This window comes from Aquarana catesbeiana, linkage group LG02 (genome assembly GCF_042186555.1).
Source record: "Aquarana catesbeiana isolate 2022-GZ linkage group LG02, ASM4218655v1, whole genome shotgun sequence".
NCBI lineage: Eukaryota > Metazoa > Chordata > Amphibia > Anura > Ranidae > Aquarana > Aquarana catesbeiana.
The window spans coordinates 117,211,750-117,444,249 of NC_133325.1; the positions used below are offsets into that span (position 1 = coordinate 117,211,750).

The window sequence follows — 232,500 nt, forward strand, 5'->3', positions numbered from 1 at the left end:
AGCTAGTTTTTAGGACATATCCCTAATGCCCAGCTCCCCCGCCACTCCATTAGCTACTACTACTGCTGCTGATCAACTATCAAAACAACTGGTAATTGCTTTTTACTAAACAATCGCAGCTACTGTCAAAAAGCAGCCATTCCTGTGTAATACAACACTTGCAGATAATTCTGCAAGTGTCCCCAATCACAACACAACTAGGGGAATGTACTAAAACTGGAGCAGAGCAACCAGTCAACTTTTACCTTCACCATGTTAAAGGGTCATTAAACCCAAGTTATAAAAAACAGTCAATGCATGCTTAAGTACATTGTGTGTATACTCCCTTTGCCACTAGCGCATTTGTTTTCTGTAGACTGCAAAGAAACCTGGTTGATCCTGCTGTTCTGTCCCTCCCTAGTTGTCCGTGTCCCCACTGCAGCCTTGAATTGTGTAGACCAGCCATTGCCACATACAGTGGGGACGGAAAGTATTCAGACCCCCTTAAAATTTTTCACTGTTATATTGCAGCCATTTGCCAAAATCATTTAAGTTCATTTTTCCCTCATAAATGTACACACAGCACCCCATATTGACAGAAAAACACAGAACTGACATTTTTTGCAGATTAAAAAAGAAAAACTGAAATATCACATGGTCCTAAGTATTCAGACCCTTTGCTGTGACACTCATATTTTAACTCAGGTGCTGTCCATTTCTTCTGATCATCCTTGAGATGGTTCTACACCTTCATTTGATTCCAGCTGTGTGATTATACTGATTAGACTTGATTAGGAAAGCCACACACCTGTCTATATAAGACCTTACAGCTCACAGTGCATGTCAGAGCAAATGAGAATCATGAGGTCAAAGGGACTGCCTGAAGAGCTCAGAGACAGAATTGTGGCAAGGCACAAATCTGGCCAAGGTTACAAAAACATTTCTGCTGCACTTAAGGTTCCTAAGAGCACATCCATAATCCTTAAAATGGAAGACGTCTGGAACGACCAAAAACCTTCCTAGAGCTGGGCGTCCGGCCAAACTGAGCTATCGGGGGAGAAGCGCCTTGGTGAGAGAGGTAAAGAAGAACCCAAAGATCACTGTGGCTGAGCTCCAGAGATTCAGTTGGGAGATGAGAAAGTTGTAGAAAGTCAACCATCACCGCAGCCCTCCACCAGTTGGGGCTTTATGGCAGAGTGGCCCGATGGAAGCCTCTCAGTGCAAGACACACGAAAGCCCGCATGGAGTTTGCTAAAAAAAAAAAAAAAAAAACACCTGAAGGACTCCAAGATGGTGAGAAATAAGATTCTTTGGTCTGATGAGTCCAAGATAGAACTTTTTGGCCTTAATTCTAAGCGGTATGTGTGGAGAAAACCAGGCACTGCTCATCACCTGTCCAATACAGTCCCAACAGTGAAGCATGGTGGTGTCAGCATCATGCTGTGGGGTGTTTTTCAGCTGCAAGGACAGGACGACTGGTTGCAATCGAGGGAAGGATGAATGCAGCCAAGTACAGGGATATCCTGGACAAAAACCTTCTCCAGAGTGCTCAGGACCTCAGACTGGGCCGAAGGTTTACCTTCCAACAAGACAATGACCCTAAGCACACAGCTAAAACAAAGGAGTGGCTTCACAACAACTCCGTGACTGAATGGCCCAGCCAGAGCCCTGACTTAAACCCAATTGAGCATCTCTGGAGAGACCTAAAAATGGCTGTCCACCAATGTTTACCATCCAACCTGACAGAACTGGAGAGGATCTGCAAGGAGGAATGGCAGAGGATCCCCAAATCCAGGTGTGAAAAACTTGTTGCATCTTACCTAAAAAGACTCATGGCTGTATTACATCAAAAGGGTGCTTCTACTAAATACTGAGCAAAGGGTCTGAATACGTAGGACCATGTGATATTTTAGTTTTTCTTTAATAAATCTGTAAGAATGTCAACAATTCTGTGTTTTTCTGTTAATATGGGGGTGCGGTGTGTACATTGAGGAAAAAAAAAAAAAAAAAAAAATTACCTCAAGACCCCTTTCACACTGGGGCGTTTTTCAGGCACTTTAGCGTTAAAAAAAAAAAAAAAAAAAAAAAAAAAAAGCACCTGTAAAGCGCCTGAAAGAAGCCTCATCTGCAATCCCCATGTGAAAGCCCGAGTGCTCTCCCACTGAGACCCCTTTCACACTGGGGCGTTTTTCAGGCGCTTTAGCGTTAAAAAAAGTGCCTGAAAGAAGCCTCACTTGCAATCCCAATGTGAAAGCCCGAGTGCTTTCGCGCTGGCAGGGCGTTAAAAAAAAGTCCTGCAAGCAACTTCTTTGCAGCGCTTTTCTGTTTTTGCCACCGGGCTGGGTGTGCTGATGGCCCGAGCCCTTTCACACTGCCAGCGCCCGAAATACGCCTGAAAAACGCCCCAGTGTGAAAAGGGTCTCAAGCAGCACTTTACTAGCATTTTTCAGGTCCTAGCAGTGTGAAAGGGGCTCAGGCTTTCACATTGGGATTGCAGATGAGGCTTCTTTCAGGCGCTTTTTTTAACGCTAAAGCACCTGAAAAACGCCTGAAAAACGCCCTAGCGTGAAAGGGGGTCTAAATGATTTTAGCAAATGGCTGCAATATAACAAAGAGTGAAAAATTTAAGGGGGTCTGAATACTTTCCATCCCCACTGTACTGAACATGCTCCATTTTCAGTACCCTTCAAAGCAGTCAATTTCCTGTTTTTATCTGTGCAGCCCTGTGACTATAGAAACACATGTGGGTGTACACAGTGGTAATGGGCAATCCCCTCCCTCATGTTCTCTTGTTGCTAAAAAAAAATAAAATAGGGGGTGGGATATGAGATGATTGATGGAGACATCACCTCCCCATTAGTCCCAGCACATACACACCATAGACACAAGCTGGAGGGGCAAGTGTAAACAAAAGTGAAAGTTATTGTCAGTCAACACACTTTGCCTACACCATATTATTGCAAAAAAAAAAAAAAAAAAAAAATAGGATTTGCATTAACCACTTGCCGACTGCCTGAGAATGCATGTCATGATTTTGACGTTAAATTCCATTATGGCAGCAGCTAGCTGCCATAACCCCAGTAGTTTTTTCCCCTTAGGCGGCCGTCTTTCAGATAGAAGTGGTCCCAGTGGCGGATTCACCGCAAGATCACTTTCATGGGTGGCAGGAAGTGCCGACTCAATGCCGCCGATGGCTAGGCAGGAAGTCGAGTGAGGGCAAGATAGCCCCCCACTCTGCTCTATGGCCTTGGAAGACCGGAGTGACCTCTGATGTCACTTCCTCTTTTAAAAAAGGTAGGAGATCTGGAGATCTTTTTGAACCCACATCATAGAGGAAAGTAAAGCTTCACCTATGAAGATTTTTAAAGTACCGTAGTTTGTCGCAATTTTAAAGCACGACATGTTAAGCATCTCTTTACTCGGAGTAACATCTTTCACATACAAAAAAAAAAAAAAAAAAATTGGCATAATTTCAGTGTTTTTTTTTTTTTTATTTCATTAAAAGTGTTTTCTTTCCAAAAAAATTGTGTTTGAAAGACCGCTGCGCAAATACAGTGTGACAATCTATTGCAGCGATAGATTTTTAGCAGAGACCCTAGAGCCGTGGTTCTCAACCTTACTAGCACCGTGACCTCTTGATAAAAATTTCTCAAGTTGTGGTGACCCCTAACGGTAAAATAATTTTGTAGCGTGGGTTGTCAGCACCCAAGGCAAGTAATTTGCATCCCTAACCCACAGATATTTAGCACTCCCTGACTCCTTTCTTTCCCTTTCATCTCTCTATCCTAACTTCTTCCCTCTCCCCCTATTTTCCTCTCCCTTCCATGTATTCTCTATTTTTATTTCCTTCTCTTACTCCTTGGTGGGGGGGTGGGGGGAATGGGATGAGTGGCAGTGCTGGTGGGGGGGTGGGATCAGTGGCAGTGCTGGTGGGGGGGTTGAAGTTCTGATCAGCCAACTTAGGTGCTCTTGATCAAAGTCATCTGCTGATCTGAGAACTGTAGTGGGGACTTTTAATGGCAACAATAATCACAGGTAGTGTTACTCACTGTGTCTCCGAGTTTGTGGTGTCTCACAGCAGTGACACCTATGCTGAAATCAGGAGATAGGGTCTCCTTCAGCCCCTCCCACTTCACATTCCTCACCAGTCAGCTGACCTCTAGTCACTTCCCCCCAGTCATGCTCTGAACTGAATGGGCGGCTGTGAAGAGGCTGAGTGGGAAGCCACAGGCTACAGGGACAGCCGTTCTGGGCGGCGGCAAAAAGGCTGGGAGAGCAGTGCAGGCTTCAGGAACAGCCCAGGATTCGGTGACCCCTGGCAAATCATCGTTCGACCCCCGAGGGGGTCCCGACCCCCAGGTTGAGAACCACTGCCCTAGAGAATAAAATGGCTATCTATAATGTTTGGGGGTTCCAATTAGTTTTCTAGCTTAAAAAAAATAGATTTTTACTGATTTTACAACAAATGTCAGAAACAGGCCTGGTCTTAAAGTGGTTAAGCTTTCAAAAACTATTACTAAAATTAATTTTGAGTCTATTCTGAAAGCCTTTTATGTCATGTGACTGGCACAGCACCAATCAGCACTGTGCAGACAGACCCCATAGTCCAGATGCTGCCATACATCAGCAGAGTACTAGAAAATCCATTAGAAGTCTCTGCTGCAATTAATAGCCTGCAAAAAAAATAAAAAAAAAAAAAAAAAAAAAAGAACAGGCCCACAGTGTAAGTGTGGAAATTGCTCTGGTCCATAAAGGAGTATACAGGTATGAAAGCTGATGTGGATAAATAAGGCAAAACAACGCAAAGCCCATTTTCTAACTACAATGCCTATCAAAGCTTTCCAGTGTATATGGGCAGGGCAATGCTCACAGGCCTCAAACATTCTATCCATATGTATGAAGCACTGCATTACCCCAGAGGGAACCACTGCAGGGAAAAAGGTAGGTTCATACAAGGCAAGACAGGCATGGGCAACCCAAAGGGCCCCTTCCCCTCCAGCATGAATGAGAATCCCACGGTCACCACAACAAAGATTATAATGTGCATTGCACAGCTGCTGCCGCTGAGCAGGTGTACCAAGCCTCTCATATTGTCCTTGAATATGTGAGATTTGTCTCTAACATACAGAGGATAGTTTATGGTATGGTGCAGCTGGTCAAATCTGAAAAAAAAAAATCTGGGAGAAGTTGCTTTAAAATGTATGTCAAAGTAAGCATTACACAGAAGAACCCGGACAAACTAGGATAGGGAACATTTTGTTAAATCAGAACCCCCCCCCCGCCCACGACCCAGTGCCACATTAGCACTAAATTGTTGCTCGTTTTACCAGTGCTGTTTAAGCAGCGCTTTACACCCTAAAGAAGGGGTTACAAAGCGCTGCCCATTCTTTCCAATAGGCAGGGAGTTTTGGGAGTGCTAAATACCGCACTCCCAAACCGCCCCAAAGAAGCAGCTTGCAGGACTTTTTGGAACATCCCACAAGCGCACCGCTCCAGTGCGAAAAGTCAGCTGAATGAATGGGAGGTGGTTTTCAGGTGCTTAGCAGCAGCTATTTCCATCGCTAAAGTGCCTGAAAAACCGCCCCAGTGTGAAAGGGGTCTTACAGCCAAAGAAGCTGCCATCTTTGCTTGTTTTATCTGCAGTCGCCATGGTGCTGCAAATGTATTCATTTAGGCCCCTTTCACACTGGGGTGGGAGGTGCGTCGGCGGTAAAGCGCCGCTATTTGCCCGCTAGTGGGGCAGTTTTACCCCCCCGCTAGCAGCCAAGAAAGGGTTAAAAACCACTGCAAAGTGCCTCTGCAGAGGCTCTTTGCCAGCGGTATAGCCGCGGTGCCCCGTTGATTTCAATGGGCAGGAGCGGTGTATACACCGCTCCAAAGATGCTGCTAGCAGGACTTTTTCCCCGTCCTGATAGCGCACCGCTCCATTATGAAAGCCCTCGGGGCTTTCACATTGGAGACAAAGCAGTGGCACTTTCAGGGCACTTTGCAGGCGCTATTTTTAGCACCGTAGCGTCTGCAAAGCACCCCAGTGTGAAAGGGGGTCTTAGGACATCAGCCATTTGACGACTTGACTAAGCAGATGAGAACACGAGCAACCATGGCAGTTATTCATGGCATCCCTTAAAGCAGGACTAAAGGTAACCAAAACAGAGTAGGCTGCTCTTTATTGTAGAGGAGACCTGCAATGTCTCCTGCAACAAGCACCTACCTGCTCAGTCATCTACTGAAGGCACATGAGCAGCTAAACATGTAATGTCCAGCACTCTGGCTGTGCATAAATAACAGACTTCCAAGCAAGTGTGCGATGATGACATAACACCATTGGCCAATCAACAGATCAGAAAAAAAACTGACCCCAGAAATAGCCAGGGAGAAGAGGACAATGGCTGACAAGGGATTTAAAGTGACTGTAAACCTCCGACTTTAAATTAGCATATCCCTCTATAGTGTGTACTTGTCTCAATTAGGAGCACAAAGTGCAATTTCTGTCTGCTGCCTCCTTCCGCTTCTATCAGCATGTTTACTGTCTGTACATAGAAGGTGAGCACACGGTCAGTTTGGGGCGCCACAGTGTATCGTGACAGTGTGAACTACAGGTCCCAGCCCTCATTGTCAGATGCTTGAGGACTACGCATCCCAGGACAGCGCGTGGAGTTGAGCTACAGGTCCCAGCATGGTCAGGTGTAGATTGGGTAGTCTGGGGTTTGCATACATGTACATTCCCTCAGTACAGCAGGTTTTACAGTATTTTGTCTGTGTATGAGTCCTATGTGGTCACATCTGACAAGTTTTCCTGACACCAAGAAAAAAAGGGTGACAGGGGAGGGATCACCAGCTGATTACAGCCTCAGTTCTGTTCCTGTGTGCTGTCTGAAAGGGGTGCGTCCCTTCCCTCCAATCAGCTGTCAGAGCTCTCCTTACTGAGCTCTGCAGTGTGTAATTTTATCTCTCTCCCCTGTTTTCCAACAGCTCAGATGAGCTTTATAAATTCTGGACTTTGGACAGAGAAAAGACTGCAGATGTAGTTTAATTTCTCCCAGAGGATTGGTTTCATCTGTGTATCACCGGAGGGCTGGTAACTTCACTGGGTATATGGAAGGGTTTACAACCACTTTAAAAGAGGAGGTCCACCCACCAAAAATTAAAATCCAGCAGCTACACATGCTGCAGCTGCTGACTTACCTGTCCTGGTGTCCAGCGATGTCGGAAACGCACCTGATGTTTCCATCAGGTGTACGGTGCTGCTACCGCCATTGCAGGTAAGGAAACCTGGCTGTGCAGTATCCCCCCCCAGAAAAGGTGTTAAACGTGGCACTGGAGGTGGCACTGGAGGGGGGAGGAGACAAATGAGTGGAAGTTTCACTTTTGTGTGGAACTACGCTTTAACTGCCGCATCACAGGAATGAGGAGATTTTTCTTTCAGTTTAGTTCCACTTTTAGGCCTCGTTCACACCATGGTGCAGAGACGTCGGTTTTACTGCACTCACTCTGCAATGTGCCCTGTTCACACCACTGGTATTAAGTGCAGATTTTTTTTCTGCACGAGAAAAAAAACTGACATGACATCAACATTGGTGTGAATAGGACACATAACTGACGTGCATGGAAACTGATGTTGGTTTTCCTCATCAGTTTTCATGCACGTACGTTGTGATTGAGCCCTAAATGTAACTGTTTTGCAGAACAGTTAAAGCGGTGGGTCGGTCACAGCTGCATTTGCTCCCAACTGAACTGTGAAGCCATCATATGGTGTCCCGATCATATACACAGCACCATGGCAACTACAGATCAAACAGAGGCCAAGATGGCAGCTTCCTGGGCTGTAAAGTATAGGAGGGTTTAGTTCTGCTTTAAAAAGGCAAACCAGCTGGGATCCAAACACACACGATAGACTGTCATTTACTGCAAACAGCTCTTCGTGGCCTGGGAACACCTACAGGCAGCAGGAACAATTGTTGCAGCGCTACAGATTATGGTGGAATTATTAGTCCTCCATGAGCCAAAGATGGCAAGCAAAACTGCAATACACCATTAAATGGAAACAGTGGACGTGCAACCTTCTTCCCATGAGAGGGCAGTCTGGGGGAGCTGGGCCATCTCTTCTCACTACAGATAAAGAATCCAACCCACCACGATTTCCACATAGGACTCATACACAGACCAAATACTGTAAAACCTGCTGTACATGTATGTAAACCCCAGACTACCCAATCTACACCTGACCATGCTGAGACCTGTAGCGCAACTCCACTCGCTGTCCTGGGATGCGTAGTCCTCAAGCATCTGACAATGAGGGCTGGGACCTGTAGTTCACACTGTCACGATACACTGTGGCGCCCCAAACTGACCGTGTGCTCACCTTCTATGGTACAGACAGTAAACACCACATTCCATACTGAGCTATACAATGGGGAATTGTGGTAAATGGAAGTAGAACATTCTCATGGAATTTTCCAGTGGAGAACTCCAATTTCCCCCCCATCTGAACCATAGTAGCATAGCCGGCTGGACCTTGCAGTGCCTCACCCTCTGACCAGTAGGCAGGCTGGGACCTGCAGTCCCCAGACCACAAGCAGGCAGGGACCTACAGTCGTCGTCGTCGCCCCCCCCCCCCAGACCACCAGCAGGCAGGCTGGGACCTGCAGTCGTCGTCGCCCCCCCCCCAGACCACCAGCAGGCAGGCTGGGACCTGCAGTCGTCGTCGCCCCCCCCCCCCAGACCACCAGCAGGCAGGCTGGGACCTGCAGTCGTCGTCGCCCCCCCCCCCCAGACCACCAGCAGGCAGGCTGGGACCTGCAGTCGTCGTCGCCCCCCCCCCCAGACCACCAGCAGGCAGGCTGGGACCTGCAGTCGTCGTCGCCCCCCCCCCAGACCACCAGCAGGCAGGCTGGGACCTGCAGTCGTCGTCGCCCCCCCCCCCCAGACCACCAGCAGGCAGGCTGGGACCTGCAGTCGTCGTCGCCCCCCCCCCCAGACCACCAGCAGGCAGGCTGGGACCTGCAGTCGTCGCCCCCCCCCCAGACCACCAGCAGGCAGGCTGGGACCTGCAGTCGTCGCCCCCCCCCCCCAGACCACCAGCAGGCAGGCTGGGACCTGCAGTCGTCGCCCCCCCCCCCCAGACCACCAGCAGGCAGGCTGGGACCTGCAGTCGTCGCCCCCCCCCCCAGACCACCAGCAGGCAGGCTGGGACCTGCAGTCGTCGCCCCCCCCCCCCAGACCACCAGCAGGCAGGCTGGGACCTGCAGTCGTCGCCCCCCCCCCCCAGACCACCAGCAGGCAGGCTGGGACCTGCAGTCGTCGCCCCCCCCCCCAGACCACCAGCAGGCAGGCTGGGACCTGCAGTCGTCGCCCCCCCCCCCAGACCACCAGCAGGCAGGCTGGGACCTGCAGTCGTCGCCCCCCCCCCCAGACCACCAGCAGGCAGGCTGGGACCTGCAGTCGTCGCCCCCCCCCCAGACCACCAGCAGGCAGGCTGGGACCTGCAGTCGTCGTCGCCCCCCCCCCAGACCACCAGCAGGCAGGCTGGGACCTGCAGTCGTCGTCGCCCCCCCCCAGACCACCAGCAGGCAGGCTGGGACCTGCAGTCGTCGTCGCCCCCCCCCCCAGACCACCAGCAGGCAGACTGGGACCTGCAGTCCCCCCCCCCCAGACCACCAGCAGGCAGGCTGGGACCTGCAGTCGTCGTCGCCCCCCCCCCCAGACCACCAGCAGGCAGGGACCTGCAGTCCCCCCGACCCCTCACCACAAGCAGGCAGTGAATTAAAAGGTGCTCTTGGACCCAATAGGCCTTGTAGTTACCCCCCTCCCACCCCGACCAGCAGGCTGGGACCCCCTCACCCGCTGACCAGCAGGCTGGGACTTGCATGTGCTCTCTGGGACCCAATAGGCCTTGCAGTCCTCCCACTATCAGGCAGGCTGGGACCCCCTCACCCTCTGACCAGCAGGCAGACTGGGACTTTCAGTCACTCACTGTGGGGCCTGTTGGCCTTGCAGCCCCCCCATTCCTAGGTGTAGGTGTCCCCCTCACACACACACACGGTAGGTCTGACTCACCGTAGTCAGCGGCCATTCTCGGTCCGTCCAGGGCCCCCAGCTCCAACTTCTTGGCCCCCGGGAGGAGGACAGGCGGAGGGGGGTAGGCGGACAGGCTGTTGCCATGGAGTCCCAGGGGCTCCTCATGCAGGAACTGGCACTCGTCCCCGTAGAAGCACGTCTTATCCTTGGCGTAGTAACGGCAGAACTTCAGCTTCAACCCGGGAACCCCCAACGCCGAGGGGGCCGGGCTCAGTCCGCTGTTCATGGCCCGGGCCAGTACACCATGGAGGGGAAGAACGGGGGGCCCCGTGTGGAGTGAAGGAGGGCCCGGGGCCTCAGGCCGGACTATGGGGGTGATGAGGAATCCTCCCCGCCCCCTCCTCTCCTCCTCCGTCTTCTTAATTTTCGCTCTCGACTGTTTTCCTATTTTCCTCTTCCTGAGCCCGCTGCCGTCTGCGCATGCGCGGCCCGGTGCAGGCTGGGAAATGACGGAAAGAGGCCTGTCAGTGCCCGCCCGCCTGACGGAGCCTCATTTATCATGGCCGGTGTGTGCGGGGCCTTCCCCTCACCTGGGCACGGAGAGGAGGAGGAGCTCTGAGGGGCCCACCGAGCCGCCAACCTGCCTTTCCTCTCTGAGCTGACAGCCATTATTCTAATTCGGAATGGAGAGGGTTAACCCCCCCCCCCATGGTTCTCATAGGTCTGCTCAGCGATAGGCCTCATTCACACGCCTGATAGAACATCCACAACACCTGAGCGCGGCGTCTCGGAGCGCTTTTCTGGCGTTTTGAAACTTTGCCGTTTTTTTTTTTTTAGCCAATAGAGAAAACTATCATCCGTTGCATCATTTGATGCTAGGTTTTTCAGCTTTTAGTTATTTTTTATTATTATAATTCACTTATTATTATTATTATTAATTTTTTGTTAGGATTAGGGTTAATATTTTATTTATTGTCTTATTATTATTTATTTTTTTGTTTTGTTACAGTTAGGCTTAATGTACAAGGGATGTTTTTACAACCTCTGCTGAACGATTTAACTTGACAGATAGTAACCCACGCTTAAAACGTCCGTTTTGCCACGTAAGGGTTTGGAAAAAAAAAACAAATATATATATATAGCCAAAAATGAAAAACGCCTGTAAACGAAAGGCGGCTAAACGTGAGTTACCATGTTTATCCAGGTTAGGCGTCTGAACTCATTTTTTTTACTTCAAAAAAAGGCCTAAAAACGCAACTGCCTAAAAACGACATTAAACGAACCTGTGTACATGTACACTTAAGATAACATTGGTTGAGTTTAAGGATGTGCTCCGGCGTGTTCGCACACTCCATGTGCAGAGCCCGCCAGGAAGTCGGCACGGCGCTGCGCTAATCATAGGCAGTAAGACATTTCCTGATCTCTGCAGCCACGGATCGGGACAGCGTCTCCCTGCCTATGATTAGCAATCCACAATGCCGACTTCCTGGCGGGCTCTGCACGTGCTGTTTGCGAACACACCAGAGCACATCCTTAGCTGAGTTCAGGGGCAGCTGAAAAAAACATCCCACTGCCTCTGAACGTCTGTTTACCAGCAGCAGTGTACATGAGGCCTAATGGGGGAATCGGATGATTACGGACCGCCTGTCCATTTTCATCCCATCTGATCCACCAGACGGATGGAAAATAGGACATCCAGCCGTCTGGATTTTGCGGATCGGATGTCAGTGGACATGTCACCGCTGACATCCAACGCTCCGTAGAGCTGTATGGAGCGACCATTCAGATCCGCCTGACAAAACTGACAGGCGGATCTGAATGGTCCGCTTGTGTGAAAGGGGCCTAAGGGTGTTAACCACTTGCTGACCAGGCCCTTTTCTGACATTTGTTGTTTATAGGTTTAACAGGACCATTTGGCTGTCTAAAGACCAGAGGACTTTTTACAATTTGGGCACTGCGTTGCTTTAACTGGTAATTGCACGGTCATGCAATGTTCTACCCAAACAAAATTTGCGTCCTTTTTTTCCCACAAATAGAGCTTTCATTTTATGGTATTTGATTGCCTCTGCGATTTTTATTTTTTGCGATATAAACGGAAAAAGTCAGAAAATTTTGAAAAAAAAATGATATTTTCTACTTTTAGTTATAAGAAAAATCTCAATTTTCCTCATACATTTAGGCCAAAATGTATTCAGCCACATGTCTTTGGTAAAAAAAAATGTCAATAAGCGTATATTTATTGGTTTGCGCAAAAGTTATAGCGTCTACAAACTAGGGTACATTTTCTGGAATTTACGCAGCTTTTAGTTTATGACTGCCTATCTAATTTCTTGAGGTGCTAAAATGGCAGGGCAGCACAACCCCCCCCCCCCCCCAAATGACCCAATTTTGGAAAGTAGACACCCCAAGGAAATTGCTGAGAGGCATGTTGAGCCCATTGAATATTTAATTTTTTTGTCCCAAGTGATTAAAAAATGACAAAAAATTTTTACAAAAAGTTGTCACTAAATGATATATTGCTCACACATGGCATTGGTAGATGTGGAATTAAACCCCAAAATACATTCCGCTGCTTCTTCCGAGTACGGGGATACCACATGTGTGGGACTTTTTGGGAGCCTATCCGTGTACGGGACCCTGAAAACCAATCACCGCCTTCAGGATTTTTTAAGGGCGTAAATTTTTGATTTCACTCCTCACTACTTATCACAGTTTCGAAGGCCATAAAATGCCTAGATGGCACAAAGCACCCCCAAATTACCCTATTTTGGAAAGAAGACACCCCAAGCTATTTGCTGAGGGGTATGGTGAGTATTTTGCAGCTCTCATTTGTTTTTGAAAATGAAGAAAGAAAAGAAAAAATTTTTTTTTTCTTTCTTCAAATTTCAAAACTCTGTGATAAAAATCGAGATCTGCAAAATACTCACCATATTGCTCAGCACATAGCTTGGGGTGTCTGCTTTCCAAAATGGGGTCATTTGGGGGGGGGTTTGTACCACCTGGGCATTCCATGGCCTCCGAAACTGTGATAGGCAGTGAGGAGTGAAATAAAAAATTTACAACCTTAGAAAGCCTGAAGACGGTGCTTGGTTTTCGGGGTCCTGTACGTGGCTAGGCTCCCAAAAAGTCTCACACATGTGGAATCCCCGTACTCGGGAGAAGCAACAGAACGTATTTTGGGGTGTAATTTTACATATGCCCATGGCATGTTTGAACAATATATCATTTAGTGACAACTTTGTGCAAAAAAAAAAAAAAAAATTGTCTTTTTCCCGCAACTTGTGTCAAAATATAAAATATTCCATGGACTCAACTTGACTCGCTGTTTATATCCAGCGAAATCTAAGTCCTGAAATGCTGGTAGCTTCCAGTTTCTTAGGCTATAGAGATGATTGGAGCCGTTCTGGTCTCTGATCAGCTCTATGGTTAGCTGTCGGAACCACCGGCTGCATTCTCAGGTTCCCTGTTGGGACAGGAGAGCCAGAGAAAAACATGGATGGGGGGGGGGGGGGGACGTTCCCTTCCACTGCTTGTAAAAGCAGTCTAGAGGCTAATTAGCCGCTAGGATTGCTTTTACATGAAAGCCGACCGCTGGCTGAAAAGAATGATACCAAGATGATACCTAAACCTGCAGGCATCATTCTGGTATAACCACTCAAATTCCAGCAACATACAGTCAGGTCCATAAATATTGGGACATCGACGATTCTAATCTTTTTTGGCTCTCTACACCCAACACAATAGATTTGAAATGAAACAAACAAGACGTGCTTTAACTGCAGACTTTCAGCTTTAATTTGAGGGTATTTACATCCAAATCAGGTGAACGGTGTAGGAATTACAACAGTTTGTATATGTGCCTCCCACTTTTTAAGGGACCAAAAGTAATGGGACAATTGGCTGCTCAGCTGTTCCATGGCCAGGTGTGTGTTATTCCCTCATTATCCCATTTACAAGAGGCAGATAAAAGGTCCAGAGTTCATATCAAGTGTGCTGTTTGCATTTGGAATCTGTTGCTGTCAACTCTCAATGTGAGATACAAAGAGCTGTCACTATCAGTGAAGCAAGCCATCATTAGGCTGAAAAAACAAAACAAACCCATCAGAGAGATAGCAAAAACATTAGGTGTGGCCAAATCAACTGTTTGGAACTTAAAAAGAAAGAACGCACCGGTGAGCTCGGCAACATCAAAAGACCCGGAAGACCACGGAAAACAACTGTGGTGGATGACCGAAGAATTCTTTCCCTGGTGAAGAAAACACTCTTCACAACAGTTGGCCAGATCAAGAACACTCTCCAGGAGGTAGGTGTATGTGTGTCAAAGCCAACAATCAAGAGAAGACTTCACCAGAGTGAATACAGAGGGTTCACCACAAGATGTAAACCATTGGTGAGCCTCAAAAACAGGAAGGCCAGATTAGAGTTTGCCTAACAACATCTAAAAAAGCCTTCACAGTTCTGGAACAACATCCTATGGACAGATGAGACCAAGATCAAGCTGTACCAGAGTGATGGGAAGAGAAGAGTATGGAGAAGGAAAGGAACTGCTCATGATCCAAAGCATACCACCTCATCAGTGAAGCATGGTGGTGGTAGTGTCATGGCATGGGCATGTATGGCTGCCAATAGAACTGGTTCTCTTGTATTTATTGATGATGTGACTGCTGACAAAAGCAGCAGGATGAATTCTGAAGTGTTTTGGGCAATATTATCTGCTCATATTCAGCAAAATGCTTCAGAACTCATTGGACGATGTTTCAGAGTGCAGATGGACAATGACCCGAAGCATACTGCGAAAGCAACCAACGAGTTTTTTAAGGGAAAGAAGTGGAATGTTATGCAATGGCCAAGTCAGTCACCTGACCTGAATCCGATTGAGCATGCATTTCACTTGCTGAAGACAAAACTGAAGGGAAAATGCCATAAGAACAAGCAGGAACTGAAGAAAGTTGCAGTAGAGGCCTGGCAGAGCATCACCAGGGATGAAACCCAGCATCTGGTGATGTCTATGCGTTCCAGACTTCAGGCTGTAACTGACTGCAAAGGATTTGCAACCAAGTATTAAAAAGTGAAAGTTTGATGGACGATTGTTAATTTGTCCCATTACTTTTGGTCCCTTAAAAAGTGGGAGGCACATTTACAAACTGTTATAATTCCTACACCGTTCACCTGATTTGGATGTAAATGCCCTCAAATTAAAGCTGAAAGTCTGCAGTTAAAGCACATCTTGTTTGTTTCATTTCAAATCCATTGTGGTGGTGTATAGAGCCAAAAAGTTTAGAATTGTGTCGATGTCCTAAAATTTATGGACCTGGCTGTACCAGTACGTTGCTAGTCCTTGTTAGGCATATATTGTAATCTTTTTTTTTTGTTTTCATGCAGCCTGTGGGCTGAACGAAGAAAAGAGATTGATCGGTGGATATGCCCACCATTAGAATACCTCCCTTCATCCACCCACTTCTAATGATGGGCATACATGCACCATTTTGTTTTTAACTGTGGTGGTGAAATCACCTCCGACAGCGCTAGAGTCACGGCTTTATGTATCGTGGAAGCAAACGCTGTTGCTGTCAAGATAAATAAATCCACGCTGCAAACATTTTTTAACACAATCTGTGCCTAAAATATATATATGCCAAAGCATGGGGGCATCCGCCCCAAAAGTTAGAAGCAAATCGCTCCTCCACCCATGCTGCCCCCATGCTTTGGCATGTATGCTCTTTTTTTAACTGTGGTGGTGAAATCACCTCCTACAGCGCTGGAGTCACGGCTTTATGTATTGTGGGAGCAAACACTGTTGCTGTCAAGATAAATAAATCCGCACTGCAGCTGAATGGCATACCTGAAAACAAAAAAATGGTAAAAAAACACAGTAAACAGTAAAGTATAAAAAAATGACATACCTGAAAAGAAATCATGGTAAAACATAATAACAATAAAACATTGCAGAATAGAATACAGCAAAAAAGAGCAGAACAAGAGAGAGAACAATAAAACAACAATTATTTTTGTTTTTTTTATTTTATATTTTTTTGTGTTTTATTTTTTATTTTTTTGCTTTTTTTTTACACTTTTATTTGTAACTGTAACGGTTCGGTTCCAGTTTCGGGTCTCCCAAAATGCGATGGCATCTTGGGAGACCCTGTGAAAGTGTGTCCTATTCTGTGCAGTGCTGTACCCTACGCTAATACTCAACTAGTGTATGGTAGCGTTCAAAACATTCACCAATGCAAAGACCAGGATTGTCAGGACAGGAGGGACAATAATAGCGGGTATCACGCCTATATCCGCGCTTGCTACAGACACAGCATCTTCTTTGGGGGGCTCGTTGGGTAGGGGTACTAAGGAGGACATATGGAAAATGCCTCTCATGCAGCTGGCTTACTGCATTTGGATTCGGATGGTCAGGTGAAGCACCGTCTGGAAACAGAAGGGCTCTGACGATCTCTTCCTGGAATTTAAGGAAGGATCCAGTCTGTCCTGAAGCTCTGTATAGCACATGAGCATTCAGCAAAGAATAGACACTTTTTTTTTACCAGCATCTAGCCTTACGGGCAACTAGGTACGGTGCCAACAACTGGTTGCTGAGGTCCACCTCTCCCATATTTTGGTTATATGGTGGTGGACACAGAGGGGTTTCTCCACAACACCAGTCGCTGTAGAAATTTGGACTGTCGAGTCTGCATGAAGGGAGGTAAGAACGAAAACATTCTTATTATCCCTCCACTTCATAGCGAGCAAATTATTACACTTCAAGCAGGCTCTCTCCCTCAGCCTAAGACGGGAATCTACAAGCCTCTGGGGTAAGCCCCGGCGATTAGATTGCATGGTGCCACATGGGCCAATCTGGTGATCAAACAAGTGACTAAAAAGTGGCACGCTCGTGTAATAATTGTCCACATACAAATGGTACCCCTTTCTGAATAAGGGTGACACCAAGTCCCACACTATCTTGCCAGCGCTCCCTCTGTAATCTGGGCAGTTCGGCGGCTCTGCGTGACTATCTCTTCCCTCGTAAACCATGAAAATATATGCATAGCCTGTGGCCCTGTCACAGAGCTTATACATCTTGACCCTGTATCTGGCACGCTTGCTGGGAAGATACTGTTTGAAAGACAAGCGGCCAGAAAGTTTAAGTTTATGAGGGGTTGAATTTTGTAGAGCTGATCGTATCCAGGGTCACCACGAGGATGACAAGAGTTAATTGTCGCTGAAGTGCATGAACCGCAAGATCTGCTCGTATCGTGCCCTGGTCATGGAAGCAGAGAACACAGGCGTATGGTGAATTGGGTCAGTGGACCAATATGAACGCAACTCACTCTTTTTAGTTACGCCCATGAGGAGGGATAGGCCCAGAAAGGTCTTAAATCCGGAAACCGTAATTGGTTTCCAATCTCTGGCAATGGAGGACAACTGGGGATTAGCGGCGATGAATTGGCCAGCATACAAATTACTTTGGTCCACAATAGATCTATAGTGATCTTCGGTAAAAATCAAGTGACGTAAAATCAACTGTTTCCATCTGAATTCCAGGTTGGCTAGTGAATAGGGGAAGTACGGGTGCTGCAGAAGTGGTGGGCTCCCAATTAGGATTGGCAAATTCTGCAGGAAGGACACTATGGGCCTGTCTTTGTCTTCTTGGTGGCAGTGGGACACTACTTGTGCTTGCCACCTCGCCAGTTTGAACTGCACTTATGAGACTCATCACATCACCACGTGATACTGCAGTGCTGGATGTACGACCACGGTGTGGAGAGAGGCCATGAATCAGTGGCCTCCCCCTCAGGACGGATCACTCCTGGAATGATGCTGACCGCCTCGGGCACTGGGGGGGGTGGGGCGCGATCACACCCCCCGCCCACGGGAGGGGAGTAATGTACGGGTATGCTACTCTGCCTGCCCGTGCCATTCTGCCGACGTATATCGGCGTGAGGCGGTCAGCAAGTGGTTAAGGCTTCATGTACATGAGACCTTTAAAATCTCTCCCGAATGATGGAACTTGATAGCTAGTAACCGACGTTTAAAAATGTCCATTGTGCCGCGTTTGCATTTAGAATTGTTTTTGCCTTTACAAATAGTCAGAAATGTATCTTCATTAAACACGCCTATAAACAAAACGCGGCTAAATGTGAGTTACCGCATTTACAAGCTGTTGCAGGCATTTGGCGTTTCAAATGCCTCTGAACATCCGTCCTGAACGCATATTTTTGCTTTCCAAAAATCAGTGGCTGTCCTGAAAGACGAACGGGAAATTTTTTTTTTTTTAAAACATCTGTAAACGAATCGCTGCTAAACGTGAGTTACCACGTTTACAGGCCACTGGCATTTCAAGTGCCTCTGAACATACGTTCTGAACGCATTTTTTTGCTTTCCAAAAATTGCTTATAAACTCAACTGCCTAGAAACCACTAAAAACAACCCTGTGTACTGATAATATAGCATAGAAGAGAGTTCAGGAGCAGCTGAAAAAAAACACCCAACTGCTCCTAATAGTCCGTTTACCACCAGCAGAGTGCAGTATTTTTTGCTAGACAATTACTTAGAAACCCCAAACATTATAGGGCGGCACAGTGGTGTAGTGGATAGCACTCTCACCTAGCAGTAAGAAGGGTCACTGGTTCAAATCCCAACCACGACACTACCTGCCTAGAGTTTGCATGTTCTCCCTGTGCCTGCATGGGTTTCCTCCAGCTACTCTGGTTTCCTCCCACACTCCAAAGACATGCTGGTAGGTTAATTAGATCCTGTCTAAATTGTCCCTAGTATGTATGAATGTGAGTTAGGGACCTTAGATTGTAAGCTCCTTGAGGGTAAGGACTGATGTGAATGTACAATGTATATGTAAAAGTGCTGTGTAAATTGACAGTGCTATATAAGTACCTGAAATAAATAAATTATATATATATATATATTTTTTTTTTTTTTTTTGCAGAGACCCTAGAGAATAAAATAGCAGTCGTTGAAATCTTTTATGTCACACAGTTTTTACGCAGCGATATTTCAAACTAAATTTTTTGGGAAAAAATATACTTTAACCGCTTCAGCCCTGGAAGGTTTTACCCCCCTTCGTGACCAGGCCATTTTTGTGATACAGCACTGCGTTACTTTAACTGACAATTGCGAGGTGGTGCAACATTGTACCCAAACAATATTGATGTCCTTTTTTCCCCACAAATAGAGCTTTCTTTTGGTGGTATTTGAGCATCTCTGTGGGTTCTATTTTTTTGCGCTATAAACAAAAAAAACTGACATACTAGTTATACTAGTAATGGCTGCGATCAACGACTTATAGTAGGACTGCGACATGAACAAATCGGACACTAAGTGACACTTTTGGGGACCAGTGACACCAGTACAGTGATCAGTGGTAAAAAAAACTTTTAACTGTGGGAAGACAGAGATCCTTGTTCCTGCTTAGCAGAAACACAAGATCTGCCTTATTTACATTGGTCCAATCACAGCGGGAGCGGGTTGCTGGCAGGGTGCATGCACCGCACAGACCTGGAAGTGCAGAATCATGTACCCGTTTGTGATTCTGTATACAGGAGCCACCGCCCGCAGTAAAGGTACATGGGGAGATCGGCATCCGGTTAATATAAAAAATCATATATGCCACAATTTTTTGTATAATATGAAAGATGATGTTACGCCAAGTAGATACCTACCATGTCATGCTTTAAAATTGCACGCGCTCGTAATAAACTACTGTACTTAAAGCGGACCTTTAGTCATTTTTTCATTCCATTTATTAAATCTCCTGCCCTTTTTGTTTTATCTTTGGATAGTAAAACATTTTTTTTCTGCCAGTAAATACCTTATACAGCCCACTTCATGTTTATGCTTATGACATCATGCACAGCTCTTACTCTCCTGAGAGTTTGCCAGGAAGGGAGGGGGGATGAATCATAAGAGGGCCAATGAGAGCTGCAGAGCTGGAGGTGTGCCCCTGTGTAAATCCAGGAAGTGAACGGGCAGCAGCTTTAGCTTCCCATAGTTAAAATGGCTGCAGCCAGACTTAGTAGAGGGAGATTTCTGCAGAATATTTGGCAAGTACAGAATCACAGTATATATAAAATAATATGCAAAGTAGTTGGAGGGAAGCTTCAGAATGGCAAAGATGTTTTTATTACAAATTATGTGAGCAGACTGCAGTTCCTCTTTAAAAATCTCCATAGGTGATGGTTTAAACACTTCTACAGATTACCAGTTTAGCGTTACAGCGGCGGTCTGGCACTAGAATAATTACTCTCACTCAGACGTTCGCAGTGATACCCCACATGTGTGGTGCAAACTGATTTTTTTTTTTTTTTTTTTTTTTTTACACTGTCCCTTTAAAAATAGTTTGATCACTTTTATTGCTATCACAAGGAATGTAAACATCACTTGCAATAACAATACAGCATGAGAGGTCCTCTTTATGGAGAGATCTGGGGTTTAAAAGACCCCAAATCTCTCCTCTACCCTTAAAAGCAAAAGATCAAAAAACCTTTTGCTTTAAGAAAAAAAAAATCATGTTTGTATGCCCAAGAACCGGTAGTGATGTCGACGTGTCTCCGGTCCTCCAAGGGCATAGAGATTAGAGGTGTCCATCTAGCCATCGCTTATCTCTATGAAAAAACCCTGCAGACGCTGGATGGTTCCCAATGCTACAGATCCGTAACGTTAGCCTGGGAAGCGGTGGGCGGGAGGTGGCATCTCTCCCGCCACTTCTAAAAGTGATCTTTCAGCGAATCCACTGCTGGGATCACTTTTATCTGAAAGCCAGCCGCCTGAATAAAAAAAAAAATACCGGGGTTATGGCATCTAGCTGCAGCCATAACCCCGGTATTTAATGTCAAAATGATGTTTATTTACAGTTGGGTGGTCAGCAAGTGGTTAATAATACTACTAATAATATTAAATGAATAAATAAATGTAAAATAAATAAACAAAAACAATCATAAATTAATACTATGTAATAATAAATAATCAGGGGCAGAACACCCCCATAGCTTCCTATGGGGGCACTCGAACAGTTTCGCTCCTCAGCCGGGCTGTCTGCGTTTATTCAGACACTCAGCCCTGCCTCTCACAGTTATTGACTGACAGCAGCAGGAGCCAATGGGTCCCAATGCTCTCAGCCAAGCCTGTGTGAGAGGGGAGAATAGCCGTTGCAGACGTGCACAGCGATGGATCAAGATCAGGCTCAGGTGAGTATTGGGGGGGGGGGGGGGGAGCTACCTTTACAACCACTTAAAACCACATGTCGAGTTTGGGTGGAGTTGAAGCTTGTCATCTCCTTGCATTCAAGTCTATGCTAATGTGCCTGTAGCATTGTCAGTGAGTTTGACAAGCATTAATGAAATATTAGTGAGGTGGAAGGTGGAGCAAAAAAAAATCAGTTAGGGGGCTTCTGGGGTGCGTTTACTTAACGTTAAATGTGCTTGGACACAGTGAGGGCCAATCAGCGGATCGTACACAAGAGACGGATCAGCCGTCTGCCTGTGTAAACAAGACAAACGGCGGATCTGTCAGGAAGGGAAAAAGAGATCTTGTGATTCAGCTAAGCTGAATCACGGATCTCTCTTTTCTTTCAGTGTGACACTGTCCCACACAGTTAGTAAGAACCTACCTAGGGAACGTTTAACCCTTTGATCGCCCCCTAGTGTTAACCCCTTCCCTGCCAGTGTCATTTATACAGTAATCAGTGCATTTTTATAGCACTGGTTACTGTATTGGTGTTACTGGTCCCCAAAAAGTGTCACTAGTGTCAGATTTGTCCGCCACATTGTTGCGTTCCCACTAAAAATCACAGATCGCCGCCATTACTAGTAAAAACAATAAAAAAATAGAAAGTCCCTAAATCTATCCCCTATTTTGTAGACGCTATAACTTTTGCGCAAACCAATCAATATACGCTTATTGGGATTTTTTTCACAAAAAATACTGCATGTAGTAGAATACATATCGGCCTAAAATTATGAAGAAATTTGATTTTTACATTTTTTTTTATTAGGAATGTTTTAGAGCAGAAAGTAAAAAAATATTGTTTTTTATTTAAAATTGTCTGACTTTTTTTTTTTTTTTATAACGCACAAAAAATAAAAAGCTCAAGCTCTATATGTGGGAAAAAAAAAGACATCAGCTTTATTTTGGTATAGCATGGCACGACCGCACAATTGTCAGTTAAAGCAACGCAGTGCTGTATCGCAAAAAATGGCCTGGTCAGGAAGTGGGTAAAACCTTCCGGAGCTGAAGTGGTTAATAAACTAACTTCATCTGCAGATAGAAGTTTGTCCCTTTGATCTGTAGATGATAATAACAGAAAGATACAAAAAGAAACAATGTTTCTTTTTATGGTTCTGTCTCAGGCTAAGCAATGTTGTTGATAAACATTGCCAGGCTGCTTTTTTTTTTTCTTTTGACAGCTCCAGTTGCCAGAATCTCATCTACACTTCAGCTGTCAACATGGAACCCCACTGACAGCTGAATGAGTAATTTATTGTTAAGGATGTGACGGCCCTGCTCCTTAACAACCAATTATTGCTGGCTTTTTTTTTTATAGATTTCAGCTGGGGGAATCCCACTGACAGCTGAAATAACCGAGCCTGAAAATATCGGTTTCTGGTATCGGAGCATTTTACTGATACTCTTGCAAATGCTTAGTATCGGAACCAATATCGATGTCAGTGCAACCCTAGTACCAACGATCAGGACCTGGGGATCCAAATCCGATCACATAATCACTGTGATAGCCCCTGATTGGCTATCACGGTAATCATTAACCTTGTAGCCCACCTTTAAGTTGTTCCTACTCTGGAAAGACAGACTAGACCTCAGAGCCCTGTGCAATTCATATGTGATTCAGTGCAGTGTGATTTGAACCCATTCATTATTTGGAAAAAAAATTAGTACAGTGCTTGATCCAGATATATAGTTCCGGGCAAGTAGTATTTTTTAACATTTATCCTTGCTGCTGCCCGAATGCTTCCACACACCCCAGTAAAGTACCCCCCGCGTGCAATCTCCCCCCCCCCATGCTATGTATCCTGTGCTCCGCTTGCCCATTTGTGGGCCCAGGACCAACATAGCAGGTGCTGCTGGGAAGAGTGAAGGGAGGAGAGCGGATACACATCTGCTCTCCTCCCCTTTTTGTTCCTGACCCAGAAGTGACGTCATACATCAAAGCTGGGAAAGAATGTATGCAGTGCGATCTGCACTGCATTACTTTCAGTGATGCACAGGGGGAACATGCAGGGTCTTTTATACCCTGCATGTCTCAATAAAGAGAACCTGTCACCAAAAAATCATCACATTGGGGACTTTATTTCCCCCGATGCGATGAAAAAACATTTAGTTTTTTTCATTGTAAAAAATTAAAGTTACACCCAAGCACATAAAGTCCCCCTCCAAAAAAAACTGAGGCCCCCGACCTTTACATATACGCACGTACAAACATAAACGCACAGGTCAGGGCGCCTTTGCCTGAAATGTAACTTGCGATACACATTACATATCACCGTGCACGCCGGAATTAGAGAAATAGTTCTGGAACCAGACCTCCTCAATAGTGTTAAATTGATGACCTGTAGGGTACTTTTTAAGCATCGCCTATAGAAAATATAGGGTGCTGAAGTTTGTTGCCATTTCATGCAAATTTAAGGTTTGACATGTTGGGTACAACCTCCACATTTATAATATTATATAATATTGTGTATTTGTTCCACCTAAAATTAACTTTAGTGTGTTTTTTACTGAAATATTGCGTTTCCTAGGCCTTTGCGATAATATCGTGTGGCATAAAAAATTGGAACTACCACTATTTTATTCTCTAGGGTTTCTGATTTCAGAAAATATGTAATGTTTTGAGGGGTTTATGTAATCTTCAGGCCTAAAAGGATTTTTAAACGTGTGCAAAAAACACAAAAACAGCTCTGGAAGCGAAAGGGTTAAAGGATAAGTTCATCTTCAGGAACATATTACATTTTCCACCGTCTCAGCACCAGACATTTATCTTTGACTGCGGGCTAAATAAAAGTAAGAAAAAATAAAAAGCCAGGAGAATGAAAACTCCTCCTACAAGCTTTAAGCAGAGACTTATACAAGTCACACGATTGCTACAGTATCTCACAAAAGTGAGTACACTCCTCACTTTTTTGTAACTATTTTATTTTATATTTTCATGTGACAACACTGAAGAAATGACACTTTGCTACAATGTAAAGTAGTGAGTGTACAGCTTGTATAACAGTGTAAATTTGCTGTCCACTCAAAATGACTCAACACACAGCCATTAATGTCTAAACCGCTGGCAACAAAAGTGATTACTCACTTAGTAGGGGTGTACTCACTTTTGTTGCCAACAGTTTAGACATTAATGGTTGTGTGTTGAGTTATTTTGATGGGACAGCTAATTTACACTGTTATACAAGCTGTACACTCACTACTTTACATTGTAGCAAAGTGTCATTTCTTCCGAGTTGTCACATGAAAAGAAAAGATATGATAAAATATTTACAAAAATGTGAGGGGTGTACTCACTTTTGTGAGATACTGCATATACTGCTGATCAGAAAAGGTATTTAGCAGTTTATATTTACTAAAATAATTGCATTTCCGTGTTTTGTGTACTGTGGGAGACCAGATATAGTAAATGCAGGTTATGGGTTTAGTAACACTTGAAACTGTATTTCTCCTACCATGATGTAAGTGTGGATTGTTTTTTTTAAAAAAAGGTGATGTAGCAAGGAGCTGGCTACCTTACCTGCAGTATCACAAGACACTCTGCAACATTGCGGCAGTAAGATTGTTTCAATCTAGTGCCAGCTAAGACTCTGTGTCATTACATCTTGCCAGCAGAGTGATCACCCCCACGAAGCAAAGCATACATGGAATTGTAGTCCCAGGACTCAAGTTTCACATTCTAGTTGAGCTGCTTGGAACTACAACTACCAAGCCGGCTGGCAGAGAAGAACAGACTTCTGGTAGAGCTTATAAAAAGGCTGGGCTGGGCCTGGATCACTCTCTTGGGACGCACTGCTTTACTGTCTAGCGGCAGCCTGGAGGTCGTTTCTGCTCCATCTGAATCACACAGTAGCTGATCCAGATAGGCCACAGCGGAGGTCAGATGCCATCCCCTGAGCCAGGAACCAGAGGAAGAGCCTGTAAAGTCACTTTCATCACCACCAGATTCATCTGTTGCAGTATTTGGTGAGTGGGCATCTGCCCATCCATTAATATAGACACTGTATACATACACCATTGTCTCCATCCATTTGCTATTGCCTATAGGGTTAAAGGATAAGGCCATCCATTCACATAGACACTGTGTACAAATGACACAGCACAAACACTGTTCTGTCTATCATGTTTTAAAGGATCATGAAATATATATATATATATATATTTTTTTTTTTACAACCACTTTAAGATCGTCGTTGTACATACCTTAAATAAATAAGACATCCCCTGAAAATAAGCCCTAGTGTGTTTTTTGTAGGCAAAATGAATATAAGACTTGGTCTTATTTTTGGGGAAACACGGCTGCAGCAACCAGAGATGGGGCATACTTCAGTAGTGGTAATTTATTTTTACTGTGCAAATGGCAAAAAATCATCTTTGGTCATAATTTAGGTTTAACAGCCATTGACTAAGTCCTGGTTCACACCTGTGGAACTTGTCATGCGACTGGACAGTTCAAAGTCGCATCCCATTTACGCCAATGGAACTGTTCAAATCACTAAAGTCACAGCAACTTTAAAAAAGGTTTCTGTACCATTTCTGTGTAATTTCAGTGTGACTTGACATCTGTTAAATGAAGTCGCACAGATGTCAGCAAGCCCCACATGCAAATCACACTGATAGCTTTGAAGTGACGCTGAAGTAGCGTGACTTCAAAGCCGCACTGCTGTGAACTAGGGCTAAGGCTTCTTGTTAATGCCTGTTGCCAATGCATCAAAACATGTTATATGAGGTGTGACAGTTTAATTCCCTTCTATGGTCCTCTTATTGCATGAAAATAGATAAAAATAGTCATTTTTCAAGGTGCGCTGTAGCACTGAGAGGGGAACTTTATAGACTTTATAATAAAGGAGAAAATACAGCCAAAGCTCGTTCTGCACTCCTGTGACCTGTTTTCAGCAGACAGTGGGATGAAGCCTGCCGTCAGCTGATGTCACAGAGCCGGTCCAGGCTCGGAAAAGAATCATGACCATATGGTCGGAATTCACTAAGGAGCCTGGCCTGGCATCCAACTCAGCCTCTCAGCGAGCCCCTGAAAGCCTGAGCCAACCGCTCCCACCACCTCCACAGCCCAGCTCTCCAGTGAGCACAGAGGGCAGAGCAGAGAGCTCTGAGAACCGAGCGATCAATGGTGTTTGATTGCTCAGTGTTAGAGCCGGTGGGAGACCGATGCAGCATTGGAGCGATGCTGCATCCAGCTATGTAATTATTAAAAAAACAAATCCCCATACTTCTCTTTTAACCACTTCAGCCCTGGAAGAATTTATCCCATTCCTGACCAGAACACTTTTGGCGAATCGGCACTGCGTCGCTTTAACTGACAATTGCGTGGTCATGCGACGTGGCTCTCAAACAAAATTGATGTCCATTTTTTCCCCACAAATAGAGCTTTCTTTTGGTGGTATTTGATCACCTCTGCGATTTTTATTTTTTGTGCCATAAACAAAAAAAAGCGACAATTTTGAAAAAAACGCATTATTTTTTACTTTTTGCTATAATAAATATCCCCAAAAAATATTTAAAAAAACATTTTTTTTCCTCAGTTTAGGCCGATACGTATTCTTCTACATATTTTTGGTAAAAAAAATTGCAATAAGCATTTATTCATTGGTTTGCGCAAAAGTTATAGCGTCTACAAAATAGGGGATAGTTTTATGGCATTATTATTGATAATTTTTTTTTCTAGTAATGGCAGCAATCAGCGATTTTTATCGTGACTGTGACATTATAGCGGACACATCGGACAATTTTGACACGTTTTTGGGACCATTGGCATTAATACAGCGATCAATGCTAAAAAATTGCATTGATTACTGTAAAAATGTCACTGGCAGTGAAAGGGTTAACCACTTGGTGGCGCTGTAGGGGTTAAGTGTGTCCTAGGGAGTGTTTCTAACTGGGGGGGGGCTGTGTGTTACACTACACTGATCGCCTCTCCCGATCACAGGGAGCAGAGATCAGTGACAGTGTCACTAGGCAGAACGGGGAGATGCTTGTTTACATTAGCATCTCCCCATTCTTCCTCACCGTGAGCCGCCTCTTAAAGGGCAACGTGCAGGTACGTTAATTCTGCCTGTACGTGCCCTTCTGCTGCAGTATATCTGCATGAGGTGGTCGGGAAGCGGTTAAGGGAACCACAATACATGCACTTTAGTGCACTGGGACATGCTTATTAAAATGCACCAGTTTAAATGGCCCTTACATCTAATAATTTTTTTTTGGGGGGGGGGGCTGACAGCTACCCACAGTGTGATCGCTAGCTGCTCTTGTCACTAACAGGCATACTACTCAGTTCAAAGCAATACATGCTTTCAGTGGAAAATAAAGTGGATGTAAAGTCAAAACAGTTTTTTCCTAGCATGTGTGCAAGTTCAAGTCATGGTATAGCTAATAGCAGTTGGTCACAATCGACTAGACTTGTTCTGTATAGTTGAAGACATTTTGATTCTTCTCTAACTTCTTCAGTTCCAATGAATGTCAGGAAGATACCCTAGCATTTATTGTCAGGTAGGTACCACCAACACTGACAATCCAATCACCATGGAAAGTTTAGGCCCCGTTCACAATAGAAATACTGCGATTTCTGATGCAGCTGCTGTCTCACTGTACAGCACAACAATGGAAAACACATTATTCTCTTTGGTGCCCATTCACATTAATGTAGCACAGCTGAAACTCATTTTTGGAAAAGGTACATACTACATATGCTACTATGGTACTGGTGCAGCGTGATTTTTGCCCTAAAGTCTTCTAGGGAGACTTACTGAAACTGGTGCATACAGAATCTGGTGCAACTGTGCATAGTAACCAATCAGCTTCTAGGTTTTAGCCTTCGCTTACACTGAACACCACTTGGAAATCATGCAAGTTCATCTAAACTCACTCAATTTCAAAGCCACATTTCAGTCCGACTTCAGGAGCGACTTGAAAGACATCTGTGCGGGTTCATGCACAGATTTCTATTGAAATTGACCCCTGAAGTCGCTAAAAGTAGTGCAGGAAATACTTTTGGAAATTGGTGCAGCGCAGCAAAGTCGACGTTGCACCATTTGGGACACTCCTATTGCCGGCAATAAGCTCCAATTTGAGATGCGATTTGACCTGTCAAATTGCGCCAATGTGAACAGGGGACTTATTGTCACAGCTTAATTAAACAAGCTGAAGTTAGAAGCTGAGTGATCCAGTTTTAGTAAATGTCCCCCATTAAGTCTTAAAGTCCACTCATGATCTAACTAATGCAGCGTACACACGATCAGAATTTCCGTCCGAAAAAACTTGGATGGTTTTTCCGCTGGAATTCCGCTCAAGCTTGCCTTGCATACACATGACCACACCAAATTCCGACCGTCAAGAATGAGGTGACGTACAACAAGTATGACGGGACTAGAAAACGGAAGTTCAATACCCAGTGCGCCACCCTTTGGGCTCCTTCTGCTAATCTCGTGTTAGTAGAAGTTTGGTGAGAGACAGTCGCACTTTTCACTTTTCGTGCTTTGTTGGATGTGTTTTGGGGGTGCAACCACTTCCTCTCACCTACTTGAGTTACGAGGAAGGAGTTGCACCCACAAAACGCATACATTGGTATCCCCTGATGGCAGATAGCACATGTTGACACACTGTGGATCTTCAAAATTTGGCTTTTAAAATGCGTAAAAAAATTAGTCCCCAAAAATTGAAAATGGTATAATTTTGTTGTTCTTTAGATTCTTCCTAGTACATCAATCATGTTCTTCAGTTTTTGTTCGATGTAATTTGTTTTGCTTGATGAGGTCTAAATCCTGACTACAAAACATTATGTCTTGGATTAGCCTTTGTGCATTGTCAGTTGTGAAATGAGTAGATTGTTCTTCCACAACATGCACATCCCCTAAAAGAAAAAATAAACACCATGTATTATAAATATGCAGGCATACATCTATTACCTGAATCTGTGGTGTCAGACACTCACCTGTTGTGGTCACAATCTCAACCACCTCTCCTTCCTCCACATCCTCAGGTTGTGGTGTCCTCTGTTCTCCTTCTTCAGGAGGTGGGGGCTTCCTGGTGTCCTCAGACGTCCGGAGTCTTTTCTCCCCTATGAGAATGAAACAAAAGGTATACTTAGCACACCGATATTTGAGGGCAGAAATAGGAATATGAAACATTGTTTGGAAGTGGGGTACAATTGTCTGTTTTGGCAGTGTTCCAAGCTGAAGACATGATTTTTTCACTTACCAAAGCTGTAATACTTACCTTTTTTGGACAAGACACATGGAGACACCCCAAGTATCCACTGGAGTACCTGTGTGGGACACCCTAAAAAGTTTTTTCTTGTGTCCCACACTAGTGCTCCTGAGTCCAGATGTGTACTCTCCTTGCATTACACTGAATCAAGTTTGCAATTCTTTCTAGTTTCAAACATATCTAGACAACAATGTCGTAAACTTCTTTTAATACAAATTAGCATGACCAAATGTAGTTAACCCTGTATCTGCCCAAAACATTGTATTTAGTTGGCAAACGAACATGTTTCCTACTTCTGATTACTGTGCCCATGAACATGAAAGTAGCCATTTTAAACTGTACAACAGTAAAGAAAAGCACATGGAGCAGCATGCAAATAATAATAATAATTGGAACACATAACAACTACTTACTTTTTAGAAGCACTTTCTTGATCCTTCTGTACTGATCCTGCTCCCTCAATTTCAGGTCTGACCAGCGTTTCCTCAATTGCTCCCTGGATCGTCCTACCCCAAAATTCCTGTGCAGACTCTTCACAACTTTAGTCATGATCTTGGCCTTTCTCACATTTGGGTTTAGGTACAGTCCATACTTCCCGTCATAGTCAGCCCTCTTGAAGATGTCCACCATCTCTACAAAGGCCATATTTGAGGCATTAAATCTCCTGCGTGATCGGGACATTTCGGGCTCCGGGCTTTCCTCCTCGTTACTGCTATTATCACGCACCTGCTGTGTCTCCGCCATGTTCTTCTCCCACTGCGACGAAAGAGAAGGGGCGGGGAATATTCGAGAAAGAACGTCAGGGGCGGGCGACGCGGGAGGAGTTTCACGCATAGACAGTGCATATGAAGCTAACACGCGTGTATCGTACGTATGATCTGTGAGTGGAGGAAGCACAAAACTTTCTAACGAAGGTAATTTGGACATCAGTGGCCTATACTGATTCGAGATTGAGGCTTATATTGGGATAAGATTGAGAGAGTTTAGCCTGATATTAGTGTTTTTGTCTTGTGTTTTTGTCTTGCAGCAAATATGAAACAATTCAAAGACCCTGAATTCATGGGCCAGTTCATAGACAGATACAAGGATATGAGAAATTTGTGGGAGGCAGCAGCAAAGGATGTGTATGTACCCAGTCTGTTGTACTACAACAGGATGCGGTTTCTGGAAGACCAGATTGAAGCCAGGGAATCACTTTCTACACTTCCATCCACCATTCCCTCAACCCCAGCTGAGACTTCCAAGGTCCAACCTGGCCCTTCCATCCTGGAAGAAGTTGAGGAGCCCAGCTGGAGCCAGGTATAGTATTTTTGAACATATTTATTGTCCGAAAATTATTGTTGTTAACTAGATGTTATTATTGCTAATAAATGAACGATTGAACAAAAAGTGTTTGACATATCAATAGACAGTAGGGGCCAAAAATGATTGGGACACAAATGAAAAATGCTGGGCTCAGAATGATAGTCTTTTCTATTTATTAACATTCAATTTGCAACAGTCATGAGCTGAAAATTGTGTGTGATTGATGAACCAAAAACTACAACTATGTCCCTTTTTCATACACAGGAAGACCTCAGCCAGGACGAGGCTCTGGAATGTGGCAGCCAGGAGGAGGCGGGGGTAAGTGTCAGCCAGGAGGTGGCCGGGCCCAGTAGCCTCACCCAATCCCAGGTGCCTCCCCTCCACCTTACAACAAAAAGGGCCAGGAAGGGGAGTAATGTGGAGGAGGCAGCACTTGGCCTCATTAAGGAGGCTAATGTGGCCCTGAAAACACCCCCCAACGATGAAGAGGCCTATGGCTGCTATGTAGCTGCAAAATTGCAGCAAATGGAGGAGGGCCAACGCTTCATGTGTGAGAATCTTATTTTTCAGTCCCTTCGGAAGGGGTTGAGGGGCCAAATTAGTGAGAACATGCACGTATGTAGGCTCGCCCATCCTCATCCTCCTCCTCCTGCCACAAGTCCACCTCCAGAGCCACAGCCTCCAAGGAAGGCTACAGGGAAGGCTGCAGAGAAGCGTGGAGGGAAGGCTGCAGGGAAGACAAGAAAGCGATGGCCTGGGTTCAGTCTGGTCTGACAAAAGACGCAGCCTGGGGACATATATGTCATCTGCTGCTGTTCATGATCTCTGGGAGTCCTGGACCAGATTGTGCTCCCTATTATGTTTACTTCTCAGGCTACCAATTTTTAGTTACAAGTTGATGTGTGCCCTGGGGTACAAAGGTTTCTCAAATTCAATTAGTTTCTCCAGCGTTGCCTTCCTCTTTATTTTGTTATGAGTCAGAATAAATGTAGATTTTTTTTATATGAAAATACTTGCCTATGTTTTTTTTCTTCAAAAAGGACAGTTTGTTTGTTAGTAGGCAGGTAGATTTCAAAAATACAATGTCAAATTAACAAGGGACAATAACCAACCTCCTTGAGCTTTAAAAATACAAGATAATAATGTTGTTGTGGAAACTTGACACACAAAAAAAAAAAAAAAAACATATGGAGATCACTAGAAAATAATTTAAAAATAATCAAAAAACAGGAGATCTTGATTTAAAAAAATGCTTATAAAAAATAATTCTAAACATTATTATGGAGATCTGGCTTTAAAAACAAAAAAGATTATTCATGAGATCACGAGAAATAATAAAGAAATAAGTTTGTGAGAACTGTGTGATTATCAGCAGCAAAACAAATTCATTCTTCTAGCATTATAAAAAACAAAAGAATGTGATGCATTAAAAGTAGGGCTGTTAGTGATTCAAATTTTTGTGTTCAATTAATCGATTTTTTTTAATCGACTAATTTCGATTTATTATAACGCACATACAGATCCAACTACTTTTAGCTGATCTCCTTGCATTGCAACTCTGCATTAGTCAGTGGTAAATGTGGTATACACTATATACAATCACCTGACACTAGTTAGTTTCCACAATCCATGACTTAACTTCACAGTTCACACAAATACGTTTTAAATTCAAACTGTAGCACTGACGTAATTTTTTTTATTAAACTTTAAGAAAAACATAGAAAGCAAAAAATATCACAGCTTATCAGCCTCTAAGGACACAGAATGATCCCAGTTAACCACTTCCATATTTACCATCACTGTCCAGGCTGTCCGGTGACCTCACGGACATCGACGTCACCAAACTCCTCCCCCCCCTTCCCTTCGTTAGCAGACGTAGGCACTTGGAGAAGGGGGGAGGAATCTCCGACGGAACTCCCTGAAGACCCGGAAGCCAGCGGAGAGGAGAGTACTGATTAAAAGAATTTTGATCGATCAAAAAAAATTAACGATTAGGCGAGGAATTAATCGTTAATTTCCACAGCCCTAATTAAAAGATCTAAAAATTGACAGCGTGACGAATGTGCTATCTCCATTATGAACGCTCATTTTACCAGAACGAGCATTTCTGTCTCGTACTTGATTCTGAGCATGCATGATTTTTTGCGCGTCCGAATTGCATACAGACGATCGCATTTTCAGATAGGAACTTTCCCTGACCGAAAAATAGAGAACATGCTCCCAATCTTTTGCTGGCTGGAATTCCGCCAGCAAAAGACTGATGGAGCATATACACGGTCGCATTTTCCGACAAAAAGCTCTCATCGGAGTTTTGCTGGCGGCATTTCCGATCGTGTGTACGCGGCATAAGCCTAAAACGGCATATATACTTACCTATTCTTAGGGCTCTCAGGTCCAGTCACATAATCAGCTCCCAGCGGTCAGCTTCAGTGTAGAAAAAGGACAGCTGACAACAGATACCCCATAGTAAGCCTATGGGTGATGTCACCGCTCAGACATTCCATCCGTTGTCAGCACACTCTCCTCTTCCCTGAAGCTGGATGCTGGGGAGATCATGGGACCAGACCCGAGTGCCCTGAGAATAGGTAAGTATAAGCATCTTCCTTCTACAGGGTAGTGAGAATAGGAGTTAGGTGGGGGGGGGACAGATTTAAGTTTAGTTAGAGCTAGACTGGACTTCCACCCTAATAGCTGCTAGATTTGTCATCCTCAGACAATGCAAATGTACTCCACCATCCATATGTGAATGGGTAGATGAAATATAGTTTCTGAAAAGGATGGAGGAATTGACCACCAATTTATACAACAGGTATGCTAAATTCTCTGAAATATGGGGTCTCTGCAAACATTTCTGTACTAATTTAAAAGGTAACTCCACTCTCAAGGTTAAAATATAGAAAATTTAAAAAATAATACAGAATACAATACAATTGTGACACAAGCTATATTGTAATGAAATTTTATTAAAAATGACCTTTCCTTTTCAATCTGCAGGACTGTAATATTCTGGAAAATGTAATCTAAAATGACAACATGGGGGCCTTCTGCACACAGTTGGTGTACGGAACTTCCCCAGAAATGTCATTTCCTGCTTGTGTGATTGGCTCACTGATTTTCCCCAGAAGTTCCCCACTAAGATACAAGTCACATTTTAACCGCTAGCCGACCAGCCGCCGCAGGTAAGATGACCGCCGGGCACCCACGATCGCTTGTGACAGAGCGTGAACCGGGATCTGTGTGCGTAAACTCAGGGGGGAGGAGAGAGATCGTGTGTTCCTATCGTGTGATCTCTCTCCTCCCCTAGTCAGTCCGATCCTCCCTACAGTTAGAACACACCTAGAGAACACAGTTAACCCCTAGATCGCCCCCTAGTGTTAACCCCTTCCCTGACAGTGACATTTATACAGTAAACAGCGGCTATTTTTAGCTCTGATCGCTGTATAGACGTCACTGGTCCCAAAATAGTGTCAAAAGTGTCCGATGCGTCCGCCGTAAGATCACAGTCCTGATAAAAATCGCAGATCACCTCCATTACTAATAAAAAAATAATAATAATACAAATGACCTAAATCTATCCCCTATTTTATTGCTTTTTTGATTTTTTTTTACCAAAAATATGATACTCCTGTTTGAGCATCTACTTTTTTGGACGTTTTTTTTTTGTATGTACTGTATGTGTGCGCATTTTCGCGCATTTTTCACGCACGTGCGCGAAAATCTATTCTCGCGTTTTTGTTCTGCACAATAAAGTAAGTAAATGGGCATTTGCACACATTTTGCATGCAATTGTGCATATTTGAGGCGTAAATTACTGACCAAAAATGCAGATTTTTCTATTTTTTTTTACTGAAGAATGCACGGCTCTTGTTTATGGGCCTGCGTGCATAGGCACATTACAATTAATGGGCTGTATTTTAGCTGAGTAAAAAAAAAAGCTGTACTAAGCTTTTTCAAGCTGCAGTGTGCAAGAGGCCTAAAGAGTCACAGACCTTGTAGCTTTCCTCATTAGAACAGTGCATCAGATGATCATTAATGAAAAAGTCACTCTCAATTCAGAATCAGTATCCAAAAGATAAAGAAGAACAAACAGTATTTTCTTCAGAGCAGAAACAGGTAGGAATCTGCAACAAAGTTTGTTAAAATCCTTACAATAAACCAATATTGAGTGAACATAATGCCCCTCTTTCCCTCTTCTCTTCCTGCACTTGTCTTTCTATTCCTGTCTTTTTTTGTCCAGTTAGTGCAGTGGTTCTCAACCTGGGGGTCGGGACCCCCTCAGGGGTCGAATGATGATTTGCCAGGGGTCACCAAATTCTGGGCTGTTCCAGAAGCCCTCACTGCTCTCCCAGCCTTTTTGCGGCTACCCAGCTGGGCTGTCCCTGGAGCCCGCGGCCGCCCACTTAGCCTATTCTCAGCCGCCCATTCAGTTCACGGCATGGCTGGGGGGCAGAGACTAGAGGTCAGCTGACTGGTGAGGAATGTGAAGTGGGAGGGGCTGGAGCAGACCCTATCTCCTGATTTTGGCATAGGTGCCACTGTTACGAGACACCACAAAGTCAGAGACACAGTGAGTAACCTGTGATTATGGTTGCCATTAAAAGTGCCCACTACAGTTCTCAGATCAGCAGATGACCTTGATCAAGAGCACCTAAGTTGGCTGATCATAACTCCCCACCAGCACTACCACTTATCCCAACTACCCACCAGCACTGCCACTCATCCCATTCCCCCCACTCCCCACCAAGGAGTAAGAGAAGGAATAAAAATAGAGAATACATGGAAGGGAGAGGAAAAGAGTGGGAGGAACAAAGAAAAAGGGAGAGAAAGAATACGAGAAAAGACGGCTAGAGAGAGGAATGGGGAAAAAAATTAAGAAATTAGGATGGAGAAAGAAAGGGAAACAAAGAGAAAGAGTGGCACGTCCTAAAATGTACCATAAGGGGTTTCAATACTGTACGAGTGGAAGGAACTCAGGGAGCGCTGAATGTCCATTAGGGGCGCAAATTACTTGTCTTGCCTTGGGTGCTGACCACCCACGCTACGAAAATAATTTTACTGTTGGGGTCCCCACAACTTGGGAAATTTTATCAAGGGGTCACAGCACTAGCAAGGTTGAGAACCACTGAGTTAGTGGAACACGAGGATATCTTGTCACCACAATATAATTTAACTGTGTACTTAAAGTGTTACCAAACCCACAACAGTAAAATCAGTCTGTATATGCAGTAAAGCATGCTTGTTATACTCACTGTGGAGCCTAAGAGGTTAACCCTCTATATTGTGTAAAAAGGCTGTTTTCTCCTGTCTTCTCTGATCCTACTCTTCTTCCACTGTCCCCAATCCATCAACTGATAGAACAAAGTCTTGGAGTCACTCTGCACATGCTTAGTTTGGTGTGTGTTGTTAGAGAGTTTTTTTTCTTGGGAGGGTACATGTGATCAGCACCGGGCCAATCAGCACTGTCCAGACAGGGGGTCAGGGGCCCTGCAGCCTCATAGGACAGTCAGAGTAGAATGAAAACTCCTCCTACAAGCTTTAACCAGACACTGATAGAAGTCACAAGACTGCTATATACTGCTGATGAGAGAAGGCATTTAGCAGTTTATATTTACTAAAATTATTGCATTTCCATGTTCTGTGTATTGTGGGAGACCAGATATAGTGAATGCAGGGTCCTGGGTTTAGTAATACTTTAAAAGAGTACATGAGAATATGCTTAAAGTGGAACTTTAGTCAGAAAATTCAGTCCTGATAGATCACTTCAGGATAGCCTCTTTTGCAGATATAGGTACAGTATGTAAAACACGTGCCTATCCTGTTTAAAATACATTAATGCAGGGTCCCGCTCTGCTCGGCACTTGCTCTCTATGACCGACACTGTGCCTACAATCAGAGGCTGATCAGTTGACATCTTTAAGATTTACAGTTGCTAAAGGCAGAAGAAAGCAACAGGAATGACAGACTGTGCTGAGGGAACATGGATTGGGGAGGGAAAAAAGAAAAGCAGGACAGATGACAGGGCAAACTTTACTGCCAGTGCCAGGAAGACACAAAAGACTTAAACTGACAAGGACATTGTCTTATCTTATCTCCCTGATATTCTCTCCTTTCTCCTTCATGGGTAGCCTGTAAACTTTAGCACTGTAAAGCTTCTGTCAGCCTTCCTCTCTGTCCGAGCCAAGAAATACAATCAAGGCTGGAAATGTACATATTTTAATTGAAGAAGGTGACATGGTTTTTGAGACCAAGGAGAGGGGGAGAGTTTCCAATAAGGAAGTGACTGCTCTGGACTTCAACAAAATGGCGGCTTCTAGCAAAAAGAAACAGGAGCAATGCTGGAGGCAATTTACAGCACACACTAATTTTGGTAGCATAACAATTAATGTGGAATGTACAGTATGTTCTTTTGTCAAAAAACATTAAAGTGGAACTTTAGTCAGAAAATTAAGTCCTGATAGATCATGTCAGACTGGCCGTTTTGCAAGTATAGCTATGTAAAACATTAAAAATAAGTGTCTATACTGTTTAAAACTCAGTAGGAGACTGTCTCACCCTGCTCTGCACATGCTCAAATGCTCTCCATTTTTAAGCACTTCCGAATTTTTAGAGGCCAATCTGCTGATAGCCTTAAAGCGTAATTAAACCCTTCTATCCTTTACAGCCAAGGAAGCTGCTTCTGTTTGATCTGCAACTGCCATGGTGCTGCACATGTGATAATTTTTAACACCAGCCATTTATTAGTTTGATAGTTTGGTTGAGGACACAAGCAAACGTAACAGTTAGCAATCTTGGTGTTCTACAAATGTAACTGTTTTTTTAAATCGTTAAATCGATGGGTTTAGTTTCACTTTATGATTTGCTGCTGTTCAGGGGCTCTGGGCTTCAGCAAAATGTCAGCCTCCGGCAAGAAGAAACAGGAGCAATGCTGGAGGCAATTTACAGCATACAATAATTTTGGTAGTATAATTATCATTGTGGAGTATATATTCTTTGCTAAAGAACATTATTTTTTTATCAAACTGTTATGGGTAAAGTTCCTCTTTAATCACCATACTCTAAAGCCCCATACACACTATTAGATTTTCTGCAGATTTTTGTCTTCAGATTTACTAAAACCATGTAGTGTGAGGGCCTGCCTGATTGCATACAAATTGAAACTCTTAAGGTTTGACCTCATATTATATGGTTTTGGTAAATCTGAAGACAAAAAATCTGCAGAAAATCTAATAGTGTGTATGGGGTCTAAGTGAATCTACAATTGGTATGAAGTTACCATGTTTGTCCTTGGTTTATGCGTAACCCAAGCTATTATCTCTTCGGAAATATAGAAGATTAACTAATAATTTCCTGTATGTTCCTACTAATGGACTCTGCACTAATCTGATTTTTTTTCAATAAAATATAATAAAAAAAATCAATATGTAGTTTGTCAAAATAAAAATCGAGGCCATTTTCTGTCAACAAATTTAAAGGATCACATCTACAAAATGCAATACTATCCCTTGGAAATGAGTGGGAACAGACATAGTAACTAGAGCATTGGCTTCACACCAGCACACATCCTTACATAATTATAGTAAAATGTTTAAAATGATTACTCAATATTACTACAGTTTTCCCCTTTCACAAATGGTGTGGCTCACCACCACTTGGTATATTTAAATGTGGCTCTCAAGCTAATAAAAGCTGGTGACCCTTGAGGTTAGTGATATATGTAAATGTATTTCTGAACAAAAATGAAGCACACATATGATATGAGGCGGGTATCTTTCAAAACTCATGCAGGTTTTGAAAATGGAGAAGTTTTGTGGTTTCTAAAGGGGGTGGCTCTAGGTGTGCAGCTGCTATATTTACTAATAGAGAACAAAGTGACAAAGGCTGCAACTTTAGCATTGCCTATGAAGGAGAGAGCATTATGCAAGAACTCAGGGGCTCATACGCTTCTACGCCAAGCCCCTGGCTGCAAGGTAAGAAAGGTCTATTTATTTTGCATAGTTTTCATAGAAGTGTTGGGCTCACCAGTGGTTGGTATGCTATATACTGTACAATGTGAAACCGATGTCATACGGTGAAGTGCGTTGTACAGTGAGGGAAAAAAGTATTTGATCCCCTGCTGATTTTGTATGTTTGCCCACTGACAAAGAAACGATCAGTCTATAATTTTAATGGTAGGTTTATGTTAACAGTGAGAGACAGAACAACAACAAAAATATCCAGAAAAATGCGTTTCAGAAAAGTTATAAATTGATTTGACTTTATACTTGGTGGCAAAACCCTTGTTGGCAAGCCCAGAGGGGTCAGACGTTTCTTGTAGTTAGCCACCAGGTTGGCACACATCTCAGGAGGGATTTTGTCCCAATCCTCTTTGTAGATCCTCTCCAAGTCATTAAGGTTTTGAGGCTGACGTTTGGTAGCTTGAACCTTCAGCTCCCTCCACATATTTTCTATGGGATTAAGGTATGGAGACTGCCTGGACAACTCCAGGACCTTAATGTGCTTCTTCTTCAGCCACTACTTTGTTGCCTTGGCTGTGTTTTTTGGGTCATTGTCATGCTGGAATACCCATCCACGACCCATTTTCAATGCCTTGGCTGAGGGAAGGAGGCTCTCACCCAAGATTTGACGGTGCACGGCCCCGTCCATCGTCCCTTTGATGCGGTGAAGTTGTCCTATCCCCTTAGCAGAAAAACACCCCCAAAGCATAATGTTTTACCCTCCATGTTTGACAGTGGTGATGGTGTTCTTGGGGTCAAAGGCAGCATACCTCCTCCTCTAAACATAGCAAGTTGAGTTGATGACAAAGAGCTTGATTTCAGTCTCATCTGACCACATTCGTTTCACCCAGTTCTCCTTTGAATCATTACCAAACTTCAGACGGGCCTGTACATGTGCTTTCTTGAACAAGGGGACCTTGCGGACACTGTAGAATTTCAGTCCTTCACGGCGTAGTGTGTTACCAATTGTTTTCTTGGTGACTATGGTCCCAGCTGCCTTGAGATCATTGACAAGATTCTCCCGTGTAGTTCTGGGCTGATTCCTCACCATTCTCATGATCATTGAAACGCCACAAGGTGAGCTCTAGCATGGAGCCCCAGTTCAAGGGCAATTGACAGTTATTTTCTGTTTCTTCCATTTGTGAATAATCGCACCAACTGTTGTTACCCTCTAACCAAGCTGCTTGAAGATGGTCTTGTAGCCCATTCCAGCCTTGTGTAGGTCTACAATTTTGTCACTGACACTGTTGGACAGCTCTTTGTTCTTGGCCATGGTGGAGAGATTAAAATCTGATTGATTGCTTCTGTGGTCAGGTGTATTTTATACAGGTAACAAGCTGAGATTAGGAGCACTCCCTTTAAGGGAGTGCTCCTAATCTCAGCTCATTACCTGTATACAGGGCTGTCTTTAATACTGATTGGACCCTGGGCAAACATTTTATTGGGGCCCCCCCTGGCCCCCGCCAGCCCCCATCATACAATTTCACTCTCCACCTACTCTGAGAGCAGCTAGACTCAAAATCAGTTTACTACAAAAGATCAGGCAGCGATTGAGAGTAATTGCCAGAGGATGCAGTATATGATTACCGCTAACTGACTGGTTGCTAGAGGTTACAGCACATCATTTCTGTTGCTGAGTGGTTGCTAGAAGTTACTGCACATCCTTACCGCTCACTGATTGGTTGCTAGATGGTACTGCACATCATTGCTGCTAACTGATTGGTTGGTAGAGGTTACAGCACATCATTACAGCTCATTGATTGGTTGCTAGAGGTCACAGCACATCATTACAGCTCACTGATTGGTTGCTAGAGGTTACAGCACATCACTGTAACTCAACTGGACACAATTAACCCTTTCATTGCTGGCAGATGAGATCCCAGTTGGAAGTGCATGATTAACCCTTTCAGATCTGTGTTGGAAGTGTATGATTAACCATTTCTTTGCTAGCAGAACCCTAGTGGAAATGCATGATATTTCCAGCAGGGATCTTCTAGCACTGAAAGGGCTAGCATGTGCTTCCCAAGAGATCTACTATCTCCACTCAGTAGCCGCCATGGCACATACCTCTGTCCAGTCCGCTCTGCGGCCTGACTAAAGCTGGCCATAGACGGTTCGAATCTCAGCAGGTTCAACAGGCACCGGCCAAGATTCGAACCATGTATGGGCAGGCTGAAAGTGCCCAAGTTGATTTATCAACTTAGGGATTTCCAGCCTGCAGGATTTTACATGTGATTGTTGCTAGTGCTCTCCCCCCCCCCCCACCCGGAAGAAAAGAATGGCTCTGCAGGAGGTATTCCCCCATCAACATTGACTGTGTTGATGGGGAAATCAAGCAAATTTTTTTCCTGCAACCCTCCCTGAATCCCGCCCAATCACTATGAGCCTTGCAGCAGGCTCTGCCTCCGAGATGATCAGTACTCCAGTGGGAGCCACCTGATCACTGCTAGGATGGGGGGGGGAGCTGTCCCTGGCATATTTGTCAGCGGGCCCCTTCCCTGCCATCTGGACGAAATGCCAGGGCCCGGTCGCAAGTGCTACCTTTGCGATCCTGGGAGCTCTGCTACTGGTACCACAGCTATAAGGTAGATGGTTAGGTAGCTACTAATGGCTCAGTCTCTAGTGGTGGTAGCAAGTAGCCTGCAAAGCACTCTTACCATATCCAGCGACACAGCAGCAGTGATCCCTTCAATCAGGATTCTGGGGTTGCCCGTGATGACTACAGTAGGCAGCGAAGCAAGGTTTATAGCCTGGCAGTGGCTCAGCAACACGGTCCTCTCGCTCTTGCAGTCTCCCCCAGATGGTACTTGCTTGCTTGTTTTTCAGCAGATCAGTCTCTCTCTGGGAGGGATCTGATCCTCTCGCTCTCACTAACTCCCCGGAACACACTGCACTGTCCTGGTAAATTTTTGCCCGGGCAAATCTTGCTCCCTCCTTTAAAAGCAAGGTATATTCGGGCACTATAGACTTCAGTAAATAGTTCATTCTTTGGTACTACATGTCCCATCATGCCTCTCGAGTCTCTTCTGATTGGCTGCTTGTTCTGCTTAGACAGAGGGAGGGGGAAGAACAAGCAGCAATTAGACAGAGTCGGCTACTGACAGAAGGAGGCGGGGGGTGGCAAGCGGATTGTGAGTACACAGAGATCCCTCAACTGCACTTCTCCGTTGTCATAGCACAGCCATTTAGAGACTGCAGTGGCCCGTGCAGCGGTGGGAGGGGAGATCGCTCAGCTACACTGATAGGACAGGAGGGCCACACGGGCCCCTGTAGTAGGAGCAACCCAGGGAGAGGGAAAAACAAGCAGTGATAAGACAGAGACTGCTGCTGATGGGAGGGTGACAGAGCTCTGAGTGTGACTGTAAACAATACAGGCATATGATGGGTGGTGGCGGATGCAGGCTGGGTGTACACAGAGTGTGATGGGGGTTGGGTGACACTCACCAGCTCCTCCGGGGTGCGGCTTTCCCTCTCTGAACAGCAACAACAGCACACGTCTCACCTGCAGGCCGCCATCTTCCCGCACCCATCAGACAGCCACCTGTAATGCGAGTCCAGCAGCCTTCTCCCTGCTAGTCCTGTCCATGTGTACCATCTGAAGACTCTGGCCCACCGTTGGTCACAAGACTGCCATACGCACGCAGGCAGGGACCGCGGGAGCAAGTCTAGGCTGGTAGTGGTGGTGAGGTAGGTGGGAAGGAACGGCTGGCTCGCTATTCCACCGGATGGCATGGCAACCCAATAAAGAAACCAAGAGCCTCTTATGGGGCCCCCTGCTGGCCGCAAACAGTGTTCAAATGGTCAGTCCACCCCTGGAATCGGCTGCTCAGCTACACCGGGAAAACAATTTGCGGGCTCAGGGAGCAGCTGTATGACAGGGCCCAGGGCAGGTGCCCCATTTGCGGTAAAAATGGCCCTGCTTGTATATAAGACACCTGGGAGCCAGAAATATTGCTGATTGATAGGGGATCAAATACTTATTTCACTCATTAAAATGAAAATCAATTTATAACTTTTTTGAAATGTGTTTTTCTGGATAATTTTGTTGTTATTCTGTCTCTCCCAGTTAAACTAAACCTACCATTAAAATTATAGACTGATCATTTCTTTGTCAGTGGGCAAACGTACAAAATCAGCAGGGGATCAAAAACTTTTATCCCTCACTGTATGTATTCTGGGAAGGAGATCATTTGATAACTCCTCGAGTATCACAACAGACCATAGTTTGGAAAGTGTTGCTCTTAAACTAGAGATAATACAATATAGTGTAACAATGAGGCTGGGTTGCATCCAATTTGCATGTCAGGAGATTGTGACCGGATCTCTATGGAGCCGGTTCACACATCTCCTGAGCGGCTCCGGTGCGAATTGCACAGGAGTCCTGTGTGTCTTCTGGTCCGTTTCAAGCCGAATTTAGCCAAGTATTCGGGCTGAATTCGCTCCCAAAACAGTGAACAGGGACGCACCGGACCCCTGCTGTAAGCCGCTCCATAGGGCAGTGTGAACCCAGCGTTAAATTTCAGCTAGTCCTATCTATTTTTTAAGTAAAATTTCCTCTTGTTGATATCAATAGAATACGTTTCTTTCTCTAACAGGTAATCCTCACATGTAGCAGCCTTTGCTGCCCCTTTGAAAAGCAATCCGCAGTAGATTGCTTTTCAAGAAGTTGTTTGACAGGCAGTGAGGAGGCGACATGTCACCTCTTTGCCGCATGTTTTAACTTTGAAAATGCTGACTTACCTTGCCATAACTGCATGTAGAGCAGGGCGATTGTAGCAATGCCTCAATCTTCTAGCACTGAAAGGGCTATCATGTGCTTCCCAAGAGATCTACTATCTCCACTCAGTAGCCGCCATGGCACATGGCACTGATCCTAAAGCGGCTGCATGCCCTCATTTAGATGGGTGGTTGGGGGTGGTAAAACCTCAACTCAACCACCTGCTTTTACTGCCCCCCCCCCAGCTGCATGTTTGAACAAGCCCTAAATGAGTTTATTGTTGATATTGTGTTTTATATGCTCAGATATTAGGTAGTGAATCAATACAGAATTATCTTTTAAGCATGCTTGTCTATATCCCAAGCATAGACGTGCACACAGGGTGTGCCAGGGCACACCCTAATCACCCTGTGTGGCTCATATTCCCCCTGTTTAGACCCATGATATTTCATCAAATAAAAAATGTTTTGTTTTTTTTTCTCCTAAAAAAATGTAAAAAAATAAATGAATAAAAAAATAAAATTGTAAAAAATAATAAAAAATAAAATAATAGAAATTAAAACTACTGACACCATCCACTGCTCTACTGACAACATCAGTATATATACACATGCACATGGGGCTCCTAATAAATTGTAAATAAATTGTTTAAAAAATATATATTATAAAAAAATAATTAAAGATAAAACAAAAAAACTTCTGACACCAATCTCATCCCTACTGACACCATGCACTGCTCTACTGACACCATCCAGTGCTCTACTGTGCATGTATTTTTGAGCTTTGGGGTGCACACCCTAATGCAATAGGCTGTGCACACCTATGATCCCAAGCAGACACCTTTACCAGAATAGTAAGCTTAAAATGTAATTACCATTGGATATATTTTCTTAATTTTATGTGCATGTATGCTAAGTATTGTTGCTGTCTTATCACTGGGGGAAAGCAGACTTATGCCTCGTACACACGATTGGACTTTCCGCCAACAAAACCATGGCATTTTGTCCGAAGGGTGTTGGCTCAAACTTGTCTTGCATACACATGGTCACACAAATGTTGGGCAACAATTCTGAATATAGTGATATACTAGACATACTATGTGGTTTTTCAGCTCTTTAGCGCCACCCTTTGGGCTCCTTCTGCTAATTTTGTGTTAGTAGAGGTTTGGTGAGTGTTGATTCGCGCTTTTCTTTTCGCATTTTTCATTTAGCTCTTTTGATTTCGTGCTCTTCAGTTCGTCAACCAGACATCTTGTGGAATCGGAGGAGATAACGTGTTATTTATTATTGGCCTTGGAGTTATTGCTTTGACATTATTTTTTGGGTGGAATAATGATTTGATTTGGTATATTTTTGGAAGCACAGAATGCACTTTTTGGTTAAGTTTTATTGGCAGATAGCATGTCTAATTTTTTTTTTTTTTTTAATGCACAATAAAAAAATTGTGGAGAATAATACTTGGCTATGTGTTTTACTTCCAAGTTTGGGAGTAGGCAGTTACATTTTAAAAAATACAATGTAAAATTGACAAGGGACACCAACATAGTTGTATCTTTGATCTTAAAAACTAGGAGATAATGGTGTTGTGGTAACTTGCACAAATAAAAAAAACAAAAAAAAAAATAATATTATTCTTGATATCACTAGAAAAAAAAACCCTTTGAAAATTCGTTTGCGATAACAACTCCATCAGTATCACCAGCAAAGCAGCTTCATTATTATCCCATTAAAGAAGAAGAGAATGTGCGCTGCATTTCGAGATTTCATAATTTGCCACATCACGAATGTTAATTCTCCATTACAAACGCTAGTTTACAAGACCGACCGCTTCTGCTTCCGAGTATGCGTGTTTGTACTTTGGACTTTTGTCCAAACGGAGTTGTATACACACGATCGAAAAATCCGATAACACACATTTGTTGGCAGAAAATTTGAAAACATGCTAGCCAACATTTGTTGGCGGAAAGTCCGACAACAATTGTCCGATGGAGCATACACACGGTCGGATTTTCCGACAACAGCCTGTCATTGAACATTTTCTGTCGGAAAGTCCGTTCATGTGTACGGGGCTTAAGGCTTGCCACTGACAAATAGTTGTTTTTTTTTTAACCTCCCTGGTGGTTTTCCCGAGTGTGGCTCGGGGTTAAATTTCAGCATCATTAGCGGTAACCCCGAGCTACACTCGGGATTGCATTGCAGGATCTTGGTGCAGTGTTCTTACCTTGTCCCCAGGATCCTGCGATGTCCCCCCACTGTGTCCGTGGGCTCCGTCCTCTGCCCGAAGCCTCTCTGTGCCGGGCTCCGTTCCCTGTGAGCGTCGCAACGCACGGGGATGGAACTTGGCGGCAAATTCAAAAAAGTGAAAAATCATAACACATACAGTACATTGTAATCTTACAGATTACATTACTGTATGAAATTATTTCACATCCCTTTTGTCCCCAGTGCTTTGTCCAATACCCTGCATGCAGTTTTATATTATACTGTTCTTTCTGCCTGGAAACTGGAGATTGTCCATAGCAACCAAAAAATGTCCCTTTACGTCAAAAGTGGTTTTAGACCAGCTAGAAAACAGCGATAGTAAATTAAAACACTTGCAGAATTGAGCAATAGTGAATCATGGGGAAATTCATTTTTTTATTATTATATTATTATTTTTTATAATTATTTATATTTATTATATTATAATTTATGATTTTGTGTTTCAAACTTCATCATACCCGGGATATCTACTAGACTCTTGGTGGACAGATTTAAGTGTGTTATTGCTAAGAATTACAGGCCTACAATATAAAATGCCAAATTTCTATGCAAAATAATTGTACTGCTTTGAGACGCAAAAATCTGACATAATCATACCGCCAGGGAGGCTACCCAGCCAGCGGGGTGATTAAAAAAAAAAAATGAAGAAATTACTCCATCCTCACAAGCAAGGTGGATGGAGGAATTCTCTCTGATGTATCATATTCTGACAACAGATTTCCTCTGCTCAGGAGCTGCAGCCAATTGGCTTCAGTTGGCTAATTGAGATTTTTTTTTTGCAACATTCCCATTCAACAGAAGTCATCATTAGACCGGCTGAATGGCGATTTATCTATGGGTAGCTTAAGGAAGTGCTTGCAACTGCCTACAGCAGACTAACAGCACCATCTCAGCCTAAAAAAAAAAAAGATCGACCTTTCTTGAGAAAATATTTTTCCTGGTGCCTCCATGGCAGCATACCTGTAACAAGCTCTGCCTTGGCTCCTCCCTCAGGACCAGTGAATATTATAAAAGAAAAGGATTAGTGCACTACCAGCATTCTCCATGCTCATTCTTTTTTTCCTCATACCTCATGGTCAGTGAATGGTGGTTGAACGTCCCTTACCTCTGCAGTCGGCAGCTTACAGCTGTGTTCAAGCCTCTCCCAGGTGCAGTCCCTATTCTTGGGCAGCTAAATGCGCTGATAAGATAGGGAGTCCCTTCTGTGGGTCTTTTGGGACAGCAGTTGTCTCTTAACTAAGAGCTCCTATCTGCATTTGTATACTGGCATTTGCTCAAGCCTGCAGCAGAGAAAGCAGCTATATTTATTTTTACTTAGCCTTAAGCCTCGTACACACGATCAGACTTTCGGCAGACAAAGTGTCAGACTTTTGTCCGAAGGGCATGTGCCGTGAACTTGTCTTGCATACAAACACTACACAACTGTCGGCCTATAAACATGAAAGTAGTGACGTACTACGTGGAATTTCAGCTCTTGAGTGCCACCCTTTGGGCACCTTCTGCTAATATTGTGTTTGGTGAGCATTGATTCTGAGCATGCATGTTTGTACTTTGGACTTTTGTGTGACGGACTTGTGTACAAATAATACGAAAATCTGACAACAGACTATTGTCCGTCGAAAATTTATAAGCCTGCTAACCAACATTTGTTGGACGAAAGTTGGACAACAATTGTCTGATGGAGCGTACTAACAGTCGGATTTTAGGCAAACAGTCTGTCATCAAACAATTCCCTGCCGAAAATCCGATCGTGTGTACGAGGCTGTAGCCTTCCATTTCTCCCTTCTGTCATCCATTCTCTCCCGATTTCCTTTCTTTGCATTCCTCTCTCTCTTTTTTACTTTCTTCCTCCCCCACCACCTTCCCCTTCTTGTGATATTGTACCTTCATTCCTGATTACTATAGTGGGCGGCATGCACCTCGCACCGGCTTCTCCAAGTCCCTCAGCGTCTTCCTGCCTGCTCTGCGCAGGCGTGGATGTCAGGAGCTAGCTCAGTAGGCCGGGCTGAGTCAAACGGGCCGCATAGGTCCTAGTGCCGCCGGCCGCACATGCGCAGCCTGGCCTGAGGTTGTGGTGGCCATCTTGAATAGGGGGGAATTTTACATTTTTTGTCCTTGTTTGTCAAAATCATTTATAGAGGGTTGTATCTTCCACAGATGTCCCTCTCCCTCTCTATTATTTATTACTGGGGGCTTTCAGCATTGCAGCCTGTTGTCATCTGCGGAGGTTGCCTATGCGGGGAGCTCCTGGAGGGGACCCTGTTTTTTGCCAATGGTAAATGTAATTTCTTTCTTTTCCTTTACTCAGGAATACTGTTTCCTTGCTCCAGCTGAAATACCAGTCGCTAAGTCCTTTATCTTTCTCTAGCTGCTTTTTCTTTCTGTTGCCTAAAATAAGCAGTATGCCACCCGAACAAGACCCTCTCCAACATTTAAGGTAGGGACCGTCGTCCAGGCGAGTTAAATAAAAAAAAAAAAAAATGAGAGCACTTATGGTACGTTTATGTATTTCAGCCTTGTACGCCAGGAGAAGTCCAAGCGGACATCAAGGTGACATAAACAAGCCTATGAAGGCCCCAGCTAGGGCACTCCATCCAGATCAGAATACCATGCAAGCGGCAAGGGTTCATCCGTGAAAATACATAGTTCTTCACATTCACCAACTCTCAAATCCCTAAATGCTGAGCATGCGGGGTCATCCCATTACCAGCCAGTAGGTCTCCAAAAGCTGTTTTAGAGTATGCAGCAGACAGAGAGTCAGAGGATTAACGGGTAAGCTGTCCTACTCAAAAGATGGGCAGGGGATACATAGCGGAATGAGCAACAGCAGTTCCATTGCAGCAATTGGCTCAATCTCTTCCAGAGAAGTTAACTCTTTCTGGCTCATCCTTGAGAGAATCCTCTCACCACGTAGCAAGTGTCCCTTCTAGACATCTGGATGATGGGGGGCCATCTGAGGATACCTCAGAAGAGCTCGGCCCTCAGACTTCAACCTTTTCTTAGTTCAGCCCTATATCCAGGCTGTAAAGCCAGCTATTGGCTGGGAGAAATCTGACACTACATCTAAGTAGTCAATAGATGTACTTCCCATTTCTGAAGAAGCAGTTTTCAGTCTTTCGGCTCGGTTTTCACTAGTGCGACTTGTCATGCCACTTGGGACTGCAAAGTCGCATGACAAGTCGTACCCCATGATTCCAATGAGTATTGTTTATCTGTGCAATTTCAAGTCACAGCAACTTCAGAGTAGTCCCTGCACTACTTTGGTCCCACTTTGATGCGACTTGAGGTCCATAGACCTCAAGAATACACAGACATTGTTTCAAGTCACGTCAAAATCATGGCAAAAATTGTGCGACTTTCAGGTCACAAGAGTGGAAACATAGGCTTACTCTAATGGATGATATCAGAGACATTGTTGAAGAGGAAAGGAAAAAATAAATAATGTTTTTTTCCTCTCAATTGCCTAGGAAAACTTCATTCATGGTCGGAACAAGATTCTGCAATGCCAGATGGTCTGCCAGAGGTAGACGCGGCAGTGGTTCGTATAACAAAGAATTTCACCTCACCAATCGATAATTCAGCCTCATTTGAGGGTCCTTTAGACAGATGAATAGACCCCAACTTAAAGGAGCTTACCATATGGCGAGTAAATGCCTAGAAGTCAGCAATTGCTTTATTATCTGATATTTTCGGTTGACCAGGCCCATCTACAATTCCAGAGTCTCCCCTTCGGAACCTGCTCTTCCCTAAGAGCCCTCGCGAGTGCTGAGATCACTATCCAAGCTTCTTTATGAGATCCCTTCTTTATGGGTCTCCAGTTCTTATCACTAACCGGACGATATCCTCTTATCAAAAGATCCAGCCCAGCTAGTGTAAAAGGTGGATGCCGTGGCCTACACTTTCAAGATACAGTTGCATGGTAAATCATCAAACGAGTTATCTTTTCTCCAGTTTAGGCGCCTTATTCAACACCTCAAAAGGGACGGTGTCCCTGCCATCTCAGAGAAGTGTGGGCGATCATTCAGAAAGTAAGGAGAGTGAGGACATGGTCCTACATAACAGCCTCAAACTAACTCAACTTAATAGGGATTTTTGTCTTTTTGTACCCAGATGGTCCCATGAACACATGGATACCTCAGGCACCTTTTAGCTAGAATTCCTGAAGCAATGGAGCAAACCATCTATCCCAGTCGATATACTAAACAAGTTTGATGCACAGGGGGTCTGCACTAGTGGACAAAGAGGGGGATGCCTGTAAAGCCACATCCATTAAGGCATGTCTTCTGGAACACAGTTACTACAGACGCCAATGCAATAGGCTAGGAGGCACATTGCAACCAGATGTTGGTTCAAGAGAGATGGGCGTTTAATGCGGCAGACATCATTGCAAATATCCTGGAAATACAGGAGGCTTATCTCGCATTGACAGCATTTGCTCTCTCAGATCAAGCACAAATCAGTTCTGATTCAAATAGACAATAGAGCTGCAATATCATACATACATCACCAAGGCAGAACCAACAACAGTTCCTTACTAAGGGAAGTGGAACCCATCTTCATTTGGGTTCCAGAGGGGAATCTGAAGGACCTAAGCGTAGTCTATCTTCCAGCCCACTTAAACACAGATGCCGATCACCTATCCCAAGGATTCCTGGATCCCAACAAATGGTCCCTACAACCGAAGTTATTCAGTTGGATTGTGGGCCAGTGGACCTTTCCTGAACTGCATCCTTTTGTTACAGCAAGCAATACCAAGCTGCAGAGGTTTATTACACATCTACCTCACCCTTGGGCTGAAGCAATAGATGCCCAATCAAATCCTTGGGCATGCAATCTAATTTAGGCCTCCTCCGGCCTCCTACCTCAAATTCTCTCGAGACTTGCAATATCAACAATAAATGGTAATAACAGTCCTGCCATATTTGCAGGGAGACCCATGATCCCCTAGGGCAATATTTCTTAGTGTCCAGCCTCCAGTAAATATTCCTCTGATACCCTTCCTTCTGGCTCGAGGCATCACACCCATCAGAATCCTCACAGAGTGAACCTTCACATTAGAATGTTAAAACAGAGGCTTTAATCATTAGGATGTTCCTCCAGAGTTGTTTCAACTCTGCTCAAAGTACAGGAGCCTTCAATGAACAATACGTGTGACAAGGTTTGGAATAAGTTTAGATCTCTCGTGAATGGCAAAATTTCAATCCTGATGTACCCTCTTCCTCCCAACTCCTTGACTTCTTGCAAGCAGACATTGATTTAAGATTAAGCAACTTAAAAGGTACAGCTGGTGCCAATCTCTGCTGTGACAAGTGATGGGCCGAAGATCCTTTAATAGTCAAATTCTTCATGACAGTCAAGAAGATAAGCCCACCCATTAAAACAAATCTTTCCCACTTGGGATCCCTCTATCACTCTGGAGCCCTTGTCCCTTTTGCCCCATCTGATTCAGCATCCTTGGGGAATGTCACTTGGAAACTATTTTTCTTTGTGGCGATGGCATCGGGCTGGGGAGTATCAGAACTTCAGGCTCTGGGATCAGAAGACAATAATATTATTTTTTGTACTTGGATAGAGTGGAACTTAGAACGGTACATGGATTCATCCCTGAATCACCTCTTCCTCTACTCTCCGAGCCTTGGGCCCTGCCAATCTTTTCAGATCCAATCTTGACCTTCTTCGCGAAGACAATATTACTTCGGTACTAAGACACTATCTTCAAGCCACAACTCCCTTCAGACTTTCATATAACCTATTTGTAATACTCCAAAAACAAAAAAAAAAGGTCAGGGGCAAAAAAGCATCATCTGGGGCCCTCCAGCCATTCCAGAACTGCAGTATCCATCATGCCTAGTCGTGTCTGTGAATATCAGAGCTTTACAATACCTCATAGGACATGAGGTTCTGTGGCAGCTAGGGAGCCATAGTTTGCAGATCCCTGCTCTTGTACAATGGTTTCATGGATAATCAAGTTGGTTAAGAAGGTGTACAGGGATAGGGGACTGGAACCCCTCTTCAGTTGGGCTGTATGCTGTTTTCTGCTTCTTGGACAGCCAGAGCAGACATATCTATCAAAAAGATCTAAAAGGTAGCATCATGGTCATCCCAACATGCGTTTACGAGATATTACAGAGTAGACCCGGCATCTTTCTCATCTGTAGAAACTGGCAGACAGGCTATCAGGCCGGCATTTGCCTATTTTAAATTATTTTTCAAATAAATCTTTTACTATGCATCATCCCACCCATTTCAGCTAGTTATTTGGCACAGGTATGCTGCCATGGAGGCACCATGAAAACAGAAAATTGTTTCATACTTACTGTTATTTTCTTTTCCTGGTGCCTATTCATGGCAGCATACAATCCCACCCTCGGTATGCTATATTACGTAGAATTCTGGGAGTGCATTAATCCATTTCTTTTATAATATTCACTGGTCCTGATGGAGGAGCCAAGGCGGAGCTTGTCACAGGTATGCTGCCTTGGATAGGCACCAGGAAAATAAAATTACAGTAAGTATGAAACAATTTTCTGTTTTCCTTCGGCTGTGACATGTCGGGAAAATGATGCATGCAGATTTGTAACATTTTATGAAAACAGAAAGCTAATGCATCAAAAAACAAATTTAGCCTAAAAAAGAAATCTGTTGAAGTCATCTTGATTACTGTCAAAATGAATTGTATGCAGACTTAGTTGAGGATCCAGCGTTTTAGGAAACAATTTAACCTATTGTATGTAACCACTTGCCTAAACATTTTCAAAAATCTATATCAGTTGTAGGCAACCCCCGACACTGGTGCCGCAAGCGGCACAAGAAGCCTTTTTTGCTGGCACTCAACTCCCTCCCCATCAGCAGAGCAGTGCAAGGAAGTGTCAGTGAGACACTAATGCATTCCAATTTCAGAGTTTCCCCCACGCCGCATCTGCACTGAGGGGGAGGCACTGTGCCTCCACACATTGTAAAAGATGGGAAACATTGTTTGGTTATGTAACTTTTCTGTGGCTGCGATTGTCAGCTTTTGCGATGGGGAAGAGATCTGTTCTGCTGGGGGTGGGCGGTCCCTGTTTCCAGGAGGAGGAGAACTGTCATTGGCCACTGCTGAAGCCAATCACAGTCCTGCTAGCCCCGCCCACCATCTGGAGGAAGATGACTCGCTTGGTTGCCCCTACCAATCTCAGAAAGAAGGGATTTCACTGTGATTGAGAAAACCACAATCAGGTGACAGTTTGTGGAATTACTGTTGCGCTTCTGGGAACTTTGTTGAAATGATTCCTGAACCTTTGCGTAACTTACTACTAAACCCCTGCACTCTGTGTCCCTTTAAGCCACAGCCATATTCAGCGCAATGAAAATCACACCCAACTTTTGTTGCCACGCAGAGCACAGCACTTTTGCAGCTGTGGGGGCCCAACTTATGATCCTGCACACAGGCCCACTGCTTTCAGAAAATGCCCCTGACCTGAGCTCATCATTGCACATCCATTCCAGATGCTTGTATGTGACATCACATACAAGCACATGGGCTGGATGCGAGAGGTGGATCAGCAGGATGAGTGTGCCAGGACAGGTAGATGTGTCTCATCTCTGCTTTCTTTCACCACTCTGCATATCACAAATATCATAGATGAGAAGAGGGTACAGTGGTGGGGCAGATGTGCAGGGAGGTACAGTGGTGGAATAGATGAGAAGGGATTTCAGCAGTGGGACAGAAGAGCAGGGGGGTTCAGTGTTGGAACAGATGAGCAGCGGGGTTCATTGTTGGGCCAGGTGAGCAGGGGGGTTCAGTGTTGGGCCAGGTGAGCAGGGGTGTTTAGTGTTGGGGCAGATGAGAGGGGTTCAGTGGTGGGACAGAAAAGCAGGGGGTAGAACAGTGGGGCAGATGTGAAAGGAGTTGTATTGGTGGGACAGATGAGCAGGGGGTTACAGTGGTGGGACAGGGGAGCAGGGGGAATAGAGATGGGGCAGAAGAGCAGGGGGTACAGAGGTGAGGCAGATGTGCAGGAGGTACATTGGTGGAGCAGATGAGAAAGCTGGTTACAGTGGTGGGGCAGATGAGCAGATGGGTTCAGTGTTAGGACAGATGAGAAGGTGATTCAGTAGTGAGACAGAAGAGCATGGAGATAGGGCGGTGGAGCAGATGTGCAGGGAGGTACAGTGGTGGGGTAGATGAGAAAAGGGGGTACATTGATGGGGCAGATAAGCAGGGGAGTTACAGTGGTGGGGCAGATGAGCAGGAGGTTACAGTGGTGGGGCAGATGTGCAGGGAATTACAGTGCTGGGGCAGATGTGCAGGGGGTACATTGGTGGGGCAGATGTGCAGGAGGTACATTGGTGGGGCAGATGAGAAAGGGGGTACATTGGTGGGGCAAATGAGCAGGGTGGTCCAGTGGTGGGGCAGATGAGCAGGGGGTTACAGTGATGGGGCAGATGAACAGGGGGGTACAGTGGTGAAACAGATTTGCAGGGGGAACAGTGATATGAGGTGTGAAGGTGCATGTATTGGGGCTCATCTGAGGTGTGGAGTTGCAGGAATTGGGGCTGATCTGAGGTGTGAGAGTGCAGGATGTTAATTTCTCACTATTAAAATAGTTTACAGCATTTACTTTATAAAAAATCCTTTTCGTGATTGAGAGTGTGAAGTTGACATTTTTTTGTTATAAAATCGGCACACTCAATTTCTTTGAAACCATTTTTTGGCACGCTGTGCTCAAAAGGTTGCCTATCCCTGGTCTATATGCTTGCAAAATTGTTCATTTCCCATTCACTGATTTTTCAATCTACTTTTTCTCGAAGGGGACTGTTGGAAAATTCAATCTACTTTTTCTCGAAGGGGACTGTTGGAAAATTGTTGGCCAAATAGATGCCTGCTTTCAGTCAAATTCAGGCACTGTTCAGGTATTCTGACAGCGGGCAGAATGGATTTGTCCATTCGTGCTGTTAGCATGGATGGGGGAATCAGATTCAGCCTATGTATGTATAAATATGTATATATACCCCCATGTAATGCACCCTGCCCCACCTAATAACTGATCTAACAATTTTCTCCATCAGCTCATCCCCCACAGTTATTACCTTGTATCACTTGACCCTCCCTTTTAGATTGTAAGCTCTAATTAGCAAGGCCCTCTGATTCCTCCTGTATAATATTAATAATGTATGACCAAATTTAGGCTAACCGTACACGTCTATATTCCGCTTCTTCAGCCTGTGGGCTGAACAAGAGGAGTCTAATGTGTACCTCCCTACGGCTATACTGTCAGAATACCTGAAAAGTCAGTGACTACAGCTTTTGGATGCAGTCACTGTTCAGCAATTCATTTTCCACCTGGCTCCTTCCACAAAGGTTGATTGAAAAAATAGTGGGAATCGGCTGAAATTTGAACCATGTAAGCTAGGCTTTAATTATCTGTACCATACATGAAAAATGATAAGTGTGGTGCCATCAAAATCCTTATTTCGCAATAAATTGACAAATAAACATATAAATAAATGATAAAAGTGCAGCTTCCCCTTTAAGTGGTAAACCCACTTTTAACACAATATAATAACAAAAGTAAGGTGCTACTGTATAATTATTGGGTGGCATAATCATTAATCCATGAACCTAAAAATACAAAATCTTATAAAAGTCCCATCAGTGCAAACCAGATCTTCTTGAAAGACTCCAATCACAGTGATGAAAGATGTCCACTGCTCATAATTTCCTTCTTCTTATAGTGCTCCACCAACTGTGTGTATAAAATGTACACTCACCAACTATCAATACAAAGCCAGCCTTCAGATATTTCCAACTTCTAATTCTCAAACCAAAAATTGGATCCAGATGATCTTGTAGTACCATAAAGGGTTCAACAACCCAGGCCCTTCAGGTATCTCTCTCATATAATATTAAGAAAATGACCCAAAGAGAGTAGTAAGGAATATCATGGTGTAGTATATAAAGTCAGTTAGACCCAAATTATTAAAGTTGTTACCAGAGCAAGTGGTGAGGGTTAATCAATGATTGGTGATAAAAGTTCTAATGACAACTGTATAGGATGGAAATTCCCTTCACCTTGGGGAGATTTCCTCTCTTTTTGTCTCTCCAGGATAAGAGGTGAAGTAAAATCCCCCCAACAGGAAACAGACAGCAAAAAAATTATGATGAGTTCAAACCCTTTCCTACTCTTTTTCCAAAGGTACATACACTTTAAAGCAGAACTCCACCCAAAAGCGGAAGTTTGGCTTTAAGTCCACATTTGGTATGTCATTTTTTTTAAGGGGGGGGGGGGGGTAGTTTTGACACGTATCTGTTCCCACTACTGCTCGAATCACCAAGGCCAATGTTTCTCAACTCCTGTCCTCGAGTACCCCCAACAGGTGATGTTTTCAGGATTTCCCTCAGATAAAACGACTGTGGTAATTGCTAAGGCAGAGAAACTGATCAAATCACCTGTGCAAAATAATGGAGAGCTTGAAAACATGACCTGTTGGGGGTACTTGAGGACTGGAGTTGAAAAACATTGGCCTAGCCAATCCGAGTGGAAATTCTCCCCCTCCCTCCCCGCACTCTCCAGGGACACGTCTCAGATCCCAAAAGACAGCGGGGCCATTCATAAAGCACAGCACGGCTCACGTATGAGCAGTAGGCAACCGCCTGTGAAGCCGCAAGCAGCACAGCCCGCTGCCCACAATTATGATGCCGGTGCCGGGGACCCCAAGGCTAGTCAAGTACAAGCCCGGGTGAGGACAGCACTTGATCCCTGGACAGGTAAATGTCCATTTATTAAAAGTCATCAGCTACAGGATTTGTAGCTACTGACATTAATTTTTTTTCCCACAGCGAACAACCTCTTTAACACATGTTGAAATGGTCAGTAGCGGAAGATTAGATGTAGATAAGGAGGTCATAGAGGGTAAGAGAAGGTGAAGAAGGAAATAAATGAATTTGTAGAATAGTAAGGGAAAATGACAAGAAGAATAAAGAAAGTCATAGGGGTGAGAACAAATAATATTGAGATTTCGATTTAGCAAATTAATACATTTTACAGTATATTATTAATTACATTCCTACCATTTCTTATTCTACAGATGCTTTAACTCCATTTGTGTCTCTGGATGCCGGTGTTTTAATGAAACGCCAAAGGCATTTCCTTGGCTTCTTGGTCACATTACCACTGTGATAGTGATCATGTGATCATACTGTAAGCCCATTCTACTGGCTCCTGATTGTAAACAGTGATTGGGGCTGTTGGTAACAAAGCAGTCACAGTGCAGGGAGCCAGCTGAGCACATTCCCAGCACAAAGCACTGGCCCCCTCTATGGTCCTCTATGGCCGGGAGTAGGTTAAGTTAGTTAACCTCTTGCCGACTATGTAACGCGTATATGCAGTGGCACGGAAGTTGGGCTCTAACATCCAGTCTTCACACATATACGTCCACGGCAGCAGGTGGTTGTGTGCTGAGAGAGCATGTTAAAGTGGTTTTAAAGTCTCAAAGTTTTTCTCCATTTGTGCTGCAGCCCGATCTGATCCAGCAATTTGCACAAGCGCAGTGGCTCCAGCCACTGTCGCTCTCCTCATTGGACAGATTCATAGCAGCCTGAGCCATTGGCTCCCGCTGCTGTCAATCAAAAGCTTTGACACAGAAAGAGGGGCGGGGCCCAGTTCCGCTGTCTGTGTCAATGGACGCAGCAGCGGGACTCGGGAGTGTGCCCACACAAGGGGCACCCAATGAAGAGGAGGGGCCTGGAGCACCGACGAGGGACCCCAGAAGAGGAGGATTGGGGATACTCTGTGCAAAACCCTTGCACAGAGCAGGTAAGTATAACATGTTTGTCATTTTTATTTAAAAAAAAAAATCAAAGCTTTACAACCACTTTAATTGTGCACTACCAGCACACTGACCGAGGTGTCACCAACAGCTCTTTGTCAAGTCTTCTAATTGGGAGCCTGTGGGATAGGCTCCTAATTAGGTGAGCACTGTGAGAGCCAATGACAGTGGTCACATGATACAAAAGCTGCACTGCCTTCCTGACAATAAAGCCCACTTAAAGAGGTTGAAGAGACATTCTGCAAACATGCCATGATGGGTAATGAGTCTACATAGCTAACTGAGAATTGTACATAACAGGGATCACTATACAGGATACTGTAGCCTCTCTAGTCCCTGAAACCGGGTTTAGCTGCTATAAATGTGGTGGAGCTAACCTGGATAAATAGCAGAGTTTCTGAATGATAAGGACATCCAGTAAATATTCATGTGTACTTCCCCAAATTTGTTATTTGATCAGTTTACAGGCTCTGGCACTGAATTACGTCTGCACTTGCAGCAGAGGAAGAAGGAAGCAATGCTTTTTAAACAGACCAAACTGTTTTCACCCGATGCTTTGTCTGTTTCTTAGTTTCTGGCATTTTAATAATATGGCCAGGGATACTTTGCTGCTTAGCTGTTGTTTATATGCTCATTATACACTCTGTTGTTTCCAAGGGCCTCAGAATGCTAACAATCCAATTATTAACAGTTAGAAATTTGGAATATAAGCATTTTTGTGCTTATACAAATGGAGGATTTCCTTACCCCCCCAAGTCCCAAGAAGGTGGTGGCAGGATTCGGGACAAGGTGACCTGATTTTCACATTAAAAATCCAGGGACACCCTACTAACCATGCCCGCTTTTATTGGGGGTGGGACAGGGGCAGAGCAGGGGGCGGGAATAATAGTGGCACATGAAGCATACTATGCCAAATGGGCGGGGCAATATTGGGCTAACAATGAGGGGGGCTTAAAGAGATATGACTTAATAACACTGAAGCCTACTTTGCTCTGGGTCAAGAGACCATAACACACAGAATGTAGAGGCCAAAAGTAAGTAGAGCACGGTGTGCCTCCCAAACAAAAATTCCTCCCACCTCCCAAAACAATCCCCCAGTCCCTAAGACAAAATCAACTTTTGCAAAAATTCACAACCCTTGAAATGTACTCACTGGAGCTTGGCATGGCATTGCTGGTAAGTCCCCACTGTCCACCATCTCAAGGTGAGTTCCCTCTCTCTCATCTCCAGTGGTAGCACCTGTACAGCTGCAGAAGGTACCATATACAGTGGGTATAGAAAAAATCCCCCCCTCTTTAAAATATTCTCATTTTGTTGCTTTGCAGCCTGAAATGAAGACAGGCACAGTTTTTGCTTTATCCGGCTGTATTTACTGGTGCAACTTATGACATCCAAGTCAAAGATATAACACCAACATGTAAAAAAAAAAAAATAATCAAAAACAGAATCACTAAGTTGCAGCAGGTTTTCCTAAAGAATTTGATGGTATTTTGCCCCATGAGTTTTTCCTTCTATCCTGACAAGTGCTCCAATCCCTGCTACAGAGAAACAGCCCCATAATAGGATATTACCACCTCCATGCTTTACTGTAGCAATGGCGTTATTTGGATGGTGAGCTGTATTGGATATCCGTCAGACATATTGTTTGGTGTTGAGGCCAAATAATTCATTTGACTCTGAGGCCATAACACCTTTTTCAATGTGGCCTCGGAGTCTTCAAGGTGCATTTCATGTCCCAGGCTGCATTTAGAGGTGTCACTGGTGTCTACTACTATTGACATACACCCCCTCCTTCCCCCACATTAAAACCTGGTGTGGAGTGAGCGTGGCTTAATTTGTATTTGTGGCCACTCGTGTTGCCAATTGGGCTCCCCCCTTGTCAGGTTGGCAGTGGTGTTCACTATAACACCATGGAAATGTTATTTAGTCAAAACTTGGATGCAAAGATTTGGTCACCCCATAAGTCTGTGGTGAAAAGCTTACTTTTTGTCACTTAAATAAAGATTCTGGTGTGTAGTGAGGTCTGCTAGTGCTGTATGGACTTGAAACTGCAGGATAAGGCAGGTCCTTCTTAATTTCCATCTCTTTTTGCAGAGAGGAAGCATTGACCTTAACACACAGCCGGCATGCCCTGGAATGGGGAGGTGTGAGCAGACACTAGTGGGCTCCTGGATAAGGCAGTTTCCTCCTGTTGCAGCTGCAAGACTGACACGTTGATGGGAGTCTTTGGAGATTGAATCAAGCTGCAGATTGACTTCTTTCCAGTGGTGGATACAGTATGTGAGACAAGGGCTTGTCATGTAAATGTACTCTGCAGAGAGCCGCCAACCCAACAAGAGGTGGAGCCCAGGCAGCAATGCAAGCAGCACCAGTCTGTGGCCTGGGGTTTGGGGACCTCTGCTCCAGACCAGTGTTTCTCCACCTTTTTATTAGTCAAGACAAAATTTAAAATTCTGCACAATGTCAGAGCACCCCATTCTAAAATGTGAAAAACAAAACTAATAGTTTTACATATCACGGCAACATCCACACATATAGGACACCCAACGCTGGAGGTGATTTATTCTTCCAAAGCAAAACACACCTTTGCACACTGGTACTGACTAGTATTCCAATGTTTCTCTTCCTCACTCAGCTAATGTTACCCCAGTACTGACAGAGAGGGGCAGAGGAAGGGCAAACAAGAATGCTGTGCAGATGCCTGACGTCCTCCATATCAACTGACTGTAACTGGTTGTTAGGAGACCAGCCAATAGAAGGTTTAATGGTGAACAATGAAAACCTGTGGCTTTCTGTAACTAAAAGGCAGGCTTGATAAACCCTCTGGTTTGTATACAATTTTTTGACAATTTGTAGGAATTTGCCCAGGCACCCCTTAAGAAACCTGAAGGCACCCTGTTTGAAAAAGGCTGCTCTAGACTACTCTGTACCTAGACTAGTAATTATTTTTAAGTGTCTGTACCCAAAGTTACATTACATCATGACATAATTTATAGAGGGATAGACACAAGGAGACCACGCTACTTTATCCCATTTAAGAAGTGCCGTATAAGCAAATACAGTTTTAGCTGGTGACAGACTGCCTTTTATTGAAGAACCTAAAGTGCATGTCAAGTCAACATTTTCTTTTAATGTGTTGAATAGAGTGGTGAAAGATTACAACTAATTTCAAGTTTTTACTGCTATTCAGGGCTCTGTTAGAGAGATTTACACTCACTTTCGGTCCCTTTGACAACAGTTTCACATGACAGGAGGTGAAGGAAAATCTGCAACAGGGACTGAGACAGAAATAAAAAGCTAACAGTGGTCTTAGTCTTCTGTTGCTAAAAAGAAAAGCATTTTTTATTTTAATAAATGTTTGCTGTTGGAAAGTTCCCCTCAATTCCTGTGTGATAAAACATCATCAGCAAGACAGGAAAGGGGGGCTAAATGTTAAACTGAATCTTGTAGAAAAGTAAAAAGCTGATGGGGATTCTAAACCCTTCCCAATTCCAGAAAAAAAAAAAAAAAAAGAGGTCCACTTTAACTGAGCAAAAAGCTGTAAATAATCTCAGGGTCTAAAAATACACATTTTTAGAAATAAAATGTGTTTCGGTCTTATTGTTTCTGTACAGGTTATGTATTGGTAGTTACATCCACAAACTCAGGTTTTTAACTTCCCTCTTTGTACTTCTGATTTTAATTGGTAATCTTTTCGATCTGAAAATACCATGTATTTGATCATGTCTGATATACAGTATGAGGAAGTTGAAATCTACTTATTTTGCAGGCTTGTTCCTCTCCAGCTCTTATCTTATACTTCGTTATTTAGGAAAGCTTAACATGAATAGGATATTTTCTTATATTGTTTAAATGTAATATAAAACGTTTTATCCAAAGCCGGCCATAGATGGACCGATTTTCTTTCCTGCAACCATGGATGGGGGAGTTGGGGGTGCGCTGAGCCTCCCCCTTCGGGAGAACACAGTGATTACTGCTAGCGGCTATAATAGAAGTAAAAGTGAAATGCAGCGCTGCATTTCACTTTTACTTCTGTTTACAATATTGGTCATATTTTATGTAGCTGCTTTTCACATTGGGTTAGCGCAGTGTTATTTATATTTTCTTTGAGATAGCGGCTATAATAGCCACTATCAATATTCACATGTAAAATCAACAGAGTGGTTGTACCCAAGTTGACTGATGGATTAGAATAGAATAGAAAAGAATAGAGTAAAAAATAAAAGAATAGAGTAGAAAATAAAAGAATAGAATAGAATAGAATAGATTTTTGTGAGCTGGGCTATGGTGGCGTGAATAGTGATCAACAAAGACACTGTGAAATATTTGCAAAAAAAAAAAAAAGCTTACAATATGGTCGCGCAACTCTTCAAATAGCCCATATACCATCAAAAACACATATGGATTGTAACGTACATACCTCTGAAAATCTTGCTGAGAGTGCTGAGAGGGCACATTAATATGTGAGTGTACACCTGGCGGGGAACATTGTTGTTTTTTTATGTGAACCCAATAATAAACTACCTGCTCGATGACGAGTTCCTCTCTGTGATCTCTTGATATATGTTTTTATTTAGGCACCATAATGGCATGTATGTGCATTGTACAAAGGCTACCTGACCTGACCGAAATAACAATCCATTATTTGAATCATTATGAATTCAAATCAATTCAAATTTGAAAACAAAATCGAAATGTCTACATCATATTCCTGCTGATGAAAACAATGATGGTCATTTTTTCTTTCTAAAAAATGTTGTCTTTAGATCAGGTCATGTGTACTACTAGTGCCCCATCAACATCTGTCACAGTGTACCCGTGCCCCAAAACATGTGTAATAGTAGTAGTAGTGTGTGTCCATTCAACATCTGTCAGAGTTTACCAGTGCAACCAAACAGCTGTCACAGGCATGTACCAGTGTACAAAAACATCTGTATGACTAGTGTCCCATCAACATCTCTCACAGTGTACCAGTGCACACCAAAACATCTGTCACAGTGTACCAGTGCACACCAAAACATCTGTCACAATGTACCAGTGCACACCAAAACATTTGTCACAGCGTACCAGTGCACACCAAAACATTTGTCACAGTGTACCAGTGCACACCAAAACATCTGTCACAGTGTACCTGTGCCCAAAAATATCTAAGGTATTAGTAGTAGTGTGTGTCCATTCAACATCTGTCAGAGTCTGCCAGTGCAACCAAACAGCTGTCACAGGCATATACCAGTGTACAAAAACATCTTTATGACTAGTGTCCCATCAACATCTGTCTCAGTGTACCAGTGCACACCAAAACATCTGTCACAGTGTACCAGTGCACACCAAAACATCTGTCACAGTGTACCAGTGCACTCCAAAACATTGGTCTCAGTGTACCAGTGCACTCCAAAACATCTGTCACAGTGTACCAGTGCACAAAAACATCTGTAATACTAGTATCCCATCAACATCTGTCACAGTGTACACCAAAACATCCATAATACTAGTGTCCCATCAACATCTGTCACAGTGTACCAGTGCACATCAAAACATCTGTCACAATGTACCAGTGCACACCAGAACATCTGTCACAGTGTACCTGTGCCCAAAAATATCTAAAGTATTAGTAGTAGTGTGTGTCCATTCAACATCTGTCAGAGTCTGCCAGTGCAACCAAACAGCTGTCACAGGCATATACCAGTGTACAAAAACATCTTTATGACTAGTGTCCCATCAACATCTGTCTCAGTGTACCAGTGCACTCCAAAACATCGGTCTCAGTGTACCAGTGCACAAAAACATCTGTAATACTAGTGTCCCATCAACATCTGTCACAGTGTACCAGTGCACACCAAAACATCTGTCACAGTGTACCAGTGCACAAAAACATCCATAATACTAGTCTTCCATCAACATCTGTCACAGTGTACCAGTGCACACCAAAACATCCATAATACTAGTGTCCCATCAACATCTGTCACAGTGTACCAGTGCACACCAAAACATCTGTAATACTAGTGTCCCATCAACATCTGATGTGTAGGCTGAAAACGTTCTTATATGTGAAAATCGAAAAAAACTGTGAATTTGATCAAATTTTTTTCGAATTCGGTCAAAATCAGAAAATCTAATTTGAATACAAATAAATGAAAGGAAACAATTTCCGAAAACGAATGAAACGAATTTAACAGATCAAATGAAATTAGGTAAATAAGAAATCAAAACTAAACAAACTTTTTTGTTTTGCACATGTCTATGCCACTTGGCAGAGCCAACGGCACAACACTAATTATCCGTTTACCTATCCATAAGGGTGGCATTTTGCTCATGGTTGTAAGGGGGACATTCTCCCCAAGGACCACCAATATAAGGGGCATTCTTCCCACTAACCTTGGAAATTATTTTAGGGGTTCCTCTGTTGTAAAAAGGTTGAGATAAGCTGACCTACAGAAAGCTTTCTGCGTAACCATTATTTAGCTAGACTTAAGTCTTAGGGCATCCCGTCTCGTAGGTTAAAGCTGGCTATATACAGTATGGTCAGTTTTATTAAACTAATAGATTCCTCCATCCACACAAATGAGGTGGATGGAGGAGTCCGTCCCCCCCCCCCCCCCCCGCCAGGACATTGTATTCTGACAGCTGCATCCATCATAGAATACACTGATCAATTTTCCAGCATGCCCTTTGGTAGAAGTTGATCAAACAATCGCCTTTGTCAAGCTGAGATGGCCACACACTCATTGAAATACGGTTGGTCCCCACTGAACCATCCAAATTTCAATCTGTGCACGGCCAGTTTAAGACACTGCTTCATATCAGGAGAGGTCAAAACATTGCATAATTTTTTTTTCTCAAGCTCTGTCTGTAATATATCTGTTACAGTCTTTGTCTCAGTTATATCATGTATCTTTCTTTGTGAACATGGGAGTTTGACCTTGGCAAATCTTGGACCCTCTCACAGATTTCATTGGTTGCCATAGGTGAGCGGTGTGCAGATCAGCTCCAATGTTTGCAGAAAACATACACCCTTAAGACCATCCTAATGTGACGATAGCTGCCACTCACGTGCAGGGTAGCTCACAGCAATCACTGTGCATAGGGAAGTCTAAATTCTGAAAACTGTAGATATAGCATCATGGGAGGTATATAAGTAATAAAAACCTAAGGTAAATTTTCAGACACCACCAAATCTGGGCTTCAGTCCTTTACCAAATACGTAAAACCACCATTTATGCTTTTTACATTTGAAAAAAAGATACCTTTCCTCTCCACATTTTTTAAAATTCTTTATTTATACAAAAGAACTGCACATTCATCAAAACAATGTACCACAAAATAAGTACAAAATCTCACTTAATACAGAAACATTTCAAAACAGCATATTATTTTAATGCAGATTGCAGAAATGCAAAATATTCTGACACCACTAAAACCCGCTTCATTTTTACACTTCCATAACTAAGGAGATGACTAAAGATACTATACCATTGTTTGCTCGGGCGAACAATTCAGCTCCTTCTTTTCCTTTTTCTTTTTAAAAGAAGAGAAACAAAAAGAAAAAAAAAATGTGGGGCGAAGGAAGGAATAGGGAAAGAACCAGGGTTATGGATTGCATGCGTGTATTGACAAAAAGAACAGGAGGACCTCAATCTCCAGAACAGCTCTTCAGGAGTAACTTCCCCTCGTCTGAATTTATGAACATGTTCCAATATGACCATGTTTTGGTATATTGTTCCCTTCTGTCCTGAGCCTTAAACACTAGATCTTGCTCTCCGCATTTACCAGATATCATTTCTCCTCTATATTCCTAAAACTCTTCCCTTCCATACATGACATAAGTATTCACAGAAATGGACTTTCATTTACCTAATTAATGGACTTTAAAAACAAGAGTGCCAACAAATTTGTTGATTAGGTTTCCCAAACTGCGAATGGAAGATTACTTCTAGGGCAACTTTTCTATAGAAGATGGAGTAGGATTTTTTCAGATAATGGTAACAGATCATCGTGATACAGTCAGATGGTTTAAAGGAAACCTGTACAGGCAGTCCCTGAGTTACAAACATCCAGCTTACAAACGACTCCTACTTAGAAACAGAGGGAGACAACAGGAAGTGAGAGGAAATCTACCCCTAGGAAGGGAAATTCTCTCCTGTAAGAGTTATGGGAAAAAGTTGTCTCCACTAAAGCTTTATCACCAAGGCTTGTTTCCACATCAACCCCAAATTTTCAAAATCCAATTGTCTAACCCTAATGCCCTGTACACACGATCGGAAATTCCTCAAGCAAAAGTCCGATGTAAACTTTTATTCGGAAATTCCGACCGCGTGTATGCTCCATTTGACTTTTGTTGGCGAAATTTCCGCCAGCAAAAGATTGAGAGCAGGTTCTCTATTTTCCCGTCTGAAAAAGTTCCTCGTCGGAAATTCTGTTCGTCTGTATGCATTTCTGACGTGCAAAAAAACACGCATGCTCAGAATCATGTACAAGACGGAAGCGCTCGGTCTGGATTAGCAGAAGGAGCCCAAAGGGTGGCGCGCTTCGTATGGAACTTCCCATTTCTAGTGCCATCGTACGTGTTGTACGTCACTGCGTTCTTGACGGTCGAAAGTTCAGAGAACTTTTGTGTGACCGTGTGTATGCAAGGCGAGCTTGAGCAGAATTCCGTCTGAAAAACCATCCAAGGTTTTTCTGACGAAAATTCCGATCGTGTGTAAGCGGCATAATGGATAGAAAGTGAGGTGAAATTTTCTGAAGAGGCGCACAGAAAGCAAAATAAACATTACAGGGGTATTAACCCTTCCCTGCTATCCACAAAACGTAAAAGTTATTTTTTGGCTGAAGCTACACCTAAAATATGTATCTGTTCCGCCAACTTAAGAACAAACCTACAGACCCTATCTTGTTTGTAAAATAAAGTAATAGATGCAAAGCACTTCTTTGTAAGGGCTGTAGTGTCTTCCACAGTCTTCTTCTTAATTCACAATGCCTAAACTTATACTAAATACTACATTTTTTTTCTTTTTAAACAACAAACATGTTATACACTATATTACCAAAAGTATTGGGACACCTGCATTTACACTTTAATGGCATTCCAGTCTTAGTCCGTAGTGTTCACCCTTTGGTCCACCCTTTGCAGCTATAACAGCTTCAACTCTTCTGGGAAGGCTGTCCACAAGGTTTAGGAGTGTGTCTATGGGAATGTTTGACCATTCTTCCAGAAACGCATTTGTGAGGTCAGGCACTGATTTGGATGAGAAAGCCTGGCTCGCAGGCTCCACTCTAATTCATCCCAAAGGTGTTCTATCAGGATGAGGTCAGGACTCTGTGCAAGCCAGTCAAGTTCCTCCACCTAAAACTTGCTCATCCATGTCTTTATGGACCTTGCTTTTTGCACTGGTCCAAATCATTTGGTGGAGGGGGAATTATGGTGTGGGGTTTGTTTTCAGGGGTTGGGCTTGGCCCCCTAGTTCCAGTAAGGTTCTTAGTTCCAATGAAAGGGAACTCTTAAGGCGTCAGCATACCAAGACATTTTGGACATGTCATGACATTTGTCATGCTCCCAGCTTTGTGAGAACAGTTTGGGGATGGCCCCTTCCTGTTCCAACATGACTGCGCACCAGTGCACAAAACAAGGTCCATAAAGACATGGATGAGCAAGTTTGGGGTGGAAGAACTTGGCTGGCCTGCACTGAGTCCTGACCTCAATCCGATATAATACCTTTGGGATGGATTAGAGCAGAGACTACAAGCCAGGCCTTCGCGTCCAACATCAGTGCTTGACCTAACAAATGCGCTGCTGGAAGAATGGTCAAACATTCCCATAGACACACTTCTAAACCTTGTGAACAGCTTTCCAGAAGAGTTGAAGCTGTTATAGCTGCAAAGTGTGGGCTACCTCAATATTGAACCCTACGGATTAAGACAGGGATGCCATTAAAGTTCATGTGCATATAAAGGCAGGCGTTCCAATACTTTTGATAATATAGTGTACTTAACTGCACTGTGCAATGGTATTGCACAGAACAGCCCTGATCCTACTCTTCTTGGGTCCCCCACCACCGCTCCTGGCTACTCCCCCCGCCAAGTGTCCCCATAGCAAGCAGCTTGCTATGGGAGCCCTCCATAAGACACATAAAAAGAATCCTATCGCATTCCTGTACCATCAACTGTGCAACAACATACCCTAAACTATACAGTATGATAAACAAAGCGTGCAATAGGAAAAAATGCTTTTCCCCAAGGGTTCACACACACATACACAGAACAGAAAGAAATTAGTAACAGGGATTTCCCCTTCATTTTCATAGTACCAAAATGAATACAATAACTGCATAGAGTAGTAATTTCGCAACCAAAATAGCGAAACAGAGAATATTGGTTGCATCATATAAATGACAACATATTTAATTTACCTTGTGTAACAAAGCACTTAAAACAATGCAATAGTAAATACTAATTTAATAGGCTGGCATGTTCTAGCATCCGTCAACACTATGGGGTTGATTTACTAATGGCAAATAGACTATGCACTTTGCAAGTGCTGTTGCACATTTGAAAGAGCAGTTGCTCCAGAGCTTAGCAAATGAGGTAAAGCTTCACTCTGCAAAGAATACCCAATCACATGCAAGGAAAATAAAAAAACAGCATTATTGCTTGCACATGATTGGATGATGGAAGTCAGTAGAGCTTTCACTCATTTACTAAGCTCTGGACCATCTGCACTTGAAAAGTGCACAGTCTATTTGCCTTTAGTAAATCAACCGCTATATTTACAATTATTCATCCACCAAATAAAGCTTCTTACAGTAAAAAAAAAAAAAAACACACAACAGTAATAATCCAGGACAGCATATTATACCAAAAGAATAGGCTGCCAACATAGAAGACAGCAATTTGTCAAGATAAACTGGTCTGTTGTCTTTTTGACATTGGCATATGGATTAGACATAGAGAGTTCCTGTTGTATCTTTGTTTTCTGCACAGGGAACCTCCCAGTTTCACTGGCTTGTGGCCTGCATGCTGCATCGCCTTAGAGTTAGTGCTTTTTTTCTCAAAGAATAGGTGCAGGAACTCCTCCCTTCCGAGACACCCCTTGACTTCGCCTTCTACCCACCTCTGAGCACCATTCCTTAGATCCACCCCTTACCCACCACCCAGTACCACCCCTTTTAGAGAATACAGAACCAAGTATCATTTTGTGGTGCTAATTATTTTGTATGGAATTTGTTAATGATAACAAGAAAGGCAGTAAAATAGATCTAACAGCAATACATCCCAGTGACTATAGATCCACCCCAGCAACAATGGGTTCCCAACAGCCAGCAGCAATAGACCCTTCAGCAGCCAGATAGATTAGATCCTTCACTCCACAGTAGATCCCTCCTAGAAATGATTGACCCCCTGTAACATAAGACCCACCTCAGCAACAACAGACCTCCCAGCAACAATATACCCCCCTGCAAAAATAGATCTTATCCAGCAACAATAGATTCCCTAGCAGCCAGCATCAATAGACCCTCCAGCAGCCAGCAACAAAGTCCCCCTCCCTCAACAGTAGATCCCTGCCAGCAGCAATTGACCCTCCAGCAACATAAGACCCAATCCCAGCAACAATAGATCCCCTACGAGCAACAGAAGACCCCCTCAGCAACAATAGTCCCCCCAGCAACAATAGACCCCCTTCCTCCGCAAAAATAGATCCCCTCCAGCAACAATAGATTGCTGGAAGGCAGCACCCCTTGCCATTCAGTTCTGGAGGTGCCGGAACTGTGTTCCCCCACGTTCCTGCTGAAAAAAAGCCCTGCCTAGAGTCTTCTGTTTTTTGGTGGTTAGGGTTTATCTATTGATTTTATTTTACTGCTGATTGCATCCAGTGTTGTTATGCTTGTGCCTCTAATGCCGCGTACACACGGTCGGACTTTCCGGCATACTTGGTCCGGCGGACCAGAGTGTGCCGGACAATCCGCCCGTGTGTGGGCGGCGGCGGACTTTTCCGGCGGACTTCTTCCCAAAAGCCCGCCGGACCTAGATTTTAAACATGTTTGAAATCTTTCCGTCGGACTCAGTTTCGGGCGGAAAGTCCGCTCGTGTGTGTGCTGGTCCGACGGAAAGCCCGCTCGTGTGTAGGCTGGTCCGACAGACCAAATACGACACGAGGGGATGGTATTGCATCTCGCGCTCGCTGCAATAGGAAAAACAAATCTTCCTATTGCGGCGAGCGCGGGGCATACCAGGCCCTTAGGTCTGGTATGGATTATAAAGGGGAACCCCGCTACGCCGAAAAAACGGCGTGGGGTCCCCCTAAAATCCATACCAGACCCCGATCCGAGCACGCAGCCTGGCCGGTCAGGAAAGGGGGTGGGGACGAGCGAGCGCCCCCCCCCCCTCCTGAACCGTACCAGGCCGCATGCCCTCAACATGGGGGGTGGGTGCTTTGGGGGAGGGGGGCGCCCTGCGCCCCCCCCCCCCAAAGCACCTTGTCCCCATGTTGATGAGGACAAGGGCCTCTTCCCGACAACCCTGGCCGTTGGTTGTCGGGGTCTGCGGGCGGGGGCTTATCGGAATCTGGGAGCCCCCTTTAATAAGGGGGCCCCCAGATCCCGGCCCCCCACCCTATGTAAATGAGTATGGGGTACATGGTACCCCTACCCATTTACCTAGGAAAAAAGTGTAAGTAATAAAACACACTACACAGGTTTTTAAAATATTTTATTAAACAGCTCCGGGGGGGGGATCTTCCTCCGGCTTCGGGGGTCTTCTTCCGGCTTCGGGGGTCCCTCCGCTTCATCTTCTCCCGGCGTCCGGTTGGTTCTTCTCCGCTCTCCGGCCTCTTCTCCCGGTGTCGCAGGTCTTCGGCCGGCCCCTCCGCTCTCTTCATGTAGCTCTATTGCGAGCGGAGGTCCGGACTTCTGGGCTTCTTGGCTTCTTGGCTTCTCTTCTCTTCTCTTCCCCCAGATGTTGACACGACGCTCTCTCCGGCTGGACTGGTCTCTGAGGGCTGCGTTGTGACTTATATAGGCGGAGACCCCGCCCCCATATGATGTCACAGTCCCTGGGCATGCTGGGACTGTGACGTTTTAGGGGGCGTGGTCGACCACGCCCCCTAAAACGTCACAGTCCCAGCATGCCCAAGGACTGTGACATCATATGGGGGCGGGGTCTCCGCCTATATAAGTCACAACGCAGCCCTCAGAGACCAGTCCAGCCGGAGAGAGCGTCGTGTCAACATCTGGGGGAAGAGAAGAGAAGCCAAGAAGCCCAGAAGCCCAGAAGCCCAGAAGTCCGGACCTCCGCTCGCAATAGAGCTACATGAAGAGAGCGGAGGGGCCGGCCGAAGACCTGCGACACCGGGAGAAGAGGCCGGAGAGCGGAGAAGAACCAACCGGACGCCGGGAGAAGATGAAGCGGAGGGACCCCCGAAGCCGGAAGAAGACCCCCGAAGCCGGAGGAAGATCCCCCCCCCGGAGCTGTTTAATAAAATATTTTAAAAACCTGTGTAGTGTGTTTTATTACTTACACTTTTTTCCTAGGTAAATGGGTAGGGGTACCATGTACCCCATACTCATTTACATAGGGTGGGGGGCCGGGATCTGGGGGCCCCCTTATTAAAGGGGGCTCCCAGATTCCGATAAGCCCCCGCCCGCAGACCCCGACAACCAACGGCCAGGGTTGTCGGGAAGAGGCCCTTGTCCTCATCAACATGGGGACAAGGTGCTTTGGGGGGGGGGCGCAGGGCGCCCCCCTCCCCCAAAGCACCCACCCCCCATGTTGAGGGCATGCGGCCTGGTACGGTTCAGGAGGGGGGGGGCGCTCGCTCGTCCCCACCCCCTTTCCTGACCGGCCAGGCTGCGTGCTCGGATCGGGGTCTGGTATGGATTTTAGGGGGACCCCACGCCGTTTTTTCGGCGTAGCGGGGTTCACCTTTATAATCCATACCAGACCTAAGGGCCTGGTATGCCCCGCGACGGGGCTAGCAAGGTGTCAATCTCGCCGATAAAAGCGGCAAGATTGACATCCTTTTCTAGTCCCGTCGCACCTGAGTCACGTTCAAAATGAACGGACTTGTCCGTGTGTGGGCAAGTCCGTTCATTCTGAAAGTCCGCCGGAACTCCGGCGAAAGTCCGTCGGAAAGACGGGCGGACTTAGCCCGCCGGAAAGTCCCGGCGTGTGTGGGCAAGTCCGTCCGTTTTAAAGTCCGGCGCACCTGGCGGACAAAGTCCGTCGGAAAGTGTGCCGGACCAAGTAGGATAGAAAGTCCGCTCGTGTGTACGCGGCATTAGGCTAAGCTATCTAGCTTTTTTGTGTCTGTACTTTCTAGCAGACAGTATTTTGTATGTCCATACACCGGATAGTTGTTTCATTTCTTTTTCTTTTATAGTATCGTGCTTGTGTCTAGAAGATTTTCCAATAGAGACAAAAAAGAGAGAGGGGGGGGAGGGGGAAGCCATAAGGTCCCTCTCAGACTTCTCTTTCCTTGGTGACTGAAACACAAAAGATTAGGGAAAGGATTAAGAGGTCTGCATTGGATCATCTTGGGTTGCCCAGAATCAAGAAGTCTGAGTGCATTCACTGGGTGTTTCTCCTGTCCTGGCCCCTCAGGACCTCAAGAAATATAACAGGTGGTCAGGAATATAGACACACAATTTTAGCCCCTTGAGAGCTCAGAGGTGTTCCTTGGATTTTGGGCCCCTCTATGCATCTAACTTGTTGAAATGACACATAACTTGTTGAAATGACAACTTTGTAAAATAAAAGCACATTTTATTTATTTTCTTCATTTTCCAAACAATTGAGACAAAAAACTACAACTTCAAAAAATTCACCATGCCTCTTATTAACTACTTGCCGACCAGCTTCCATCGTTATATGGTGGCAGGTTGGCTCCCCTACATGATTCGTCATAAGCTGTACAGCAACTGCTTTAAAGGCTACAGGGGGCATGCCCACGTGCCCGCAGCGAGACCCTGAAGCCAATGCATGTGGCTGGCGGCCGCGATGTCCGCTAGCCACCCACGATCACTCTTCAGAGAGCCAGAACAGGGGTCTGTCAATGTAAACAGACAGATCCCCATTCTGACAGGGAAGTAGAGAGAGATCTGCTGTTCCTAGCGATCAGGAATGGCGATCTCTCTCTCTACTCCCACTCAGTCCACTCCCCCCACAGTTAGAAACACCTCCCTAGGGAGCACACTTAACCCCTTGATCGCCCCCTAGTATAAACCCCTTCCCTGCCAGTGACATTCATACAGTAATCAGTGGCTATTTTTAGCTCTGATCGCTGTATAAATGTCAATGGCCCCAAAAAATGTAAAAGTGTCCGATCTGTCCACCGCAATGTCGCAGTCCCACTAAAAATCGCTGATCACTGCCATTACTAGTAAAAAAATAAAATAATAAAAATGCCATAAATATATCCCCTATTTTGTAGACGCTATAACTTTTGCGCAAACCAATCAATATACACTTATTGCGATTTTTTTTTTACCAAAAATATGAGAATACATATTGGCCTAAACTGATGAAGACTTTTTTTTTTGTTGTTTTTTTGATTTTTGGGATATTTATTATAGCAAAAAAGTAAAAAAAATATTGGGTTTTTTCAAATTATTAGTCTTTTTTTGTTTATAGCGCAAAAAATTAAAACCAAAGAGGTGATCAAATACCACCAAAAGAAAGGTCTATTTGTGGGGAAAAGGACATCAATTTGGTTGGGTACAGCGTCGCACAACCGCGCAATTGTCAGTTAAAGCGACGCAGTGCCATATCGCAAAAAATGGCCTGGTCATTAAAGGGGAAAAGTGGTTAAATACCTTGGACTGTCTACTTTCCAACAAGGGGCCATTTTGGGGGTGTTTATACTGTCCTGGCATTTTAGGGCATCAATAAAGATAGTATATACAGTATACTGTGGTTTCACACAGACTAAATAATATACTTGTTTTTTCTCTACAAAGAAATATAGTAGAACACATTTTGGTCTAAATTTATGAAGAAAGATTAATTATTTGCAAAGTTTTATAACAGATATAAAGGAAAACTGTTTTTTTTTTCCCCAAAATTTTCAGGCTCTTTTTCCTTTTTAACAATAAACAAAAGAATTTCTACTGCGCTTGGGTTGTGGACTGCAGCTAGCATAAACTGTAGGTTAAAAATTAAAACATGTAGAGAAAAAAGTCCACAAATCCTAGGAAACTCCCAGAGTATGTGACACAAATGTAGCCTTCTAAAAGTTCATACATACACCCTGTTCCAAATTATTATGCCAATGATATTTTTCTCATTTACCTAAATAATTGATGTAAACAACAGTCAGCATAATTCTCATGTTAACAACTATTAAGAGTACAATTCAAATTTTATTGAACAAACCTCCTAATGATAACAGTTTTTTTTTTTTTCAAAATAAAAAAAAAAAAAAAAAAAAAAAAAAAAATTACCGTACAATGCACTGTTCCAAATTATTACGCACAGTAAATTTCAAAACACTTTATAGGTTGTAAAGAATTGAAAATTGTCATTTGTTGTGTTTGCAGCATATTTACTGAAATCAACATTTTAAACATTTTAACAGGTCACGTTACATTTTAACATAGGACCCCTTATTTGATAGTAGCTTCACAAGTCTTGCATTCATTGAACTTATGAGTTTTTGGACAGTTTCTGCTTGAATTTGTTTGCAAGATGTCAGAATAGCCTCCCAGAGCTGCTGTTTGGATGTAAACTGCCTCCCACCCTCATAGATCTTTTGCTTGAGGATGCTCCAAAAGGTTCTCAATAGGATTGAGATCAGGGGAGGATGGAGGCCACACCACGACTTTCTCTCCTTTTATCCCCATAGCAGCCATTGATGCAGAGGTATTCTTTGCAGCATGAGATGGCGCATTGTCATGCGTGAAGATGATTTTATTACGGAAAGCATAGTTCTTCCTTCTGTACCAGGGAAGGAAGTGGTCAGTCAGGAACTCCACATACTTTGCAGAGGTCATCTTTACACCTTCAGGGAGCCGACCAGCTTTCTTCTCATGATTCCGGCCCAAAACATGACTCCACCACTGCCTTGCTGACATCGCAGCCTTGCTGGAACAGCGTGGCCGTAAACCAACCATCCACTACTCCATCCATCTGGACCATCCAGGGTTGCACGGCACTCATCAGTGAACAGAACTGTTTGAAAATTAGTCTTCATGTAATTTTCTGCCCAATGCAGCCGTTTCTGCTTGTGAGCATTGGTTAGTGGTGGCCGAAAGGAAGGTTTATGCACAGTTGCAAAACTCTGGAGGACTGTACACCTTGATGTTCTTGGGACTCCAGAGGCACCAGCAGCTTCAAATATCTGGTTGCTGCTATGTAATGGTGTTTTAGCAGCTGCTCTCTTGATCCGATGCATGGATCTGGCAGAAATCTTCCTCAATGTGCCGTTATCTGCAGGAAACCCATCTTGTGCTCTGAATCAGCCACAAATCTGTTAATAGTGCGATGATCACGCTTAAGTATTCATGAAATATCTAATGTTTTCATACCTCGTCCAAGGCATTGAACTATTTCACTCTTTTCGGCAGCAGAGAGATCCTTTTTCTTCCCCATATTGCTTGAAAATGGTGCTCTGCTTAATAATGTGGAACACCCTCCTCTAGTAGTTTTTCCTTTAATTGGGCTCACCTGGCAATCTAATTATCACAGGTGTCCGAGATTGTTTTCAGTGATCAAAAGAGCCCTGAGACACAATGCCATCCATGAGTTAAACTGAAAAACAAAATATTTAATCTTTTTGACACTGAAATAGAATTTGCATAATAATTTGGAACAGGGTGTATAAAAGTCCACAAATCCTAGGGGACACCCAGAGTGTGTTGCGATATAAACTGTAGGAGAAATAGTAGCCCTCCACCGACAACATAGCACACCAGGCCTCTTACCCTTAGATATGGACCACTACATTTTAGGTGATCTAACAGCGCTCCAACACTCCTCAGGCTTGCCCTTGTTCATCAAAGATAGCATCAGACTTGATCCTCTGAGAACGTCTCTCCACAGGTCAGATATGCCAAAATGAGAACAAATACCGCCTTATAGTGTAGTAGTAGAAACACTCAGTCACGTGTTCCGAAAACTCATGATCACTAGCTTTTGGTTTGGTGACGGTAACTGTGCCGGGAGCGTGCAGCACGTGCTCTTCCTGGCACAGGTGCAATGGCATCAATTCACGCAAATATGCAGCCCCTCGGTACTAAGAACCAGGCACCGAGAGACATATTTGCGAGGGCCAGCATCAAGAGGTTATTAACCATTTCCCACCCGCCCTATAGCGGATTGACGTCCGGGAAGTGGTTCTGTTATCCTGACTGGGCGTCATATGACGTCCAGCAGGATAACATGCCACCGCGCGCCCCCGGGGGTGCGCATCGCGGCGATCGGTGGAGCAGTGTGTCAGTCTGACACACCGCTACACCGATCTTGGTAAAGAGCCTGCAGCGGAGGCTCTTTACCACGTGATCAGCCGTGTCCAATCACGGCTGATCACTCTGTCAATGGGAAGAGCCGTTGATTGGCTCTTCCTCACTCGCGTCTGACAGACGCGAGTAGAGGAGAGCCGATCGGCGGCTCTCCTGGCAGGGGGGGTCTGCGCTGATTGTTTATCAGCGCAGCCCCCCCTCAGATCACCACACTGGACCACCAGGAATCGCCACTAGGACCACCAGGGAAGGGGCAACATGTGGATGGCCAGGTATGTACCCCATGGCCATCCACATGTGCCCAATGTGCCCAATCTGTGCCAATCAGTGCCCACAAATGGGCACTGATTGGCACCATTATGTCCAAGATCTGCCCAGCAATGCCCCCAATGTTTTATCAGTGCCACCTGTCATTGCCCATCGGTGCCACCTGTCAGTGCCCATCTGTGCCCATCTCGTGCCCATCAGTGCCCACCTATCAGTGCCCATCAGTGCCCATCTATCAGTGCCCATCAGTGCCACACATCAGTGCCACCCATATGTACCAATCAATGCCACCTACGAGTGCCCATCAGTGCCGCCTACGAGTGCCCATCAGTGCCGCCTATGAGTGCCCATCGGTGCCACATACCAGTGCCACCTATCAGTGCCCATCAGTGCCACCTATCAGTGCCCATCAGTGCCGCCTATCAGTGCCCATCATCAGTGCCCGTCAGTGCCACCTCATCAGTGCCACCTCATTGGTGCCACCTCATCGGTGCCCATCAGTGCCGCCGTATCAGTGCCCGCAAGTGCAGTCATATCAGTGCCAGTCATTGAAGGAGAAAACGTACTTATTTACAAAAAATTTTAACAGAAGCAAAGAAAAACTTGTTTTTTTTCGAAAATATTCGGTCTTTTTTTATTTGTTGCGCAAAAAATAAAAACCGCAGAGGTGATCAAATACCACCAAAAGAAAGCTCTATTTGTGGGAACAAAATGATAAAAAATTTGTTTGGGTACAGTGATGGATGACCGCGCAATTGTCATTCAAATTGCGACAGCGCTGAAAGCTGAAAATTGGCCTGGGCGGGAAGGTGTCTAAGTGCCTGGTACTGAAGTGGTTAAAAATGACCTTTCCTTTTCAGTCTGCAGGGCTGTAATTTTCTGTAAAATTAAATGCAATATGGATACCTGGAGGTTTTCTGTACACAGAATGTGTACAGAACGCCCCTAGAAACATCATTTCCTGCTTGTGTGATTGGATCACTGATTTTCCCAGAAGTCTGCACTAAGATACAAGTTAGATTTCAGGCATCCCCTGCAACAAAAATGTCATTTTTTGGTCAGATACTCCCAATGGAAAATCACGTCTAAAGGGAAGCAGACCCTGCAATTGTCCTCATTAGAGCTTTGCAGATACAGCAGCTGGTTGATAATTATGAAACCACTCCCACTAGACTCACTTTAGAACATGGGCAGGGAGAAACACACAGGGATTTCTTCAGAATAACAAAAGGTAGGAATCTGCAACAAAGTTTGTTAAAATCCTTGTAATGTACATAGATCACCCAGAGGGGAATGTTTTTTTTTTCTCAACAAAAGTGGAGTTTTAGGCTCCATTCACACTAGCGCGTTTTTTGATGCATTTTGCAGAAATGCATGGGAATTTTTTAACATGGGTTCCTATGGAACATGTTCACATCAATGCCTTTTTGTACCTCTGCATTTTTGGAAAGGGTCAGGGACTTTTTTTCATGCAAAATGCAGCGTTTTGCATGTAATACAATTCAATGGACCAGCATCAAAAACGCATGTGCACCGTTTTTTGCAGCGTTTTTACAGCATTTTTGATGCATTTTTGCCGTTTTTTTTTAAACTGAAAAAAAAAAAATTGCAAAAACGCCGCAAAAACGCTGTAAAACGCTACAAAAACGCTGCTCAAAAACGTGGCAAGCATGACAAAAAAACTCCAAAAACGCTCAAAAGCAACATGCATAGGTGTGAATTGAGCCTAACAAGTGAAATAAAATGGACACCACAGAGAAAAGTAAGATAGTGTGAAAAAAATAAAACAAACCATTTAACTACTAGAAGACAGTCTAAAGAACATTTTTCTTTCTTTGACTTCAGTAAGCACTGAACCTAGGTAAGGAAAACAGACTCATGTCTGCAGGGAGCCCAAGGGCCGCACAGTAAGTGCTAAAGGATGGCATGTTCCTTCTTCCAGACCCCCGCCCCTTCACACACACACACTTCCGGGCTGAAGATCAGGCATCTAGGCTGTATGTTGCAATGTCACTTGTTATCAGTGAATATAAATGGTGCAATCATTTAACATAATTACTCTTTTAATTCATATTATGCAACACTCATATACATGTTAAATTTCTCTCCACATCCTCATTGTTCCTGTGCAAAATGACTGGACTGCCACCTTGTGGAGGAAATATTTATAGTTTGTGAAATATGTAGAAATATGTAGGCTGTCATTGCAGACCTCCTTTCAAAAATGCTATCTGCCTGATTGTCTTAAGTTCAATACCTATGGAGTCAAGGACCTCAAACGGTCAATTTGAAACCAGAGTATTTGTTTTCAGTCAGTGACATAAAGCATGCTTGGAAGATTTGCATGGCATTCAGCCAACTAGCATTTTCAGAAGGTATTTCATAACAGGATCCTTTATATCTAAGCACTAGGAAGAAATATATATGGAAATATTTTACCTACTAATGCTAAAATGCTGGTTAGTGTGCCTTGGGATATAGAAACCCTTGTCCAACATCATAGTCATGTACCTTCACTAAAGCAGCAGCATCGTTTGGTTAAGAATACACATGCTGCCTACTGATTGGTCAATAAAGGAACAGCAGAACATTGGTGTAGTCATCATTATGTTTGCTTACCTCTCCTCCTGTCATCAAATATGCACAGAAACAGGACTTTATTGATTACTAGAACTTGAAACAATTAAAAATGTTGCCGCGCTAAACATAGATATTGAATAAATAAGTGTCTATAAAGTGTGAACAATTGAAGCTGTTCTAAATAGTGCAGATGAATTCCTTGATGACCATCCAGTAACAATGAGTATAACTGATGTGTGTTTTGATCACCCAAGTTCACCTCCACCGATATTGATATAAAATGCTTCCTTACCAGAGGTCTAGACTGCAAATTATAAGAGTCTAGACAGGCGTGATATGCAAGTATAGAAGATCCAATCAGCTTCCTCTATTATATTGCAGGTGGTTGTACTGTCATGGCTAATGGTAAAGTTTACTCCATAGTAGGGCCCATGAAGAAAAGATAAAACAGCCACATAGTGAAAAACTGCTTAACAGTTTATTAAAAGAAATCAGTGCTAAACACTTACAGAATTCCGGCAAAACATCCTAGAAATCGATCAAGCAGTATACAGGATTGGCGTGCATGGTACCTCACGGACATGGACTCCACCCGACGCGTTTCATTAGAATTAATGTCCTCTGGGACATTTTTTTTATTGTTTCACGTATATCACTATTGGTCCCGTTGTGTTGTTGCCAGCAGCTTGCACTTTTATATTTAATCTGTATACCTGTGCAATAATTATTTTTTTTTGTTTATGATTACTAGAACTACCTAGCACAAGTCTGAGTACTGCTGCATCAAAGTTACAGGAGGCTAATATCAAAAGACAGTCATTTTCAATTTTGACTAGAGATTACTTTTGTTGGGAATCTGACCCAAACAAATACTTGGACATGCAGCTGTTCACTTGTAAGATAATTTTATATGTTTTTCCCAAGACCCTCCGTGACCAGACTGAGGCCGCTGTGTAATACAAAATAAACTTTGGGCTAAGTTATGTAGAATAATGATCTGCTGCATACAAACTCAGAGAAGCACGATGAACACTGACTATTGTAGATGCCCATGGGATTCTGCCAGGTGAAATTTAAGTGAAAAAGCAGCAGAAAATTTAAAGGAAACATTAAATTAAACTATACTTTACTCAGTATGGTAGATTGTCATTAAAATGTTATCTTGTTAACATTCACAAAGTTGACTAATAAAATTTGAAGATTTATAGGAATTTGTTTTACAATTTAAAAGTGCAAAATAAATACCTAAAGGATCTGTTTTAAAAAGGAAACATATCCTGCACATAGACAAAAGAAGATTGCACTACTGTACGTTTCAGCAATCAAGTATTGAAGTTATTGATCAGAAAAGGTAGTACTCCATGCAAAGCTTCTCTCCTACACCAGACACGCTTCACCATAAGCTTAGGGCATCAGTTTAGTCTAGGCAGGAAGTTTGGCAGGGAATAGTAGCTGTTCCAATCAGGTTTTATTGATTGCTGACACATGTGGTAGTGCATACTGCCTTTGTGTATTTCTAAGCAGAGAAAGAAGGAGAGGAACCCCTAGGTTAAATCTAGATATGTGTCTAAATTGCCATGCCTTTACAACATGATCTGAATTTGGATCATTTTTCAGAGGTGATTGACAATCGGTGAGGAGGCTATGTGATGCCGGTAATGCTTTATTTAACACCTTGTCCAAACATAAAATATGCCAGTGCTTTTTAAAAATAGCCTCAACCTCTTTAACCGCTTGCCGACCGCCTCACGACGATATACGTCGGCAGAAGGGCACGTACAGGCAGAATCACTTACCTGTACATTGCCCTTTAAGGGGCGGCCAGCGGGCGTGCGAGCACACCCACGGCAAGCTCGGTGAGTCGGGTCACGGGTCCCGCGGACTCGATCGCCGCGGGGATACCCGCGATCACCTCACTGGGAGGAAGAACGGGGAGATGCCGATGTAAACAGCATCTCTCCGTTCTGCCTAGTGACAGTGTCACTCGATCTCTGCTCCCTGTCATCGGAGCAGCGATCAGTGAACTGTCACACATAGCAACCCCCCCCCCACAGTTAGAAACATGCCCCTAGGACACACTTAACCCCTACACTGCCACCTAGTGGTCAACCCCTTCACTGCCAGTGACATTTTTACAGTAATCAATGCAATTTTTTAGCATTGATCGCTGTATTAATGCCAATGGTCCCAAAAATGTATCAAAAATGTCCGATGTGTCCACCATAATGTCGCAGTCACGATAAAAATCGCTGATCGCCGCCATTTAAAAAAAAAAAAAATATTAATAAAAATGCCATAAAACTATCCCCTATTTTGTAAACGCTATAACTTTTGCGCAAACCGATCAATAATCGCTTATTGCGATTTTTTTTTTTACCAAAAATATGTAGAAGAATACGTATCAGCCTAAACTGAGGGAAAAAATATTTTTTTTATATATTTTTGGGGGATACTTATTATAGCAAAAAGTTAAAAAAATTGCGTTTTTTTTCAAAATTGTCGCTCTATTTTTGTTCATAGCGCAAAAAATAAAAACCGCAGGGGTGATCAAATACCACCAAAAGAAAGCTCTATTTGTGGGGAAAAAAAGAACGTCAATTTTGTTTGGGTGCCACGTCGCACGACCACGCAATTGTCAGTTAAAACGACGCAGTGCCGAATCACAAAAAGTGCTCTGGTCAGGAAGGGGGTAAGCATTATATCCCTTCTGGACAAATCTCTCTTTCAATATATTGGACTGTGCTATAAAGTGTTCATCTTTCGTGCAATTCTTTCTTACTCTAGTCATTTGTCCTTTTGGTATATATTTTTTAACCATAGAGGATCATGCATAAGGTGGTCTTACGCAGTGATATATAAGTCACTTAAAACACTATGTGCAATATACAAGGAACTAAAAAAAGTGCAATAAAAAATACATGTAATCACAAAAGCACTATGTACAATAGATAAAGGATTAAATAAAGTGCAGTAGGAAGTCCCCCAAAGGAGAGCTAAAATAATATGCAACAAATGTTCATCAAAATAACTGTGTAAAATCAAAAATAAATAACACTAGTGTCCATATGGTGCGTTTATTAAATGTAAAAACGGGTGGACTCTTACATTAAAGTTGGTAAAAACAAGCATGAAACAGTAAACTTGGCGTTCTCAGCGCCTCCTTAAGTTGCTTCCAGTGTGCGTCTGATTCAAGGGAGTGGCTTGAATTAATTGGAATATTCCATCAATTTAAATACAATAAATACAATAAAAGAGATGTGAAATTATTTGTCATTATAATCTTGTTCCAACCTGAAGAAAGGCGCAAGCTTTACAGCCTGAGACTGTTGAACTGTAATTGGTAAGTTATGCAATTCACTTATATGTGACTATTTTCAAATAAATTATTTTAAGTGCAGCAGTCCTTTGACTGGTTTCTGTATATGGCCGAATGGGAAGGCCTGATTGCATGCACTAGAAGATTGCTGTTTACCCTAACTTGAAGCTATACACACCCAGGTAAATGTGCACCAGCATTGACTGGAAGTCCTTGGAGAGATGGCTGCGAGCAGGTCATTTTCTTATATGGAGGAAGACACATCCCGGATTTACACAGGCGCTTTTGGATTACAAGATTTTTTGACACAAAGTTCATCTCTACAGCTATCACATAAACTTGACTCAGGCCAGAATAAGTGCACAGGCGCCGTGTAGAGCTGACAATCAGCTGTTGAACTTCGGAGACTTTCGGCATCTCGTTTGGCCTCCGTACTGTGCCTGCGCCTGTACTGCGCCTGTGTAGTACAGGGCGGACACTATCCGATGGGGGACAGTATTCGACAAGACACCGGCTGAAAAACTAGCCTCCTTTTCAGCTAGGCAGGATATAACTATCAAGCCAGCTGACAAGGGAGGATCTTATTAAACCAGTCATTTACATTTTGCCTAAAATCCATAAGAATTTAAATGATCATCCGGGTCGCCCAATTGTGTGTGTGTGTGTGTGTGTGTGTGTGTGTATGTATGTATGTATGTATGTATGTATGTATGTATGTATGTATGTATGTATGTATATATATATATATATATATATATATATATATATATATATATATATATATATATATATATAATGTGAATATCCTCACATAATCACAGAAACATGGTGATTCTCCAGTACAGTGTTTCCTGGTGCCTTCATGGCAACATACACATGGTTGGTTACTTCGCCCCCAACCAACCCACAAGACCAACTTTAACTCTATAAAAGAAACAGTCAGCCCCCCATACGCCATTCTTTTTTCTGTTCTCAAACCTACAGGAACTAGGATCACCTGGATACAGCCCTTGCTATACCACTATGTGGTGCAACCATTGCAGGTTCATGCTCCCCTGTATATGGAGTCCCATAACTTAGGCTGCTAAAGGCGCCAAAAAGTTTGGGAACCCGTTTTTCTGTGAATTTTTTGGGGGTCAGGAGCTCAGACATTCCCTCCATGTCTCTGCCAAAAAGAAAAAAACTTCTCCCAGACAGCCCCCACCTGTTTGGGCTCTCTTCAGCTGCTTACTGCTCCTTTCTCTTGTTGGCACAAGCGTGCCTCTTGGTTTGGCAGTGGTTACACTGCAAAGTGTGGCCACATGCTTCCCATAGCTGTATAGCATCTGCGACGATTCACACGCGCCTCCCAGGACTAGCTTAACCCCTTCAGAGGCGGAGCCGCGTCGCGGGGGATATGACGTCATTGGCGGATGTGAGGTGGCTTTGTGAAGCCGTCGGCGGCCATCTTGGTGCACCCAAGCTTCCTATCTATATATAAGGAGCTGGGTGCCTTCATTATGGCAGCTGCTCTCATCAGGGAAACATCTCCTGAGTACTAGGAGAGGTTCCCTTGTATAAACAAAACACCCTGCTCCTTCACGAGGTTCCCAGTCCAGGATTCAGCGGGGATGGATGCCCTTGTCCAACCATGGATCTTCCAAGTAGGATATGCATTCCCTCCGATCCCTCTGATACTGAAATTTCATCAACGCGTGACGTCAGAGGGGGTGGGGTCACCCAGTTACGTAACAGATGACCCCGCCCCCCCTGACGTCGGGGGGAAAGCCTTAGGGAAGTCCAGGTCAAGTTCCTGTGTGTCAGAGGGGGGCGGGGTCACCGGGTGGCCCTGTTCTCTGTTATATAAGAAGTGTCAGAAGAAGAGAAGCGTCACACAGCAGGAGCCTCCCATGGATGCGGAGCGGCCCAAGAACGAAGTGGGGAAGAAGACGCCGTGGAGGAAGATGCCGGACGAGAACACCGGAGCAAGAAGCAGAGGATCAGAGGAAGAACCAGAGGAAGAAGAAGATGGAGGAAGAAACCGAAGGAAGGAAGAAGGCAGAAGACCTGAAGAACATGGAAAGAAGAAGACTTTAAATAAAGGAATTGTCAAAAACTGTCTCTTGTCATTTTTTAATATTTTTGACACTTTTTTTGTGAAATGGTAGGGGTACTTTTGAACCCCATTACCATTTCACACCGGGGGCGGGATCTGGGGGTCCCCTTGTTAAAGGGGGCTTCCAGATTCTGATAAGCCCCCCGCCCGCAGACCCCCACAACCACCGGGCAAGGGTTGTGGGGATCAGGCCCTTGTCCCCATCAACATGGGGACAAGGTGCTTTGGGGGCTACCCCAAAGCACCCTTACAATGTTGAGGGCATGTGGCCTGGTACGGTTCAGGAGGGGGGGCGCTCTCTCGTCCCCCCCTCTTTTCCTGCAGCCTGCCAGGTTGCGTGCTCGGATAAGGGTCTGGTATGGATTTTTAGGGGGACCCCACGCCATTTTTTTTTAATCTTGGCAAGGGGTTCCCCTTAAAATCCATACCAGATCTGAAGGGTCTGGTATGGATTTTGAAGGGGACCCTCACGCCATTTATTTTTTTTTAATTTTGGCATGGGGTTCCCCTTAATATCCATACCAGAACTGAAGGGCCTGGTATGGAATTTCGGGGGACCCCCACGCATTTTTTTTTCCTTATTTTGGTTCAGGGTTCCCCTGTGGGGGAATCCCATGCTGTTTTTATCAATGAACTTTTATGTGTATTGTCGGACCGACAATTCATTAATAGCCGCGTAGTTTTAACCACTTCAGCCCCGGAAGGATTTACCCCCTTCCTGACCAGAGCACTTTTTACAATTTGGCACTACGTCGCTTTAACTGCTAATTGCACGGTCATGCAATGCTGTACCCAAATGAAATTTGCGTCCTTTTCTTCCCACAAATAGAGCTTTCTTTTGAGGATATTTGATCACCTCTGTGGTTTTTATTTTTTGCGATATAAATGGAAAAAGACCGAAAATTTTGAAAAAAAATGATATTTTCTACTTTTTGTTATAAAAAAATCCAATAAACTCAATTTTAGTCATACATTTAGGCCAAAATGTATTCGGCCACATGTCTTTGGTAAAAAAAAATGTCAATAAGCGTATATTTATTGGTTTGCGCAAAAGTTATAGCGTCTACAAACTAGGGTACATTTTCTGGAATTTACACAGCTTTTAGTTTATGACTGCCTATGTCATTTCTTGAGGTGCTAAAATGGCAGGGTAGTACAAACCCCCCCCCCAAATGACCCCATTTTGGAAAGTAGACACCCCAAGGAAATTGCTGAGAGGCATGTTGAGCCCATTGAATATTATTTTTTTTTGTCCCAAGTGATTGAATAATGACTTAAAAAAAAATTACAAAAAGTTGTCACTAAATGATATATTGCTTACACAGGCCATGGGCATATGTGGAATTGCACCCCAAAATACATTCAGCTGCTTCTCCTGAGTACGGGGATTCCACATGTGTGGGACTTTTTGGGAGCCTAGCCGCGTACGGGGCCCCGAAAACCAATCACTGCCTTCAGGATTTCTAAGGGCGTAAATTTTTGATTTTACTCCTCACTACCTATCACAGTTTTGAAGGCCATAAAATGCCCAGATAGCACAAAACCCCCCCAAATGACCCCATTTTGGAAAGTAGACATCCCAAGCTATTTGCTGAGAGGCATGGTGAGTATTTTGCAGCTCTCATTTGTTTTTGAAAATGAAGAAAGACAAGAAAAAAAAAATTTTTTTTCTTTTTTCAATTTTCAAAACTTTGACAAAAAGTGAGGTCTGCAAAATACTCACTATACCTCTGAGCAAATAGCTTGGGGTGTCTGCTTTCCAAAATAGGGTCATTTGGGGGGGTTTTGTGCCACATGGGCATTCCATGGCCTCCGAAACTGTGATAGGCAGTGAAGAGTGAAATCAAAAATTTACGCCCTTAGAAAGCCTGAAGGCGGTGCTTGGTTTTCGGGGTCCCGTACGAGGCTAGGCTCCAAAAAAAGTCTCACACATGTGGTATCCCCGTACTCAGGAGAAGCAACAGAATGTATTTTGGGGTGTAATTTCACATATTCCCATGGCATGTTTGAGCAATATATCATTTAGTGACAACTTTGTGCAAAAAAAAAAAAAAAAAATTTGTCTCTTTCCTGCAACTTGTGTTACAATATAAAATATTCCATGGACTCGACATGCCTCTCAGCAAATAGCTTGGGGTGTCTACTTTCCAAAATGGGGTCATTTGGGGGGGGGTTTGAACTGTCCTGGCATTTTATGCACAACATTTAGAAGGTTATGTCACACATCACCCACTCTTCTAATCACTTGAAGACAAAGCCCTTTCTGACACTTTTTGTTTACATGAAAAAACTATTTTTTTTTGCTAGAAAATTACTTTGAACCCCAAACATTATATATTTTTTAAAGCAAATGGCCTATAGATTAAAATGGTGGGTGTTTCATTTTTTTTTTTTTTCACACAGTATTTGCGCAACGATTTTTCAAACGCGTTTTTTGGGGAAAAAACACACTTTTTTAAATTTTAATGCACTAAAACACACTATATTGCCCAAATGTTTGATGAAATAAAAAAAGATGATCTTAGGCCGAGTACATGGATACCAAACATGACATGCTTTAAAATTGTGCACAAACGTGCAGTGGCAACAAAATAAATACATTTTTAAAAGCCTTTAAAAGCCTTTACAGGTTACCACTTTAGATTTACAGAGGAGGTCTACTGCTAAAATTACTGCCCTCGATCTGACCTTCGTGGTGATACCTCACTTGCATGGTGCAATTGCTGTTTACATTTGACGCCAGACCGACGCTTGTGTTCGCCTTAGCGCGAGAGCAGGGGGGGGCAGGGGTGCTTCTTTTTTTTTTTTTTTTTTTTTTTTGCTTTTTTATCTTATTTTTAAACTGTTCCTTTCATTTTTTTTTTTAAATCATATTTATTGTTATCTCAGGGAATGTAAATATCCCCTATGATAGCAATAGGTAGTGACAGGTACTCTTTTTTGAAAAAATTGGTGTCTATTAGACCCTAGATCTCTCCTCTGCCCTCAAAGCATCTGACCACACCAAGATCGGTGTGATAAAATGCTTTCCCAATTTCCCAATGGCGCTGTTTACATCCGGCGAAATCTAAGTCATAAAATGCTCATAGCTTCCGGTTTCTTAGGCCATAGAGATGTTTGGAGCCACTCTGGTCTCTGATCAGCTCTATGGTCAGCTGGCTGAATCACCAGCTGCATTCTCAGGTTCTCTGTTGAGACAGGAGAGCCAGAGAAAGACACGGAAGACAGTGGGGGGGGGGGCATTCCCTCCCACTGCTTGTAAAAACAGTCTAGAGGCTAATTAGCTGCTAGGATTGCTTTTACATGAAAGCCGACTGCTGGCTGAAAAGAATGATACCAAGATGATACCTAAACCTGCAGGCATCATTGTGGTATAACCACTCAAAGTCGTGAATGGCGTACCTGAAGACAAAAAAATGGTTAACAATAAAACACAGTAAACGGTAAAGTATAAAAAATTGCATACCTGAAAAGCAAACATGATAAAACATAATAACAACAATAAAACATTGCAAAATAGAATACAGTAAAAAAGAGCAGAACAATAGAGAGAGAATAGAGAGAGAGAGAGAACAATAAAATGACAACTATTTTTTTTAAATTTTATATTATTTTTTTGTGTTTTTTTTTTTTTTTTTTTGTAACTGTAACTTTTATAACTGTAACTGGTTCCAGGTTCGGGTCTCTCAAAATGGCATCTTGGGAGACCCTGTGAAAGTGTGCCTAGTCTGTGCAATGCTGTACCCTACGCTAATACTCAACTAGTGTATGGTAGCGTTCAAAACATTCACTAATGCAAAGACCAGGATTGTCAGGACAGGAGGGACAATAATAGCAGGTGTCACGCCTATATCCGCACTTGCTGCAGACACATCTTTTTTGGGGGGTTCGTTGGGTAGGGGTACTCGGAAGGACATAAAGAAAATGCCTTTCATGCAGCCGACTGCATTTGGTTGGGGATGTGAATGGGGGAAGTACGGGCGCTGCAGAAGAGGTGGGTTCCCAATTAGGATTGGCGAATGCAGCAGGAAGGGCACTATGGGCACTACGGGCCTGTGTTTGTCTTCTTCTTGGTGGCAGCGGGACACTACTTGTACTTGCCACCTCACCAGCTTGAACTGCACTTATGGTACTCGCCACGTCACCAAGTGTTACTGCAGTGCTGGTTTGACTACGACCGGGGTGTAATAGGCCGCTGGTGCTTGCCAGTTCACCAAAACGCTACCAAAAAAACTGTTAGCGATCGCAGGGATCAGGCCTGACTCTGCGAACGCTGCAGTTATGCGTTTAGTGTTTTGTAAGTGACAGTGATCGATCGATACTGCACTTGGGTGGGCTAGGCAGGGCTGGGCGGAGAGGCAAAACGCAGGTGCTAGCAGGTATCTGGGCTGATCCCGCTAACACTGCGTTTTTGGGAACCCTAAACTGCTGGGGACGCTAGTATAGATCTGATCAGATATTGATCCGTTCAGATACTATACCACTAAGGGAGGTGTACGGTGCGTGCGTGGGTGTTAGCGGTACTGGCGCTAACCTGACGCTGCTTGGGGCTGGTGCTTACCAGTTCACCAAAACGCTACCAAAAAAACTGTTAGCGATTGCAGGGATCAGGCCTGACTCTGCGAACGCTGCAGTTATGCGTTTAGTGTTTTGTAAGTCACAGTGATCGATCGATACTGCACTTGGGTGGGCTGGGCTGGGGCGGGCGGAGGGGCAAAACGCAAGTGCTAGCAGGTATCTGGGCTGATCCCGCTAACAATGCGTTTTTGGGAACCCTAAACTGCTGGGGACGCTAGTATAGATCAGATCAGATATTGAACCGTTCAGATACTATACCACTAAGGGAGGCATATGCTGCGTGCGTGGGTGTTAGCGGTACTGGCGCTAACCTGACGCTGCCTGGGGCGACGCATATCACCGCCGGGCGATCAGGGGGCTAAACCTTTATTCGGTAATACACGGCGGGTGCCCTGACACTATAAAAAAATAAACAAACTAACCAGCGTCACCCGTAACACTTATATGGTGATCACTGGTGAAAGGGTTAACTAGGGGGCAATCAAGGGGTTAAAACCTTTATTTGATAGTATATGGGGGTCCCTGACGCTATAAAACGCTGACGGCGAACCTAAATATTTACCTCCCTAACTAGTGTCACCAGTGACACTAATACAGCGATCAGAAAAACGATCGCTTAGTGACACTGGCGACGGTGGTGATCAAGGGGTTAAAACTTTATTAGGGGGGGTCAGGGGGGTACCCTAGACCTAAAGGGGGCCTAAAACTAACTGCCCTACCACACTAACTGTCACAAACTGACACCAATGCAGTAATCAGAAAAAAAAAAACTGCTTGGTGTCAGTGTGACGGGGGGAGGGGGGGGCTCGGGGGGTAAAGGGGGGTGTAATGTGTGCCTGGCATGTTCTACTGTATGTGTGTAGTGCACTCACATTACAGTCTTCTCTCCTCGGCGCCGGAACGGAAAATACCGAGCTGAGGAGAGATGACATAATTTCCTCTGCTGCTGTTTAGCATACAGCAGCAGAGGAATGATCCCATTGGCTGGGAGCGATTGCGAGGGGGGGCCACGAATGGATGGCCTCCCCCTCACCTTCGATCGCCGGGGGACAAACGCCGACCGCCTCGGGCACCGGGGGGGGGGGGTGTCCGATCGGACTCCCCGCCCGCGGGAGGCAGATCACATACCAGGTACGTGATTCTGCCTGCCCGTGCCATTCTGCCGACGTATATCGTCGTGAGGCGGTCGGCAAGTGGTTAAATAACTTTTATTCCTTTTAGAAATGTCATTTTGCTGTCAGACTGTTCTAAACACGGGAAACATGCGCCCCTTTACAGGCATACTATAGACACCCCCCAGGTACGCAATTTAAAGGAATATTACACGTTTATTGTTTCACTTTAAGCATTATTAAAATCACTGCTCCCGATTAAACTGACGTTTTTAAAACTTTTTTTGCATTGATCCATGTCCCCTGGGGCAGGACCCAGGTCCACAAACACTTTTTATGGCAATAACTTGCATATAAGCCTTTAAAATTAGCACTTTTGATTATTCATGTTCGAGTCCCATAGACTTTAACGGTGTTCACGTGTTCAAACAAATTTTTTGCCTGTTCGCATGTTCTGGTGCAAACCGAACAGGGGGGTGTTCAGCTCATCCCTAACCTTTAGCAATTGGGTTTACATACACTTTAAACTGACCCATAACCATTAAAGGTTACCTACTAAAAATGACTTTTAAATGGCTTTTATAAACCAGTTGTGAGCATTTTGTGCAGAAGTGGTACTTCCTAAAACAACAACATCCTCCGCTATGAAGTGGCCACAATGATGTGTTTGTGCATGTGCTTCTGCTAGGATGACACATTGCTGGCTGCCTGAAATGATTTACATGCTAGAATGGAACACAAGTCAATGTTTCCTTCCCGTCCCAGCACAGGCTGTCACTAAATATATAATGGCCCTGAGGAAGTTGAATAGTTGTTTCAGTTCTTCAATGGCCAGCAAGTTAAACCCAACTGTTTTTCTTCTCCTTTACATCCTAGTCAAGTCACGATCTTATAATTCCTGCTTTCATATATTGTTTAAAGCGGAACTCAACAGTATCTGAGCACTGCATACTGAAAATGCTATTTAATTCATTTTTAGTATTCAAAGCAAATTCATCCATCCATCCATTCATCTATGCTTTATTTTTTTCAGAAATCACCCCTTAGCATTCCCAGCTGTGGCCATCTTATTTACTTCCTGGAATCTATCTGCCCTTAGCTCAAGCATACAGACAGAATGGTTGTGCTTAGCTTAGAAAGCCCCTCCTCCCCTCCTCCATATAAAAAAAAAACCTATAAAGACTCCTGGGATGTATGGCATCATTTTGGCCTAGACCAGAAACCAGGACCCGACTGAAAAATGTTAATAAAAAAGATTAAAACAAGCAAATACCCTGTTTCCCCGAAAATAAGACCTAGCGTGATTGTCGGTGATGGCTGTAATATAAGCCCTACCCCCCAAATAAGCCCTAGTTAAAGTCCTTGTAGGTCTTATTTTCAGGGTAGGGTTTATTTTCGGGGAAACAGGGTAGGGCTTATTTGGGGGGTAGGGTTTATATTGCAGCCATTACTGACAATCACGCTATGTCTTATTTTCGGGGAAACAGGGTAGTATGCTTTCTTATCTATTTACTAAAGCTAGAATCAAGAGGAATAAAATTAGTTAAAGCAGTATTAAACCCAAAACCAAAAATGTAATAAATTGCTGGTTACAAATCATTAGATGTGGTGCTGCATTCGTTTTCTTGTTTAGGCTATTTTTCCTCTGTTTTCACCTGGGGATCTGGCCAGTAACATACCACCAACACCACCACACCTGTATTAGAGTGCCCCCATTCTGGATGAACGAGTACAGGGGGGCACAGCAAGCAGCAGCATTGCCAGTTTGGGGGGAAGGGAGTGTTAGATGTACTAACCAATTTAAATACACGCACAATTTTAAAGCCAAACTCTAGCTCACACTTTGTAATCAGTTACAGCAACAGTTTTTTTTTCCCTTTTGGGATACAGGTTTTACATGAATAAACAAAAGCTGCTCATTGTAAGTTCACCTGCCAGTGTTAAATGGTTTGACTCATCCCTGATCTATCTGCAGGAGAGGGCGTTCTGTTGAAAAACAACAGACTTACTGGCTGTATCACCAGCTGAAAATAAAGGAAAGAAAGCCTAAAAAAAAAAACGAATCTAGCCATCACATCTAAGAAGTGTTAGGCTGCAATATAATAAATGTTTAATACTGCTTTAAGGCCACTTTCACACTGAGGCGCTTTAGCGCTAAAAACAGGGCCTGTAAAGCTCTCCTGTCACTCCAGTGTGAGAGCCTGAGTGCTTTCACACTGGAGCGGTGTGGTTGCAGGACGCTAGAAAAAGTCCTGCAAGCGGCATCTGTGGGGGAGTTTTGGAGCGCTGTATACAGTGCTCCTAAACCGCCCCTACCATTGAAAACAATGGCCAGCGCTGCCAAAGCCCTTGCGGGTGCTTTTAACCCTTTATTGGTTGCTAGCGCCCGAAAAGCGCCCCACTAGCGCCCGAAAAGCGCCGCTGATTTGATGGTAAAGCGCCGCTAAAACTAGAGGCGCTTTACCGCCGACGCCCCCACCACCTCAGTGTGAAAGTGTCCTAAGACTTCTAAAAAAGAACCACCTCTGTTGTGCCTTCTTTACCAGAATTAAATATCATAACTCTGTTATCATAAACTACCAGAAATTTGTTGTTGGTCTCCAGTTCCTTTCAGTTTACGGAGGGGAATGGGAGGTCACCCTTGATTTCCTGTCTTCTTCTCTCCATCACAAGAGGGTTCATAGGATTAGTAGGAAAAATAATTAGCTGTCTAATTACAAACCGCGCTCCTGTGCAAAAGCACTCTATGTAAAACAACATAATATAAATAGAGAAATCGTGAAAATTGTGAAATACTGTCTGCCAACTGAATATTAAATCATCAAAGTGAAAAATGACAAGCAAAAAATTATACACATTGGATAATAATGGTGGACTTTTTCTTTGAATTTTGCACATTCGATTAATTTGATTAATTTTTTGCTTGTCATTTTTCACTTTGATGATTTAATATGATTTAATAGACAGTATTTCACAATTTTCACGATTTCTCTATTTATATTATGTATGTGATTTTGCACAGGAGCGCGGTTTGTAATTAGACAGCTAATTATTTTTCCTATTTTTCCTTGTTTACCATTATAACGTGCTGCTCCCCACCAAATTAATTTTCCATATGCACGAGTAGGTATTTTTACCAATTTTCACTGTTTCATAGGATTAGTATCAGGGGCGGCCCGTTCATTAAAGGCACACGAGCGCCACCCCCCGTCTATCCTCCCCTATCCATGCATCTGGCTCCTTACAGGACACCGGCGCATGGATTCCAACAAGGAGGGGCTGTTTTTTTTAAGCACCGATTGGGCTCGGGTTGCAGAGAGTGTGCTTTCAGCTCACCCAGGTGTGTTACAACAGCGAATGAATATTTGCTGTTGTAACAGGGATCCTCCTGTCGGCCGGCCAATCAGGAAGTGGGTTTTGACACCGGTCACCCGATTGGCTTAAAGGACAAGTGATCCTATTGGATGCCTAGGAGGAGAAGGGGAGGCCGCCATCGAGGAGAGGACTCGAAGCTGAGCCGCTGCACCACGCTGCCTGCCACCCGCCACAATGGGGTAAGTGCCTCCTCCCCAAAAAAATACACCAGCCACCACTGATTAGTAGTTTACACAAGAACGAAAATGTGCGTAGCTAGAAAAAAAAGAGCGAATTTGGCCACCAGCCTAAGGATGGTAATCTGCAATATATTTTTATTTTTTGGTTTGGAAACACTTCAGCAAGGCAACAAGCAGTGTGCTAACTGACTATGACAACCAATCATATTTATTAAAGGTACTTATATAGTGCCATCAATTTACATATATATTGCACATTCATATCAGTCCCTGCCCTCAAAGAACTTACAATCTAAGGTTCCTAAATCACAATCATACTAGGGCCAACTTACCTACCAGCTAGGGTTGCCACCTTTTCTTCAAGTCAAACCTGAACATTTAAGCGGCGCACAATTTTTTTTTTCGTAAAAACTATACATATATTTTGCTATTAACCACTTGCTTACTGGGCACTTAAACCCCCCTCCTGCCCAGACCAATTTTGAGCTTTCAGCGCTGTCGCACTTTGAATGACAATTGCGCGGTCATACAACACTGTACCCAAATGAAATTTTTATAATTTTTTTCCCACAAATAGAGCTTTCTTTTGGTGGTATTTAATCACAGCTGGGATTTTTATTTTTTGCTAAACAAACAAAAAAAGATGGAAATTTTTGAAAAAAAAAAAAATCATGTTTAATAGTTTGTTATAAAATTTTGCAAACAGGTAATTTTTCTACTTCATTGATATGCGCTGATGAGGCGGCACTGGTGGGCACTGATAGGCTGCACTGATGGGCATGGATAGGCACAGATAAGGCGGCACTGATAGGCACAGTTAAGGCGGCACTGATAGGCACAGTTAAGGAGGCACTGATGGGGACAGATAAGGCGGTACTGATGGGGACAGATAAGGCGGTACTGATGGGCACAGATAAGGCTGCACGGATGGGCTGCACGGATGGGCTGCACGGATGGGCGGCACGGATGGGCGGCACGGATGGGCGGCACGGATGGGCGGCACGGATGGGCGGCACGGATGGGTGGCACGGATGGGTGGCACGGATAGGTGGCACGGATGGGCACTGATAGGTACCACTGATGGGGGGCACTGATGGGTGGCACTGATGGGGGCACTGATGGGTGGCACTGATGGGGGCACTGATGGGTGGCACTGATTGGCACTTATGGGCACTGGTAGGTGACACTGATGGGCCTCTGATAGGTTGCACTGATGTGGGTGCTGATGGGTGGCACTGATGTGGGTGCTGATGGGTGGCACTGATGGGTGGCACTGATGGGTGGCACTGTGGGCACTGATGGGTGGCACTGTGGGCACTGATGGGTGGCGCTGATTGATGGCACTGTGGGCACTGATGGGTGACTCCGGTGGGCACTTGTAGGCAGCACTGCTGCCTATTGCTTTGTGTTGTAATAGCGCCGTGATCGGGACTGATGTCCCGATCACGGCCGCCGGTGATCGGGTTTTTTTTTCCTCCTCACGCTGTCAGCGCGAGGAGGAAAAATAGCCGATTACCGGCTCTGTTTACATCACATGATCAGCTGTCATTGGCTGACAGCTGATCATGTGGTAAGGGGTCGGGACCAACCCCTTACTCTGATCTGTGATCAGGCGAGTCTCATAGACTCGCTGATCACCGAGCGCGCCGCGCGCGCCCTGCAGGGGGCGCGCAGGCCGCTCGTGCACGGGACGACGTCAATAGACGTAGTCCCGGCAATTTAGATCCGCGCTGTTGCCGTCATTTGGCAATGGCCCGGATCTGAAGCTGTTAAAGAGGAAGTAAACCCTCCTGCAAAAAAAAAAACTGAAAACACACCCTGCAAGATAAAGGCATAATGAGCTAGTATGCATAGCATAATCATCCTCGTCTCCCCCTCAGGCCACCGACATGTCGCCAGGGGCTTGCTTCTGGGTATCACGGCTCCGGCGCTGTGATTGGCCGGAGCCGTGATGACATCACTCCCACGCGTGCACAAACGGCACAGTACAACTGAAGCAACGGCACATACGTGTCATTGCTTCAGTTGGCTTAAGTGTGCATGTGCCGCATGACATCGGCAAATGCAAATACAGGGATATCTCCTAAACCGTGCAGGTTTAGGAGATATCCAGTGCAGCTACAGGCAAGCCTAATTATAGGCTTGCCTGTAGTTTAAAGTGGTTGTAAAGACAATTACAATTTCTGATCACACTTTAAATACCATTTCTGATCATATGAAGTTAATAACAAGAGTTCTCCTTTACAACAGAGTCCACAGAGTTCTCTTTTTTACATCTGAACTTGCAGAGTTCCCTTTCACTGTAAGGGGGTCTTTGCAGACTCTGATGTGAGGGGACTCTGCAGACTCTGATGTTAGGGAGAACTCTGAGGCCTCTAACATAAGGGATGCTCTGGGAACCCTGATTTAAGGGGGAACATTGAGAACTCTGATGTATGGAGAGGACTCTGATTTAAGGAGGAACACTGTGGCCTCTGATGTAAAGGGGAACTCTGATATAAGGGGTGCTCTGAGAACACTGATTTACTTTAGTGTACTCACTCAGAGGAAGGAGAGAGAAGGGGGGAGACTTCAGTCCCAGACAGGGATGGATGGTGAGCTCATTCACCCCTTGGCAGTCAGCACCTCTCATCCAGATGTATCGGAGGCTACTGGACTTCAAATTTCTGGACCTCACTTTCCTTTTCTGAGGCATAGCCCTGGGGTAGGAGCAGGAGGGAGAGGTGCAGATCGAGTCCTCTCTCCTCTCTGTGTGTTGTGGGGGGGGGGGTGTTAGTGCCGGTGTTCTGCCGAGAAAGTTCCTCTCGGCAGATAAGGAGCCGGCGGAAATAGCCGAAGCGAAATAGAGAAGAAATCAGCTTTACACGGAGCCTGTAAGAGGGCCCCTCGCCACGCTTCGGGCACGGCCTCGCTTCGCTCGGCTCTTTTTTATTCCCCCTCTAGGTCCACTTGGATGGTGGGGCTTCAGCCTGGACCCAGGGCGCAGGCGCCGTGTACAGCTGATTGAAGATTTTCATCTTCGGCTATTTTCGGCGGCTCCTGGTCATTCGTACTGCGCAAGCGCAGCTCTTGCGCAGTGCAGGGGGGACCTTATCCGCCGAGGGAACTTTCTCGGCAAGACACCGGCTTTGGGCAACATGAAACAGAGTGTAACAGACACTCTCAGCTTAGACAATTGCAGCCAGCAACCCTGCTGGGAAGCCATAGTCCACACTGAATAATGTGTCTGGGTTTCAGACGAGACGGTCTGAAACCCGGACACATGATTCCAAATCCAAACTGTGAATCCCGGATAGGTGGCAACCCTACGACCAGCATGTCTTTGGAGTGTGGGAGGAAACCCACGCAGGCACCGTGTTGCATGTTACTGATCTAAGCAGTAAACTGATATGTGCTCTACTGCTCTGGTTTCTCATTATGTATTACATTGTTCCTTGCAAAATAAAGATAAACCTGCCTGACTGCAGCTTCACAATTCAGTAAGCTCACCATTATTGGAAGCTGACATTGATTTCTAGGATTGCTGGGTGGGAAGTTTCAAGATGTAAAAGGTTTATCTGATATGTGTCTTGGTATTGGGGCTTGGTATTGGTATATATGGCTTGGCATTGGGGCACAGAGAAAATGATTTGTAGAAAATGAAAGGTACCTACAGTCACCATAACTGGTCCCCTACAATGATATATACAGCCCTCTTTTCAACTGATGTTTTTCTTTCATAAAAGAGAAAATGATAAGTGTCCCTTTAGCACTTGGGCTCTTTTAAGATGTCCTTGTTGTGTTTGTTATTAGAGAATGGGGTCCGGCACACAAATAGTATCATTAACCATATAGATCAGATACAGGTTTTTCCAACCCAATCTCCCACCTTGTAGCCTCCACAGGAAGTAACGTATTTTTTAAACAGGAAAGATGATCTGCCCAACAACAGCTTGATGCTTTGACTGTTGAAGCGGCTTCTCTAAATAGCTCTAGAAGGGAAGCCCGCCAGCTTTTATGGTTACACCTGATTTATGATGCTTATGCCAAGCATAACTGGATGTTGAAAAATAGGATGTGGCTTCCTCAAGCTGCTTTACTGGAACTGCTAGGGAACTGTGCAAATGGACAGCTCAGGTGAACCTAGAGTTGCCACCTCATCCCTTTAAACCCGAACACATATGAATTACACAGGTTCTGAGGCTAATTTAATGAAGATAAGGCACCAAGTGAGTTTAATTACCACCTTAATTAGCCACAGAACCTGTGTAATTCATATGTGTTCGGTTTTAAAGGCATGAGGTGTCAACCCTAGGTGAACCCCTGATGCATACTACTGTTGCTCCAAATGGGTGTGGGTCATTGTGATGGTAATGTGGTGGCGCCATCTGGCTGAAATGGGTCATCTATAGTAAGATGCACTTTAACCACTTCAGCCCCGAACCATTTGGCTGCCCAAAGACCAGAGAGCTTTTTGCGATTCTGCACTGCGTCGCTTTAACTGACAATTGCGCGGTCGTGCGATGTGGTTCCCAAACAAAATCGACGTCCTTTTTTCCCCACAAATAGAGCTTTCTTTTGGTGGTATTTGATCGCCTCTGCGGTTTTTATTTTTTGCGCTATAAACAAAAAAATAGCGACGATTTTGAAAAAAAAACGTAGTATTTTTTACTTTTTGCTATAATAAATATACCCCAAAAATATATAAAAAAACATTTTTTTTTCTCAGTTTAGGCCGATACGTATTCTTCTACATATTTTTGGTAAAAAAACATCGCAATAAGTGTTTATTGATTGGTTTGCGCAAAAGTTATAGCGTGTACAAAAGAGGGGATAGTTTTATGGCATTTTTATTAATATTTTTGTTTTACTAGTAATGGCGGCGATCAGCGATTTTTATCGTGACTGCGACATTATGGCGGACACATCGGACATTTTTGATACATTTTTGGGACCATTGGCATTAATACAGCGATCAATGCTAAAAAAATTGCATTGATTATTTTTATCGTGACTGCTACATTATGGCGGGCAGATCAGACACTTTTGGCGCGATTTTGGGACCATTCACATTTATACAGCGATCAGTGCAATTAAAAATGCATTGATTACTGTGTAAATGTGACTGGCGGTGAAGGGGTTAACCACTAGGGGGCGCTGTAGGGGTTAAGTGTGTCCTAGGGAATGATTCTAACCGTGGGGGGGATGGGCTATGTGTGACATGACACTGATCACCGTTCCCGATTACAGGGAGCTGTGATCAGTGTCCTGTCACTAGGCAGAATGGGGAGATGCTTGTTTACATCAGGATTTCCCCGTTCTTCCTCTCCGTGAGATGATCGCGGGTATCCCCACGGACATCGAGTCCGCAGGACCAGCGATCACCCGCTTCTTAAAGGGCAACGTACAGGTACGTTAATCTAATTGTATGTAGTTCCCAACTGTCCCTGATTTTGTGGGACTGGCCCTTATTCGGAACAAAGTCCCTCTGTCCCCCTTTCCTCCTCATTTGTCCCTCATATTGGTCTGATCTATATATTGTAGTTGTATATAAAGTGCACTATTTATCTATCAAAAAGTGCTTCACAGCGCTAAAGCTTTCCTCCCATTTCTAAATTTCTGCATTTGTAAATTCCAAAAGCCAATATAAAGGAGTAGTAGTGGTAAAAAAACACATGTAGGTTTAATTAATCATTGTTTTTTTTTTTGTACAATAAGGGGGCGAGACAGGGGGTGTGTCCTGTGCTTATTTATGTTTGTTAATAGGTGTCCCTCATTCCTATCTCAGAAAGCTGGAGGTATGTACAATGTAGGACATGCTTCAGTCCTGACAGGTCAAAACAAGTCCCTGTTCAGCACCAAAAATTTCAATTGTGTGCCAAATGTTCTCTATGCTGAGAATCTGCTACCACAAGCAGCTTTTTCTTCCCAAGATATACCAGTATTGGGGTGTCTATATAGTTTTCCCCCAGCTCTGCTGGTTTTAAACATAAATCTTGAAACTGTTCATCTCTCAAAATGTAGATACTGTAAATCAGAGACTTGCAGAAAGAAAAATCTGATAGAAAACAGACAGGAGAACCCTTGTGGTGTAGTATTATTAATGTAACAAAGTGAGTGTAGTCGAGGAAAAAAATGAAGGTGGAGAAAGATATCTCACATCTGGTGAGGTGAAGACCACATACTGTAGGTGATGTGCGCAACCTAAGAAATTGTCATGTGGAGAATACATCTGCCTCCATGCAGGTCTTTGGGGAAAAGTGGTTGCACTCAAATGCTCTGAGGGTGGCCCAAACTCAGTTAAAATAAGTGGACCTTAGAAATGGCGGGACAATAGTGTAGAAAAATAAAATAAAAAAAGTGTCATATTTGTTTCATCGTGAGCACTTTGCATAGCCAGCTTGACCAAGTCTATGTTACACAATATGGCGAGGGCCCTTTCACACTGAGGCGGGGGGCGGCACCGGCGGTAAAATGCCGCTATTGTAAGCGGCGCTTTACCGTCGGTATTCGGCCGCTGGCGGGGCGGTTTTACCCCCGCTAGCGGCCGAGAAAGGGTTAAAAACCACCACAAAGCACCTCTGCAGAGGCACTTTGCCGGCGGTATAGCCGAGCTGTCCCATTGATTTCAATGGGCAGGAGCAGTATACACTCCGCTCCTTCACTGCTCCGAAGATGCTGCTAGCAGGACTTTTTTTCCCATCCTACTAGCGCACCGCTCCAGTGTGAAAGCCCTCGGGGCTTTCACACTAGAGACACAGCAGCGGCTGTTTTGGGTCGGTTTGCAGGCGCTATTATTAGCGCAATAGTGCCTGCAAACCGCCTCAGAGTGAAAGGGCCCTTATATGAGAGGTGGTGGTCACCCACTAAATGCGTCAAATGCTAAAAAAATTTCCTTTTTATTTAGGTTGAGGACTTGATGAGATGTATCTTTTCATTTGGCCTGTGCACCTGATGCTTTCATACCATTTTTTTGATTGGTTTAAACATGCATTTTGTGGTCAATGCAAACATACGTGTTATGGGTCACTCTGGCAGGTCTGACCACCATCTAATGTCTGCTGGTAGCTTCACACTCCTGACACTAGTTCTCTGTGATAGAGAGAGAGCGTACTGACTTCTATTTACACCAAGCATTTTAATATGTAGTACAGGTGTCTAAACTTGGGGGGGGGGGGGGGACAAAGAGTTATTGTCCTTCGAACCACCTGACATAAGTATATATTAAGAACAGGATGAGAAGGATGTGGTAAAGCATACAATAGGGAACATGAGGTAGAAATAAGACATTCTGTGGTGTAACATGCAACTTGAAACACTGGGTAAAAATAAAGATACATTGAGGTGCAATGAACAGTAGGGGAACATAAAGTAAAAATAAGATATCTTGTGGTGCAATGTACAATCTACAATGGGGAACATTAGGTCAATTCAAGACACCTTGTGCTGAAGCATATAATGGGGAACTTGAGGTAGAGATAAGATAGTTAAATACTAGTGGTTGGCAGTTGATTAAGCATTGTAGTTTCTTTAATTAGTAGTATTCTTCCTTTAACCAATTGCCTACTGGGCACTTTCACCCCCCTTCCTGCACAGGCCAATTTTCATTTTTTATTGCTGTCGCACTTTGAATGACACAACACTGTACCCAAACTACATTTTAGTATATACTAAAATTAACAAAAAAAGATTTCAAAAAAGATTTTGAAAAAAAAAAGTTTTTCTTCATTTCTGTTATAAAATTTTGTAAATAAGTAATTTTTCTCCTTCACTCATATGCTGCACTGATAAGGTGGCACTGATGGGCACTGATAAGGTGGCACTGATGAGGAGGCACTGATGGGCACTGATAGGCGGAAATGATGGGCACAGATTGGCATCACTGATAGCCACTGATTGGCACTGACAGGGATCACTGATGGGCACAGATTGGCAGCACTGGTGGCCACTGATTGTCACAGATTGGCAGCACTGGTGGGACTGTTGGGGCTGCACTGATCATCATCACTGCTGATCATCACCCTGATTGTCAGTGCAGATGTCCCCTGTGTGGATTTGCCATTTTTCGCCTATCCTCTCCTCATGCGCTGCCAACATGAGGGGAGGATTGCCGATAACCAGCAAATCCTATTTACATCGTGATCAGCTGTGACTGGACACAGTTGATCACGTGGTAAAGAGCCACTGTGATTGGCTCTTTACCCCGATCTGTAATCTGTTGCATCCTAAGGACACAGCGATAACAGATCACTGCCAATGCACGCTGCAGGGGGTGCGCAGGCAGCACGAGCACAGGAGGACGTCATATAACGGCCTACCGGCAAAGTGCAGCCACTCTGTAGCTGTCACTTGGCTATAGCGCTGTCCTGAAGGGCTGCATTCACACCTAGCGATTTACGGGCGTTTTTATTTGAGACTTTTTAGAAGAGTATTACAAGCCTTTTATAAGTGTATTACAATCGTTTTACAGCTTCAGGCGTTTTTTTTTTAGCCAATAGAAAGCACTAGGGCAGTGGTTCTCAACCTGGGGGTCGGGACCCCCTCGGGGGTTGAATGACGATTTGCCAGGGGTCACCGAATCTTGGGCTGTTCCTGAAGCCCGCACTGCTCTTCCAGACTTTTTGCGGCCGCCCAGCTGGGCTGTTCCTGGAGCCCGTGGTCACCCACCCAGCCTCTTCTCAGCCACCTATTCAGTTCACGGCATGGCTGGGGGTCAGAGACTAGAAGTCAGCTGACTGGTGATAAATGTGAAGTGGGAGGGTTTGGAGGAGACCCTATCTCCTTATTTTGGCATAGATAAAGTCAGAGACACAGTGAGTAACACTACCTGTGATTATAGTTGCCATTAAAAGTCCCCACTACAGTTCTCAGATCAGCAGATGACCTTGATCAAGAGCACCTAAGTTGGATGATCAGAACTCCCCACCAGCATTGCCACTCATCCCAACTCCTCACCAGCATTGCCACTCATCCCAACTCCCCACCAGCATTGCCACTCATCCCAACTCCTCACCAGCATTGCCACTCATCCCAACTCCCCACCAGCATTGCCACTCATCCCAACTCCCCACCAGCATTGCCACTCATCCCAACTCCCCACCAGCATTGCCACTCATCCCAACTCCCCACCAGCATTGCCACTCATCCCAACTCCCCACCAGCATTGCCACTCATCCCAACTCCCCACCAGCATTGCCACTCATCCCAACTCCCCACCAGCATTGCCACTCATCCCAACTCCCCACCAGCATTGCCACTCATCCCAACTCCCCACCAGCATTGCCACTCATCCCAACTCCCCACCAGCATTGCCACTCATCCCAACTCCCCACCAGCATTGCCACTCATCCCAACTCCCCACCAGCATTGCCACTCATCCCAACTCCCCACCAGCATTGCCACTCATCCCAACTCCCCACCAGCATTGCCACTCATCCCAACTCCTCACCAGCATTGCCACTCATCCCAACTCTCCCCACCAGCATTGCCACTCATCCCAACTCTCCCCACCAAGGAGTAAGAGAAGGAATAAAAATAGAGAATGCATGGAAGGGAGCGGAAAAGAGGGGGAGGAACAAAGAAAAAGGTAGAGAAAGAATAAGAGAACAAGAAAGACGGCTAGAGAGAAAGATGGGGGGGGGGGGGGGAGAAATTAGGATAGTGAGAGTTAAAAGGGAAAGAAAGGAGAACAAAGAGTGGTACATCCTAAAATGTACCATAAGGGGTTTTAATACTGTACGAGTGGAAGGGAATCAGGGAGCGTTAAATATCTGTGGGTTGGGGGCGCAAATTGCTTGTCTTGCCTTGGGTGCTGACAACCCACGCTACAAAAATAATTTTACTGTTAGGGGTCCCCACAACTTGTGAAATTTTATCAAGGGGTCACGGCACTAGTAAGGTTGAGAACCACTGCACTAGGGGGAGGAGAGGGAGAATAAATTAGGGGTGGAGAGCTGCTGTTTGAGCAGAAAATGTGTGACAAAACACTTGTAAAGCGTTCAAATCAGGCATTTCTATTGAAGTCTAAGGGGCCAAAAATGCTTGTAATCTGCCTAAAAGAAGCTCATGTACTTTTTTGAGAGACAGGTGTTTTGCTTCAGGTGACAAAATGCTCAGATGTGAACAGGGGCCATTGAAATTAATAGGATTTGGCTTGTTGAGCTACAAGCTTCAAGCCAAAAAGCGCTCAGGTGTGAACGGGGCCTTAGACTAGATTTACAGTTACGTTTGAGGATGAGAGGTAAAAAATTTGCAGTTGAGACACATTTTTATAGCACCCCACCCCCCTCAACCACTCTCTCTGATAGGATAGGTTCACCGTTGGGAACATGCTACATGTTCCACCCGTTTTTAGGGTGGAACATGTAACATGTTCCCACTGCTGCAGCCTCTCCCTGACCCGCCGCCTTTAGTGGCAGTGAGCTGGGGATCTTCTCTTTAATTTTGCTGTCACAATTTAACCACTTCAATACAGGGCACTTAGACACCTTCCTGCCCAGACCAATTTTCAGCTTTTAGTGCTGTCGCAGTTTGAATGACAATTGCGCGGTCATCCATCACCGTACCCAAACTAAATTTTTATCATTTTGTTCCCACAAATAGAGCTTTCTTTTGGTGGTATTTGATCACCTCTGCGGTTTTTATTTTTTGCTAAACAAATAGAAAAAGACCGAAAATTTTTGAAAAAAATAAAAGTTTTGCTTTTGTTTCTGTTAAAAAAATTTGTAAATAAGTAAGTTTTCTCTTGCACTGATGGGCACTGATAAGGCAGCACTGACAGGCACTGATACGGTGGCACCGATGAGGTGGCACAAATGAGCCGGCACTGACATTGGGCAATGATATGCGGCACTGATGGGTGGCACTGATATGCAGCACTGATGGGCATTGATAGGCGGCACTGATGGGCACTCATGGGTGGCACTGGGTGGCACTGGTTGGCACTTATGGGCACTGATAGGCGACACTGATGGGCACTGAAAGGCGGCACTGATGGGCACTGATAGGGTGGCACTGATAGGCGGCACTGATAGGCGGCACTGATAGGCAGCACTGCTGGGCACTGATGGGCACTGATACGTGGCACTGATGGGCACTGATACGCAGCACAGATATGCGGCACTGATAGGCATTCCTGGTGGCACTGGTAGTGGTAGGCATTGGAGTGGGCACTGATTGGCAGCTGCCTGGGCACAGATTGGCAGCTGCCTGGGCACATATTGGTATTTTCCTGGGGGTCTAGGGGGCATACCTGGTGGTCCAGTGTGGTGGCCATCCTGGTGGTCCTGGGCGGCTTCCCTGGTGGTCCTGGGTAGGAGAGCAGCCGATCGGCTCTCCTCTACTTGCGTCTGTCAGACGCGAGTGAGGAAAAGCCAATCACCGGCTCTTCCTATTTACATCGTGATCAGCCATGATTGGACATGGCTGATCACGTGGTAAAGAGTCTCCGTCAGAGACTCTTTACCTAGATCAGTGTTGCAGTGTTCAGACTGACACCCCGCAACAACGATCGCCACGATGCGCGCCCCCGGGGGCGCTCAGTGGCTCGATATCCTGATCATGTCATATGACGTCCGGTCAGGAATATCAAACCACTTTACTGCCATAATTTTGTAATAGGGCGGGCGGCAAGTGGTTAAAAAAAAATGCGGCCATGCGGGGCTCTGCCCCGACCACGTCATTAATTTGCAGAGTTCTGTGAATGGGAGAACAACAAGTACTGTCAGCCTTTGCAGCTGTCCGTTTGTAGTTCTCAATGAACGACCAGGGCACTTTTGAGCTCTCTAGGTGGTTCATTGTTTCTTCCTGTCATTGTGTAACTGTCTGCCTGTATAGGGTAGAAAGGCAGAAAGCTTACACACACAGTCTGCAGGAGTCCTGCATTGCATCCGCAATCTGCTGATCACGGGTACAGGTGCCTGGTACATAAAATAATAAATTCACTTTTTTAACTGCAAAAAAGATGAGCATCTGTTATTTTTTTTACAAAGGTGAACTAATCCTTTAACCACTTGCCAACCACGCGCCGCAGATGTACTGCGGCAAGGTGGCTCGGCTGCGAAAATCGCCGCAGATGTACTGCGGCAAGGTGGCTCGGCTGCGCAACTTGGCGATTCGTGCACTAGCTTTCGTGGGCGTGCGCGTACTCCAATTGGCCAACGGGGGAGCCAATCAGCGGGTCCGGCGGTCTCGATGTCTGCTAGCCACCCGGGATCGTTCCCCGCAGAGACAGAACGGGGATCTGCTGAAGTAAACAAGGCAAATCTCCGTTCTGTCAGGGGATGACACTGAGATCTGTCTTCCTGCTAAGACGGATCTGTGTGTTTCCCCAGTCACACAGTCCCCCATACAGTTAGAACACACAAACAGGGAACACATTTAACCCCTTGATCGCCCCTGATGTTAACCCCTTCGCTGCCAGTGTCATTAGTACAATAACAGTACATATTTTAATCACTGTAATAATGTCACTAGTTCCCAAAAAAGTGTCAAGAATGTCAGTTATCTATCTGCCGCAATGTCGCAGTCCTGATAAGAATCACTGATCGCCGCCATTACTAGTAAAAAATAAATAAAGAAATAAAAATGGCATAAATCTATCCCCTATTTTGTAGACGCTTTCTCTTTTGCGCAAACCAATCAATATATGCTTATTGGGATTTTTTTTACCAAAATTATGTAGAAGAATACATATTGGCCTAAACTGATGAAGAAATTAGATTTTTTTTTTTTTTTTATGGGATATGTTTTATAGCAGAAAGTAAAAAATATTGTTTTTTTTTTTTTTCAAAATTGGCGGTCTTTTTTTGTTTATAGCGCAAAAAATGAAAAACGCAGAGGCGATCAAAAACCGCCAAAAGAAAGCTCTATTTGTGGGGGAAAAAGGACATCAATTTTCTTTGGGTACAACGTTGCACGACCGTGCAATTGTCAGTTAACCAGTTGCCGCCCGCCCACGGTCAAATGACGGAGGGGCGGTGCGGCTCTCATTCTGGGACGACGTCATATTCAAACAAACACTGCGTGCGATTGGGAGCGCGCATCCCTGCACTGACGGTGGCGGTATGTCACAGAGACACACCTTGTCACCGACAAGCGCGTACAACTATTGGGCATGGCTGTTTACCACAGATAGTACTGCCTTATTGCACACGGCGCAGGAGCGCGATCGCGCTGTGTGTGCATGTCGGTAGCGGCGTGTTCCTGGGAACACTGCTCGTCACCGACAGTGGTAAATAGCCATTGGCCGGCGGCCTTTACCACGTGATCGGCTGTGATCCATTCACAGCCGATCACTAAATGTAAACACAGACCGGTAACTAACTTTAACTGGCTCTTCCCTCCTCACACACCGTTTCCAGTGTGAGGAGAGAAGAGCCAAGAGCAGTGAGTTACAGATCTGTGTTCTGTAGTGTCTGCACCAAGCACAACACTTGTCACATCGCCCCCCCATTGTCACCTGACACACAACAGTCACCATTCACCCCATAAAGTGCACCTGTCACATAAGGGACTGCCATCAGTGACAGTCAGAGGTGCACCCGTTACCCATCAGTGACTATGGCCTTTCGCCGATCAGTGTCCATCACCCATCAGTGACCATCACCCATCACCTGTCAGCGACCATCACCCGTCATCTGTCAGTGACAATCACCCGTCATCGACCGTGGCCCATCACCCGTCACCCATCAGTGACCATCGCTCGTCACACCGCCGTCACCTGTCACCCATTGCACAGCCCAACAGTGACTGTCCCCTGCGACCCATCTGTCACCCATCGCACAGCCCATCAGTGACCGTTACCTGCAACCCATCTGTCACCCGTCGAACAGCCCATCAAGTGACCATCACCTGCCACCCATCACATAGCCATCAGCGTCTTGTCCAAAAGAGTATACAACAGTGAGGAGGCATTCCAGATCCTCTCCATGAGGACTGATGAGAGCAGTGAGGAGTTCTCATCGGATTCCATCGCCAATTCTGATTCCGAATCAAATTCGGCATTTGAATCGGTGGAAAGTAGTGGATCAGCAAATGATTCGGATGAAGAATGGGTCCCTCCTAAAAGGGCATGGCGCTCTGGAAACCAGGCAGCAGCCAGCAACCAGGATCCAATTCCCAGTACCAGTGCTGCCGCCAGCGTTAGGCCCCAAGAAGAAATCCCCAGGTCCAGTACCAGCACTGCCACCAGCGATAGGCCCCGGGAACAAATGCCCAGTACCAACCGTGGAGCATCGTGCCCAAGTCTCAGCACAGGACCTGCAAATCCTCCAACTACTAGCACTGGAGCGTCAGGTCTTGCCAACCCAACATGGCTGCCTTCCAATTCGGGATGAGCAAGAATTCCAGATTTCACCGCACAGCCAGGTGTGCAGGCCAATACCGAAAACTTCACTGAAATTGATTGCTTTTATTTGTTTTTGCCCGACACTTTGCTGCAATTCATCGTGGACCAGACCAATCTATATGCCCAGCAGTATATTGCCAACAACCCCCAATCATCATATGCCCATCCGTTTGAGTAGAGAGATTTGATTTTGGAGGAGTTCAAATTGTTTATGGGCTTCACCATAAACATGGGGCTTACAAAAAAAAATGAAGGACATACCTACTGGTCCACCAACCCCATCCACCACATGCCCATTTATTCTGCCATAATGCCCAGGTCCGGATATGAAATCACCCAAATTACGATAAATTATATAAAATTCGCACACTCATAAATTTCTTTTCCCAATGATTTGCAGAACTCTATGTCCTCGATCAACATATATGTGTAGATGAGTTCCTAGTACCCTTTTCAGGCTAGCTAGGAATAAAACAATATATTCCTAGCAAAAGGGCCAGATACGGAGTAAAATTTTATAAACTTTGTGTGAGAGTCACGGGATATCTGTATGCGTTCCGCATATACGAAGGAATGAAGGACAAGACCAGCTCCATCCCCCTAAATGCCCGGCCTACATGGGTACAACTGAAAACATTGTATTGGACCTGGCATACCCACTGCTGAACAAAGGTTACCACAGACACCTGGATAAATTCTACACCAGCCTGTCCTTTTTCAAATAGCAAAAAAACCCTGGCCTGCAGAACCACCAGAAAAAACAGGAAGGAGGAAGGGCTTCCCACAATCTATAGTCAACAAAAAACTACGAAAGGGGGAAAGAGCAGCTTTGAGATGCAACAAAGTGCTGGCCTTGAGGTGGAAGGATACCAGAAATGTGCACATGATGTCCACCATCCATGATGACACTACAGTTGAGGTTCAAAGAAGACAAGGTCCCACTGAAAAGCCAACATGTGTCCAAGATTACAATCTCTACAGGAAAGTTACAATATATCTCATCCATTTGGCTTCATAGAGATTTGGGGGGGTGAAGCCTCTACCCCTGTGACCCTGTGCACAGGTCTTACCTGATTGCGACCCTCAGCCTGCTGCTGACTTACTGCCATCATGCCTCTGCCTGCCGCATGAACTCACCACACCTCTGTCTGCTACCTGGACTATGGAAATAATTAGCTGTAGCAAGAGGCAGTATGTTTATGAAGGGCTGGAGAGCGGTACAATAATGAGTGTCTGCAGGTAACAGTGTACCAGGACCAATGTTATGGCTGTGCTGGCTGTCTCTGCCTGGACAATTCCTATGGACAAATGCTTTGGCTGTGCTGACAATATCCTTGTGCTGACTATAGACAATATTGCTGCCTGCTGCCTGGATAATTACTATTGTTGTCGCTAAGCATATCCCTGCCTGCTGCCTGGACCAATTCTGGACCAATTCTCTCCTCTGTAATACTTTCTTTTCACCCTTTCATCAATAGAATTTATTTTGGAGTGTAATTCTTGGTATGTACATGCTATGTGTTAGAAATATGAAGGGCCTTCAAAAATGATAGGTTATCAGGAAATTATATGTGTAATTTATGCTCCTAGAACGCCTGACGGTGCTACTTGGATGTTGGGCCTCTGTATGTGGCCAGGCTGTGTAAAAGTCTCACACATGTGGTATTGCCATTCTCAGGAGGAGTAGCAGAATGTATTTTGGGGTGTTATTTTTTTCTATGTACATGCTATGTGTTGAAAATATCTTATAAACAGACAACTTTGTGTAAAAAAAAAAAAAAAAAATGTTTTTTCTTTTTTTTCCCCACATTTTCCAAAAACTTCTGGAAAAAAATGAACCATTCAAAAGACTCATTATGCCTCATAGATTATACGTTGGGGTGTTTGCTTTCCAAAATGGGGTCATTTTGCAGGCAATTCTATTGTTCTGGTACTCCAGGGCCTTCAAAGTTGTAATAGGTGGTTGAGAAATGAGATGTCCAATTTATGCTTGTAAAATGCCTAAAGGTGCTACTTCCATGTTGGGCCTTTGTAGGTGGCCAGGCTGTGTAAAAGTCTCACACATGTGGTATCGCCATACTCAGGAGGAGTAGCAAAATGTATTTTGGGGTGTCATTTTTGCTATGTACATGCTATGCGGAAATATCTTATAAACTATAAACAGACAACTTTGTGTAAAAAAAAAAAAAAACATGCATTTTCATTTTTTTTCCACATTTTCCAAAAAATTCTGGAAAAAATCAACCATTCAAAAGACTCATTATACCTCATAGATTATACGTTGGGGTGTTTTCTTTCCAAAATGGGGTGATTTTGTGGGCAAATACATTGTCCCAGTGTTCCAGGGCCTTCAAAATTGTGATAGGTCGTCATGTGTAGATGTGTAATTTATGTCCCTAGAACACCTGATGGTGCCCCCCGCATGTTGGGCCTCTCTATGTGGCCAGGCTGTGAAAAAGTCTCACGTGAGGTATCGCCATACTCAGGAGGAGTAGCAGAATGTATTTTGGGGTGTAATTTGTTGTATGCATATATTATGTGAGAGAAATAACCTGTTCATATGACAATTTTGTAAAAAAAAAATCTTCATTTTGCAAAGAATTGTGGGAAAAAATTACAACTTCAAAAAACTCACCATGCCTCTTACTAAATACCTTGGAATGTCTACTTTCCAAAAAGGGCTCATTTGGGGGTATTTGTCTTTCCTGGCTTGTTAGGTTCTCAAGAATTGAGATAGGCCTTCAGTACATGTGGTGTGATCGGGTGTGATCAATTTTCAGTGATTGGCATTATAGCTTGTAGACTCTATAACTTTCACAAAGACCAAATAATATACACTAATTTGAGTCATTTTTACCAAAGATATGTAGCAGTATAAATTTTGGCCAAAATTTAGGAAGAAAAATTACTAATTTGCAAAATTTTATGACAGAAACAAAGAAAAAAGGGCATTTTTTCACTAAATTTTCGGTCTTTTTTTATTTATAGCACAAAAAATAAAAAACCCTCTAGTGATTAGATACCACCGAAAGAAAGCTCTATTTGTGTGAAAAAAAGGATGCAAATTTCATATTGGTACAGTGTGGCATGACTGAGTAATTGTCATTCAAACTGGGAGTGCTGAAAGCTGAAAATTGGTCTGGGCAGGAAGTGGGTATAAGTGCCCTGTATTGAAGTGGTTAAAGTAACGCAGTGCTGTATCGCAAAAAATGGCCTGGTCATTAAGGGGATAAATTCTTCTGGGGCTGAAGTGGTTAAGCTACAAAGGCAGCAGATGGAGATGTACCCATGCCACGGCCATGATGCTTTGCATTGCAGTGCCACAAAACTAATCTCCCCACAGATCCCCCCATTTAATCAGAGAGGAAGGAAGGGAAAGCTGACACAGGCACATAGCCAGAAATACAAAATGACAGGGGTTCTATCCTCCCCTGCTCTACGAAAGAAACACATTTTTTTTTCTAACTAAGAAAAAAGAACTTTGTATTTACATATGATTTGAATGTCCATATATCATTAATTTAGGATACAGGATGAACTCGTATAGATTTTTTTCTTTTCGACCCAGAGTTTAGTGTCACTTTATGCAAAAAACACAGACACAGGTAAGCCGATATTAATTACTTTAATTTTCAGGTACCCAGGGGATATAGGAGAAGATATGAAATCAATGTACAAAATCCTCACTGCTTGGAAAAATTGATTTTTGCAAAGGATGACATATACAGAATGAAAACAGTAAAATAAGGTGATCTAAACTTCTGTTTTTCTTTTTTCCAGCTGCTATCTTTTTCAGCATCTTTGCAGTCACTATCCAAAACTCAGCAGTCATCAAATGTTATTTAATGACGAACTATGAAGAAAAAGAAGACACAGAGACTGAATTAGAGGTTAGTAATATGACCATGCTTCATTTGTGAAAAATACATCTAATTGAGTACAATCTGGTAACGCTAAAAGATTCTTATATCTCCCGGGGATTCGATTGAGATTGCTTTGCTGGCATTTCTGGGTCTGCACAACTGCTGTGAACATTATTAGAGGCACCCACACTCATGGCTACATTATTAAAATCTGTTTTATTTTATGGAGAACGCAACAGGAGATGCTGGAACATACAGTGGGGACGGAAAGTTTTCAGACCCCCTTAAATTTTTCACTCTTTGTTATATTGCAGCCATTTGCTAAAATCATTTAAGTTCATTTTTTCCTCATAAATATACACACAGCACCCCCTATTGACAGAAAAACCCAGAATTGTTGACATTATTGCAGATTTATTAAAAAAGAAAAACTGAAATATCACATGGTCCTAAGTATTCAGACCCTTTGCTCAGTATTTAGTAGAAGCACCCCTTTGATCTAATACAGCCATGAGTCTTTTTGGGAAAGATTCAACAAGTTTTTCCCACCTGGATTTGGGGATCCTCTGTCGTTCCTCCTTGCAGATCCTCTCCAGTTCTGTCAGGTTGGATAGTAAACGTTGGTGGACAGCCATTTTTAGGTCTCTCCAGAGATGCTCAATTGGGTTTAAGTCAGGGCTCTGGCTGGGCCATTCAAGAACAGTCACGGAGTTGTTGTGAAGCCACTCCTTTGTTATTTTATCTGTGTGCTTAGGGTCATTGTCTTGTTGGAAGGTAAACCTTCGGCCCAGTCTGAGGTCCTGAGCACTCTGGAGAAGGTTTTCGTCCAGGATACTTTCTGTTCCCACTGTAGGTCATAGAAAATAGCCCAAGCTCCTAAGTGGACAGGAACAAACTCAGGAATTATGGCAGGGGAATCTTTCTGGTGAAGTATCATATAAGAAAGGTAATAACTAAGCCCACCAGGCTTCACACCTAAATAAAATATAACTTTTGGGTGACCAAAACCTTTAAAGGCCATAGGGTCTATCATGTAGCAAGTGTCAGCCTGAGACTATAACCAGTAGTGTATTTTGTGGACGCTTTCATGCCATGCCTTGGACCCATTCTTGGTTTCCCCTATAAATCACTGTACAGATTATTTTTCCAAAACATTTCCCTTCATAGTAACACCACTGTATATACATAATGTAATGTCTAAAAATTATAGTGAGTAAGTATGTGCCTATTACCCGTTTTACAAATTTATTTTTAAACAAAATATCTCTGAAAAATGCCCACCATCTTTAGAGGTTGTGTACAAGGACGTTGCTATATACAGTAGCACTGGCTTTTGCATTCAAACACAGCAGCGCTAAAATACATACTTTATATTTTTTTTATTCTTTATTTATACAATCCACAATGAAAGAAACAAAGTACATTCCAAGGCAAAGCATGATATAACCAGTCAGGTACAGTCTTACTATAGCTACAAGCATGCAGTAAACAATAGCAACTAGGACATAGACAGATCATCACAAAACGTCCACATCTGGAGTGAGTGGTGTTAGTGAAGGGAGGTGGGTTAGAAAAAAAAGGGGGGGGGGCATAAAGGGGATGAGGAAAGGGCCACAAATAAGCGGGTTCGAACTCCTTTCCAATGTCTCCCAGCAGTCATAAGGCTCATCAGTATTGGTAAAATTTAGGCATTCTCGCTCTGTCTCCCTGAGGTTTAATTAGTAGTCTCTACAAGAAAACACAGGGAGTTTAACAAGACTTGTGGCCACTCATTAAAATTAGAAGAAAAGAGGTTTAACCTTAAACTACGTAGAGGGTTCTTTACTGTAAGAGCGGCAAGGATGTGGAATTCCCTTCCACAGGTGGTGGTCTCAGCGGGGGGCATTGATAGTTTCTAACTATTAGATAAGCACCTGAACGACCACAACATACAGGGATATACAATGTAATACTGACATATAATCACACACATAGGTTGGACTTGATGGACTTGTGTCTTTTTTCAACCTCACCAACTATGAGAGCAACTATGAGATCACATGCTTTCTAGCATAAATACTAACAAAAGTCTGTCTTCAGTCTGCTTTGTCTTCAACACAAATGTGACAAACTAAACGAAAATAATGTTTGAATTCAATTGACAAAAACTATGACAAAAATCAATTCCAATTTTCGTCAATGAAGGAAAATGGAACCATAATGTGAGGGAGGGACGTTTACCCACCTGAACGTCTGCTTTCCCTGAGCTCCGCATGTCTGTTAAAGCCCCAGCAGGCTCCCTCTTTCTGCCTGCTGCCTGGGAGTTCTGGAAAAGTGCCCTGCAGACTACGTGATGAGTGTTTCCCCTCCCAGCATGGTAGCAGTGCTGAGCACTATGTAAAATAACAGCCTCCCCAGACCAGTTCTCTGCACTGTGCACTCCCTCACAGAGGGGGCTCTCTAATTAGGCAAATTAGGTGGTCGCCTTAGGCCTCACACCCACAGGGGCCCCGCGACCACCTAATTTGCCTGACCCGTGTGTGTGAGTGGCAGGGAATATCTCCCAGTCAGTGTCCCCGAGCTAGCAGGATGAGCGAGCTACTACTATACACTACAGCGCTGCTATATGACCAGCGGCGCGCCAACCTGAAATCTCCTCTCTCTGCCTCCCTCGACACTCTCCAGCGCCCCATCTCTGTGTCCTTGAGGCTCCAGCACTGCCTGATGACAGATTACAGAGGCAAAGCTGTCGGCCGCTGCTGAACCCAGGAGGGATGGATGCAAGCACGGACATGCAGGAGTTTGTCTTGTCAGGTGTGGAGGGAGGTGAGCTGGCAGCTTTATGGGAGCACTTGCGACTTGTATACAGAGACTTGAGATGGAGGAGGGGGAGCAGTGTCTGCAGCACAGTAGGAGGCCAGTCCTGGTGCTGTGCTGCTAACTTCAGTTGCTCTATGCATGCCACTGCAAAGTGGCCTCTGCAGTGCTGGAGCAATAAATTAGGCCTCATTCACGCCATATACCACTTTTATACCATTTGCACCCCTCTCATGTCATACTACCCCCATACTACCCACTCTCATACACTCTGCACTCCTCTCATATAAATACTACCCCCCATACACTCCGCACTCCTCTCATATACATACTACCCCCCACATACACTGCGCACTCCTCTCATATACATACTACCCCCCACATACACTCCGCACTCCTCTCATATACATACTACCCCCCACCATACACTCCGCAATCCTCTAATATACATACTACCCCCCGCATACACTCCACAGTCTTCTCATATACATACTACCCACCATTCACTCTGCACTCCTCTCATGTTCATACTACCCCCCACCATACACTCCGCACTCCTCTCATGTACATACTACCTCGGACTCCTCATATACATACTACCCCCCATACACTCTGCACTCCTCTCATATACATACTACCCCCCACCATACACTCCGCAATCCTCTAATATACATACTACCCCCCGCATACACTCCGCACTCCTCTCATATACATACTACCCCCCACCATTTACTCCGCACTCCTCTCATGTACATACTACCCCCCACCATACACTCCGCACTCCTCTCATGTACATACTACCCCACCATACCTTCCGCACTCCTCTCATATACATACTACCCCCCATACACTCCGCACTCCTCTCATATACATACTACCCCCCACCATACACTCCGTAATCCTCTCATATACATACTACCCCCCATTCACTCTGCACTCCTCTCATATACATACTACCCCCCACCATACACTCCGCAATCCTCTAATATACATACTACCCCCCCATACACTCCGCACTCCTCTCATATACATACTACCCCCCACCATTTACTCCGCACTCCTCTCATGTACATACTACCCCCCACCATACACTCCGCACTCCTCTCATGTACATACTACCCCACCATACCTTCCGCACTCCTCTCATATACATACTACCCCCCATACACTCCACACTCCTCTCATATACATACTACCCCCCACCATACACTCCGCACTCCTCTCATATACATACTACCCCCACCATACCTTCCGCACTCCTCTCATATACATACTACCCCCCACCATACACTCCACACTCCTCTTATATACATACTACCCCCCACCATACACTTTGCACTCCTCTCATGTACATACTACCCCCAACCATACCTTCCGCACTCCTCTCATATACATACTACCCCCCATACACTCCACACTCCTCTCATATACATACTACCCCCCATACACTCCACACTCCTCTCATATACATACTACCCCCCATACACTCCACACTCCTCTCATATACATACTACCCCCCACCATACACTCTGCACTCCTCTCATATACATACTACCCCCCATAAACTCCGCACTCCTCTTATATACATACTACCCCCCACCATACACTCCGCAATCCTCTAAAATACATACTACCCCCCGCATACACTCCGTAGTCCTCTCATATACATACTACCCACCATTCACTCCGCACTCCTCTCATGTACATACTACCCCCCCACCATACACTCCGCAATCCTCTAATATACATACTACCCCCCGCATACACTCCGCACTCCTCTCATATACATACTACCCCCCATACACTCCTCACTCCTCTCATATACATACTACCCCCCACCATTCACTCTGCACTCCTCTCATGTACATACTACCCCCCACCATACACTCCGCACTCCTCTCATGTACATACTACCCTCCACCATACACTCCGCACTCCTCTCATGTACATACTACCCCCCACCATACACTCCGGACTCCTCTCATATACATACTACCCCCTACCATACACTCCGGACTCCTCTCATATACATACTACCCCCCATACACTCCGCACTCTTCTCATATACATACTACCCCCCACCATACACTCCGCACTCCTCTCATGTACATACTACCCCCACCATACCTTCAGCACTCCTCTCATATACATACTACCCCCCCATACACTCCACACTCCTCTCATATACATACTACCCCCCCATACACTCCACACTCCTCTCATATACATACTACCCCCCACCATACACTCCGCACTCCTCTCATATACATACTACCCCCCATACACTCTGCACTCCTCTCATATACATACTACCCCCCACCATTCACATATACCCATGGTTGCGGGAAAGAAAATTGCATAATCTACGGTGCCTTAGGCCTGTGTAACACTAGTGATCCTGTCATTGGTAAGAGTTGTTACTGGGGAGCATGACAACAGTATGGCAGGGGTAACATGCACGTCTGTTGCCCAACCTTCTTTTTTTGCCCAAATATTGTTTCTTTACCATAAACTTCTATACAGAAGAGATCACTTGACATATCTGTCTTAAAAAACAATATCATTCCTTTCATTTGTATAATTTTACTGTTGCAGGTTTCCAGTTCCATTAACCCAAGTACAGACTTGAACTGTTTAAAAATCTCAAACTACACATACAAAGCAGCCTTAACGGTGGAAGTCAATATATTTGAGTTAGTAAGACTGAAAATAAAACACAATATAAATGAGACAACACCATTTGTCTGGTTGCTGGAAAAGAAAAACCACTCTCACATCATAAAGACTTCAAGGTTCAGGTAAGACTATTTTATTATCACTAGCTTAAGCAACCTTGTCACAAAAGTAAAAAAAAAGTGTAAAAGGAGGTTCTTCTTCTAAAAAAAAAAAAAAAAAAAAAAAAAAAAAAAATATATTATACTTACCTGTATTGCTTTTTGGTGTCTTCAAGAACTATGATGCCAAGAGAATCTTCATCTGGCACACCTTTTGTGAGTTTTGGATTCTTGGTCCCCAAAGAGTGTGTGGTTCCTTCCACCAGCCACTACGTTACTGTTCTGTGCAGAACATAGTAATGGAGAGGCTGGTGGTAGAAACCACAGTGCTCGATGGTGGTCACCCCTGGAAGTGCTGAAGATGAAGATTATTTTTCCGGCAACCATGGCTCTTCAAGTGAGCGAACATTGGGCGAAGGGAAAGGAAAATATCACTATCTCTTCTTTACAGGAGAACCTCCCTTTAGCCACTTAATTTGGCAACAGGGTCACATTAAATGGTAATCATAAATTATAAACACACACTCAAGTTATTGGAGATCAAATCTACCCAAAGCATAATCACTCACTGGTTTCTTATCTTTTTTGATTTCAGTTCCTCTCCTCTGGCTAGATCTTGATTACTGTGGAGTGTGTTCAATTAGGCCCCAAACCCTGCAAAAATTAAACAGCTGCAGAAATCTAACATAAGCTGGGGCTAAGAAGTTGTATAAATAAGAACACCCAAACCACACCTCCCAACCTTTTGAGAGGGGAATGAGGGACACTTATCAGCAAAAGTATGCAGGCATAGGACACACCCCTTGCCACTCCCCCTTAAAGGAGAATTGTACAAAAAACAAGATTGGTTAAACTCACAAGTGCTTTTTTTTTACCACTACTATTCCTTCATATTGGCTCTTGGAATTTACAAATGCAGCCATTTAGAAATCAGATGAAAGGTTTAGCGCTGGAAAACACTTTTTGATAGATAAAAAGTGCATTTTATATACATCCATACAGATCAGCCCAAAATGAGGGACAAATGAGGAGGAATGAAGGACAGAGGGACATTGCTCCAAATCAGGGACAGTCCCTCGAAATCAGGGACAGTTGGGAGCTATGCCAAACTAAAGTGTATTTCAAGCTATATTGTGAAATAGATTATGCAAATAGAATTCTATTGATAATATACCAGATGTACAGATTGTAGGCCAGGCTGAAGTAAAAGAAGAGGTCCAGGATCATCTCTGATCCCTATCTCAAGGTTGATGTATATAAATATTTGCATATCATTGATAAGCCCTTTTGAATAATTTATTTCATAATTGAAATGCACTTTAATGGAAGTGTTTTCATTCATATTCATACACTATAAATTGTTAACATTGTATAGGTATTAGGAAGTCAAATATGATCTAGAAATCCTTTAGTCTTCCATTTCTGTTTTAAAGTGATTATAACGGTACTTTTTTTAAATTTTAAATAGCAAACATGTTATACTTACCTGCTCTGTGCAAGGGTTTTGCACAGAGTGGCCCCGATCTTTCTTTTGTGGGGTCCCCCGGCGGCGCTCCTGGCCCCTCCTCTTCATTGAGTGCCCCCACGGAGAACCACTTTCCATGGGGGCACCCGTGCGGGCGTGCTCCCGAGTCCTGCTGCTGCATCCATTGACACAGATAGCAGGACTCAGCCCCACCCCCCGGTTTCCGTGTCAATGGATTTGATTGACAGCAGTGGGAGCCAATGGCTGCTGCTATCAATCTATCCAATGAGGGAGGACCTAAGACAGCAGCTGGAGCTGCTGGGCTCCTCCTCGACGCTGGAAAGATTGGGTAAGAAAAAGGGGGGCTCTGAGGGGCAGCTGCACTACAGAAGGTTTTTCACCTTAATACATACAATACATTAAGGTGAAAAACCTTGAGACTTTACAATTCCTTTAAGCGTTAAACCTACAGTATGTGTAAAGCTGCCCATAGATGGGTATCATTTTAAATGGAAAACCTTAGGAAAAGAATGTTCTAAGAAAGTTTGCAAGATGGAAATGTTTTTCTTGAGTGAACAAATTTGTAATACTGTATGTGGTTTATGTTCAGTAAAGTCCATTTGTTCTAAAATCAAATGTTAAAAGCAAACAAAATCTTTTGAACAACATTTGAATGTTCTGAGAAATGTTGTACAAATTTTCCTAAGAATTTTCGTTTGCAATTCTATCCATCTATGGCCAGTTTTAAAGTGGTTGTAAACCTTTATATATACCCAGTGAAGATACTGGCCTCTGGTGACACACAGAGATTAACCACTTCAGCCCCGAAAGGTTTTACCCACTTCCTGACCAGGCCATTTTTTGCGATACGGCACTGCGTCACTTTGACTGACAATTGCACGGTCATGCAACGCTGTACCCAAATAAAATTGATGCCCTTTTTTTCCCACAAATAGAGCTTTCTTTTGGTGGTATTTGATCATCTCTGCGCTTTTTATTTTTTGCACTATAAACAAAAAAAGCCGACAATTTTAATTAAAAACCAATATTTTTTACTTTCTGCTATAAAACATTCCCAATAAAAAAAATGTAAAATCAAATTTCTTCATAAATGCAGGCCAATATGTATTCTGCAACATATTTTATGTAAAAAAAAAAATCCCAATAAGCGTATATTGATTGGTTTGCGCAAAAGTTATAGCTTCTACAAAATAGGGGATAGATTTAGGGACTTTTCAATTTTTTTTATTGTTTTTACTAGTAATGTTGGCGATCAGTGATTTTTAGCAGGACTGCGACATTGTGGTGGACAAATCTGAGACTGAGTGACACTTTTTGTGGACCAGTGACACCAATACAGTGATAAAATGCTATAAAAATGCCCTGATTACTGTATAAATGACACTGGCAGGGAAGGGGCGATCAAACTGTGTGGGGCAGTGTCACACTGAAGGAAAAGAGAGATCCGTGATTCAGCTTAGCTTAATCAAAAGATCTCTCTTTCCCTTGCTGACAGATCCGCCGTTTGCCTTGTTTACACAGGCAGACGGCTGATCCGTCTCTCCTGTAAATGATCGGTTGCAGCGGCCATCGCGGGCACCAGACCTGCTAATTGGCTCCCGCTGTGCCCAATCACAGGGGGGTCGGCGTGCCCCCTAAACTGCGTACACGAAATCATGTACAGGTATGTGATTTTGCACACCCAGGCCGCCCTGCCGCAGTAAATGTACGTGGGGCGGTCCGGAAGCGGTTAGACAAAGTGCTGAACCTATAAAACTTGTCTGAGAGTTCAGCAAAAAGGGGTCGAAGAGCTGCAGAGCTCAGTGAGGAGAGCTCTGAGAACTTATTGGAGGGAAGAGAAACACCCCCATACACACAGCTCACAGGAACATATCCGAGGCTGTCAAGCTGCAGGAGCTCCCCATCCTGTCACCATTTTTCTATTGGTGTCAGGAAAGCTTGATAGCAGAGGAAGGAGGTAGCAGACAGAAATGACACTTAGTGCTCTTAACCACTTCAATACCAGGCACTTTTGCCCCTTTCTGCCCAGGACAATTTTCAGCTTTCATGTCTGAGGTTTACAACCACTTGTGGGTATGCAATAAAGTAATTGCTTGTGGCTAAGAAGTTGTACCCTGGGTCTAAACTGAGTAGGGGCAGGTAATGATCTGAAGTATTTTAGCTATTTGGCAGATTGCTGCAGAGTATGCCAGCTCTACATAAATGTGTAAAAAACGGAATTTGTGTTGTTACAGTGGAAATTTTACTCAAAACAATTACATTTAAGGAATGCCATAAAATGATAATGGTCATATTTGCTTGTGCTCTCATTCAACCTTTCAAACCATCAAATGGCTTGTATCATAACTGATCACATGTGCAGCACCATAGCAACTGCAGCTCAAACAGAGGCTTAGATGGCAGCTTCCTTGGCTGTAACGGATAGGAGTATAGGCGTGCGTACAGGGTGTGCCAGGTGTGCACAGGCACACCCTAATCGCCCTGTGTAGCACAGATTCCCTCTACTGTCCTGCCCCCCCTTGCCCATATGGAGCTTTCGGCGTTCCTCCTCTCCTCTCCCGCCAGCTGTTGTTGCGGGGATGTTTTAGGATGAGTGGGGGAAGGGTCTGGTAAATATGCAATTTACCGGCCCCTTCCCTTTCTGAATGAACATTGTGAGTTATTGGTAATGTGTGTTTGAGCTTTGGGGTGCACACCCTAATGCAATAGGCTGTGCACATCTATGGATAGGAGAGTTTAGTTCGGAAGTCATACTAAAATCTCGTTTTTTTCTTTGTTAAAAATAACAAACATGTTATACTTACCTGCTCTGTGCAGCGGTTTTGGACAGAGCAGCCCAGATCCTCCTCTTCTCAGGTCCTCTTCAGCATTCCTGGCCCATCCCTCCTGTTGAGTGCCCCCACAGCAAGCAGCTTGCTATGGGGGCACCTGAGTCCATTCCAACACAGAGCCGTGGCCCAGCCCCGCCCCCTCTCTCTCCTCATTGGCTCACTGACTTTGACAGCAGCGGGAGCTAATGGCGCTTCGCTGCTGTCTCAGCCAATGAGGAGGGAGAGTTCCAGACAGCGGAGTCTCTCATGCAACATCGCTGGATCGAGATCGGGCTCAGGTAAATATTAGGGGGGCTGAAGGGGGCTGCTGCACACAGAAGGCTTTTTATCTTAATGCATAGAATGCATTAAGATAAAAAAAACCTTCTGCCTTTACAACCACTTTAATGTATCTCCCCACCTCTGAAGGGTATCTTACATCTGATACTGGAAAATGCATCTCAGTAGAAGTGATTGGCAGATGTTTGTGACTTGCTCTCTGTGTTGTATTGGGATCCTATGCATGCATGTTATCCTTCCAGTAGCGGCCGCCGGCGCCCATAGGGGGCGTAGGGGCGCTGCCCCCCCCCCAGAGCTACTCATCATAAAATAAAATAATGTCCCTTTAAGTGTGTGCAAGGTGCCGGACGCACAGCTGCTATGGGAAGCATGACGTGTTTGCAATCACTTGATTGCAAACAATAAGCTCTATTGGCTTCCTTTAGAAAGTACTCGGGGCACTGAGCTCTGCGCCCTGAACACTCCCTCTATAGCATTGTTCCCTGCTGTGGTGTGTGATTGGCGGGTCCTGTGCCTTCACTTCCAGTTTCTCTCACTCATCCCCGCAGGTCCGAAGGTGGAAGACAGGCGACTTGTGTGAGAGCTGTGAGAACGAGGAAGACTCTGATGGTGACATCTAATGTAAAGGGGAGCTCTGATGGTGACATCTAATGTAAAGGGGGGCTCTGATGGTGACATCTAATGTAAAGGGGGGCTCTGATGGTGACATCTAATGTAAAGGGGGGGCTCTGATGGTGACATCTAATGTAAAGGGGGGCTCTGATGGTGACATCTAATGTAAAGGAGGCTCTGATGGGGGCATCTAATGTGAAGGAGAGCTCTCATGGGGACATCTAATGTAAAGGGTGGCTCTGATGGTGACATCTAATGTGAAGGAGGGCTCTGACGGGGACATCTAATGTGAAGGAGGGCTCTGACGGGGACATCTAATGTGAAGGAGGGCTCTGATGGGGACATCTAATGTAAAGGAGGACTCTGATGGGGACATCTAATGTAAAGGGGGGCTCTTATGGGACATCTAATGTAAAGGGGGGCTCTTATGGGACAGCTAATGTAAAGGGGGGCTCTGATGGGGACATCTAATGTAAAGGAGGACTCTGATGGTGACATCTAATGTAAAGGGGGCTCTGATGGGACATCTAATGTAAAGGGGGGCTCTGATGGGGACATCTAATGTAAAGGAGGCCTCTGATGGTGACATCTAATGTAAAGGGGGGCTCTGATGATGACTTCTAATGTAAAGGGGGCTCTGATGAGGACATCTAATGTAAAGGAGGACTCTGATGGTGATATCTAATGTAAAGGGGGCTCTGATGGGGACAATTAATCTAAAGGGGGGCTCTGATGGGGATATCTAATGTAAAGAGGGGGGCTCTGATTGGGACTTCTAATGTAAAGGGGGGGCTCTGATGGTGACATCTAATGTAAAGGGGGCTCTGATGGGGACATCTAATGTAAAGGAGGACTCTGATGGAGGCATCTAATGTAAAGGGGGGCTCTGATGGGGACATCTAATGTAAAGGGGGGCTCTGATAGGGACATCTAATGTAAAGGAGGACTCTGATGGAGGCATCTAATGTAAAGGGGGGCTTTGATGGGGACATCTAATGTAAAGGGGGGCTCTGATAGGGACATCTAATGTAAAGGAGGACTCTGATGGAGGCATCTAATGTAAAGGAGGACTCTGATGGGGACATCTAATGTAAAGGGTGGCTCTGATGGGGACATCTAATGTAAAGGAGAGCTCTGATGGGGACATCTAATGTAAAGTGGGGATCTGATGATGACAACTAATGTAAAGGAGAACTCTGATGGGGACATCTAATGTAAAGTGGGGATCTGATGGTAGCATCTACTGTAAAGGAGGACTCTGATGGTGACATCTAATGTAAAGAAGGGCTCTGATAGAGACATCTAATGTAAAGGGGGGCTCTGATCAGGGCCGTTTTTAAGGCAGGGCAAAAGGGGCAGCTGCCCTTGGCCCTGTCATTGTTGTGGGGCCCAAAGCAGCTGGCTAATACTTGCCAACTATCCCGGTTTAAATTCCCTTGTTCCTTGAAGTGTTAGTCCTGTGCTGTGTCCTGATATCTCAGTTTGAAGTGCTGCTACTAATGGTGCCCAGCTCTGCCCTATTGCTGTGTACAGATTACTCACCTGCAGACCCTGTGTTTACATGTAAATAACCAACATTAATATGTAAATAGAGGTGGTATTCATATGTATATCATGCCCCCGAGGTCAAATCCACCATCACTTATACTAAATGCTGTCCACTGGGGAGATAAAGGGACATGCTTGAAAGTCCTGCCTGCCTACAACTGTGGTCATTAAGCCTATCATCTGCCTGTTCTGCAAAGGTTAGCAGATTGGTGGGGGGGGGGGGGGGGGTAGTGTGGGGTGTGCAGAGGTAGGCAGAGAAGGAATTACAGTTTGAGGTGCACAGGTGAGCAAGGAGGGGATGTATGGAGGTAAGGAAGGTGGGTCCAAAGATGAGCAGAGGAGACAGGTAGAGTTAGGGGGGGGGAGGTTGGAGTGAAGAGAATGGGGGAGGTTTGGGGTGCAGAGGTTAGCAGGGGTTTTAGGATGCAAAGGTGTACTGACATTGTGGATGAAGATGTAGGTCATGTGTAGGGCAGCTTATTCATTTCAATGGGCTACTCTATGCACTAGAAATGCGGAAGAAAGTCCCAAACCCTTTTTCAAAATCACACGGTGCCAAGGCACATGTCAGCAGATGTGTGAGGGTGTCATTAACAATTAATGGCACTGCTGTGTATCTGCTAAAGGGCAGCACATTTCTTTGTTGTCAGAAAAGCAATTTTGCATGTGTTCCTGACGCACACAAATGTGAAAGCAGGCTAAATGTCTCAGTTACATTGGTGGTCATTCTAAATCTTCTCATTACATTGGTGCTTGGTGTAGAATTCTTTCATTCACACTAGTGGCCAGTGTGGCGGTCCCCTTACATTGGTGGTCAGTGTAAATCTCTCCTTACATTGGTGGTTACTGTGAATGCTTCTATTACATTGGTGGTCAGTGTAAATCTTCTCATTACATTGGTGCTTGGTGTACAATGTAATGAGAAGATCTACACTGACCACCAATGTAATAGAAGCATTCACAGTAACCACCAATGTAAGGAGGGATTTACACTGACCACCAATGTAAGGGGAGCATTCACACTGGCCACTAGTGTGAATGAAAGGATTTTACACCAATCACCGCACTAGTGGCCAGTGTGAATGCTCCCCTTACATTGGTGGTCAGTGTAAATCCCTCCTTACATTGGTGGTTACTGTGAATGCTTCTATTACATTAGTGGTCAGTGTAAACCCCTATTACATTGGTGGTCAGTGTAAACCCCTATTACATTGATGGCCAGTGTTGAAACTCCTCTTTTATATTGGTAGTTGGTAAAAAAAATCAGCATTGCCATTGATCACGCCCTCCCCTCCCTTCAGCACTGCCACTGACCCCAGGAGTTCTAGGATCCCTAGGAGTTTTCTGTCTATTGATGGGTCCGCTCACCTTCTCGGTCCATGGTGTGCAGGCAGTGAGGAGATGATGAGCTGTAACCTCTAGCAACCAATCAGTGAGCAGTATTACTGTACAGTAATCATAGGCGTGCGCAAGGGGTGTGCCAGGTGTGACCAGACACACCCTAATCCTGTGGTTGGCAACCCGCCACGTACTGGCAGGTGACAGGTAAACCGCAATCCTTCCTTGCTGACTCTCACAACCTGGACAGGAGAGGCGGCGGGGGTTGAGTTTAGTGGAACCGATCTGTATTTTCCTCCTGCAGTAGCTGAAAGTAGGCTTCTCCTCCTCTCCCTCTCATCAACATTCAGCTGCCACAGGAGGAAAATACAGGGTGGATTTGTACCAATATATGCCACCCCCTGCCATCCCTCCTTTCCCTGTTTCTCTTCCTTCTGTTGCCCGGGTCCCCCTGTGTGCTCCCTGGCTCCCCCTTCCTCCCATTGTTTCAGGATGGAGAGCGGGGAAGAGGCCGGTAAATATGTCAAACGCATATATGTGTTGGAGCTTTGGGGTGCACACCCTAATGCAATAGGCTGCGCACACCTATGACAGTAATCTCTAGCAACCAATCAACAAGCAGAAATCATGTGCTCTAGCAACTAATCAGTGAGCCGTGATGTGCGCTATAACCTCTAGCAACCAATCGCAATCGCTGCCTGATCTGATACAGTAAACTGATTTTGAGTCTAGCTGCTATTTATTGTATGTCTCAGAGCAGGTGGATAGAGAAATTGCATGGGGGTGGGAGCTGGTGGGGGCCCCAAGAAAATGTTTGCCCAGGGCCCAATCAATATTAAAGATGGCCCTGGCTCTGATGGTGACATCTGATGTAAAGGGGGACTCTGATGGAGACACCTGATGTAAAGGAGGACTCTGATGGGGACATCTGATGTAAAGGAGGACTCTGATGGGGACATCTGATGTAATTGAGGACTTTGATGGGGACATCTGATGTAAAGGGGGACTCTGATGGGGACATCTGATGTAAAGGAGGACTCTGATGGGGACACCTGATGTAAAGAGGGACTCTGATGAGGACACCTGATTTATAGGGGGATGCTGATGGGGACACCTGATTTATAGGGGGATGCTGATGGGGACACCTGATTTATAGGGGGATGCTGATGGGGACACCTGATTTATAGGGGGATGCTGATGGGGACACCTGTTGTAAAGGGGGACTCTGACTGGGACATCTGATGTATAGGGGGATGCTGATGGGGGACACACCTTATATTATTTTATTTTTTTCTTTTACTTGAAATGTGGATGTGATTGGCCTACTGTGATGGGCACAGTGGGTCTGCATATGACGGGCACAGTGAGGCTGAAATTGATGGGCACAGTGAGGCTGCATATGATGGGCACAGTTTTATTTGGCTGTAATGATACATAATCACCTGATAAATGCCTATTTGCAGTCCTGCATTACTAACAGTTTTTGAGCACCAGCCGCCACTGTATCTTCTATATCTGAATCAAAATTAAGACATACATTTGCATACTGATAGAAAGAAATATCACCAGAAAAAGTAATTAACTGTGGTAATTTGTTTCTGCAGTAGTATACTTTGTTTGGATTTGGGAAGAGTTACCGAAAAGCAAGCTGGAAGATACAAGCTATTGATTCAGCATAGAAACATCAATTACACCGTACACTTTGAAGTCATAGTAAGAGGTGAGGTTATATCTGTTTAAGAGAAACCTGCGCGGGAAACAAATATGGAATATTCCAAGATTTACTTTCAAAAGCTTGGGTACTGTTATCCTTATTCTGCCTATAACACCTAATGTACTCCCATCCTACATACTTCTAGGTTAGTCAGGCCAAGATCTGGATGACAACCTTAGAGCCTGCATCCCTTACCAAGCCAGCATTGGCAGCACTCATATTTTAATGAACATTATATAATACCCCATTTCATAAGGGCTTCATTTTGACACCACCACAAAGTCCTGGCTTTTGGGTTAGATTGTTTTTCTCCAGGAGTTCTAAATGTAATATTTTTTACTTTCTGCTATAGAACATATCCAATACATTTTTAAAAAAAATCTCATTTCTTCATAAATTTAGGCCAATATGTATTCTGCTACATGTTTTTGGTAACAAAAATCCCAATACGTGTGTATGCATTGGTTTACGCGAACGTTATAGCATCTACAAGCTATGGGATATATTTCTGGAATTTGACTTATAGCAGGACTGCGATATTGCGGCGGCCAATCGGACACTAACTGACACTTTTGACACTTTGCGGGAACCAGTGACACTAATACAGTGATCAGTGCTAAAAATATGCACTGTCACTGGCTGGGAAGGGGTTAAACATCTGGGGCGATCAAACAGTTAACTGTGTGCCTAGCCAGTGTTTTTGTGTACACAATGTGCTGCTCTTACTAGTGCCAGTAATGGATTTTAGTCCCTGCTTTGTCCCTTCCCCCTGTCAGAACTGAGATATGCCTCAGTTCTCTGATATGTCAGTTCTCTGTGCTTTACTGACAATCGCCGGGTCCTGTAGCTCAAATAAAAGGCACCCAATTATTATTATTTGTAGTAATCAGAACAGACTGATAGACATGCACTGAAATAGAAGGATTCTATGTAGCAGTGGTCATACAAACAACTAGACTGTGTTAACCACACCCTAACACTTGGTATTCTCTGCATGAAGTTTATAAGGTGGCCACAAAGAAGACAATCCTGTCATCACTTCAAAACATAATAAAATGCTTGGTTGAGGATTGCGTCTGTGGGAAGGTGCAGCGCGATGCGGCGGCAGAAAACACACAGAGTCCAGATGCAAGTTCAAGAATATACAGTTTTATAACAGAAGTCCAGCAAAAACAAACAAGCCTGGCAGGAAAGCAACCCAACTGGGAGGACTTACAAGTTGTAATGCGGCAGTAGATTGGTGGACTAAAGGTGCCGGCTTCCAGGAAGGATGGCGTGTCCCTGTGCTTTCTACTCCTCCAGAACCTGTCCCTGACACTGTCCCTGAATGACGGGTGTCCTGTCATTGCTCTAGCCACTCGCAAAATGGACACTAAACCTGTGAGCTAGGGTCTTAAATAGACTCTTACTGACCCAAGATGGCTGCCAAAGTCTCATGGGGTGCTAGCAGCCAATCGGATAGCTGCCTACCTCTGATGGAGGAAACTGTAGAGGAACTAGTTTCCTCTTGACTTTCCCCTTCACCTGCATTGCCACTGCCACCTGCAGTGGAGAAAGTAGACTGCACCTGCCTACACATTGCCAGGGAACAACAATCTCTCAATCACCATGCGGAAGTAATAAACAGAAAATACTCTACCATGCATATACAAGTGTATCTCCTAAAATTTGAATATCAACAAAAAGTTAAACTCATATATTATATAGGCTCATTACACACATAGTGATATATTTTAAGCATTTTTTTCTTTTAATTTTGATGATTATGGTTTATAGCTAGTAAAAACACAAAATGTAGTTTCTCAGAAAATCTGAATATTACATAAGACCAATAAAAAAAAGGATTTTTAATCCAGAAATGTTGGCTTACTGAAAAGTATGTCCATGTACAGTATAGTATGCACTCAATACTTGGTCGGGGCTCCTTTTGCGTGAATTACTGCATCAATGCGGCGGAGTATGGAGGCGATCAGCCTGTGGCACTGCTGAGGTGTTATGGAAGCCCACGTTGATTTGATAGTGACCTTCAGCTTGTCTGCATTGTTGGGTCTGGTTTCTCTCATCTCCCTCTTGACAATACCCCACAGATTCTCTATGGGGTTTAGGTCAGGCGAGTTTACTGGCCAATCAAGCACAGTGATACCATGATCATTAAACCAGGTATAAGTAATTTTGGCAGTGTGGGCAGGTGCCAAGTCCTGCTGGAAAATTAAATCAGCATTTCCATAAAGCTGGTCAGCAGAGATAAGCATGAAGTGCTCTAGAATTTCCTGGTAGAGGGCTGCACTAACTTTGGACTTGATAAAACACAGTGGACCAACACCAGGAGATTACATGGCTCCCCAAATCATCACTGACTGTGGAAACGTCACACTGGACCTCATACAACTTGGATTCTGTGCCTCTCCACTCTTCCTCCAGACTCTGGGACCTAGATTTTCTAATTAAATGCAAAATTGTCCACAGTGAGTGATGATATGGGGAACCATGTCATCTGCGGGTGTTGGTAGAGGAAGGGAGACACCAGACCCAACAATTCACCCAACAATGCAGACGAGCTGAAGGTCGCTATCAAAGCAACCTGGGCTTCCATAACACTTCAGCAGGGGCACTGGCTGATCGCCTCCATGTCACGCTTCATTGATGCAGTAATTCATACAAAATGAGCCCTGACCAGGTATTGAGTGCATACTATACTGTACATCAGGGATATGCAATTGGCGGACCTCCAGCTGTTGCAAAACTACAAGTCCCATCATGCCTCTGCCTCTGGGTGTCATGCTTGTGGCTGTCAAAGTCTTGCTATGCCTCATGAAAAACACAAGAGAAAAGCGCCTCTGAGTGTAGGTATAGAAGCACATAACAGGCAATCCACACTTACATAGAAGTAACAGATGACAAGCCTCGGGGAGGAAAAACTCCTGGGTCAGTGCATGTGAACCATAGCGCAGATCGGCAATCCAGTGGTCTGAACGAGACAGCCGCGGTCACACGCTAGAGAACCAGCCGGGCTGAACTCGCCGTGGATCTAAACAGCTGAGAAGCCGCTTGCTGGCCTGTGATGTCACCGGAGTATGGGAGATCCACAACGCGTTTCAGAGCATGCACGAGGCTCACACTGGGCATGCGTGCTCTTTTGTCAAGTGTAAGGAGGACGGGAAAGCAAGGGAAATAAAAAGCTCTGCAATTAGGAAGGGAAACCACAACAGCTGAAGGATTAACTATTTAAACATGACCAATATAGACTAATTTGTCATGGACTTTTTCTAATGTATCATCATTCATTCTCAGAATTTTGCAGTTACTACTGTATGTATTTATTTGTATAATACTACTGATACTATCCTCGCCATTTCATGTCCTGTGCGCTGACATATATATATAGATTTTGCTATGCCTCATGGGACTTGTAGTTCTGCAACAGCTGGAGGTCCGCTAATTGCATATCCCTGCTGTACATGGACATACTTTTCAGTAAGCCAACATTTCTGTATTAAAAATCCTGTTTTTATTGGTCTTATGTTATATTCTAATTTTCTGAGATACTGAGATTTGGGGTTTTCACTAGCTGTAAGCCATAATCATCAAAATTATAAGAAAGAAATGCTTAAAATATATCACTCTGTGTGTAGCGCATCTATATAAAATACAATGCCCCGTACACACGGTCGGACATTGATCCGACATTCTGACAACAAAATCCTAGGATTTTTTCTGACGGATGTTGGCTCAAACTTGTCTTGCATACACACGGTCACACAAAGTTGTCGGAAAATCCGATCATTCTGAACGCGGTGACGTAAAACACGTACGTCGGGACTATAAACGGGCAGTAGCCAATAGCTTTCATCTCTTTATTTATTCTGAGCATGCGTGGCACTTTTTGCGTCGGATTTGTGTACACACAATCGGAAATTCCGACAACGGATTTTGTTGTCGGAAAATTTTATAGCATGCTCTCAAACGTTGTGTCGGAAATTCCGATGGAAAATGTGTGATGGAGCCCACACATGGTCGGAATTTCCGACAACAAGGTCCTATCACACATTTTCCGTCGGAAAATCCGACCGTGTGTACGGGGCATTAAAGTTTCACTTTTTGAATTGAATTACTGAAATAAATAAACTTTCTGATGATATTCTAATTTTAAGAGATGCACCTGTATATAGTAATTTCAAACTACAAACAAAAATGTTTTCTCTTCTTTTTTAATATTACACATGGACAGGATGGTTTACATATATATTTAGATATAAAGTATACATAAACCTCTAAAAACAATATGGATTTCTGTTGGGCACATAAACATTATACAGTAATAATTTTAGCATAAAAGTAAGGTAAAAATGTAAGCAAAGAAAAATACCTATGAAGTATCTTCCTGAATCTGAGTTTTCTTTATTAATGTAAATCACTACATATACAATAGTGAGATCACAGTTAAATTCTAGGCACGTTTTGCACCAAAAGATACCTCCTTATATAGAGTCTTTTTCCTTCTATTTTGGGTGTAAGACAGCATTTCATGGTTAGAAACATTTCTGGCATAGGTGAGCATAGGTGTGTGCAGCCTATTGCATTAGGGTGTGCGGCCCAAAGCTCAAACACACATGCCTTTCTCTGCCACCTCAGTTGCACGGGACAGTGAATGAATAGGAAGTGCTCTGTGCTGAGCAGCTTCCTGTTCATTAACAAACTGAAGCATAGTAAACCAAGTTTACTATGCTTCAGTTATGAATGAATACAGTGAGCGAGTGCGTTCACTGTGTACATTTAGAAAAGGAAGGGGCTGGTAAATTACATACAGTATCTCACAAAAGTGAGTACACCCATTTTTGTAAATATTTTATTATATCTTTCCATGTGACAACACTGAAGAAATGACACTTTGCTACAATGTAAAGTAGTGCGTGTACAGCTTGTATAACAGTTTAATTTTGCTGTCCCATCAAAATAACTCAACACACAGCCATTAATGTCTAAACAGCTGGCAACAAAAGTGAGTACACCCCTAAGTGAAAATGTCCAAATTGGGCCCAAAGTGTCAATATTTTGAGTGGCCACCATTATTTTCCAGCACTGCCTTAACCCCCTTGGGCATGGAGTTCACCAGAGTTTTACAGGTTGGCACTGGAGTTCTCTTCCACTCCTCCATGACGACATCACGGAGCTGGTGGATGTTAGAGACCTTGCGCTCCTCCACCTTCCATTTGAGGATGCTCCACAGATGCTCAACAGGGTTTAAGTCTGGAGACATGCTTGGCCAGTCCATCACCTTTTATCCTCAGCTTCTTTAGCAAGGCAGTGGTTGTCCTGGAGGTGTGTTTGGGGTTGTATCATGTTGGAATACTGCCCTGCGGCCCAGTCTCTGAAAGGAGGGGATCATGTTCTGCTTCAGTATGTCACAGTACATGTTGGCATTCATGGTTCCCTCAATGATCTGTAGCTCCCCAGTGGCGGCAGCACTCATGCAGCTCCAGACCATGACACTCCCACCACCATGCTTGACCGTAGGCAAGACACACTTGTCTTTGTACTCCTCACCTTATTGCCCCCACATACGCTTGACACCATCTGAACCAAATAAGTTTATCTTGGTCTCATCAGACCACAGGACATGGTTCCAGTAATCCATGTCCTTAGTCTGCTTGTCTTCAGCAAACTGTTTGCGGGCTTTCTTGTCTTAGACATTAATGGCTGTGTGTTGAGTTATTTTGAGGGGACAGCAAATTTACACTGTTATACAAGCTGTACACTGACTACTTTACATTGTAGCAAAGTGTCATTTCTTCAGTGTTGTCACATGAAAATATAAAATAAAATATTTACAAAAATGTGAGGGGTGTACTCACATTTGTGAGATACTGTATTTACTAGCCCCTTCCCATGCTCACCATCCTGAAACATCCCCCGCAGCAGCCGGGGGAGAGGAGGAAGCCAACAGCACTGTTGGGTGGGGGGCCAACACGGGGGGGGGTGGGGGAAACCTCAGGCAGTAGTGGGAATCGGCACCGCACGTAGTGATTAGGGTGTCCTCAGGCACACCTGGCACACCCCCTGCACACACCTATGGCTGTGAGTAATAATAATGGATGTTCCTTCTGTTCTTGGTGTAACATATCGTCAGATAATTGGACACATTTCTGGCTGTGAGTAATGATAGTAATATTAATAATACTGTCCTAGACGTTATTTCTGTTTTTGATGTAGGGATGTATTTCAGGACTGGTTAGGTTTCTGGCTGTGAGCAATAAACTGCAGTCTCAGTAAAGAGCTTTAACCTTTCTGAGGATAGTTTTTTCTTTTGGGCTTTGCCAATAAATGAGGACTGGTTACTGTAACCGGCTAACCGCAATACACACCTCACCTAGAGACTCAAATAAATTTCCACTTTGTTTTAGGTAAACCACGGAAGCCATATTTCACTGCAGAGGGAAAAAAGGTGAGATGTATATCAGAGGGGTTTCCTGCTCCTGAGGTCCGATGGGAATTACACACCCCCTGTGATTACAGGTAAGAAAATGTGTTGACAAGACATAGACATGATTTATAATATTTAAAACGGTGCCATCAATACTGCAATCAAATTGAAGGCTAAGATTATGTGTAATAACACTCGTGCATTGCCTATAACTAGCTGCTCACACAGCCAGCATCACATTCTAATGCCGCGTACACACGAGCGGACTTCTCGTCGGACTGAACTCCGAAGGACTTTTCAACGGAGTTCCGACGAAACGGACTTGCCTACACACGATCCCACCAAAGTCCGATCGTTTCGAACGTGATGACGTACGACCGGACTAGAAAAGGAAGTTCAATAGCTAGTAGCCAATAGCTACCCTTGCGTCATTTTCAGTCCGTCGGACTAGCATACAGACGAACGTTTTTTTCGATAGGAATCGAGTCCATCGGAAAGATTTGAAACATGTTCTATTTGTAAGGTCAGTCAGATTTTTCGACAGAAAAGGTCCGATGAAGCCCACACACGATCGGAATGTCCAACGGATTTGTTCCGTCTGACCTTTTCTGCCGGAAAGTCCGCTCGTGTGTATGCGGCATTAGGGGTAATCACTCAGTTCCAGGCTATGGATCTCTGCCTGTTAGTGCCACTCTATGGGATCTCTCTGTGCCAGCTGGTGAATTCCCATCAATGAAATAGTGTACTGTGTGTATGTACACTTTGCCTACTCTGGGTTTGTACACCAAGAACCAATTGCTATCAGAGTAGAGTACTGCTTTGCCCTACTGTTTTAAAGGCTGGCAGAGTGGGCAAACCTCTCCACCACCAACCCAACTTGCCGGTATGACACCAAGCTGGTAAGTTGATTGGGGCAGAAAAATATATTTCCAGACCTGTTTGTGACATAGTCTTAGATGCTGCCTGCAATTTTTTTAAATTCATTTAATTTGTGGTTGTGTTTCATGTAACACAAATTGCTTCACGCACTGCTTCTCTCCTGAGATTTATGTGACCTACATTGTGGTAGAGTATGCACGACTAACCGTTACAATCTCATGATTCCAGCAGCCATTTGGTCTATTAACAAAGAAACTCTAGATGTTGAAAGACCCAACATGGCTAACAAATTAAAAAAAAATTAAGGAAAAACTAAATAAAAGGCAAATAAATGCTAAAATTAAGAATATACAGCAAATATGTTATTGGCTGGTTATAAATGTGAATTTGCCTTTAACGTACTAACTTAAACGAATGCAGAGCCATATAAAAATTCAGGAACAGGATTACATATAACAAAAATACACTATATTATCTAAAGTATTGGGACGCCTGCCTTTTACATGCACATGAACTTTAATGGCATCCCAGTCTAATGCCCCGTACACACGGTCGGATTTTCCGATGGAAAATGTCCGATCGGAGCGTGTTGTCGGAAATTCCGACCGTGTGTGGGCGCCATCGGACATTTTCCATCGGATTTTCCGACACACAAAGTTGGAGAGCAGGAGATAAAATTTTCCGACAACAAAATCCGTTGTCGGAAATTCCGATCGTGTGTACACAAATCCGACAGACAACGCATGCTCAGAATAAATAAAGAGATGAAAGCTATTGGCCACTGCCCCGTTTATAGTCCCGACGTACGTGTTTTACGTCACCGCGTTCAGAATGATCAGATTTTCCGACAACTTTGTGTGACCGTGTGTATGCAAGACAAGTTTGAGCCAACATCCGTCAGAAAAAATCCTAGGATTTTGTTGTCGGAATGTCCGAACAAAGTCCGACCGTGTGTACGCCCTATTAGTCTGTAGGGTTTAATATTGAGTTGGCCAACCCTTTGCAGCTATAACAGCTTCAACTCTTCTAGGAAGGCTGTCCACAAGGTTTAGGAGTGTGTCTATTGGAATGTTTGACCATTCTTCCAGAAGCGCATTTGTGAGGTCAGGCACTGATAATGGCCGAGAAGGCCTGGCTCGCAGTCTCTGCTCTAATTCATCCCAAAGGTGTTCTATCAGGTTAAGGTCAGGACTCTGTGCAGGCCAGTCAAGTTCCTCTACCCTAAACTCGCTCATCCATGTCAATATGTAACTTACTCCTCTAGATGCCATCCTATAAATATATATAATAAAAACATAAAAAGTAACAAAAACATGGAATTTGTGTATGCTGTCCATCATTGAGTAATGAACAATAGCCCACTAAAGATGATAGGAAGGTTTCTATAAGACAGTGCTATAAAAAAGGTTGCCATCACCTCCATACATTGTTAGGTTTTTAAAATGGCAAAGATGCCTGCTGCTAGTAAAAATAGACCCATTCCAGCCTCCAACTCATTTATACTTTTTTCTGTTTTGGTTCTCATTAATCCAGGTGTGAAGATGAAGGCTTGGTGTCATCATTCGAGACAGATAACTACAGAATTATGAGAGTTCAGCATGAAGTAGAAGCCATATGTCTTATGGGTCACAATGATACATGCTGTGCTATTAATGCACATGGTAGAGAGTGTGCTCAGCTACACACAATAGGTAATAACAATATCAGACTACATATGTATATGACAAAGGGGGCTTTGAATGAACATGGGAATGAGACCTTGTTGTGATTTTAACCATTCAGATGTAAGATGAAGTTTCTGTAACACATTGTGCTGCCATTTTCACCACAAAAGTGAATGCTTACCTCTCCTGCCACCCACACCATTAGAAAAATCCCCAGATAAATTCTTTTGAAACCAACACTTCTGGAAGTTTTGCTGTGCTGTTTCCTCCACAGTGCCCAGTGGATTTTCCAGCTAATGTGTCCTATAGTGATTTTGGGGTCTGTAAGAGGAACACAACACATTGCAGGGAAACTAAAGCCTCGTACACGTGATCAAATTTTCCGACGAGAAATGTGTGATGACAGGCTGTTGGCAGAAAATCAGACCTTTTGTATGCTCCATCGGACAATTGTCGGATTTTCAGTGGACAAATGTTGGATGGCAGGCTTTAAAATTTTCCGCTGACAAATGTCTGTTGTCAGATTTTCCAAGCGTGTGTACACAAGTCCGTCAGACAAAAGTCCAAAGTACAAACACACATGCTCGGAAGCAAGGATGAGCCAGAAGCGGTCGGTCCTGTAAACTGGCGTTCGTAATGGAGAATTAACATTTGTGACGTGGCAAATTATGAAATCTCGAAATGCAGTGCACAATTCTCTTCTTCTTTAATAGGATAATAATGAAGCTGCTTTGCTGGTGATACTGATGGAGTTATTACAAACAAATTTTCAAAGGCTTTTTTTTTTTCTAGTGATATCAAGAATAAAGTTATTATGCTTTATTTATTTATTTATTTATTTTTTTTTGGGCAAGTTACTACAAGACCATTATCCTGTAGTTTTTAAGATCAAAGATACAACTATGTTGGTGTCCCTTGTCAATTTTACATTGTATTTTTTTAAATGTAACTGCCTACTCCCAAACTGTCATTTGAAGTATAACACATAGCCAAGTATTATTCTCCACAAATTTTTTATTGTGCATTAAAAAAAGAAAACCAAAAAAATTAGACATTCTATCTGCCAATAGAACTTAACCAAAAAGTGCATTCTATGCATCCAAAAATCTAGAAAATATAACAAATCAAATCATTATTATTCAACCAAAAAGTAAAATAAAAGCCTCATGCATGTGTCCTGCTTCTTAATATAGGGGGTCAACAATGCCAAGAGTTGGTGAAAGCAGGGGTCCGTCATCCAGAGATAATTCCGATGATCATCTGGATGATTCTCCTGGAGCTCTCGCAGCAAAGGCATATGACATAATCGGTCACAATTGATAAAGCAACCAATTTTTGGTCCAAGAAATCCTCCTCCTCCTATTCCTGGACTGGACTTGGGTCAAAGCAATAACTCCAAGGCCAATAACAAATAACATGTTATCTCCTCCGAATTCTGCGACATGTCTGGTTGACGAACGGCCATTCAGAAACGAACTGAAATGCACAAAATGAAAAGCGCAAAATGAAAAGCACGAATCAACACTCACCAAACTTCTACGAATAGGAAATTAGCAGAAGGAGCCCAAAGGGTGGCGCTAAAGATCTGAAAAAACACGTAGTACGTTACGTTTGTGTTTGTTGGCCGAGAATTCCTTGCTGTTTGTATGCAGGACAAAATCCAGGCACACGCCTTCGGACAAAAGTCTGAGGTTTTGTCTGCGGAAAATCACGTGTACGAGGCTTTAGTATCCAAATGTAGCATGACCATCAATGACAACTTGCATTACACTTTTACCTCCTGCATTCTGCTGTCACTTTTACCTCCTGCATTCTGCTGTCACTTTTACGTGTAGTAAAGTAAACTGGTTCACTTTCCATTTTGAATGTATTTATTTTCAAGATCTTACACCTGGACAAAGCCAGCCTGAAATTCTTGTTAAAATTGGAGATCCCATTGTTGTACGGTGCTGGGCTATCTACGAATCTTTTAAGTTTAAAGTGATTGGTTTGGAAAGCCAAACTCAGGTAAACTTTGTCTTAATATATTAGCAATATTATTTCTCATTATAACTTAGCTAGATGTTTTGCTTAGGATACATAGGATTGTTTAATAAGGGATTAGATGTGACATCCCCCTTATTATTTAATTGTTTACCTTAAGGGATGGTTCACACCACAAAAACCCACTTCAGATCTGTTCCGGATGCTTTTCTGCATGCGCGTTTTTGACGCACTTTTGAAGCGTTCTGGAGGGGTTTTGGAGCGTTTTTGATGCGTTTCCAGATGCATTCCAGGTTCTTTTTTTCTTCTTTTTTCCTGTGTTTTCATTATTATACTAGGGTCCAGTGCATTTTTGATGCATTTTTGATGCGTCCTAGTGCGTTTCAGTGCTTTCCAGTACAGTCCAGTGCAGGCAAAATGCAGCATGTTCTACCTTTTTTTCTAGAACCGAAAAGCCCTGAAACTGACCGCACTGGTGTGACCTATGCCACTGGAAACCATATAACCTACTTTCCATGCGTTATTGATGCAGAACAAAAACGCACTGGACTGTATGTGGTGTGAACTGGCCCTTCACTTTCACATCTTAATCAATCAAGAAACATATGAGCGGCGCTAATACAATAGTGTCTAGTGTCTTAGTACCTAATCAAAAAATAAATAAAAAATACAATCATCACCAATTACTCAAATAGCAATAAAGCACTCTCTGTGTGTGTGTGTGTGTGTGTGTGTGTGCATGTCTGTGTGTACATTATGCGTGCATGTCTGTGTGTACATTGTGTGTGTATATGTCTATGTGTACATTATGTGTGCATGTCTCTGTGTATGTGTGTGTGTTCATGTCTGTGTGTGTGTCATATATACCCATGTCATGGGGGGCAGCGAGAACAGGTGTGAGGGGGGGCCATGAGTGCACAGGTGTGAGGGGGGCTGAGAGCGTAAAGGTGTGAGGGTGGGCGAAGAGCATACAGGGATGGAGAGATAGATTAGGGTGTCATCAACTTAGAAATAGTATTGGAAACCATGGGAGGCTATTAGCTGACCAAGGGAGGGGGTGTAGAGTGAGAATAGGAGAGGTCCAAGAACAGAACCTTTGGCGGACCCCAATAGAGAAAGGAAGAGGATAAAAGGAAGTAGAGTTGTAAGTGACACTAAAGGTGCAGTGGGATAGGTAGGATGCAAACCAGCGAAGAATAAAGTCACAAAGGCCAAAGGAGTAGAGTTTTGTTTGAGGAGGAGGGAGTGGTCCACCATATCAAAGGCAGCCGAGGGGTCCAAGAGTAAGAGTACAGAATAGTGTCCATTGGTTTTAGCTGTTAGTAGATCGTTTGTGAGTTTTAGGAGAGCAGTTTCTGTGGAGTGTTGAGGGAGAAATCCAGACTAAAGGGGGTCAAGAAGGTTGTTCTCAGTAAGATGATTGCTCAGTTGATTGTAGACCAGACATTAAAGGAGTTTGGAGGAAAAGGGGAGCAAGGAGATGGAGCATAGGTTAAAATTGGTGGGGTGTTAAAAAGGGGGTAAGTACAGTGCTGCGCTGAAAACAGGGAGGGCACTAGAGCAGCAGCCAACACACCCGTAGACTCAGGGTAATAATAGCAACAAAAAAATTCAAAAGTGTAGCGCTATAAGCTCCGTAAATATATGTGATAAATACATATGTCAAAACAATATAAGGAATTAATGGCCTTATGTAAGTAATCAGAGAAACTACTCGGTGTGAGCCTTAGTGTACCAAATAAGCAAATGTGACAGTGACTGATGAAAAAAGCAGTAACACTTATATACATTCAACACCTCAAATAATAAGTGAAAAGCATCAGAAATTATATATAATAGTCCATATCAAAATATGTGAAATATTTGTGAAAAAAACAAAAGTCTATGGTAATAGTGCATAGGCGATGATGGACGAATGTCTCCCAAACGTACAGGGGGATTGTTAGACCCAATCTGGCAGGTAAGTGGACCGTGGAGAGACCAAAAGTGCACAAAAGATTGAAATCAGTGCCAGGACCATCACCAGAAATTGTGGAGGCTTACCAGAGTTAGTGGCCTGAAATGGCATACGCCATACAGGTCAAAAAAGCTTGATGACCAACAGGTCTGGATAGTATATCTGGTCAGATGTCATCACCACACGGTAAGAAGGAATAGCAGCACGGCTTCCACATCAATAGATACACCACCATAGGCCAAACGAACAATTCGTATTGCATGTGAGGAGTAAAAAAATACTCACATAGCGTGATAACGTTTAAACTTGGATTTATTAAAAAATAATTAAAAACAAACTCACATTTTCAGAAGATAGGAAACAGCATAAAGATCGTATAGCGGCAGTCGTGAGGGGTCCACCCGTCATGTTTCAACTAAAAAGTCATCATCTGGGGTCAAGGGAAAGCTTTTTAACCACTTGCCGACCAGCCGCCATCATTATACTGTGGCAGGTCGGCACGATCCCGCAAATCACTGTAGCAGTACATCGGCACCTTTAAGGGCGATAGCAGGGGGGGACCCAAAGCGAATGGCCGGCGGCCACGATGTACACCGGCCACCTGCAATCACGGGCATAAGAGCCAGAACAGGGATGTGTGTGTGTAAACACACACATCCCCGTTCTGACAAGAGAGGAGAGACAGATCTGCTGTTCCTAGTAATCAGGAACAGCGATCTGTCTCCTCCTCCAGTCAGTCCCATCCCCTCACAGTTAGAAAAACACGTGAGGGAACACATTTAACCCCGTGATTGCCTCTTAGTGTTAACCCCTTCCCTACCAGTGACATTTACACAGTAATCAGTGCATTTTTATAGCACTGATCGCTGTATAAATGTCAGTGGTCCCAAAAAAGTGTCAAAAGTGTCTGACCTGTCCGCCGCAATGTCGCAGTCCTGCTAAAAATTACAGCTCAAAATATCCCCTATTTTGTAGATGCTATAACTTTAGTGCAAACCAATCAATATACGCTTATTGCGATTTTTTTTTTTTTTACCAAAAAGAACAGAAGAATAAATATCGGCCTAAACTGATAAAGAAATTAGTTTTTTTACTTTTTTTTATATTTATTATAGCAAAAAGTATAAAATATTGTTTTTTTTTTCAAAATTGTCTGTCTTTTTTTGTTTATAACGCAAAAAGTAAAAACCGCAGAGGTGATCAAATACCACCAAAACAAAAAGCTCTATTTGTGGGAAAAAAGGACATACATTTTGTTTGGTTACAGTGTCGCACGACCACACAATTGTCAGTTAAAGCTATGCAGTGCCGTATCTCAAAAAATGGCCTGGTCTCTAAGTGGTTAAGCATCATTAGTGCATCTTGTAGAGAGTTGGGGAAGATGCCAGAAGAGAGGGAGAGATAGAAAATGTGAGTTAGAGAGTGTAAGATACAGCCAGAGGGTGACTATAGCATTTGCGAGAGAACAGCGTCCAGGGGGAAGGTGGTTAGGTAGGCGTTAGAAAGAAGTTTAGCAACCTTGTCTAAAGTAGTGGGGTTGAATATGGGACGTGTTGAGTGTACCTGTGGACATGGTTTGTTAAGTGGGAAAAATATCTGTACACTGGAGATTTCATCACAAATTGTATCAATCTTATTTTTGAAGTGATTGGCGACCTCCTGGGCAGTGAGTGAGTTAGTGGGTGGAGGCAGTGAAGGACGAAGTAGAGAGTTGAAGTTAGAGAGGAGTTAATGGGGCTGGATGAGAAGGTGTTAATGAGAGTGATAAAATAGGTCTGCTTGGCAGTGAGGAGGCAGGAATTGTATTTTTGCAGGGCAGAGTTATATTGGTTGAAGTCTTTCTGAGACTTAGTCTTACGGCACAGGGACTCAAGAGCGTGGCTTGGTTTTTTTAGACTTCTGGTGTCATCTGTTTGCCGAGGTTGTATGAGCATGCTTGTCTAGGGAGGATGATAGTGAACTGTTGGGAACAGAAGTGGCTATGTTGGGGCAGGACAGGAATGAAATGTTGTCATAGCAGAGTAGAGAAGAGAAGGGTTGAGGTGGCGAAGGTTTCTGTGGGTAACTGTCAGGCGGTTGGAGGGAGAGGAGGTGGAAGACAGGGAGATAGTGACTCTAATCAGATGGTGATCAGAGAGGGGAAAGTGATTGTTGGAGAGGTTGCAAGAAGTGCATAGGTAAGAGAATACAAGGTCAAGGGTGTTGCCATCGAAGTGTGTAGAAGCAGGTATCCTTAGCTTCAGGTCAAAAGTTGGTGATAAAGAAGCCATGGAAGGAGATGAGTTTGTTACAGACAGAGCGGGCATTCCAAAGGGTGCAAGAGAAGGGGAGGCTGGTTTTGGGAAGAAGAGCAATTGAAACTAAATTGTGTGGATTTCAGCTGCTGCCAGAGGGTGTGAAGTGATGGGAGCATTGGACACAGTTAAATGATAAAGACTCAGGGTTTGGGGATATATCTCCAGGAGTTAGGAGAAGCAGAAAGGTGAGGGAGGTAATATAGGAGTGTGCTTTATAAGAAGGGACATGCCCCAGCGTCTTGGAAGTTTTATTAGCATGTGGGTGAAGAATTAGCAGGAGGTGGTGAGTGCAGTAATAAAGAAAAGACAGAGGTGAGGGTGATAGAGATATCTATCTATCTATCTATCTATCTATCTATCTATCTATCTATCTATCTATCTATCTATCTATCTATACATACATATATATATATATATACATACATATATATATACATACATACATACATACATATATATATATATATATATATATATATATATATATATATATATATATATATATATATATATATATATACATATACTGTGGGGTGGAGAAGAGTGTGACGGAAAAAGAATTTAAGGAGAGAGAACACAACTGTTATGCCGCATACAGACGATCGAACATTCCGACAATACACAGGGTCGCACAGATGTTGTCTGAAATTCCGATCGCCAAGAACGTGGTGACGTACAACACATACGACGAGCCAAGAAAAATGAAGTTCAATAGCCAGTGCTGCTCTTCTGCTTGATTCCGAGCATGCGTGGAATTTTGTGCGTCAGAATTGTGCACACACGATCAAGATTTACGTTGATTTTGTTGTCGGAAAATTTGAGATCCAGCACTCAAATTTTTGTTGTCGGAAATTCCAACAACAAATGTCCGATGGAGCCTACACACGGTCAGAATTTCTGACAACAAGCTCACATCGAACATTTGTTTAAATTCTGACCGTGTGTACACGGCATTAGAAGGAGTGGTAGAGAGTGCATGTTACAGAGAGGATGGAGAGCAGAATAGGGAAACAAGGTCACCTGCAGTCTGTTTGGTGTTTTTCAAAGTAGTTTTCCATGTATTTCTGCTTTGTGCAATTGCTAAATGCAGAGCCTGAAGTGCTCCCACTTAAATAAATAATACCACTTATAGAATGAACCCCAGCAAGAGTGCCTACCCTATAAAGGTGGTTTAGCTTTACTCTGTTAGGGGTGGTTGCTTGTCAGTTAACTAATTAGGAGATAATAAAGGATGCCTTGCTAGCAGAGCAAACTTTCCAAATCAGAATCTGACTTTCAAGAGGGCACAGTTGTAAAGATAAGATCAGCCCATAATTTAGGTAAGACACTAAAAGGACAAAATAAACATCACAATGTGGACAAGGCTACAGATGGTAAAGCAGCTGACATACCAGTGTTAGGTTCAACTTTTAAACAAGTTGCTTTAAGTTTATATTGCTTTGTCAAATTATTGCTTCTATAGGAATTAAGACACAGAGTCAGAATTCCTTGTATCAGTTCTTGAGCATAATGGACTTCTGCTCTTTACTTCTTTCAAAGGCCTTTTATAGGCAATTATACAAACAATAGCATCAGCACAGCCCCCCCACAAAGGGCAAGGGTAAACAACAACAGGAGTCACCTGGGCTACGAACACAAGCTTCAACACCATGGCAATACAGTTACAAGAAAACAAAAGCAGCTTCAATTGAGTTCAACAGCCAAAAAGTTACATTCATAACAGATTTACACGTAGGCATTATATTAAGTGAGAACTCTAAATTAAATCCCTGACCTTATCAATTTCCCCCTTTGACATCATCCTCTCCTTCCCCTGGGTCCTCATGAATAAGTTCTAGTCAGTTTTTCCCCAGAGTCCTTTCCCTGACCGCGAGTTGTCAGAGGGGTAGAACCCATCCCCCTAGGTATTACCAACATCTTAAAATTCAAGAAGAGGAGTTTTATAGGAGTAGGGTGATGTCAATACACATTTATCGGTATGCCCTGTCTATTCTCCTAATTTTCCTATTTATTTTCCTGTATATACATATATTCGTGATTGTAAGTGATATTAATATTAGAATAATAATTACCATTGGACTTAACAACCAGTGAAAGGTATTGGTTGCTGTAGAAGACATTCCACTAAATATATCCCACCAATGTGGTGCAGTATCCTGTTGTATCTGTGAGGAAAGATGCACTAGTCTACCTTTGTCAATAATTGCGGATACAAGGTTATTCTGTAGGGTGTGTTCTAGTGTTTCTATGTGTTGTCCTAACAACTCTGATTGTTCCAAAACCTGTTTTAGTGGGTCTAAAGAAATTATAAAGGGTGTAGTGTCAGTGAGATTATGTACCTCATAAACTGAAGAGAATACCTTATCGGCGTCTGGTTCAAAAAGATAGGTATCGTTACCCCATTGTAATATTTTAATCTTTTTTATACATCCTGCAAACGGCGCCAATTTATTTAATGCTGACATGGTGCGGTTATCATTAGTAATGATACAAATATGCTGGGGTCCTATTTCTATGAATCTATTGTTCACATTTATCGGTGTTCTTTGCGTTTTGCATATGCTAGTTTGGTATTTTAACAAGCAAGGTTCATATACTGGGGAACTTCTGCCACATACCATTCCCTTATTAGTTCCTTCACATAGAGTTAAATCATGGGTTCTGTTTCCTTTATCTACATATTTCCCATATATTTCTGGATACCAAAACTCGTCATTAATTACTAATGGCATGACCACTATTTTACACATTTCCATTACATCTGCTACCCGGTATGCTTCAAACCTTCCTACACACCATTTCTCCTCACATTCTATCTTATCCCCTTTTACTTGGAACCATACACCATCGTCAGTTAAACCCTTAAAATATTTCATCCAGGTATGATAATTTCCCAACTGTAGTTCAGTCCTGGCCCTATTTATTTGTATATGATAGGATAAGAGGTTAAAAGAGCACTTTGTGAAATTTACAAACTGTTGAATTTGATTCCACAGCTGGAGCTCTGCTCCTATAGTGTGATTTATTAACCCTCCCAAAAATTGTAATAGGGGTATTTCTTGCAGTTGGGTTTCAAAAGCGGTGGGTAACCATTTGCTTGTAATAGTCAAACTGTCAGCTATGTGTCCCCCTTCATGCTTCCATCTGTTGTTCATTTCTTCTATTTCGACCGAGTTTAAAACTCCCATTCCTGTACCTGTTAATCCCAATAGAGTATCATACCATTCTCGCTTATACCTACACTCCGGTATAGAGGGAAAGGTGATATTGAATTTTATTTTTGTTTTCTGCTGTGATGTTGATACATTCATGCAAGTGTTTGGTACGGGTGTTAATATGGAAGATTCAATTATTGGCGTTACTTCTTCCTCCATTTGTATGTGAAACCCATAGGCCTGTGCCATCCAGTACCACCCATCAACTCTCTCTTCCCTCCACCAAGATGCACAGAGGAAAGTACTGGATTGATTAACGGTAATATCTGTCAGATTAAACATCCCTTCGGTTATATTCCCTCCTTCTGCCATGACTGTTAATATTTGGTACATTTGTCCCACTACCCGTTCCCGGGCTTGTTTCCATGTCTGTGAAAGGGATATTTTATGACACCTATGGTTCTTAATATCGTTAAAGGGGAAACCCATATTATCGTTCCACTGGAAAGTTACAGTTACTTCTGAGAGTGGGTCTGCCTGTATCCATGCTATACCTACATCTACATGAAACGGTCGCCTGTGTCCTTTAACAGTGTAATTACCTACATCATAATACTTATTCATCTCATATCCTGAATCATTTGCTACTTTAGGATCATCTATAACCCATTGAAAGTTTGCTGTTTCCTCTACCTCAATTACATTAATACCAGGAGTCCATGCATATATTTGTAAAACAACAATCTTCAACAAAAAATATGTAAGTAGATATTTCATCATGTTGTTTTCTCGGGTTGTTTCTTGCAGTGTGATGCGTGTATCCAGGTAGGTTTTCCTTCCAGCTTTACTGAAGTGGCTGTGGTCAGAAGCACTTGATAAGGACCTTCAAACCTTGGCTCCAATGTCTTTCTGGTGTGTTTCTTTACATATACATAATCCCCTGGTAGCAGAGTATGTGTACCTGCTATTGAATTAGGGTCTGGAAGAGAAGAATACCCACTTTTGTGGATCTTAGTTAGACGTTGTTGTAATTGTATCACATATGCAGTCAAACTATCACATTGCAATTGCATACTCTGTGGAAAGTATAAACCTAATCTAGGTGCATTCCCAAAAAGTATCTCATATGGGGATGATCCTGTCTTTCCTGTTGGAGTGTACCTTATAGAGAACAAAGCCAAAGGCAGACATTCAGGCCATGGTTTGTTTAACTCTTGCATGGATTTTTGTATTTTTAACTTTATTGTCCCATTTACTCTCTCCACTGATCCCGAACTCTGTGGGTGGTAAGGGGTGTGAAAACTTTGTTGAACACCTAACATGGTCATCACATTCTGCATGATTTCTCCTGTAAAGTGTGTCCCCCTATCTGATTCTATGGTTTCAGGAAGACCAAACCTAGGTATTAACTCAGTGATCAGTTTCTTAGCTGTGGCTTTAGCTGTAGCTGATTTTACTGGATAACTTTCGGGCCAACCTGAGAATAAATCGATACACACGAGGACAAATTCAAAGGGGCCGCTCTTAGGCATTTGTATGTAATCAATTTGCAGTCTCTGGAAGGGGTATTGGGCCCGGACCTGGTGTTTTCGTGGGGTTTTTACTCTCTGTCCTGGGTTATTCAGGAGACAGATTTGGCAGGCTGCACAGTAGTTTCTTGCAGTGCTACTGAATCCAGGGGCGAGCCATCCTTGGTTCACAATCCTATACATGGAATTGGAACTGACGTGTGTGGGTAGGTGAACTGCCGCTGCCATTGCTGGATACAGAGAGGCAGGTAGGCATATTTTGCCTCCTTCCCTCCATACATTGTCAGGGTCTGGTGCTGCTCCCATTCTGACCCACTTATCTTTCTCGCTCTCCCCTGCTTGCTCCTGTAATTTACTCAGCTGCTGCCATGTTGGTTCTGGGATACTCACCTCTACCGCTGCTAAGGTCTCAGGGCTTCCTTCCCCTAGAGCTGCCTGTTTTGCAGTCAAATCTGCAAATGCATTTCCTTTTGCCTCAATTGTTTTTGCGCTCGTGTGTGCCGCTATCTTCATGATGGCCACTCGTTTAACCTTTTGAAGATTGTTCAGGACTCTCTTAATCCCTTCTCCATGTTTTACAGGTGTACCTGCTGCTGTCAGATAACCTCTAGCCTTCCATATATGGCCATAATCATGCGCTACGCCATAAGCGTAGGCAGAGTCAGTGTAAATATTCCCTTCTCGTCCTTTTAAGTATTCTAGGGCTTGTTCTAAAGCTTTTAATTCTGCTTCTTGTGCTGACATGTGGGCTGGTAAGGGCTGTGCGTCAATCACCTGTGTATCAGTCACTACGGCATAACCTGTGTGATATTTACCCTTGTCATCAGCAAACCTACTACCATCTATATACAAGGTGTGCTCAGCGTTTAAAATTGGTGTATCTGTAACATGTGGAAATCCCATTGTCTCCTGTTCCATGAGCTGAAAACAATCGTGTTCATCTACTTCTTTAAACAAAAGAGTGTTAGGTACCTCATTTCCTTTCTCACTAGTACTATTAGCACTATCATTATCATTCCCCCTTGCCAAATCTGGTGACTGAAGAGGCAAAAAGGTGGCCAAATTTAAAGTTGTACAGCGCTGAAAAGTGACATTTGGAGGTAAAAGTAAAGTACACTGTAACCTTAATTGCCTGGCCATGGAAATGTGTTTGGGCTGTACCTGAGACAAGATTGCATGTATGTCATGTGTGGTATGCACTACAACTGGATTGTCTAGAACAATCTCTGATGACTTATCTATGATAATTGACACTGCAGCTACCGCCCGTACACAGGACGGTGAACCTCTGGACACTGGATCTAATGCTGCTGAAAAGTAAGCGACTGGTCTTTGTTTTACATGTGCCTGTGTCAGAACACCTGTGGCATGTCCAGTGATCTCAGCAATGTACAGATTAAATATCTTGGTGTAATCTGGTATACCAATAGCCAGGGCAGAAATCAACAACTTTTTCAAAGTGATAAACGACTCATAAGCTACTTCTGTAAGCATATACGGTACAATTTTCAAACAATCGTATAATGGCTGCATCAAAGCGCTAGCATGTGGTATCCACTGTCTACAATATGACACGATACCTAAAAACATACGCAATTGTTTGAAATTCCGTGGGGGTAATATTCCCTTTATCACTTGAACCCTCTCCTCAGTGAGATGTCTCGTACTCTGTGATATACAATGTCCCAAAAAGATAACTTTTTCCTGACACACTTGCAACTTTTTCTTATTAACCTTGCAACCTTTTTCTGCCAAAAATCGCAACAAATTAAGGGTGGTGTGCAAGCTTTCAGTCTTTCACTTATCTGTGGAATTAATCCTTCCATAAACTGTCTATTGAAGGCTCGGATCGTGACTGGCAGCTCTAAATCCATTCCCTCATCTGCCATCATCTGCCATCATACTTTCTATAGATAAGTAAAAGTCTGATACAGTCTGTCCTGGCATTTGTTTCATGGGTGATATTGACCCCCCCTCTTGTTGTTTTGCCTGACAGAAAGCTTCTAATCTAGCAATAAAAGGAACCCTTGAGTCTATATGTCTGACATGTCCTGTCTCCAGTATTGCCATCCCCCTCAGCTCGGTCTGCAGGTCAGTCATAAACTGGTTAAACAGGGTCAGAGTCATTTTATGTCTGCATAAATCCTCCTCATCCTGCCAGGTTGCTTCATGTGTATTCATTAATTGTGTCACAAATCTACAGAAAACAGCTGGCTTTACTATAATGCATGTATCAATGCGTACGGGGGCTACAGTTTCTGAATGAAATTCTTATACTCCACAAACCTGAAAAAAAAACAAACAAAAACATTCTCTACCCTTAAGTACAGGATATATCTTGTGTGGTTTACGTTCTATGTCAGTATATGGGGGTGGGATGGTTGAACTAAGATTATTTAAAATTTCAACATTTTTTGTTCTTCTGTCTTTCATATCCCAACCATCACAGTCTGGATTATACTTCCACCCCTCTTCTTTTGCTCTATTTGAAACCTTAATTAAGCATTGAACCTGACGCATCCATTGCTTCTCTAACACCTCTCCTTGTCTGTCCCTTTTTATTTCACTCCATACATCCGGGTCTAAACCCGCTGCTCCTTTCACCTTAAATTTACGAAGGACATCCTTTAAGTCCTGTGCTTCGGTTTTCCCATAAATGTTCTTAATTATCTGTGGCACCGTATAGTGCGCCACAATTCCCTGACGGGTTTTTGTGTTCCTCTGGCCCATTCTAACAGTCCTGCCTAGGTAGCGTGTGGGACACTTAGTGTACAATATAATGCGGCTACAACATATACAAGAATGAATAATTACTTTATATGCTAGCCCAATAACAAACCAGCTAAGTTACACTAGTTCCTCGTTGCCTTCCTCCTAGGGTGCTAGAATACTAGAAACCTCTTCCGGAATGAGATTTCTGAAACCGAATTACTTTATATGCTAGCCCAATAACAAATAATTACTTTATATGCTAGCCCAATAACAAACCAGAATGCGGCTACAACATATACAAAAATGCGGCTACAACATATACAAGCATTCCTTTAAGTGGCCAGGTATCCGACTAGATCTCCGGACTTTTGGAGATCTTATTCCCTCCCCGTATCTGGGAATCCCTCTCATACACTCTTATCCCTGCTTTATGGAGCAGACAGGGCTTATACTCTCAACCCGTCTATGGTTTATGAGTTAGATGTGAGGTTAAGCATAAGCGTCAGACCCCCAAGCTCACAAGCCCTCAGGTTCCCAATCATGTGAGGTAAGGCGCATTCCGTTGCTTAGTTCGGCAATCCCCTTCTAACTCATACCATCCTTGACAAGGCTCATTCACTTTCTCAACAAGACAGACAAGACAAACACAGATAACAAACAAACAAATAATTCCAGCAATATAAACTAAAATATGCAGTAATTCTAGACTCACCACTACAGAGGCTGGTGTTTTAAAACCAGGAGAACCGTAACTGACAGAACGGATAGGCACAAATCAGGGGAGCACAGAATATAAGAAAAATAAAGCTTTTTCTTACCTGCGCATGTTTTTTGATCTGTGGTTCCCGAAATGCCTGTCCTTTCGTTCCGTCAGGGTAGCTCAGCCACCTCTTGTAGTATCATCGGTGAGTCCCTCGTCCGGGCGCCAAAATGTTAGGTTCAGCTTTTAAGCAAGTTGCTTTAAGTTTATATTGCTTTGTCAAATTATTGCTTCTATAGGAATTAAGACACAGAGTCAGAAATCCGTGTATCAGTTCTTGAGCATAATGGACTTCTGCTCTTTACTTCTTTCAAAGGCCTTTTATAGGCAATTATACAAACAATAGCATCAGCACAGCCCCCCCACAAAGTGCAAGGGTAAACAACAACAGGAGTCACCTGGGCTACGAACACAAGCTTCAACACCATGGCAATACAGTTACAAGAAAACAAAAGCAGCTTCAATTGAGTTCAACAGCCCAAAAGTTACATTCATAACAGATTTACACGTAGGCATTATATTAAGTGAGAACTCTAAATTAAATCCCTGACCTTATCACCAGGGACACTGAAACGATGCATAATCAGTGTCATAATAGTGAATAGAGCTCAAAAATTTACACTGTGCCTTCCGATGCAACCACTAAATTGAATGGGCACAGATAAAGCTTATTTATTCATGTAATAATACATTAATTATGCCATGTGTTTAAGATACACATATGTTTTAGCATTAAGGGTAATATTAGCAGGTTTTTAGCCTCACAGAGTGCCTATACAGTATTCTTATATTAAAACGTATTTATCCAGCAACACTGCAGAAGATTATATTTGGGTGATTATACTAAGGGTTAAATTCAATCAGTTATTGGTTGGGGTATAAAAACAATAGTAAAGACGGTCATTATTCCATACACATATGCTGCGTACACACGACCGGCCTTTACAGCATACTTGGTCCGGCGGACAATTCGATCGTGTGGGGGTCCAGCGGAATGTTTTTCCCCAAAAGTTCGACGGACCTAGAAATTAAACATGTTTCAAATCTTTCCGATGGACTCGAGTCCGGTTGAAAAGTCCGCTCGTCTGCATGCTAGGCCGACGGACAAAAAAACAACGCTAGGGCAGCTATTGGTTACTGGCTATGAACTTCCTTTTTTTGTTTTGTTTTAGTCCGGTCGTACATCATCACGTACGAATCCGTCGGACTTTGGTTGATTGTGTGTAGGCAAGTCTGTTCATTCGGAAAGTCCGTCGTAAAGTCAGTCGAAAAGTCCGCCGGATTACGTCCGCGGCATTACTCTTGGACCTTTCCGCTGCCTTTGATACAGTTGACCACCCCTCCTCCTTAAAAAACTAAATTTGCTTGGTCTCCATGGCTACGCTCTCTGTTGGTTCGAATCTTACCTATCTCATCGCACCTTCAGTGTCACTTACAACTCCACTTCCTCCTCTCCAACTCCTCTTACTGTTCGGGTCCCCCAAGGTTCTGTCTTTGGACCTCTACTATTCTCAATCTCCTCCCTGGGTCAGCTGATAGCCTCCCATGGCTTCCACTACCATTTATATGCTGATGACACCCAAATCTATCTCTCTGTCCCTCAGCTCACCCCATCAGTCTCCTTATGCATCACTGATTTACTAACAGACATATCAGCCTGAATGTCAAACCACTTTCTCAAACTGAATCTATCGAAAAGCTCTTAATGTTTCCTCCCCCACGTGCCCCTTCCCCTGACTTCTCTGTCAAGATTAATGGCACAACTATCAGTCTGTCCCCACATGCCAGGGGGCTAGGGTTAACCTTAGACTCTGAACTGTCCTTTCAGGCCCACATCCAATCCCTGCCCAATTATGCCGCCTTAGCCTCCGCAACATTTCTAGAATACGCCTCTTTTTAACTAATGACACCACCAAGCTTCTAATTCACTCTCTGGTCATCTCTCGCCTCGACTACTGAAACTCCCACTACTCATTGGATTACCTTTACATAGACTATCCCCCCTTCAGTCCATAATAAATGATGCTGCAAGACTCATCCACCTTATCAACCATTTAGTGTTCTCCACCCCTCTATGCCAATCCCTCCACTGGCTTCCCAACGAATAAAATTCAAAGTACTAACAATAATTTACAAAGCCATCCATAACTCTGCCCCAGCCTACATCACCGACCTAGTCACAAAATACCAACCCCACCTGCTCTCTTCAGTCCTCCCAAAACCTCCTGCTCTCTAGCTCCATTGTCACCTCCTCCCATGCTTGCCTCCAAGATTTCTACAGAGCTTCTCCCATTCGATATGACGGCCCTCCATTTAAACAGGGAATACACGCGATCGTGTGCGAGCATCCCTGTTCCTTCAGTGTCGGCGTGTCAAGGGGACTCGCTCACCACCAAGGGGGGTGAACAGCCATTGGTCATGGCTGTTTACCACGTGATCTCATCACCGGTGATCACAGATGGTTCCACCCCACTGTGCACGGCGCATGCGCGCGATCGTCAGTGGCGGCGTGTTCCCGGAAACACTGCTCATCACAGACGCTGGTAAACAGCCATTGCCCGGCAGCTGTTTACCACGTGGTCAGCGGATCACGGCCGATCACTAAATGTCAACAAACCGCGGTAACGAGATGTTACCGGGTTCTCCTCCTCACACACTGATCGTGTGTGAGGATGAGATTGCGGTAACATAGCGCTTATAGTGTACACCAATCACACTGATTGCCCCCCCCAATAAAGAGGACCTGTCATCACCCATCATAGTACCTGTCACAGTTCATCTGAGTACCTGTCAGTCCATATGAGTACCTGTCAGTCCATATGAGTACCTGTCACAGACCATCAGAGTACCCGAGTACCTGTCACAGACCATCAGAGTACCCGAGTACCTGTCACAGACCATCAGAGTACTCGAGTACCTGTCACAGTCCATCAGAGTACCCGAGTACATGTCACAGTCCATTTGAGTAGCCGAGTACCTGTCACAGTCCATCTCAGTACCCGAGTACCTGTCACAGTTCATATGAGTACCCGAGTACCTGCCACAGTTCATATGAGTACCGAGTACCCGAGTACCTGTCACCAGGCCATCAGAGTACCCGAGTACCTGTCACCAGGCCATCAGAGTACCCGAGTACCTGTCACCAGGCCATCAGTGTACCCGAGTACCTGTCACCAGGCCATCAGTGTACCCGAGTACCTGTCACCAGGCCATCAGTGTACCCGAGTACCTGTCACCAGGCCATCAGTGTACCCGAGTACCTGTCACCAGCGCATCAGTGTACCCGAGTACCTGTCACTAGCGCATCAGTGTACCCGAGTACCTGTCACCAGCGCATCAGTGTACCCGAGTACCTGTCACCAGCCCATCAGAGTAACTGAGTACCTCTCACCAGCCCATCAGAGTACCCATGTACCTGTCTGCAGCTCATCAAGTTACCCGAGTACCTGTCTCCAGCCCATCAGGGTACCCGAGTACCTATCTGCAGCCCATCAGAGTAACCAAGTACCTATTTGCAGCCCATGCCTCATAGAAAATACGTTGGGGTGTTTGCTTTCCAAAATGGGGTCATTTTGTGGGTAATTCCACTGTCCTGGTGCTCCAGGACCTTCAAAATTGTGATAGGTAGGAATGAAATGAGATGTGTAATTTATGCTCCTAGAACACCTGAAGGTACTACTTCAATGTTGGACTTCTGTATGTGGCCAGGCTGTGTAAAAGTCTCACACATGTGGTATCGCCATACTCAGGAAGAGTAGCAGAATGTATTTTGGGTTGTCATTTTTGCTATATACATGCTATATGTTAGAAATATCTTATAAATTGACAACTTTGTGTAAAAAAAAAAAATGCGTTTTCATTTTTATTTCCACATTTTCCAAAAACTTCTGGAAAAAAATAACCCATTCAAAAGACTCATTATGCCTCATAGATTATACGTTGGGGTGTTTGCTTTCCAAAATGGGGTCATTTTATGGGCAATTTCATTGTCCTGGTGCTCCAGGGCCTTCAAAAGTGTAATAGGTGGTTGAGAAATGAGATATGTCATTTATGCTTGTAGAACACCTGAAGGTGCTACTTCAATGTTGGGGCCAGGCTGTGTAAAAGTCTCACACATGTGCTATCGCCATACTCGGGAAGGGTAGCAGAATGTATTTTGGGGTGTTATTTGTTGTATGCATATGCTGTGTGTGAGAAATAACCTGATAATATGACAATTTTGTAAAAAAATAAAAAATTAAAAAAATTTAAAAAATCTTCATTTTGCAAAGAATTGTGGGAAAAAATTACAATTTAAAAAAACTCACCATGCTACTTACTTAATACCTTGGAGTGCCTACTTTCTAAAAAGGGGTAATTTGCGGGGTATTTGTACTTTCCTGACTTGTTAGTGTCTCAAGAAATGAGATTCACCTGATGTACTGAAGGCTTGATCAGATGTGATCAATTTTCAGTGATTGGCACCATAGTTTGTAGACTATATAACTTTCACAAAGACCAAATAATATACACTGATTTGGGTTATTTTTACCAAAGAAATGTAGCAGTATAAATTTTGGCCAAAATTTATGAAGAAAAATTACTAATTAGCAAAATTTTATGACAGAAACAAAGAAAAAGGCATTTTTTTCACAAAATTTACAGTCTATTTTTATTTATAGCACAAATAATAAAAAACCCACTAGTGATTAAATACCACCAAAAGAAAGCTCTATTTGTGTGAAAAAAAGGACGCAAGTTTCATATGGGTACCTTATTACTGAGTAATTGTCATTCAAACTGTGAGAGCGCTGAAAGCTGAAAATTGGTCTGGGCAGGAAGGGGGTGTAAGTGCACTGTATTGAGGTGGTTAAAGAAGTCTATTCTGCTTCTAACTAACACTGTTTTACTTCCTCCATCAGCTCATCCCCCCACAGCTATTACCTTTTGTATCAATTGACCCTCTCTTTTTAGATTGGAAGCTCTAATGAGCAGGGTCCTCAAGAGGCCTGAAATGCGTTGAGGCACGATTGAATGATGTATACATCACTTCTGAGTGATGTCACTAACCCCCCTCCGGTGGAATGCACGGTGGCATGGGTATCAGAACAGTGGTGGGTGGTTGCTACGGTATTGCTGGACATTCTGGATTCTGGTTTATGGCACTATAACATGTGAGTGTGCATTTTAAACGGTTCCCATCCGCGCTATAACCAAAAGATGGCTACAGTGTGGGCTTAATTTGCCGGGACGGCATCCATGTACATCCCCCCGTGATCAGTACTGCCTGGCGCCCCTTGCAGAGTTAGGACACAGCTGATCAATCACAGCGGCCCTTTACCACGTCATCAGCTGTGTCCAATGACAGCTGATCACGATGTAAACACAAGCCAGTTATCGCCATTCCTCTCCTCACGCTGACAGCATGAGGAGAGGAGAGCCGATAATGGGCTTGTGGTAAAGGGACATCTACACTGATAATTGAGGCACTGATTATCAGTGTCCTGATTATCAGTGCATCCCAACAGTGCCCATCAAAGCTGCCAATCAGTGCCCACCAGTGCTGCCAATCAGTGCCCATCAATGCCACCTACCAGTGCCTATCTGTGCCGCCTATCTGTGCCGCCTATCTGTGCCGCCCCATCAGTGTCTCCTCATCAGTGCCCACCAGTGCCACCTCATCAGTGCCCATCAATGCAGCTTCATCAGCACACATCAGTGAAGGATAAGAATTACCTTTTTGCAAAATTTGTTAACAAACAATGAAAAACTTTTTTTTTTTCCAAAATTTTCGGTCTTTTTTTCGTATATTTAGCAAAAAATAAAAAAACAGTGGTGAATAAATACCACCAAAAGAAAGCTCTATTTGTGTGAAAAAAATGATAAAAATGTTATATGGGTACAGTGTAGCATAACCACGCAATTGAAATTCAAAGTGTGACAACGCTAAAAGCTGAAAATTGGCCTGGGCAGGAAGGGGGTAAAAGTGCCCAGTAGGCAAGTGGTTAAAGGTTCTATAGAAGTTTGTGGCCATTATAAGACAATACTGAATAACAATTGGTTACATTACACTATGATGTTGCTTATTGACCCATTACATAGTTAGGCTCGGTTCACACAGGGGCAACCCGACTTACAGCGCGACATTGCAAGGCGACTTGGAGGCGACTTCAGCGCGACTTCAACGCAACTTTGAGGGACTTACAACGCAACTTCAAGTCGCCCCCAGGACAGTCGACTTTGCCTGTGGCCAATCAGAGCTAATCAGCTCTTGTGACATAATTGTTGTTCCTGTTCTTTTACTGGGTAAATTATTTTCTTTTTAATGTAAAGTCACTTCACTATAGATGAGGATCCGACTTGGAGGCGACTTCCATTGAAAACTATGGGTACAAGTCGCCTAGAAGTCACCTTGAAGTAGTACAGGAACCTTTTCTGAAGTCGGAGCGACTTTAGTAGTATACATTAAGACGGCTCTCAGTAACTATAATGGAATTTCTTATGTCCAGCAACTTGAGGTCTGACAAGTTGGATCCCAAGTCGCTGTAGTGTGATCCGGCACTTAAAGTGGTGTTTTGGCCGAAATTATACTTTTTAAATAAAAATACCCCTATAATACACAAGCTTAATGTATTCTAGTAAAGTTAGTCTGTTTTGTTAATTTATAGCAGTAGTTTGTTATTTTATAAACTTACAGCAGGCCGTGGCCATCTTAAGTGTGGGCATCTGAAGCCAGACTGTATTTCTTCCTGGATCTCATCCTTGCAGATGTCGCACATGCTCAGTGCAGCACAAGCAGTGTAATAGGTTTCAGGGCAGGTTTCCATAACAACGGCAGTGTCAGAGGAAGTTGCTGCCCCTTCCTAGAAGGCATTGCAAACAGGAAATGATGCAATGGGCCACAGCCAGGGAGGAGGAAGTGAAAAATGAATACAGCAGATATACAGTAGGTGCTGAGAAAAAAAAAATGTAAAAATATCCAATTCGTTTACAGTGCACAGTTTAGTGAGGGATGCTGAAGAGTTGTAAAAGTGGGTGGAACTGCACTTTAAGGGTCTTACGCTTCTGGTGAGGTTTTTGTCTCACAGGGGCATGTGGTTCACAAGCAAGCAGATAATTTGCACAAGAAAGCACAGTGTGGACTTTTGAGAACTATTTACTATTATGACACTTCATTTTGGGACACTCATATGAGAGTGCAATATTGCTATTTGCGTAATTGGTTTGATAATTGTATTTTTTGATTAGGTACTGAGTGACCATTATATGTGGTTTTAGACACTATTGTATTAGCGCCACTCTTATGTTTCTGTGTTTATTTAGATTTGAGCGTAATCAGTAGGGTGCACTTTTATTTGCGTGGATGTGGGAATCATTTTTATTGCACATCCACGGCATGGTTAATTTTGGTTATTTTGTAACTTTCCCATCTTAATAAACCTGCTGTTCCATGTTTTTGTGTTTATATTAACATGTACAGTATGTCTATTTAAAATTTCTGCAAGTACAGAAGATTACCTGTTGATCCTGACAGAGGTTAGACAGACTTCAGCACAGTTCTGAAGGCCTATGAAGCCCTGCACTCACAGTGTGTCTTCAGCCTTCCTGGTTGAGCTGTGCACCATTCAATCCAAAAGACCGAGGACTTCGTATGTTGACTGGGAGCACAATTTAAAAAAAAGGTCCAAAGTTAGTTTTTAGAGGTTACATTCACCTTTTCCACTGTAACGAAACGTCCCAGACTCCACTTGAGTGCTTTCGTCATATAACGCTTCCTCCCAGTCTGAATATAGATATCAGTTATTCCAAACCGCTAACAACAAACACAACAAGACAATACTCGTTTGGTTGCTGAACATGGGCTGTTTATTGAAAACACAGGTACACAGGTAATACTCTGGACAATCCCCCCAAATTGCATTCCAGGCAGGGTAGACTGTCCAATCAGCAGTGAGAGCTGATGGATGAATTCGCCCCCACCAATCTCACAGCTAATCTACATACACATCCCATAATATCCAAGGCAGACAGACACAATAGAACAGTGATGGCGAACCTTGGCACCCCAGATGTTTTGGAACTACATTTCCCTTGATGCTCATGCACTCTGCAGTGTAGTGGAGCATCATGGGAAATGTAGTTCCAAAACATCTGGGGTGCCACAGTTTGCCATCACTGCAATAGAACATTAGAATACAGCCACATTCCAAAGGACCCAGCAAAGAGTACACAACAAAATGAGACAATAAATGATTGGGTGAAAAACCCCTTTCCAGATCTCATTAATCAGCATTCCTTTCACATACATCTGTCCACTGAGTCCCAAGCTGGCAGAGACCATCATGGCCTCCTTAATAATGTCCTTTTGCATTACATAACAGAATATCTTCCTAAATGCTTGTAACTCCCTCAAATGCCAGGGCCCATAGTCAGTAGGCAAGAGGCTAGCATTCAGTCCCCTCTAGAAGCCTCTATCCCGGGTGAGTCTATCACATCTACAAATTAGCCTATGCAGGCAAGGGGCCCCAGCAGATATTACAAATTTGTGCTGCTTTGTAAAATGATCATTCATTTTATTGCTTTACCTGTAGGCCATTTGGATTCCTTACAAGGCCTTGCTAAAAAAAAAAAAAACTCCCAGTAAGTAACCCCCAAGTCCTGACTTGCTAGGATGTGAAAACCATTGGATGCTCACTCCAAGCATTGCAGGAGTATGAGTTCTGGAACAGATACAGATTAAGCAATTAAATAATATTGGTTGCAGCTTGTACCTACTCTTCTTTTATCCCCATTTCTTGTCTTCAGTTTTTAATGGATCCTCATAGATTCTCAGCTTTTCAGCCCTGACTTGCAACCACTTAGCTATGGCATAAAAAGTAAGTGGAAACATGTCCTGGGAAAAAAAATAAACATTGTACACACCTACCCGACAGTTAAATATTGAGGGAAATAAAAAATGTTTGTTATGGAAATATCTGTAGGAGCTATGATAACAGCATGTGATTGACTAAAAATATGACTTTTACAGATGCAATGGAATTTAGAAAAATGCTATAATTTTCGGCATGAAATGATACAAGTGCTATTTGCATCAACTGCAAAGATGATAGGAGGAAGCAACACCACGATATCCTGCTTATCAGAAAAGCATGAGACCCATACCGTGCCAATTACACTATTCGGTAGGAATATGGACTATTTCAAGATAACATTTTCAGTGGAATCGGTCCAGAAGGAAATCTGTGTGAGAAGTCTCTGGCTGTACAAAACTATTTTAGCCTTACTGTCTCTGGACTTAAATGAGGCTGTGGTTGTGTCAGAAAGTAACTGCTTACCACACATACACTATATTGTCAAAAGTTTGGGGCGCCTGCCTTTACACGCACATGGACTTTAATGACATCTCAGTTCTAGTCCATAGGGTTCAATATTGAGTTGGCCCACCCTTTACAGCTATAACAGCTGGAAGAATGGTCAAAAATTCCCATAGACACACTCCTAAACCTTGTGGACAGCCTTCCCAGAAGAGTTGAAGCTGTTATAGCTGGAAAGGGTGGGCCAACTCACTATTGATCCCTACGGACTAAGACTGGGATGCCATTACAGTTCATGTGCGTGGAAAGGAAAGCGACCCAATACTTTTGACAATACAGTGTACGTAAAACTACAAAATGTAAACAATACTTTCCAGGAAACACTACTGCAATGCAATTATGTAAATGCTGTACAGAATATAATGTGCACAACTTCTACATGAAATGGTCCTAGTCTGGGCCGGTGCGACCACTAGGAGAACTAGGCAGCCACCTAGGGTGCACTGCCAGCTAGGGCGCAGCCATGGCCATTGCCACAGTCCTCTCCTGTTACTTCCTCATGCCTGGTGGATGTCACCTTGAAAGCCGTCATATGAACTCTGCTGCCAGGGGGGACCGTGGAAGCTCTAAGGCAGGTGGCAGGACTGAGCAGGGACAGACAGACCAGGTACTCCAGCCATGCGCTGCTTGCTGTGTTCGGTGAAGCAGCTCAGGTCACTTCAATAAGGGGGCAACACACATCACAGGGGGGTATAGTCTATACAGGGCAGTGTGCGCAGGAAGGGGGTGTAGGGTTAAAGGGGGGCAGTGTATACAGGAAGGGTGGTGTAGGGTTAAAGGGGGGCAGTGTATACTGGAAGGAGGTTGTAGGGTTAAAGGGGGGAAGTGTATACAGGAAGGGGGATGTAGAGTTAAAGGGGGGCAGTGTGTACAGAAAGGGGGTGTAGCGTTAAATTAGGCCAGTGAATGCAGGAAGGGGGTGTAGCATTAAAGGGGGCAGTGAGTACAGGAAGGGGGTGTAGGATTAAAGGGGGGCAGTGTATACAGGAAGGGGAGTGTAGGGTAAAAGGGGTGGCATTACGTGCAGGAAGGGGGGGAAATGTGTAAAAAAAATTTGGGGGGGAGGGTGCAAATAACTGTTCTTGCCTAGGACGCAAAAAAAGTTTAGCACCGGCCCTGATCCTAGTAACCTGGACTGGACTTTTAAAAACTATGGAATTTGTAAGAAGGGCTTAAGGTAGCCATAGACATCCCAATTTTCATTCATTCAGCACATGGGCTGAACAAGACAGAATCAATTGATTTCCGCCATCCATGCTAACAGCATGGATGCAGGAATCTCCACTGCTGGCTATGATGCTGCAGCTGTCTGAATACAATGGCAGTGCTAAGCAGGTACTGCATCTAATAGGCTGCAGTCACTGTTTGGCTGATAATTTTCCAACTGGCTCGAATAAAGTTGGTTTAAATATTGACTGAATGAGCAGGAGACGGGTGAACTTCCAGTATTCAATGGCCAGCTTTACTTGCCCGTTAAAGTAGAACTCTTTGGCAAGGTTATAACCTACAAATATCAGTCATATGCATCTCTATATACTGTACATATACTGTATATCATATATATATTTATCTGTTAGGTGACTATAGGAAAAAATGGCTTCTGAAATTGTGCCTCCATTGTCACCCTTCGCCACCATCTTGTTGATTGTAAAATGAAGGAGCATCGGCACACTAATGTGCTCATCCTTGTTTTCTCACATCCAGTAAGCATGTTCAGTGTTAATCACCACGTCTTGAGAGCCCTGGCTGTCTCAGTGCTGCCAAGCTCCTTCTGCCAGTCTGGGTTCTTCTGTACAGAGAATTACAGGAAGCTGATATGAAAATAGCATCAGGTATAGCTACTATTTGTATGTACAATATGTTAGGATTTTAATGCACAGCTTGGTTATGTGGTGTTTTTTTTAAATACAGTATCTACCTTGAGTTTAGCTTTATTATTAGTGATATATGAGTTATCATACATTTCCAAACATAGGTGTTCAGTCTTATCTACTTAGTGCTTTGATAAAACAAATTTCAGCCATGGGTGACAATGATTACAAAAAGGGGATTCATTCCAGAGATATAAACGATAATTCTCCCACTCTACAAGACTCTGGTCCGGCAGCACCTGGAGTATGCCGTCCAGTTCTGGGCACCAGTCCTCAGGAAGGATGTACTGGAAATGGAGCGAGTACAAAGAAGGGCAACAAAGCTAATAAAGGGTCTGGAGGATCTTAGTTATGAGGAAAGGTTGCGAGCACTGAACTTATTCTCTCTGGAGAAGAGACGCTTGAGAGGGGATATGATTTCAATATACAAATACCGTACTGGTGACCCCACAATAGGGATAAAACTTTTTTGTGGGAGGGAGTTTAACAAGACTCCTCTTTAACAAAGAGGTTTAACCTTAAACTACGTAGAGGGTTCTTTACTGTAAGAGCGGCAAGGATGTGGAATTCCCTTCCACAGGCGGTGGTCTCAGCAAGGGGCATTGATAGTTTCAAAAAACTATTAGATAAGCACCTGAATGACCGCAACATACAGGGATATACAATGTAATACTGACATATAATCACACACATAGGTTGGACTTGATGGACTTGTGTCTTTTTTCAACCTCACCTACTATGTAACTCTGTAACTATGTAACTCCTGACTGTCATTAATGTATTATATGACACCATACCCATGTATGAGTCAGCCATGACAGCCCACACCAGGGCTGCTGTTAGAAATCACGGGCCCCCCTACAGCCTACCTGACAGCCCCCCCCTCACCAGAGATGACTGAGGACATCAGTCCCTTTCTCTGCAGCCTCAGCTGCACAGATGAATATATTGGAAGCACTCTAAAGCTTCCTGCTCATTCACAAACTGAAACAGAGAAAACACAGTTTACTTTGCTTCAGTGATGAATGGACACAGGAGTGATTGGTACTGATCACTCACTGTGTTCATTCAGGAAAGGAAGGGGCCAATAAATTATATATGTATTTCCCTGCTCTCCATCCAGAAACATCCCCCTGTGTGCCTGCAGCAGCTGGTGAGTAGGGAAGCCAGCAGTGCTGTGGGGGAAAGGGGCAAATGGGGGGGTCTGGACAGCAGATGGAAGGGGCGCATATGTAAGGACCCCTGCAGTGCAGCCAGAGGGAGAAAGAGGAGGAGAAGCTGGCAGGGGGGAGGCAGAAGAGGATTGGAGTCTGCAATAAGACAGTACAGCTGGCCTCCTGGTCAGCAGGTGTCCGGGCCCCCCTTTTAAACTGATGGGGCCCGGGCGCAGCACAGGAGGGCTGGCTGTACTGCCCTATCAGTGGCCCTTGCACACACAATGGATGAGATGGTGGTACACCTTCAGTAATGTAAGTTACAGTCGTGTTACTAACGATGTACTTTTCTAATGCGGTTTTAGATAAAGGGTTTATTGACATGGACGTGACAAGTGAGGAGCAGGACATACACAGCCGGGAAGAACATTGTTTTGTTGCAGAGTTTAAAGCATTTCCCCCTGGAAGATGCTCTTGGATTCATCGGTCTAAACCCTCAAAATGTGCTGTTATCACTGAAAAGAATGGAAGAAGGTATACACTAATGTACTACAGTATGCGTATGTTTATGTGTATGTGGGGAGCTGTAAAAAATATTGGATAATATTTACAGTTCTTTTCTCCTGATCCTGAACCTATTTGTTGTATACATGCAGTATGTATGCTGTGCTTTCTGTTTAGCAACAGCAGAGTTTGGTACTTAAAGGAGAAGTTTCGGAATAAAAAAACAAACAAACATATATACTCACCTCTCTGGCTGCAGCATCACTGTGATGAAGCAGTTATCCCCCACTAGCTCTAAGCCAGAGAGCCGAGAGATCACGCTGATAGGGGGCACTGATTGCTCAGTTCTCAGTTAGCTCTGAGCAGAGAGCAATGACTGTCAGTCCCCACTCTCTGCTCTGCTCCTCCAGCGCTCACTGGAGCTCAGAGTAGGGGAAGGAGTGTCTGGCTTAGGCTCTCAGCAGGGACTGAGCCATTTGCCGATCAGGCATCTGAGTAGATCCCAACATTATTGTGAGGATCCTTCCAGAGCCTGGAGCAGCTCTTTGATGTCAGGTGACAGTGGGCTTTAGCTGATTCTGGGTCACAGGAGTGTAAAAGTAAGTGCATTCCTGTGAACCAGAAGAGAAGTATGGTCAAAAAGCTTTGGCCACACTTCTCTTTTAATGCTTTGCTGTAAATAGGGATGAGCCCGCGTTTCAAGTCGAACGTAAGTCAAATACTTATTTTCACCACTGTACAGTGCATAGTGTTTAGCACCAATCATGTTTTAGGAGTCCACAAAAAAATATATAAAAAAAATATATGCAGCGATCCTTATGCATCAAATGAATCCATCCAATATTGTTTAGTAAAGTGCTGCCACAAATTGTCCTTCTTATAGTGCTCCTTATTCAAAGTGCTCCAGTGCAGGTCATGTGTGCATATATGAGAAAAGTGCTTCAGTGCTCTAAACTTTCTGTGCCTCCTCCACCACTCTGTCTGTTATAACACTCACCAGATTCTTTTGACTTTGTGCCTCTCAGTTACAAAATCTTTATGGGCATGTGGATATTACCCACCTGGGTTTTTACAAAGCTCAGGCAACTCCTCCTCTCCTTCAGTTTAAACAGGGAATACACTCCTTATGACTCTTACAAAGGGAACATAAGAGGGATCCACATAGTGGATTAAAAAAATGCCATAAAAACAACAGATTTACACTCACTTTTGCAAAGGTTAAAATTGCTTTGAGACCAGGAAGCACCGCCACGGCGTGAATTCCACTGGCTGGATATGATGTCACTGGATAGTCCCGTCCAATGCGTTTCGCCAGCCAGTCAGGCATCTTCAGAGGTAAACACCTCTGAAGATGCCTGATTGGCAGGCGAAACACTGAGGGTGAAACTATCCAGGTGAGTGTTATAACAGACAGAGTGGTGGAGGAGGCACAGAAAGTGCACTGAAGCACTTTTTCTCATATGCCGGTATGCACATATGACCAGCACTGAAGCACTTTTCTCATATATGCACATATGACCAGCACTGGAGCACTTTGAATAAGGAGCACTATAAGAAGGACAATTTGTGGCAGCACTTTATTATACAATATTGGATGGATTCATTTGATGTTTAAGGATCTCTTCATATGTTTTTTTGGTGGACTGTTAAACTGGTTTGGTGTTATACACTATGCACTGTAGGCAGTGGCGGAATTACCAGGGTCGCCACAGTCGCACTTGCGATGGGGCCCTGGCATTCTGTCACTGTGCGGGGGCCCAGCGGGGTTGCTATTCACAGGGCTCTGAGCGGAGAGCTTGTCTCTCAGGTAACAGCAGCACAGAGACACCGGCATTGACAGTTTTATATCTCTCTCCGATGGAGACCGTCCAGTCTGTCCTCTCTTGCACGGGATGACAGAGGACACACAGCTGATCCCTCCCTTCTCCTCCCTCCCCTCTCCTGTGTGCTCTGCGGGCAGTCAAGTGTGCAGCTAACGAGCTCACATTTCCCGCGGAGCACACAGGGGAGGGGGGAGAAGGGAGAGATCAGCTGTGTGTCCTCTGTCATCCCGTGCAAGAGAGGACAGACCGGACGGTCTCCGTCGGAGAGGGATATAAAACTGTCAATGCCGGTGTCTCTGTGCTGCTGTTACCTGAGAGACAAGCTCTCCGCTCAGAGCCATGCTGTCCTATGAAGACAGAGGACTCTGATGGGCACTGATAGGGGCACTGATAGGCACTTATAGGGGTACTGATAGGGGGCACTGATAGAAGACACTGATAGGGGACACTTATAGGGGGCACTGATAGAAGACACTGATGGGCACTGATAGGGGGCACTGATAGAAGGCACTTATAGGGGGCGCTGATAGGGGACACTGATAGAAGGTGCTGATAGGGGACGCTGATAGGGGACACTGATAGAAGGTGCTGATAGGGGCACTGAGAAGGCACTAGGGGGCACAGATAGGGGACACTGAGAAGGCACTAGGGGGCACTGATAGGGGGCATTGAGAAGGCACTAGGGGGCACAGATAGGGGGCACTGATAAGGCACTAGGGGGCACTGATAAGGCACTAGGGGGCACTAATAAGGCACTAGGGGGCACTGATAGGGGGCACTGAGAAGGCACTAGGGGGCATTGAGACGGGCACCGATGGGAGGCACTGGTGGGCACTGATAGGAGGCACTAATGGGAGGCATTGATGGGCACTTATAGGTGGCACTGATGGGCATTGATGAGCACTAATAGGCAGAACTCATAGGCTGCACTGATGGGCACTGAAGAACACTGATAGGCAGAACTCAGGCAGTATTGATGGGCAGCATTGAAGAGTGCTGATAGGTGGCACGGATGGACGCTGTTAGGCAGCATTAATGAGCACTGATAGGTGGTGCTGATAGGCAGATTTGATGGGCACTAATAGGCAGCATTAATGAGCACTGATAGGTAACACTTGTAGGCGGCATTGATGGGCAGTGATGATTGGGGTACTGATTATCAGTGTAAACAATTTTCTGACATTCTTGACAGTTAATGGCAGTCCTTTCCTAACACAGACACAGCGTGGGAGGAAAGGGCTGCGGATAACCGGCAAGTTTGTTTACATGTGATCAGCTGACATCACATGGTAAAGGGCCACTGTGATTGCGCTGGATGCATGTCCCAGGGGTCAAGCGGGAAGCATGGTTTTGGGACAATGTACATGGACACCCTCCCAAAATTGGAAGCCCGGGGCTTGGATGGAAGGGGGGGGGGGCCCATCATGGTTTCTTGCACCAGGGCCCTGAAGGTTCTAGTTACGCCACTGACTGTAGGTCATATTGAATATTTTTCACATTGCACAATTGTTTTGAGAAGGACTAGACAGGAATTTTGGACAGCGCTGTTGTCAAAATAGGAATAGTGATACAAGGACCATATGTTTAGGTTCTAGTTGAACAGCAGCAGTCTAAATACATTCATATTATAAATCATTTAAAGTGACAGAGCTGTGGGAATAACACACAATAAAGTTCTTATGGCCTGAAGTGGCATTCCCAGTTTTGACTGACGTGCCACTGTAAAAAAAAAAAAAAAACCTAAACCATTCCTATGTTAACCGCTTGCTCCCCACCTACAGTACTTTTATTGCAAGTTGGTAGCAGCTACAGGCTCAGCGAAATATTGGTAATGGTGACCCGGTGCAGGCAGCAGCACGATCCTGTGACCTACCGGTATGTGTACCCAGCCGCATCATGTGACCTCTATGACCAATCATAGTGATCAGATGATTACAATGCGAATAAAACAGTCATGAATGGCTTCCATTCATGACTGCTTGCTTAATATTGTGATGCTGTGATTGGCACACACCCCTGTCACATGGTACCTGGTACCCTGTAGCATGTGATTAGCTGTAGTCAATCACAGATCACAATAGTAGGCAAGCTGTCACGAATGAAAGCCATTCATGACCACTGAAACTATTGCTTATAGTAGTATCATCACTGTTATAAGCAATAAAAGTGTAAAAAAAAAAATCAAGTAAAAAAAACACATTTTATTTAATTTCTCAACAAAAAACTTCAAAAAACTTGCCAAGCCTCTTACTAAATAAGACTGCCTACTTTTCAAAAAACGGTCATTTGGGGGGTATTTGTACTGATCTGGCATTTTAGAGCCTCAAATGAGATAGGACGTCAGTACATCATGACTGTTTAATTTTAAAATATAGAAACCATAGTTTGTAGACTATAACTTTCACACAGACTAAATGCTCTACACTGATTTGGGTTATTTTTTACCAAGGAAATGTAGCAGAATACATTTTGGCCTAAGTTTATGAAGAAAGATTATTTATTTGCAAAATTTTATAAAAGAAGAAAAACACTTTTATTTTTCTGTATTTTCTGTATTTTTCTATTTATATTGCAAAAAAATAAAAACCCTGTGGTGATTAAATGCCACCAAAATAAAGCTCTATTTGTGTGAAAAAAATTATAAAAATGTAATTTGTGGACAGTGTTGCATGACTGCGCAAGTCCCAGGTAAATTAGCACAGTGCTGAATAGCAAACAATGCCCTGGTCATGAAGGGAGTAAAACCTTTCGGCGGTCAAGTGGTTCAATCTTTGATTTTTTTTTTTTTTTTCAGTATATCTAAATATTGCAGCCATAACTATGAGCCCGGAGACTCTGTTGTATTCTATGCAGACAATGATGATGTCCAGCTTCAGAAAACCTTCACTGTAAATGTATTCCGTGAGTTTATATTTTTATTTTCTTCATTATTATGGTTAAACATTTAGCAGCTCTGTACAAAGTACATAGAAAGAGAGGCCCGGAGTAAAGCAAGAAGAACAATAGACAGAGGGCTGGCATGACAAGAGTTAAAGGGTTTTGGGCATAGGCGTGCGCACAGGGTGTGCCGGGTGTGCCCAGGCACACCCTAATCACCCCGTGCACATTAGTGTTATCGCTCTGTGTAGCAGCGGAAACAGGGGAAAGCTCTCCCTCCTACTGGCTCTGCCATAAGAGAAGTGTTTATGCTCTTCTTTCACTGAGGCGGCAGGGAGATCAATGTGCCAGGGTCATATATATGTAGACACCCGCACATGCATGTGTGTTTGAGCTTAAGGGTGCACACTCTAATGCAATAGGTTGCGCACACCTATGGTTTTGGGTAAAGGAGAAGTTTGGCTGAACTAAATAAGCAAGGAAAATTTGATCTGATTGGGGCAAGGAGTTTGGGTGGAGTTTTGGGGGATATGGGGGATGTGGTTTGTTAGCCGGGTGGTCTTCAGTTGGAGGTCAGCCAGCAGAGAACAACTTCCCTCCCTTCCGCCCTGCATTTTTTGGCATTCTGTGTTGGATAATTTGTTTTGTGTGAGAAGCCTGGTAAGGCGACTGGCGGGGTGCAAGGTCCTTTTAGGTTCATATGGGCACAAAAAAGTAAGGTGTAGGGACCCGTCAGTTAGTGGGATGTGTATCTGCGAGTTATCTCTGAGTTGGTGGTTTTACGGATGGAGGGCTGAGAAGTGACACACAGGAACTGCCTTTGTTTTGATGCCCATTAGGGCCTGATGGCTCCATTCTTTATGCACTGTGTGTTCAGGTTATTATGTTATTGATCTGTTATTCATTTGTTATTTATGTTTTAGTTAATAAAAGGCTGTTATGTCAACTCCAATCTGTTGTGGTGTGGTTATTATAGAGAAGGGGTGGGGGTATTGGTATAGCAGCCAGCACAAGCCATATTTAATACCTTAGTTAAGAGGAACATAAGTTCCAGTCCTCTGACAGAGTTCTGAGTTTATTATCCCATCATACCATTTTCGGACAGAATCTTATTAATCTGCCAAAACCCTTTTGGAGTGTATGAGGAAGTATAGAGAGATTCCATTGCTGTGTAAGGTCAATGTACTAACCATCCTCTGCAATTTGGTGATTTCAGCTGTTTTCTTCCCAACTAATGGTATATGTCAGGGATATGCAATTAGCGGACCTCTAGCTGTTGCAGAACTACAAGTCCCATGAGGCATTGCAAGACTCTGACAGTGACAAGCATGACACCCAGAGCCAGAGGCATGATGGGACTTGTAGTTTTGCAACAGCTGGAAGTCCACTAATTGCATATCCCTGGTATATGTAACCAAAAGGGGTACTTCTGATGTGCTATGGGAGTACTTTAAATTCAGTAGACATGTGCACTGACAAAAAATGTATTTGTTTTCATTTTCGTTTCATAAATTTTTTTGCTTTTTTTGGAAATTTGGAAAAAATTTGGAAATTCAAAAATTCGGAAACCCGAAAATTCGTATTTTTACATTTCCGAATTTTCGGATTTACGCATTTTCAAATTTCCGAATTTTTGGATTTCCGAATTTTCGAATTTCGAATTTTCCAGATTTTCAGATATTCTAAAATTTGGAAATTCGCAAATTCAAACATTCGAAAATCCTAAAATTCAAAAATCTGAAAAAAAGAAAGAAAATCAGTAAAATTCGAAATAATAACTTACTATTAAATTATAGGTATTGGAATTTCCTTTCAAATTTGGCTGTTTGTGAACGTAATGAATACAAATTTATCCGATGTTACAAATGATCCGAAATAAAGAATGCCGCATCTAAACAAATGGAATGGAACAAATTAATAATAAATAATAATAAAAAGGTTTTATTATTATTATTATTTATTATTATTAGATCATTACGTTCCGTTCATTTAGATACGGCATTCGTTATTTCAGATAATTCGTAACTTCGGATAAATTCGTACTCATTACGCTCACTAACAGCCAAATTTGAAAGGAAATTCCAATACCTATAATTTAATATTTATTATTAGTTATTATTTCAGATTTTCGGGTTTTCGAATTTTCAGATTTTCACTCTAATTCCCTGTACACACGATCGGACATTCTGACAACAAAATCCGTGGATTTTTTCCGACGGATGTTGGCTCAATCTTGTCTTGCATACACACGGTCACACAAAGTTGTCGGAAAATCCGATCGTTCTGAACGCGGTGACGTAAAACATGTACGTCGGGACTATAAACGGGGCAGTAGCCAATAGCTTTCGTCTCTTAATTTATTCTGAGCATGCGTGGCACTTTGTGCGTCGGATTTGTGTACACACGGTCGGAATTTCCGACAACGGATTTTGTTATCGGAAAATTTTATAGCCTGCTCTCAAACTTTGTGTGTCGGAAATTCAGATGGAAAATGTGTGATGGAGCCCACACATGGTCGGAATTTCCGACAACAAGGTCCTGTCACACATTTTCCGTCAGAAAATCCGACCGTGTGTACAGGGCATTATTCTTGGATTTTCACATTTCCACATTTTTGAATTTTTAAATTTATGAAATTTTGAATATTTCAATTTCCTAATTTTGAATTTTCGGATTTCTGAAATTCTGAAATTCCGAAATTCAGAAATTTTGAATTTTCGGAAATTTGAAATTCCCAAAATTCCCAATTTCCAAAATTTAGATTTTTTTCGGAAATTCGGAGATTTAAAAATTCAGAAATTCGAAATTCAGAAATTCGAAATTCTGAAATTCGAAATTCTGAGTTTCAGAAATTGAAAAATTCGGAAATTTCGGAATTAACGAATTTGTCAAAGTTCGTTAAGAAATGAATTCCGAACTAAACAAATTGCCCATGTCTAAAATTCATTATATAACATTTTTAGCAAATAATACTTCATCTATAAATATAGAGTCATTATTTTTAAAACCATAAAAGGCTGTTGGAAAAACATAAATAAACAATCGGAGCGCACTGATAATAAAAGTATACAAGTTACATAGTAGGTGAGGTTGAAAAAAAGTCCATTAAGTCCAACCCATGTGTGTGATTATATGTCAGTATTACCTTGTATATCCCTGTATGTTGTGGTCGTTCAGGTGCTTATCTAATAGTTTCTTGAAACTATCGATGCCCCCTGCTGAGACCACCGCCTGTGGAAGGGAATTCCACATCATTACCGCTCTTACAGTAAAGAACCCTCTACGTAGTTTAAGGTTAAACCTCTTTTCTTCTAATTTTAATGAGTGGCCACGTGTCTCGTTAAACTCCTTCCGTGAAAAAGTTTTGTCCCTATTGTGGGGTCACCAGTACGGTATTTGTAAATTGAAATCATATCCCCTCTCAAGCGTCTCTTCTCCAGAGAGGATAAGTTCAGTGCTCATAACCTTTCTTCATAATTAATAACCTCCGGACCCTTTATTAGCTTAGCTTACTAGCTCCATTTCCAGTACATCCTTCCTGAGGACTGGTGCCCAGAACTGGACAGCATACTCTAGGTGCGGCCGGACCAGAGTCTTGTAGAGTGGGAGAATTATCATTTTATCTCTGGAGTTGATCCCCCTTTTAATGCATGCCAATATTCTGTTTGCTTTGTTAGCAGCAGCTTGGCATTGCATGCCATTGCTGAGCCTATCATCTACTAGGACCCCCAGGTCCTTTTCCATCCTAGATTCCCCCAGAGGTTCTCCCCCCAGTGTATAGATATAGTGTATATATATTTTTGCCACCCAAATGCATTATTTTAAATTTTTCTACATTGAACCTCATTTGCCATGTAGTTGCCCACCCCATTAATTTGTTCAGATTTTTTTGCAAGGTTTCCACATCCTGCGGAGAGGTTATTGCCCTGCTTAGCTTAGTATCGTCTGCAAATACAGAGATTGAACTGTTTACCCCATCATCCAAAGTCCAAGTCATGGAGTAAACTGAGGAAACTGCTAAAAACGTGACATCTACCAATGACCACATGAGTTGAATAAGTTAAATTTAAACATGCTTGGGATAAACATAGGTCTATCCTCTGACAAAATATTAAAAAACAAAAAACAAAAGTCAGACTAAACTAACACTCATTTTTAGCAGAAGTCTTCTAAGTTTCTTGTCTCATTCACACACACTCATGCTTGTTATACTCACTGTGGAACCTAAGAGGGCAATCCTCAGCTTTGTGTAAAAAAGGCTGTTTGATCTTCTATGCACAGATCCTCCTCTTCTTCCACTGACTCCAGAACATGTCCGGATAAGACAGTTACTGGAGTCACTCTGCACATGCCCAGTTTGTGTGTATTGATAGTTTTATTTTCTTGGGAGAGTGCATGTGATCAGTACAGGGCCAATCAACACTGTCTAGACAGAAGGTCAGGGGTCCTGGATACTGATAGGACAGCCCAGTGCAGTATGAAAACTCCTCCTACAAGCTTTAACCAGGAACTGATAGAAGTCACAAGACTGCTATATACTGCTGATAAGAAAAGGTATTTAGCAGTTTATATTTACAAAAATAATTGTATTTCCATGTTCCGTGTACCTGTGCATCCATATTATGAATGCAAGCTCCTGGGTTTAGTAACACTTTAACCACTTGCCGACCGCTGCACGCCAATATACGTCGGCACAAAGGCAGCGGTGGGCAAATGGGTGTACCTGTACGTCCCCTTTAATTGGTGGGGCTAGCGGGTGCACACGCCCGCCGCATAAGGGGGACCGTGCCCACAGGACCAGCGGACTCGAAGTCCGCTGGTCTCCCGGCGATCATGTCGCGGAGCCGCAGAATGGGGAAGTGCCTATGTAAACAAGGCATTTCCCCGTTCTGCCTTGTGACATGACAGGGATCACTGCCCCCTGTTATCGGGAGCAGCGATCGCTGTCATGTGAGTTGAAGCCCATCCCCAGCGATCGCTGTCATGTGAGTTGAAGCCCATCCCCCAGTTAGAATCACTCCCTAGGACACACTTAACCCCTTAATCGCCCCCTAGTGGTTAATCCCTTTACTGCCAGTGTCATTTACACAGTAATCAGTGCATTTTTATAGCACTGATCACTGTATAAATGACAATGGTCCCAAAATAGTGTCAAAAGTGTCCGATGTGTCCGCTATAATGTCGCAGTAACGATAAAAATTGCAGATCGCCGCCATTACTAGTAAAAAAAAAAAATTAATAATAAAAATGCCATAAAACTATCCCCTATTTTGTAGATGCTATAACTTTTGGGCAACCCAATCAATATATGCGTATTGCGATTTTTTTTTTTAACCAAAAATATGTAGAAGACTACATATCGGCCTACTGAGGAACTGAGGAACAAATTTGTTTTTTTATATATTTTTGGGGGAAAAATATGGGAAGCCTGTATTTATTGTCGCTCTTTTTTTGTTTATAGCGCAAAAAAATAAAAACCGCAGAGGTGATCAAATACCACCAAAAGAAAGCTCTATTTGTGGGGAAAAAAGGACGTCAATTTTGTTTGGTTGCAATGTCGCACGACCTCGCAATTGTCAGTTAAAGCGACGCAGTGCCGAATCGCAAAAAGTGCTCTGGTCAGGAAGGGGGTAAAATCTTCCGGGGCTGAAGCGGTTAAGCATAAATCAGTGCAACAGGCTTCGTTTTCACACACAGGATGCACAGGTGTTTTCTGCGCATCCCCATTCAGGCAATCCCATTCATGTCTATTGGGGCGCAGCCGGCTGAACGGACATAGCTCCCAATTGGACCTGGGTGCACACAGACGGTGGGAGTTCAGAGACATGCACACACACAGATGTCTAATTGGAAAGTAGAGATCATGCAGTCATTGCGTCCCAATAGACAATAGAATGGGACTGCCTGCATACGGATTAACTGAACACCTGTGCATTCCGTGCAGGCAAATGTATACTTAAAGTGGCTGTAAAGGCTCAAGGCTTTTTAAAGCATTCTGTATGTAGCATCCCCCCACAGCCCCCTAATACTTACCTGAGCCCCATCCTGATCCTAGGATGGTCTCTTCCTCCTCATTGGCTGAGACAGTGGCTTCTGCTACTGTCAATCACAGACAGTGAGCCAATGAGGAACGAGCGGATGCGTGACGGAGCCACGCTCCAAATGTGAATGTACAAACAGAGCAGCAGCTCAGGAGCTCAGCAGGGAGGAGTCCCATTTACTGAAAGTCTTAAAAAATATTCTAACTTAGGGGAAGATGGTGCCTCCCAGGTGAATCAACCAATATGGTAAGACTTGTGGAGCCAAAACACTATTGTGCCCACCCATTCTTCTGTAAATATAAAGAGGATATCTGCACATGTTCTGTTGCAAGGTTTCGATACTCACATATACTTGCAAAATTTTAGAAAGAGCCAACATCTGTATTCGTCCTGGCAAGATCTAGATCTATTCTGTATGCTTGAAACTGACATTAAATTAAGAATTGCATAATATAAATCTAAATTAAGTTTTTTTATTCTTACTAGAAAAGCCTGAAGTGGAATGTAAAATATCCAATATGAAAAACATTACATGTCAATCATGGGGCTATCCATTGTCAAACTGGAAATGGCTAAGAAGCTATGATGAGTTTCATAAGTAAGTTTATTATATTGGAGAGAGTCAGTGCTATGGTAGGTGCATTGTGATTTATGACTTGCATACAAGGGAATTTGTTCAAGTCAAAAGTGTCTAGAAGCAGTTTTTGAAAACATAATACAGCTGCAACTCCTTACAGTCCATAAAGCGAGTCTTCAGTCTCTCCTTTCCATCAGGAATGTCTTTGTTTAGCCACCCCTTATCAAACAGGAGAAGATTCTCTGGGGAATTTAATAAAGTTATAATGCCATTTTTCTGGCAGTAGTCTCCTTACCACTTAAGGACTAGCCTCGTTTTGAGATTTTGGTGTTTACATGTTTAAAACAGTTTTTTTGCTAGAAAATTACTTAGAACCCCAAACATTATATATTGTTTTTTTTCTAACACCCTAGAGAATAAAATGGCGGTCGTTGCAATACTTTTTCACACCGCATTTGCGCAGCGGTCTTACGAGCGCACTTTTTTGGGAAAAAAATCACTTTTTTAAATAAAAAAGACAACAGTAAAGTTAGCCCAATTTTTTTTATATTGTGAAAGATAATGTTATGCCGAGTAAATTGATACCCAACATGTCACACTTCAAAATTGCGCCCGCTCGTGGAATGGAGTCAAACTTTTACTCTTAAAAATCTCCATAGGCAACGTTTAAATAATTCTACAGGTTGCATGTTTTCAGTTACAGAGGAGGTCGAGGGCTAGAATTATTGCTCTCACTCTAACAATTGCGGCGATACCTCACATGTGTGGTTTGACCACCATTTTCATATGTGTGCGCTACTCACGTATGCGTTCGCTTCTGCGTGCGAGCTTGTCAGGACGGGACGCTTTAAAAAAAAAATATTTTTTTGTAATTTATTTTACTTGATTTTATTTATTTTTTCATGTTTAAAAAAAAAAAAATTGTGTCACTTTTATTCCTATTACAAGGAATGTAAACATCCCTTGTAATAGAAAAAAAGCATGACAGGTCCTCTTAAATATGAGATCTGGGGTCAAAAAGACCTCAGATCTCATATTTGGACTTAAATGCAATAAAAAAAGAAATTAAAAAAAATTTGCCATTTGAAAAAATTACAACAGAAAAATGTTCCTTTAAGACGTATGGGCGGAATTGACGTTTTGACGCCCTGCTATAGTATGGAGACGGGTGGGGGCCATCTTCCCCTCACTCATCTCCATACACAGACACTGACAGGCCCCGATCGCCTCCGCCACTGCCGACGGCTCCGGTAAGTGGCGGAGGTCGCTGAAGAGCGGCGGGAGGGGGGGTGATACCTCTCCAACGGCCGATAACGGTGATCTCGCTGCGAATCGGCTGCAGAGACCACCATTATCCTAAACAGAACCGCCGGCTCTAAAGATGGATACCTCAGTTGTGGCAGCAGCTGCTGCCGTTACCGAGATATCCATCTTCAAACTGCCGACATATATGTACATGAACCGGGCGGATAAGTGGTTAAGAACTACCTTCACTTAATTCAGGCAAGCATTTGCACCAATGTCAGTAGTATAACTGACACTGGCATAATGCCCATATTTGAGAAATGACTTGTCACTAGGTGGGCAGAACACACCACTCTTTTCTTTTCATTCAACCCAGCAGGTCGAACAGAAAAAAAACTGACGGCCCTGGTTGGAGCCGCTGCACTAATAATCTGATGTTAGTACAGTGATCTCCCCCACTGAGCTATTGTGTTCTGACAGGGAGATGGCTCCCCCACCAGAACACTCTGATCAGCGTTCTCAGAAATTGGCTAAGAGCGCTGATTGGGAGCTGGTGGGCTACTGGTTTTCCAGCTTGCTCGTCCAACAGAAGCTGGCCTAACAGCTTGCTTCTGCCAGACCGGCTGCCATACACACGGGCCCAATGTCGGGCGGTTTTTAATGAACCGGCCGATGTCGCCCGACATTCGGTCCCTGTGTACTAGGTATAAGATCCACTGTACTCCTGATTGACAGTGCACTGCAATGGGCGGATTCAAAGGTCTCTAATTAACTGAACAGTGACTATGGATTCTCCCACTGCAGTGCGCTGTCAATAAAAGTAGTCCCTCAGTTCCCCATCAGGCTCCATCCATTCCATCATTCGTTACAAATCTCCTTGGCCATGCTTCTGCCAGTGTAATGAGCACAGTTCCCTTTGGAGTTGCTCCCTGATGGAATTCTTATGAATTCTTTGAATGTATATACGCTATGCAAAGGGACAGAGCAGTGATCTTGGTTTTGCCACCTTTGTCTGAGTCTGTGGACATTAGATACCAACACACAGATCTGAGACCATGACAGCGGGGGGGGGGGGGGGGGGGTAAAACTGTTTTCAATTTTTTTAAAATTAAAAAACCTTGTACCTTTCCTCCCTCCGCAAAAAAATCACTGATGGACCCCGTACCTTTAGTACGCCAGTTAAATGGTAAAATTCTGAGTTGTTCTTCAGTAATACTGTGATGAGTAGGACTTGAGACTTTGGTGCCAACATCCCTCAATTATATACAGCATGTATAAGAAAATCTTGCGGTGTACGGGACTTTAGGGGCATCCAATTTCACAGACAACCAAGTATTTTACTTTTACATCTATTTATTTGGGCTCAGGAGAGTCTATGACTTATATTCAGCCTATATTTGTCTGAAGCAGCTCCAATCACATGCACCCTCCCCAGGCCTAATGCACCACTGGCAAAGGGAACTTCTAGTGGGGAGCTGGGAAAAGAACAAGTCTGTTTGCAACAAACACAGCTGAAAGAATCAGAGGAAAGACTTCAAGGACATAACCCCGTATGCGTTTTTTGTTAGACAGAGGTAGATGACATATTGAGGTGGTTTTCCCCAAAAAATGGGCACCATGCTTTGCAACCTAAATGTTATAAAAACACAACATATCAGATTTTGCTCTGTGAAATAAATAGCTTGGATAAGAGTTTGTGTGTGTGTGTGTGTGTGTGTGTGTATATATATATATAATATTTACAGTGGGGACGGAAAGTATTCAGACCCCCTTAAATTTTTCACTCTTTGTTATATTGCAGCCATTTGCTAAAATCATTTAGGTTGACAGAAAAACACAGAATTTTTGCAGATTTATTAAAACCTTCCGTGCCGGAAATGAAACAGTTTTATGGATAGATTTACTTCCGCTTTAAGTCTATTCAGTGTCTCAGCTGCTGCCAGTCTGATAGCGCCCTCTGCTTTCCAGAGAGTAGTAGAATTTTCTGGATCATAAGTGTGGAGCTATGCAGATGGCAGGATGAATATTATACGGCCCTGGCCAATCTCAGGGATCTGGGCACAGAAGGCTGCTGAGAGTCTGTAAATATTCTCTGAGGTACTTCTGGGTCTTTTCCTGCAAAGGATGCGTCTAGCCTGGAGGGCTGCTGCCATGTGCTTGCTGTTTCTTGAGGCCTTAGGTAGGCAGCCTAAAGCCTCACAATGCTGAAGTGACAGAGAGCAGACTGTGGGGCGGTCTGCTGAAGATCTACTCTGGTATCACTGGAAAAATGTGTTGCTTGGAAGTTGGAAGGAGGCAACCAACTGTCCCTGGATATTTTGCGAGTACAGACTGCCAGCCCTCTTGTACTAGAGAGTCAGCTGTGTATTTGACTAAAGGGGACATTGGCTGGTGTCCCAAAGAGCTTAATCTATCTGATTCCTTGTAAAGGAACTTTGCTCTTGTTGCTCCAAAAGATTTTTACATCTAACGGCTTCTACTATAAGCCAAGTCCACAGTTTGCTATATGCAAGGACTGCTTCAGCTTTACAGAAAGGAGTTCACTGTCCTCGGCCTGTACATAGTTCTGTTTTTGGAGCATCCCACTTAATTCCCTCAACCCTATCCAAGTTCTCCAAAAAAAAAAAAAAAATGAACACACCTAAACTGGTTATTGAGGAAAACAGTGACTGTGATCGTGTGCCTGGCTGCAGGGCTATCTACAGTGAGGAACCTGGGCAAATTCCAGCAGCTCCTTGGGGAATAAGCTCTACATATATCTAGATAGATAGATAGATAGATAGATAGATAGATAGATAGATAGATAGATAGATAGATAGATAGATAGATAGATCTATATATACATATTATTTTTTTTCCTAAAAAATGTATTACTGAAAGCAGAGTTTCACCCAAAAGTGGAACTTCTGCTTTAAGGACTCCTTACCCCCTGACATGCCACATTTAGCATGTCATTTGTTTGGTGAGGGAGTGGGTACCTAGTTTTGACAGGTACCCAGCTCCCACTTCCACTCTCTAGGTGACTCGAGCGGAAGTTCTCCTCTCCCCCTAGGTGGTCCCTACCTCCCTGCAATGTTCTGGGACATGTCACAGGTCCCAGAAGATTGCCCGACCATTCAGGACGCACAACTCGTGCATGAACAGTGCGCACCCGGCTGTGAAGCCACAAGCTGTAGCTGCTGACTTATAATAAACACAGAAACTGCTGGAATTCCGTTTGAATACAGTCTGCATTATTTTATATATCCTACATCTGCCTAAATTTTTACTTTATTGAGGTTATTTTTTTTTAAAAGTTGCACAGAAGTGATCACAGAGGGGATAACATATGGATCACCACAAAGATCTACAAAGGCCTGGAAATTCAGTAGCTCCCTGATTCTGGACAATAACGGGGGATCATTTATCATCTGCAGTTGTGCAAACAATTCTGTTGGGATAACGTGCACTCAGACATTATACAATCACCAAGGTACGTTCAGCTCTTCAGTATCATTCTATCTGCCAATTTTCCACATTAAGTTTGTTTACAAGTTAGATAACTTTCTAACAAGAAGGCAGAAATCCTATACTGTGGGGGTGCCAGGGGCTTTCCCAGCTATAGCTGCTGGCAGTACGCAAATGTAAAAAATCCAACAGGCTGGTTGTACCCAAGTCAATCGATGGATCATCTTGGGTACAATCAGTCTTGCCCATACATAGATCGAACCTCGGCTGGTCCCTTCTGAACCGGCTGAATTTCAATCCATGTTTGGCCAGCTTAAAGCTAAAATGTTTATTTTAACCCCTCTAAGAATAATCCTTGTAGTTACTTGTACTACAATAAAACCCGATTTGGGGTTCCAGGCATAAGCAGTGGATTTGCATTGTTAACCTGCAATGGGAAGTACTGTTACTGATAGGATCCCCAAGTAAGAAACTTTGCAACAGATTCACAAAAATAATTAACATAAAAAATTAAAAATACAGTGAGTCACGATGAGAAACATTCTGAAAAATAGATTTAGGGTTTACATACATTTTGACCCAGAAGTCAGACTCCAAGAACAAAGTGCTGGTAGTTTCAGATCAATGGGGTTGATTTACTAAAGGCAAATCCACTCTTCACTGCAAGTGAACTTGAAAGTGCAGTCGCTGGAAAGGGGTAGATCTGAAATGAGGGGAAGCTCTGCTGGATTTTATCATCTAATCATGTACAAGCAAAAATGCTGTTTTTTGTTTTCCTTGCATGCCCCCCTCAGATCTACAGCAACTGCACTTCCAAGTGCACTTGTAGTGCAAAGTGGATTTGCCTTTAGCAAATAAACCCCAATATCTGCATTGCTGGCTAAATTTAAAGCAGACCTTCTGTCCATCGCTTAGGTAGCTCTTCCCCCGGCCTTCGGGTCCCGGCAATGCCCTCTGGCACATCTGCATATGTGCAGGTTATTTCCCGCACATGCATAAAAAAGGAAGAGGCTAGGGACCTCCTTAACAGCCTCTTTGCACATGTGTGGGAAACCCCATACATGTGCAGATGGTCAGGGAAAGCAATGGGTGTGCAGCTGTCCCCCAGGGCTTCCTTGGAACCCGAGTAGCAGGTAGCTGCACCAATAAATAACAGTAAAAATAAATAAATATATATATATTTATAATAATATATGTCCCAATATTCAGGTGAAAGGTGTAGGAATTACAACAGTTTATGTGTCTCCCACTTTTTAAGGGACCAAAAGTAATGGGACAGATTAACAATCATCCATCAAACTTTCACTTTTTAATACTTGGTTGCAAATCCTTTGCAGTCAATTACAGCCTGAAGTCTGGAATGCATAGACATCACCAATCACTGGGTTTCATCCCTGGTGATGCTCTGCCAGGCCTCTACTGCAACTGTCTTCAGTTTTCTGCTTGTTCTTGGGGCATTTTCCCTTCAGTTTTGTCTTCAGTGATCGGATTCAGGTCAGGTGATTGACTTGGCCATTGCATAACATTCCACTTCTTTCCCTTCAAAAACTCTTTGGTTGCTTTCATAGTATGCTTCGGGTCATTGTCCATCTGCACTGTGAAGCGCCGTCCAATGAGTTCTGAAGCATTTTGCTGAATATGAGCAGATAATATTGCCCAAAACACTTCAGAATTCATCCTGCTGCTTTTGTCAGCAGTCACATCATCAATAAATACAAGAGAACCAGTTCCATTGGCAGCCATACATGCCCACGCTATGACACTACCACCACCATGCTCCATTGATGAGGTGGTATGCTTTGGATCATGAGCAGTTCCTTTCCTTCTCCATACTCTTCACTTACCATCACTCTGGTACAACTTGATATTGGTCTCATCTGTCCATAGGATGTTGTTCCAGAACTGTGAAGGCTTTTTTAGATGTTGTTTGGCAAACTCTAATCTGGCCTTTCTGTTTTTGAGGCTCACCAGTGGTTTAGATCTTGTGGTGAACCCTCTGTATTCACTTTGGTGAAGTCTTCTCTTGATTGTTGACTTTGACACACAAACACCTACCTCCTGGAGAGTGTTCTTGATCTGGCCAACTGTTGTGAAGGGTGTTTTCTTCAGCAGGGAAAGAATTCTTCGGTCATCCACCGCAGTTGTTTTCTGTGGTCTTCCGGGTCTTTTGGTGTTGCTGAGCTCACCAGTGCGTTCTTTCTTCTTAAGGATGTTCCAAACAGTTGATTTGGCCACACCTAATGTTTTTTCTATCTCTCTGATGGGTTTGTTTTGTTTTTTCAGCCTAATGATGGCTTGTTTCACTGACAGTGACAGCTCTTTGGATCTCATATTGAGAGTTGACAGCAACAGATTCCAAATGCAAATAGCACACTTGAAATGAAGTCTGGACCTTTTATCTGCTCCTTGTAAATAGGATAATGAGGGAATAACACACACCTGGCCATGGAACAGCTGAGCAGCCAATTGTCCCATTACTTTTGCTCCCTTAAAAAGTGGGAGGCACATATACAAACTGTTGTAATTCCTACACCGTTCACCTGATTCGAATGTAAATACCCCCAAATTAAAGCTAAAAGTCTGCAGTTAAAGCACATCTTGTTTGTTTAATTTCAAATCCATTGTGGTGGTGGGTGGTGTATAGAGCCAAAAAGATTAGAATTGCGTCGATGTCCCAATATTTATGGACTTGACTGTGTGTGTATATATATATATATATATATATATATATATATATATATTTTTTTTTTTTTTTTTTTAATAGTATACTGTTTATCCAGAGAGGGAGGAGTAAGGAGGCAGTGCAACATGACATTAGCTTTAGGCTTGGTTCACACTCTCGTAACGGGAAAGTCGCGTGACTTAGGGTGTGACTTTGCCATACGATTTTATTGCGGCTTGCTTGCGACTTCATTAACCGAAGTCAATGCAAGTCATGCTGAAGTTGTCCCAAGGTAGTGCAGGAACCTTTTTCTAAGTCGCTGCGACTTGAGTTGCACCAATTAGAACATTTCCACTGCAATTAATGGAGTGCACTCTCTTGAACTCTCAAGTCGCATGACAAGTCCCGGCAGTGTGAACCGAGCCTTAGGTTGAAGGTTCACTATAAATATTGTAAAGAAAATGTCACTGTGTTGCATTTTGTATTTTAGGAATGCTTCTGAGTTAGGAGGGCTGTACCTTTAACTGATAAGGCTGGAATAATAGATACACAAATAGATATAGGAAAGGCAACCAATTCAGTTTTATGGTAAATGTCACCAGCTCATTAGTGCAAGCTGTTTGCATTACCATATACACCTTTTATCTTAGTAGTATTACATTGACATTGACTTATGATTTTCTTTTTGTTTTATTTTGTAGAACAAAATAATTTTCTTTTTTCAATTGCAAGTGGAACTTGTGGCCTCTGTTTAACTATTGTAATCATTGTATTTATGGTGGTGTTGTGCAAGTACAAGAAGGTAACATTTTATTTGTTTTAAATTGAATATTTTTGTACTTTATGCTAGTATTTGATCTAATGCATTATTGTTTTGTTTTCTTAAAAAGAAATACAAATATGAAAGCCAACTCCTGATGATCCAGTATGTTGGTCCTTCAGACAATGAATATATCTACATTGATTTCAGTGTGTTAGAGTATGACTTAAAATGGGAATTTCCCAGAGAGAATCTGGAAATTGGTGAGTTACTAGCTTTTTACTCTGCAAAACAGTAATCCGAAGCAATCAATCAGAATTTGTCATTTAAAGTCGTATCCAACTCAAAAGCAAATTTTATTATATTGCAGCTTACCAATTCTTAGATGTGATGGCTGCATTCCTTTTCTTTTTTAGGCTTTCTTTCGTCTCATTTTATCTTGTGATCCAGCCAAAAAAAAACAAGCTTTCTTGCAAATGTATTAGTTACAGAGATGAGACAAACCATCTATTACTAGCAGGGATGCCTACAATGATCAGCTTTTTGTATTTGTTTATTTATTTATGTTAAACCTTTATCCCAAAAGGAAAAAAAAATGTTTGCTGTAACTTCTTATAAAATATTACCTGGAGTTTAGCTTCAGTTTGTTAGATGTACTAGCAGCATTAAATTCACTAACCCACTCCCCTTCCCCCCCTCCCCAATTAGCAATACTGCTGTCCAAAGGTGCCCCCTGTGCTCCTTCATCCAGGGTGGGGGGCACTCTATTACAGGAGGCGTGTTACTGACCAGATCACAAGGTGAAAACAGAGGGGAAAAAAACTAAAAAAAGAAAACTAATGCAGCCACCACATTTATTGATTAGTAAGCTGCAATATATAACATTTTTGGTTTTGGTTTTAATACCAATTTAAGCTGTCCATACACTGTTATTTTTGGTTTGAATGAAAAAAAGCAAACAGATTCCTATAGCCACACAAACCAGGTGAATGGGGGACATTGTATTCCGACAGTGGCAGCCATGGCTGATCACTGATCACAGGCTGTAGCCAATCAAATCAATAAAAATGTAGAAACATGTCTCTTTGACAAAAATCACTCAATCTTTAAAGTGATTGTAAACCCTTACAGACCACTTTTTGCTACAGGTAAGCCTATAATAAGGCCCCTTGTAGATACCCAGGATATCTCCTAAACCTGAACATTTTAGGAGATATCCCTGTATTTGCATGTGCCGACGTCATCAGCACATGCGCACTGAAGCAAACTGAAGCAATGGCATGTACGTGGCGTTTGCTTCAGTGAGTCTGCCATTACCGGCGGCGCATGCGCGGGAGTGACGTCATCGCGGGTTTGGCCAATCACAGCGCCGGAGCCGCAATACCCGGAAGTAACCCCCGGGAGTGATGTCGCCAGCCGGTGCTGTGTACAGGCACAGCAGCGAGGTGAGTATTACATAATGAGTTAGTATGCTGTGCATACTAGCTCATTATGCCTTTGTTTTGCAGGTGTTAGTTTTTTTTTTTTTTTTTTTTCAAAGTGGGTTTACAACCACTTTAACCACCTCTCGCCCGCCGTATAGGCAGTTGACGGGCGGTGCCCGCGGGGGAGACGCAGCGCGGCGGTCGGTGGCAAGCTGTGTCCCTGGGACACGGCGCATCCCCGATCTTGGTAAAGAGCCATTGAAGCGGCTCTTTACCCATGTGATCAGCTGTGTCCAATCACAGCTGATCATGTGTAAAAAAGGAAATGCCAGTTATCGGCTTTCCTCTCCTCACACTGGCAGAGTGTGAGGAGAGTAGAGCCGATCAGCAGCATTTCCTTACAGGGGAGACCTGCACAGATAATCAAGATACTGACTATCAGTGCAGTCCTAATAGTGCTCAGCAGCGATGCCAATCAGTGCCCATCAGTGATGCCAATCAATGCTGCCTTTTAGTGCCCATCAGTGCCTGCTCGTCAGTGCCGCCCATCAGTGCTGCCCATTAGTGCAGCCAATCAGTGCCAATCAGTGCCCAGCAGTGCCACCAATCAGTGCCCATCAGTGATGCCAATCAATGCTGCCTTTTAGTGCCCATCAGTGCCTGCCCATCAGTGCTGCCTATCATTGCTACATATCAGTGTCCATCAGTGCTGCATATTAGTGCCTCCTCAACAGTGCCCTTCAGTGTCGCCTCATCAGTGCCCATCAGTGATGGAGAAAAATTATTTATTTACAAATGTTCTAACAGAAAGAAAAATCCTTTTTTTTTCAAAATTTTCAGTCTCTTTTTAGTTTTTTAAGCAAAAAAATAAAAAAATCCAGTGGTGATTAAATACCACCAAAAGAAAGCTCTATGTGTCTCAAAGAAAATTATAAAAATTTCATTTGGGTACAGTGTTGCATGACCGTGCAATTGTCATTCTAAGTGCGACAGTACTGAAAGCACAAAATTGGCCTGGTTAGGAAGAGGGTGAAAGTGCCCCGGTATTGAAGCGAAATATGTTCTACTTTCTGTCATAAAACATATCCAATAAAATCAAATTTTGTCATAAATTTAGGCCAAAATGTATTCTGCTACATGTCTTTCATAAAAAAAAAGTCTCATATTCACCTAGGCGGATGAAGCATTGGTCCAATGCTGTACCTGTCCCCCTCTGATTCTTCTTTGAAAATTGAGCAATCAAAGGCTGCTGATCATTCAGTTCTCAGTCTTCAGTTAGCAGAAAGCCAGTGACTGCCAGTTACCACCTCTCTGCTCTGCCCCTCCAACATTCAATGGAGCATTGGGCTGTGGAGGGGGGAGGAGCAGCTGGCTCAGACTCTCAGCAGTGCGCTGAGTCAGGCATATGAGTGGATCCCGACATTAAAGCCGGGATCTCTCCAGAGCCTAGACCAGCTGAGTGATATCAGAGGACAGTGGTCTTTAGCTAAATATGGGTCACAGGAATGCAGAACTAAAGAGTTAAATAAGGGGGTTTTGGGACTTTAAATGAGGAATAATAGTGTTCCTCCATCCCGGTTTTCGATAATAAATGAATAGGAGGTTGGGACTTTAAAATGAAGCAATTGGGTAGTGGAGGTAAAGTAAACCATCTATACATTACATTATGAAATATTTATTGAGAGTAAAACATATAACACATAGTAAAAGAATATTGATTTCATATATAATAAAACTAAGTGCACTCCTGTGACCTACAGGAGAAGTAGGGCCAAAAGAGCTTTGGCCATACATCTCCTTTAACTGCTTGCTGCCCGCCCACCGTCAAATGACAGCGGGGCAGTGCGGCTCTCATTCTGGGACGATGTCATATGACGGTGTCCCAGAACGGGTGCGTGGTGATTGCGGCCGCGCTGTGTCCTAGCAACTCTTTAACCATGTGATTGGCTGTGTCCAATCACAGCGGTCATATGTAAACAAGGAAGTTCCGGTAATCAGCTCTCCTCGCCTCACACTGGCAGAGTGTGAGGAGAGGAGAGCCGATCAGCGGCATCTCCTCACAGGGGGACATGTAGGAATGTAATCAGGGCACTGATCATCAGTGCCCTGATTACAATAAAGAAATATAGTGTCACAATACAGTGCCCACCAATGCCAGCATACAGTGCCCACCAGTGGCAGGAATCAGTGCCCACAAGTGCCACCAGTCAGTGCCCATTAGCCATGCCAGTCAGTGCTGGCAATCAGTGCTGCCTATCAGTGCTGCCCATCAATGTCCATCACTGCTGTCCATCAATGCCCATCAATGTCGTCCATCAGTGCCACCCATCAATTCCCATCAGTGCCCAAATGTGCCGCCTATCCGTTCCGCCTATCCGTGCCCACCAGTGCCGCCTATGAGTGCCCGCCACTGCCGCCTATCAGTAGCCACCAGTGCCGCCTGTTAGTGCCCATCAGTGCCACCTAACAGTGCCCATCAGTGCCGTCTATCAGTGCTCATCAGTGCCACATATCAGTGCCACCTATCAGTGCCCATAAGTGCAGCCTATTAGTGCCTTCTCATCAGTGCCACCTCATCAGTGCCCATAAGTGCCACCTCATCAATGCCCACCAGTTCAGCCTATTAGTGCCCATCAGTGCCGTCTCATCAGCAAACATCAGTGAAGCCGAAAAATTACTTAGTTACAAAATTTACTGACAGAAAAAAAGTAAAAAACATTTTTTTTTTCAAAATTTTTGTTTGGTCTTTTTTTTGTAAAAAATAAAAAACCCAGCAGTGATTAAATACCACCAAAACAAAGCTCTATTTGTGTGAAGAAAATAATAAAAAAATGTGTTTGGGTACAGTGTAGCACGATCGCGACAGCGCTGAAAGCTGAAAAATGGCCTGGGCAGGAAGGGGGTGTAAGTGCCCGGTAGGCAAGTGGTTAATGATCAGATCTTGAAGAGATCTGCAGTGGCCTGGCACTGTTCATTTTAAGGTAATTTGAAATGACCCCAAGGAATCTGATTATAAGTGCAATTTAGGTCTCTCAACATAATACTAGTGAAATACACACACACAATAAAAAGAATGAAAAATAATATTTTCTTAACTGATAACAGTTGACAGGGAACGGAAAATAGCAGTCTCTGGTCTTTCTCCCAGGTTATGTATATCCTATTGAGGTGCCAAACCTGCAGACATCACAGCATGATGTTCATTTCAATGGTCACTATTACATTTCTTCCATCAAAGAGCCCCCTCGCAACACACTTTTGAGTCTAAGTTTTATAACATTAAAAAACAACAGCTCAGCAGCTTCCTTTCAGTTTTCCAAATGTGGAAGGCAGTCCAGAAGCTTAATCTTTTGCTTAATTGGTCAGAGTAATTTTTGCTAATATAGGCCCAATTCACACTTCGCGTAGTGGGATCACGCATACCCACTCACTTTTTCTGCATATTTTTCTGCATTTGCACCCTACATGTGACAAACGTGCCAAAAAAGTGCCAAAAAAGAACCTTTTCAGGCATGGAGCTTCACACGTTCTGACATGTTTGTAGTACGCTTGTCGCGTGTTCTGAAAACGCCAAGTGTGAATGCAGCCTCAATGGCTCTGTAGTAAGACTATTGCTCTGTGAATTCTATTCTTGGCTTTAGTTTAATCCAAGATAATATGACGATTTTGTGCAATCCATTTAATATGAAGATTATCTATTGAAGTGTTACTAATCCCACAACAGTAAAATTAGTCTGTATATGTAGTAAAACATGCTTGTTATACTCACCGTGGAACCTAAGGGGTTAATCTGTTTTCTCTTAAACTCCCCTTCCTCAACAGTCCCCCATCTATCTGCTGATAGAACAGAGCCTTGGTGACAAGCTGCACATGCTCAGTTTGGTGTGTATTGCTAGAGAGTAATTTTGTTTCTTGGGAGGGTGAATGTGATCGGCACAGGGCCAGTCAGCACTGTCTAGACAGAAGGTTAGGTGTCCTGCAGCCTCATAGGTCAGTCAGAGGAGAATGACAACTCCTCATACAAGCTTTAACCAGACACTGATAGAAGTCACAAGACTGCTCTAACTGCTGATGAGAAAAGATATTTAGCAGTTTATACTTACTACAATAATGCTCTGTGTACCATGGGAGACTAGTTATAGTGAATGCAGGGTTTAGTAACACTTTAATCTAGTGATAGAGTGGTATGCTCACAGAACACACAGACATTAATTCTTTACTTTATAAATTTTAGGTGACACAATCGGTTCTGGAGCATTTGGAAAAGTGGTCACTGCTACAGCATATGGAATCAGCAAACCAGGGGTCTCATTGCAGGTGGCTGTCAAAATGCTGAAAGGTAGGTAAAGGATATAAAACAGCCAGTCTGACATAAGTAGAGGTGCTCTAGGAAAAGGAAACTATATTCTTTTTTTTTTAATTTTCCAGAGAGGTTTGTGTACATGGGCATGTTTTTATTTAGTGCTGCACATAATCTATAAAGCTGTATTCGACAGTTGGACTTGAATATTTATCTACATGACATGAAAAATACAAAGCTGTCTTATTGATACCTCTGGCTCATATAAAGACAACATATTTCCCAACTGTATACCAGATCCCTATGATTAAACAATCACAGTAAAATGCATCATGACATTTCATAACATGCGGCTCATTATAATAATACAACTTTAATGAAAATGACATTATTACCATTGGATGATACATGGTTCAGCTGACTACCGGTGTTTCGTCACATATGGCGACCCATCACATTTGGCTACCCGCTTGACTGCGCATGCGCGACGCTGCCATATGCGTTCCAACACTGTGGCGATCTGCGCTTGCGCAGAATTTTGTGGCCACACCCCTGAGTCCAGGTTCAAGCCCCACCATCCAAGTGGACATAGAGTTAGATTATAATTATGCCGAGCGAAGCGAGCCCGCGAGGGGCCCTGTGGCAAAGTGGTGTCATACAACAGTGTTAGAACGCATATGGCGGCGTCGCGCATGCGCACTCCAGCGGGTAGCCAAATGTGATGGGTTACCATATCTGACGGAACACCAGGCCCTGTCAGTAGGAAGCTGTAGTGTTGAATTCTGACAGGTGTAGGTGTTCACCATTCTAGCCCAGTCTGACAATAACTCTGAAGTGAAGGAAAGGACTGTATCACATAGCACTGCACCGCTAGCCCGCGTGTCAGTTTTATCTCTGTCAGATGTGGCCACAAACAAAGCGCTATGATTGACAGGGGACTGAGTGAGTGCAACAGCTACATTGTTTTTTCAGTTGTTAAAGTGTTTTCGGGTCCTTTCACATGGGCTTGTCCGCTTGGTGGACTCTGCTATGCTCAGTAGGCGGATGACAGGTCCGTCTCTGCTCACTGTGCTGAGACGGACCTTTCAGAGCCCTGCTCTCCTCTATGGGGGGATCAGATGAAAACAGGCTGCCTATCCGTTTTCATCTGATCCGATCCACCAGACGGATGGAAAATAGGGTCACCATCCCTCTGGATTTCACAGACAGGTTTGGATCGGATAGCAGCAGGTGTCAACCACTGACATCCGCCTCTCCATGGGGTGAATGGAGCATCCGATCAGATCCGCCTGAAAAACTGACAGACGGACCTGATCGGAAACCCTGTCTGAAAGGGGCCATACTGCATTGAATAGATGCACTTTCCTCTCTCCTTTTGTTTTTAACCATGAAAATGATTGCCTTTTTCAACCTTTTTGAACAGACAAATATTAGATCTTGATTTAAATAGTGCCTACAGATGAAGGTGATATACCTGTACATGAACACATGACAAATAAAGGTGACATAAAAAACAAAAATTCTGATTTGTCATACGGAAAAAGTAAGTAAACCCCTACATTTAACACTTCTTCCTGATTTGCAGATTAGGTGCCAATGATTAGAACCTCCTTAGGGAGTATGCAGATGGAACCAATCCTTTTTAAATTTTAGACATGTCTGGTGTTCTATTGGCTATTGACATTTGTGGTGTCATCATGCCAAGATCAACACGGCTCTCTAAGGACCTCAGAAAGAAAGTTGTGGATGCCTATGAGCCGGTAAGGGATTTAAAAAGATCACCAAATTAAATTAATCATTCCATTGTAAGGAAAATAATATTCAAGTGTTGTACATTAGATGTGTCTAGGACTGGCAAATGCAACCCAAGAACTGACCCTTTGATGGTAAAAAAAAGTCTCTAAGATTCCCAAAAATAGGTAACTCTTGCAGCAATTGCAAAGGGTGGATGCATCTACAATAACAAAGAGATTGCACTGATTCAACCTTCATGAGAGTTGTTTTAGAAAAAGCCTTCGCTGTTCAAAAGAACATTAGAGCAAGACTGCAGTTTGCCATTGAACATATGGGAAAATACCAGGCCTTCTGGAACAATGTGCTGAAAACTTATCAATCAAAAGTAGAGTTGTTTGGTCACAGTAACAGTAGCCCTGTGTAGCTCCCTCCTTTAGTTGGGCTGCTAGGCTCTATATTTTAAATATATATATACATATATATGTAGCGCTGGTAGATTTGCAATCTACCGCACGTTAGGTAAATTTAGTAAATTGTGCGTTAGGAAGGTAAAGTTTGCCTCTGTTCCAGCTTGGCTGACGTTGTGTGTGTTTCCGTGCTGACCGGTGGGTGTCGCTGTTATCACTGGTTAGTGTTGGAAAGGCAATGTGTCGAAGCGTATGGATGCTCTTCTGTCCCGGAGACAACTCGGTGGAGGTGGTCCTACGAGTTGCATTCTGGGCGAGGGTATTTATGGGACAGACGCCATATTTTGGGGTTCCTTTTTCAGCCACCTGCTGGCCCTCCTGGCCGACAGGTATGCGTTAAGGAGCTACCTCGTGGTCCTCCACTCCGGAGGCCCACGATACTACGGCGCAGGGGTGATTCCAGAGGCTTGTCTGGGGCCTACCACCGTGGCATGGAATGGTCCTGAGCTGTCAGTCCTGTGTGACGAAGCTGGACAACCGAGGAGATCCCAGGGGAGGACCCGTCTTGGAGGGATCACGCAGCATGCTGGTCTATAGAGGGGCCTGGTGACTCGGTTGGAGGACGCATCCGAAAGTAACTATACAGCATAGTGTTGTCGGGTTGGCTTAAAGGTTCAAGCACTGTGACTGACGTTCACTACAGAAAATCTGATACATCCTGTGGCAGAGGATCGTACGGGTTTTATTCCCAAACAAGTCTGTGGCAGAGACTTTGATTCGTGCTGCGTGCTGGCTGCTAGACCAGTGAGAGAGGCCTATCCAGACGAGCAAGGAGTGTGTCCCATGAGGGGAGCGCATTCCATATAGTATCTGAATTCTACCAGGACATTTGTCAAGAGAACCCTACAAGAGGGTATTTGAGTTTCTTCTGCGAGTTTCCTTTACACCTCTTTCCTGCTATTTCCTAAGTCGTTTGTTTAATAAAGCAGAGGTAAACTCAACGGAACCCTAGACCCAGTGCCGGTGAAACAGAGGGAAGCAGAGTGAAGGTAACAGACCCGCTTAAACCAGCAGCTCCACCGTGAGTTATTGCTCTCTCTCTCTCTCTCTCTCTATCTATCTATCTATCTATCTATCTATCTATCTATCTATATATATATATATATATATATATATATATATATATATATATATATATATATATATATATATATAATTTTTTATTTAAGTTTTGCTTCCCTGCAGTTAGTGGAGCAGTAATCAGCTGTTTTCGTCTTGTCAGGGATTCTTAGCTGGGTATTCGATTTCTCCCACCTGCTTCCCCTGGGGCTGCTGCCCACTGGGAGATAACTAGAGAGACAAGAAATAGCAGTCTGGGCCTCACAGGGAGCTGAGGGCCTGGAGGAGATTGCTAGTGTATTTTTCGGGAGCGAATTGTTCTGAAGTCCTGGTCTGGAGAAGGACCCTGTACCTCCCTCACTAAAAATCTACCCGTGGAGGCTGGGTGGCAGACTGCTCCTGGGACATTGTAAGACCTGGTTGGGTCTTTTTTGTGTGCCAGCTACTATAAGGATTTGTGCTAGAAGTTTTTCCTCCAATTCATTGCTACTGTTCCAATTTACTCAGCAATAAATTCTAAAAAGACACCCTCCCCAGACTGAGCCTGTATTGTTGGCGTGGGTGGAACTGTGCTTGGACTGACAGCCTTTGTACTACTTGGAAAACCTATCTATTTCCAGTGGCCCCTCTGGGGGTGAGCGCTACACTTGTTTGCCGCAAACTGAAGACTATGAAACATCTCAGGGGAAGAAATTCATGACAACTGTGAAGCATGGTGGCAGAAATGTTATAGTTTGAGGTTGCTTGTTTGTTTAAAGTTGAAGTCCAGTCTAAACCTATCTACACTTAAATCTACTCCAACCCTTATTCAAAGCCCCATACTAACTACCCTGTAAAGGAAAGATGTGTATACTTACTTAATCTAAGAGTGCTCCGGCCCAAACACAAGATCAGCTCCCAGCGCCAGCTTCAAGGGAGAGGAGGGACAGCAGACAATGGATGCCCCATAGTAAGTCTATGAGTAACGTCACAGCCCTGGCACCCTGCAGCAATTGCCGTTGCTCTCTCTTCTCCCCTGAAGCCAGCCTTTGGGGAGATCACGTAACCGAACCAGAGCACCCTTAGATTAGGAAAGAGCGAAGATGGGAGCTCTAACAGTGGTGACAATGCAGCACTGGAGGACTTTGTTTTAAAGGTAAGTCTGCCCTAATGTGCTTGTATGTGGTGAATACTAGCACATTATGGCAATATCTGCATGTGATAATTGTGTATATATTGTTCCATGAAGATGTGCTGAATGCCAGCTCAGCAGCAAATGAAATGTTCCTTTAAGTTACTTTAGAATATTAAAAAAACAGGCAGTGCCTTCATTAATGAAACATTATGAGAATGCAGTCTTCCATAAGACTTTTATAAGTAGTAAACATGTACTATAGGTTCCTCATTTCTGATTTCAAGGTGGTAAGTAGCTAACCCTCACCTGCATGTAGGTGCCTAAAGTGTCCTTGCAGCAATACAGCTTTTTGTGAATGTATTTATCAATCTTTTTATTTCAGAAAATCCTGATACTTCAGAAAAAGAGGCCTTAATGTCAGAGCTAAAAATGATGACTCAGATTGGACATAGTGAAAATATAGTGAATTTGCTGGGAGCATGTACCACATCAGGTAAACGTCTATTTCTTTCAATGTTTTATATGAAGCACTACCCCCACTCCTGCACGGCCAGTAACTTCCACACTTTCTCCACACACAAGGAACAGTCTTTGAGCTTGGTTTTTATTTTTTATTATGAGGTAATAACTTGGATGGGGAATAGGAATTATGGGATGCCCAACTTGATAGCAATGAAAACCAGGGACAACATCCTCCCTATGTACAATTCCAGATTGGGTTCTTCACTCCCAGACATTGACAGTTTCTAAGTGAAAATATGCAACAGCCCCTTAGAGACTAGGAACTCTCAGTCCCTTAAGGAAGTAGCACAAAGTGTTGTAAACTGCATCCTAGAGTACCTCCAACTCCCTTGTAGACACTGGTCCCAGCTCTACCAACTGCAGGAAATGCCAGCCCACCTGGCTGCTTCTTCACCAGTCTGCCCGACTGACTCTTCCCCAGTCTAACCCAACTGCTCCAGAGTTCTCCCAGGGCGAGGTTAAGAAAAATTTAAACACACCACTATTTTTATCTTCCAGAGAGACCTGCTACATGTGGAAGTCTTTCCCCTTGTAGGTCCCTGACCATGCTGTAGTACCCACACTGTCCTCCTTGCTCCCACTGACTCCATCTTCCATCGGACTCTCCTTGCCAGCATGACTAATCCATATTTAAGGGTTGGCTTAGTCCCATGCCAGGCCCACTGCCTGGGGATTGGCCAAACTCCTCAAAGTATGCAGATCAATCCTCCTGGCCTCCGCCCACTAACCTCTAGAAGTTTCTCCAAACTTCCAGACCCAGGGGGAGGCACCAGAGACTTGTCTGCATGAGTCATCCAGCCTAAACACAAATAAACCCTGGCCCAGATTGCATGACTCATGCTTAACTATGAGCCAAACTATGTTTTACCTACCCTCACACTAGTAACACACTAAAGGGTGCTACATATACTTATACTGTATATGGACTACTGCCACCCAAACCTTTGCTGTTTATATAACATACGCAGGTTACATGTTCTATATTTTGCTTTGATATCAGTGCACATGACTTTTTGTCTTTGTATCCATCCATTTTGCAGGTCCATTGTATCTCATTTTTGAATACTGCCCCTATGGTGATCTTCTCAACTACTTAAAATCTAACAGAGAGACATTTCACAAGACATGGTCAGATGTCATTAAAGACAACACCTTCACTTTTTACCATAATTTTAACCAGGAGGAGAAATTCAGGTAAATGTCTTTTTTTAATGTATATTTATGGTTTATGTGCTGATTTTTATATTTTAAAAGACTTCTCATATGTTTTATAATACCAGGAAAAGTAAGTGGCAACATATCCACCTGAACTCATAGAGGGAAAAAAAAATCCTTCTTGGCCCCTCAAGATAGTTGGATCAGATTCCTGGTCAAATATTTCCTATATTAGCCTTTAAGAATTATAACTGATATTTTTGTGTTAGCTGTGAAAATCTCATCCAGTCTTTTTTTTTTTTCATTATAAAAGGTCCTAGCACATATACACGTGTAATGCTGGGATGAAGCACTTTAAATAAATATGCCTAAATACTGATCTTTAGCTCACCAGCAACTACATTGTGAATGTTCTATGCCCACTTACTTGGCAATAAGGTCCCAGGCACATTCATCTTAGGAAGTGATTTATGTCTCAGCATGTTCAAAATGATGGGCACCAGTCACTTTAATTAAGTTTTTTGTAGTTTTTTTGCACACGTGCATGAAGAATGGGCGGCAGGGTGGAGGGAGCACAAGATAGCCGTAGGTTTCTACATAAGCATAGTCCTTAGTCTTCTGGGTGTCTTTCAAATTTTTTGAGTTCCTATGTCATAGGGCTATACTGGCTGGCACTTAAAATGTGACTCCCTGACAACTGAGGTTCTAGTGGTATCTCGGTCTTAGTCCTCAAGTCAAGGGCCGAAACTAGGGGGGCCTGCCCGGGGTGCCACATTGAGAGGGGCGCTGCTGACAGGAGCAGTGACAGTGGTATCACTTCTCCTGTCAGCCCAGCGCTGGGAGCCAGGAGGAGAGAGCCAGAGGTAGTGAGGACTGTGTTCTCTCTCCGTCTGCTTTTTTCTGTCAGATGCCGCTTGTGAAGCTGTTTTTGGGTTTGCTTAGAACTTGTAGACAGGGGCAGACTTCGGGCACTGCCTGGTGGGAGGGTGAGGGGAGAAAAGGATAGGAGCGGAGGACAAGACCAACAGGGGGGTACTCCTGTAGGGGGCTCGGTGGGGCGGGGAGGCACAAATGCAGAACGATGCCCTGTACTGATCTCTTCTGCAACTGAAAGCCGGTCTACTCCCTCTCCCTCCCGACAGCTTTCATCTGCTGGAGGGAGACACACAGACATGGCCCCGTCCAGCCCTTCCTTGGATGCTATATAAGTGGCTGCTGATCTCTCTCCACCCCCGCCCGCACTCAGAGCCAGGACAAGGGAGCAGCATCCTGGGGCATTGAGAGAAGAAGTGGCAGAGTGAAGAGAGCTGAGAGGAGGTGTGCTGTGTTGGTTGGGCTCTCCAGGCTCTCTTCTCCTATCAGAACAGCGCTCTTCCATCACATGAGATGGGATTGCTCTTAAAAGGCCTCATCTGTACGCACACATAGTTTGATTACCGCCCCCTATCTCCTCCAAGGATTGCTCATTGTAGCAGGAAATGTGGGTAGGGGGCTGTAATCAAACTGTGTGTGTGTACAGATAATGCCTTTTAAGAGCAATCCCATCTCATGTGCTGGAGGAGCGCTGTTTTGATTATAGATGGTGAAGGGGAACTGGCGGGCAGCGGTAAGGTAAAATTAGACTGTGATATTAGATGACATAACAAAGCACTGACTCCTTCACTAAAGATGATGCAGTTATCAGATAACCCTGTTGATAGCATCCAGGTACATTATAGGCATCAGGACAGGCATCTAAAAGCTGTAATTTTGGGGGGGTGGTCTCCTGGTGTAGTATGAGGGGATAGGGGAGTCCCCTCCTCTCTCCCACCTCTCTCTCTCTCTCTCTCTCTCTCTCTCTCTCTCTCTCTCTCTCTCTCTCTCTCTCTCTCTCTCTCTCCCACCTCTCTCTCTCTCTTTCTCGCCTCTCTTCTCCCTCACCCCCTCTCCCTCTCACCCCCATTCTCTCACCTCTCCTCTCCCTCTGTCCCCCTCTCTCTCACCCCCCTCTCTCTCACCTCCCTCTTCCATCCCCTTTCTTTCTCTCTCTCCCACCCCCTCTCTCTCTCTCACCCCCTCTCTCTCCCTCACCCCCTTTCTCTCTCACTCCTCTCTCTCAGCTCCTTCTCTCCTTCCTCAACCCCCTCTCTCTCTGCCCCCTCTCTTCTCCCTCGACCCCCTCTCCCTCTCACCCCCATTCTTTCACCTCTCCTCTCCCTCTGACTCCCTCCCTCTCATTTCCCCTCTCTCTCACCCCCCTTTCTCTCTATCTCTCTCCCACCCCATCTCTCTCACCCCCTCTCTCTCCCCGGCCTCTTTCTCTCCCCCCTCTCACCCCTTCTCTCTCCCCGCCCTCTTTCTATATCCTCTCTGTTACCCCCCTCTCTCTCACCCACCCTCTCTCTCATCCCACCTCTCTATCTCACCCCCCATTTCTCTCACCCCCTCTCTCTCTCTTACATCCTCTCCCTCACCCCCTCTCTCACCTTCCTCTCTCTCGCTCTCTTACCCCCTCTCTTTCTCTCTCACCTCCCCTCTGCCCCCTCACCTCTCTCTTTCTCTCTCACCACCTCTCTAACCCCCCTACACCCCATCTCCCACCCCTCTTTTACACTCCCTTTCTTACCTCTCTTCCTCTCCTCTCATCTCTCCCCCTCCTCTTTCTCCCCTTTATTCATCTCTCTCTTTCCCTCCTATTCCTATCTCTCCTACTTCTTCTCTCTCTCCCTCCACCGCCTCTTCCTCTCTTACATTATATTAGGCGGCTAGGGCAAGTGGGGAAAATTTGGAGTAAATTGCCTTTAACAATAATAGGTAGAGCCAATCTGATAAAGATGATTTGGATGCCACAATTATTATATTTGTTACATAACTGCCCCACGGAAATTCTTCAAACAAATAGTTACCCTGTTTAGAGATCTTATATGGAGATATGAACATCCTAGAATTAGTTTGGAAACTTTGCAGCTGCCTAAGGATGAAGGAGGTTTGGTTGTCCCTAATGCCAGGTCTTATTATCTGGCACCCCAACTACAGCAAATAAATGGATGGAATACTATAGATTGTGAGGATCCCATACAAAAAATATATTCTCCCAATTGCCAATAAATTCACTAGGGCAGTCAATATTTTCTTACCATTTTTATAATAAACGTAGATATCCTACATTCTATTTGATACATAGGATTTGGACCACTGTTCAACAAGATACTCAGTATGAAGGTTATACACAATATATGCCCATATGGAATAATCCACAACTGCCTGAAGTGACGAAACTTAAAAGTTTTGATTTGTGGAAAAAGGCAGGTATTCTGTTTCTAAGCCAACTTTAGGATAATGATGTTTTGCAATCATTTGATAAATTAGCAGTGAAATATCAGTTGTCCAATAAATTATTCTTTCAATTTTTACAGTTACGGCATGCCTTGCAGAGCCAAGCAAAGACATTTTTATTAAAATATAATCCTTCATCAATCTTAGCTCTGGCAGTTACCACTAGAAATCTAGAGACACTTAGTGATGGGGAATGGGGGCAACCTTTGAAAAATGTAACCACTTCCATACCAGGCACTTTCCCCCTTTCCCGCCCAGGACAATTTTTAGCTTTCAGCACTGTCGCAATTGTAATGACAATTGCGCGTACATGCAGCACTGTACCCAAACAAATTTTTTCTTCCCACAAATAGAGCTTTCTTTTGGTGGTATTTGATCACCTCTGCAGTTTTTAATTTTTGCACTATAAACTAAAAAAGACCAACAATTAAAAAAAAAAAAAACATGGGCACTGATAGGTGGTACTGATAGATGGCACTGATGGGCACTGATAGGTGGCACTGGATAGGCAGCACTGATGAGGAGCTACTGACAGGCATTACTGAGTGGCACTGATTGGCACTGACAGCCTTTACTAATGGAGCGCTGACTGGCACTTTTTTGGGCACTGATTGACACTGTTATGGGCACTGACAGACGGTTATTATGGGGACAGGCTGGCAGGTGTTGGGCACTGATTGGCAGCTGATGGGCACCTTTTGATGAGGGCTGTGCTGATAATCAGTGTGCTGATTATCAGCACAGACCCCCCCCTCTGACAGGGAGAGCCGCCGATCGGCTCTCCCTGCCAGCATGAACCGAGGAAAGCTGTTTACTGGCACTTCCTGGTTCACGCGATGATCAGCTGTGATTGGTCACAGCTGATCACGTGGTAAGAAGCCTCTGTCAGAGGCTTCATACCACGATCGGAGCACACCGCACCTCCGATAGCCGCGATGCATCCTTCGCACCGGCTGTGTTATCCTGGGCACGTCATATGATGTCTGGTCAGGATATCACAACCACTTTGCCACCATCATTCTGCTATATGGCGGGCAGCAAGTGATTAAGGTATCCTTATCCTCCGCACAGTGTTTGTCTCAACTATTTATCATCCCATAGAGCTCACTACACTCCTTTAAAACTGTATTCCTGGGGTAAAGCAATTACACCCAACTGCCCAAGATGTACAAATGGCACAGGTACACTTATACATATGCTGTGGCGATGCCCTGAATTGCATCGCTACTGGGAGACCATATTTGATATTTTGAATTCCTTGTGCTCTACACAAGTACAGCCTGATCCAAAAATAGCATTGCTGGGGGTTATACCGGAAGATACTCCCTCTGTTTAAGTGCACGTGATATGGCTGAGAACTATGCATATGGCACATAAACTTATTTTGCAAAAATTGATATCAAACTGTCCACCAATGACAGATCAATGGATTAAAGCAACTAATCTTAATTTAAGACAAGAGGAACTAACTTACAAACATAGTAGATGTCCTAAGAAATGTGAAAAGATCCGGCATTGGTGGTTAGTGTCTAATCTGCTTGAGCAATCAGATGAGTAGAATAGTGATATGGGAAACTAATAAAGAAATATAATACTGGAGCGAAATGAATATAAATAAAATATGTACCATCTTGGAATAATGTGAAGGAGGGAACTGAAATAGGGTCTGATGAACGCAGATAGGGAAGGGATATGTTTTCTTCTTCTTTTTTTTTTTTTTACACTGTTGGGTGGCATTAGGTGATGGAAATGTCATAAGTGCTCTTCTTTTTTTTTTCTTGTTGTATAATGTGTAAAAAACCCAATAAAAAAATAGTTGATTGAAAAAAAGATTATATTAGGAGTTTCTGTCATATTTCAGGTTCTCAGTAAAAAAATGTGCTCTGTTAGTAGATTTTCCATGTTTTGTACAAAGTAATAAAATAATAAAAATTAAAAACTACTGACACTGTCCACTGCCCTACTGACACCAGCCTCTGCTCTATTGACACCATCCTTTTCAGAAGGGGGGGCCCCGAGACTTTACCCCGAATGAAAGAATGTCTAGCTTCGCCACTGCTCAAGTCCGTACAACTTAGAAAGGTTCCAGTGTTACTTTCCCACTCAATCAATCACTCACCATCAACATTGTGGGGGACAACTGCAGTTTGCTTCCTCTAGGCTCAATGTAGCACTTCATGGCAGTCAGTATTTTTAAGGATTCCTCCCAGGAGGGGAGATCATTGCAGTACTCCAAATCCTTAGGCCCAATGCCTATGAACAGGACAGGTGTTATACTTGCATCTTTACAGGTAAAAAGCCCAGGAGGGAAGACCCTGTGCTAGAAAATAACTCCATGCATGTATAACCAACCCCCCTCCAAGCTTCTAATTGTTTAGGTATTAAACATCCTTAACACAATGATATCAATTGCATACCCTGCTGGAGCCAGTGTGCACTGCAAGTAAATGTTAGGGTATGCACCTTGCTTAGAGAACACACACAAGAACACACGGATAAGCTGACTAAAGCTTTCTGCTTCCTACAAGATCATCAAACATACAAAAAGAGAATTTGTGTATATACTTGTAGCGCCCCCCTGGGTCTACTGGGAGCAGGAAGGTACCTCCAGGGGCAGGAGGCAAGCTTACATTCACCCCAGGGCTATGGCTATAATGGGAAATTGAACAGAATTTAGGCGCCAGTCACTTTAGGTATTTTTAAATGCTTTAATTAGAACTTGAGAAAAGTACTAGGAGAAAGGGTTGGGGGGGGGGTTTCAGATACCTTTTTAGCAGATCACTTACAGACTCCTTGAATCCAAAGAACAAAACAGCTTTCTTTTAGCAGATCTTGAACACCTGGGTAGGTCTCTCACACAGACCTAGCAACCAGTAAGATGTCTGGATAAGCCTCTCTCACAGACTTAGCAGCCAGCAAAACTCCTAGATAAGTCTCTCTCACAAACTTAGCAGCCAGGAACAAGTTACCTTGATTAGATTGTAGAACAGCTTGACAGTACCAGAACCTTTCAGCCGACCCGGCAGTACTGTAAGGGTAGTTTAGATATAGGTGCCTCTTCCAAACGAGTTACCAGGCCCTCCTGGGAGACCAGCCTTCATCCTGGCTCTCTCCGGCAAAGGTCCTCCCCTGGATCTCCTCAGCTTGTCTTGGCTCCTTCCACATAGGCAAGGCAGCCTAAGGATCACCTCAGGATTAGTAGGCCCTAGACAGGCTTCTGGGCCTACTGCAGAACCTGCAGCAGCATATCCTCAGGCCAGAAGGGCCCTGAGGTAAGAACTGACTAGAGCACATGGCATCTCTCCAATAAATACCCCTTCCCAGAATGCATAGAGGCCTGGAACCTCCTACTTGGCTGTTTCCGGAAAAAATAATATTCATTACAGCTCAACCTAGTTGTAATTCTCACACTGTCCCGTGGTACAAGTGACACCTTCTGGCAACAGTGGGAAATGCACAACCCAGCCAAGTTTAGAACAGAATCAAATATACAATCAATTCTGAGCTGTTTACAGCTCAGCCAAAAACAAAATTTACACCATAGCCCCATTTTTAGGAACAGGGGGCTACATAATGTACATCCATACACTTTAGTATTTATGTCAGAAAAAGGTTCATTCTGATTGGTTATGTTGGAATACCGCTCTGAATAGATAGCATCTCACTGATTCTCTCTTGGGATTTCCATCTTAACTCATACTCCAATACATTGAAATCTTTTTTTGCCTAGAAAATATTTCTTCAGAAAATGCCACAAAATCATTCAGCCAATGTAACACCACAGGTGCAGGGGTATTTGTTTTCTTTCCAGTGACACCACAGATGCAGGGGTATTTTTCCTTCCAGTGATACCTCAGACATAGGGACATTTTTTCCTTTCAGTCACACTTTGGACACAGGAACATTTGGACTTTCAGTAACTACACAGATGCAGGGACATTTTTGCCTTCCAGTGACACCACCAATACAGGAACATTTTCCTTCCAGTGACACCACAAATGCAGGGACATTTTTCCTTCCAAAGACACCATAGGCGCAGGGGTATTTTTTTCCTTCCAGTGACGCCACTGACACAGGGATAGTGTTTCCATTCAGTCACACCACAGGGGCATTTTTTCCTTTCAATGGCACCACAGTTGCAGGGAAATTTTCTCCCTCCAGTGACATCACCACTGCTGGGACATTTTTTCCTTTCAGTGACACCACAGATGCAGAGGTAAGTCTTTCCTTCCAGTGAATTCACTGATGCAGGGACAGCTTTTCCTTTCAGTCACACCACAGACACAGGGGCATTTTTTCTTTTCAGTGACCACACAGATGCAGGGACATGTTTCCCTTCCAGTGACACCACCACTGCTGGGACATTTATTTCCTTCCAGTGATACCACCAATGCTTGGACATTTTTCCTTCCAGTGACACCACAGATGCAGGGACATTTTTTCCTTTCAGTGTCACTAAGCTGTCATCATTGGCACTATTTCAGCACATACCACAAACATTACATACATTTAAAGGTGGCATGCTGTATGCACTACTATTTTGGCCACCTTCACCCTGTGCATTGAATGACCTTGTAAAGGCAGTGATGTGAAGTTAATTGTTATTGTTATTTTTCTTAAGGACTTCTAGTCAAAATGCTGTTTTTTTCAGGGTGCTGCTTAGTCACAATTAACATTTCTAAATATTCCATATAACATAACAAACCGTCATTTTTTTTAGTTTAGTTCCACTTTAAAGGAAACCTACAGTACATTAAAAAAATATGTAGGCTGACATTATTGACTTCTGAAATTGCTACTTGTCCATCTGTCATGCTGATCTAATTGTTTTTACATGTAATTTCTGAATTGCAAAGTAATGTGAGTAGAGAATGCTAATGAAATGGGTGTAAACCTGAAATTCTCACAATTTCATGAATTAAATTATAAGATAAATAGTATCGTTTTACTTTAATGTACCTTCTATGTATTCTTGTAGAGATAGACTGGTGACTTCAGTAAGCAACTGCTCCTACAGTGGACTACTTCCTACACCCGACATATGTGACAAAAGTCCATACAATTGGGACATGTCTTCTGGACACGTTGAGCTCCTCCAAGCTGAAGGTATAATAAGAGTCTTATTTATGTATGTTTGAAGGGATTATGATAGTAGGAATAAGTCATGGACTGCATGGAGAACTACTGCAGGTAGAGACGTCTGTCTACTTTCCCATGTGTGACATATCGGTTGAATGGGTTATTGACTATAGATCAATTCTTCCTATAGGAGAAGATTGATCAGGGCAGCACAGTGGCCAAGTGGTTAGCACTTCCACCTAGTAGCACCAAGGTCATCAGTTTGAACCGTAACATGGCACTACCTGCCTGGAGTTTGTATGTTCTCCCTGTGCCTGCTTGGGTTTCCTCTGGGTACTCTGGTTTCCTCCCACACTCCAGAGACATGCTGATAGGTAAATAGGTTCCTGTCTAAATTGGCCCTAGTATTTATGAATATGAGTTAGGGACCATCCACATATATATGTGTGTGTGTGTGTGTGTGTGTGCGTAAAGAAGCTCTGTATAAATTGACTGTGCTATATAGGTACCTATAAAGGAAATTGATAGTTTATTAAAATGGCCACCATTAGAAGTTTGCTTGCTACTGCTTTTGCACATGCTGCATTAAATCTCCATGCTCCAAGCAAAAGCATTCTATTCATGTATTCTAATGTGCACCAATGAACTCTGAGAGCTTTATATGTGTGCTATATTAGATGCCGGTCTTTATTACTCACCTACCTTAATTTATTATTTCTAAGTTTGTTCCACCTTTCTTAACCTTGGTTTGACCCAGCTCCTTCTCCCATCCCTTGATTTGATTCCAATACCCTGGCTTGACTAACATCCCGGATTTCAGCCCGGTTTGCCCTGTGACCTAGCTTGTGATGTTGCTGCCCATCTGGTTTTGACCTTTGGCCCATGTGTGACTTTGTCTAACCCAATCTGTCTCCTGTCAATGGAAGGTTACATGTTTCCATTTATGATAACCTGTCTTGTGAGATCTGGGGGCACCCATGTATGATGATACACATAGCTTTTCTAGGAAAGGAGTCTATTGTAAGTGAATAGTCTGCAATAGAGATCATTGTGTCTGAGCAGTGACCTGACTCTTGCAGTCATCTCATGTAACAAACAGTGATGACTAATATAAAATTAGAACATTGCATGACATGTATCCTCAAGTGTTCTGGAAAGGTTGTCTTCACTATGAAAGCTTTAAATAAGTAGTTAAAAGTTGTGTCTTCTTGTAAAGAAATGAAGTACCAAAACACCAGGAAGTACAATGAGGAGGATCTGAACATTCTCACGCTTGAAGATCTGCTCTCCTTCTCATATCAAGTGGCAAAGGGGATGGAGTTCCTTGAATCAAAATTGGTGAGTTTGTTGCTACAAATAGATGGGATTGTTCTTGAACTTGCGAACCTTTGAACTGGTATGACCCGGTCAGCATGCCCGTCACTTTTCTGTTTTTTTTTTTTTTTAGCACAGCTAAAAATAGACATGTCTGATTACTGTGGGAGTAATTAGGAATTCTAGAGAAACGGGAGGGGTGAATGAACTGTAAATGGCTTGGGGAAGTGACATCACTCTTTCATGTTCACAATTAGGTTTTCCCCTCTTCTTCTGCCTTAATTTACATATAAACTTCCTCTGTTCAGATGCTGTAGGTTACTTTCCATAAACAATGTGCACAAATTAGCACAGATGTATTTTGAATTGTTGCTTGCCCCAGGCACTGCACGTAATTGCACAAAAGATATACGCCAGTCAAACTGGCAGATTTCGTTTAATATACACAGCCTTACCAACTAGGGTTTCTTATAAAGCCTAGTACACACTATCAGAAAAGCGATCATATAATAATCTGATCGTTAGTACACAGCTTTTGAGAGACAATCACGACAGTTCATCTGAAATTATCTGAAGGGACAAATGATAATTTTTTCTCAAACTATACCAGATAATACGATTTTCATTTGATCAATACAGTTTTCGTCTGAAAAAAATCAGAAAAGCAAGACCATGCATGCTCAGAAACAAAAGGATACAAAACAATACATGAAATCACTTCCGAAGTTGTGTTCTGTCGTACAAGAATTTAAGTTTAGTAACCTCTTCATTTTCGATATAGGACTAGCATGCAAAAAAAGGGACGATCATTCCGCGGATATTCTCATAGTGTGTATAAAGGCTTTAGTAATGCTTGAGTACAATAGGAAGCTCCAGTGTGCAAAATTTTGGTCATTACTGACCACCTAAGTCTGAGCCTGTGATTCTGCAGGTAAGTCATTCTGCACTATCTATCGGAGAATAAAAAACAAAACGTTAATGTTCTATATCAGGCAAAGTGTAAAAAGATAAGAGCACCACAGGTTAGTAAAAGTTTATTATTCTTAGTAAAAAGTCAAAAGACAAAACCAACACATTTTGGGGATCAAAATAGAGGCTTATACCAGTAACATAATTGTAGGTCAACAAAATTTACAATAATCTCCATCTAACGTTTGACAAGAACATTAAACGTTTACTGGACTTGAACTAACCCGTGTTGCTCTCTTATCTTTTTACACTTTACTTGGACTTTCCTGGGGACCCTCAGGGATACCCCACATAACAGCGAGCTCTCTTCCTTGGAGATCAATATGTTTTTCCCTTTTGGATCCAGCATTCCTAACACACCAGTGAAAAAGTAAAGCCAAAGGAATTTGTATATATAAGGGCTGGATCCCAAGCAGAAGCAATGTGCTGTCATTGAGTTCTTGATGAAGGAGGGCTGCAGGCTGTCTGACATCCACAGAATGTTACAGAATGTTTACGGAGATGACACCATTGACAAGAGTCACCAGTGACAAGACCTGCTCATGTCAATGGTGTCAACTCCATAAACATTCTGTAGCCTTTTGTGGATGTCGGATAGCCTGCACACCTCCTTTGTTAAGAACTCATTGATTCTCCAACTAAACACTTAATCCCATCCACTGTGCTTCTGTATAGGTGAGCTTGAGCAATACACAGCCAGTGCTCCACCTCTAGTGATATTGCAAATGCACTCACCAGAACCCTATGTTTTAAGAGAAACACTTTTTTGAAGAACTTGCACAATTTTGATATTTTTTTCATAAGCTCTTCTCAATCTCTTTTTACCTATTTTTTATTTACCACTTATTTGCATATGTTTATGTATTTTTTGTGAAATATTTGCAGTTTTTTTAGTGTTATATTTAAAGTGGATGTAAACCCGAAAATGTTTTTTTTTTTTGATATCATAATGTAGGGTATAAGATTTCCTATCATTTAAGCCCAGTCTTGCCACAAAGAGTTAATCCATCTCTGAGCAATCCTCTTTTATTGTTCAGTGAGATAAATCTTGACAAACTGAGAAAAACTTTGTCAAATACTCCCCTTGCTGTGAGTGACAGGTGATTTACATATCTTGTGCACTAGCCTAAGACACGCATTATTTTTTAATTCCCACCCCCACTCCTTTCTTCAGCAGCTCTGCAAGGATTGGCTGTTCCACACCTCAGCATGATTTGGCATGCTGAAGTCATGTGGTTACTTTCCTGTCTTTTCACTGGATGTTAGAGATCATAGCAGAAGTTCAGTGTAAGAAATACACAGGAGAATATGCATATTGACAAGGGGAGTGTAGAGGTGGGCGGGGAGTCTACTGACATCACGACTCCACCCACCGAGCTCCAGACAACAGACCCACCCACAGAATCTGCAGTTTTTCGGGTCTCATAACAGACAGAGGGGAGACATTTGACAGGTAAAGATACATGCAGGAGGCATATATATCCTTATAGATAATCCCTATGGCAGTAGTTTAGAAAGGATGACTTAGGGTTTACATCCACTTTAACTGCCATTAATTAGCAGTCACCATTACTTGTCAGTGTAAGTTGCAATAACATGTACTTTGAGTCATGGGTCACTGTCTATACTTTGAAGTGAATAGCGCCTTACTTCATTTTAGATTTTGGTAGTTTAATGTTAAACACACTTAAAGGGATGGCTGTCACATAAACACATTCACATTTCATTGTTTGGTTCATGGTTGGCGCCATTTATATTGATGAAGGTTTCAAGAACTCACTGATGACATGTTGCTTCTGCTTGGAATACTTTATTTACCTGCAATGAAAAATAAGAGTTACTATGGGGGAAGAGTTCCTCTACCAACATGTAAAATTTTAATGATCTGTGTAAGTTAATAAAAAAGTTATGTCCACTTTTGCATAACTCATATATACTAACTGGTAACTGCTAAAGTTAAAAACATATGATGTGGATGCAGGCACCAAGTGTGAACACGTTCAACAACAAATTGGACAAAAACCTATGCAAAACATCTTGCAGCTCTAGACACACTGCGCATGACTGGAACATAAACCCTCAAAAGGGGGTCAACAAGGGAATTCCTTGTCGCCCATAGCAACCTAAACTAAATTCCTTTCTACACTGTAGAATGTATTTGGTTGCTATCAGCTTTAAGAAATTTGATAGTAAACTTTTAATACATAAGACATATACAGTAGATTGCACTGATATTACATGTAATCACATGGACCAGTTTATTTAAATTAAAAGTATATAGTTACATAGTAGGTGAGGTTGAAAAAAGACACAAGTCCATCAAGTCCAACCTATGTGTGTGATTTTATGTCAGTATTACATTGTATAACCCTGTATGTTGCGGTCATTCAGGTGCTTATCTAATAGTTTTTTTAAACTATCGATGCTCCCCGTTGAGACCACCGCCTGTGGAAGGGAATTCCACATCCTTGCCGCTCTTACAGTAAAGAACCCTCTACGTAGTTTAAGGTTAAACCTCTTTTCTTCTAATTTTAATGAGTGGCCACGTGTCTTGTTAAACTCCCTTCCGCGAAAAAGTTTTATCCCTATTGTGGGGTCACCAGTACGGTATTTATAAATTAAAATCATATCCCCTCTCAAACGTCTCTTCTCCAGAGAGAATAAGTTCAGTGCTCATAACCTTTCTTCATAACTAAGATCCTCCAGACCTTTTATTAGCTTAGTTGCCCTTCTTTGTACTCGCTCCATTTCCAGTACATCCTTCCTGAGGACTGGTGCCCAGAACTGGACAGCATACTCTAGGTACAGCCGGACCAGAGTCTTGTAGAGTGGGAGAATTATCATTTTATCTCTGGAGTTGATCCCCTTTTTAATGCATGCCAATATTCTGTTTGCTTTGTTAGCAGCAGCTTGCCATTGCATGCTATTGCTGAGCCTATTATCTACTAGGACCCCCAGGTCCTTTTCCATCCTAGATTCCCCCAGAGGTTCTCCCCCCAGTGTATAGATTGCATTCATATTTTTGCCACCCAAATGCATTATTTTACATTTTTCTACATTGAACCTCATTTGCCATGTAGTCGCCCACCCCATTCATTTGTTCAGATCTTTTTGCAAGGTTTTCACATCCTGTGGAGAAGTTATTGCCCTGCTTAGCTTAGTATCGTCAGCAAATAGAGATTGAACTGTTTACCCCATCCTTCAGGTCGTTTATGAACAAATTAAACAGGATTGGTCCCAGCACAGAACCCTGTGGGACCCCACTACCCACCCCTGACCATTCCGAGTACTCCCCATTTATCACCACCCTCTGAACTCACCCTTGTAGCCAGTTTTCAATCCATGTACTCACCTTATTTTATACAGTAAACGTTTATGGGGAACTGTGTCAAATGCTTTTGCAAAATCCAGATACAACACGTCTACGGGCCTTCCTTTATCTAGATGGCAACTCACCTCCTCATAGAGGTTAATATATTGGTTTGGCAATAGTTGTATCAAATGCATAAATGTGGTGTCATTACTTGGGTAGGGATTTGAATGCAGATCTTGGTACAGTTTAAATGTGCACAGCCCTGATCATGGAAAAAAACATCAAGCCTCTGCTTCATTCCTGTGCAGAGAGGCAGTCCATTCAGAGAGATGTAGATGTGAGGAAGGGAAGTTTTGGCACATGATGCTTTACAAGAATCCACAGACCCAGGCAGATGGGGTCTTTCAGTCTTTCTGAATCTGTTTCCCAGAAATTACTAGAAAAATTTTTTCTTTTGGCTATATTCATGTTACCCATTGTGTGAAATCACAACCAATATTTCTGTTTCTTTTTTAGTGCATCCACAGAGACCTTGCAGCCAGAAATATACTCATAAGTAGTGGGAAGGTAGCCAAGATATGTGACTTTGGACTTGCCAGAGATGTAGAAAATGACTCAAATTATGTAGTTAAGGGCAATGTAAGTCAAATGGTTGTCTATCTTTGTTCTTTGTGTTATTAGATTGTGGCAGTGCAAGTGGATTGTCGGGGCCATAGGAATAAAACATAGGAATAAAATATTTGTTATTTGTTCTAGTCATTACACCATGCCACAATGTCTGTGCTATCTCTTTGCTGTCCCATTTCAAGAAGGGTCACACTGCTGTACTATTTAGGAGAAGCAATGTCATTTCCTGTCCTCTCTGATACAATTTAAAAACACAGTAAAAATCCCTTTCAAAATTGCTAATGTCCTTACTCATAATTCATGCAGGACAAATTAAGCCAAACTAAACAGGTAAATACATCATTGAAGTATATATATGTGGAAGCTGTATTTCCTGTCAAAGGGTTTGTATTTCTGTTCATTCAGCCCTCATATTTACATAAGCTTGCCAGAGAGAAGAGCCAGGCTGGTGACCTGACTTTTTGCTACTGCAGTTAGGCAATTTAACCTGGTCATGTCCTTGCCCCCAGCTTGTGATAGTGAATGAGCAGCAGAACACTGATAAGGTTATCACTTTGTTCACTTTACTCTTTCCTTCTGTCAACATTGAATTGTTAGCACATGTGCACGCCTAATTGTCTCCTAGTGTTGGCCTCTCTCTCTTAGCCTGAGTGCTGCTGCGCAAGGGATTGCAAGAGACTGACCTTGTCAAATGAAGCTACTTAAACACAAATGTGTGGCTTCAGAAAATTCTGACGGAATACCACGCAAACCGGATATGGCACACATGTAACTGCCTCTACATGTTTCGCTAGACAGCATCTTCAGGAAGCTCCACTTGGATGATAGACCCCTTGGGAATACCAAGTGCTGTAGGCTAAAGGAGCGTCCAGAAGACGCTGTCAAGCATAACATGTAGAGACGGTTACGCGTGTGCCATATCCAGTTTGCGTGATACTTCCCCGTGGTGACGTAATTTACGTTTCCAGAAATTGGAATGCATGCTGGTTTCAACAAGTGGAACGGTGCTATGGAATACAGGCTGGTTGTATTGGTGCCAAGAGACTGGGCACCAATAAATGTGAGTGTATACATTTTATGCAATTTTGTGTCTGCATTTTTTTAAATAAATATTGCACCAGATTTTTCTGTCCTTTTTCTGTCTAGAGTTGTACAGACTAAACCATTCATCAGAGCAGTATAACTTGGGTTATATTAATGTTTTTGTTCCAGGCTCGCCTACCGGTTAAATGGATGTCTCCAGAGAGCATTTTTGATGGACTATATACCATTAAAAGTGATGTTTGGTCATATGGCATATTGCTTTGGGAGATATTCTCACTTGGTATGACAATTACACATAGATACAGTAATTCTAGTAACTCTATGTTATACTATCCCTGTGCTCCAGATTTAAATATCATATTTCCATCCTCAATAGGGGTAAACCCATATCCAGGCATGCCAGTCAATGCAAACTTTTACAAGCTCTTACAAAGTGGGTTTAAAATGGATCAGCCATTCTATGCTACGGATGAAATGTGAGTGAATATTGATCATCGCCCTGAGCCCTTTTACTCTTACTCTCAGCATCGGTTTTCTTGAGATATTCATTTTAAAACCTTTCCCTGCAGATATTTCCTGATGCAATCCTGCTGGGCTTTCGATCCTAGGAAACGACCATCGTTTACTGAACTTGTTTCTTTTTTGGGATATCAGATTTCAAATACAGAATCTGAGGTATGTCACATTTTTAGAAACGTGTATTTTCTGCTGTCATCTGTGGTTAGTCACCACATTTGCTTTATTTTCTTTTTTTTAATTATGATTGTTTTAGGTTATTGATTTTAGAACAGGTAAAGGGTCCCCTTACTAGTTAATCCATTCTTCTCACAATTTGGTCCTACTTGCTCTTACTTTTTGTAATGTTCTGAGTTCCTAAATCACAAAATATTCCATAGACTACTTGCACTACCACAGGCCGCTCCATTAGCGGAACAGAGGCGCCCCCCTAATCCATGTGCCCGGCCCCTAATCTACATGCAGGGTGCTGGATGCATGAATTTCAATGTTTTTTTTTTTAAGCACGTGATTAGAGCCCTGAGGCTCTAATTGAGTTCAAAAAAGGAAGGGCTCGGGGCGCAGAGCATTGCACCCTGAGCCCACCCAGTTGTGTGCCAACAGCGAATTAATATTCGCTGTTGTCTTCCTGCTTCTCCTCCCGGCCAGGAGCAGGGGGGTAGGCGCCGAGGAGAAGATGTAGGGGGGAAGCCGCTGAAGCTGCCCGCTGCCCGGATGGGGTAAGTGCTGGGCTGATTGGCGGACGGGTGAGCGAAGGGGTGTGGGGGATTTGACCGACCGCCCGACTGACTGAACTGGGGGGGTCGGGTGGTTTGTCTACAAGTGCAAACTACAAGTGCAAAGTGCACTTGAAATTGCACTGAAAGTGCACTTGGAAGTGCAATCGTAAATCTGAGGGGTAGATCTGAAATGAGGGGAAGTTCTGCTGATTTTATTATCCAATCATGTGCAAGCTAAAATGCTGTTTTTTATTTTCCTTGCATGTCCCCCTCAGATCTACAGTGACTGCACTTCCAAGTGCACTCTCAGTGCAATTTCAAGTGCGCATTGCACTTGTAGTTTGCACTTGTAGTGCAAAGTGGATTTGCCCTTCATAAATAACCCCCTGTGTGTCTAAACAAAATTAATAAGTGACATTCCTTAGTGAAAAATAATTGATATACATGCAAATAATATTCATAAAAAGTCCAGAAAGCACACTGTGAAATGTGCTAGTAGATGCACCTCAAGACGTGAAGCAATAGAAAAAAAATAGAAAAGTCCCAAATATAAACTCTGTATTAGATTGGAGAGGAGTCCAGGGATAGCCAATGTGACACCAAAGGAATATCCACACCAGAGGCTTACTAGAGTGCCGGTGACCCCCTTACTCTGAAAACGCTCAATCAACCAGTAGCGATGAAACCCATAGCAGGGGCATGAACATCCATTCGGGTAATTGCTGGTAGCCAATCCAACGGATCTTCACCCACATTCAATGGATCACAAGATATGCAAGATAAAGGCTCCACGTAGTGAAGTATTGTAAAACCTCCAGCTTTGTTAAAAGGTATTGCACTAACATTAATGTTGATAGTAAAACAGCATGTAAAAACGCCAATATTCAAAGCAGATCTTTCTCCAGTAACCAAAATGGTGACCGACAATCGCGCATGCATGGTAGCGTGTGTGCGTGGCTCCGCCCTATGCATTTCTTCAGATATGACATCAGGGGCACGCACACACACCAGGATGCATACAAAGTCTCTTCTGTTAAATTTTTCTGGCTAGGGACTTCAGTTCCACTTTAATGTAAACCTGTGCTTGGGAAAAGTGTCTGTATACAGACCATAGTAGTAGATACCTATAGATGCCTACATGTCCCAGTAGTTTTATATTGACATCAGTAGGCACAACCTAGTGAGCTGAGCATAGCAAATTTACTAGCTATCCAGCCTTTCAATAATTTAATATCTCTTCTCTTTTTTTTTTTTTTTTTTTTTTTTTTTTTGTGCATGTAGCTTTATCAAAACTCAAAGAACATCATTGACAGTTTGTACCAAGATAACAGCCAGTGAAAAGAACATGGATCCTCGGTCTGTGCTCACACCTATTATATAGCTATACAGTAACTGGGAACATTCAATATGGTTTGTTTGTAAATATTTTTACATTAAAGGGACACTATCAATTTTATATTTTTAATTATTAAGGGAAAGATAGAAGTGCATACTGAAAGCCACTCAATTTAAAGTATGACAGGAAGGCTTCATCTCCATCCCCTCCCGAACCACGCCCAGTAATGCATTTCACCCATCATCGGTTTAAAGTCGAGCTCCACCTAAAAGGGGAATCTTTGTTTGTTTGTACCCTGCCCCCTTCCACTGCCACATTTGGCACTTTTTTGGGGGGAGGTGGGAGCAGGTACCTGGTTTTGACAGGTACCCACTCCCACTTCGGGCTCAGATTGACGCGGTGAACTGATCGGAAAGTTCGGCCCCTCTTTTTCCCCCGCAGTCTTCTGGGACACATCACAGGTCCCAGAAGACTACGGGACCATTCACAAGGCGCAGCACAACTCTCACATGTGCAGTAGGAAACAGGCTGTGAACCCGCAAGGTTCCACTTCCTGTTTCCCTTACCAGAGATGCTAGCGCTTGCACGTAAAGCCGAACTATAGAATTTGGCTCGAGTGAGGACATTGCAGGATCCCTGGACAAGTAAAAGTCCTTATATTAAAAGTAAGGAGCTACAGTAATTGTAACTGGTTAATTTTTCATTTTTTCTGAAGGAGCCTGGAGCTCCTCTTTAATGACTGTAAGCCCATGAAGAGTGAAATGTGTTTGCGCCGTGGTTCGGGAGGGGAAGGAGCTGAAGCCTTCCTGTCATACTTTAATTTCAGCGGCTTTTGGTGTGCACTTCCATCTCTCCCTTGTAAGTTTCTGACAGTTGGGCAAGACGAACCCTGTGGGAGCTGCTCCCAACAAGGATTGAATCACTGGATGACTGAATCAACGGAGCCTGGAGTAATGCTACATGTTTGATTGGGGTTCATATTTTCTTCAGTGTTCATTTCACATGCATTGTTAATTTTACTTCTCAAGTTCCTTTTCGGCACTAATAAGTAAAAAAAAAACTCAGGAGCATCCACGAAGAACTAAAAAATAAATGTTTTTAGTGGACAACTATAGGGTAATCAAGATATGACAACAGATGTCTTTTTTTTCTTAACTGGGTGATAGTGTTCTTTTAACTGAATACTAAAGTCAGGTGATATGATCTGATGATTTTTTTTTTTTTATAAGGATGTTTATACAAGTGCACATTGAGATGCAGTTGGAAGCACAGGGCTTGCAGTTTCATTGTTCCAGAAGGGCATCCTGGGCATTGCTCAAATACGGTTACTTCTTTCTGGAAAATGGGCAGTGCAATGATGTGCACATGATGTGGTACCAGAGGAAACTTGTTTCCTGTGTTTCAAGACCTCTAGAGATTTCTTTAACCTGGCAGAGTCTAAAAAATGTTTATTAGTAGAATATTAGTAGTAATCAGTGATTATGGGGGAAAGGAACAGGCTGATGATTATATTTGGAAACTTGCTTGATTTGCATGGCTGTATTAATAGGGCTAATATATTTTATAAGTGCACTTATTCCTGTGGCCATCTATAATTCATGGTCAGCAAATAACTAGAGTTTAGCTAGCCTTGGCAATGTCATATTGTGGCTTTGAATTATGTCTAATGGTGTAACTATAAGAACATGGCTCCCAGAAATACATGCCCATGCATGGATTTGGGGGAACAATGTGTGGGCTGTTTCAAACTGGGATTACACCACAGTTCCAATATATGGTGGTTTCCCAGCCCAAGAGCAATGATATTAATGGATTGGCACATTACAAACACCATTACAGACATTTATCAATATATTGTTGAGTTCTTTTATAACACTTACATGTAGCCCACAGTGTCCATCTTAGGACCCCCCCTGCATACCTTTCTTTTTATTAGTCTTCTTCTCAATTTCCATTACCAAACTATAGGAGGAGGTGGATACAAGACAACTCTCTGCTTGAGAGAAAGGGAACTGTAGTGACTGGTCTGTGTTAAGGGAAACTTTTACATAGAGGCAAAATACAGGAGTTGTTTTCTTCTGGATTGCTGCACAAACCTGGAGGAAATATGTATTAAAAAACTACTTTTCTATCACTGTATGTATTAAAACGGCAGAGTGGTGGATTTATATTTCTGGAGTGCCGCTTATAAATGGCATTTCAGAAAACAACATGGTTGGCCAGTGAATGGATGTGATCTGAAGCTCAAATCATAGACACAATGCACAGAGCCAATCAAAGCGGCACTGTACCTTGTGATCGCTGTGATGACCAATTGCAGTGATTACAAATGTAAGCACTCTAGTGTTTATATTTGAGAGCCCTCCCCTTCCTCTCACAATAGAGGGTTAAAACATCTGTCAGGTTTTATTACCTTCTGTAACCCCTTTGGGTTCATTCCCCTCACTTCCTATCTTGTGTGTCAAAGTATCTCTAGGAAGGAAAATCAAAAGAAATTCTCCCAAAACACAATGGAACAAAATTACCAGAATGCTGAGAATCCAGTAGGAAAAGTACCATTGGCTTAAAGATGCATAGTAAACACAAGATGGATGTCTCACCTCAGTTTACTATGCATGTTTGGGTATACTGAACATTTTGTAGGCCTGGATGTAATTAAAGGTCCACTGCACTGTCTATTTTGGCACCACTGTAGGCCAGGCACCTGATTACTTGTTGGCATTGGAGGTATGTGTGAAGGATGGCACAGGCAGGCAGCAATCAAAAATTGACAGATGATCCTCAAGTACTTATAAAAAAAATTTAGCTGGAGTTTGGCTTTAAAGCGTAAGCTCAGCTTCGTCTGAATAGTTTATACCAGTGCTCCTACTTTTTAATTTGCTGCACCTCCTCCCCTTACACATGCAGTTGGTGTGGGTGGGTGCTCTCCACAAAAAATGCTGACCCCTTGAACCCCTCCTTTCTATTTTTTTGCAGGACTGGCTGGACTTTAGAAGAAAAGCTCTACCTGAGCTTAGCTAGAGAAGGAGAGAGTGCACTGTTCACAGTTTGAACAGCTTGGAGAGCCCACTACTGAGCTCATCTGGAGAAGGAGAGAGCACACTGTGCACAAACTCAAACAGTATATATGGTATGGAGCGGCCTGCTAGGAGAGCAAAATTGTAATGTCCAGCTCATCTAGCAAACAGCAAGATAGAGGAGGATCGAGGAAGGGGATTTTTTGGAGATCCCCCTTCAACCACAGCTGCATGTGTAATGGGAGGAGGTGCGGCATTTAAAACAGGAGGAGCACTGAAATGTACTATTCAGAAGATATGGAACTGTATAGGGGTATTTTTGGAAAATCTTGCTGAAGGTGAACTTACAGTTCCAAACTGTCCCTGATCTTGAGGGACTGCCCATGATTTTGAGGGACTGTCCCTGATTTGGAACAAAGGCCTTCTGACCCTCTTTCCTCCTCATTTGTCCCTCATTTTGGTCTGATCTATATAGTTGTATATAAAATGCACTATTTACCTTTTAAGAAGTGTTTCCCAGTGCTATATCTTTTGTCCAAGTTCTAAATTGCTGCATGTGTAAATTTCAGTCAAGTATAAAGGAATAGTAGTGGTAAAAAAAAACAAAAAACACTTATGGGGTTAACTAAAATTTTTTTTGTATAACTCTCCTTCAAGGGGGAGTGGCAGTGGGTGTGTCCTATGCTTACATACCTTTGCTAATAGGTGTTCCTCATTCTCATCTCAAAAAGTTGGAAGGTATAGTTTAAGGCAGTGTTTCTCAACTCCAGTCCTCAAGGTGCCCCAACAGGTTAGGTTTTCAGACTTGCCCTGATGGAAAGCCTGAAAACCTGACCTGTTGGGGTGCCTTGAGCACTGGAGTTGAGAAACACTGGTTTAAGGTATGCTCAGTGTTACCTCAAAGGGTACCTGTCGTTAGGGTTGCCACCTGTCCGGGATTCACCAGGACAGTCCGGGTTTTGAATCGTGTGTCCGGGTTTCAGTCCACCTGAAACCCAGACACATTATTAAGACAGGAATGTGGCTCGGAATGGGGCTTGACAGGAGGGTGAGGGGGCACTATGTGCCCAGCATTACTATTCTCTTTGGAATACCCAATAGTGTCCAAGGTCTGTTACAATCCTATAGTGTATACTAAAACCAACATTTTTTACTGTGTGTCGCTAAAGTGTTCGGGTTTGGCTTAAAGAAAAAATGGCAACCCTACCTTTCAGGTTGAAAATGGAGATGCTGCCATTGCCCACTTATCTTTAAAGGTTTAAGCTCTGAGACTCCTCATATATGCTTCGATGTTTAATAATTCATTGAAATCACTGCAAGTATGCAAAAAGGGGATTTCAAATATTACTAAATGCTTATTTGACCTTTCTGTGACTGAAAGCAAGGATGAGCATGACAGCCCTGATTTTGCATATGCTATATAAACACTGCTAAGTCATAGAATGAAATCAGGCTTGTCTGCTGTGTGAGATGATGGGCTCAGATGGCTTACACTATGTAGTGTCACCACCAAAATTAAAGGGCAGGCAGGGACCATGGGAGGAGCACAGATCAGATCTTTTGGCGTAGGTTATTATATATCTCTATCTGTAGGTCAGCATTTCACTTATGTATGTATGTTTGCTTGCAGTTGCCCTTTTACAGGATTAAATAATGGCATGTACTATGGGCAAACCAACAGGTTTTCTTTGAAGTCTCCACCCATGCAGAACATACCCACTTTTCTTTCACTCCCCGGCCACTTCATTCAGTCTTTGAGAAAAAGAAAATACTGGACACATCTACTGTAAGTATGGACGAACATGTGGCTCACTCGCCATCCTCTCATCTGACAGTGTTTGGTGATTGGCCCAGTATTTTACCGTGGTGGTGGGGAAAGAGCCCTCAGCCCTATGTAAGCTCTGACTGGAGTTGGAGCTTACATAGGGATGCTTTCCTAGCTTCCAGCGGCTAAACAGAGCATCAGGGAGTGAAGGAAAAGCAACAATTTATTCGTGGCTAGAGAAGATTAAAGAGAACCTGTTTTGTTATTTCACATGTCGAAAGCACAGGCTTGCTTTAAGACACTGTTTGGGAAACACTGCTTTACACTATTCTTGTTATGCACTGCTATAAACTACTGTGTATTGCACTTAAAGTAATGATAAGCTAAAAGAAAGTGTGCTTCACAGCTCACAAGAATTTTGTACACGTTACAGCATTTTGCAATAAATATAATGCATATATTAAATCTGCATGGTTTCTGTGCCTTTTTTACATTCAGCTTGTGTGGAAATCACCCCTGCTAGATACAAAATCCAACGTTTTCATAATATACAAAATGATTCTTTTTTTTTTTTTTTAACTATTAACAGCAAATAATTCATCCCAAAAAATGTGCAGTGCCAAAAGCCAAAACATATATTATAAACAGTCATTCATACACCTTTCCAGTGTATGTAAACACCTGTGTAACAATGAAGTGAACAAAGTAATATAATAAGTGCATTACAAAGTATTTGCATATATAGTGAAAATAAAGTCCACTTTAAGGCCGGCCATACACAAAGCAGATTTCTTACAACCCATGGTTGCAGAAAAGAAATTCGCTCGATTCCCCCATCAACACAGACAGTGGTGATGCAGGAAGCGTTCCTGCCAGGCCATTGTGTTTTCCTAGCAGGGGGGTGGGGGAAGCCGTCACAACTTGATACATTCAGTCTGCCCATTAACGTTTTGAATTTTGACCGGTTCCTGCTGAACCGTCCGAGATTTGCACCATGTATGGCTGGCCTAAATCAAAAACTGTCAAAAAAAATGTCAATGTTTATCTTCCACCAACATGGATTCTGTTGCACCATGTGTGTCACCAGCCTCCACCACTAAACTAAACTATTTTTCTATATACTGCTATTAAGCTGTGTAATGCCCCGTACACACGGTCGGATTTTCCGACCGAAAATGTGTGATAGGACCTTGTTGTCGGAAATTCCGACCGTGTGTGGGCTCCATCACACATTTTCCATCGGATTTTCCGACACACAAAGTTTGAGAGCAGGATATAACATTTTCCGACAACAAAATCCGTTGTCAGAAATTCCGATCGTGTGTACACAAATCCGATGCACAAAGTGCCACGCATGCTCAGAATAAATAAAGAGATGAAAGCTATTGGCCACTGCCCCGTTTATAGTCCAGACGTACGTGTTTTACGTCACCGCGTTTAGAACGATCGGATTTTCCGACAACTTTGTGTGACCGTGTGTATGCAAGACAAGTTTGAGCCAACATCCGTAGGAAAAAATCCATGGATTTTGTTGTCGGAATGTCCGAACAAAGTCCGACCGTGTGTACGGGGCATAATCCTTTATGAATTAATACAATTTGATCTCAGTTATAGAAGGCTGTTATTTAAATATTTTAAATATTTTATATTTCATATTTGGACTCTTAAAAATGGCTCCTATATTTGCACTATGCTTTATGAAGCAGTTGGTCTCCTATAAAATGGCACCTAGTCTTATATTGAGGTTATAGAGTGCTTGACTATGGTGTTATGGACATGGGCTTCATTAATATGGCACCTGTTCTTTCCCAGTCTTTTCTGGGCAATTAGGGGCAATTAGCAGGCTATGTAGGGTGCAAAGTTGGATACGTCAGCATGCTAGAGTACCCTGAAGAAGTGCCCTTACATAAAACCCGTAGGGGTGGAGCTACACACTTACGTCACGCCGCCGCTTCCATTCCCGGGATTAGCTGCCATCTTGGAGAGTGCACTTTTCACTTCTGATGGTTTTAATGCTGTATTATAAATAAATAGCCCTTTCATAAATAAATACTACACTATATAAAATTCTGTGGCTCCATGTGGTGAGCGATTTCCCCATATAGTGCCGAGGTGCTGGTTGGCTGCCCCCTAGCCGTGAGGAATGTCGTGGCTTGGAGGCATTGGAGGATTGGTGGAGTTGAGTGATTATCATCACATATCACACACAGCACTGTTTGCAGGTTCCTTTTGCACCTTAGGAGTTGGGAGTGTTTAGTGGTGGAGGCTGGTGCAACAGAATCTATGTTGGTGGAAGATTAACACAGACGCAGTTTTTGACTAATAAAGTGAACTTTATTTTCAGCATAAATGCAAATACTTTGTCATGCACTTATTATATTACTTTGTTCACTTCAGTGTTACACAGGTTTGGACTTTATAGGCACAATACTCAATTTTGTATAATTAAAAGCTGAATTTTATTAAATATATAAAGTATTGTATTAAAAGCAAAAGAATAGGGAAAGCAAATACAGAAATCAGTTCATAGAGATACAGTTACAATTATACACTCCATACATAGCTCAGTATCATGTACACAAGTTATATGAAGATAGAATACCGGTCATTCCACCATAAGTTACTTTGTTGTCAAAGAGGAGCTATGTAGTGATTGAAAATGGGTGTCTAGAACTCATTTAACATGTTACACGCCATAGCGCTTCTTCAGGAGCATGGAACAAATTTACTGAAATACATAAAGCATCAAAAAAGTATAACTCAAAATTATTAGCTAGTTAATATAATAATACCTTAATTATGGCAGTAGCAATATGTACAAAAATAGCAAATCTGACATCGCTGAAATGAAAACCCAGTAATCAGTGCTGATCCGGCAAAGCCCAGGCAATATTCATACATTATGGGGATGTAGATAAAAAGATATATGGTATGAGTTGTCATATGGACCATATGGACCTTTTCTCTCTCCCCCCCCCCCCCCTTTCCCTCTTCCTCTTCCCCTTCCCTCCCCCCACCAAAAAAAAAAAAAAAAAAAAAATTCCTCATTACTATTTTATTAGCAGTCACCTTGATCCAATGGTCCATATGACAACTCAAACCATATACCTTTTTATCTATGTTGTTACATAAGTCCCCATAATGTATGAATATTGCCTGGGCTTTGCCCGATCAGCACTGATTACTGGGTTTTCATTTCAGCGATGTCAGATTTGCTATTTTTGTACATATTGCTACTGCCATAATTAAGGTATTATTATATTAACTAGCTAATAATTTTGAGTTATACTTATTTGATGCTTTATGTATTTCAGTAAATTTGTTCCATGCTCCTGAAGAAGCGCTATGGCGGGTAACATGTTGAGCGAGTTCTAGACACCCATTTTCAATCACTACATAGCTCCTCTTTGACAACAAAGTAACTTATGGTGGAATGACCGGTATTCTATCCTCATATAACTTGTGTACATGATAATGAGCTATGTATGGAGTGTATAATTGTAACTGTATGTCTATGAACTGATTTCTGTATTTGCTTTCCCTATTCTTTTGCTTTTAATACAATACTTTATATATTTAATAAAATTCAGCTTTTAATTATACAAAATTGAGTATTGTGCCTATAAAGTTCACGCCCAAATTTATCTCTATACCCAATAATGATTTCGGGACGTGGCACCGAGTATGTTATGTGTATCCACATTACCACTATGTGTTGATACTTGTTTGATTCAGTGTTACACAGGTGTTTACATACACTGGAAAAGTGTACAAATGACTGTTTATATATATATTTTCATTTTTGCTTTCGGCGCTACACATTTTTTATGACACTGTTAAGAGGTTTTGTATATTGACCTTTGCTGCTAGCTGCCACTGATCTTCTAGGGCTGACTTTTTTCTATATCAAAGAATTAATCAAGATTTACATTTTAAAAGGATGAGCAGACAGTGTAGCACATCACATGATACAAACACAGAGATTTTCTTTACCAGATGCAATGAATGATGGTTAGTCTTCTCTATAGGAAGAGGCTTCAGGATACTGTATAACCTACAGACCAAATCTACAGAACTTTCCTATCAGTCCTGCATTGTAATTTCTTTCACTCAACATCCTTATCCAGGTTACAGGTTGTTGTTATCGCAGGATGCTGAATCACTTGAATGGGCTGCCCAACACATCACAGTGGACCAAAGATCATGCATGCAGAATTTTTGAAAGCACAGTGCACCGTGACACAATTAGTGCATTGCTGCATACATTGCAATAATGCACACAGTGACACACCACAATGGTGTGAACAGACCCTAATTGAAAGATCCTTATTGAAAGGGTCCAATTATTTAGGTATTAATGAAGCCCAATCTGGTTTGCCTTTAAACATTGTGGTGAGAGATACAGATGGGGGGGGGGGGGGGGGGGGGGGCGAGAGAGAGAGAAAGAAATGCTGGTGGGGGGGGGGGGTGAGAAAAAGAGGGGGTGAGGGAGTGAGAGAGAGAGGTCCAGGGGTTGTCCCCCAGCTCAAGCATAGCAGAGGCTTTCCCCTGCCACAAGTCAGGCAGAGAAAAAAAAGATGGGGTGGGGGGAGCAGAGCCCAGACTGGGCTGACAGTGTGATCAGATCCAGCACAGAGAGGAAGGGACATGAGCAGAGCTGTCCCCGGACACAGCATAGGACAATGGGTGGGCTCCCTCTTCATCATGGGACCCCTCACCTGTGGAGGAGCAGTGCACGTACACTGTCCCCAGCCATACAGACTGTGCCCTCCATGTACACACCACCCCCATCCTATGTCAGCCCGCTCCTCCCCACCTTGACCTTTTCCGTATTGAGTAGGAATGAGTGAAGTCCATGGGGCCCCCTTCTGGCCTTGGGCAGTGCCCGAGTGGTCAGTCCGATATCTGTATACTGAGTGCTATTCCCTATATACAACACTGATACCTGTACACTGAGTGGCACTCAGTGTACAGATATCAGTGTGCACTCTGTGTATGTAGAAATCAGGGTTATTAGATATAGGGTAGGGAATAGTACCTGGTGGATGGGTACTGGGCAGGAACACTCAGCCTGGCTGGTATAGATTAAACCAGAGTGACACACTAAACTGCTGGGCTGGCGATTACACACTGACCTGCTGCACACAAGGCAGGTTGCTAGCTCTAGGATGCCTCTGTTCTGCAGTGCACTCTGTTGCCTTCAGCTCTAAAGTTTAGCACCGACTGTCCCCCATGGCGGGGATGTGGACTGTGGCCCTGCCCCTCTGTTGAATTCCCCAGGGGGACAGGTGCCTGGAGTGGCTGCTGTTGCTATCATCCCCATGGCTCCACATTTGTTCTCTCATTCCGGTCAGTCCTCTCCCAGTGCTGCATAAACCATCTGCAGGGATGCCATGGTTCACTGCCTCCTCTGGGTTTAAACCTTCTCTTTTCTGCATAATAAGGTGTGGGCACCTCCAGGGGCAGACTAAGCCTCTCATGGGGCCCTCTACTGACCCCGGGCCCTCAGGCATTGCCCAAGTGCCTCAATGGTCAGTCCACACTTGGTATGTACATAAATGAGCAAATAAAGAATTAAATTCAAGAATTCAAGAAGGTCAATCACAATTCACTAGACAATATGACCACTAGGTTATAGCTGCTTAAATGGAATTCTATGCAGCTAAATTAGAGTAAAACTGGTAATACACAAAAGCAGCAATAAGCAATGGCATAGGCAACAGTAACAGCAATACGCTTCAATAACTTCTCTGTAACCAATAGTCTATAGCTGCTCTAGAGTGCACTCTAATGCCGTGTACACACGGTCAGAATTTCCGACAACAAATGTTCGATGTGAGCTTGTTGTCAGAAATTCCAACCGTTTGAGAGCTGGATCTCAAATTTTCCGACAACAAAATTTGTTGTCGGAAATTCTGAGCATGTGTAGACAATTCCGACGCACAAAATTCCACGCATGCTCTGAATCAAGTACGAGACGGAAGAGCTCAGTCCGGTAAAACTAGCGTTTCGTAATGTAGAGCACATTCGTCACGCTGCAAATTTTTTAATCTTTTAATGCAGCGCATTCTCTTCTTCTTTATAATGCTAGAATAATGAAGTTGGTTTGCTGCTGATATTCACACAGAGTTCTGACAAACTGATTTCTTTATTTTTTCTCGTGATCTCCTGAATAATCTTTATTTTTTTTTTCGCAAGATCTCCAGAATAATGTTTATAGTTTTTTTTCATAGTGATCTACTTTTTTTTTATCAAGATCTCCGTTTTTTTTTTTTAATGGTTCTTTTCTAGTGATCTCCATAATATTTGTTGTTGTTTTGTGTGTCAAGTTACCACAACACCATTATTATCTTGTATTTTTTAACCTAAGGGGTTGGTTGGTGTTGGTGTCCCTTTTTAAAACTGTCCTTTTGAAGTAAAACACATAGCGAAGTATTTGTGAAAAAAAGTAGACATTTATTAGGGGTCATAACAAAATAAAGAGGAAGGCAACGCTGGATAAACTGTTGAAATTGGTGAAGCCTTTTTACCCCAGGGCACACATCAACTATTTGACAGGCAAAATTGGTAGCCTGAGGAGTCCATTTAATAGGGAGCACAATGCGGTCCAGGACTCCAAGAGATCAGGAACAGCAGCAGATGACATGGTCATACAACAGCCTGTGTCTTTTGTCAGATCAGACTGAACCCAGGCCATCACACTCTTTTCTTCCTACCACGCTTGCTTCCAGGCTGTGGCTGTGGTGTTGGAGTTGTGGCAGGAGGTGGAGGAGGAGGAGGATGGTCGAACTCACAAACATGGCTTTTGCTTGTGAGTTCGCCCCTCAACCCCTTATTCAGGGCCTGATAGATCACTTCCTCACAAATGAGGTGTTGGCCCACCTCCATTTACTGCATTTTGCTGGCTGCCATGCAGGCACAGGCCTCTTGAACATTGGGGGTGGTTCTGAGGGCCGCAGTAGCCTGTCGAATCGAAGTAAGTGCTGACTCCTCCATGTTCCTCCCCTTCCTGGGCCTTTTTGTTGGAAGGCGGATAGGAGGAACCTGCGATTCGGTCAGGCTACTGGGCCCGGCCACCTCCTGGTTGCTATTTACCCCCGCCACCTCCTGGCTGCCACTTTCCATAGCCTCCTCCTGGCTGAGGCTTTCCTGTGTATGAAAATGGGACTTAGTTTTAGTTTATTGTTCATCAATCACACACAATTTTGAGAAATATGTTGAACAATGCTATACCTGACTCAAGCTGGGCTCCTCCACTTCATCCTGGGTGGAAGGCCTCAGCTGAGGTAGAAGGAAGCGTGGAAGGAAGAGTTGAGAGTGATTGCCTGATTTCAGTCTGGTCTGACAAAAATCTCAGTCTCTCATAGTACCACAGCCTGGGTACATAAATGTCATCTGCTGCTGCTCCTGATCTCATGGAATCCTGGACATTCTTGCGCTCCCTATTATAAGTGCTCCTCAGACCACCAATTTTGCACTTCAAATAGTTGATGGTTGCCGTGGGGATCTGCGGCTTTACCAACTCCATCAATTAAACCAGCGATGCCTTCCTCTTTATTTTATTATTATAAAACTGGTGTTTTACCTGCCACAGACAGGGCAGCTCCCTGTACAGATCAATGAATTGGGGGAGGAAGTCGTGATTGTTGAATCGATCCATTTTATCTGCAAGACACAGCACAAGACAAACCCTAATGTCTGGTTAAACTCTCCTAATCTTGTCCCAATATAGGCCTCAATCTATAAGCAGTATAGGCCACTGATGCCCCAAGTTAAAATTGTACCTTCATTAGCACGATCGTCGCTTCCGATACTCTTTCCTCCGCTCACAGATCGTACGTACGACGCATGCGTGTTACACTTTATATTCACTGCGCATGCGTGAAACTCCACCCGCCCATGACCTTCTTTCTAGTATATTCCCCACCCTTCTCTTTCAGCGCAGTGGGAGAACACATGGCAGAGAGACAACAGGTGAATGATAGTAGCAGCAATGACGAAAGCCCGGAGCCAGAAACGTCCCGATCCAGGAGGAGATATAAGGCTTCAAAAATGTCTTTTGTAGAGATGTGGGAGATGGTGAAGAAGTATGGACCGTACCTAAACCCAAATGTGAGAAAGGCCAAGATCATGACTAAAGTTGTGAAAAGTCTGCACAGGAAATTTGGGGTACGACGATCTAAGGAGCAATTGAGGAAAAGCTGGTCAGACCTGAAATTGAGGAACCACGATCAGTACAGAAGAATCAGGAAACTGTAAGTAAGTATTTGTCCTATGCTACTATTATTATTATTACTTGCATGCTGCTTCGTGTGCTTTTCTTTACTGTTGTACATTTTAAAATGGCAACTTTCAGGTTCGTGGGCACAGTAATCGTGCATAGTAAACATCGTTCGTTCGCCCACTAATATGATTTTTTTGGCAGATGCAGGTTAACTACATTTGTTAATGCCTATTTGTATTAAAAGAAGTTTGTTGTCTAGATGGGTTTTTAACTAGAATGAAATGCAAACTTGATTCAGTTTAAGGTAAGGACACTCAGCAGCTGTTTACACATCTGGACGCAGGAGCACTAGTGTGGAACACCAGAACACCCTTTTTAGGTTGTCCCACACAGGTGCTCCAGTGGATACTAGGGGTGTCTCCATGTGTGAAACTTTACAAAAAAAAAGGTAAGTATTCCAGCTTTAAGAAAGGGAAAAAAAATCATGTCTTCAGCTTTGAACTCTGCCAAGACAATTGTATGACACTTCCAAGCAATGTTTCATATTCCTATTTCTTGCCTCAAATATCTGTGTGCTAAATATACCTTTTTTCTCTTCACATAGGGGAGAAAAGAATCGGGACATATGAGGACACCAGGAACCTCACACCTCATAAAGAAGGGGAGGTCACCACACAACAACCTGAGGATGTGGATGCAGACCCAAAGGATGTGGAGGTTCAGGAAGTGGGCAAAATAGTGACCACAACAGGTCAGTGTGTAAGACCACAGCTTCAGGTAATAGATGTATGCCTGCATATTTATAATACATGTTTTTTTTTAATTTTAAGTGATGTGGATGTTGTGGAAAAAAAAACTCATTTCACCAGTGCAAGTGCACAGATCCTCATTGGGGAGATAATGGTGTGCAATTGCGATTTAGAGCTGATAAAGGAAAACTTCAATGATGTTCAAAAAAAAAATGAAGAACATCATTGATGTTTTAGGCAGAATCTAAAACACACAAAAATTGTACTGTTTTGTTGTGTAATTTTTTTCTTTTAAATCAAGTTTTAAAGTATTTTAAAAGCCAAATTTTGAAGATGCACACAGTGTGTCAACATGTGCTATCTGCCATCACGGGATATCAATGTACCAGTGTTGGCTGGTGAAGTTTTAGGATGGGGGGGCGCCAGACCCCGCCCTTCCTTTTTGACCCCTTCCACTTGGTGAAAATAGGCGTGGTTTCAGTGAAAGAGTGGGCGTGGCTCTAAGGTGGTGTGGTTAGCGTCTGAGAAGAACGAGGGATGAAGGGAGAGGGATGGAGGGACAGCAGGCCCAGATCCTACACAACAATAGAAGTGGCAGCAGAGGAGGACCGCTTGTTGGAGATCCTTGGCTTAGGAGAGCTTGCTGATTACCCACATTATCCAATGGAACGTTGATCCCCCTGAGACACCTGCCCTGTCTCTAGGACACTCCCTTCAGCCCGGGATTAGAGTTACCTGTTTACCTTGGGATAGAGGCCCTGACCGGGTTTGAGGTCACAAGCTTCCTTTGCTTGCTATTTGGTAAGCTTGCATTTCTTATGGTGGTTACATTTTGAATGCGGTGGTGGATTTGTCACGAAAGTATAATTTTATTCATTTTTGTGAACTTTTTATTCTTTTCTGAACACTCCATTCAAGTTGTTATCACGAAGGGGGAATCAATTTATATCCTCCCATTTAAGGACTTTTTGCCTTTATGACTCACGTTTATTATGATTCACTTTATTATTTAATATATTTTTGATTGTTTATTAATTTTTTTGTATGCATTTACTACCAGCATGTAATTAATTCTTCATGTTTTTTAGTACATGTTTTTTAGTACTTGTTTTGATATATTACCAGTGTTTGGTATTGATACAATTTTTGTGTCAGCACACTATTTAAAAAGTTTTTTTCAGTATTAGCTTTAGTGATATTCACCTACCACCTATTTCCATTCTTAGCGCTGCTACATTTCTTTTTTTTTGTACCATTTGTGTGTATTCCACTTCTAGCAGCTGCTGTCCACCTATTGTTTTTTGATATAGCGTGGTATTTCACCTTTTTACATATAACCATAGAAACATGTGTATTCTAGAAAGTTTAACAATCAGCAGATAAAGATACGCCAAACACCTGATATTAGCACTTCAATCATCCCGGCACCATGGTTTTTGTGGTGTCAGGATGATTAAAGTGCATTATTTCTATTATTACACTGTAATATCAAATTAAATCATTCAACTCACCATAATGCAGAATCAGTGGGAGCCCTGAGTGTGTCGCCTGCCACCAGATGCCATCAGGTGTCCCCAGCGGAGTCTGTCTTTACATCAGGTGTCCCCAGCGGAGTCCATCCTTACATCAGGTGCCCCAGCGGAGTCCATCCTTACATAAGGTGCCCCCAGCAGAGTCCCTCCATACATCAGGTGCCCCCAGCGGAGTCCCTCCTCCTTACATCAGGTGCCCCCAGCGGAATCCCTCCTTACATCAGGTGCCCCCAGTGGAGTCCCTCCTTACATCAGGTGCCCCCAGCAGAGTCCTTCCATACATCAGGTGCCTCCATTGGAGTCCCTCCTCCTTACATCAGGTGCCCCCAGTGGAGTCCCTCCTTACATCAGGTGCCCCAGCGGAGTCCCTCCTTACATCAGGTGCCCCCAGCGGAGTCCCTCCTTACATGCAGCCTGTGTCACATCAAATACATATCAAATGCAGCCTGTGTGTCACATCAAATACACATCAAATGCAGCCTGTGTGTCACATCAAACCCCCCTCCCCCCTTCTCCACGGGAGTTCCGGACTGGCACAGCGGCATTTATCTTGCTGTGTGGTGTCCTCTCCTGCTGTGTGGGCACTGGCAGCGGCGATGGAGCAGTCCGCTCCTCATACTTCCGGTTTTCTCTCTCGGGCGCAATGGGAGAGAGAAAACAGGGAGCGACATCTAACTCAGATGTCAATCAAACCGCCCGGCCGTAGTAATAGATACTACGAGCGCCAGGCGGAAGCTACTTGGCGCTTCGGAAAGCGCCGCAAGGCGGGACAAAAGCCCAGAATGCATAGACGTGGCACTTCCCATAGTGCACTGTGCACCCCTGAAACACGTCCATTGATCCCCCCATGATGGGAGGTAGCACATGTTGATATTAGGCATGGGATCAGGAGGGAAATCCACATTTTGACTCCCAATTTGTGTGCATCTTTAAAATTTGGCTTTTACAGGGGTGACATCACCCCATCTGATGAAGGCAAGATCAACACAGTTTTGACATACTAATGTCTGATATTGCCTTCACTTTTTCAAAGTTGAACTTTGTAAGTTCCTGAGTTGTGTATGTTATGGTTTGAAACATACCTGTTTAACCAAAAAAATTATATTTCTAATGTTAAACATAAAAACAAAGATGTTGGTTTGTTCAAAAACCCTTTTCTAATGCGCATGTGAATGTGCACGGAGTAAAATGTTTTCTACTCAACAATGTGTGGCTTCTTCTTTCAATGCTCAATACCAGTTTTGGAGTAAGTTGGTGTTTACAGTGACAATAGGTGTTATTTACTAAAGGCAAATCCACTTTGCACTACAAGTGCACTTTCAGTGCAGTTTCAGTGCACTTTCAAGTGCACTTGCAGTGCACTTGTAGTGCAAAGTGTATTTGCTTTTAGTAAATAACCCATACAGTGCTCTAAAATTGGCCCCAATCAGGCCATTTTAGGCACTCAAAACAATTAATTCATGGTGCTGAAAAGGATGATTATGTTTTATCATTAATGCATTACATACATTAACAACAAAAACAATGTGTGTGTGTGTGTAGCAGACCCACAACATAATAGCTGAAGAAGATGTATCAAATAAATTATGTTTGCACTATTTAAGAAAATGGCCAAAAAGAAAAGCCCATTGGAAAACCTAGGAGACAGCTAAAAGAAACATAAGCAGTAAATCAATGAAATATTATTTCAGTTTAAAATAAAAATTTATTTAAAAAATGTTTCTCAAACATTTGCTGGCATATCAATGGCCCCCCTACCTGCAAAGTACTCCAGATATTTTTGTCTGAATTTGCGGGCGCTTTGGGGGGGCAAGCCAGGACAGCCAGCTTCAAGCGCCGTCAGGGTTGATTGAACTGAGGCCACATAGTTTGCAGCATTTTTCCTTAGAAAATTGTGCATAATGCACCAGGCAAGTACAATATGGTTGAGTTTATATTGTGGATTGGCATCAGGAATAGGCAGAACCGGTAGTTAAAAACCCTCTGGTCCAGGGTGAAGGACCTCATGGGGGCGCTTCATCGGCGACAAACACGAACGGAAGACCAGCAACGTGTCTTCCGCAGGTGGCAAGCCCAAGCCACCACAATTATTATTATTTTTATTTCTATTTTTATTTAATTTGTAGTGTTGTTGTGGTTTTTTTTCTTGATTTTTGAATATTTATTGGGTGTTTCATTTTCATTATATTATGTACGATGTAATGTTAGAATCTGTAACACAATGGGGCTGATTTATGAACCGTTTGCGCCATGAGTTGAGGCACAACGTACGTTTTGGTATTTACGAAACGTTTGCGCCGGTAACACAGCGATATTCCCAATTTACTATAGTAATCTCGGCGCACGGGAGGAGGTGATCAGTGCGCCACTATGGACATAGCGCAGGGCATCTTCAACTCAAAATTAAAAGAAGCTGGAAGTGCCAATATTATGGGGGTGATGTGGGGTGATGTGAGGAAGTATAGTAATTACTGCCCAAGTAACAAAAATGCCCAAAATAGAATGAGAAAGTAACTTTTTCTGAACAAGCCTGCTGTGCCTGCAAGTACGTTTAGAACTGCGTGAGGTCAATTTATGCACTGCGCATGCGCAAGCGGCATTTGCACTCCTTCAAATACGTTGGCTCACTGCGCCGGCAAAATCTTAGTAAATATCAAGCAACGTAAATGCATTTGCGTGCGTTGAACGGGCGCACCTCTAAACTTAGTATGTTACATTGCCAACATGTGACATGTACCTTGTTAAAATTATGTAAAAAGACTCTCGCTCCTCTAGCTCCTCCTAAAAGGGCATTTAACCTTCCCCCTCTAATGCATATGATTTCCTTGGGCTGCTTTTAAAGGGGAACTCTACACTCCAATGCTCTTGTCTCCCCTTTCTAATGCATATAATTCTTTGTAGCTAGCTTTTGCTTTTAAAGGGGAACTCTACACTCCAATGCTCTTGTCTCCCCCTTCTAATACATATAATTCTTTGTAGCTAGCTTTTGCTTTTAAAGGGGAACTCCACACTCCATTCTCCATTCTCCAAAGGCTGTGAGCTGCCTTCACCAATCCAAACCACATCCTTTTTCAGAGCAAACAGGGCCAGCTAAGAAAGGGGCGAGAAGAGCGATTGCCCAACTCCCTCCCGAACCATTCAAGGCCACATGCACTCAACAGGTGGCTGCCTTTGGGGCATGTTGGGTTCAGCCCAATACCAACCACAAAGCACCTTGTGCACACTAGCTTAAAGGGGCTTTCTACATTCTGTAAAGCCCCCCTGTCTGCAGCCCCCCACAACCCAAGCCTAGGGTTGTGTGGAAAAGGCCCTTGTCCCCCTGAATATGGGAACAAGGTGGTTGACTTTTGGGGTGCCTGAGCCCCTTCTGCTCCCAAGCATACACCCCCCCTTTCATGGGCTGGCTTGCTGTGTGTTTGGCTAGGGGTTTGTTAGGTCCCTTTCACTCTGGGGCAGTTTGCAGGCGCTATTGCGCTAAAAATAGCACCTGCAAACCGACTCGAAACAGCTACTTCTGTCCCCGAGGGCTTTCACACTGGAGCGGTGCGCTAGCAGGACGGGAAAAAAAGTCCTGCTAGCAGCATCTTCGGAACGGTGAATACACCGCTTCTGCCCATTGAAATCAATGGGACAGTGCGGCTATACCGCCAGCAAAGCGCCTCTGCAGAGGCGCTTTGCGGTGGTTTTAACCCTTTCTCGGCCGCTAGCGGGGGGTAAAACTGCCCCACTAGCGGCCGCATACTGATGGTAAAGCGCCGCCAACAGTAGCGACGCTTTACCGCCAACGCCGCCCCCCGCCCCAGTGTGAAAGGGGCCTTAGTGCGTGGGAGGAGCACAATATTTTTAGATTTTGGGGTGGTATTTTTCACGTGAAGGTTCTCATTTGAAGCCTTTACAGCCCCAAATGGCCTTGTATGTATTGGGGGGGGCAGGCTATTTTTGGTTTTGTGTTAAAATCTTGCAGCTGGCACGTTGATTTGTATGTTTTCTCTAAAGCCGTACATCTTTGAAGCAGCATCTTGGATACAAGCTACAGATGCACCACTTTACAGGCAGAGTAACCCCCCCCCCCAAGTTACTAGCTTTAGGGCTAGTTCACTCCATAGAAACGCAGTCCAAACGCATGTGCGTTTTTGATGCAATCCAGTGCATTTGTGATAAGTTTTTGATGCAGTCCAGTACTTTTTTCCACCTTCTTTTTTCTTAACCTTAATTAAGGACATGCTGGATGATGTGTTTAATTTTGGACGGGGGGTGGCTTATTTTGTGCTAGCTGCATTTGGGTTGGTCTGGGCATGCTCAGGGACTTTCGTTTTTTTTTGTGCTTTTTGTGTGTGAACAGCACTTGGATGTTTCTGGGCATGCTCAGAGAGTGTGTTTTTTGGGTTAGTAATTTAAGGAAATCCTTAACAGGTATACCCACTTTGAAGTTCTATCTCTACATTGGGTGAACTTGCATTTTGTGTGTTTCATGGACTGAGCATGTGTTTTAAATTGCC

At 43.4% G+C, this 232,500-nt stretch overlaps 2 protein-coding genes and 1 long non-coding RNA gene across 7 annotated transcripts in view; 1 reads left to right on the top strand and 2 right to left on the bottom strand.

The window, feature by feature from the left end:
* PAN3 (poly(A) specific ribonuclease subunit PAN3) overlaps positions 1–10,492 on the bottom strand; it is a 105,211-nt gene extending 94,719 nt beyond the window's left edge. The window contains exon 1 of the mRNA XM_073613378.1: positions 10,036–10,492. Coding sequence (XP_073469479.1) covers positions 10,036–10,282 — 247 coding nt within the window. The 5' untranslated portion in view covers positions 10,283–10,492. The remainder of the gene's footprint in view (positions 1–10,035) is intronic.
* A 27,996-nt stretch (positions 10,493–38,488) lies between these two features.
* On the top strand, positions 38,489–217,961 carry FLT3 (fms related receptor tyrosine kinase 3). 5 transcript variants are annotated; one of them, XR_012241492.1, is made up of 25 exons: positions 38,489–38,711; positions 111,576–111,685; positions 117,050–117,252; positions 126,927–127,042; positions 133,438–133,549; positions 135,870–136,027; positions 137,883–138,007; positions 159,401–159,554; positions 163,137–163,305; positions 167,893–167,999; positions 174,503–174,614; positions 179,135–179,310; positions 182,649–182,749; positions 182,838–182,970; positions 188,366–188,470; positions 193,188–193,298; positions 194,368–194,521; positions 202,776–202,903; positions 204,093–204,214; positions 208,989–209,111; positions 210,312–210,423; positions 210,520–210,619; positions 210,713–210,818; positions 212,660–216,687; positions 216,731–217,961. XR_012241492.1 is itself a non-coding variant. In XM_073613376.1 (25 exons), the coding sequence occupies exons 3-25, from the start codon at positions 111,641–111,643 to the stop codon at positions 212,714–212,716; spliced, it is 2,829 nt and encodes a 942-aa protein (XP_073469477.1). In that variant the 5' UTR covers positions 38,489–38,711; positions 59,619–59,800; positions 111,576–111,640; the 3' UTR covers positions 212,717–217,961. The 5 variants fall into 5 exon arrangements, 4 of the variants coding, with proteins under 4 accessions (XP_073469477.1, XP_073469475.1, XP_073469473.1 ...); XM_073613376.1 differs by adding an exon at positions 59,619–59,800 and having other exon boundaries at positions 212,660–217,961; XM_073613374.1 differs by having other exon boundaries at positions 212,660–212,734; positions 215,691–217,961.
* On the bottom strand, positions 111,417–114,385 carry LOC141127161 (uncharacterized). Its single transcript, XR_012241493.1, has 3 exons — positions 114,284–114,385; positions 112,208–112,534; positions 111,417–111,648 (listed from the first exon to the last, which is right to left on the bottom strand). It is a non-coding gene; the product is annotated as an uncharacterized lncRNA (long non-coding RNA).
* Positions 217,962–232,500: the final 14,539 nt, after the last annotated feature.

Excerpts from the sequence above, each read along its gene's own strand:
- FLT3 (XM_073613372.1), top strand. The coding sequence starts at position 38,660 with ATGCAAGAACTCAGGGGCTCATACGCTTCTACGCCAAGCCCCTGGCTG. Across the intron at positions 194,522-202,775 it reads AACCAGGAGGAGAAATTCAG|AGATAGACTGGTGACTTCAG; the intron begins GTAAATGTCTTT and ends GTATTCTTGTAG. Across the intron at positions 210,620-210,712 it reads TTCTATGCTACGGATGAAAT|ATATTTCCTGATGCAATCCT; the intron begins GTGAGTGAATAT and ends CTTTCCCTGCAG.